General features: G+C 35.5%; 1 pseudogene; it reads left to right on the top strand.

Annotated features, from left to right (window-relative positions):
* Positions 1–89090: 89090 nt before the first annotated feature.
* On the top strand, positions 89091–279529 carry LOC139046540 (tigger transposable element-derived protein 1-like; annotated as a pseudogene).
* The last annotated feature ends 8829 nt before the right edge of the window (positions 279530–288358 follow it).

The following is a 288358-nucleotide window of genomic DNA, read 5'->3' as shown; positions in this document are numbered from 1 at the left end:
TTTCTCCATCAACGGTGTCGCTCTCTCCCCAGCTCCTAAATTCAGTATCTTGACGTAATCTTGGATTTTTATCTCCTTCTCCCCATATGGTCAATAATTTGCTGCTCAAGAATTCACCAATTTTTATTTACAATGTCTCCAGCATTTGCTTCTTATTTCTTTTACAGCAGCTACTATTGAAGCCCAGACTCATCTATTGAATTACTGCAATAGCTTCTGGATTAGTTCTCCCCTCTACCTTTCCCCTCTCATCGTTCCTGCATCGGATGACATAGTTACATTTCTAAATGACTGTTTTCATCATGCTATTTCTCAGTTCAAAAACTTCCTATGGTTGTCCTTGTGGCATAAAATCCAAATTCTTCAGCCTGGCGTGAGATCTTCTTCACCAGCTGACCCTGTTCTCTCATTCGACAAATATTTATTGAGAGCTGACCATGTGTTTAGCATTCTCACTCACTTATAACTCCAAACATGCTGAAGGATTTCACTTTCTGATTGGAGATTTGCGAAAATATTCAAGATAAATTAAATAACAGAGCTGGACAGCACTTTAAGAGTTACTATAAGACAGTGTGTGTTAGTCTGTGTACATACGTGTCTGTGTGTACTTGTATATAAACGTATTTTACAAGTATATATCGAATGGTGATAATGTGTTTTATACTGCATTGCAGTTATCGTATGTTATAATGCACATATAGGTATGTTTTCTTTTAATCCATTTGAATAATAATTAAATATAGAAATTGGTGCTGAGGAGGAATTTTGTGGAAGATAAATAATACATTTTGGCTCTATAATCTATCAAGATAGAGCTGAATCCAAATATGTCAGATTTATGGGTCATTATTTTGTCTGTTAAAGCAAATGTTATGAAAGTATTGTTTTTCTCTGCAGAAACTATAAATATTAACCATATGCATCCAACACACTTCACTAGGTACTATGGCAGAGGCAACCTCACGAGTTACTACATTTCTTCTTCTTGGGCACATGGGAAGTTTCTAAACCTGTATTACCCACTCTCCCTTGCAGTTGCCTTGGGCCATGTGACTAAGTTCTGGCCAAGCTATGTAGATGGAAGTCAGACCAGACAGTTTTGGATCTGTCTTTTTTTACTTTCCACTATTCTCAAGACTTCTCTTTACCTGTTTGGGTGTCTTTGGAAGGCCCCTGTTTGTTATGGCTTAGCTACCAACACGGAGGACTGTCTGACCTGCTTCAGACTTTGCATGTGTAAGAAATCAACTGTATTTCATCAAGTGACTGAAATTTTTAGGGTTTTTTGTTGCAGCATCCTGACTAATGCAGGCATACTCTGTATTATGTGCAAATACTAATGCTAGCTGGAGCACTGTCACTTTTATTCTCAAAAAAACCTTTGAAAACAAGCAAGAATGGTATTAAAATAAGTATAACCTTGTATCTATTCTAACTATACGTATGTTTGTATATATATACACTCCTATTTGTGTGTGTAACGATATATTTATGTAAATCTATATATACATGTATGTAGATAAATGCAAATTTATATACACGTGTGCATATATGTACAAAAATGTACAATCTCAAAGTCATTATTATCAAATACTTAATTACTACATTCCATGTACTTTACCTACATTAATTCTTTTAATCCTCACAATAATTAGGCATGTACTGATTTAGACCAATTCTAAGATGAGAACACCGAGACAGAGAGAAGGTAAATAGCTCAATTATGATTAGTGTTGTTAGAAACACATTGCTTGGGACACACCACGTAACTGAGATGCCTGAGATGTGAATGAAGGGGCTAGTAATCAATTATCTTCCTGGAAAGTTCTTCCAGCATTTATGGCTGACTGTTGCTCATCCTTCATAGGTCCGATTTCTCTGGCCACATAGTCACTGGCTACTGCTTTGCTCACCACCATCACCGCTCTCCTGACCTTCACTCTTTTTTTTTTCCAAGGTAGTTTGTTTATTGCTTTTCTCCTTTTACTAAGATTTAAAGTTTATGAGGGAAGAGACCTTAGCTTTGCTGGTTCCTCTTCTTTAACACAGCGTCTGAAGCATAGTATGTTCTCAATAAATTTAACTTAATTGAGTGGATGGATGAATGAACAAATTAATGCTGTGTTTTGGCAGGAGTTATTAGGTTGATTTAAGCTTTAAGCTTTATAGCCCTGTGAATTGGGAGGAACTGGAGCATATTCTTGACATGCATGGCGGTTTCCTTTTTACAGATGCCAAGTTTAATGCAGAGGTTATGCAAAACTTTATCACACAAAAACATTAAAGCTAGTGGACATCTTTGAAGCCCGAGAGGCAGGAGGTAACATAAACCATTCTGTGAAGGTAGAATTCTCATCCTGATGAGGAAACAGAGGCTCAGAGAGTTCCCAAGACTTGTGTAAGATCTCCTAGCTGACTGTGGATTTGAAACCAGGCAGTCTGTTTCCTAGCTTGGCACTCTTACATCATACTTACCTGCCTTTCTGCAAAATGAACACTCTTATCAAAGATAGTGGTTCAGATGGCTTTGTGAAGATGAGGCAGGGTGTGAGCTGGCTCATAAAGAATTCATACAACTTCTCTCCTTCATGGACCTTTCTCTGCTTCTGCTAAAAATGTTTCCTCAAGATGGTTGTCTTGAGACTCTTCTTCTCTTCTTGGTATTTTGTATATTCTCACAAATTCGCATTCTGTTGATATTAGCTCTACTAGCATATACTTCAAATGTGTCCCTTCTTTACCATTTCACTAATAAGCCCTAAAATAGGCCTTCACAGCCTCCCACCTGGAGTCTAGGTATTGTCAAATGACCCTATCTTCTGTTCTAGTCAATATTGAAAATTCAGGCCCATTTAAAGTGTCTAAAGTACAACTGTAATTATCCATTCAAAATCCTCGGCTCTTCCCAAAATCTACAGGTAAAGCTCTCAAGTCTTCCAAGGCCTGGTATTTGCAGCCCTCTCCCTCTAGTTTTTGTCCACCTTTTCTCCCATAGCTCCTCTCCACACAGAGTCCTTTCTCGCCACACTGGGCCCTTCACTGAGTCATCTCCCTGCTATCTCGAATAAGGAAAACATTGTAAACTCTGCTTGAACCATCCTACTTCCATGTCTCGAAGGCTTCTTTATTAAAGCTCAGCTCAGAAACCATTTCCCGGATTTTCTCCTTGCTCTTCTGTCCCTTCCCCACACCACACAGCAAACCATCTCTTCTCATGGCCTCCTTTGAGGATTTACACAGTCTATGATGATGCTGTTTACATTTTACATTGTGGTCCAGTTGTGGGTACGTTCGTCTTTTTTCCTTTTCTAAAGCATAAGTTTTTCGATTCACCGTTGTATCCCCCAGAGTACCTAGCAAATGCCTATTTTTGAACAATTACAGAGTAACTAAAATAGCTTGTATTTCATGTTTTAGATTAACCAGAGATTTTAAATGAAGATACTACTTAAGCATGGAGAATCTGAAAAACACATAAAAATTTGGTTTGGAGAGGCCGGCTCCATGGCCAAGTGGTTAAGTTCGCGCGCTCCGCTGCGGCGGCCCAGGGTTCGGACCCTGGGCGCGGACATGGCACCGCTTGTCAGGCCACGTTGAAGTGGCGTCCCACATCCCACAACTAGAAGGATCTGCAACTAAGATATACAACTGTGTATGGGGCGGGGACGGGGGCGGGGGCGGGGGCGGGGGTTGGGGAAATAAAGCAGAAAAAAAAATTGTCTTAAAAAAAAATTGGTTTGGAATGCAATATATAAATAGAAACATATTTTAAGTGGAGAATACCCAGAAATAAATCTTGTGATTTAAAGGTAATCAAGAGAAATCCAAAAAAGCAGATAATCAATAATATTTTGTGACCCCCAAATACACATTAATATTTACTGAAACCTAAACCTATCTTTAAAGTAATCCTTGAAGAAATAGTAGGACACATTTTTTCTAACTAAAGGACTTGCTATTATTAGGCTATTACAGTATTTTATAATATTATGCCAATCATAACATCATTTGCATAACATAGTCATTAAGTTCGGTGTTATCCTTACAAGTCAATAAGTTGTGTCTTATTTTAATGAGTTGCTGGATAGTTTTTTTTACATACCTAACTTGTGAAAGGATTTGTAATTAATTTAGGTAACAGAAACTTTTAAATGTCTAATTTTAAAGTACTTTAGACTTGGATGCCCTCTTTAATAAGTATTTAACTCTAAACTGGTGATCTTCAACGCAAGATACCAGTCCAAATTTAGCACACTTGTAACAATCCGAAAGATTAAATATTCACACAGATATTCTCCATACTAAGGAATGGATGTTCTACCATGTGATGAAACAATCCATAAAGTATAGAGTAAAAATATACCCATGGTAGATGTTCTCGAACCATATATTTAAATGACTTGATAGTGTGCACGCAAGCAGCACTGCTATCAAGCAACGTTTCACGGAATCAGAGACTTTCAGGAGCTCTTTTGCAACTTATCCATGATTGTCCTGTGTTCACTTAGATTTCTGGTCTCTTTGTGGGAAGTTACCATCGTGGTGCCTGTGTTGACTGGAGCTCACACAAATTACAAGTGTAAATGAGAATATCTCGTGAGCAAATTCAGCACAGCTTGCCTGTTTCATCCTTCAAATGGAAAAGCAATTAGCCATTCAAACCTGTACTTTTGGCAGTGTCAATACAATTGAAGGTGCAACCATTTTAAACATCGTTGGCTAGCAAAGTTTTGTGTTTTACAAGGTTAAAATAGTTGCATATTATACCTATAAATTTACTGTCCATGACTAATAAAACAATCTTTGAGTCAGTCTTCCTGAAGGTATATAAAATAATATATGATGAGGCATATGGTTTTAGAAAGAGGATAAAATGTAAATATGCCAGATAGATGTTTTTTGAGGGAGTGAGGGGTAGAACCAGTTGCAGTTGCTCTAATTTTGTCTGTTCTTGGGCAAATAAACAAAATGTAAATGTATACAGATATCTCTCTTTGCTGAGCAATTTCACTGCAGCTTATAATTGCACCACTATTAGTGATAAATTCTGATTTACAGCTTAATTGGCCAGAAGTGAATATAGCCTCAAGGTCATTGCAATAAAGATAGCAGGAACTTTAGGGAAGTGCATAAGTTAACCAATAGATTACCCGGTGCAGCGAGCGGAGAAGATCTGTTTAAAATATTAGACTACTACATGAGGTCATATTGTGGAGTGCTGACGCCATACATATAACACAAAGGGTCAATTTGAAGAGCTCACAGAGGTTCCACAATAAAATATTTTATATTTAACAACGAGCCTTGTGTTTCTTTCTACAAGAGAAACCAATAATTACGTGATGTCAGAAGGAATTAAAAATGGACCAATTAAAGCTTCCAAGAAAGGTAAGCTTTAAAACAAATGCAGTAGAAAATTGGAGAAAATAGAAACGAGAATTTTAGCCACTCAGTATTGGATGTAGAGCTAATGCCTTTGAGAGAGCCTGTTATTTCTCCATAAAACAGAAGAGAAAGCTCAGGATGGTGGGAGTGATTCTGAATATGATAGAAGAAACAATAACAAAAATACACCTAGATAAGTTTGAATATGCTTTTTCCAAAGTACAATGAAATATGGGAAAGACACCTTTGCTTTTACATGGAAATAGAAAAAAGGAGAGAGAGCTTATTGATCAATGGGCAATTGATTTTCAGCTGATGTCCAAGTCACAGGAATTTGAGGTGTGATTTATAAAAGAGAGAATATCACGTGGAATTACATGACACTAAGAGTAGAAGGAGCCTAGTCCCCAGAGACATGAATAAAGTGAGAGAGCATGAACATTTCCAACTGCCTACAATTTAAGAAATACCTAGAAAGCTAACAAAAATTCTGCTATTAATAGCATTGCCTGTCACCTGGGACTCTAGCATATTTGCCTTGTTAAAAGGGGTTTTAAAACTTTAATAGTATCTAAAACTAATTATTATTACTGTATTAAATATACATTATGCAGTAATAATATGGTCCCCATGTAATAAAGCACAGGCTCAGAAATAACCTCTTTTCCTTGGTTTCACATATTGAATTCTTATCATAGTTATACGAAAAGGAAGGAAATGCCCTTAAGGGAGAAAAAAGCACATGGACCTGAGCAGAGGCTAAGACTACGTTTAAATGTTAACATTTTTATTGGTGGGTGTTGACAAAGGAAACCCTGATGGAAGCTTCCGGGGAGCTTAACTCCATGGGCATGAATAGATTCTAGAAAGGGTATGTCACAGGAGAGGGAAAGGAACAATATTCCACAGAAACCACCTGGAAAGTGGATCTTTGGCTACTTTCATGACTAGAACTGACTTGCTTTATGTGAAGACTTTGCTCTCCCTTGAGATGAACTATAGTTACCAAGATTCCAATAAATCTATGATTATTTTTAGATTTGTGTTTCTCTCTTCTGGGGCTCTTTTTCTCTGTGAGAACTGGCTGCTAGGGCTCAAAAGAGCCAAGAAATCCCACTATGAGTAAATCTATAGGCAGTCAAGGACCAGTTGAAGACAAATACATGCAAGTGCGGTTGCTTCTGATTGAGAATCACTGGAACCAGGAGCCTAGAATCAGTAGTATTGCTCCAGGCCACCCGAGAACCCTTCACAGGTCCCTGTTACCAACTAACCTCTGTCTTTTAAAAAGAATACAGGGGCTGGCCTGGTGGCGCAATGGGTGCACAAGTTCCACTTCTGTGGCCCGGGGTTCACCGGTCTGAATCCCAGGTGCAGACACAGCACCGCTTGGCAAGCCATGCTGTGGTAGGCGTCCCACATATAAAGTAGAGGAAGATGAGCACAGATGTTAGCTCAGGGCTAATCTTCCTCAAAAAAAAAAAAAAAAGAAGAATACAACTTGCAAAGAAAATTGTAAAGAAAGTTAAAATATAGAAAGTGAAAAGAGGAAGAATTAAAGATTAGTCCAATGGGAAATCTTGAAGAAATAAACTGATGGCAGTAGGAAAATAATATATTTGATCATGGGTAAGTAGTCAAAGACGAGATTGGGAGAGTAATGCAGGACAGCCCAACACCTGAGATAATAAACCTATTTCTCCCATGCATATGGAATTTTTATAGTGTTAGACTGACTCATAGAAGTGGCATGGATGGTGATAAAGGCATAAATAGTTACAGAATGTATCTTGTTTCATGACACCCATATGGATTTCCATGCCATTTTCACTTCTCAGAAATTGAATGGAGGTTCATATAGTGAGAGAACTCCTAATTATATGAATTTAAATGAGGGTTCTAAAATGCAACAGCTGTGTGACATTGATGCAGGCACTTAATCTCTTTGAGTCTTATTTCTTCCCCTGTAATATAAAGTTCATAATATCTGTGGTATTATATTATTTCAAGGTCTCTTCTCATTCTAAATTTCTGTGCTTTCAAACATTTTCTTCTGTCATTTACTTTTTTTTTTCAAATGGGCATCTCCACCAGCCTCCTCCTCATCTTCTGAGTTATCCTTTCCCAAGGCTTGTGGCTATGGTGGCAACAGGAATGCTAAGCATAAGAAAGAAGTAGATTTTTATCTCAGTTCTTTCACTTGTGTACCTGAGCTCAGTACCTGGGTCTCATGAGTTCTCATCTTTCTTCCCTATGGAAGTACATCCATAGAGAAGCATAATGTACTCATTTGTTTATCAAACATTTATGACATGTCTATGTTGTTTGATGGGGAAATCAAAGACAGATAAGCTCATTGATGCCATAGAATCTCAACCAATTTTTTTTTTTGATGGAGTGCTTGGAGTGATAGATAATACATTGAAAACTATGAGAGTACAGATAAAAGGCATATAACTATATGTATTGAGAGAGAGAGAGAGAGAAAGAGAGAGGAGAGAGAGAGAGACTCAATTATGGTAAATCTAGACTAAATATTGAATGTTGAATAGGTGAAGCTGACCAGGTAAATACATGGAAAAAGGGCATGGGAAAACTGCATGTTTTTAAGCAGAGGAAAGAATTCAGATTTGTGCTTTAGACCAACTGCTATGGCAGTATGGAGAAAAAAGAAGGAATAATGCTGAAGAAAGGAGATCAGATAAGGGTTGTCGTGTAAATTATAATGGCTATATGGAAAACAGCTGAGACATAGTAGGGATTTGACTCAGCATTAATCTCCGAACTCTGGGAAGTTAAGGACTCCATCTCATTTACCGCTGTGCATCTGGTACAAAGCATAGAACCTGGCACACAGCAGTCATTAATAAAATGGCTATTCATAACAGATGTGATACCTGCAAACAACATCAGGCAAACATTAAGTCTTCATTATTTCTTGACCTGATTATGTTGTTCTAAGATGATAAATAAAGCAGAGAGGGGATATAAAATGTAGAGGGACGGTCGGTGTTTTTGATTAGGGCCTAGAGAAAGCTAACTGAGAAGCTGTCATTTGAAGCAAGTGAAGGATGTAGCCATGTGGATATGGACAGTGGAGTGTAGAAAGGCATTCCAGGTAGGAGGAACTTCAAGTGCAAAGACCCTGAGGGAGGACTTGTCAGGTGGCTCTGAGAAATGGCGAATAGACTGTACCTCCAGATCCTAGGTTATGAGACATGTGAAACAGTAGACAGGGACTTGACTGTCATTAGGAAAGAGGTAAATTTCGGTTACGGCAAGATGGTGGAGGGAATTTTCATAGAAGTGATGGAGGATGAAGGTGACTCTACTGATACTTGACTTTGAGTTTCAGAGGGTACAGGGAAATGGTTTCGGTAAATGGGACATGGATAAGATAAGAGGCCAACAAGCTCTGTAGATTCCTGTGAAGACTGGAGTCCAGAGGGTGGAGGATGATCTGAAAGCCCAAGATCATCCTGAACTTCCTTAACAGCAGCCTGGGCTGTGATGAATTTACCCCTCACTCTCACATTCAGGTGCTAATAGAGAGTCTGTGATAGTTGATGGGAGGGAGGAGAAGGGCAAGACTACTCCTTCCCTCTTCAGCATCTTCAGCACTCCCAACAACATTATGGAGTTCATAGTTTTTGCAAAACAATCTCAAAAAAAAGGGGGGTGGGTGGGACATACACAATAGGCACCAAATCAAACATGGCCTAAATTAAAATAAATGGTATGACCATTATTGCTATGTTTGGTGGGAGCCAAAGCTAAGAAAATTTTGTGAGAGGAGGGAGCTCATATTCAGATGAAATTTAGTAGAAGCCAACCAAGCTCTGTTTAAGTTCTCAAATGATGACTGAGCTTGCAAAGGTGAGGTCGTTGCATGTCTTGTAAAGATGACTTCTATTGGGAACCTAGGTCAATCTCAGTTAAGTATTTTTAATGAGCTATATGGGTATTAACATCACATTTTAATTCTGATTAATTGTTAAGAAATGTGTTTTAGATACCTATGGAAAATTATTTTATTTTAACACAGATTGAAAATTAATTTTTGGAATAAATTTGGTTTTCATTCCTCAAGCAAATCTTAGAGTTTCATTTTGGGAGTTGAGCATTATCTAGTGCGAGTTAGGTTTTAGATGTCTCATTTGAAAGCTTAGAGTGGTCAAATTATTTATTTTCTATCCCAGAAAATCCTCATGCTATAAAGCTCAAAGATGCTCATTTCCTTTCCTTGTTCTTTAAAAGAATGGGACTGTCTCATTCCACAATGTGTGAAGGGGGTTTTAGAAATTAGTACTTTGTTTTGTCTAGGATAAATTACATCTGTTTTTTAGTGAACAATTCAAGGTTATGAGGATAATATAAAGTCAAACTCAAAAACATAGTTTCAATGAAGTGTAACAAAATAAAACAAAAATAAATCACTAGAAAAGGTTAATTCTTGTTCACAAATAAGTTGTTGATCATACGTGTGTGTTCTTGTACCTTTGTTGGCTTTGAGTGGCTTACTCATTGCAACCCATCGAATGGAAACTTCTCTTGCTGTAGTCAGTACACTATGCTTCTGTCTGCTAAATGAATGTGGAAAAACCTAGTCCAGAGGTGATCAACTGTTTGCATAAAGACTCTTTACACGCTATTCGCCTTTGTCTCCGGTCTTAAGGCTAGTGGGTTGAGGTAAGAGATGACCTGAATAGATGATTACAGTATTTTCACTTAATGCTAGCATTCATAGGACTTTTACTTTGGGTCAGCACTGTACTAGCCACTTTCCGTGCTTATCACCAGTGATCATCAAACCTAGGCAGACTGACTTTAGAATCTACATTCTTAGCTGCTAAGTTTTGTTTCCCCAGTTTCATTCATTCACATACCATCATTTCAACCCTTGCTATAACCACAAAACATCTGCGGTTTTACTTAACAATTCAATGTGTTTCTTTATATTGATTCAGTTTTAGAAATCTTATTTTTCATATGATGAAGGATGTCAATAAAATCAAGAGTTCAGTCTATGCATTATAATTCTTTTTAATAAATATTAAAATAAATCGAATGGAGGTTTTTAAATAAATAAAATTTATTAAATAAGTTTCCTAAATAAATATTAAATAAAATATGTGCCTCCATGTATCACCTAAAATCAACTCATGTATCACTGGTGTCACATATGCCACAATTTGGGGAAATAGCACTCTGCTATCCTATCTCTCATCCTAGAGGTATAAGTTAGGCCATAGGGCAGAGAATATAGTCTATGAATAAATTTTTGCAGCAGATTCCAAAAGGATCTGAATGACAGAGGATATTCAAAATGATCTACTGGAGTGATAAAAAAAATTAAAATATTTGTATGGATTTATTTTTTTCTATTGTTTTCAATTTTTATTTTTATGTGTTTTATAGTGCATATAAATACAAAGAGTTACATATAATTCATAAATATACAATACTGAAAAGTAGAATCAAAATATACTTTACTGTTGGGGGAAAATATGATAAATTTAGTCTTTACTTAGTGCACAGAAACATACGCTGTCCTTGTCCCACCCTATGTCTAGCTTCATGGCTTTTGCTTGAATGAGAAGAATCTAGATGAATGTTAATAGTCATCTGTTTATTGATGTTTGAAAAAAAATCCATAATCCTTAGTCTTAGTAGATATTCAGCAATAAAGTATTTCCATATGACCACAAAAACTTAATATTTTATTCAAAATTTTTACTACATAAGTATATCATGTAATCTAAAGGAAAGAAAGAGAAACAATAATCCAGGATTTTGTAATTTTGAAATCCCAAAAGCTCAGAAAACAAAAACATTTTTCATAATTCATTTGGTCATTAAAACTGTTCTGACCTGAACTCGTTTGACAATAAAACCTGACTGAAACTGAGGTGAGGATGTTGATGTTCTTTATGAAATTTCCTATGAATATATATGCGTGCTACAGATCCCGCTGGATATGTTATTATCTTTCTAAAATTCTAACAATTCAGAATTCCAAGACACAGATGGCTTCAAGGATTTCATATAAAAGACTGTGGACCTATAGGTCAACGTCCTATGTAGTTTGTTGAGATTGTCCCATAGGAACCCCAGAAAATTCTCACTCACTTTGAGTGAGAATTCCCAGAACCCAAATTCATTATAGCTTTAGATGTTATTTGCCAAGAGGTTATAGAAATGCAAACATTCAATAGGTGGTTGGATTAAATGATATATGAGGTGTTCTCTAAACTTGACATTTTGTGATTCTATGAAATGTTAACAAATATATCTTTGTTAACACATATACAACCTAACATAAATTATGTTTTGATTGTCTATGGATTTTAATTAGCCTTATATTTTTCTTTTCCAAAAATGATTGTCTAAAGTTTTGCTTCAATTAATACCAAATATGGATTTCCTGGCCCCATTAATTTTTTTTTAAATAGAAATCTGTTGAGCAAATTCAGCACTGAAATTGACCATTACATAGAATTTAATTTAGATATTCAAACTCTGTTGTTGATTTGTAGTTTTGACAAACATGAGTTCATTTTATACATCCATGAAGGCTATATTGCAAATGCTGGCAGATTTTACTGAGATGAAAGAACTAAAATAATAAGCTCATAGACTAGTCTCAGAAGACAAATGCAAACTATCAGTGAAATATGCTACTTAAGTCACTATTGAGGGATAACATTAAAAGAGACGACATGACATATAATAGCAGTTATCACTAAGATGGAAAAATCTGGAGAGTCACACAGAGTTTGTGCTAAGAATGGCAATATAATTAGAAAAAAGTGATGGCAGTTCTATATGTACCCTCAGATATCATCATCAAGACTGTTGTTAAGAAGAGAAATAAAGTTCAAATGAATGTTAGTGCATCAAATGATATAAAAATGGATGGAAAGAATTAATAACACACTACCATTCTTAAATATTTTAATATGAATAAAAAATTTGCCAGTTAGAGGATGTAAATTCTTTGGGATTAGGAATTCTGTGGTTTAGAAAGTATACGAATGCATATGCATAGAAAGTGCCAACAGCCACCCAATCAAATTCTGCTCGAATGTAAAGTTTCATGTTCAGAGCTGACCAGAGGTATACACACCAATATGTCTAAATAAAATCATGACCATTGAAACTCTTCCTAGCTTGAGGTTGTTTTTGGATATTTTCTGCAAGTCAGACTGGGAGAGTTAATATGACGATTTTTAGACCAGAAGTGTCGATAAGGTCATTTTAAAGACATTAGTCTAAGTTTCTATAATTTATTCATGAATTCACAATGTGGTTATTTATATACATATTTGTATACTTTACTTTCTTATTTGTGTCTGTGTGTGAGCCTCAAAACACTCCTCAGCTTTACTCTGGTTCACAGTCAAAGCCAAGCAGACGACCTTCATATTTTAGTCACAAAGTGACTTTCCTCAACATTGGTGGCTTCTACACTTTCATTGAAGCAGTTTGAATAACAGCTGGATTTTCAGTTGTATCCACACTATGTATTTAATAAAACACACTTGGACACATTTGGGAGTAGAAGCCAGTGTCACATTATGGAAAAAAAGAGATGACTGACCATTGAATAGAATGGCCCAGTGGAAATTCAGAAATCAAGGAAGTAAATTGGACAGAGACTTTGCCAGGGGCTGAGAGATGGGGAAATAGGGAGGTGGTGGTCAAAGGATGCAAACTTTCCGTTTTAAGATGATTTTGAGGATCTAGGTACAGTATGGTGACTATAGTTAACAATACTGTATTGTATACTTGAAATTTGCTAAGAAAGTAGATCTCAAGCAGCCTCAGCCAAAAAAAAAAAAAAAAAAACGTAATCATGTGAGATGATGGATGTGTTAATTAATTTGATTGTGCTAATCATTTTCATGATGTTTATGTGTACCAAATCATCAGGATGTACTCTTTAAATACATACAATTTTATTTGTCAATTATATTTCAAAAAAAAAGAAATCAAGGAAGGAAATTGGCAAGAGACTTTGACATCAGAAGTGTGAATTTTCATATGCATTTTGTCCATGTTGTTTCCAGCTTTGTGGAAGTGTGGCTCCATTGGCCTTCACAGCCATGTTACAACTGAGCAACGATGGTCCTTAATTGCTTTGTAGTTTGCCACAAGCAGTGACGGCTTTAGTAAACAAGGAACTGAGAAATTTGCTGTGGTATGGTTTGCATTTGTATTGTACCTTTGTTTTGATTAGTTAAATCTATTTTACAGTTGATACAGTTAATGGGACTAATTCTTTAGATAACTAGTATAAATTGCTCACTTTTAGGGTTACATATCTTTAAAAAATCATAATAAATAAATAAAAGAATTACTCTGGGTAGCTAGGTCCATTTGGTAAATTACATCTTATAGCATGCTAAATGATTTTATAGCAGACTAAAATAGTGTAACTGAAGAAAAAAGTTACCTTTATTAATTCCCCACATTAAAAAATGAAATATGCCATATTTACATACTTACCAGTACTATGAAGAACAATAAATGATTACTATTGGTTCCATGAGCAAGAGTCCCACACAAATTTATGTGCCAGCATTAAGATTTATGCCATATTGATGACAATCATTAAACTGAAAAGCTTTAATCATCTTATATATGGCTAAGGAAAATAAAATATTAATAAGTACAATATGAGTTTCCCTTAATTTCATATTAAGTAAAAACTAAAATTATTAAACTAAAATTCACTAAAAATTAAAATTTCCTTGGCTTTTACCTAACGTCATTTTTTGTTTCTAGGATCCCATCCAGAGTACCATGTCACATCCTATTTAGTCATCATGACTCCTTAGGCTCCTCTTGTGACAGTTCCTGAGTTTATTTCTTAATTTTTTGGATATTAAAGAAATGATTTATGTTCACAAAAAGTTGTTCTGGATATAAGCACACTATTAATTTCTAAATTTTTACATGATGTGAGATAAGAATAATTCATATTTAAAAACACACATATAAAAACTACTATCAATACATGCACACACTTTATTCCTGGCCTCGTTATTCCCTTGAAGACAATGTGCTTTAACAACTTGCGTGCTGTTTGGGCACTTCTTTGGTATCCATAGTCTTTTCAGTGGGACATCTGAAAAATACATGTGGGGAATATCCTTTGATAATTAACATTGCTACTACATATTTCATTAAGTGTGTCTTCAGGATAATTGTCAAAAACTTTCACTACAAATCATCTTTTAAAAGTTGGTACTTAATGCAAATAAAAACCAGTTTTGATGATCAGGATCCGGTTTAGGTATATTAATATTAGATAAAATAGGCCTTAAGACGATAATGTCCTTTTAGGAACAAAAAAGTGTATTTACCTTCCCTGTGAGCAGCATAAAGTGGGGTTTATTCCAGGAATCCAGGATTGGTCCACATTTCAAAATCAATCCATGTGATTTGCCGTATCAGCAGATACAGAAAAAGCACTTGACAAAACTAAACACTCTTCTCAAACTAGGAATAGAATGGACAAGCTTCAACGTCTAAAATACCTCTAGCTAACAGAGCATTCAAAGGCAAAAGAATGACTGCTTTTCCACTAAGATCAGAATGAAGCAAGTATATTTGCTCTAAAAATATCTACTCATTGTCTTCCTGGAGGCCCTAGTCAGTGCAACAAAGTCATATAAAGAAACGAAAGTCTTCAAGATTGGAAAGCATGATCATGCACATTAAAAATCTAGAAGTAGGGGCCCGCCCGGTGGCGCAGCTTTTAAGTTCGCCTGTTCCGCTTCTCAGCATCCAGGGTTTGCTGGTTCGGATCCCGGGTGCAGACATGGCACCGCTTGGCACGCCATGCTGTGGAAGGCGTCCCACATATAAAGTAGAGGAAGATGGGCACGGATGTTAGCTCAGGGCCAGTCCTCCTCAGCGAAAAGAGGAGGATTGGCAGAAGTTAGCTCAGGGCTAATCTTCCTCAAAAAAAAAAAAAAAAAAAAAATCTAGAAGTAGAAATATTGGAAAGAAAGTAATAAAATTCTCTTTGTTTGCAAATGACCTCATGATGAACATAGAAAATACAAAGGATTTTAAAAAAAGTTACGAGAATCAAAAGTAGGTTTAGTATGATCACAGAATTCAAGGTCAACGTGCAAATAACCAATTGTATTTCTCTAAAATACCAAAAAAGAACTGGATAATGAATTTTAAAAATTCTCTTTACACTAGCAGAAAAAGATACAAAGGGGTTAAGAATAAATGTAAAGTAAAATGTACAAGATTTCTATACTGATAACTAGAAAATATTTCTAAGAAAAACTAAATAGGACCTAAAGAAATGAAAAGATAGGTCATTCTCATAGATTGGAAGACAATGTTGTCAAGATGTCAATTTTTCCCTTAACTCATCAATAAGTTCCACACAATCCTTATTAAAATTCCAGCAAACTTTTTTTTTGAAGAAATAAATGATGCTAAAATGTATGTGCAAACATCAAGGATACAGAATAGGCTGAGCAGTCCTAAGAAAAAAGACAAATTTTCAGTAATTGCACTGCCTGCATTCAAGACTTACAATTAAGCTAGGTTTCTCAAATAGTTCCCAAATAATAGAATAGACAAAGAGATCAATAGAACAGAGTACAGGTTCCTGATCTCTGGTCTCTCCAATAGCAAAGCCCCTAGGCCCATGTGATTATTTAAATTTAAATTAATAAAAATTAAATAAAATTAAAAATTGGTTCCCTCAGTCACATTTCCAGTACTCAATAGCCACATGTGACTAGTGGCTACCCTAATGGACAGAGTAGATATAATGTATTTCATTATCACACAAAGTTCTTTTGAACAGTGCTGTTAGCATTACACTCATCTACATGTGGTCAGTATAATTTTTGATAAAGATACCAGATCAATTAAATGAAAACTGAATGTTTTTAACAGATGCTATTGCTAGGACAACTGGATAACTCCATTAGCAAAAGGAGGAAAGAAATAAAGAAAGAGAGAAGAAAAAAAAAGAAGGAGGGAAGGAAGGAAAGAAAGAAGGAAGGAAGGAACAAAAAAAAGAAAACAGAAAAAGTGCAATAGCTATTTCATCCTGCACACAAAAATCTGGATCACAGACCTACATGTAAAACTTAGAGCCATAAAACTCTTAAAAGTAAACAAAAGACAATAGCTTTGTGTTTTAGGGGTAGAAAAATGACATATTTAATTTGGCAGAAAAATTACTGGCCATGAAGAGAAAATAATTGGTAAATGAAGTTCCATCAAAATTAAAATTTTGCTTTCATTCAAGGATACCATTGGGAAAATGCAAGCCACAATATAGGAAAATTATTTGTAGTAAATACGTCCATCAATAGTCTTGTTTCCAGAATGTATATAGAACTAAAAAACAAAACCAAAAAACAATAATAAGATGAATCCAATAAAAATTGTCAAAAAACTTGAATAGACACTTGAAATGTCCAGTAAACAGTCAGAAGTTTTTATCATCACTCACGTAGGACATGCAAATTAAAACCACTGTGCACTACACACATGCTAGAATGGCTAAAATAAGAAAGTGATGAAACCAAAGGAGAGCAACACGTGAAGCAAGTGGAAATTTCATTCACCACATTACTGGTGGTGAAGCAAAATGGCAAAACCACTTTGAGAATTATTTGACAGCTTCTCATGAATTTAAATATACGTCAATTCTATTACCCACCAATTTCATTCCAAGAAAAATGAAAAGGTATGTCAACAAAAAAGACTTGTAAAAGAATGTTTAAAACTGTCTTATTCATAATAGCCAAAACTGAAAACCATTCATATGGCCATTGGCAGGAGAATGGATAACCAAATAGTGATATATCCAAAATATGGACTATTACCTATCCATTCTTTCCATCTACTGAGAAGGAATAATCCCTCTGTCCACACGTATTCTCAAATTATGCTCTTTTGCAATACTTATTCAAACCTATTCTTTAAAACTCAGGCTTGCTTAATCATTTTCTTCAATTTTTTTGACTTAAATTACATCAAAATACAAGGAACTTTTTAAAAATGAAGTTTCTTTGTAAATATTCTCTTTTAATAATTTCTGTTAGTGTTTCTACTATAGTTAGATTGCAGCATTTTTTTGTGTGTGAGGAAGATTGGCCCTGAGCTAACATCTGTCGCAGTCTTCCTTTATTCTGTTTGTGGAACATCATCACAGCATGGCTTGATGAATAGTGCAAAGGTCCATGCCCAGGATCTCAACCCTCGAACCCTGGGCCACCAAAGTGGAGTGCACGAACTTAACCACTATGCCATCAGGCCGGCCCCTAGATTGCAGCATTTTGTGCTCACACCACCCAACTGTTCCCCACTTGAAATTTATGAGAGGGTGCAACTTTGAGAGGCTTCCCATGGGAACCAATTGTTCCGCCTGCTTCCCTTGACTTTCTCAGTATTCCATACTACAGTCATCTACAATCACAGCCTATAAAAATCACCCTACTCTCCCCTCAGCTATGTGTGGACTCTGACCTCCCTTCTATGACATGATCCATCGTGTTACTGAGAAACCTGATTCTATCAATAAGGCAGTCAGTACACATCTGAATGAACTTAGGAAAGAAATTAAGAACATGAACTAAATTCCAACCCTGGTAACTTTTGGGGTTAGATGGGAGGTGTGCAGGAATGAGGCATCAGAGGGAGAAAAGCAAAGAGTAAGAAGGCAGATTTACATTTCTAATATTGTATGATTTACTGGAAAAGTGAGGGGCAGGTTGTTTCTTATTTGTTTCAGTCTTTGCCATCTTTTCTGAGAAATCTCTTTCAAATTGTCCTCTTAAGTAAAACCTGTATTTCCACTGTGATAGTGTGGATTATTTTTTGGCAAATGTCCTCTCCCTCCCACTCTTACTGTGTGTGGAACATATACTCCCTCAATCCTTAATGTTGGGCCCGCTCATATGACTTGCTTTGACTAAAAGAGTGAGCATGTGACACATGTAGGTGCCTTATGTGTGCTTGCTCAGTTTACCTCAGCTGTCATGAGAAGAGCATGCTATAGGTAACCCTTCTCTTCAGCTTGGACCCTAGCAAAACCCATGTGGAGAAATCTAGAATTCAACCTGCAGCCTGGAGCTAAAGCCCAGCCAAACCACAGCCTGAAGAAAAAGTGACACAGCCGAGTCCAGTCTAAATGAGGCAAATCACAGTTAACCTATAGACCCGGCACATAAGAATAAATGCTTTCTGTTGTAAATCATTATTTTGGGGTTTTTTGGTGAGGAAGATTGGCCCTGAGCTAACATCTTGTTGCCAGTTTTCCTCTTTTTGCTTGAGGGAGATTGTCATGGAGGTAACATTTATGCCAATCTCCACCTATTTCGTATGTGGGATAATGCCACAGCATGGCTTGATGAGCCTGTGCGTAGATCCGTGCCTGAGATCGGAAACCCTCGAACCCCGGGTTGCTGAAGTGGAGCCCGTGAACTTAACCACTATGCGGCCAGGCTGGCCTCGCAAATCATTGGGTTTTAGTACAGTTCCACCGCAGCATTGTTGTAAAAAGAGCTGACTATTACATCCCCCCAAAACACTGTCCACTCAAAATATTCCTATTTCCCCTGTTCCCCTAGTTTGTTCCGAGGATGAAATAATACAGTGCATGTGAAAACATAAATGATAAAAAAAAAAGCAGGCATGTGAACTAATACATATGAGCTAATGTTTTTATCTTAATTTCAGATACAACATTCTTTATGCTTTTGAGGGCTGCTATGGACACAGAAACTCCGTGAAGCATCCTTCTCTTTTCCCATTGTTTAGTCACTATCTGTTTGCCTTCAAGTTACTCTTATAATTCAGAACTCTAGAATGATGCCTCCTAGTTCATGATGTTTAGCTCTTTCTCGTTACTATCCTCATTTTTGAACAAATCAAGTGTTCATGTTGATGGTCCAACCAGTATCTGAGTTTACTTTCTCAACTCTATTACTCTTTATCTCCAGTTTAGAGATATATGCACGAATGTTATCATCAACTAAACTGTGCCACTTTTTACGTCTTGAACTCTAAAATTTACATCTCAGATCACCCTTTGCCCCAACATCTATACTCCATGATAATTTGTTCATTCACATAGCATTCATGAACTCTTTTGGGCAAAGTGTTAAAGGAGATTAAACTTCGTAACTAGTGCGTAAGCATTAACCTTCTATTGTCCCATTCTAACTCAGTCCTCTAATTGGTACCTGAGAAGTGACTCATTTTTATAGTCCAGGTGCTCAGCTAAGGACATGCCGATATTCTCTAAGGTGTTCTACCCTAAAGACAGAAGGTATCAGCCCCACCACAGGAACGCTGCATAAGAACTGCTTGAAAACAACTATTCCTCAAAACTACATCAAAATGCCTCAGATGCAATCAATTAGATGTTCAGCAAATATTTATTGACAGCATGTTGACATATCCAAGATATAACCCTCCAATGGGAGTATTTCTGATATTGTGACTAAACATTAAATATTTTAAATTCTTTACAAGAAAAAAATAACACCCACTTTCATCAATTCTACTTATAGTACTGAATTCGACTCACAGCTTTGGAAATAAAATGTTTCTTCTTGTGTCTGCTAGTGGTAGAAACAAATTTTGTAGTTGCTGTATTCCATCTTGGACAAAAATTGCTGGTGTGTGAGAGAATTACAGCTTCAGAAGAATGGATTACGTCTATACAGACATATTTAACAGAAGCAAATGACCTGTTCACCAACTCTACTGTTTCCATCCATGACCTTTGAGGAAAGGCACAATAGCACATTATTTTTTCTATGTTTCTGTGTTGTCCTTTTTATTTCTAAATAGTGCCATACAGTAAAAAATATCACAGTGCGTATTAAGATGATTCTTGAATGACAAGGCAACTTACTTATTTCCAATGAATAAGTCAATCACAAGACCAAAATAATTTTTTTCCCTTTGGACTCAGTGCCCGTTTTGTTGACAGTGTGACATTTTTTCAGAGAAAAGGAGTTAGATCTTTTACTACATTCACTGAATTAAACCGAATGGGACAAAATTATAATCAAATGCTCTACCAAAATTATTCAATACGACTATGACAGATTCAGTTAAGTGAAACAAATAAGATAATTGATTATCACTTTTAATAACTTTGCCTTCAATTACTCCCTTGAGAAAAGACACAATGGATAAACTCTTCTGAAATAAATTAGCAGTAAATTTCCATGACAAAGAGAAATATACATTTGAGCAATCGTTGTGCTTTACCATAAGACAACATACTTTTTACTGTGAATTTCTTGTGGGCAATTTATTAAGTGGAAGATTTGTGTCACTTGCATATATTGGTATTTTACAATTTTATTTTAGTCAGCAATTTTATCATTGTAGGTTTACATGTTTAAGCTCTATTTATCTTTGCTCATTTTAAAAATAGCAAATCTATGCATGAAATCTGAATTCTTCTCATATACACATAGCTATGAAAGATAGTACATTATGCAGTAGAAACATAATTACCTCTTTAGAATTTTGATGGAAATTCAAAAGAAACTTGTCTGTGTTGAAATACTAAGTTCTGGAATATATATGCCCTTCCTTGACTACTTGCATGTTCCTTTCTTCAGCATTTATTTGGCTTCTCCCACAAATTTTTACACTTACATATTATAGATTTCCCTGTGTTACATATTATACAAATATTAGGGTGGCACCTAAAATGCTACATAAAGTCCTTGTTCTGGGTCTCTGCTGTGCTTAACACAGAGCTGGGCATATTGTCTGTCCTCGGGAAGGACTTACTGATAACATATTTCTTTTTCACATGTGGAGAACTACAAAAGGTTCAGAATTTTTAGTCCCAGGAAACATATCTTTACTAAATAATGCCATAGGCAATTCAAGCTGTCGATGTTAGAGGAATATCTATATGACCCCATTTAGTCAATTCAGTTAAAACCTGAAGCAAGTAACTCAGTGACAAAATTCAAACCTACCAGAGACTGCTGACTGGTGGCTTTTCAGTTTTCTTCTAGAAGCTGCGGCCTCACGTAGACATAAACTGTTTGTGGGGTTTTTTGTGTGTTGCTATTATACCTTTGGCTTGGGAAGTACATGAATACATGCATTCTTGTGTTCAAATCAGATTTGTAACAGGGAAATATTTTTGCAGAAAATTAAACTTTCACCTCTTCAGGCACTGAAAAAAATGAGAAAGAGAAATAAATTGCCATCTGAAGCAGTAAAAAAAAGAAAAAAAGATAACTCTGACTATATAATAATCTGTGACAATAACATTACTTTATGTAAGAAATGTTCCTGTTGGCAAGGTATAACCCCTCACCCCAAATTCTCCTCCTGAGGAAAGCTATAAACTCTCTATTAACTTGAGAAATTTTTTCACTTAAGCTATATGGGAAAATAATAAACATATCACCATTTATATTAGGTTCATAAGTTCACATTTCCTTTGCTGGTGTTGATTGAATTTGAAAATTTAGCGAACATTATACAGTCTCAGTAGAAAAGTCTGTACTCATAGTTTCATAGTTTTTTAACTTCTTAAGGCTTTTTATAAGTAAAATAAACACGATCATTATAAAATATTTTGAAAATACAAAAAATTTAGAGAGAAAATATAAAGAACCATAGTTCTACTTTCCAAAGATAACCATACGTTAACATATTTCTTTCTAGTTATTTATAAAACTGAATTTATTACATCTTGTTTCTTCACTTAATACCAATTTATAAGCATTTTCATAATACTAAAACTCTTCCAAATATTTAATGAGTACATAATGTCCCATTATATGGATGCAGCATATTTCATTATCATTTTCCATGATTTTTGTACATTTTGGCTATTTATTAGCTGTCATATTATAAACTCTGATATGGTAAACAGAATTAGATGTCTAGGGCTATAATTCTGGCTTTAATTTGTGCGTCTATAATCTGAAAATATTTTGTTTATTATTTTTCCAAAATCAAAATTATGCATTCATACAGAGAATCATATAGTTCTCCAAATTGTAGTTTCCTTTTTCTCTCCTCTTTCCCTTAAGACAAACATTGTAAACTCTCTTAGCTAATACGTTGTTGTTTAATCACCATATCTTGGATTAATAAGATTGCTTTTCTACTTCTTAATTTTTTGATTTGAGGCATTAACTGGTAACTTTGGCCTCTGGAGGATGACGATTTAGTTTTTATTTCTCCCTCTGTCTCTACCACACACATGTACCCGTGACTCCTGACTCACCCTCCTAATACATGTACAGCATAATATTAGTAACTTCATGAGTAAGGACTTATAAGCGTAGACAGTTACATTTGTATGCAACCTGTTTTTACCTCTGAAAGCAGGTAGAATTTTTTGTGTATCCTCAGTTTTCTGAAATTTCAAAATAATGTGCCTTGATAAGGGTATTTTTTTCTCTAGTGTGTGGAGTAATATATGTCCTTTGTAGACTCACGTGCATCAGTTCTGGAAAATGTTCTTATTTAATTCCTTTCTCTCCTTTTACTCTGTTCACTCTCTTTCTGGAACTCTTGATTAGCTAGTCATCTAGATTTTCTTACCTTTATTCTCCTATATTCTATTTCTTCCTTTCTTTTTTTTTACTGTATTCTGGAAGATTTCCTCAACTCTATTTTCCAAACCTTTCATCAAATTCTTTCATTTCAGCTATCTTATTTTTAATTTTCAAGAAATCTATTTCTGCTTTACATTTTAAAATATTATTTCAGTGGCTGGCCTGGCAGTGTAGTGATTAAGTTTGCGCAGTCTGCTTCAGCAACCCGGGGTTCCCCAGCTCGGATCCTGGGTGCAGACCTAGCACTGCTCTTCAAGCCACGCTGAGGCAGCGTCCTACATAGAAGAACGAGAGGGACATACAACTGGGATATACAATTATGTACTGGGGCTTTGGCGAGAAAAAAAGAAAAAGAAGAAAGAAGATTGTCCACAGATGTTAGCTCAGGGCCAATCTTCCTCACCAAAAAGCATACCTTTAAAAAAAATTATTTCATTCTTGCTTCAAGGTGGTATACCTGATATTATCTCCCTCTGAGATCCAGTTTCCTATGGCATGAATACATCTGTTTTCTTTTACTGTGCTCTGTTGTTATTTATTTTGGCCACTGTCTTTTAGGTAAAGGATTCTGCAGCCTATGGCTGGGGTTTGCCCCTTGAGGGCTTCCTTGTGGGTGATTTCGATGTCCTTGTATCTTTTCTGCCAGAAATAAAAGTATGATGTATTTATCCTAATGTGGGAGGTGAGGCAGTGAGGGGAAACACGCTCCTGGTTTCAGCATTCATTGCACTCATCTTTTTTTCGTTCTTAACTCTACCTCATGTGTGCAGTCCAGAGCACTCTATTTTGTGCTTTTTAGAGAAAAAACTTCCAATCTTTTCTGGAGAGTGGTGGTTAGGTGAGGAGAGAGACAATTGTTAGACTCCTTAGAGTTGAGGTGCAGTTATGGACAGGGAATGGATCTAACAGCTTCTGGAACGACTTTTCAAGCAGTACTCTATTTTAAACCCCCTCCTTTCTAAGTATCTGGATCCACCCATTACTGAGGACTTTGGCCATTTGGCAGCAAAAATCGTGTTGGATCTCAGCTTTACCCATGGTCAGCTTTCATTGAGTTTTCTCTGGTCTCCTAAATCTTCCATCTGATTTTCCAAAATGTTTCTCTTTTCTACTCTACCACTCTCCCTGTCCTTGAAGAATTCTTGCTTAAAAAAACCCAAAAATATCCCTTCTTTTTGTTTTCTCCTAAACATAATTAGTGTCCACGTCCTCTATCTCCACCAAGAAGTCAAATGTTTGAACCATGGATGCTTTGTGCCAATTTGCTTCCAGGAACATTGTACTAATTTACATTCTTACTAGTGGTGGATGAGAGCTGTTATTACTTATTTCACAGTACCCTTGCCTGCAGTATTATAAATTTTTCTTAATATTTCCAATTTGATAGGCATAGAAATGGCATAATTTAAAAATAGAACTGTAGAAAACATCTAAACTCTTCACTATAGAGATGGAGATAACAAGTGCTCCATAAATAAGTGAAAGAATGAGAGCGATTGAGGACCAGAGATATGTAGTAATTCCGGGTAAATCACAGATGATCCACAGATTTTGGTATGGCCATAGCTGACTAGACTTCCATTTTATTCCATGCTCTGACAAAGAAGGAATCCATGGATAGAATAAAAGGAAACTCATAAATCCAAATGGGGAAAATTATATCGTAATTTCACTATATTGTAGTATTAGTAATATCTATGATACTGCCACCGAAAGAAGTCATACTGTACATATTTATATGTATTTCAGTTGTAGACCTCCTGAAATGCCTGGTACTTTACTTAGTACTTAAAATTACAGAATGTACAGCATGATGATTGTAGTTAACAATACTGTATTATATATTTAAAAGTTACGAAGAGAGTAAATCTTAAAAATTCTCATCACAAGAAAAAAATTGCAACTATATAAGATGATGGATGGTATCTAATCTTATTGTGGTGATCATTTCACTATATATATATCAAATAAATATGTTATTCATCTTAAACTAGTATAACGTTATATGTCAGTTATATCTCAATAAAACTGAAAAAGTTACAGTAGATATTAATTCACACACTAGATTTTGTTATTTAATGTGTTGACAAAGCAGATATATTGTTACAATTTTTTAAAAAACGTCTCACTAAATATATTTCCATATTATTTGTTTCCATCGTAATCCTATGTATGCTTACTTAATGCATTTAAACACAAAGAAAATTAAGTATCCTCACACAGATATGAGATGTTCTCCCGAGAAGAATAAGCAGTGGGTGAAATTTTAACGAGTGCCCAAATTTCAGACATGTTGTGAAATAAGATTTTTACTCAGATAGTTTGAAAAAATCGCTAAATTTTAAAACATTTAACATCATATCCTTTTCACTTTGTGTTACTGATCTTACATTTTTCTAATTTTTGCTACTTTCTTTGTATTCCAACTACAGTCCCTCCTTCTAAAGCAAGGTATAAAATTAAAGAAGACTTTTGAATGCCTCATTTGTTTTGTACATTTTTCACTAGATGTGATGGGAATATTCTAAGAAAAGAATGGGATAATTTGCCATTCTAATCAGGCCATTGTAGAACTTAATTTGCTGTACTGTAATCACCAGGTTTTTCATTCTCTTTCAATGCAAATGTAAAGTTGAAAGAGGAAACGGTACTGAAGAAAGTAACCAGTAGTCAATTAGAAACATCTGGTGACACAAAGTTTGAGGTGTAGAGTCAAAGTTTGCCTGGAAAAAAAATATACGTCTTCAAATACAGAACTTGACACTGGAATGCAGTTCTACGTGTTTTTGGTAATTAACACCAGTAATTCTTTAAATGATGAGATATAATTAGACATATCAATTGGACCATATCCAGATAAAGATGTTAGAAATTTTACTTTTATTTTAGTATATTTCTTTCTTCCTTCAAAGTTTATTGAGTGTGACAAACACTGGGCTGTTGTGACATACACAATGACAGCAAGATCCATACCCTGAAATCGAAATGCTCAGTTCTGGCATAGGGAATAGATGAGAAGACTGATAAATTTTATATAGTGTGATAATTAAAATAGATACGTATACCAGGTACATTGTGGCCCAACACAGAGATGAATAAAGATTGGTTATATTTGGTAGGAAGGGGAATTACCTTAGTGTTTGCATCCAAAATTATTTGAGATGGTTTACAAGTTGAAAATATTACAAAATAGAACATTTGGGGATAGAAACTAAGCATAGCATCTTAACTCAACCATAGAGGTAGGTACCAGTGTTGATTAACTAATTACCACAATTGTTTTTACTTTTTATGTAGCATAGAATTCAAAAGGAAATCTGTTTACTTAGATTAGCTTTTCCTGAAGAGCATTCCATGGGGTACTTTATTTGAAAGATACTCCTAGAAAAATGAATCTGTGATGAAAATGTTGGGAAATATAGCATAGAGTATCCCTAGCTTTGAGACTATGTATATTAGACTGAACTAAATTCCTACAGTAATGAAAAATTGTGCTAACTTGGCTGTGGATAACATCCATTAGTTAGGAACCAATATTTCATGGAACATATTTTGGGTATTACCGGTTCAATAATTTTTCATTTAATGACACATATAATAAACCCATGTGTTTACATGACCACATCTTCCTGTTTAATAAACAGTTTTGAATGAAATAGTCAGAGTGAAGTTTAAAAAACTTGAAAGAAATAGATACAATAAAAAGTAAACCTCTGAGGAGATAATTTAATATGTCTCTTTTATGGTACAACATTTTCTTTTGTAATATTGGGTACACTGAGTAATTCATTGCCAACTTCAAGATAAAAGTGAAGATGCAATAAATAGAAATTATTTTAAAATACTGAGGAGAATTAGCATTTTGAATGCTAGTAATAGTCTCTGAGAAACGATGAAAGGGAATTTAAATTTAAAAACTGTTGATTAATTCCTGCCTTTTATGATGAAATATGAGACTACTGAGGTACCAACTAAAATTGTTACAATTATAATAATTGTACCATATATGCAATCCATACATTTACTTGTAAATCTCAGAAGTTGACTTCCTAACTTCAGATATTTTTCTGAACCAGAGTAGCAGAGAGACTACTAATCAAGATATTTTATGATTGAACACTTCTGAATAATAAATAGAATTTTGATAAAGATAGAAGAAAACTACTTACCAATATGAACAGCATTTTTTATTACAGAAAAGAAAACTGAGAAGGAAAAATATTCAGCCTTAAAAGTAATAATATCTTCTGAATAATTGCATGTATTTTCTATTTAACAGAGTTCAGATACCAGAAATTTTGATAAAAAGGAAGAAAAGAAGTTTTTTAAAAACTATTGTGAAATTTAAGAAAATATTTATTCAAACTAGATAACAAGTCATCTACAATTTCTAGTTAGATACTAATTTCCTTGCAGATGAGAGACACTAGTCTTTATTGGAAAAAGAGTGATCTTAACTGAAATTGAAGGGAAAACATGGATACAATCAAATAAAATAAAGGTCATCAGAAGAGATGGGAGTTCTTTTGGACTGGAAAAACAATAGCACAATTTATAGCCAAATAGGAGGTTAAAAAGAAATTACAAAGTCCGTTAGAGACTGATAGAACTGAACAAAATGATTGTTTATTGTATGTTATCTGCTTAAGAACTTGTTGCCAGAGAGAGAATAATAGATCAATGATTGCATTTTTAAAGTAAAATGAAAGCTACAATATTTTTTTTTTGTTTGGTCATAACATCCCTGGCTCTAGAAGTAGTTAATAACAAATGAAGAAAAATGAAGATAGACCAAGTATTTGAGTACATGAATAATTATCATTATTCCTAACCTAACATAATAGTTTTCATTTTAGTAAGACTTTCCAATTTTGCTATCAAATTAATTTTAAATTTTCTTAGGAGGAAATTTAAATTTAAAGCATATACTTTACTGAAAGTATTTTTAAGTTATTGGCAAGTGATATAATATGCACCAGGCCTTCAAGATGTTTAACCAATGTTTTGGTCTATGTTGAAATCATTCCAAACTGTGGCCATTTTCTTCCTTTAAATTTGATTGTGTTGCAGGTATTCAATTCTATCTCAAAATGGTGCTTTGTTGGATATTTTCCCAACCTGCTGCGATATTAAGCTAGGCAGGTCATACAAATGACTGCCAACAACTGAAATTGGCATGTATTCTAAATGGTTATGAAGGGGATTGGCTAGCTTGAAATCCACCTGAGGGGCCTAACAATTTTCAAGCCATTAACTCAAGTCTTCCTCCCATGGAGAAAATCAGAAGATGGTCCCTAAGGCCGCAGTAACAATACCAAAATATTGTCCAATTATTTTGCAAAATTAGATTGCATTTCCCCCTATTTTACTTCTATTCCTTGATTGTGTTCCATGGAGTAAAAAAGCATGAAATATCCAAAAAACTATTCTATTTTGAGACATTCTTAAAAATGCCTCTCCAGAAATTCTCCAGGGGTATGTCAACCTGAGACTGCATAATAGTCTCAGACTGGCTTGACTTTTATATTATCATTTTACTGATTTGATCTTCAAGTACCAGTAGCTGAGGCTCTCATTACGCACATAGTTCTTTGGTGATCTGAACTGAATTAACTAATCCATCCACACCTTCATAGAAACAGAGCTTGCATCTATAACTGATCTTCATTTTCTCTATGATTCTCAAGAATTAGATTCCTTAGAAACACCCACCATGATGAGTTATTTCCTCTCTGCTCATATCTTCTTTTTAAATTAATAAATCAGAAATGCAATTTCCAAATTAGAGTAATAATAATAATAATAACAATAACAGTAACATGAGGCTATTGCTATTATACATAGCTCAACCTTTGTAAATATGAATAATTTAGATCAGGTTTACAGATAGTATGTCTACATAGCTTCTTTCAATTAACCATTACAAAGCAGGTGTTATTACATTACGTGAAAAAAATCTCATAAATCAATAGTGTTACCAATTCTACAATTAAATATTTAAATATTTTAGCAGTAAAACACTTGGATATTTATTACATTTATTTACTATTATTTACTGGGTACTCAGTATGGGCCACTATCTGTGCAAGTCATAGAGGATACAAAAGTAAACAAAGCAGGTATCCTTTATAGAGCTTATATTTTAATCAAGGAGATAGAGAAGAAACAAATATATAACTATATTGACATACAGCAAATGAATAATTCATCTAATAATCTGTTCCTAAAGGTTGGCAAATATTGACCTATGGATTGTAAATGACTGTTGTACTTTCTAAGGATCCCTGGTAGGCAACCTCATGTTAAATGTCTACAATTATGGCCAACAAGGTTTTGCTCATGCAAAGATAACTCTGTTTCTCTTGAAGCCCCACTCATCTCTAAAATTTTGTTGTGTAACTGATTGCTGAGAAAGAATAGCAGGAGCATCATTTTATATCACATGGCATTTACTGAAAGCGTTTATATGCTGGAGACTACTCTAAGCACCGACACAATCTGAGGCATGCATGCTCCTTTTAATTCTTTCACAGCAGCCTTCTGAACTTTTATAGGTAAGAATTCAAGATAGAAAGATTGTGTAACTTACCTAAAATTGCACAGTTATTAAGTGAGAATAGGTCTGCATGATTCCAGATACTGTAAGTAGGACATTTAATTCTTTGTCTATTACTATAATTAAGCATCTATTGAGTACATATAAAGGAAAGAGGAAAATCTAATGCTGCCAGGGTTAGAAAAAAATGAAGTAAAATAAATGGTTCTGGGAAAATGCCATTTAAAGTTTAAGGTTTTTTTTAGAAGTAACTGGAAAAAACAAAAATAATGTTAAAAATGGATGTATCTAAATGATAAATTTGGGAAGGAGAGTTACTGGTGAATGCCCAGAAGTTATCAACTCCAGAATTCACAAAGCAGTGGAGGAAAGAAGCAATTTAACTTACTGCAGATTTATGGTTATGAAGCCTCCTTGTGAAAGAACAGAGGACTTGGAATGAAAGGAAAACACAACTACAAAGAAGACGCAACCCACACAAGAGCAGGTGTTAACATTTTCAATAATACAATTTGGGCACTTGTATCATGGGTAATCTTTGTTAAAAATCACATGGGATGTGTCATGGCATTTATTTTCTGCCCGACAGGGGAATCCAATTTCAGTTAAGACTCAATCTGGAATATATTATTATTGCCTCAAAACAGACTGGATGCATCAGCTCTCTTATTACCACAGTGGTAATTGAGCAAAATGCTGGTCAGGCAGAATACAGAGGCAAGTAGCCAGAGAACAAAGAATACATATTAGAAAAGGACAAAAAAGTATCAGCAACAATGAAGTAAAACAGGGCACATTCTCTGGTAATAGGGCGCATGTTTTGAATATATGATTAAGAAATAGTGCTTTCTTGGTAATGAAATTGAGTATATCTTCGAAAACATCTATATACAGGTAACATATAAATCTATGCCTTTAATGGAGTCTATTTTCAGAGCTAAATACTAATGTTTTCATTTGCAGAGCCTCAGGCAATATGACAAGTACTCGGCTAGGTATTAAAAATAAAGAAATAAAACAATTAAAAGCCAAGCCCTAGCCCTCAAACAGTGGAAAAGAGAGGCAATTAAAATATGTTAGCTAGGATATCTGCTTCTGGCCACGATGGAGGAATTGGTATTAAACTAGCTCTTTTGCTAGAACGATAAGGAAGCTGGACAAAATAGGTGAAATAACTATTTTCTTATGTTGAAAAAAAGTCAGTGTAAACCTGTGTCTTGTGAGGAAAAAAAGAAAATGAGGTGAAACATGCAATCCTCTTGTTTGTTTATTTGCTATTGTTTTGTTGTTGTTGTTAACCTGGAGGCATTTACTGCATCCCCGGCACAGAAAGAGCGAGCCCGTTCAGAGCCTTGCAAGGTGGGTAAGCCACAGATTGGGTTCCACAGAAGGAGGAGCCACAGAAAGGGTTCAGGAAAGTGAGACAGCTGAAATTTGAGGGGTAGTGTAATTGAATCTGCATGGGTTCCTTTGAGTCCTGGTTTTAACTCTAAGATATACATAAGTAGAATGATATGCATTGAGGTCAGGCAAAGAATAACTACCAGGAAAGGATGAGCTACTTAGGAACTGTAACCTGAAGAACTCTTAGATCTCACAATATAAGGAGAAGTCATGATATGAACAACCAGTATGCAGAGTCTCTGTTGAATATACGTAGGATTCAGTAGAGATTTCAGAAAGGCCATAAATTAGGTATAGAGCTAAACTAATCCTAGAACAAAAGGTACTTTGTACTTGGCCTCACAAAGCTGGAAAATAAGCCTCAAAAAGAGCAAGCTGATCAAATATATTAAGAGCCTTGCCAAAACAGACCTCAACACTCTTTTTAAAAGAAGTAAACAAAATCCATCTACTCAATGTAAATAATATTTATAATGTCCAGTATACAGTAGAAATTTCTAGGCATGTGAATAGGTAGGAACTTGTATCCCATAACCAGAAAGAAAACTCATTCAATAGAATCAAAATTCATGCATGATAGCAATTATAGAATAAGAAGACACTGTCTTTACAATGGTTACATATATACATATATATGTGTATACATATAAGATTAGTTCATATATATGTATTATCTATGATTCATATTTATGAATCAAATCATCATAGATGATTCATATCATTAATGAATGATATACATATGATATATGTATGCATATTTAAGGATTTGGAGAACATATGAACATAATAAAGATAGGAAGGAAGAATATAAGAAACAGCCAAATGGAAATTCTAGACCTGAAAAATACAAAATATGAAATAAACTTCACTCTGTGGCTGAATAACATAGTAGATACTACAGAAAACATTATTGGGCCGGCCCCATGTCTGAATGGTTATGTCCACATGCTGTGCTTCAGCAGCCCAGGGTTTTGCTGGTTTGGATCCTGAGTGAGGACATGGCACTGCTCATCAGGCCATGCTGAGGCAGTGTCCCACAAAGCATAACCAGAAGGACCTACAACTAGAATATATAACTAAGTACTGGGGGCCTTTGGGGAGAAGAAGAAAAAAAAGATTGGCAACAGATGTTAGCTCAGGTGTCAATCTTAAAAAAAAAAATATATCAAATCACTGAATTTGAAGAAAGAGTAACAGAAACTATCCCAATTGAACTAAAGACAACAAAACATGCTAAAAGAAAAAAACTCAGAATCTCAGTGGTGTGTAGGACAATATCACGGGTTTAGTGAGAACAAGTGAGAAAGGGCAGAAAAATTATTTAAAGTAATAATGGACAAAAATTCTCCAGATTTGGTTGAAATCTTAAAAAGACATATTTAAGGAACTCATTCAAGATATACACAAAGAAAATAATACCAAGATGTATTATAACAAAACTTCTGAAAAATGATGACAAAGAGAAATAGTATAAAACAATCAGAAGGGGGAAGAGGTATAAAATCTACACGCATTACATAAAAAGAACAACTATAAGAATTACATGTACTTTTCATTAGAATCAGTGCAAGGCACAGGAAAATGGAATGGCATCCTTAAAGTGTTAAAGCTCTATCAAACTAGAATTCTACATCTTACTAAATATCCTTCAACAGCGAAGGCAAAATAAACAGTCTTTTTGGACAATTCCTGAGAGAATCTATTGACAGCATAACTGTACTCCAAATATATGTTAAAGATATTTCTTTAGGCAGAAAGAAAACATTTGGAAATGGAAACTAAGACTGACCAAAGAAAGAATAGTCCAGAAATATAAAGGTAGAGGTAAACGTAAAGGAATTTTTCTCATTTTTAAAATTTATTCTAAAGTATTTGACAATTTAAAGAAAAATATAATAATGGTATTTTCAATATATTGAAAAAAATGTATGACAGTAACAACATAAAGGACAGACTGAGGGGAAATGGAAGCATGCTCTTCTCTGGTATAGACATTATACAGGAAGTAGACTAATATTTGAAGTTAGCATGTGATAATTTAAAGTTATATGTTGTAAATTCTAGAGAAATTACTAAACTGACAAAAGAAAAAAGTGAATTAACGAGTCAATAGAAGAGATAAAATGAAATACTAAAAGATTCTTGTATAATAAAATAGGGCAGGAAAAAGACAATAAGAAACAAAGAACAGTTGGGGTTGAAATAAAACAATTAGCATGACGGTATATCAAAACCCAATCATATCATTGATTATAAGGGGTCTAATATTCCAAATAAAAGGGAGAGATTATCAGATTAGATTAAAAAAACATGATGATGTATATTCTGTCTACTAGCAACCAACAATAAAAACGACATACAAGTTAAACAATGGAAAAAGGTATACCACGTAAAGACTAATAAGAAACAAGGAGTGGCTATATCAATATCAGGTAAAGTAAGCATTCTCCAAAACCTAGCAAAAAAAGAAATACTTTAAGTAAAAACAGAGTGTTTAATATGTAAATATCTTCCAAATAATGCATTAGTAGCACCTCCATGTACATTCAACAGCCAACAAGTTTGCCACTCCTAAAATAGCCACATATAGAAATTTTGAACCATCACTGCTTTAGTAATATTTTTGCAGTTCTTAAATTAATATAAGGCTTTCACTGCTCACTTTTGCCTCCCTTTCCAGCCCTGTCCTTCTTTATTTTCCTCACAGGCACCCCAGCTACAGCTATGCCGAATAACTTGCAGTTAGCCAAAAGCAAGTACAACATATTTAATCAAACATCTCAGTATTTTTGTACTAATTTTCTGGAATGTATATTGCCATTCCTACACATGGATATTTCTTACAAATCCGTAAGTAGTGAGCTCCAAAATTACCTGTTTCAGGAGGCTTTCCGTTACACCTTCAGCTTGGGCAGGTTCCCCTTCCATGAGCTTCTAAAATGACCTCTCTGTTAGTAGATGTTATCTACTCCTGCCTTGTTTCTGAACAATATTTGCGGGACTGTAAGAAAAGAGTTCCCTGAGAAAGGGAGTCTTAGTTTTTGTCTCCATTGTTTTAGTATCAAACTCAATGATAAGTACAGATAGATGACGATGTCACAAATTGTACTGAAGCTAGGATATTTGATTCCAACATTTTGATTTGAGCACAGGTACACTATTTTGCAGGTTAGAAAACAAACTATTAAAATTGGAGCTTTGTTACAGTTACCAAGTAATGCATACAGCAGATATCTTGACTCCATTCCACACTCCTTCATCCTACCTAAAGACAATCTTGACCTCCCTGAGGCTTCAGCAATTTCCAGTTCGCTCTCAGCTAGAAATTTAACAAGGTGGGGGAAGATGAAGCATTTTCATATTCCAAGAATAGAGAAACTTACTTTTTAAATTAATTTTGATACGTATCCACTTTTACCATGTGAGAGCTGGTTTCATTGAAAGTAAAATGAGAAATTTAAAAATAAAAATTATTGTAAGCCAAATAATTTAGTTATCGAGTTCATTTTCTCCATTTTATTGATAATACTGAATTTCCTAAGTAGCAAATTCATTCAATAATTATTTATTGAGAGCTCAATGTGCTGGATTTTGAAAATTTAGCAGTAAACATAGATAAGGAGAAAAGACAGAGACTAAATAAATTATTACACAAAATTAATAAATTATATTTGTAATATGTGTTAACAACAAAACATGCTGGATGCTACTCGCAATTTCCTTAGAATTACATTGTTTTGATTAACAAGAAAACAAAGGGAAAGGCAAAAAGCTTGACACTAGCCAGCAGAAATCTTTGAAATCTGATGTTAGATCTTGTGCTGTCTTATGCTTATCAGCTCCAGGTCATGTCCTTAATTTCCTTTGAAAAGGAAATCTCTTTTTCATTCGATGGTTGCTCAGTTATAATAAACTGCTAGCAGTTTTTAATTTGATACTTTACCTACTCATTACATTTATAGCTCTGCAGAAGGTTTGACTTCCCAGGAGTGTTTTTCTCCAGAATATGAATATTTCAACACGGTTCCTTTAATTTTTAGGATCACTTAAGCTCCGTGAAATGGATTTCTCTGTTCAAGAAAAATATCCAAAGAAAAACTTTATAAAATTTACTACTACTTAGATAAGCTTATAGCAACAACTCATAGGAGGGATGACAGTCAGAGAAGTTTAAAAACTTCTATCTTATCCTCAGTAGGGAGGGGATTGGGTGAATAACTAAAGGGATGATCATAAAGATAGATTTGACTGTGACTAATTTTCTTGTTGTCAAGAAGGGTGGCTCTTTTCATAGTTATCACATGTCATTCATGGAAGTCCTTTCCGGATCTATCCCTGGCCATGAAAAATGGCTGCAGACAAATTCCACAATTTCTTATAGAGTGAGTCATGGAAAAGAACTTATTGGGTAAAATGAACAGTTACTTAGAGCCAAAGGCAGCAAAAAAAAAAAAGAAGAAGAAGATATGATCCACTTGAATGTCCCATTATCTTATGAGAGGTGTTAGTCTGGGGTTCTGTTGGAATCTTAATGTAGATCTGTATTCCCTAATGTAAATCCTTCTTGTGATCTCACTTTTTATAGGCAATCTGTGGGAGAGTGGCCTTCTAAATAGGGAATGGATAGGCTGCTGCTCCGGTCCCAGCTTCCTCTAGTCAACAATAAATGATCTCCTGAGGTCATTTTTGGAGAATCCTCCTTATTTCACTACTCTTAGATATGTAATAAAAACTGATTTATCTTGAACTTACCTAACAGCAACCATTTTGAAAAAAAGTCGGGAATTTTCAAAATGAGTTAGCCGTGGCAAAGAGAATAAACTGCATCCAGGATAAAGACATCCCTTGATGAAGCAGAATAAATCTTTAAAACTACTATTGACATAAAAAAATAAAGAATTTCATCCGGAAATTCACAGTATTAGTCAGTTTAATTACCAGAATATGTTGCACAAATTTGTGGCTTGCATGTGAAGGCATGACGTAAGTGTGCTCAGCCATTTAAAATCTGCCTTAAGTGGACAAATAAAATATGCTATGTAGTTTTTGAATACTAATACTTAGTATTATTTTTCTAGTAAATATTTGGAGTTTATTTTAACAGATATTTTACTGAAGAGAAAACATCGTTATATTTTCTTAAGCTTTTCTGCCTTATACCACATTAGTGACTAACACAGTTAACTGTCATTTCTCTTTATCCTTAACATACTTAGTTCAGAGTTAAGCCAGGTAAAGAGCAGTGATTCTAGGTCTCCCGGGAATGTTCACATAACCCAGTATCTTCAGTAGAATACGTTTGCCCTTTTCTTTCCATCAAATTTTAAGTGCCTCTGAGGGCTCAGAAGTTATGGGGAATGAGTATGTCTCATTTTCCCCCTGGCGTCTATTGCCCACATGGTGACATAATCTTTCAAACGTAAAACTCTTTATTATTAGCGACACCTTCTTAAACTCCTAAATATTTCTTTGGCAATAAAAAATACGTCGCTTAATAACCTTGTGAATTTACTTGCTTATTTTTATCACAAAAAGAAATTACACGAGTAATTTGAGCTCTGCTTAACTCAGTGATTATCTGTCTTTTACGAAGTGTGATGACAACATGATTATTTAGAAAATTCTTGAGAATTTTAAATGTTAAGTTGGGACTGTTTTTTCTTTGCTTATCTAACAAACTCCAAATATCACAATTTTTGGTGCACTCTGATGCTAACATAGGTTTCAGGTTTAAACAGTAAATAAAGTGCCTCAACAGCCAATTGAAGCAGGTATCATTAACCCTGATTACCACCGGTTAAATCAAAGTAGAGTCAAACTAATTGTCTGCACTGATTTATGTAGCTTTTCACTGCCAGAGGCAGGGCTGAAATCCCATCCATGTCTGATTCTTGGTGAGTGACGATGGTTTTATTCAAGTAGCTCACAGACATTATAAGTGTGTGCGACATATGTGACCCCTTGTACCTATGGTAATAAGGTGCCAATATTCTCCATTCAGCAAAGAAGCAGCTTGATTCAACTAGGCTAGGCAAAATGCCATGGCAACAGCTGGCTTCTCATTCTAGCAATGATTTTATAATCCTGCTGGAAGGCCATCAGCTGGAGGCTTTTCCCCTTTCTTTGTTCAAGCTCTTTTCTATCACGGCAAGTGAATGTTAGATGCTCTTCAGAATGTGATAAGGAGAGAGAAGGCAGCGTATAAATACATGTAGTACTATTCTCCCATTAGCAGTAGAGAGGGAAAGCAAAATGGAATGGCAGAGCCAACCTGTAGCAAATAATAAAAGGATTCTGATGAAAAGGATAAATGTCAAGAGGCTCTGGTATTAAGTGAAAAAAAGTTTTATAAGAGGTGAAAATTAAATTTAACAAAGACAGTACTGAAAAAATGGTGCTTGGACACTCAGAAAAGGAAGCAAATAATGACTAGAGGGGAGAATAAATGGAAAAAAATCAGTAGGAAAAAGAGACAAAAGGAATAATCCTTATTCAATTCTCTTTTAGTAAAGCTATTAAAAACTAAATTAACGCAGCCTTTGAAAACCAATATAAATTAAAGGAGAAGTTTATAAAAACTTTTATTTGGAAGCTAGCTAGAAAATTGTAAATTATTTTAAACATAAGGTAGCAGAAACTTGACCTAGTTGTATTTTGTAATACTTGCTATCACAAATTATGCAGCAATTAAAACATGTCTCATTGTCACAATAGATAAATCAACGATGTAGTTTATTGTTCTAAAATGTATATGTTAGCATTAAAGTGTGATTTGTTATAGTAAATATCAAAACATTTCAAAAGCTTTTATATCTAGGGTGTGAATGACCTATTTTTCAAAATTGTGAGATCATCTGCCAGTTGTATTCAAAGTTTCATTATTTAAATGGCTAGTAAAGTATGGAAAGAACAGCATCCATAGACTTTCCAAGTTTTTTTGATAGTTACTCTAGTATTTACTCATGTAGGACCCTAGAGACCTTCTAGTCTTAGTCTTTCAATTAAAGATGAGTAAACAAAAACTCTCACAATCAGAACTGTATTATTATTATTATCATTATTATTATCATTTTAGTGTGTGTGCTTGTTTACACCAATGTAATTTAATGTCCTTTAAGCTAAGATCCACGATTTTCATCTCTTCTGTCTACATGATCTTGCACGGGGTCTTATGCCTAGTAAACACTGAATAAACGCAATTGAATTTGGAAAAATAAGGTGTTTGTCTATGGTGACAAGATTTTACTTTCTAAGGATATATTAATTATTTAGACCAATGACCGTGATATTTCACATAGAATCCTATCAATTTTGCTGTCATAAGACAACAAATGGTATTGTTTGTGTCAGGGACTTTTGAAAACTCACAATTTTCTCTAAATCGAGTCTTCATCATCATGAGAAGACAATGCTAATGTTTCCATTAGAGTTTTGTTTAATCCTGAAAAGTAAATTATACCTTGATGGACGTCTTAGGTGATCATGCGGTCCAGATTGTTTCCTATGACTGTGACAGTGACATCAGTTCCTCTGCCCCGAGTGAGGGAGCTATCTTTTAGGACAACTTATCAAGCTCTTTCCTAGAATGACAACTGGTTCAGCAACAGCTAATTTGTGATCACTGTTATGGTTCACATGAGCTCCACCTAGAAAGCAGGGGTCTCTGTTCTCCACTCCAGTTATGGGAGAAACAGTGTTCGCGTCATATGACGATTTATGTCATGATTTCCTTGCCATTTGCTGAAAGTATCACATCTCTTACAGATTTTTACATCAGATAATTACTATTAAAATCGACACTATTACTGAATAAAAAAGGAACAAACAGTAAACAAATAAGGAGAAAGGGGGAAAAAGTGTGTGCATGAAAAAATGAGCTAAAAAAAAGAAAAAATATCCACACTGCTATTCTTTTTATAAGTTGAAAGTTCTTTTACTTGGACATTATTCTTAAGGGAAAATAGATCAGAGGTTATTTTAAAAATATACTCCTTACAGTCTGTCTTTTCTTGCCCAATCAAATTCATACAGTTTTGCTGGGTTCTTTTCAGTAACCAAGGGCACTCCATTTTCCAGTTTATCATCCTAGAAGTACCTGACTGTTGGGAAGAAACTCCTACATATTACTTTTCTCCAGTTTGCTCTTGATAGTGGGTGAAAGATGATTTACAACTTTTTATCTTTCTAAATTTTCCATCCGCTTTCCAACCTCAATTCCTTTCTTAAATTTCAATCTTTCTGATGTATTTGCCAAGACAAAATTCTAGGTCTTTTTTGAGCATTACTTCTTGATCCAGTCTCACTAGTTCCTGCTTGCATGAGTTTGCTAGAGTTTTAATAAACTTCTAATTTTTACTAAAAGAAGTCCTTGCAAATAAAACACGCCAGAACTATTGCTTTGGTTCTTCTTTATAACATAAACTTCGTGTGTATGTGTGAGTGCGTCGCAATACCTAGCATGAACTAGATGAAATATATGTATGTATATATATATTTGACTACAGTCATGCAATAAGTGAAATCTGTACCCTGATAAAGCAGGTTTATGTGGCTCTTTCATCAGCACAATTTAGTTTCTCCTCTTTCTGAAATGCTTCAGTTCATATAACTGGCTATTTTATCTACCATACTCTGAATTCCATAACATTTCCAAATTAACATATTTCAATTTTACCCTAGAATACATCCCAAAACACGTGGTAAAAGAGTATTTGAATACATTCATACCTATATTGCCATCCATGTTTTGCCACACAAAATGTCTGTTTAATTTTAGCTGCTATTAAATGCATTATTCCTTTATTCACTCATTCAACAATATTTATTGAGCACCTTCCACACACAAACACTTTTGTGGGGTGCTGTTAAGGCTTCCACAACAAATGACATTATTGTTATAGCCCTTTATTGAGTTTTATATTGTACTCAGCTTCCCCTTCTGCTATATTTAGTGCTGCTGTATATTGAGATCTGATTGAAAACCTGTGATGGTTGCTATACAATACTAATTTCATAGATGTGTGTCTTTGGCATCCACAAATGTGCAGAAAGAAAAATAATGACAAGGAAAATAGTGGCATGAAAAAAATTTAAAAAACACTGACAAAAGTTCACCTGTTAGATTTATGAAAATGAATATGCCAAGGTATATTCATAGGCAGTCTGGAGAAAATGACAACAAAATACATTTTCAAAGTAAGTGAAATTGGAGATAATTATTACCATCTCTATTTCTGTGGGTAGAGAAAGAAAAGTCATAATCTCACAAAATTAATTTAGATGATACCTGAGTGATTCTCAGAGCCCTATAATCTTCATTTACCATAGACATGATACAGCTTCCTGCCTAGTCATTGCCAAGAGTTTCCTCTAGATTCTTCCAGTCTTTGTTTTGAAAATCTTATAGAATGAAGAAGTAATTTAATTCAGAGTACGGTAACATTATCTAAAGAGGAAAAAAAAGTGTTTCTCCTGGTTCATTTTATTGAATTCAATGAAATTTAATTTAAAACAGCCTTCTATATATCCATGACTTTTATTTGCTGTTAAAATTAGCTTTGAGACTGCCACATTCATTTTTACAAATAATTTAAAAAGAATCGAAGACCTTATCAATGCTCATATTTATGTACATATATTAGAATAAAATCCACATTTATATAGATATCAGTGATAGATTGGCTAACTAAAACTCCATTAGCATGTAACTATTTAGTCCAGGAGACAAAGGAACCTGTGATTTCATGCCTTGGAAAACAAATATGTGAGACAAGTAGAAAAGTTCCGATACAAAAATCTAAGAGACTGAATTTGGAAATTGGTGGTTAGGAAAACAATAAGAAAATTGATGTTTCTTATGTCCAGGTGATAAGTATTCACAATTTCTACCAATTAATACAAAGTCAAGTGCAATCAATACACTGATATCATTGTGTAGGCAGATTGACTAAACTTAGAATATAAATGATTTAGAAAACGAATGATTTTTCATAGCATGCTTCTCAAAATGAAAAATAAGATAGAAAAACAAGGGCGTAATTTCTTTCCTTTCTCCATCCTGTGGTCAATCTGCCAATTTTTAACCTCCTTTCTTTTATTGGCCTGAATTATGTTTGACTGGCTCATTGCCTGTTTTGTGAGGTAATTTCTCAATATACATTCTGAGGTCTCCTTGACTTATTCTTTGAGAGTAATTTTGTGACTTAGGGTTGTTATCTGTACTACCTGCATAGAAACCTTGTGTTGCTGGTAGCCCTTGTGACATCTCAATGATACACTGTCAATTTTCCTTCCTTGCTTCTATTCTCTCTCTTTCTTTTTCTCTCTTTCATTTTTTTCCCCCTCTCTTTCTCTTTCCTTTTGGATGCAGTTAGAATATACAATATCATGCTCCTGTTACTGGTTTGATAGAATTGCCCCAGGTGTTAACTTTAACATGTTGACCTCCAAAGGTAGCTAATAACAATTTTGAGCACAGGTTTACTATTTTTCTCACTGACAATTAGCACAATCAGAAACTGCTGTATCCTGGTCTTTATAGGCTATAAACTTTATACACTATCCTTACTCTACTCACAGCATAGGAAAAGCCCAAAAGTCACCTTGAAATTCAGTTTATTACCATAATCATTATAGATACCCATATAGCATCACCTGTAAAATTTATTATTAATGATATACATAATGAAGGAATTTCAGAGAAAAATTTCAGAGATATAATCTTTTCGTTTAATAAGTGAAGAATCTGAGGCTCAGAGGTTACAAATGCTCACAATTGGAGAGTTTGTAGATCATAAATAGAACTCAGTTCACCATTTTTTCAACTCTGTGGTCTTTCATCACAAATAAATCTACTGATATATTTATATTTTGTTTGGCAACAATCATTAGCAGTAATAGTCTGCAATATTTGATTGCACAGTAGTTAACATGGAGTCATCAATTATTTCGTTTGAATGGAATAATAAAAATCTTTCCATGTATCATATTATCTTACTGTTACATAATTTTGTGGAATAGGTGTTATTAATTGAATTTTACATATTGGGAAACTAAGGCTCAGTGTGTAAATGAATTATCAAGAAGTCCCCAACTGCTAAATGGGGAATTCTAATTCTGACTCTGAATATTTCTGCTTTTCCTGTGTTATCACATACATTTCACTTTTGATCAGAATTTGACAATATATCATTTATGTTTGTCATAATGTGAAATAAAATGACATTAAATTGGGTTTCATACTTCAAACTTCAAATTTTATAGTAGCTTGTTGAATACGTGGAAGCTAATCTGGGGTGGGAATATGTGTAATTTCATACAGAGGAATTTTTTATATAATATTCTTCAGCATTGAAATCAGTTTTTCTATTCTTCTTAGCGTTATCATCACAGAAAGGCATAAAAGCAGTTATTAAGACACCACTCAGAAGAAATAATGGAAATTAAGGAGACAATGAGATCTATTATGATTTATTTATTGAAGTCACATTTTGCCAAAGATGAATAATTTTAGATGAAGATATAATCAATTGGAACTGAGTTCTAGACGTCAATGTTCAATATTAAGATGAGAAATAACATATTAATCACTCACACATTTGTTGCTTAGCCCCATAGTAAGCAATTTATGGCATAGGTTAAAGGGGAGAAATGACTCAAATCTCAATTGTAATCTACCATAAACACATGGACATTGAACAAATATAACATTCTGTCCTTTTCATCCTTTCTTTAGTAGGCTGTACTCACTGAAGTTATTAGTTTTAGTGGTAATTATTTTTAATGTATTATCTAAATTCTCTTTTCAAGTTGTCTTTGTGACTAATGGAGTTTTACAAAAACACATGCACACACACAGAGAACTGATCAAATAAACGATTTTCCATTATAAATTGAAAATGTGATGTTTCCGTTAAAAAGAATGAGTAAACCCATAAAATGAATAATAGAATGAAAAAGCATATTATTCAAAACAATCAGGCAATGCAGATGAATATGAGAGCATACCACAGGTGTTAAAATGGAAAGGCAGAGGATATGCCTACATTCTTTATGTGTGACCACTCAAGGTCTCTGAATGATACTTAGGAGACTGATCATAGCATCTGCCTTTTGGGGAGGAGGATGGGGCTGTGGGGACCTGGAATTGGCCACCCCAAGATATGTCTCTTTGGCATCAGGATTATTTGAGGCTGATAGCTTTTGATAAACTGGGACAGGGAAGGAGGCTCTGAGGAATGGAACTCGCCCTTTGTTAGGACACGTTTACATTTGTAAGGTAAATCTCTATCTGTAAAAGGTGCCTCCCTCTCTGTACCAGGAAGAAGAAAGGAGATGACCTTCTCTCCAAAAACTCTTAATCAATACCGAAAGCAAGGACTTAAATCTGCATTTTATTGTGCTAGTCTGGTAACCTCCTGTAACTTCCCTCCCCCTCCCAACGTTGGCATCTCCTTAAAGATTAAGCATCTTTCTTTAGGCTGGGAACGGATTGTGGCGCTCATCTGTAACCGCCCCCCCCCCCCCCCCCCGCCCCCAGCCCAAGGCAACACACCTGCCACCCCGCGGCGTTCACTGGGACAGCAGACCTATCTGTCGTTTCCATCGAGTTCTGTGCTGACAGAGTGGCCTCGTGACTATTGTAAAAGGGACATTTCAATCACATGTGAAACACCCCGTTTGGGGGTATGTAACAACTATGTGCACCCCACTTCTGTGGTGCCCTTTCTTCCTTCGGGAAGAAAGGCCCCGGGTCATGGTTCCTCATAAAGCTTTGTTTAATTTTCTCTTGCTATTCTGTCTCATGTGAATTTAATTTGTTCTCCGGCCAGACAAATCCCCATTTGGGAAGAGGAAATGTCTTCCTCCCCTACAGGGCCAAAGCGTCAAGAAGGAGACTGGTTTTTCTTTACACTGCCTTAGTACTATTTGAATTTTTTATAACCACATACATATGTTATGTTAAGAAAATAACACACAGGGCAGGCCCAGTGGCCTAGCGGTTAAGTTCAGCGCATGCTGCTTCAGTGGTCCAGGTTTGATTCCCCAGCCCAGGCCTACACCGCTCAGTTAGTGACCATGCTGTGCTGGCAGCCCACATACTAAAAAATAGAGGACGATTGACATGGATTTTAGCTCAAGGCGAATCTTTCTCAGTAAATAAATAAATAAATGAGTAAATATCATGCAGATGGTCAGTGCCTGTGATCCTTATAAAATCTTCTCTAGCATGTCTTTGTTCTGGGCCATATCAAGCTTTAGCAGAGTTTTCAAGTGTTTTCTGCTATTATAAGTCAGTTGAAAAGCTATAAGGGTAAATCATAACAAAATTTTTTAAAAAATCATAAAATTTAAATTTTTGTAATATTTTTGCTTGAACAAGCCTTATAATTGGGCAGCCACTTCCACATACAATGTTATTATAGTAGTATAAATACAATTTTAAAAACATAGTTTCTAAGAAGTATTTTAATTTTGCCAAAATTCCTTGTCCGTGCTTGATTTTTTTCCATTCAATTTCAAGTCAGATTTCTCTTAGGAGTCAATGTAGGAATTTGGATGCTTGCTCCTATTTTGGACATCCATCAGAAGGAAAGGGGTTTATGGAAGAAAGAAGGAAAATGTAATAAGGAGTTTGAAAACTAAATTGTTTTATTTTAACAATGTTTTCCTTATCTTAATTACTTATTACTATTGGATTCTTAAGGAACTGTGATATGTTCTAAGAGGTAAACAAAAAACATACATTTCAATTATTTATTTATTGAAGAACAAAGCCAGGTAATGCTGAGTTCTAATGCACACAATCTTTCTTGTTACAAGCACTCTCCCCTGTGCTGTTTCCTAGGGAAAGAATTCTCTAGTGCTGATAAAGCATTAACTGAATTTGGGATTACTTCTGAGAGAATCGCCTGATCTCTGTTTCTGTGTCAGGTTTGCTCTCATTAGCCGTTTAAGTAGTTATGTGAGTTTCCTAGCGCTCTTGTAATACATTACCACAAACTTAGTGACCTAAACAACACAAATGTATTTTCTTATAGTTCTGGGGATGGGAAGTCTAAAATCAGTCATGCCAGGCTAAAGTCAAGGCTTCAACAGGGCTGGTTCCTTTTGGAGGCTCTGGAGGGAGAATCCTTTCCCTTGCCTTTTTCAGCTTCTACAAGTCACCTGCATTTCTTGTTCCCTTTCTCCCCTCACTTCAGCCTCTTGCTTCTGCCCTCACATCTAATACTTTCTCTGACTCCCCCTGAATCTCTCTTGTAAGAACTCTTGAGATTACATTGGGCGCCCTAGAAGAATCCAGAATAATCTTCCTAATCTCAAAATCATTAATTTAGTCACATCTACAAAGTCCTTTTGGCTATATAAAGTAACACTCAGAGGTTGCAGGGATGGAGAAAGAGGACTTTTTGAGGTGCCATTGGTCAGCCTACCACAGTAGCCTATGAACAAGAGTCTCGGAAAATGTCTCAACATGGATACTTCATTTCTCTTCTTCATGGATAGGAGACATGACAAAATTCATCCTCAAAATTAATTTTTAAATGGAAGTTAATTCTGCTATTAGCTAACTATGCAATTCTGGCTTTCATCCTACCACTTTATGGGACTTAATATCTTGAGAAGGCTGTAACAAATAATAAACTGCCTTATCACCTTCTTAAGCCATAACCACCATTTTTACGGTAATTTAAAATCTCATAATCTATTCCTTTGTAAAACCTCATAATCTATTCTAAACTCAAATAGATTCAGTTTACAACAAGGCTCAAGTTTAATGCTTCCTGTAGCCACCAATTATACTAAATAAACAACCTTGAAACACTGCAGGCATGTGGTCTTCTGAGCCCGGGATGTATCCAAGTAACGTTCCATCATGAGCGAGAACTAGTTATCACCCGTTCTATATTATCAGAAAGTTCAGAATTAGGAGGAAGAGCTCAAATTTATTATCTTCCAAACATAAAGTAGATTTTTCTGTAGTGTGAGCTCTTATCTTTCCAAATGTTGCGATATATTAAAAAGCAATAACAATTTCCCACCTGGCAATAAAACTGAAGGATGATTAAACAACTGTCATTTTAATCTATGGGTTAGTTCAAAGACTTCAGTGAAATAGGAGAGACTTTTTCATACGTGTTTCTTATAGATACACATTTGGCTGCTGATTTGGGGCTAATTTGAAAGTATGCCTTTCTTTTAATAAATAAGGTTTTTCACATGTATGCTTTCTGTTGAAACAAATATATTGTAAATTTTTCATCTTTTTAAAGATTCATTGATATTTCCTTTATTTAGATTTTGGTATATAATCTCTGTCTTGTTTTATTATTTTTTCTTTTAGCTTGTTTTAAATTTGGACTGTTACTGTTTTTCTATGCCACAGTGATATATGTATGCATGATAGTTTATTTTTTCTATTAGTATTATTAGTAATGTCACTTATAATGTTAAAAGATATGCTTAAAACCAATTTCTTCCAGTTTTAATTACAACTTTTAACATATATATACATATATAGACATGCAAATATACGTGTGTACAGATGTATATATTTATTTAAATTATTGCTGAAACCAAAGGATATAAATTTTAAAAATCCAGAAAACTATTTTAAAAATTTCATGTAGAAATTTTGCTGAATGTAAAGCACTAACTCTTCACTTTTCTATATATAGAATTAAAATATAAAGAGGGAGGTTAACAAATATTTACACAGCTGTTACCAAAAAATGGAAGTTAAATCTTAATTTACCCTATATTTTGTCTTTGATACGAGTAATTTTCCTATAATTCTGAAAGTTCAGTTTAATAACTCCACTGACTATTGGCATGTAATCTTGAGAATATGAATGTTTGTAAGAAGAAATTACATGTTAGAATGCTTGTTGAGTAAACCATTTCTTCATTTAAATGTGTAAAGTATGCTTTTCATTAACCTGCTGACTGTAGATACGCTGATTTAGTTCTGAAAACAGCGTGCAGATTATTGGAGAAAGAAATATATCTGAAATCATTACTCTTTGCAAAATCTGTTTTGCAATTAAAATAAATTTTAGATCACAATGCAAAAATATCATTCTTTCACACTGTAATTCTGTAATGATGATGAAGGAATTCTCACACTTGTTTTCGTTCAAAAGCCATCCTCCAGGTCCTATTTCTTATATTCTCCATCCACCTCTCCATTTATAGAAATGTGATTGCTAGTATTAGTTTTCTATGGTTGTCATAACAAATGCCACATACTTAGTAAGACCCAAACTTAGCATCGTAAAGCAACATAAATTTGTTACTTTACAATTCTGTAAGCTAGAAATCAGTCCCAAATTCACTGGAATAAAATCATGCGTTAGGCCTGCATTCCTTTCTGGGGGTCTAGAGGACAGTCTGTTTCCTTCCCTTTTCCAGCTTCTAGAGACCATCCATATTCCTGGGCTCAGGGCTCCCTTCCTCTCTTCAAAGCCAGGATTGTTGTATCTCTCTGACTCTTCATATTATATCTTCCTCAGCTGGGAAGAGTGATTTGATTGGACCTACTTGGATAATTGCCCCATCTAAAGTTCCTTAACCACACCTGCAAAGTTCCTTTTTGCTGAATACTTATAAATCCATCTCCAATGAATACATTTATTCCTTAATGACAAGCCTGGTATGGATATTCACTTATCAGAGGCTACCAAGACAAATGAGGAGCTAAGAAGTGTTCATTGTAATGACTAGATTTTTACTAGGAGACGTGCTTATAAAACATATTAACAGAGTTTGATAACTGGTGATTCAACACCTAGAGAATAAATTCTAAACATTTTAGTATGGAAGGCAGAGAAAATCTCTCAATCTAACTACCTCTTTAACAGCACTTTATGCTGGTCCCTGCACCCTATGCTCCAAGCTTATGGAACTAGACACAGTCCCTCAATTATGTCTCACCTTTGTGGCTGGAGGCAAAAGATATGTCAGTTATGTACACGTCCCAACAATCTCATTCTAGTTTAACCAGGTGCACATAGAGCCAGTATCTAGGGAAAGAATCCCTGGCTACTCTTTATACCAGGTGACCACTGTGTAAAGATCCAGAGATGGGGACCTGTAGCAAGAATGACGCATGAGGTAGCCTGCTGTGAAAGGATTTAACCCTAGGAGCAATTGTAATGAGCAAACCAATCAGCCTGGTTGCTTCTGAAACCAGATTTAAAGAATGCAATGACAGTTGGCCATTCATTTGCAAAGTTATTATAGTAGATTGCCAATGTAAGTGTGGATACCTATAAAATAAACTATTCAGCCATGAGTGAGTCAGTCTCTGGATAATTCCATCAGTTCCTCATATCAATATTTAAATTCCTGATCATTTATGTACCCTACATCAGTGGTTCTCAAACTTTTTGGCCTCAGGATATCTTTACACGCTTCAGATTATTGAGGACCGTAAAGAGCTTTAGTCAAAGGGATTATATCAATATTCATTGCTTTAGAAAATTAAACTGAGAAATTTTTAAATGTTTATTTTTTATTGAGATATAATTAACATACTACAACATTCATTTTTTAAATTTTTTAATTTTTTGGTGAGGAAGATTTGCTCTGAGCTAACATCTGTTGCCAATCTTCACCTTTTCTTTGCTTGAGGAAGATTGCCCCTGAGCTAACATCTGTGCCAAACTTCCTCTATTTTGTATGTGGTTGGCTGCCATAACATGGCTTGATGAGTGGTGTAGGTCCATGCCGGGGATCCAAACCCATAAGCCCAGGCTACCGAAGTGGAGCTTACCAGTCTTTAACCTCTACACCACAGGGCTGGCCTCAACATTCACCCTTTTAAAGTGTGTCATTCAGTGGTTTTAGTATATTCACAAGGTTGGGCAACTACCAACACTTATTTCAGAACATTTTCATTACTCCATAAAGAAACCCTGAACCCATTAGCAGTCACTCACCATTCCTTCTCCCCCCAGCTACCAGCAACCATTAATCTCTACAACTTTTCATATTCCAGACATTTTATATAAATGGTGACATACTATTAATTTATAAATTCTTTTAAAAACAAAAAAACAAGATCCTATGGCATAATAGATATAAGTTTTCTAAAATTCTAATTTTTGCTTGGAAGCTCAGTTTTATTATAGAAACAAAAATTGTCTGTTAAAATGGCAGGCTCACATAACTCATTTTTGACAAAAAGTTTGCCAACCTCCTGAGTAACCACATAGTCTGCCAGTTGTTCTTTTAAGTAAAATTGATATTTCATTTAGATAAATAAATAGTGGCTAGTTCAGCTCTCTTTCAAACAATCTCACAAGTGCTTTTCCTTGAAACAACCTTAGTACCTGAGTAAGCAGCAAAAATGCTTCTGGGATATGCCTCAGTTTATCAGTGGGATATTAAAGAGTTGCACATTTAAATCAAGATTTAATAGCATTGATAACTTTTAATGCTTCATTATTTTTACCATAAGTGTGTGGCAGTGAAGAATACTGTGACTACCAGGACAGTTGGGGTCACTGCCTTGATTCTTGCCAAGATACCAGCAATTTTACTCATCATTGGTTTTACACCATCACTGTAAATGCCTACACAGTGAAAATGACAAATATCTTGGTGTTGTTAAGAAAATAGTTTTAACACATGCCAACCCCCTCCACCCAAAAGGGTCTTGAAGCTTCCCAGAAGACTATGGACCACACTTAGCACATTCTTTTTAAACTAAAGAGTATCTGATCCAAGGAAAGAAAATAACCTAGCTAATATATTATTTGAATGATATTTCTTTAGCTGGCATGTCTTTCTCCAATTGCCTTCTGCAAAATTTCTCTTTGTTCATGAGAAATTTTCTTTTAAGAGGCCTAGCTCAAGTGGATTTTGTATTCTGTAGCCTTTTTCTTTTTCCATAAGTAGAATTAACTTTAGGGATTTAAATTTTGCAAATGGGAATAGAACTTTAGAATTGTTTTAAACAAATGATTAGGCAGTGTTTTTAAAACTCAGAGCACAGAGAAAACTCAGCTGCAGCTCTTTTCAGATCTGCCATTACTAGTGGAATATCGTCATTACAACCTCTTTAGCATGCTTACAAGCCGGTTGTGAGGTGGTTGTGACAAACACCACTTTAGAGATACAAGTAAGAGCTACATGATGTTTTCTCCTTTGAATCTGGCATGAAATTACACAGACTACCACTTTAAAGAAAAAAGTTTCATATCACTGCATGCCTTGTCAAGGGTGCAGTTGGATGGTGAGGCTTAAGCGTCCAGTTTAGCCGAAGAATTATACAGCAGCATAATCCTTTAGAATGAAACATCCGTGTACATCCTGAGAAATTATTTTCTCCTATGTAGTGCTGAAATACCCAATCCTTTAGAAAATATTTCTAAAAAGACCTTCTTGTACTATGATGTATAAACACTAATGCATCATCTCCAGGCAACATTAGCTTTTGCTTCTGTGAATTTCTTCAGAAATTTCTGATATGGGTAATGGAGATAACTTTTAAAGTTTTAGTTTGACTGTCAAAATACGGGGAGAATCCACTTCTAAGTGGCATTATTCAACTCGATTCAACAACTCTTTATTGCCCACAGTCTATCATCAACAGAATAGATTCTAAAGTTGAAATAGATGTTTTGCACTATGCCACATACATCTGAAAAATACTACATCTGAAAAATTTAAATTCTGTGATTTAAAGTAGTAATAAGTTATTTTCAGCAGTATAAGAAACTTTAATATTTTACTAATGGAATTCCTCATGCCTCTTTAGGAAAAAATTAATTTAGGAAAAAAATGATTTTTATTTACAAAATGTTGAATAGATAGAGAAAATGTAACCTTCTCGACAATTCAAATGTATTCCTCTATATGCTATAGAGACAGGCATATTTTTTAAAAAAGGAATAAATTTAGAAGTAACTTAAAAGCTTCAGATACATATCTAGTATCTATACCTTAAATTGTGCTGTTTTGGTAGAGCTCAGTAAACCCATTAACTTTAAATTTCTTTGCTTCCCAGACTGTCAAGCTGCTTGATATTTGCCCACAAATATATGTTGAACATTTGCTCAATTTAAGACTCTGTGCTAGGTAATCTCAGGTTGCAAACATATAAATGTTGGAGGTTCACCCATGCAGGAAGGTAAAGAAAATAACATCACATATTACATCATATATTACACTTTCACATGTTGTGCCAAGATTAAGAGGTTTTAGATAGTCTCCTATGGTATCGACGGGTGGGTCTGATTTGTCTAGGAGTCAGGATAAATATAATTCTCTTGCCTTGGTGATTGCTTCAAGGAATCCAGACCCAAGTCAATCAGTAAACAGCATGCCCAAGGGCATCAGGGTGGTTCAACACATGTGTAACTCAGGACAAAATTTGATGGCAAAGGGAGGGAAGATCTTCCTTCTCCCTGATGTGAATGATGAAAAATGCACTTGAGGTTGATGGCTGCTTGTGGCTATTTGTGAAGCCAGAGTACCACTGAAGCTGACACATATGGAAGGCAGAGCCTCCACAATCATCAATAACCAGAGCCAAAAGAGGAAAACCTGTTTGAGCCTACCTTACTATTGAATTTTCAGAAACAAGTCAATAAATTCATATTTTTATTTGTTAGTTTTTTTCAGGCCCCACTAAAACATCAAAAGACAAAGATGCTTGAGAGAGATGAATACAGGCAGAAGAAATGTAGTCGAAAAGAGATCAAATGAGAGTTCTTATCTGCTAAGTCAGGGTTGCAAATTTAAATGCTTCAGGGCCAACTCAGAAACCTATATTAATGAAGCAAATCAGGCATAAGATGAAATATAGTGGACAGTAATAAAATATTTTTTATTTTTACTTTTTCTTTACTGCTGATATGTGTTAATGTAAGTCCAGTGCTATTTGATCTTTCTATTTTCAAAAGTTTTAGAAGGTTAAATAAGATGCTTCTCCCAGAGCATTATAGACATGAAACAATAAATAAGTGGTAATTCTTATTTTTTGTTTATTATTTATTATTATTATTTATTTATTTGTACTACTATTTACGAGAATGATGGCAAGACATGTGGCATTCAATAAATTTTAGCTCACCTCTTTCATTCTCAGTTTGACGGGATATATGACAAGAGGACAGGTGGATATAGGACTAGAGAACACATGAGCTACAGTAAACTAAAGATGATCTTAGAAGACTAAAGGTCAGGTCAGGGGTCAGAATTGGAGTGGCTGATATGGGCATTAGAACACAAAGGACAGTAGAAAGATAAAAGAAAGAGTGAAGTTGACAACAAAATGAAGGAAAAAACACTGAAAGACAAATATAGAACCTTATTTATTGGTCAAACATAGTAGTGGTCAAGATCAACATCTTTGAATGTAGACAGTTTAAGCCCACCCTCTACCATGTAATACTTGTGCAAAGTTAGCCAAGTTAATTAACCTGAGTTTTAAATTTTTTATCTGCAATATGGAAACAATCGCAATTCTGTCATAGGGTTTATATTAGGTTAAAAGAGATGCATATAAAATATGTAGTTCAATGTCTGGCATAAATAGGTGCTCAATAAATTTTACTAAATTTATTGTTTTTTATTTAGTGAGGAGTAAAGAAGAAGGACCAGAAAAGAAGAATGAGAAGGAACAGAGGAGGTGCAGTTAAAAGAAAATCAAGATAAAATTACAAACTGAAAGAAGGTGTAGATTTTACATAGTAAGAGAAAACTGTTGGTTGCAGAAAATGTCAAGGAGAAAGAATACAGAGAACAAGTAATTGTGCCTAATAAGTCAGCAGAAAGTTATAGGACATTTCCTTCAAAGGTTCAGTTCTCAATTTGGAAGTGGAAGAAGAAGCCACATAGTAAGGGATTAAGAAATGTGGTGATAGGAAGTTTATATCCATAAACATAAAAGATTATTTAAAATTAGCAGCAAAAACAAGGCAAAAATATGTCTGACAAACCTGATAAGGAAAGTTTTTGTTTTTGTATTTTAATATAAGAGAGACCTGCACATATTCTAACACAGATAGGAGAGGTCTCGGCAGTTTCTGGAAAGAGGAAAGGAATGATGATGTAGGTCCCAGGATGTGCAGGACAAAAAAAGAAATATAGAGGTTAACTTTCACGAGGAACGAGGAAAACATCTCTTCCTTTAAGAAAGCACTAATGGGGGAGGGGAAACATTTTAAAGAGATCAGAGGGTTTAGTGACAGCTGTAAACTGAGACCATGGAACACATATTTCACGATACTGGTTCTTCTCAGTAAATTAGAACATTTGGCCTATTTTTGAGCATAAAGGATATGGTGCATTTAAAGAATACAGAAAAGTCTTGGGCGAGCTGCTTCGGAAATAATGGCATTATCAAGAGATAGTAAAGGGATATAGGAGTGAGATCCCAATTGTAGTATTATTATAAATGTCATTGGCTCTATTTAGTCATGTTCAGGATTTTGCTCTAGAAACTATTTCTTGCGTGGGAGCAGGAAACCAAATGTTTAATGCTGCCTAGTATTTAATATTGGTATGGGGAGCATTGTGGAGTTTCAAATAAAATGATTAATTTTCTTGAGGCATCATAATTGGCTTTGCTGAAATGATTGAACATGGGATCCAGACAAGCTAGAGCAGGACATGAATGCTAAGTGCCTAGAAATTTAAAGAAGGGGAGTGCAAAGAATTGGAGGACTGAAAGTTACCAAATTAGAGTTTTTAAAGTTGTAAGAAACAGATAGAAATAACAAATATTGGAAGAACTACATTGTGTTTTCACTTAGTATTTGTGGTAGAATGTTTGCCAAATGACCTCAATTCTCCACCTCTCCCTGTATCCATGCCTGCCACAGTGTCACAGCACTGTACCTCCCATCAGGAAGTTCAGTCTCTTATCCTACTTTCTGTATTTGAGCTGGCCTTGTGATTTGCATTAGCCAATATAATATAGCAAAAACGGCATTGTGCTAGTTTTAAGCTTAGGTCTCAAATAGCCTTGCATGCTTTGATTTTGTGTCTTGTTCCTGTGCCTTGACCATGATAACATGCCTTGACTGGCCTCTCAGAAAGTTAGATATGAGGAACAGGATAGTCAGCCTAGTTGATCTAGTTGAGGCACAAGATACGTTAGAAATGCCTGCCAAGGTGATCAGAGCTGGCTAGTCAACACACAGCTGAACATACACACGAGTAGACCTTATCAAAACCAGCTCAAGACAGAAGAAACATCCAGCCTACCCATAAATTCAGGACCAAAATAAATGTTCATTGCAGTATGCCACTAGGTGTTGTGGGTGTTTATTACATAATACAATTGGAGTCATAAATGATGCAGTATTTTCCTTTTATAGGTTCAATATAGACTATTCTTGCAATGTATTTCATATGAAACACCTGTTTACCATTTTCTGTGACCCCTTTCATGTGTCAGCTTTCTTCTTAAAGTATGTTTCTCCAAATACATGTAAGATGTGGTACAACCAGTTTGGAGCATAATAGAATCATCTCTTTTTATAAATAAAGAACTACTGATGCCTTCAAAGTTTGATTAGCCATTTGGCAGCCATTTTCTGCTGTTGGCATCTCCATAAGGGAAAAGATAAGCTGGCCTGTGTCTCTAAGGGATGAGCTACTGTTCTTAGGCTTTTGCTTTAACTAAAGGAACATACAGCTTAAACATTATATTGAAAGGTGTCCCATGAACTTTTTAAATAGATACTATATTTGGAGTAAGAAAGAACTGGACAAAAGTTTCATTTCTAACACATACTCTTTGTATAACCTTGGTCAAGTTAGTTTATAGTTTAACTTTTCAACCTTCTCAACTACAAAATGATTGAAGCCTGACTAGCACACTACCAGACACAAACTAAGTGCTTATGTATAATTTTGCTAATGATCCATCTCATCACCTTCAGTCATTTTGGTATTATATTCCCAATTTAATTTTTTCAACTATTCTATAGTCCCTTCCAAAACATACACAAATCACCCTTTAAAAATATGTTTTAAATAGTTTTTAAACTATTTAAACATAAAAAATGTTTTGAATAGTTTTTAAAAAGTTTTAAATAGTTTTTCAATGTTCATTTAAAAATTAAAATATACCTATATCTGTTGTTAATCTATTTATATTAATGTTATTTATTTATGTCCTTTCTTATTCTAAAGAAATTTAAGGAGTTTCATAAAATACAAGAAACTCTAGCAAAATAACAAAGTAGAAGCTTGTGGCAAAGAGATCACCATGATAGTGTTATAAATAGGTCTAGAAATGAGGCTAGAACATAAAAGTTTGGTCACAGTTTGACTCTAACCTCTATAGTAGAAAATTAGAAGAGAAAGTAGGATAAGTGGATGATTCATAATGTCTGTAAGATAAAAGGAAACTAATTTTTCCCAAGTTCCTCCCAAAGAAGACCTTACAACCTAATGAACAAAATTCTCAGACGCATCTTCTGATAAACACAGCTCTGAATTGCATAGGGTTATTTCTTATAATGTCACTCATTATAGGGCTACTGGAATTACAACAAATCACAGTTTAATCAAAATAGTCCTGTGAGGACACCAGTCGCAACAAATGGAAGCAGCGACTAAACTCTATCTCTATGCGGAGGCACAAATCCATGCCATCAAGCAGTATGAAAAAATATATTAAATCTCCAGAACAGAAGGAAAATGATAAGCACCCAGAAAACAGTCCCAAAGATAATGAAATCTATAACCTAAATGACGATGATTTCAAAACTGACATTATTAAAAAACTCAACAAGTTAAAAGCAAATTCAGATAGACAACTCAATGAGTTCAGGAGCTATGTCACAAAAGAGCTTGACACTATAAAGCAGAACCAATTAGAAATACTGGAGATGAAGAACACAATGGAGGAGATTAAGAAAAATATGGACTCTCTGAACAGTAGGGTTGATAATATGGAGGACAGAATCAGCAATTTGGAGGATAGGAATATAGAAATGCTGCAGACAGAGGAGGAGAGAGAACTAAGACTAAAAAGAAATGAAGAAACTCTCCGAGAATTATCCCACTCAATTAGGAGATGCAATATAAGGATTATAGGTGTACCAGAGGGAGAAGAGAAGGAGAAGGGGGCAGAAGGCCTGTTCAAAGAAATAATAACTGAGAACTTTCCAAACTTGGGAAGAGAGATGGAGCTTCATGTGACAGAAGCCAGTAGATCTCCAAACTTTATTAACGCAAGAAGACCAATGCCAAGGCATATAGTAGTGAAACTAGCAAAAGTCAACAACAAAAAGAAAATACTAAGGGCAGCCAGGCAGAAGAAAATAACTTACAAAGGAAACCCCATAAGGCTATCAGCAGATTTCTCAGGAGAGACCTTACAGGCTAGAAGAGATTGGAATGAAATATTCAAAACTCTGAAGGACAAAAACCTGCAGGCAAGAATACTCTACCCAGTGAAAATATCCTTCAAATATGATGGAGAAATAAAAACTTTCCCAGATAAACAAAAGTTAAGGGAGTTCATCACCACAAAACCTCCTCTTCAAGAAATGCTCAGGAAGAAACTCACTCCTGAAAAATCAAATAAAGGGAAAGGGGTTACAAAATCCAGAACAAAGGAGATAAGCAGAAAGACAATAACACAAAGTAACAGCTCTCCATCAGGACAAAATGCAAAAGAACCAGAAAAAAAGTGATAAAATGGCAACAGTAGGCCCCCACTTTTCAATAATCACTCTAAACGTGAACGGATTGAGCTCTCCAATCAAAAGGCACAGCGTGGCAGGATGGATCAAAGAACAAGATCCAACAATATGCTGCCTCCAGGAAACACACCTCAGGCCCAAAGACAAACACAGACTCAAAGTGAAGGGATGGAAGACAATACTCCAAGCTAATAATGAACAAAAGAAAGCAGGTGTTGCCATACTTATATCAGACAAAGTAGACCTCAAAGCAAAACAGATAAAGAAAGACAAAGAGGGGCAGTATATAATGATAAAAGGGATGCTCCACCAAGATGACATAACACTTATAAATATATATGCATCTAACACAGGAGCACCAAAATTCATAAAGAAACTATTAACAAAACTAAAAGGAGACATCAACAGCAATACAATAATAGTAGGGGACCTCAACACCCCATTAACACCAATGCACAGATTATCCAGACAGAAAATCAACAAGGAAATTATAGAATTAAATGAAAAATTAGATCAGATGGACCTAATAGATATATATAGGACACTTCATCCAAAAACAGCAGTTTACACATTCTTCTCAAGCGCGCATGGAACATTCTCAAGGATAGACCATATCTTGGGAAACAAAGCAAACATCAATAAGTTCAAGAGGGTTGAAATAATACCAAGCATCTTTTCTGATCATAATGCTCTGAAACTAGAAATTAACTACAAGAATAAAGCTGGCAAAGGGCCAAAAATGTGGAGACTAAACAACATGCTACTGAACAAACAATGGATTATTGAAGAAATTAAAGAAGAAATCAAATATTATCAGGAGACAAATGAAAATGAAAACACACCATACCAAATTACTTGGGACGCAGCAAAGGCAGTCCTAAGAGGAAAATTCATTGCAATACAGGCTAACCTCAATAAGCAAGAAAAATCTTACATAAACAACCTCAAATGACACCTAACGGAACTAGAAAAAGAACAACAAACAAAGCCCAAAGTCAGTAGAAGGAGGGAAATAATAAAAATTAGAGCAGAAATAAATGATATTGAATCAAAAAAAGACAGTAGAAAGGATCAATGAAACAAAGAGTTGGTTCTTCGAGAAAATTAAAAAATTGACAAACCCTTAGCCACACTCACTAAAAAAAAAAAGAGAGAAGTCTCAAATAAATAAAATTAGAAAGGAGAGAGGAGAAATCACAACAGATACCGAAGAAATACAAAGGATCATAAGAGAATACTATGAAAAACTATACGCCAACAAATTGAACAACCTAGAAGAAATGGATAAATTCCTAGACTCTTACAACCTCCCCAAACTGAATCAGGAAGAAATAGAGAATCTGAATAAACCAATCACAAGTAAAGAAATAGAAACAGTAATCAAAAACCTCCCCCAAAATAAGAGTCCAGGACCAGACAGCTTCTCTGGAGAATTCTACCAAACATTCAGAGAAGATTTAATACCTATCCTTCTCAAACTATTCCAGAAAATAGAGGAAGATGGAGCACTCCTTAATACATTCTATGAAGCCAACATCACCCTGATCCCCAAACCTGACAAGGACAACACAAAGAAGGAAAACTACAGGCCAATATCACTGATGAATACAGATGCAAAAATCCTCAACAAAATTTTGGCAAATCAAATACAGCAATACATCAAAAAGATTATACACCATGATCAAGTGGGATTTATACCAGGGACACAGGGATGGTTCAACATCTGCAAGTCAATCAATGTGATTCACTACATTAACAAAATGAGAAACAAAAAGCACATGATCATCTCAATAGATGCAGAGAAAGCATTTGACAAGATCCAACATCCATTTATGATAAAAACCCTCAATAAAATAGGTATAGAAGGAAAGTACCTCAACATAATAAAGCCCATATATGACAAACCCACAGCCAACATCATACTCAATGGACAAAAACTGAAACCCATCCCTCTCAGAACAGGAACAAGACAAGGGTACCCACTTTCACCACTCGTATTCAACATAGTACTGGAGGTTTTGGCCAGAGCAATTCGGCAGGAAAAAGAAATAAAAGGAATCCAAATAGGCAACGAAGAAGTAAAACTCTCGCTGTTTGCAGATGACATGATCTTATATATAGAAAACCCCAAAGAATCCATAGAAAAACTATTAGAAACAATCAACAACTACAGCAAAGTTGCAGGGTACAAAATCAACATACATAAATCAGTAGCATTTCTATATGCTAACAATGAACTAACAGAAAAATATCTCAAGAACTCAATCCCATTTACGATTGCAACAAAAAGAATAAAATACCTTGGGATAAATTTAACCAAGGAAGTGAAAGATCTATACAATGAAAACTACAAGACCTTCTTGAAAGAAATCAACGACGACATAAAGAGATGGAAAGACATTCCATGCACATGGATTGGAAGAACAAACATAGTTAAAATGTCCATACTACCTAAAGCAATCTACAGATTCAACACTATCCCAATCAGAATTCCAATGTCATTCTTTACAGAAATTGAACAAAGAATCCTAAAATTCATATGGGGCAACAAAACACCCCAAATAGCTAAAGCAATCCTGAGAAAGAAGCACAATGCTGGAGGCATCACAACCCCTGACTTCAAAACATACTGCAAAGCTACAGTAATCAAAAAATCATGGTACTGGTACAAAAGCAGATGTACAGATCAATGGAACAGAAATAAACAGAAATTGAAAGCCCAGAAATAAAACCACACATCTATGGACAGCTAATCTTTGACAAAGGAGCTGACGGCCTACAATGGAGGAAAGAAAGTTTCTTCAACAAATGGTGCTGGGAAAACTGGACAGCCACATGTAAAAGAATGAAAATCAACCATTTTTTTTCACCATTTACTAAAATAAACACAAAATGGATCAAAGACCTAAAGATTAGGCCTGAAACAATAAGTCTTCTAGAAGAGAATATTGGCAGCACACTCTTTGACATCAGCTTCAAAAGAATCTTTTCGGACAGCATAACCCCTCAGATGAGGGAAACAATAGAAAGAATAAACAAATGGGACTTCATCAGACTAAAGAGCTTCTTCAAGGCAAGGGAAAACAGGATTGAAACAAAAAAACAGCCCACTAATTGGGAAAAAATATTCACAAGTTATTTATCCGACAAAGGGTTAATCTCCATAATATACAAAGAACTCACACAACTCAACAATAAAAAATCAAACAACCCAATTACAAAATGGGCAAGGGACATGAACAGACATTTCTCCAAAGAAGGTATATGGATGGCCAATAGACACATGAAAAGATGCTCATCATCACTAATCATCAGGGAAATGCAAATCAGAACTACACTAAGATATCACCTTACACCTGTTAGAATGCGAAAAATATCCAAAACCAAGAGTGACAAATGTTGGAGAGGCTGTGGAGAAAGGGGAACCCTCATACACTGTTGGTGGGAATGCAAACTGGTGCAGCCACTATGGAAAACAGTATGGAGATTCCTCAAAAAGTTAAGAATAGAAATACCCTATGACCCAGCCATCCCACTACTGGGTATCTATCCTAAGAACCTGAAATCAGCAATTCCAAAAGTTCCATGCACCCCTATGTTCATAGCAGCATTATTCACAATAGCCAAGTCATGGAACCAACCTAAGGGCCCAGCAACTGATGATTGGATAAAGAAGATGTGGCATATATATATACAATGGAATACTACTCAGCCATAAAATAGGACAAAGTTGTCCCATTCACAACAACATGGATAGATCTTGATGGTATTATGTTGAATGAAATAAGCCAGACAGAGAAAGACGAACTCTGTATGACTCCACTCATAGGTGGTAGTTAACATATGGACAAAGAGAACTGATCGGTGGTTGCCAGGGGAAAGGGGGGTGGGGGGAGGGCACTAGGGGTGAAGTGGTGTACCTACAACATGACTAATAATGATGTACAACTGTAATTTCACAAGGATGTTAACTTTTATAACCTTAATGAAAAAAGAAAAGGAAAAAAAAAATAGTCCTGTGAGGAAACAATATAATCGACTTCAGGTATGAGCTGAATAAAGGCATAGGCATCATAGTATCTAGAGAAATAGACTGTATAATCTTCAGGCAATCATTCCTAAATATTATTTTCTCTTAAACCACCTTTTGATATCGGGTGGTAGAGAGTTTAATATTACATGCTTTGACAAAAATCTAGAGTGCAAGTCATCTATATTGGTAGCTAAATATTGTAAGGTAAGTTTGTCAGTGAGCCAAACTTGATACTGTACTATCAAAAGTGAGGAAAGCATCAAAGTCACATTTCCAAATGCATAAAGCTGCCACAATACTCTCTGGGTCAAATTGAGGGATCACCTGCTGGGCATGTCAACATTCTCCTTAGTTATTAATTCTGGGTCCACATAGTTCTTAGGTAGATGATAAATGATTTTTAACAACATAGTCACTACCTGTGTCAGTTGTTTATACAAAATAAAGACTGCAACTTTCAGGATCATTTGAATATTAGTTCACAAAATAGAACAAATAGTATATTTCTCATTCCCTTGATCTTACTAAGTGATTTTTTTTTTCCTTTCTCCTTTTTCTTACTTATGTAGTCTTCTTCATCCCCATTTTCCTCTATTCTCTTCTTTTGGTCAAAGGGCATTTATTAAATGTCAGCGTCTATGTGCCTCCTTATCAAGCTCTATAGAAACAGTCCTTGCCTTTTAGAGTTTGCATTGTGAGACAGACAATGACGATGTCAATAGACACATATAAGGCATACTGACACCACATTGCTTTTAAAGTACAGGCAAGCTGTCCTTTCTTTGAAACTGTTCTCTCTGAAACCCACAGCTTTTCTTCCTTTTACATTTCTGATGTTTTCCTTTTCCGATCAATATTGCCCAACCTCTCCAGAGCCTCTGCTTTGCATGAGATGTCTTCTAGATTTTTTAATCAGTTCAATCAGTGCATCTTATAAACTGAATTATTTTTATGGAATATTTATACATTCATAACCCCTTAGCTGTGCTAGATCTATGGCACAAGCAAAGGCTGCTGCTGCTCCTCCAGGCACAGCCCCATCATCTGAGCCAGATGGTTTATTCTACTCATGCCAAGGTAGGGAAATCTTATTTAATAGTCCTCGGGGGTCTGGGAAATCAGGCAATTTCATCAGAGAAATACTGGATGTGCTGGAGTTCGGGCTGTAAAACAGATTCCTGTCACAATCTACATGAACTGCAGCTGCTCAGCTGCTCTTTTGCATGCACACCAACCCGTCTGCAATTTTATAATGTTGTCCGTTCATTTGGAAAAATATAACTAGCAAGTTCACAAGTATCAACCACAGCAGGAGCTGTGAGTGTGGAGGAGGAACATGTATAGTGTCTCTCATGTGTAAAATGAAAAATAAACCAGTAAATAACTGGTAAATAAACAAACAAAATGCAAAGAAAGTGTGTTTAAGTTTTGAGTTAAAGCATCATGAAGAGAAATTAAAGCAAAGTTTATTATCTTCTACATTGTCATTCTGCTCTTCTCCCAAAGAGTCACGTTACATTAAAATAAGGACCATATGGTAAAATATTCATTATTCCATAACATAGTCATATTATTATTAGAATTTTATCAGTTTACAAATGACAAAAAATCCATTGCAAACTAGTTGAAGAAAACTTATCTATCTGTCTATATATGTAATCTATGTCTATCTATCATCTGTCTATCATGTATCTATCACCATAAGAAAACTAGACAGTATAGCTTCTGGGCAACATCGTTGCCTGAGACCACATTCACTGAGATTGTAATCTGAGCTGTTGCCAAAAGAATGGAGATATGGATGCTGTGGATTAAAACATGTGTCCCCTGTATTGAAGAAATTTGAGAATCTGAATAAAGTATTCCCACTAGTCTGCAGCAGCATGGAATAAAGCATAACGTAACAGCAACTAGCCACTGAGGAACAATGTGCATCTGTGTTCATGGGCTAATTTATATGTGTTCTTATTGTCCTTAAACTCAGAAGGGAATTGCATTCTAGAAGGATACTCAAGTTTCTAGAGAATTGCTGTATTTGACTCTAATTAAAATTTAACCTTTAAGATACTTTCTTTTAAAACATAAAATTTATTCTATAATCCATAGAGATGCAGCATGTACAGTATATTATTAATAAGACTAAAGGAAACTTATGGAAAATGTCTGAATAATCAGCCAAGACTTCAACATAAATGTATGCAAATTTGTCAACCATTGATGCAAAATCTGAGACGTGTCCTCAGGAATTTTCCTTTTTATTATGTTAGTGGTGGAGATCAATTGAAACATGAAATACATGGAGATTTATGGACCCTTATTTCATGTAAGTGCTATCAATTTTCCAAGGCAAAATACATAAGAAGATTCATGCAGATTTGCATTTAATATGTAGAAGTTGGGAGAAATTTGGTTACCCTGAGTCTTTTTTAAGGGGGGAACTTATCAAGAAATATCATAAACTCTAAACTGAGTTATGAAAAGATTTCTGGCTTTTGGTGTATTTAGGGCGACCATATTCCAGTTTGCCAAAAATGGACTCAGTTTATACCCATTGGCCTGGCATCACATCCTGTCCTGTTCCGAACCGTCTCAGCGTTGTTTGGGGCTTTGTTTGTAATAAAACTTGGTTAATAGTTACATTAAACTAAGCATAAGATTAGCTTGTTTGACCCTCAATTTTCACTGTTGCGACCATGATTTCCATTAATACTCTGGGAGATGCTCCTGCAATGCACAGCATTCTCTGATATAAAATCTGAAACAATCAGTGATAATCAACATTTCTCTCCCCAACTCTTTTCAGAAAAAACATGGTTAACATCTCCCAATCAAAACAAGCTTGCAAGTGCTCTGTATTATAAGGAAATGTCCTTCCACACTCCAGGACAGCAACAGCTTATTCCTTCCAGTCCTCCACTTTGCTGCCCCTGGTGGCCACTTGGTGCAACAGCTTGTTGTACGTAGGGCCACTTCAGTGGCCTAAGCGCCCGGCCTCCAGGTCCCTACTTAACAGGATAAGAGCTAAACATTGGAATATGTGGGATATATGTGTAGGAAATAGAGGCTGAGCAGTCGTTCCACAGGGAATATAAATGCTCTTGCTAGAGTGAATTTTAAAATAAATAACTTGCATCTAAACCTATTTATTTATGTATTTCATTGTTTTATAAAATTTTTCAATACACTTTTCTGGCATGAATGGGCTCAAAGAAACAAAGTATATATTTAATTTAAGAATTAATTTCTGCCCTACTATCTCATGCTCAAAAGAAATTTGAAGATGAATGTGTAACTTGCATAAGACGTTTGTCAACAGTTGCTATCCTCTATGGGGTTCCTGACCTTAAGAAAACCAGGAAACACAAATTTGCTGCAGTAGGGTCAACATCTACTTTAAAAGTCAATAGTTTTTAAAAAAACTGTGCCCATTGATGATGGTTTGATGCTTGAAGCTGTAAAATTCATTCTGAAAGATGACTTTTCATTTGGATCAAATGACTATTCTTCTAAATTAATTTCACTTACTTTTATATTAGAGTACTATTTACGTACAATAAAATTCACCCAGAAGCCAAACTTGCAACTTAACTAAGTTTTTATCCCTAATTTTTTTTACACACATGAAAAAGTGAAATAAGTGTCAGCTGTCAATGTGTTGGCTACATTAGCACCTGAAAACCTTCATGAACAGTGAGATGAGGCCTAGTTTTACGTGGCATCAGAAGTTTCAAAGAGCAAAATGAATTAATTCTGGTAATGGTTCATTTTTTTCCCTGCCAATTGATGGAATCAATGTAAAACTTTTGGGTATTCTTTCTGTTTAAAAGGTGAAACATCCGACATTACTATTAATACTTTTAAAAATTCATTTAAAAAGTTCTTCACTGAAAATAAATGTATTTGTTTATGGCATGAAAATACAAATACCATGTTCAGTAGAATATATCACAGGGATATAAAACTGTCCTACTAATTTAAGAAAGCTAAGCAACATAATTGTACTTGGAATTGCCTTTGGTGCAAGCATCTAAAAAATTGATATTCCACCAATCAGATAAAAGCTATAGTTGTCAAAATTTACAATAGTTCATATTTTAGTTTTATTTTGTTAAACATAAATTTTAATCAAAATGTTCAACAAATGGATCACTAAAATCTTCAGTTTTGGAACTTTGGTGAATTAAAAGTCTTGCAAACTGGAAGGCATTGAAATTTATTTCCATAAAAGCACAGGAGAAAAAAATGTATTAAATTGTGCTAGTAAGTGGAGTATAAAACTTAATTCTGAAAGTCTATAATATTAATTGCAATATCTTGTGGGATAAATTTTTTGATGGAGCTTATATTTTTTAATTGGATAAATTTATATTCTTTGCTAATCTAGGATTAGATTTCAGAATAACTAGACGAACGCCTTTTGCCTCAGTGGATACTTATGTATTGCACTCACTGGCAAATACCTGGAATACAACTCGTCCATGTCACCAATTAAAAGAGGAATAGTTACGGTAAGGTAACATCTTGAGAAAATTGATGAGAGATATAAGGACAAAATTCTGAAGAGAAGAATTCTCCGGCTCTATTCAGAGGGAGAGCAGATATGTGGAATCTTTTCATTTTTATGTTTTTAATTTGAAAGATGGGCATGAGGATACTTGAAGCATCAGGATCAGAGAATTAAAAACACTGAGTTTAACTTGAGCAAATCTCTACATTTGTAATGCATCTAATTTATTAAAAGTAGTCCTCCAAGTAATTTACTGACCCACAGCTATGTGTGAAAATGTGGAAATCACCCAGCCTAATTTTTAAAGCTAGGAATCAGGTTGAGTGCTCATTTTCAAAATGTCATGGTTGAGCTAGATTTCCCACTCAGTCGCAGTGAAATTTCTTCTTGTATATATTTCTCCTTCAGGTGTCAGAACTTTATAGGCATGAGAGAAATGTTTAAAGAGGAAAGTGTGATGGCGATGCTAGAGTATTAATACCCATCTCCATAATGTATTACAGTTTATTTCTGATTCTGAAGGAAGTTAAACAATTTTAAAGAAAACTACATTTTAGACTTACCCTGATATTCATTCATGCATTCAACAAATGTTTACTGAGTTTTATCACATGCTAAAAAGTGTTCATATCTCTCGTAGTATAAAGAGACTGTTATCTATATCTATTAGTTCTCATAATAGTCCATAATAATTATAAACTGAATCTCACTGAGGTGACAGAGACCCTATTTAGCTTTGAGTTACTGATGTTGTGTTAATATTTTGCGTAGTTTCTTTAGAAAAGTCTGGCAAAGGATTTGTGTTCTGAAGACACAGCTGTGAGGCCATTGAGTAGGAGAAGGTGGACCATAGTGGAAGTGATTTGAGTGCTGTAAGGTTTCCACTATTAGAAACCCCTGTGTTTGGATTCTAAAAGCATTTCAACATTGAACATATTCTTTTTATGATGCCGATGTATCTGCAAAAGGGCATGAGACTATAAAGACCAAGGAGGTGCAAATGGGCTGGTGTTTTACTCTTTGGATCCCTTTGTCATCTTATCAATGATGACTACATGATGGGAGAGACTTTTCTTTTTAAAGATAATGCTGAACCTGAAAATTGTCCTCTTCCTGTTGAAGTCATTGTGTGTATATAATTGCTCATATTGGGACTATAAATGGCACAAAGAGGGTCCATTTCCTGTTAATTCTTAGGAGTAATGAATACTTTGGAGGGTAGACAGCAGCAGAGAATATTATTCTTAAAACAAAGTATTTTGTGGTATCTGTGTGCAAACAGGGAAGAATACCTTATGAATTTAGAAACAATGTTGGCTCTAAACTTAAAGTCTTAAACATAAGCAATTATGAACACACCGAGAGTTTTCAGATGTTAGTTAATGGAGGTTATGGGAAAATCAGTAAATGACGTAGAAATAAGAGGATACAACAAGAGGTAGTGACAGATAAGATCAAAACCAAGGAAGAGATATTTCTTTATGGAGACACTTCCTTTAGTCTCATTAGGTGTAGTGAAGAAGGTAACACTAGAATCATATTTTATTTGATCTGTCCCCTGGTGTGTATATATGTATCTATGTAGGGATGTCTCTATCTTTTTGTCAACCCGAGGTATAATTTCTGTTCCCACTTAAAGTGTACAATTTAAAGAGTTTTGACAAATGCATACCACTGTGATGTCATCACTTCAATGAAACTACAAAACATATTTATCACCCTCAAGATGTCCTCTAACCATGGCCTCAGAGAAATGCTGATTTCCTTTGTGTCATTATAGATTAATTTGAACTTTCTGGGTTATGTATTTATATATCTATATCTATATCTGGCTATCTATTTATCTATTTCCGTATATATATATAGGTAGAATCATACAGTATGTTCTCTTTGGGTATGGCTTCTTTCACTCTGCACAGTGACTTTGAGATGCATTCATTTTGCTTCATGTACCAGTAGTTTCTGGTTGTTGTCTGGTATTTATTGCATTGATGTATCTTATACACTATTTATCCATTCACCTATTGTTGGACATTTGGGCTTTTTACTGTTTTTTGGATACCTTGAATAAAACAGCTTTGAACATTCATGTACAAGTCTTTGTGTGGACATGTGGCAAACGACCCAATAAAAATGAGCAAAAGGTTTGAGCAGACACTTCACAGGAGGAGATATATGAATGACCAATACGCACAAGAAAAGACGTGCAATATAATTTGTTACTAGGAGAATGCAAGTAAAAACTTCAGTCAGGTATCAATACATACCAATTGGAATAGCTAACATTTTAAATGACTGAAAATACCAAGTTCTGGCAAAACGTAGTAGTGCTGGAATGCTCATAAACTGCTGGTGAGAATGTAAAATTATGCAACCACTTGGAAACTTGTTTGAGAGTTTCTAAAATAATTGAAAATACATTTATCATACAACTCAGCTGTATCTCACCCAGGAATTTACTTAAGAGAAATGGAATCTTCTTTTAAAAGCAGCACATTGAGCAGAAATCTGAGCTCTGTTATTCTGACTGTGTGACCTTGGCAGGTTGGTTAACCATCCTGAGTTTCAATTTCTTCATTGTTAAAAACAGAAATAAAAATAAATTAGGAATAAATAAGATATATTCACAAAGGGCCTTCCTTGCACAACACTTAAAATATACCAATACTCAGTAAATACTAGTTACTTTCCTTCATATTTTAATTATTTATTTGACTCTCAAACATCTAACCCACAGTGTGAATTCATTCTTTCTAAATTATTTTATTCAGTTATCTAAAATTTAAACCTCTTAAAGTATTATTAAGTGGAAAAATCTGAGCCGAGTGGATCTAACCGTGGGAAACCATGGGAAACAGTAAAGATTCTGTAGGACCAGGTAAGATCTTCATCATGCAGAACCTTGTACAGCTACTGTCCCATGGAAATAAGACACAGAGTAGGTCCAGGGAGAAGACAAGGACACCAGCAGGCAATGGAGAGTCACCTACCTCATGATCCTTCCTGATTGACTCTCTCGTGACCTATGTTAAACACAAATTTGGAGACAATTGGAATACATTCTCTGTTTTATTTATATTACCCATTTCTCAAAATTCATATAACTCTATCCAGACAGTGGTAAATATATCAGTAATTGTTTATTTAACCACTGGATATTTATTGAGTAATGAGAGAGTACTTGCAAGACCAAGCAGTAGGAACAGTTGCTGGTTGCTGCAGGACCTCACTTTGACCTCAAGGAAACAGGTCATGAGCATGTCAAACACATTATTAACCAAGAACAGAGTGTTCTAGAGGTTGAGAGTTCAAAGCAGTCTTTTTTTTCTAGAGTGTTTGGGGAAGATATCAATGAAAAGGAGGTGTAGGAAGAAGCAGTTGGGCATTTCAGACATGTGTGTTTAAGAGTGGTTTTATGAGCCAGGGTGGGAGGCAGTAAGTAGTGTTTTAAGTCAAGCTAAGACAAAATAGAGCAGCCTGGCTGAGGTGGAGGCTTTACACAATTGAGACGTGTGGAATAAGTGTGGCAAGATAAGCAGTGGCCAGAGGGTTCAGGGGATAGCATTTATGCTTCAGTTATAAAGGGCTATTGAACGTTTTACTTGTTGCTGCAGCATGATCAAAGATGTGTTTAAGAAAGAGTAAATCTGTAGGTAGGTTAAGATAGACTGAGCATCTAGAGGTAGCACAGACACCAGGAGAATATTTAGATGAGTTTTGTGATAATCTAGGATCAATGCTAATCTTTTAACTCAATACTTTTCACTCTATTCCTCTTCTGTGGCCTTTTGTAGTCCTAGCTTTGGAATAATCCTTATTCCCCTGACTTTGCGATGAACTTGGCCTACTGTGCAAAAGCTGAATTATCAGAAATGTGAGTTCAGACTTAGAGGCTAAGTCTGAATATCACAAAATTAAGGACATGTTGTGCTTTCTGGAAGGAATGAAATGTGTAAATACAGAGAATTATCAACAGCTGTCATTTTAGAAGAAAGATCTTTCTCTTTGTGTGGTGTGTCCCCTGAGGAACAATTGAAGGTCATGTTGTTAAAAGTGCTAATATATTATAATATTTGTGTCAGCTAATTAAATCTGTCATATCAAACATCTATTTAGCCTGACACTCTCTCTTATTCTCTGTTTCTATTCAGTAAATCAACCAAAAAACATAAATAAATAAATAATAATAAATACCCTCAACCCTCAGGGTCAAATAACCCTTTGTGTGTTTCATTTCACATGTTAATTTGAAGTGAAGCATTTATTGGACTACTTTATATATGCAGCTGTTTTTTTTGGCGGGGGGAGGGGGGGCGGGGAGATGAGGAAGATTGGCCCTGAGCTAATACCTGTTGCCAATCTTCCTCTTTTTGCTTGAGGAAGATTGTCACTGAGCTAACATCTGTGGCAATCTTCCTCCATTTAGTATGTGGGGCACTGTCACAACATGGCTTGATGAGCAATGTGTAGGTCCACGCCTGGGATCCAAACCCACAAACCCTGGGCAACCAAAGCACAGCATGTGAACTTAGCCACAACACCCCTGGGCTGGACCCTATACACAGCTGTTTTAACTTAAATAAGTCATCAGGGAAGATAATTTAAATGTAATGTCTTCATTCTCTATTTGTTTTACCAACTGGATTATTCCTGAGAATTATCTGGTTTCTCAAGCATCTCATATAATTATAAACATTAAAGAAAACAAAGTGAGGAGAGACTTTTCTTTTAAAAAAAACTGTTACAGAGATGAAACTTGTTCTTCAGACTAGCTATCCAATTTAAGGTTTTGTGCTCATAATTTGTGCTTCAGCAATTGAGAATTTCCAAATAGTTACCTCAGAATGAACTTCAGGAAATACTGGCCTGTCTGAGAGGTCACACCTACAAAGGATAGTCACATCCTGAGGTTGCTAAGCACATGTCTACAAAGTCTTATTCAGCACTACTTTGATGTTAACCTTCTGCTTTACCAATTTATCTCAAAGAAAGTTTTACTACCACCACTATCAAAACAGTGTCCTAGAAAATAAACTCATAAACTACGTGCTCCCTCCATTCGAGGTCCCTAAGTCTTTAACAGTAAGTTCTGTGGTCGTCTACTCTAATGAAGTGGCTTTTCCACATAACCTTTGCTAACTTTGTGAGGTTTGAATATTTTTTCATTCATCATCTTTTAGGTGTTCAGCTCTTCCTACCATTTTAAAATTAAGTTATTATTTATTTTTTAAGGAATTCAATTCTGAACCAGAAAACTAAATGAATTGAAATAAAAATCCTCCTATGGGATGAAGCCACAGGTGATGTCTCTATCAACATGATCTCTCAATTCTTCTTCCTCACCCCTTCCTTCCACCGGGTGGCTTCAGTGGAATATTAGGGACAGAAATGCACAGGACAAGAGAGGATTTCCTCCCATCTGCTGCCTAACTACGGGCTATAGTTGACTCAAGTCCTGTTGAGAAAACAGATCTTCTGTGTTTGAGGACTGTTATCATATTAACTTTTGACTAATGCTATCTCCCAAGAGTACCTGAGTGCCATTTAGCAAAAGAGCAGAAATTAAGCAAGAGTTTAAAGAATCCTGGATATAAAACATACATTTCTGGCTCCACACTTTCCCAACTCCAATAGCCCTACAAAAGGACCTACATGCCTATAATCCCCTTGATATTAGATAAGACCATCCTTGAACCAACATATTGGTAAATTTATTCTCCTCACCACCACACAACCCAACTCACTTTCCATGTCCACTCTAATCCCATTGTTTCCCACGTAAACTAGAGGAAGCAATTAGCTGATAATTTGTAAATCTGGTTTGCAGTCAGTGTGAAACTGATCTAAGATTGGTTTATTCAATTTAATGCAACTTTATAGCATTCAGAGGGAAAGAGAGAAGTAAATTGCCTCCAACAGGTCTCACATACTATATATGACTGAGAACACAAACAATATTTATGTTGTAAACATCTTAATGTAGCAGCCTAATGTGTATATTAAAATATTAGAAGATGGAATATACGCTAGTTAATGATTAATTAGTTACTTAAAGTATAAAACTTGGTTCACAATGCTCTTTGTCATAGAGGATTATTACACAATTCTCTTATAGCATAAGAAATCATATTTTTAAAAATTAGTTTTTAAGTTAAAGCAAGTATAACATAAGTAACAAATCATGAGATTACCCATGTTATATTGTGTCCCCAAAGTTGCTTTTTGTTCTTTGTTTTGACTCATGCTTTCAATTCCACCAATTGCAATTCCAATTCCCCATTAGAAAGAGCGTAAAAACCATACAAAGAACTTACAGAGTCATAAAACAGGAGGTTTCAAAAATAATTTAATAAAATGACAAAATCTCCATGTTTAATAAGTAGACAACTATATGAACAGTACAATCATATACACATGTTAAATATATCTATAGAAAAACCCTCATATTGGGGCCAGTCCCATGCCTAGTGGTTAAGTTTAGCATGTTCCGCCTCAGCGGCTCAGGTGCAGTTCCCAGGCACGGACCTACACCATTCGGTGGGCACTTGGTGGCCATGCTGTGGTAGTAACATACAAAATAGAGGAAGATTGGCACAGATGTTAGCTCAGGGCAAATCTTCCTCAGCAAAAAGATAAATAAACAAAAATAAATTTTAAAAAACCCTATAAAGTCATACATCAAAATATTAAAAATGGTTATTTCTGAGCTGAGAGAGATTGGTTAATTTGGTTTTCTATTTTTCAAACTTTTACATTCTCCCAATTTTTTCACTGAGCAGTTGCTAATTTACTATAAAGAAAATTATATCTTAATTTTAAAGGAAACCATGAATGTAACTTGCACAGCTCACAATCTCACACTTAGTAGGTATTCAAAAAACATCAAATCCCTTCCTTACTCAGACCACATCAAAGAAATGGGCAAAGATTCATTTTGTTATCTATAAAAATGTATTCAAATTGTCCAGAAAGCAACTGTACTCGAATGTCTTACAGCTGTGGCTAAGAAGAGCAGCATAAAACTTAGAGACAGGGGTTAGCCCTGGGCATGAAGAGCCTTCGCAGGAGAGAGTTAAAATGACTCATTGATGCACTGGGGTGTAATTAAGCAAGTGAAGCATGAGGGTGATATCATCAAAAATTGTTCTAACGGTGGGGAAGCGATTATGGAAACTATTTCAATGGTCAAGTTCGCTCATAATGAACACATGAATAAGAAACTGTGCATTAGCCACTGAAAGCAAAGTGTTATCTGGACCATATTTTTTTCAATAATAACAAGCAAAGTCAATGCTTACTCCAATTTTCTTTTTGGAGAAAAAGTGAAAGGTCAAGGTCTTAAATGACCATAAAACTCAAATAAAATTTTCTGTCAGGAAAATACCATGGTCAAGGCCATATAGACAAGTTGAAAGTAAAAAATTACTAGAGTAATAATTTTGGCTTCACCCAGAACACATAGAGAAGCATAATGCAATTCAAGCAGAAGAATAATTGCATATTTGCCTTCAACTCTCACACACCTCTCTTCTCACACCTCTGACCTTTTGGTCTTTCCTAGTTTCTGTTTTCTCATGGCCCATCTCACTAATAAAGTTATGGAATGCAATAACCAGAGATAATATCTTCAGCATAATATCACTCCATTTATTCATGAGTTATTTATTTATTCAATATATATATATATATTGGGTTTCCTTCCAAAAAAAAGTGGGGAGTGCCTAATAACTGCTAGGTGGTGTTATAATTGATGTAGATATGATAGGTAATTAAGCTAAAATTGTTCCACGTTTTGACAACTAGTATTCTAAAAGAGGGGAGAGGGGCCAGCTCCGTGGCCGAGTGGTTAAGCTCGCCCGTTTGGATCCTGGGCATGGACATGGCACTGCTCATCAGGCCACGTTGAGGCAGCGTCCCACATCTCACAACTAGAAGGACCTGCAACTAAGATATACAACTATGTACCGGGGGGGGGGGGGGGGGGCGGGGGGCGGGGTTGGGAAATAAAGCAGAAAAAAAAAAAGATTGGCAACAGTTAGCCCAGGTGCCAATCCTTAAAAAAAAAATAAAGAAATTAAAATAAAATAAAAGAGGGGAGATAGACAATAAATAAGTAACACAATTGGGCTGGGATGTGCTGGTGCACAATTAACTGGCACTGGGAGAAGGATGCGTAAGGAAATGCACAGCTTCCCCTGTAGGGGCACGTGGTAGTGCTTGCTTCCCCTGTGGGACTCAGTGCTGCTGCTGGGGTGTTTGGTTTGGTTTATTCCTTTGACTTTAGGCCAGGCTTCTGGGTAATCATGTCATTTTTCTCTCAGCTGCCTCCGTCTCCCCTCAGTCCTCATTGGCTGTGGACCCCGAGCCTCTCTCCCTGTTCTCTCTCACACTGAGAGACCTGGAGGGTCTACCCCTGCCTCTGCTGTCAGCTGATCTTGTCATTCCATTGATGGACGGATGGTCTCAACCAGTTGAGTTTTTCATACAGATGCTGAGAGTGGCACAGTCAGGCTAAACCTCAGGGCCTTCTCGATCAGGCTAGACTGGCAAGTTTAGTTTGCTTTGTCTTAGGTTGGATGTGGATATTGAGGGAGAAAATGTCAGAGAACTCAGCTATCCTATCTGCTATTTGAAAACCAGGAGGCTTAACATAATAAAGCTAAAATTTCTCCTGAGATAAGCCATAAACTTAAGGGGATCTCAAATAAAAACAAGAGATTTTTGAACTACAAAACTGGAATCTAAAGTTCCTGTGAAGAAGTAAGCAAGCAAGGTGTCCATAAAATTTCTGAAATTGAAGCACAATGTTGAAAGACTAGCTCTACTGTAATACATCTTATAAAATTATAGTGCTTTTTAAAGCCCTGTAATGTTGATGTGTAAACTGACACATTATTGTATGAGACCATTTTTAAATATACCCAAGGACATTTAGAAACTTAATGAGTTATAAAGCTGGAGTTTCATTTTTGTAATAAATGCTATTTCAATAATTGTGCAGACCCATGGAAAACAAATAAATTTGAATCCTAGCTCATACTTTTACTCCAGGGAGAATCCCATATGGATCAAATATTTAAATGTAAAAATAAAAACCACAAAAATCCTAGAAGAAACCATAAAAGAAAAATTTTTTTAAAAAATATCTCAAAATGGAGAAACACTTTTCTCAGCATGGCACAAAATGCAGAATCTATAAAAGAAAAAAAATTAAAACAAAGATATGTTTTAATTTTCACAACCGAATCTATATAGGCATAGTCAAAAGAGATAATTATTTGAAAAATATTTGCAACTCATATCATACAGGACTAAGATCCTATCAATGAAAAGTTTTTCTAACTAGAAGAAGAGACATTTGGCAAACCAAAAGCAAATAATGAGCCAGTATGGACAGACGTCTTCACAGAAAATTAATTATAAAAGTTTCATCTTATAGAATATGTGCAAAATCACTTTTTAAAAAGTCATGCACATTAAAATTAGTTACCTTTTTTTTTGGTGAGGAAGATTGTCCCTGAGCTAACATCTCTCCCAGTCTTCCTCTATTTTGCATGTGTGACACCGCCAAAGTATGGCTTGAGGAGCAGTGTGTAAGTCCACGCCCAGGATCCAAACCCACAAACCGCTGGCAGCTGACTTGAAGTGTGTGAACTTAACCACTACGCCATGGGGTTGGCCTCACTTTTCACTTTCTTTACTGGTTAAAAGTAAAACATATTGATCAACATCAGGGAAATGCAAGTCAAAACTACACTAAGATATCACCTTACACCCATTAGGATGGGTAAAATAACCAAAACAAAAAATAGCAAATGTTGGAGAAGTTGTGGAGAAAAGGAACCCTCATACATTGCTGGTGGGAATGCAAATTGATGCAGCCACTATGGAAAACAGTATGAAGGTTTCTCAAAAAATTAAAAATAGAAATACCCTATGACCCAGTCATCCCACTGCTGGGTATCTATCCAAAGAACTTGAAATCAGAAATTCAAAAAGACCCACGCACCCCTATGTTCATTGCAGCAATATTCACAATAGCAAAGACAAGGAAGCAACCTAAGTGCCCATCAACTGATGATCGGATAAAGAAAATATGGTATATAAACAATGGTATACTACTCAGCCACAGAAAAAGGATAAAATCGTCCCATTAACAACAACACTGATGGACCTTGAGGGTATTCTGTTAAGTGAAATAAGCCAGATAGAGAAAGACAATCTGTGTATGACTCCACTCATATGTGGAAGTTTAACACATGGACAGAGAACAGATTAGTGGTTACCAGAGGAAATGGAGGTGGGGGGTGGGCACAAAGGGTGAAGTGGTGACCCTATAATATGACTGACAAATAATAAGGTACAACTGAAATTTCACAAGGTTGTGAACTATCATAATCTCAATAAAAAGTAAAAAAAAAGGAAAACGTTGATCAGGATATGGGGAATTAGAAACTCATATTGCACAAAATTTAACCAACTGAGTTACATAAGTTCTCCTGAATTCTGCTTAGTCCTGGCACAGTGTCCTAAAATGCCCTGTACTAGTTTTTTACTTATTTGAGCATTCTCTTACCCTTCTTGACCACTCTTTTTCATATTTAACCTCTCTTTCCTCTGAACTCTTTAAGAAACTTGGATACCATTGTCTATTTTTAATTATATATGAAATTGTCAAACTATACTGTAGGCATCATGAGCTTTGTTCCATATCTTATTTTTTTTAGTAAACCTAGTGGCTGAACTTTCTATGTGTCAGTAGTAAAAATATCTGGAATGATATTACACTTAATAGTTTTCACAGATTTCAAATGATTTCTCATTTAGTAATACAATAACCCCCAGGGCTGTGTATCACTATTTAGTCTATTCTACTAATGAAGAATTGAATCAGTTTATGATGATATATTGACCAGGCAGAGCCTATAGTGCAAGAGTTTTGCAGTCAGAGGACCTAGATACGTAGATACGTAGATAGATAGATAGATAGATAGATAGATCGATCAATGGATAGATAGATAGATAGGTAGATAGATAGATAGATAGATTGATCAATGGATAGATAGACAGGTGGATGGATGGATGGATGGATGGATGGTTAGGTAGATAGATAGATAGATAGAGATCAAGAGATAGAGAGAGAGAGAGAGAGAGAGAAAGAAAGAGAAATAGAGAAATAAATCAATCCTGGCTCTTTCACTTATTGTTAATGTGAGATTTAGTAATTTAGTCAACTTCTTTCTTTTCTTTATTGAGGTAACATTGGTTTATAACATTATATAAATTTCAGGTGGGCATCATTATATTTCAATTTCTGTGTAGACTACATCATGTTCACCATTCGAAGACTGATTACCATTCATCACCATACTATATGCCTCATGCCTCCTTTCACCCTCCTGCTGCCCTGCTTCCCTTTAGTTAATTTTTAAGCTGGTTTTCTTATCTACAAAATGGAAATGACAGTAATACCTACCCGAGGATTTCTGAAAACAATTAACAAGAAAAAGAAAATAAAGCATTTGGCACATGACTGGTCACATAAAAAGTGCTCAGTTACTATGACTATTAGTATTTTTCAATACCACAGCTTTTGTTAACTGTAGATTTATGTTTCTTTACAATGCGTCATTCTGATTCAGCCCTGTTGTAGGTAACTCAAAATGCTGATGGTGGATCATTTTTGGCAATAGATTGATGGCAAATTCAATAATTGAAATATATTTAGTGCTTTACCAATGCAATTTTCTCATATATATATTTCAATCAAAGAACTGGTAATAATCAGGTAAAATGAGAGTTGGTATTGAATAATTTTATTATTCATTATTACCCTGACATCAGCCCTTCTCATCTGTTCTTGGTTGCGTTGTATGTAGTGCACTTTGTTTGATTGGTGTCTATTCTATTTTTCAAAAGCTTCATCAAAACATTTGTTTGATATCAATATGAATTTCTCTCTAGCTCTTTCTTTTTGTTTTTGTATAGAATTTAATCTTGCTCATCCACACTCAGCTTTATTCTCTGAATTACCAGATCTTCTTGTCAAAAGTTCTAAATCCAATGAAATAATAGATCATCAATTCCTATTGTGAAGAGACTGGATACATGAAGGAGCGTTAATTTAGAAGTCGGTTTCTGTTGTGTGAAAGAGAAAGTTCCTTTATTATTTTTAGCTACTGAGTTATGGTAGATATATGCACAAATGCTGGTAAGAATAATATTAAATGTGGAAATTTGGAAGCAAGGAATTATTTTATTATAATAATCTTTCTAAAAATTCACTAACATGTTCCCTTTTTAATTATGAATAATGAAAACTAAAATTACGCTATTACAACAATAGTTTTAGCAATAATTTAGGTATACTTTATAATCGTAGTAGTAATGTTTTCTATTTTCACAATGATTTCTTCTTAATCTGCAAATGAAAAGTAATAATTTCATGTTCACAATAGTTTATAAACAAGGTAGCTATAAACTCCCATAAGGGAAGAAAAAATAAAAAATAAAATAATTTTTTTAGAATAACATTGATACTTAACTAAGAGATGAATTTTCCATCTTCCATCATAGATTAATTAAATAAAACTCCTTCAGACCAGAAGAAAGTGGAAATCACTACTGAAGGTATGCAAATTAAAATATAGCTTCATAAAAACAACTTTTATAAGCATAAAGGCAACATTTTGGAAATCTAAGGCAAGATGACAGAAACTGGTTCTAAGTTGTTGTCACAGGACAATAGTTATATGCTTAAATTGAATTATCTGAATACACTCATTCCTTCAACAAATACGTTTTTAATATTTACTCTGCCCCAGATTACTGCCCTAAGAGTAAGGATATTGTGTAAAGTGAAGTCTAGATTGGTTAAAATAATTGCCATCATTTATACTTATATATATATACACACATATATATCTTTCTAGTAATACTAATTAAACTATGTTGAGTGCCTAATATAATTCAAGCACTAAGTTGAGAACATTACTTGTATGGAAACTCCTCCTAGCCCTTAGATGGGTAGTATTCCTTTACTGATGTAAGATGACAAAAGTGTGGTTTGGAGAGAGTAAATAATAGGGTCTCTTTTGCCCAGTTAATCAAGGAAGCACTTGCAATTTGAATCCCAACTCAGTTCCATGTGAAATTATATAAATGCCTCCATTTGCAATAGTTAGTATAGAGATGGATAAAGGAAATTATTATTTGTTTGTTGTTGTTTTCTAATGAGATGTGAACCAATGTGCCTCAGCGTAGCAGGGTCCCTGCTTAAGTACCCTATTCAAGTTTCTCTAAGAGCTGAATTTCTCCCAAAGGAGGTAGCTGATTCTAACCCCTACAATCCTCTTACAGTACCTCTTACTCTTACAGTAACTCTCTTTTGTTCTTGAGGCTCTAACTCCATGTTGACCTACTTGTTCTCCAGAGGAAAAGTCTTGAAGGATGTCATTTTCATCCTTAAAAGGTTGTTAGGCAAGTTATATAACCAATTTCCAGGCTCCTTCCTTCTCTGATCTGTGAACTAGAGAATGCCAATTAAATCTGAATCAGATAAACAACAAAAACTTTTTTAATGTAAGTATATCCCACGTATTATAGTAAAAAAACAAAGTCATATCTGAAATTTAAATTTCACTGGGCATACTATATATCACCTGAGAATCTTAGTCCTGTGGAATATGTACAGAAGTGGACAAGCCTATTGGTTATGTTGTCAGATGGAGGCAGTTACTGGGTGGTTAGCTGTAGGAGTTTCTGCTTGCCACCGAATCCTTACTGAAGTTGCAGCCAATGCCCCTTTGGATGACCCTGGAGAACTATCCTGGAGTTGTTCTGCATGACCATATTCAGAATACCACCTATGAAACCAAATGTCTTAGACAAATTGATCATAAGCATATGTGAACATTTTACTAACAAGGAAACCAGAAAGAAGACTAAGTTGTGGCATGATTTAACAAAGGTTTGTGGGGAAAGAACTTAAGCCCCATGAAGCAAATTGTTTGCAGAAGATCTCAAGGATAGGCCCAAAGTGTTGGTTTATATGCAGGATAGAAAGCTACCCTACCTTTCTCATGATATGGATTAACCTTGGTCATGACAACTTGGAGCCATTATCTTGGGATGCCAGGTGTGAATCATTCATCAGAAATAATAAGCAATGAACCTGTGGCTCTTAATCAAATGTAAGCAACAAATAATAGCAATGCATCTGTGGCTGTTGATCAGACATATTCAGCAAGAAAATTTCATTCCCTAACAGTATCAGATAGGGGCTAATTAGCAGAGACGCCAGTTACAAATTTCTTTCTTCCTTTCTTTTCCCCCCAAGCAACATCAGAAAATTCTCAAAGATATTAAAAATTACTTAGTCACATACTCTTGCTTGTTTCTCGGGTTTGAAAAAAGAGTTTAATTTTCAGTAGTGAACAGTAATACAAATTGAAATATTTATTTCTCTAAGAATCCTGGAATTGTACTGAAGTTCTATGATACTGGATGAAGATGAGTAGAAAAATTAAGCCTGGCTCTTACCTCATTTGATGGTACCCATAAGAGACAAAGGACTCAGGTCTTCAGGATGGGACCCACATGGCTGGTTCTTCAGTTTTAATTCCTCCTTATTCCCTCTCTTGAAACAATCTCTGTCCTTTAAGGGCCTGCCTGTCTAGTGTTCTTGCTACGAGTTCCAAGCATCATTTCTCTGAAGAGTCTCAAAACCCTGTCCATTCTTTTTGCTAGAATATTTTATAAATTTTACAATGCTTTCTCCTCTGCATTGTTTTTGTGACTCTTGTTATGATGCAGAGAGGTGAGCTCCATGTCTGAGGATAGTATCAGAGAGAAATGCTGGGGAGAAAAGTATCAATAATGTTTCTAACAGCATCAACAAATATCTAATTCACCTCTTTTCTTTGAACATGAATTGCTCTTTATACCCTGGGTTTCACTTCCAAATAATAGAAGTTTCTGTCAACCAAAGACACCATTTAACAATCAGACTCATGTGAAACAGACTTTCTGAGAGATGCAAGTCCTGAAGATTTTGTTCTAAGCAAGATGCTTACTAGTGGAGACAGAAAGACAAAGAAGTCGGTTAGTTTTCTTCAAGGAACTTCTTTCTATTACTGAGTCAGGGGAAATGGAAACACGTTTTAGCCCTAATCGTGTCATTTTGTTGTAATTGTAAAATGTTTTATTCTTTTTCACAAGGTACGTGTGTAATAAATTATTAACTCAAATTATGTATTAACATGTGTAGGACACTCTGGAATAGAGACAGTAGTAAGTTTAAATAATTCTCTCGTTGAGAAAAACCTGATGGAGGTCGGAAATTAAAAATAAAAATCCAAACTGTATCATCATGATGATATATTTATGATGCAAAAACTGTGTAGTTCTCAGATTTTTCTCACAAGAAATAAAGTTGTTACAGTGTGACAAAGTAATCTTATTTATTTTCTAGTTGAGTTATTACTATGATGTTATACTTACTATAATGTTATACTAAATATTTAAATTTGTAGTTCATATTAATTATAGAACTAGTTTTGCCTTAACACAAGTGGATGCTTTCACTATGTGTTCAGAAAAAGTAAGAATATCAGATTTATTATAGATTTTGATGGAAAAGTGCTATGTCTTTATAGAACATGAGGCTGTACAGCCGAGCAATTAAAAATTTGGATGCTAGTGTTGAATAGTGAAGGTTGATATCTCTGTTCTGTTATTATCTAGACATGTGATCTTTCATACAATACTTACCTTTTCTAAGCCTTTGTTTCTGCCTGCGTAAAATGGGGAAAATAGCAATATTACACAGTAAATTAATACTATACTATAGGATTGCAAGTGAGGATTAAATAAAGCAACATATTAAGTGCTTCTATAGTAGCCCAAATGCAAAGAGCACTGACTATTAAATAATTTTACTCTTGCAGGATAAAATTACCTGTTGTTACTGCTTATATGAAAATACGTTTTTATCTTTATCTTTTTCTAAGTAGTTTAAAAGTATGCATTCTAAAGATTTGCTTCTCAGGCATCAATCCAGCCCCCTAGCTAGAGGGCTCCTTGATTCGCTCAGAACCTAATTTTCAATCAGTCTTAAAGGCCTGTCAGCCTATCCTTTTAACTAATTTCTGGATTTGACTTAGTTCCTTTTCTATCACAAACCCAACACTGTTGTCCATATTTTTCTATGTCTATCAAAACAGTACTATCCATTAGAACTTTCTGTGATGACGGAAAGGGACTTGATCTCTATTGTCCAATATGCGAGCCATCAACCATATGTAGCTATTCAAATTTGAGTTAATTAAATTCAATAAAATAAAAAGTTTAGTTCCTCTGTGATGCTCGCCATATTTCAAGTGCTCAATAGTCATATGTAACTGTTATTTACAACTTTGGATGGCACAGGCACAACTGGCCCAACTATCTCCAGTTTCTCTACACTCAAATCTATTCCAAGAATCGTCCTAGTTTAATATTAATAGTGAGTAATTTTGATTATATTATTCCTATGCTCAAAACCTCTGATTAAAAGCATACTCTTAAACAAATGTAATTGCATGAAAAATATTCACATTAGATAGTAGAAAATATCAATTTATGAAATAATAACAGTCTAAATTTGAAAAGCTGTGGCCTCTGTTTCATTAATATGTTTGTATATCCATACAAAAATGCTCCTATGGTTAAAAATGTTTACCTTTACATTTAGTTAAAAATGATTTACATTTCATTCACAACATTTTCTGCCTTTCCAAGTTCTTCAAATATTTGAAGAGAATTTTGATTTTTTTCTATAGGTCATTTCATCTTCAGATTGTTTCTACTTTTTCTTAGCAGTTGGTTTAGTTTCCACAAACCTCACTGACGTAGATGTTGTCTTTTTAAATGATGGTGTTCAGTAAATGAGCACAGTTTCACTGAGGCGAACTGGAAAATACAAAATGTCATAGAAATTTTCTTTCCTCAAATTTCCTCCTTGAGAGAATACTTTATGTATTTGAAAAACATACTTTGATAAACAATATTGGATGGTGGTGGTGAATGGTGCATATTCAAGTAAAAGAGTTGCTAAATAGTCTACAAAGAAGGATTGTTCCTTATAACCAAAGAGCTAGGATTTTGGTAAGCAATACTGAGTTTTGGTATCAGCGTTAAGCAGGCAGGAATCGGGGACACTACTGTAGGAAAGTTGAATACTCATGAGAGAAGACATTTAAAAAGGGAAGAAGACTGGGGTTATATAGCTGAGAAGGGTAATTGTGAAATAAAAATAACAGCAATAAAGATAGTAATAAAACAAATTATTTATTAATTATACCTTGTAAAGTGAATTTTTAATTATTGGGGAGTTTATTTACATTAGTTTAATGCTGCCTATTCCTTTTCCTCTAAAAGATCAAATCTTTACACAATCATCAGCCACTTCTGTAATGCTCATTTCTGTATTTCATTAAGTGTATTTTGGGGATTAATCTCAAAAATATGTTGACTGGACATGAGGTGAAAACAAAAACAGTTCATATAGTTACAGACACCTCACGGTATTTGATTTAGGATGAAGGACCACCTTTGTGAATAGATCATAGGACTGAATCTATTTGGGGAGTAATTTCTATTACATGATGCAGTAGAGAAGTTTGGTTGTCAAACACCCAGTTTTCCTTCTTCTTTGTAGCACAGACTGATTTTGTTTGGATGTCTTCCACTGCCTCAGAAAAGCTTAAGGCAGGGTAACACCATCTCTGGCTCCAGGGGCAAATCATATTTGGTCTAAGCGAGCTATGGTCTACTTCTCCTTATTATGGTCTAAGGGTGGGAATTTGAGCTGGTTCTGATCTACTCTGGTCTTCTGAGAAAGGATTCCTCTGAGAAGGAGACACTAAAATCTAAGATCGTTTGTTTGTTTGTTGCTATAGATATAGGAACATGCCTGAAATCCCTCCAGTCACCTTTAGCTGAGAACAGGTAGGACAAAGTTCAAACACTGAGGTTGGAGGACAAAGAAAAGAGATAAAAAGGAGAGGAGATCTTGGGAACATCACTGAGTCATTTACCACACCTATCCTGGAGCCAGGTACTTATGAATTTCATGCTACTTAAGATTATAAATTTTCTTTTGGTTTAAGTCAGGTTGAGTTGGGTTTTAAATTACATGTAACTGAAGATTTTTCCTAAAAGATTCTGGTCTCCACTATTTGAAGCTACAGTCACCTAAAACTGCTGTCATTTTATTTTTTGTATGGCTCTTGCTAAGTCACATTTCTGCAACTCTGTTCTGGTGACATGAATTATTTGAATATAAACACATAAAACACTTAATTTAAAACAATGTTCCCATTAAATTTCAACAGAAATGCAGGGCTAGGTGATGGTAAGAGCGTGTACTTCATGGTAAAAAGACTATGTGCCAAACCTAGTTTTATATTTTAAAGGATGAGTGGCTTTAGTCAAGACTTCTAATTTGTGAGAATTTGGAAATCTTCATCTATAAATTGCAAGCACAATAATAATACCTAATTCAAAAGCCCATTAAATTGGTGGAAAGACAATTTATACTTTAAATAGTCTAGCACAGTAGTCTATCCTGGAATGAAATTTCACAACAAATATATCGTAGATCTCTTATCTTCTTTTGCTGATTTGAGCCTAAGTATGCTGAACTATTTTTCTGAATTTCAGTTCTTCCATTTAATATATTTAATCAGTTTTTTAAATTTAAAATTGTATTAGCTTGACTTTTATGATTTTAGACAGTTTATTAAGATTTTGAAAAGCAACAGGTGGGAAAAACTTAGTAACAAACATATGAAGACCTTTAATTATCATGTATCCATCAACTGGCATTCTAATATTTTGCCTTCCAACTAATATTTTCCCATTCTCTTCCAAGGATATCAATGAAAGAACTTTACTGAGGACAAACATTGCTTTGCTGAAATCAACAAAGTTTGCCTATAAAATTTACCTAATTTGCCAGTCTAGCAACTCTATCAAAAAAGAAGTTATTCTTTGTGAGCCTATGATGGCTCCTAATGATCATTGCTTTTTCTCCCAAATGCTCTGAAAACAGCTGTTTAATAACTTCTAGAATTTCACTAAGTCCTTTCATGTTATGCCAAGGGGTTTGAATTTTATCCTATGTACAGGGAAGAAGGTCTGTGGTTTTATAGTTATTTTTTATGTGTCTAATTCTTTCATTAAAAAAAGTTTTTAAAAACTGGATATTATGCTCATTTAGATGTCAATCTAAGCAGAAATGTATAAATCATAGTCTCAAAAATGTTAAATAAATGAGTTAAAAATTAATGAAAATAATTGAAGTATTTTGAGCAGACGAGGTAAATAATTAGGCATTTACTTATGAAAAATTATTTTGAATACAATATTGAGGGTAGATGGAGGATAAACAAGGGTGAGGTTATATTTAGAGAGACCTATTAAGAGTTCATTGTAAATGTTTAGGTAAGAAAAGATGGAGACCTGAATTAAATGATTGTGGGAATCTAAAAGGGAAAATGCAATGAATATTCAGCTAGCTGGATAGCTGGATAGATAGATAGAGAGATAGATAGATAGACAGATAGATAGATAGAAAGATGGATAGATAGATAGATGGATAGATGTGTATGCATATATGCACACATGTGTGTCTACAGCGACATGATTAATTAGATCAAAGAAATGCAGAGGTTTATGGTGACATCCAAGTTTTGGGCCTAGTCATCTCTATTTTTTAGGGTATTCAAATTAATAAAGTCCCCCAAAATGACTAATGGTGTAAGTACAATAGAAATTTATTCCTTGCTCATAAAATGGAATTATGTGGGGCAGCTCTCTTCACACAGTCATTCAGGTCCCTAAACTGACAGAGATTTTCCTAACTTCCAATTTATAATAATCAAGTTTGTCTCATGGTTCTTTCCAGCTGAAAGAAAATTAGAATGAAGGATCATTCATGGGGAATGTCCTGGGGCATGTGCGTAAATAGAACGTATTACTTCTTCTCCCATTCTATCTGTTGTAACTCAGTCCTATGGCCACACCTAAGAGCAAGAGAGGCTGACATCTATTTTAACTGTTTTCCAATAATGAGGAGAAGAATATGAATTTAGGTGAATATCTGTCATTAATATGACCAGAAGAATGGAAGGAAGATTCACCAAAGAAGGTATTTTGGGGCTGAGTTCATTTTGGTGCATGAACTTGAGATACCACTTAAATATTCATATGTAGAGACATCATTAAGGGGACAGAAATACAATGCCTGAGTTCAAGTGGGAGGCTTGCTTAGAGTTGTAGATTTAGGAAGCATTGGTTTATAGGCGATTGAAGCTATGAATTAAAGGAGCTCTTTCAATGAAAGCGTAAACTGAAATTAGCCTAGATGGAAAGAGAAAAACAGAGGAAAGAAGAAAAAGCCAGTGGTTAAAACTTAGAGTGAAAAAAAACCCAAAGTGTGTATGGTTGGAGAAGTACTCTGAAAAGGAAAGAAAAATCCAGGGAAAAGATATGATTGCAGTTGAGCGACATAGATGATAGATATTAGTACTAAAAATGAGAGTGGGCTTCAATTTCAAGTACTGTAGAGAGATTAGGTCAGATTGAGTTTGAAGTGTTGTCCTTATTTTTCATAATAATGAGACATTTATGCCCTTCAACAAATCAGTATCAATGATGTTATGAAGGAAAAGTCAGATTAATTAGACAAAGGAGATAGAAAGTAGGCAGAAGGATGAGAGAAGGGGAAACATTTTGGTTTTGATGTTGTAGTTAAAAATGAAGCATCTTGAGCAATTTTACACATTGAAAAGAAAGGAATTATTAGGGGTAAAAATGATTTAGACACAGTTCCCAGGGTATGGAATTTCTAGGAAGAGTAGAAAGATTTTTCTTGTGTGGGAAAATGATCCTCTCTGCCTTTAAACTATAAGAGATTTAACTCTGAGATGTAACTTCTTGGGTTTTTAAGTTTGAGTTAACTTAAAATAGCTTGAATTATATTTTAAAGTTAGTTAGAATTAGATTTTATAGTTATACCAGTTATCTATTTCATTCATTCTTTTTGTCAATAACTTCAGTCAATAGTCATGTACTGAATGCTTATATGTTAGTAATGAGCTAAGTTTTGTCAAAAAGGGCCAAAAGAAATATAAACCACAAAAAATACTTCAATTAACATTGTATAGAGTTACAGTTAATGAGAGATATATATTGAAGAGTGATGTAGAGATTGATTGGGAATGTTGATATTAATATTGGTTTGATTATTATATTTTCCTCAATATTTTTAACGAAGTATATATTCACAATGCTTACATTGGGTTTAGTCATTGAATTTTTCTGCCACCACATATAGAGCTTACTCTTAGATTTATCCTGTTCATTCAAATCCAATTATACTCACAGTAGTAAAGATAGAAAAGTAGTTAATTGTTGGGTGTGAAACTTAGAAGTTTGCACTTTTTATAGTTACCTGGGATAAACAACATAATGAGCTTGATTCTCTCCACCTCAGGGTGCATGGACTTAAATTTGAGGAGGAGAAAGAATTTTTAGAATCATAGAAAGTTAGGTAGCTTCATAATCATCTGGCTTAGCCATATGTTTTAAAAGTTTGGGGTTTAGTGAAAGAGTTTAAAGTTAAAAAAAAAAAAACCACTTTCAGTCTGTTTCGTGAGTTCAGATCAAGAAACAGAAGCAGGATGGCTTCTTGGGCACAGAGGGACTTCAGAAATGGTGCTTTCTTTCTTCCCCCTGCTAGAATCTGATTGAGAATAGAATTGTGCTCCTAAATAAGCCAGTCTCACAGCTGCTTTTTAAAACTAAAGCAGTGGTGAGCCAGCTCTGGGGACCTAGTGGTTGAAGTTCAGCCTTTGACTACTTTGGCGGCCTGGGTTTGGTTCCCAGTCATGGAACCAAACCACTTGTCTGTTAGTGGCCATGCTGTGGTGGGGGCTAACATAGAAGAACTAGAAGGACTTATAAATGAGAACGTACAACTCTACACTGGGGCTTTGGGGAAGGAAAAACAAAAAAACCCACCTAAAACAATGGTACCCCATGGGGTATATAGTGATGATCATTATTAAATCATATAATCTCTGCTCCTAACTTCTTGTATTTTTTCCACCTTCTCCACATATGCTGACCTTCACGTTTTTCTTCACGTATATTAAAGACCATCACAGTTATATGAACTCTTAGATGTTGGAGCTCTTATAATTCAACCTCTTGCATCAAATGAGTATTACATCTGTAATATTTCTTCAGTGATGGCCATTTAGACTGGACAGTGGCCAATCAAGCGTCTTCATTTTCCTGTATGTACTCAGAAATACCATAACAAAGGTTTATACTTGTAGCTAGGAATACCTCGAAGACAGGAAAAGGATCAAACTTCCCAAAAGTTCTTTTAAAAACAAACGAACAAAATACAATACTCTCAAAGACCAAATTTCCACCTGAGAGTTATGATTGCTAAAGGAGTCTAGAGTTCTAGTCTCCTGGTAAACTTACTGCCTGACTAAATTTTGATTTCAGGTTTTCTTATATCCTAATCATTAAAATGATCCAAAACTGCAGTTTCAATTTTACCAAATCAGGCAATACTTTAGTTTACTGCTCTGAACTAGAATTTAAGACAGGTAAGTCAATGCAAAGAGACTCCCCAGGCAAAGGCAACAACATTTGCCTTGAAGGAAATCAATAGCCATGCCAACACAATGCTTATTTTAATGATGTTTAAGTGGTTCTAAACCTCTAGTCAAAAACTTGGTTTACAGTTTCAATAATTCACAAAAATATTAATTTCTGATTTTACTGAGAAAAGTTTTTTCACCCAAATGTGGTTCAATTTTAGGCAATACCAACATTTTAACTGACTGTTAAATATTAAACTTTCTATTTACAAATAAAACAAACTACCTGTGAACAAACCGAGAAATCTTTAGCTTAATATGTGTTCAACTGTTACAACTGAGAGTAAAATAAGAAGAAAACCTAAAATATACAAGCAAAACCATACATATGGTCTCATCATATGCTTAGATATTTTATTTATAATCCAGTGATTTATATTCATAGTTAAAATGTAACATGCATAAAATATTTACTTATAGATGTAGTTATATATTTATGGGATGAAATGAAAATAAGTTTCCAGTGTATACCAAAATATCTTCTTTAATGATTTTAGAACACATTACAGTGGAAAATTTGATGCAAAACTTACAACATGAAAGATAAAACTTGTTACCCCCATGCTTACTTGCATAAAGAAGAAGCAATTTAGTAGTAATAGGAAAGTGATAGAAACATATTTCACTTATTAGCCGTTAATATTTAAAGAAAATAAAACTGCCTTTGTTTAAAAATGACTGTGAAAACTGGAACAATTTGAAAAGGAAGATAATTCTTCTTCTGGGTTAATAAAGATCAAAGTGTCAAGATATTCACTGCATAGATACATAGAAAATATATAAATAGGCATACTTCTTTTTATTGTACTTCACTGTATCGCGCTTCGTAGATTTTGCGTTTTTTTTACAAATTGAAGGTGTGTCACAATCCTGCATTGAGCAAGTCTATTGAGTGACTTTTCCGACAGCATTTGCTTACTTTGTGTCTCTTTGTCACATTTGGTAATTCTTGCAACATTTCAAACTTTTTCATTATTATTATATTTGCTATGGTGATCTGTGATTAGTGATCTTCGAAGTTACTACTGTAATTGTTTTGGAGTGCCACAAACCACACCCATGTAAGACAGTGAACTTAATGTATAAATGATGCATGTATTCTGACACTGACACTGACAGGCTGTTCCCCCATCTCTCTCCTTCTCCTCATGCCTCCCTATTCCCTGAGACACAGCAGTATTGAAATTAGGCCCACTAATAACCCTACAATGGCCTCTAAGTGTTCAAGTGAAAGGAAGAGTCATATGTCTCTCTCTTTAAATCAAAAGCTAGAAATGGTTAAGCTTAGTGAGGATGGCATGTCCAAAGCCAAGATAGGACAAAAGCTAGGTATCTTGCACCAAACAGCTGACCACGTTGTGAATGCAAAGGAAAAGTTCTTGAAGGAAATTAAAAGTGCTACTCCAGTGAACACATGAATGATAAGAAAGTAAAACAGCTTTATTGCTGACGCTGGGAGAGTTTTAGTGGTCTGGATAGAAGATCAAACCAGCCACAACATTTCCTTAAGTCAAAGCCTAATCCAGAGCAAGGCCCTAACTCTCTTCAATTCTCTGAAGGCTGAGAGAGGTGAGGAAGCTGCAGAAGAAAAGTTTGAAGGTAGCAGAGGTTGGTTCATGAGGTTTAGGGAAAGGAGTCATGTCCATAACATAAAAGTGCAGGGTGAAGCAGCAAGCGCTGATGTAGAAGCTGCAGCAAGGTATCCAGAAGATCCAGCTATGCTAATTAACAAGGGTGGCTGCACTAAATAACAGATTTTCAATGTAAACAAAGCAACCTTATACTGGAAGAAGATACCACCTAGGACTTTCATAACTAGAGAGGAGAAGTCAATGGCTGGCTTCAAGTCTTCAAAGGACAGGCTGACTCTTTTGTTAGAGGCTAAGGAAGCTGGTCATTTTAAGTTGAAGCCAAAGCTCATTTACCATTCCAAAAACACTAGGGCTCTTAAGAATTATTCTAATTTTACTCTGCCTTTGCTTTATAAATGAAACAACAAAGCCTGGACAACAGCACATCTAATTAGAACATGGTTTACTGAATATTTTAAGCCCACTTTTGAGATCTACTACTCAGAAAAAAAGATTGCTGTCAAAATATTACTGCTCATTGACAACATACAATAGAGATGCACAATGAGATTAATGTTTTCCTGCCTACTAACACAATATCCATTCTGCAGTCCAAGGATCAAGGAGTAATTTTGACTGTCAAGTCTCATTATGTAAGAAATCTATCTGGTAAGGCTATGTTGTCATAGATAGTGATTCCTCTGATGGATCTCGGCAAAGTCAACCAAAAACCCTCTGGAAAGGATTCACTGTTCTGGATGTCATTAAGAACAGTTGTGATTCGTGGGAAGAGGTCAAAAAGTCAACATTAACAAAAGTTTGGAAGAAGTTGATTCCAACCCTCGTGGATGACTTTGAGGGATTCAAGACTTCAGTGGAGGAAGTAACTGCAGATGTCGTGGAAATAGCAAGAAAAGTAGAATTAGAAGTGGAGCCTGAATATGTGACTGAATTGCTGCAGTCTCATGATAAAACTCTAAAGGATGAGGAGTTGCTTCTTATGAATGAATGAAGAAAGTGGTTTCTTTTTTTTTTCTTGTGAGGAACGTTGTTGCTGAGCTAACATCTGTGCCAATCTTCCTCTTTTTATGTGTGATGCTGCTACAGTGTGGCTTCATAAGTACTACTAGGTCCGTGCCTGGGATCCAAACCTGCGAACCCTGGGCTGTCAAAGTGGAGTGCATGAACTTAACCACTATGCCACGAGGCTGACCCCAGAAAGTGGTTTCTTGAGATGGAATCTACTTTTAGTGAAGATGCTGTGAAGATTGTTGAAATGACAACAAAAGATTTAGACTACTACATAAACTTAGTTGATAAAGCAGCGACAGGATTTGAGAGGGCAGACTCCAATTATGAAAGTTCTACCATGGATAAAATGCTACCGAACAGCATCGCTTGCTACAGAGAAATCATTAGTGAAAGGAAAAGTCAGTTGGTGCAACAAACTTCATTTTTGTCTTATTTGGAGGAGGTGCCACAGCCACCCCAAACTTCAGCAACCACCACCCTGACCAGTCAGCAGCCATCCACATTGAAGCAAAACCCTCCACCAGCAAAAAGATCATATCTCTCTGAAGGCTCAGATGATGGTTAGAAATTTTTAACAATAAGGTATTTTTAATTAAGGTGTGTACACTGTTTTTTTAGACATAATGTCATTGCACACTTAATGGACTACAAGATAGTGTAAAGATAGCTTTTATATGCAGTGGGAAACCAAATTTGTGTGATTTGCTTTATTGTGATATTTGCTTTATTTCAGTGGTCTGGAACCAAACCTGCAATATCTCTGAGGTATGCCTGTGCATGTATAAATATATATACATATATAGATGGATCTATACACAAACACACACGCATGTATATCTTATAACTTGTAAAAAATTTCCGTGATATTTCTTCCTTCTACCAGACTCTTATAACATCTATATTTCTTAAAACTTCTCTTCCATTTTCCCTTAACTCCATTCTCCCTCCTACTTTAACTCTCCTCACTCCCTACTAAAAACTGAGTCTTTGAGAGATTAGTGCTACTTTAGGCTCTTTTACAGAATCAGACAATCCTTTCCAAATGTAACTCCTAATTCATAATTGAGCTTTAAAATACGATACTTTTTATGCTTGTGGAAACCCAGTACCAGAATTCACAATTAAAAAATTATCAAATGATAAAAAGAAGTTGTGAAGAGAAGTGTGTAGCTAACATAGAATATGAGACAGGACCAGGCTGGAGGAAATGTACTAAGATGGTGAAATTCCAAGGCAGTTGAGTTTTGCAAGGCGTTCTGAGAAAAAAAAATATCTAATAAATTTAAGGGGCTTTTAAATTGCACCCAAAAAAAGAAGGGTGGGCTAGGTATGCTTCCTGGAGCTGATGATTGAGTGTTGATAAGTGACAAAGAGAAGGCAAAACCACTCAACTCTATTTTACTTGTCTTCTCTGTCATTGTGAGTGATCTACGAACTAAAAAGGATAGAATGAATGTTGTTGAGAGGGATTTAAGTTCAAAGTCGGTGAAAAGAGTCTAATAGTCACTCTGAATAAGTTCAGCTCTTCTGGCTCAAATGAAATATATTCCAAAACAAGGAAGGATTTTGCCCATGAGACAGTCAGACCACTGTAACTGATATCTGGAATTTTAAAGAGCAGAAAAGGAGCTAAAATTTTAGTGAATGTTTCTCAAACTAAGAATAATAACAATTTATAAAATAAGAGAAGGAGAGGAAGAAAAATAGACCATCTTATAATGATTGATCAGTGAGCTTATTGTTAATCTCAGACCAAATCCAGGACCAATTTTTAAAGAAAGGCTAGTGGAAAGTAACTATTCAAAACCAGCATGGAGTCACTGAGAGTGAAATATGACAAAATGACTTTTGTGATCTCCTTTCAGGGCAATGAATGCATCTTGATTGGGCGTACCTGGCAAAAATAAGGTATTTTTCTTCTTTAATTTCTCCCTTTGGCAGTCTAGCAAGGCTAAAGATCAGGCTAAATCTATGAATACAGTGTACCTAAATTTCAGAGAAGAATTTTTCTTGAATTTGCATGATATCCTGGAATAAAGAAGGAAAGATAAATTATGGTATGATGTGAGTAGTGAATCCATCTTGTTAACAGATAATAAAAAGGGATTTGGACAAAGCTAGAACTAACCAAGCTAGGCTATAATTAGTCCTGAGCCATGGTGAACAGACAGAGCTGGGAGGAAGAAGGTAAGTCACAACCATGAATGAAAAGCAGTGGGCCAGGGTCTAGGAACAGAGAGACTAAGGTACCAACAGCACAGCCAATGTTGCCATCAGGGCAGAATGAGAACTCAGACACAGGACATAGCACTAGTAGAGAGAGGATAAGCTTAGATAGAGAGAGAATAAGGTTGGTCTAAGGCTTGTCTTGAAAATGACAGATCCCAGATCTGGTGTCTTTTTTATTTTCCCCCAGCTGAATTCTCATGTGTGTTTGATGAGGTAGAGGAGTGTCTTAAACGTCTGGGTTGCTAAGGACACGTGATTTCAAAGAAAAGCCAGGTAGTCAGGCAACAAGTGTCCAACATGAACAGCGTAGTGTCCAAAGACTATGGCAACTTGTCATAATACAAGAAACTGCCAATGCTCTCTCATTTTGGGAGGCTCCCAGAACCAGTACTGGGGATTACAAATAATGAGACTTAGGATTCAGGAAGCAGCAAAATTGTATTTAATTTGCATAGGAGTGTAGCTATTTGGTTGGAAACATGGGAATGTATTATGGACAGGGATACTGGCAAGAACCAAGAGGACTTTACTATTATTAAATAAAAAATAGTAGTAGAAAAAGTAGAAGTAGTAATAGTAGTAGCAGCAGCTTAATAGTATCACTATAAACAGTAACCTTGGCTTCCAGTCAGAGAAAAATATTTAGAATACTATCAAAGTAACTACTAAAGAGATGATTTTGGCCAGAAACCTAGTCCTTTGGAATGGACCAACATGAAGAAGTGCAATAGAATTTATTAGTTCACTAATCTGGGGCCATCCAGGAATCCAGCTCTCATCCTAGTGTGCTACGTCTGAAGCCAGGATGGAAACATATGGAGGTAATACAAACCAAGCAGCTAAGAATTGGGTTATGCTCCCTGGGCTTGTCGGTTCACTTGATTTTACAGTCAGTTAGATGTGGAGGGCCGGGGAAGAGAACACTGTTATGCATACTATTTCTACTATTTTGTTTCAGACGCTGGAGAGGGCATGAAGCTACAGGTTCAGAGCATCAGTAATTCTAATTTTAATGAACCTTGGAAGGCTCAGGCAGGTGTAGAAAGGATGGATTCCAGCTCTGTCACTCATTAACCTGTGTGACTTTTGGCAAGTTCAAACTACTTTCAGTTGCACATGCTTATATGTAAAAAAGGGAATAACAGTACCTATTTCACTTTAATGATAAAATAAAGCTACATGTGTTAAAGCACCTAGCACAGAGCTATCATTTCTTTAGATGGCAAGCTACAAAAGCACAAAGACCACGCACATTTTTTCAATGTTATACAATGTCTAGCACATTATCAAGCAATAGAAATATTTGTCAAATTAAGGAACTCTCTTCTTTCCAAATTTCTGAACAAATATTTGCATGAAATTAGAGAATGCATGTTTAAATGTGTAGATGACACATATTTGGCCAACACGCTAGGGTTTTGGAGAGGCAGTATTGCATCGCAGGAAAAATATGATCTTTGAAGTGAAAGCTAACAGATAGCTAGGTTCTACTGTTTCGCTTCACCATGAACTAGTCCTGTGACCTTGGGTAGTTTGCCAAAATACTTGGAGCTTCAAGTTTTTACTTTTCTGGTAGTGAATTATTCAGTAGATAGATGACTAAATTAAGTAATTTTAAAAGTAATTTTCAAATATGAGATTTTATGTTTTTAATTTTTTATTTCTTTCCTGGTTTTGACAAGAATGAGAAACTTTATTGATTTTAATGAATTACAGTAATTATAAAAAGGGGAGTTTTTTTCTCTTCGTGATGGGACATGGCTCATAAATATATGAAACTACAGATGTTATTAGCTATGTACACGTTTATGCATATTTATCAGGCAAGTGTTGAAAATTTTGCCTGGGAGATATAACCTTACTGCATCCCTTGATTCTATTGTTTCTTTTTGATATATTTAAGAACCTTAAAGACATTCAAATGTGAATCTATTTGTATATGTTAATATAACTGAAAATTTTACAGAAAAAGGTACAGTATAAACATGCCTATAAAAAGAAAATGAAAATCTGTTGCTGATTCATAGCAATAATGATATATTAAATCCTCTATATTCCACTTACTATGAATTTATTGGTTGTTTTGAGGGGATTTATCTATTTATGTCAGCATGACTCAATAGCTTACCTCAAAGAGCTGATGTCACTTCCCGCATTGATTTACAACAATTATTTCTGGCAAAAGAACAGTCTATATTAGCATGAAATTCAATGTCTCACATGAAAGTAATCAGGAAACACTGAGAAAATTCTTATAATTGAGGAGCACATGTTTTTCTTAATCAAGTAAATCTAAAATATTGATTGGAAAATGCTTCACTAGCAAGCGGGTTTTGTGAAGTATGTACGTTGACTATATTAAATAATAATAAAAGAACCCCAGCAACATTAAAACTACATTAAGGACATGGCTGGAAGTGACAAAGCTAGGAAATTTTAAGCTGACATGGAAATCAATCATTTATAGCAGTTCCTAACCATGAAGAACTCCCTTTGAAATCCTGGTGACATTTTCTGCTTTAAGCACTGTAGAATCGAGACATTCAACAAGTCCAGGCAGCGCATAGCATCTACAAAAAGGGCAGGTGTTTTATGTGTCTGGCCACAGTAGATTAGTTGAAAGATGATGTTCCATTATGAATTCAGAATTCCTCAAGCATCGCCACCTTTACATGGTGTTGTTGACATTTGCATTAGAGAGAAATCCACGTTTAAAAGTGAAGTCCTTTATAAACTGCCTGCCTTCCATCTCTGTCATCCAGTCTGTCCCAACTGCCACTCGTGAGCATATCACTTTCCTGCCTCAGCCTCTTTAAGGATCTCAACAGAGAGTCAAGGCTGCGGTTTCTCTTCATAAAATTGTCTTAATCAATTTTTAACATCCGATCACAAAAATAGTAATAATAAGTATGAATAATTACTCTTAAAAAAGAAATTTTACCCCTAAATGATTATTATTTTTGGTGGGCACAATTATTGCAAATATTGATATTGAATTTTTATTGAGTGCTTTGTGCAAAGCACATGGTTGAGTGACTGACAATCTTTCACTTATTTTATGAGGGATCCCATGTCAAATGTATAGCATTACAACTCACCTAGAAACTTTCTCTGCCTGCATACCATACTAAATTAATATAACTTTTCAAACACACGCATGCAAGTGCCTCTTAGAGTTTAAAAGGATTTGCTAGATATAATATAAATAAATTTACAATCAAATTGGTAAGACAAGATAAAACTAATGCAGTAATTGAAAAAATAGTACCCATGAGGGGCTAGCCCCATGGCATAGTGGTTAGGTTCAGCATGCTCCACTTCAGTGGCCTGGGTTCGTGATTTTGCATGCCAGGCGTGGACCTACACTGCTTGTCAGCCATTCTGTCGCGGTGACCTACACAAAAAGTAGAGGAAGATTGGCATAGATGTTAGCTCAGGCCTAATCTTCCTCAAGCAAAAAAAAGAGGAAGCTTGGCAACACATGTTATCTCAGGGCAAATCTCGCATAGCAAAATAAATAAATAAATAAAAATGGGGCTATCCCAGTGTCATAGTGGTTAAGTTCATGTTCTCCACTTCAGCGGCCTGGGGTTCGTGGGTTCAGATCCCAGACATGAACTTACACACTTCTCATCAAGCTGTATTGTGTGGCATCCCACATACAAGATAGAGGGGCTCTGCACAGATGTTAGCTGAGGGGCAATCTTCCTCAGGCAAAAAGAAGAAGATTGGCAACAGATGTTAGCTCAGGGCCAATCTTCTTCACCAAAAAACTAAATAAATAAGAAAATAGTTCCTATGTTAAAGTATAGTTGATGGTGTTTCATTATTAAATGGAAAACAAAAGTAGTTATGTCTATGACTAAGAACTTAGAGACATAAACCTGAAATGTGACTGCTAGGCTGACAATGTGCAGTATTATCTACTTATGCTGGTTCATTCCTGAATCAAGTAGTTTGGTTGGGAGAAACTTGATGTGTCTCTATTGCCTTTGAAGACCCTGGTAAAAAAACTGAAAGTCCTAGAAACACCTGTGGAGTAGTCATATCTTCAGATTGATAGTCAAAACTTTGGAAAAGAATGAGGCCATGAAAGCTGATCATTTTATTCACATTCAAGAATATCGATTTTTCAGCACTCTGGTTTATGATGACAAAGCAATGGCCTCTTGGCAGGAGATAGTTGGAACTCATGAAGACTAGGGAAATAGATTCGTTGTCAGACTTGCCAATGCAGTCAAAATTATTTAAATTGGTATATGTGTGGAAAAAAGAAAACCATCCATTTGAAATTTGATGCTCTCCTAGTATGTTGCACATGCAAATATATACATAGTTATGCACATGCATGATAGAAAAAGACAAAACTGAAGGAGTAACCAGTAATTCCTAGAAGTAAGTAAAAGATAAGAGGACTTCAAATTAAATTATGACTCAGGGGTGTATATAGCCTTCTGAAGTTCATAGAAGGTGTTAAGTAAGCTTGAGATTTTAACACAGTGTGCTTTCATAAGTATTAACAAGGCTTGGCAGAGCCATGGGAAAAGAGCAATGAACGCTGTTATGAGTTGGATGTTTATGTCTCCCTAAAATTCATATGTTGAAGCCCTAACCCCTCAATGTGATGGTACTTGGAGATGAGACCTTTGGGAGTAATTAGGTTTAGGTGAGGCCATGAGGGTGGGGCTCTCCTGATGGGGTTATTGCCCTTATAAGAAGAGACACCAGAAAGGTTGCTCCCTCTCCACCACGTGAGGACATGGTGAGAAGGTGACTATCTGCAAGGCACAAAACAACTCTCACCAGAACCAGGTCATTCTGGCACCCTGCTCTTGACTTCCAGCCTCCAGAATGGCAAAAAAATAAATTTCTGTTGTTACGGCCACCCAGTCTACGGTATTTTCTTAGAGCAGCCTGAGATGATTACTATCTTATTCAAAAGAAAAGAGTAATGGAAGATGAACATATTGAGAACAGTTATGATTTTTTTCCTTGTTTTTATATACATGCTCTATGAAGCAAAGTAGAGAGCTTATGAGTAAAGGTAAAAATAAGGAAAACAAACAGAATTAATATCATTGTGGGTTAATACTCTACCAAAATCTAGCTGTTCATAAGTACAACATAAATACAAAATAAATATGTTTGGAAAGAGTAACTCTGTTATATATTCAAATCAAATGAAGATTATGGATAAAAATTCATAAGAGATTTCCAAATGACCACAAAACCATCTGTATGGAAATAATGGAGGACAAACTCTGTGAACATCTGTTAGAAATCTAATTCTGCTAAAAGGATAGCATCTAATAAATTTGTTACTTATCTTGTTGACAATTTCACCTTACATGAGGAAGCAAATGGGCAACGCTGGATTTAAATCAGATGAGGGAAGAGAATTAGCTGGGGATGTGAGTGAGATAGAAACCTTTCAATTAAAGTGACTGTGCCAATTTAGAATTTAGAATGTTAAAAGATAGAATTGTTCAGTAGATTCAAAGACATACTTGACTTTAGGAGAGCTCAAGAAGGTAAATGTGAACCCAGGATCTCATCTGTAACTCTGAAGTGTACGTGTGTCAAGAGCGTTGAAAGACTCTGAGATGCTGATGATACGTTTCTGCATAACTGTAATGCAGAAGAAAAGGAGGAGACAGCAAATGGATCCTACATGACAGTTTGGGGAAATCTTCAACAGCTCAAATCTATAAGCATTTTCCAAAGATGAAAGGAAGGGCACGATGCTAGGGCAAAGGCAAAAGGAAACCAAGAAATTCCAAGGATAGAAGTAAAGTACTTAAATCCTGAAATAATTTGAGTTAATGAGAAAAATGATAGAATCAGTAGTTAGAATAAGAGTAGAAGTTAATGAGGTAATTGTCGTCTCTTAGAAAGAAAGGGATGATATCCATGGATGGCAGAATGAAGGCTAAATGCTCAATTCCCAAATTCTTCTTCTTTGTTCTGTAAGAGGACTGGTCTTTACCAATTCTCTCCTAATAATCTTTTTCATACATCGATAATTTGAGATACAAGTTAGGAGTTGTCTTAGATTGCATTTCCCAGAAGCAAACACTGGATTGGGACTTGTATAAAAATGATTTTCTAGAAAATGTTCCCAGAGGAGAGGGAGAGATTAAGAAAGTGGTACAGACAAAAGAGTGTTTAGTTTCCTCAGGCTGCTGTAACAAAGTACCACTAACAGGGTGGCTTAAACAACAGACATTTATTGTCCCACAGTCCTGGAGAGTAGATGTCTGAGACCAAGGTGTTGGAAAAGTTGGTTCCTTCTGAGAGCTGTGAGAAAGAATCTGTTCCTTGCCTTTCTCCTAACTTCTGGTGGCGTGCTGGCAATCTTTGACTTTCTTTGGCTTGCGGATGCATCAGCCTTTCTCTGCCTTCATGTTCACATGGTCTTTTCCTTGTGTGTGTATCTGTGTCCAACTTTCCTCTTCTTATGAAGAAACCAGTCACATTGGATTGAGGCATATACTTATGACTTCAGCTTACCTCTGTAAATAGGTAATTGTGACCTATTTCAAAATAAGGTCATATTCTGAGGTAATGGGAATTAGGACTTCAACATATCTTTTTTTTTTGAGGAGCACAGTTGAACATGTAACAGGGTGGGAGGCCAAACAAGGGTGGAATGTCGAGCAAAGTTCCTTGTAATATAACTCAGGCTCGATACCACAAGAAGCTCTGCAGACTCTGTAGCCTACACCTGAGTCATCTTATTCCGGAATAAGGAACTAAGAGTATTTATGCCATTGCACCATCATTGTTTGGTTTTTGGCTGTCCCCCATAGAGGTAACTTCCCAGGCACTTCCAAATCTACACGCAATGGTCTAATGGCAAGAGTCTAATGAAGGACTGCAAGAACTGGCTTTGAGGCTTGGAAGCACATTGACAGCCCGTGTGTATGAGGACGGTGAAGGAATTTCAGGGGCTATGAGTAGACCACCGACAATGTCTGCTACAAAGTGGCACACGCTTACCAAAAGAACAGTTCATCATTTAAATGATTTTAAGTCTCCAGAACTGGAAGAATTATATGACAGGAAGCTTAAAAATATGCTAACCACAGAACCAGTGTAATTTTTGAGAAATATGAGAAACAAGGACAATTTTCCAATATTGATGATGAACACATGCTCTGTTTTCAAAAAGGGAAAATATACATTCTGGTAAGTTTGACATGTGACTTGAGAGTAGTTAGAAATAAAATCAGTGGTCACAATTAGATCTCATGGGTTCATCATGAACAATGTAAAGAAATAAATATAATTTCAAATAGATCTGTAGTAGACTACATTTCAGGGAGATCTTAGAGGGCTGCCTGATTGAACTCTTCAATGGTGCCATTCTAGTGTTCCCAGGAAATATTTAGTACACAATTTATGGGTCAGTTGTAATGGCCCTATATATGTAGATACGTGTAATAATTTAGCTTAACTTTAGGAGTACACTTGATAAAGCTTCTAATTAATGCGCTTCTAATTAATATTCTTATAAACACAATAGGAACATAGCTGGATTCAAAGATGATTCGACTTTATGTTGATCAACAGAGCCATGCAAAACTAGAAGGAGACACCTAATAGCATACTAGTGGATCAATTTTAGAGTTTTCCAAAATATTAACTACTTGCATAAAGACATTTTATTAAATTTTCTCATTTATTTGATCACTTATTATAAAACAACTTGTTGAACACCTACAGTATGTCACAGACTATTATTATTGAAGCTGCAAAACATAGGTGAAAGGGTGTGGTTCTTTCCTAAAGGTGCTTAGAGTCTCGCCGGGAATCTGTCTGAATAATAAAAATAATGTTAGCTAAATTGTATCAGTCCTTATATGTAAAGCCCTATGTAAGAGACTTTGTCATCAGTAATGTTGCTAGAAAGAGTTCGTAATTTCTATTTTACTTTCCCAAGGAGAAGCGGTGTTATTTTTATGGTGAAGTCCAAAGACATCCACTGAATGGGCTAAATTTCTAGAGAACTAAACATTAATAGCAGGGTAGTAGGTCTTATCTGATCAAGTGCCCTTTCTGTCTTTTTTGTTTGTTTTTATGAATATTGTATTCTTTATACTTGATGTTGTAAGAATAGCCAAGAGCTGCTAAGAAATGCTGAGCCACCCCAGGAAGATTTAGAGTACAGACAGTCCCCAACTTATGATAGTTTGACTCACAATTTTCCTACTTTATGATGGTTCGAAAGCAATACACATTCACTAGAAACCATACTATGAATTTTTAGCTGTTTCCGGGCTAGCAATATGTGGTGTGATGCTCTCTTGTGAGACTGGGCGGTAACAGTGAGCTGCAGCTCACAATCAGCTACATGATCACAAAGGTAAACAACTCATACACTTAAGCATTCTGTCTGCATCCAACCATTCTTTTTTTCACTTTCAGTACAGTATTCAATAAGTTACATGAGATATTTAATGCTTTATTATAAAATAAGCTTCGTGTTAGATGATTTTGCCCAACTGAAGGCTAATGCAAATGTTTTGAGCAAGTTTCAGGTAGGCTCTGATGTTCAGTAGGTTAGGTGTATTGAATACATTTTCAACTTAGGTATTTTCAACTTACTATGGGTTTATTGGGACATAACCCCAGCTAAGTCGAGGAAGATCTGTAGTCAACTTTGGCCAACTTCTCCTTAATGGCTGGTCTGCTCTACTTAAGATAGGTTTTCCCCTTCCATAACGTACAGAGAAATGAGATTTGGGTTTGATTCTAAAAGGAATGGAGCAATAGAGGCTGCAGTCTTTTGATTGAGTTCTAAGTATGAGGCCTACCTCTGGTATAAGTAAAAGCAATCCAGTTTGATTCATTAGGGTTTCATGGTGAGGTTAGGGCAATACCCATACTTGTAACAAAATGTTCCTTTCTCTAACTTTCAATGTTTTCCTTATATCTTAGAGAATTCAAGGGTTGGTGTCTTAGATAGGGTTTTCTGGAAACAGATTCTGAGAAAATTACAGGAGAAACATTCATTGAGGAGTGGTCTTGTGAGATACAACTGTGAAGAAGTGAGGCTCGTTGGACTGGGCAGCCGTGTAAGTTGGTCTTCAATGCAGTTGCAACTGAAAATGTAGTTGTTATTATGTGGAGCCTTGGATCTAGAATAATTTTTATAGTTGTTCCAGTATGAAGCATGAAGACTGGGTCTTTGTTTCACTGCATCAAACTGTCATTGGCTGTGGGCAGCTCCTGAGCAATGGGGCTCCCTTTGGCCAAGGGCAATTCTCAGCAAGAGACAGAGCTGTGAGCTTTCAGCAGTTAATAGTCCCAGTAGTTGGAGTATGAGTGCATAGGGTTTGAAAAGGGGTTCTGAGTGGAATACCACAGTATCCATTACAAGTGGTTTAAAACATTGAAAAGAATATGTGTGCTGGGGGGGGGGGGGTGGGGCAGGGTAGGAAGAAACCTATTCCAGATAATTCCAAAGATATATGCAACTAAAATATAGTGGTTGTTATTGTGGAAGATAGACTGGATTGAAGGTATGTTAAAAAGCAAAAATAGTGTAAAAGGCTAGGGATTGATGTGACCAGAAAAGTCAGACATTCACAGAGGAAATGTGGAGAGCCACCTGTTGGGACATTAAAAATTGTCCCCATGCACGTCAGTGTGAATAATACAATTTTAGAAACTAATTCCTTATGCTCTTTTTAACTTCTACTTTTAGCAGAGCTCAGTACAGATCACTGAGATTTCACAGATTACTAAAACCAAAAAGTTAATGTTATAATAAGATGTATATCCAGCCTTGTTCTTCTTACACAGGAAAGGACACACTCAAATACAATTGTTCTTGCTAGTAACAAACTACAAAAATATTAATTATACAGGAAATTTAAAAAATAGCTCTTTTATCTTTATGCGACCTTGTTCCTAAAGTCTAAAATCTGAGTAGTTTGTTTGTTTAAGATTTTTTTTTTGAGAAGTTTTAGGTTCACAGCTAAATTGAAAGGAAGGTACAGAGGTTTCCATATACCCCCTGCCCCATGCATGTATAACCTCTGTTATCAATATCCTCCACCACAGCGGTATATTTGTTACAACTGATGAAACTACATTGACACATCACAATCACCCACAGACCATAGTTTACATTAGGGTTTACCCTTGGTGTTGTAGATTCAATAAGTTTGGACAAATGTTTAATGACATATATTCACCATTATAGTATCATAGAGAATTTTCACTGCCCTAAAAATCCTCTGTGCTCCACCTGTTCATCCCCCACCCTCAACTCCTGATCTTTTTGCTGTATCCATTGTTTTGCCTTTTCCAGAAAGTCATATAGTTGGAACCCCACAGTTGTAACCTTGTCACATTAGCTTCTTTAACTTAGTACTATGAATTTAAGTTTCCTCTGTGTGTTTTCATGGCTTGATAGTTTGTTTATTTTGAGCACTGAATAATATTCCATTTTCTGGATGTACCACAGTTTAATTATTCATTCACCCACTGAAAGGCATCTCGGTTGCTCCAAGTTTTGGCAATTATGAATAAAGCTCCTATAAACATCTATGTGCAGGTTTTAGCGTGGACATAGTTTTCAGCTCCTTTGGGTAAATACCAAGGAACACAGGTGCTGGATCATTTGGTAAGAGTATGTTTAGTTTTGTAAGAAATTGCCGAACTATCTTCCAAAGTAGTTATACTATTTTGCATTCCTACCAGCAGTGAATGAGAGTTCCTGTTGCTCAACATCTTTGCCAGCTTTTGGTGTTGTCAGTGTTCTGGAATTTGGCCATTCTGAAAGTTGTGTAGTGGTATCTCACTGTTGTTTCCATTTTCGTTTCCCTGATGACATATGATGTGGAGCATCTTTTCATATGCTTATTTTCCATATGTATATCTTAAGATCTTTGGCTCATTTTTTAAATTGGGTTGTTCATTTTCTTCTTATTCAGTTTTGAGAGTTCTTATTTATATTTTGAATAACAGACCTTTATCAGATGTGTCTTTTGCAAATATTTTCTCCCAGTCTATGGCTTGTCTTCTCATTCTCTTAACATTGTCTTTCATAGGGTAGAAATTTTTAATTTTATTGAAGTTCATGTTATCAATTATTTCTTTCTAAGAAGCCACTACTATACCCACAGTTCTATCTTTTCTCCTGTTATCTTCTAGGAGTTTCACATTTGTGTTTTACATTTAGATCTTGGGTCCATTTTGAATTAATTTTTCTAAGGCTCTAAAGTCTGTCTCTTGATTCATTTCTTTTCCTTGTGGATATCCAGTTGTTCCAGCATCATTTGTTGAAAAGACTACCTTTGCTTTTGTGGATTTTGTTTTCCTAGTAAGGGTGAGAAATGGCACATAGGATCGCTTATGTCTTTGAGATAACTTTAGCAGGTTATACTAAGTACATAATTCAATTTCTATTTTATAAATAGGTTCTATCAAAAACCAACTTACACATTGAAATAATGTGGTGATTCTTGCCATTTTATATTAATTTTCCAGAATAGGACACTGTGTCTAATTTTAATTAATTTACTTCTGTGAGTGAACCTCATACTTAATTAGATTTGCTTTTAAGGTCCTTAACAGGGGTACACTGTACTTTATGTAGATCGATATAGAGAAGTACAAGAATATATTTCTGATTTTATTTTGTCATTGTTGTTCATACCTAAGAATATTCATGCCTTCATGAAATTTTATGAACAAATGATCACCAAATGGCTCTTGTTCACTAGCATATTGAAAGTACTTTTAAATGTTGAATTATATACCGGAGCTTATTTTTTAAAAAATGATGGAATTATCTTTTTGAAAAAAATAGGTATGTGTGCTATTGTATAACAGGCATCTGCGTGACTCCATGAGTAAGGAAGCGGTGAATGAGTGGGACAGAGAACATAATTTACTTTAGAATTCAGGGTCGTGACAAGAAGTTCCTACTCTAAGATTCTAATTTCTCATTCTCTCCCTTTGCTCTGATTCTGTTATTTAAAATATGCAAGTCTAGAAACAGTACAACCTATATGAGAGCATGTGAAAAGGTGATCAACATGTCCAGGAAACCCACGGATAGGAAGGTTAAATATTCAAAATCACCATTACTGCTAATTCCAGAGGTTTTTGGTGTACCGTTGATGTATATTCAGATTACTGAGATTTAAGATGACCAAACATATAATCATGCAATTTATAAGCTTAAGAGTGCTGAATTCCTCTTTGAATTCATTTAGTTATGAACAAAATATATAAAATACTGACACACTTGTTACAAAAGCATTTTAGGTGTAATTAGTGTCATTAAATTTGAAGTGTTACCAAACCCCCTATGACAGCTGCTGAGGAGTTGGTAGACACCAATTGAGAAAAAATACAAATAGCCTTCAAGCACATAATTCCAGGGCTCTGCATGGTGGTACCAAAAGCTTAAGCCTGGGTACTTTAAGGATAAACATTGTAATATTAAGGTTTTGTGTGTTTGTTTTTGTTTTTCCAATTAAGACAGCCATATTTACTTTACAAGAGAGCTATCTGATAAGTATTAAGATGACTTTTTAAACAAGGAAGATTTCTTTGATAAAGCAAAGTTTGCAGTATTCTAACTGTAAAATTAAATTGTTAGAACTCTGTGGCAATTGGACTTAGAATGATAACACTTACACCATTTTTTCAATAATGATGTGTGAGGGTAAGTCCACAGCAGGCAACTTGAGGGGAATAATATGAAGAATCATATTCATTTGCAAAAGTGTCTGAACGCCCTGCTGCTATCTATAAATCTGATTTTATTTGTCAATAATATAACTGATGGTAGTAAGTCCAAACTGTGACTGAGAATTTCAATCCAAAACTCACTTCAATTTGTTGGCTGATTAATTGGTTTGGGTGAAGTTAGGAAATTCAATCTTTTCTACCTTTATTAAATCGCAGGAGCAGAGGGCCCACTTCTAATGTAGTGAACAACTGTAGCAATGGATTGAATTAAGGAAGCTGGGGCCTAGTGTTTCTCTGCTTTGACTTGGTCCAACTGCCTGAAAAGAAAACAGCAAAAATTATTTTTCTTGATTGAAATTCCTCATAAAACCAGAAAGTGGACTAGCTGAGCTGGCCTTTTCCGCGCTGGTACTGTGTATTTTTTTCCTTTGTACAAGGACAAGGGTGGTGAGAGGGTATTATTCAGGATGAAATAGCTGAGGCATTTAAAAGTTGAAATACATTATAATTGCTAAATTTTGAAGGAAATTTTATTGGGAAGCAATTCAAGTACATTAAGATTAGGGAAGGAAAGATATTCTTAATATCAGAGCACACTGATTTTAATAGGTGGAGCCAGCTGTGTGTGTGATGAGATTCCCTCCTAGGAAATGAAGTTGGGACTCACAGAGGCCAGCCAACATGTATTGGTAACTAGAATTATTGTGTGTCGATTCTGGAATTCAAGCAGTCATTCCATGGCACCTAAACATGTACCATGATCACAGAAAACAGCAAGACTACCAAAAGAGTGAGAGGAGGGTGAGGTTAGTGCACAGAGAGGGACAGAAGGAACCTGGGCTGCTGCCTGCTTCCCCATTGCTGCCTCCAGCCCTTAGGAGAACAGGAACAATTCTTGTCTTAGTGTTGGTTTGATATCTTTCCATCTTTCCTATAAATCACCATCCCCCTTCTGGAGAATCCTAAAGTAGCTCAAATGAGTTTCATTTACTTTCATTTCAGTTAAAATTTTATCAGATTGAGTCATAGGACAAACGACATAATGGTGAAAAGGTCTAGGATGAGTCTTGATGAATACCAGCTTTAAGGTACAAGTAATAAAGAGGAGTCTGAAAAGGACGCTGTGTTAAGTGACCAGAGAGGCAGAAAGAAAGTCATGAGGCTGTGGGGTTTACGGGAGCTCTGGCGGTACGCTGCTCCTTTTCACCCCAAATTGCTCCATCATCTCTAGTTTTGATAAGGAAATTTACTTTCCAATACAGGGGGGAGAGTTACGCAAATCTAGCTATAATACATATCTGCTAGCAGTATTTTTACAATCAAATTTTTGTCCCAAAGCCCCCATAAATAGAAACCTTTGAATTATCACCATAGAAAAAATGAAGGAAAAGATTGCTTTGATAGGGAGCAAAGTGATAATACTGTCCAATATTGTTGAAAGATCAGTAAGAGAAGATTACTGAAATCATCTCTTCGATTTAGCATCATGGAGGTAACCGCAGTTTATACTGAGTGTTTGAGGAAGAGAAGAAGTAGCTCAGGTTTCAAAAACTGAGAATGAAAGAAGTAAATGATCAGAGATTGAAAGAGGACAACACAACAACTTTGTAAAGGAAAGAGGCAGATAGGGCAACAGATCAGATGAAAATTTAGGAAGGATTATTTTTTATTTAGAAGAGAGTTAAGCCAGCCTAACTAAGCTCTAAAGAAGCCAGTAGAGGAGAAAAGGTAAGGACACAAAGGAGAATTACGACGTCCTAGAGAAAGTAACGTTTCTGAGATGGCCAGAGAGAATGGGATTCAGACCACCATGGGTGTTACATAACTACGTATACTAGATTTCTAGTCTAGAGTTAGCGATCAAAAGGCAAGTTGACTGTCTTGAAATCTCCCTTTTCACTCCACATAACTCCTATTTGGAAAAGCTTCACTTGCCGTCTTGACTTCCAGTTACCCCTTCTGGCATCACTTTTGTTATGAAAACCTCCTTTCTATTTCCTTGTGTTGTGCTCTCCATGAGCTATGAAACAGCTAATCTGATAGAAGTTTTTATTAAGAAAAGTATTTTTAAATTCTGATTTTATAGAAACTAAGTATTTATTGATTACATAAATGTTGCCACATTTTAGTGGTCTATGTGTGAGACCCTGAAATGTTTGGAAGCATACCAAGGTCATGGGGTACAGCCGATTTGTATCTACATACAGGAGACGTCCTTGGCTTAGTTTCTCAGGGATTGTACAATACCGAAATAGATCTTGAGAGAGAATCTTACAGTATTTAAACTACTACTTGGAAATTTACAACTATTATATATCTTCCTGACTTTTTTTTATCACCGGGATATCACCAAATAAAGCATTCTTCTATTTGAAAAGAACAAATACTTGTGCTTCTGTATCAATCAGGATAGGGTAATTTATACTGCATTAACAAAAAATTTTCAAATCTTATTGACATGTTATAAAGAAAATATGTTTCTTGCTCGATTGACATGTCTTTTGCAGTTCAGCTCAGGGTTCTGCTCCACATCTCTTCAATTTGTGACCTAGGCTTGACGTAGCATGCTGCATTGAAAAATGTGGCTCCATCTTGAAAATTGCTGGTCTCCTATAAAGAGGGAAAGGAAGCTCTGGAAGGTCTCTCACCAGCTACTATACATTCTACTCTCCTCACAATTCATTTTGGGGCATACAGAAAATTTGACACAGTTTTTTCTATAATTGTTCTTAAAGTTTTACAATTTATTCTGTTCTTATTTCTAACTTCTGCAAATCTCTCATATTTGCTCTGATAAAATGTTAAACTATTAAACCTGATTATTTCTGAAGATACGTAATTGAATTTGTTTATAAACAATAAGCGTTCCTAAGTGTGTGACATTATTTTCTGTACCAATTTGTTGATTGAACTAGTGTGAGAGAATAGGTTGTGATTAGATGTTGGTGTCTCATTAATATGTATGTTTGTTTCTTTCTCTTTTTTTTCTTTTCATTTGTCTCTATATCTGGAGGAGAACCTGTGTCATATTTAAACTTTTTTTTGGTTTTATAATTGTTAGACACAATTCCCCTCCCTTCCTGTTTTATTCTGTCCTGTGAGTCACAGGAATTGAAGAAAATTTGAGTAAAACATTCTATGGGATTTTTAAGGAGATGAATGAGTTAAAATATCTGAACAGGCAAAGAAAGGATAGAAAGCCCTCTCAGTGTTTATCAAGAGTAATCTGCATATTCAAATTATCTGAGGCAATGCATTTCTAACAGCTGAATATACATGTGCATATATATATATATACATACACACATACACACACTCTTACATATACTTTTAATTTCACATTCAATGAATTGAAGTACCTAATGGTTTGAATGACATAGAATAGTATGTACATCTTTTCTATGGATATTTAAGAGCACTCTGCAATATGTGAAACAATTATGCTAATATATGCAATAATATATTTAGAGTAATTAGATGCTGTAGAAAAGAAAGGAGACCTTCTGGTGTATGTTAATTCATTAACTTGGCATTGATATATGATTAAAATCCCAGTTTCTTTTTTTCTTTTAGCATGAATATATTGTATTTGAGGAAGATATTTTAAAACAGAATTCAAAATATTTAGTTTGTAGAATGCTTTTGTGCAAAACTAGGGTAAGCTATTAAGCAATGTATCTCAAGTTTGCATTTCAGTTAGTGTCTACAAGAGAGATATTTGGTATATGACGTGTTTATACTCTATTTATAGCTATTCATTTGGTTTACTGCCAAAAGCACGCTGAATTTACTAGAATTACAATTTATCTAAAACCCGCAATAGTATAAATACAGGATTTCGTTTTCCTGTTTTAGTTAAAGTTTCCAGGATCAGACATATCTAGAATTTAGCCCCATCTTCTCCAAATACTGGCAACTTGGCAGGCAATTATTTACCCATTGTGAGGGCCAGCTTCTACGTTTGGAGAAGAGGAATAACAGAGTTGTTGGGAGGACAGACCGTGATTAGGGAGGGAACGGATGTATGCACAGAGTCTTGTCTATGGTAGGCTAGAGTAAACATTAGCTCCCATTCTTCTGATAAGACAGAAATGACAAACAGGCTGATACAAAACACTTATTTCAAATTCCTAAAAATCTCTAGAGTTGTATACAATTTATATTTGAATTCATAATGATTAGCTTGAAACTCTGGAATATAGGAAAATACTTTTTGAATCAACTGTCAGATGAATTTATTTTCAAGGTAACTTAGTGTCCTCATGCACTTTTCTATGTCATAATTCTCAGTAAATATGTAACAATTGATTGCTATCAATGACACACATAGCAGAATGGCTGCTATGATTTAGTCAGAATAACAACTAAATCAATGATGCTCAGCAAATGACTTAATGTCTCCATTTTCTTTTCTGAAAAATGAAGAAAATGATACATGCTTCACTAGGCAGGGTTTATTTCAGTTGCGAATGACAGAATCCCAACTCAAAGCAGCTTAAGCAAAGCGGTCTAGTAAAGATTTAGAGGTAGCCTACTGAATCAAAAGGAAAAGGGGTTAACTACCACCCAAAAGAAATGATACCAAAGACACAGACCATTTAAACTCTCTCCGCTCATTTGTCTCATTTTTTCTTCTCTCTCTTTTGTAGTATTCATTTCCTCCAAAGAAAGAGGGGACCACACACAACCCAAGGATTGCATCCTCAACTCTAAGTAAGCTAAGAAATGAGATTTTTCCTCTCAAGTGAGAATAACATACTCCAGGAATAAATCAACCTGATTTGGGTTGCGTGCTCTCTCCTAAGTCAAATGCTGTAGTTGTAAAGTGTTTATAATGGCACCTAGGTCCACCCAATATGACCTGCAGAGACTGGCTCTTACCACTATTACCAAGCCCCAAAAAGCTCCATACCATGAAACATGGAATCTGGTATGCCATGCAGCTGCTCCAAGGGGCCATGTCATGCACAAGTATTGTAAGTGGGATTTAACCACCATTGTACCACCAACACCAACACTTTGGGGTTGTAGAGAAGGGGGATTTTGCCTAATGAGAAACAGAAATCAGCAAGGAGCCTGAAAATAAGCAGATAATTTCCCCTCCCACTTTAACACAGACTGTTTTCTAGAGATTTCAAGCTAAGACAAACATACACTATATTATTTACTTATTTTTATTGCTTTTAATGTAAGCTCTATGAGAACAGGGATTTTTTTTAATGTTTTCTTCATTACTCTACCTGCACTGCCTAAAACTTCCTAACACATACCAGCTCCTCAACAAATAACTATAAATTCAAAATTAATGGACTTCATTTATGTTACATGTCCTCAGGAGGGCTATGACAAAAAGAAGTGCAAAAGAAGACTTTTCTTGGGATGCAGTACAATAACAACAAACATGAAGTAGGCTCTCAAGAATTCTTCAGTAATATTGCAAAAGTAAGATTGAGTCTATGTGGAATCCTAGCCATTTACTGAGCATCTGCTGTATACTGGGGAATGCAAGTTGCTGAAATTATAGTGAGAGCAAGACAGAATTTTTGCCCTCAAAAACATACAGTCTAGTGTGAGAATGCATGACTTTACAGTTGTCTTAGGAGTTCCCAGAAAAAAGGAATACATTATGATTATTTCATTTTTCATGAGAAAAAAATGCTCACAAAACTGTTGTTTATAGAGGTGATTTTCCATCCTACCCATGTGCATTTCGAAGAGAGAGCTGGTCACGGGGGATGGAAAGTCCACTCCAAAATAAACTGCTTTGCTGAAACCACTTTGCCTGTTGAAATGTTGCAGCAAGCTAAGATGGAGTAGAAACACAATTCAGCGGCTCTCTTCTCTGTCCTAGTATTTATTTCTCCCTTTCCATCTGGCAGCAAGGGAAAATAAACAAAGGCAACAGCATCTGTTGCTCCTGCTGCTTTGAATTAAGCTGACTTAGTCTAATCAGTTTGTCCCACCAAATCCACTGCTGTACCTTTCCAGGTATTAGTCTGACCTTTAGTTTGACACCCCTGTTGGTTGAGTTTACCAGACTCTTCGTAAAAGATGTGAAAACAGAAAGATTGCAATTAAAAAGTCAAAGACGTTTAATAGGCTTTGCTTCATTGTATGTGTGCTTATAAGCATAAGGTTTTTAAAATACAAATTTCCATATTTCTGTCTATATGTAAAGCACAAGTAATAAGCTTCTGATATTAAAAGCAAGGGATTGCCTGGAGATTTGTTTTAAATGATAGGCTTTTGAAGCTTTAGTGATGGTTGTGGGGTGTTTCTCCTTGATAAGGAGATGGGATGTAAGAGAGATTACTAAATGATTTTGAATTTAGGGAATGCACCGGTTTTTATGCAGGTCTTGATATGCTTGAGCACACAAATGCATCTCATAAATCTGTCTAAGTTCCCCGGAACTCAAGGGTAATGCATTTCCTGCTGCATCCTGTACTGATCAGCAAAGCACATGCACACGTATACACACACCTCTATTAAAATGCAGCCCCAACACTGAGAAGGAGGTGTCATTCCTAATACATAAGCCAAAGAAGTAAGAGAGAATTAGAGCAATTTCTTCTCAGAAAATTTTTTCTGGGTATTTGAAATCTGTTCGCATGATTGTACAGCAACATTATTGCTGTAAAATGTTTAGAAAGTTTACCCTGCCTTTTGAAGTACTTAATTAGAAGTGAGCTTGATAAGAAAGGTGCTATGTAATTAACTTGCTGACCATATTAACATTTAAATGAGAATGAACAACAGCAAGATATTTAGAATAAGAGGTTTAAGAGAATATTCTAGCAAGGCTCTGACAAAGTTAGAACATTTAGGATCTATACTTATAAAATTGACATGCTAATTATCTGTTTCCCTCACAAAAATATAGTTAGTAAACATTGACCCCCAAAATGTTCTAAATCTTAACCTTCAGTTCCAAGAATTTCAAATTCAAATAGTATATTTTGATTATTAATGAACATAAAGTTTACCAAGTTAAAGGTTAAAACATACTGCTGTTGTCACTCCCCATTTTCAACAAATAGGCTTTTTTTTTTTTAAACCCACATTCTGTTACTTGCTACTCTTTTTTATAGCAATGAACAGTTGTGTTTTGCTTAAACAACAGTTGTGAAATGTCTTGTGCTGATACTTAGTAAAAATGGAAATATCAACACTGTTTATGTAGGATTTTCAAGCCATGAATCAGTCAAAGGTACATTCTGTTCTGCAGTCTACCTATTAAGTATGAATGGGCTTTTCTGATTGGTGTGACATTTTACTTGACATTGTCAAATAACAAAGACAATAATACCCATTTAAAAGTAAAATAGAATGAAATGTTCATCGTTTTTGTCAAATACAGAACAAATGATCCTTGTAAGAATAAAGCACTTTGCTACTCTCCAAATTGTCCAACATTCAAGAGCGCATTTACCACAAGTCATTAAAGTAATTTTGCTAAGAGTGATGTTTTTGTGTACTAGTGAGTTTTTATACTTTTTATTAAGAATGTGAAGTATTTTATTCTTCAAACTGAAACTTAGTTGGTTATAAATCAAAGCCACTGAATATTTTTTAAAATTAACTTGCCTTCAGAATTCTTTCCTTGGTTCTGAATCTCTTCCCTTTTACAGATTCATGGAATAGAAGAGAACTAAAATTTAAGTGCCTACTATGTGTTTCATAGTAGACATTTCACATACGCTGTCTCATGTAATCCTTTGAACAGCACTGCTAAATTATTTTCCCCACCTAATAAGTGAGGAATTTGAGTCTAAGTGAAGTAAAGAAACTTGCAAATGCTCTCTGGCCTGCTTGCTTCCCTATTTCAGGTGTGTAGGGAGCAGAACATGTATACCATTTCTTTTTGTCTTGCCAGGAACAAACACTGGTTCTGCCGCCTGGAAATGAGGGCATGGTGGTGGCTGAAAATCCAGGCCCATACAGGCTTGGGACTGACGAGTGCTTCCTAACTCTGTGGTTTGTGTCTAGTCCAGCAGGCACTGCACAATGGGGAGACTTAGTCCACCTGGGATTGTTATAAAGCGAGTATGCTGTGCATATGTCTGTCACTAACTACACATGCCACGAGTAGTATTCCTTATTATTATAGTATTTAATATTTACTGATTGAACTCTCAGAGTTCACAGATTGGAACAAATGAAAAATTTGTTGATTACTGAAGATTTTTTGAAACTGGAAGAAAAGGTCAAAAATGGTCTATTTTCCTCAGTTTGGGGATATTAATTTCCAAGTAGTATCAAATAAAGTTTGGCCAGGATTAAAAAAAACAAGCAAAACAGATGAACACATTCTTTCATCTTTATGATTGTATATAAGGAAAAAGAAATTTCCTAATTTATTTTAATAGAAATATTTAAATTGGTTTGTTTGAGTACGTATGAATAATTTACCAGAAATGAGGGGAATCTGAGAAAGATGAGATTGTCTTCATATACAAGTAAAGATGTGTTTATAAGAAATCATTTCTGGTGTGCTTCTGGATTTGAGAGTTAATTAGTAGACTTTTACTTTTTTAGACAAGGACTCATATTTTAATCTAATTACCTATGGAATTTAATAATTAATTATATTTGCTCTGTGCTTCATTAATTCCCTGAAAACAAATCACAGTTTTAGTGTCTTTTGTGAACTAAATTTTATAGTTTTCTCTTCATCGAAAAGTAAATGTATCACCCTTTGGAGAACTACATATATTCCAAAAATTTATTTTAAATAAAATTGTAAATTCTACTTAATATTTCTTCCCATATTAGAAAGACATACAAAATATATTTGTAGAGCATATAAGATAGAAATGTTTATAGCAATGTAATAAATGTTAACACATGTAGTCAACGATTAATGGTATGAATGGTAGATGACTCTATTTAATAAAGAATATGAAAAAAACTGTTTTGAGCAGTAGGATTTCCTTTATAAACTCTCTTTTAGAATCTTCCTGTCCTCTACTTTACTTGGAAGGAATAGAGTGGTAAGTATATAAAGTGATTATCAAAGATTGTATTTGAATGGACATAACTTTTATATCACAATTAATTATTTTACTTCCAATATCTTCTATATTCACAGTAACATGCAATGAGAATTGATGCGACAATTTGAGAACTCTGAGGCAATATAAGTGTCATGCTTAGGGGTATTTTTGTTGGTCAAACTTTTGAAAATTGCATACAACTTATATGGAAAAAAAATCTCAGAATATCTAATTCACATCTATGTCCTATTTCACAAACCACTCTGAATGAATAAATGAAGATTTAGTATAGTCTGAATAGGTTTCTGTATTTCCTTTGGTGAGAAGAATGGGAAATGTCCATAAAATGGGCTAATCAAATTCCTATGGAGCCACATCAACACTCACTTTGCAGGCTTCTTAAAATAGAGGTGATTTAAGCAGCTTTCAGATAAATACCAGAGTTGGTCTATTCCTGTGATCTGAAGCACAGGGAAAGTGACAGTTAGAAAGACCAAATAACAATTAAGAGTTGAATAGTAGTAAAGCCAGTTTAATTGAGAGGAAACAGGAAGACTATTTCATTTGGGGGTTATCTTGATTTTGTAATTTTAAAGTGTTTACTGTGAAAAATAGTAAATGCACACAAGAAAGTAATGAACCCCTAGATCCATCACCTAGATGAAACAGCCATCCAGAGTTTGTCACTCTATCCTTGCCTCATCCATTCCTTTTTTGATATAGTAGTCAAGTATGCTAAATTAACTCCAAGACCATACTTCATTTCACCTATACATCTTAGGACGTATATATCTCCCCAAAATGTGGACAGTTTCTTACAAGTTCACAAGGCCAATTTTTACATCTAAGAAAATTAAGACTAGTGTCTTGCTATCATCTAATATCTAGTCATATTTAAAATTTTCTTAAAATATAGTCCCTTCTTTTTTTATGTCATTAACTAGAATAATTTGCTTTAGTTTTTTGTAGGATGTCCTAGTTTCTGGTTTTAACTCTTTGCTTTTCAGGGTGTCTTTTAGCTGCTTCTTCCTGCATTTCCTGTAGAAGAGGGTAGCTGTAAAGACTTGGGTAGATTCAGTTTCAACTTTCTTTACCTAACAATATTTATTGGCAATGCTGAATATTTCATGTTATATTACACCAGGCAGTATATACTATCTCATTGTCTCGATTTTAGTGATGCTAACATTGAACAGTAGCTCAGACTATTACATCCTGAACCCTCCTTATAATGTTCTCCATCAATCTTTTATCTAATTTTTTATCTAATGATTTTATTCACTACCAAATTTGGCCTGAAACACATATTTATTGGCTGAAATTCCTCTTTCTATAAAGAATAACTTTTCATACTCAGTTTGATCTATTTAGTTACCCTGAACTACAGTTTACCCAGAAAGTGTAGGATAAATATTAACTTCTTTTCTTCCCCCCCCCCCACCTGTTTTATGAGTTCCATTTTAAAGTTAGGGGTTTTTTTTTTTTTTTGTATTTTAATTTATGTCAATCCACTGTAGTTATTATTCTTTCCAAAGATCAAAGCATTCCATATTTGACCAGCATAAGATAAGCTTGTTTCTTATGGGCTTCTGTGTCATTTTCATTTTCATTTTATTTATTATTTTCCTAACTTTATTGAGGCATAGTTGACATTTAGCACACTGCATATATTTAAAGTGTTCAGTTGGGTAAGTTCCAACACATGTCTACATCCATGAAAACATCACCACAATCAAGAGAATGAACATAATCATTACTCCCAAAAGTTTCCTTTTCCCCGTACAATCTCTCTGTCCAGAGTCTTGTCATCAGCCCCTTCCCCACCCTATCCCTTTTGCCAAGCAACTGCTATTGTATTTTCTATCTCTGTAGTTTTGCCTTATAGAGAATTTCATGTAAGAGGAATCATATGGTACATAGTCTTTTGTGTTTGACTTCTTCTACTTAGCATGTTGGTTTGAGATTGATCTATGTTGTGTCTGTTGATGCTACTTATTGCCAGGTAGCATTCCATAGGAAGGATCCAGTGCATTTCTTTATCATTCACCAGCCATTTGACATTTAGGTTGTTTTCAGTTTATGGCTACTACAAATAAAGCTACTAAGAATGGTTGTGTACAGCATTTCGTTTGGACTCATGCTTTCATTTCCCTGGGGTAGATACCTAGACATGGAATTGCTAGATTATATGATAGGTATATATTTAACTTTTTCAGATACTGCCAAACGGTTTTCCAAAGTGACTGAACAATTTTACATTCCCATCATGAGTGTAGTAGAGTTAGTTACTTAACAATCTTGCAAACACTTGGTATAGTCAGTTATTTTCATTTTAGACTTTCTAATATGTATGTACTACGTCATTGCGGTTTTAATTTGCATTTCCATAATGCCAAATGCTTTTCAGAGTTTTTCGTGCTTATTTGTCATCTGTATATCTTCTTTGATAAAGTGTCTGTCTTCAAATCTTTAGCTCATCTTTTTATTGTCTTGCTGGTTTTCTCATTATTGTGTTTTGAGAGTTCTTTTAACTCTGGACAGAAGACCTTTGTTACATATATACATTGTAAATATTTTCTCCCAATATGATGCTAGTCTTTTTATTCTCTTAGAAGTGTCCTAATGACAGGAGATTTTTATTTCATTTTTATGAATCTTATTTTATTAATTTGTTCTCTTATGGATCATGTTTTTGGTATATCTAAGAAACATTTCATAACCCAAGATAACAAAGTTTTTCTCCTATATGTTATTCCAGAGTTTTTATAATTTTAGATTTTACATTACGTCTATTATCCATTTTGAATTAATGTTTTGTATATGGTGTGAATTATGCATTGAAGTTTTTTTGGGGTCTTTTTGCATGTGGATATCTACTGTCTAGTATCATTTTTCGAAAAGATTCCCTTTCTCTACTAACTTGCCCTTGTATCTTTGTTGAAAATCAGTTATCAATATATGTGTGTATCTATTTCTGGACTCACTATTTTGTTCCATTTATCTACTTGTCTATTTTTACACCAATACCACACTGTCTTGATTATGGTAGCTTTATGATAAGTCTTGAAATTAGGCAATGTTAGTTTTCCAATTTTATTCTTCTTTTTCAGTATTATTTTGGCTGTTCTAGGTCCCTTGAGCTTCTCTCTATTTCTTTCTCTCTATATATACATACATTGTAGAACCACTTTGTCACTTCTTATACTTAAAAGAGTCTGCTGAGATTTTGATTGGGATTGCGTTGAATCTATAGACTGATTTGTGTTAAATTGACATCTTAATAATGTTGAATCTTCCTACTTATGAACATGGTATATTTCTTCATTTATTTAGGGCTTCTTTAAAATCTCCCAGCAATATTTTGTAAATATCAGTATCTAGGCCTGTTACATCTTTTGTCAGATTTACCTCTAGGTATTTCATATTTTTGATGCAGTTTTAAATAGTATTTTTATTTCAATTTCTGATTGTTTGTTGCTAATACATAAAAATACAATTTATTTTGGTGCACTGAGTTGTATCCATTGTGGGATTACTAAACTCACTTACTAATTCTAGTAGCTTTTAGAGATTTTACCAAATTTCTACATAGTTTTAATTCTTCTTTCCACTTTGGATTCATTTTTTCTTACCTTATTGTGCTGACTAGAGCCTTTAGTAGAATATTGAATAGAGTGGTGAAATTGGACTTCCTTGTTCCTGATCTTTTGAAGAACGTATTATTCAGTCTCTCATTGTTAAATGTGACGTTACCAGGAAATTTTTTATAGATACATTTTATCAGGTTTAGGAGATCCTCTTATATGACTAGCTTGCTGAGAGATTTATTAGGAACTGATACTTGATATTGTCAGATGCTTTTTTTACAAATATTGATGCAATGTATATTTTTGCAAATAAAACAAATGTGTATATGCGTAAACATACATCATACATACTATTCTGTACCTTGCTTTTTTCGCTTAACTGTATATCCACATGAGTGAAATAAATCTCATTCTTTTTTACAGCTGCATATTGTCATAAGTCAATTTCATGTTGATATATTTGGGGATTGTTTCTCATTTTTGCTATTACTAACAATGCCACTAGGAATAACATTTTACATAATCATTCTATATTTTGCCAGGGTATTTTTGGAATAGATTTTCACAAGTGAGACTGATGACTCAACTGGTAATACAAATGTAATTTTTCTAGATATTGCATTTCCACAACAATATGGAAGAATGCATGTTTATCCCTTTGTCTGTGATATATATTACAAATATGTTTCCCAGTTTTTTATTTTTTTATTTCTTTTTTATGTTGCTTATGCTGCCTTTTGCCATGCAACTGACTTTATCTCTTTTTTTCTTTCATTGCCTTTATATTCTGAAGATATTTAACAGGAATATTTGATCTAGGTTAAACAGAAATACATCTTTCTTTTCTTGATAGGTCACAGTATTGTTATTATTACTATTACTATTATTATTTTTCACGTTTATGCCTCTTATTTCTTAGGAATTCGTCCTTGTGTTTATATGGCGTATCTTCAGCTGCTGCATTCGTTGGTCACTTGGGACTTGAAAGTAGACTCCTGAGAGTCTGTGTTAGTATCAGCTTATATACAACTCCTATGAAATGACCAGCCTGTAATATGGGTTTACATTTCTGTCCTATTACAATGCTCATAAAGGAAAAATATAGTGTTGGGGAAAGAATTTTCAAAACATTAAAAACAAAACAAAACAAAAAACCCTCCTTCTCAATACCATTTGACTTTTCAATTTTGTGTGTAAAAAACATTTGGGGTCCTTTGGTAGCTATGCAGTACCTGTGGAAGGTTCAAGGGGCATGTTTTTCCCACCACATCTTGTAGTCATTCAAGAAATCTGACGCCAGCCTGGATCCCCTTGCAGGGGATACAGTTATGATTGATCATTGTTACTTTGAACTCCTCAAGAGACAGGGTATTCTGAATTAATTGTGGACACATTCAAATGAAATTCTATAATTGCAGTTCTCCTGGGAAGTAAAATATGAATTTCTTTAGGCTATCACAAAAGCACAAGATTTTAGAAACAAAATATTAAACCCTCTACTTTGCTTTATCTCCCCTTAAAAGCATTTCTGGCCTCCTCTGTAATGTCAATTGTCAATAGACTAATTAAAACATAGTCACAGGTTCTATTTCCCAATGTTTATATTGTAAAGGTCAACAAAATGGCATAAAGACTTTAACTGCAAAATTTATTTTTAAATTACTGAGAGATAATGATACCATACTATCCACTCTATCCAAGCAATTTAGCAATTCTCTAAGTAGCGCTCAAGCAGAAGGGGGGAGAGATGACATCTTTTCTGGGAAGTCGTTCTTTTCTGTCTCAAATTGTATTGAATTAACCCCTAAGGATCTTATTTGAAGACAAGAATTAAAAAAATGTTAGCAATAAAATGGATATGCCCATCTGACTCTCTGCCTCCTTCAAAATGAAATGGCTCTATGGAAATGATATACTAATATGGTGTTTGATAGAATAAATTGAAGATGAAGTAAAATAAAATATGAAAAGGGGCCAAGTTATCTACAAAACAAGCAAATTTGATGTTAGTTTAGTCTCCATGAGCCCTACTGTTGGTGACTTTACAGAAACTATGTGCTTATGTTTGTATGAAGAGAAATTTAGTCTTTTGTGTCTTGTTAATGCTTAAAAAAAGAAGCAAAACTCAGATTGTATGCATATATTTTTAATATATTTATAGATTACGTGGCATTTTAAAATTATCTTAGGGCAATATTTTAAACGTAGATTTGTTTGTAGTTTTCTATGGGTCCAAAACTAAATTTAAGTTACAATTTGCTCCTCTGTCAGACCATATCCATTAGAACAACCTACCATTCACATAATCTTATTTGTAAGAAATGTGAAAGAAAAACTTGACTTTTTACTCTCTGATACCCACCATCTGGTCAATACCTAGGCCATTCTAAAGATCACTTGATTCAGTCTCTGGACTACTTTACTTTGGGTCTTTGTAATTTCTTTCTCAGACTCTTGAGATAAATTTCTACCTCTATCCATATCCAGATAACCCTCATATAATCCATCATCCACTGAAGGATCACTACCGTCATCCAATATATTTTCCAACTTTATTTCAGAGTAATTGACAAATATAATTGTATACATTTAAAGTGTACAATGTGATGATTTGATATACATTGTGGAATGATTACTAAGATTAGGATAATTAACACATCCATTGTCTCACATAATTAACTCTTCTTTTTCTTATGATGAGAAAGTTTAAGGACTACTCTCAGCAACTTTCAAATATACAATTCCATATTATTAACCATAGTCACCATGCTGTACATTAGCTCCTCAGAATTTTTTTCTTCTTAAAACTGAAAATTTTTACCCTTTGACCTAAATCTCCCATCCCGCAGCCCCTGGCAACTACCATTCTATTCAGTTTCTATGAATTTGGCTTTTTTTTGTTTTTCTCTGTCTGCCTTATTTCACTTAGCATAATGGCCTCCAGTTTCCTCCATGTTGTCACAAACGGCAGAGCGTCCTTCTTTTTTATTGCTGAATCATATTCCATTGCACACACATATAAATATACCATCTTCTTTGTCTATTCATCCATCAAAGAAAATTTAGATTCTTTCCATATCCTGGCTAGTGTGGATAATGATGCAATGAATGAAAGTGCAGATATCTTTTTAAGACATTGATTTCATTTCCTTAGATATACATCCAGGAGGGGGATTGCTAGATCATATGGTAGTTCTATTTTTAATTGTTTGAGAAAATGCGATACTATTTTTCACAATGACCTTATCAATTTCCATTTCCATCGACAGTATGTAAGTTTTTCTACGCATTCTTGTCAACATTTGTTATTGCTTGTCTTTTTGATAATTGCCATTCTAACAGATGTGAGGTGATATGTCACAGTGGTTTTATTTGCAATTCCCTGATAATTAGTGCTGTTGAGTACATTTTCATGTGCCTGTTGGCCATTTGTATTTCTTCTTTGGAAAAATGTCTATTCAGGTCCTTTGCTCATTTTTAATTAGATTATTTGCTCTTTTTGCCATTGAGTTATATAAGTTCTTTATATATTTTAGCTATGAACCCCTTATCAGATGTGTGGTTTACAAGTATTTTATTCAGTTCTGCAGGTTGCCTTTTCAATTTATTGATTGTTTCCTTTACTGTGCAGAGACCCTTATTTTAATGTGGTCCAGTTTGTTTATTTTAGCTTTCATTGCTTCTACTTTTGGTGTCTTAGATCTAAGAAATCATTGACAGGAACAAGGTCAAGGAATTTCTTCCCTATGTTTTCTTCTGTGATTTTTATGGTTTCAGATATTAAAGCTTTTATTCAATTTCAAAATAGTTTTTGGGAGTGCTGTAAGATAGAGGTCCAATTACATCTTTTTGCGTATGTGTTTCCAATTTTCCCAATACTATTTATTGAAGAGTCCATCCTTTCCCCATTGTGTGTTCTTGGTGCTGTTGTCAAAAATTAGTTAACTGTATCTTCCTGGGTTTATTTCTGGGCTCTCTAATCTATTCCATTGATCTATGTGTCAGTTTATATGCAGGTACCATAATGTTTTTATTACTATCACTTTGTAATATAGTTTGAAATCAAGAAGTGTGATGCTTTGCTCTTTTTTCTCAAGATTACTTTAGCTCTTTGGGGTCTTTTGTGGTTCCACAAAAATTTTAGGATAGTTTTTTTTCTATTTTTGTGAAAAATGCCATTAGAATTCAACAGAGATTGCATGCAATCTGTAGATCACATTGGGTAGTATGGACGTTTTCACAATGTTAGGTCTTTCAGTTCAAGAACATGGGATGTCTTTCCCTTTATTTGTGTCTTCCTCAATTTCTTTCAAAAGTGTCCTATAGTTTTCAGTGTACAGGTCTTTTAGTACTTTGGTTAAGTTTATTGGTAAGTTTTTTTTTGTTTTTGATACTGTTGTAAATGGGATTGCTTTCTTTCTTTTTCAGATAATTTGTTATTAGTGTATGGAAATGAAACTGGTTTTTGTATGTTCATTTTGTATCATGAAACTTTACTGAGTGTATTTACTAGTCCTAACAGCGTTTGGTGGTGTCTTTAGGGTTTTCTCATGTCATCTGCAAACAGAGATAATTTTACTTCTTTCTTTCTGGATGCCTTTTATTTCTTTTTCTTGCCTATTTATTGTGGCAAGGACTTCTAATAATGTATTGAGTAGAATTGGCAAGAGTGGGCATTTTTGTCCTTTTCCTGATCTTAGAAAAAAGCCTTTTAACTTTTCACTGTTGAGTATTATGTTAGCTATGGGCTTGTCATATATAACCTGTTTTATGTAGAGGTAAATTCCTTTTGTTACTAATTTTTTGAGAGTTTTAATCATGAAAGCATGTTGTATTTAGTCAAATGCTTTTTCTGTATCTATTGAGACGGTCATATGATTTTTATTCTTCATTCTGTTAATGTGATGTATCATTAATGTGGTATTCATTGATGTGTGTATATTGAACCATCCTTGCATCCCAGAAGGAATTCTATTTTCTCCTGGTATATGATCTTTTTAATGTGCTCTTGAATTCAATCTGCTAGTATTTTGTTGAAGATTTTTCCATGTATGTTCATCAGGGATGTTGGCTTGTAATTTTCTTTTCTGTTACTGTCCTTGTCTGGCTTTGGAATCAGGGTAATGCTGGCCTTGTAAACTGAGTTTGGAAGTGTTCCCTCCTTTTCCATTTTTTGAAAGAGTTTGAGAAGGATTGGTATTAATTATTCTTGAAATGTTTGGTAAAATTCACCAGTGAAACTATTTGTTCCTGGGCTTTTTTCTGTTGGGAGATTTTTGATAACTGATTAAATCTACTTGTTCATTGTTGATCTGTTTGGATTTTTAATTGCTTCATAATTCAGTCTTAGTAAGTTGTATGTTCCTAGGAATTTCTTCTACATTGTCCAATTTGTTGGCATATAATTATTCATGGTAGTCTTTTATGATCCTTTGTATTTGTATGCTATCAGTTGTAAGGTCTCCTCATTCATTTATAATTTTATTAATTTGAGTCTTTTCTCTTTTTTTCTTAGCTAAAGGTTTGTCAATTTTGTTTATTTTTTCAAGAAACCAAATCTTAGTTTCTTTGAACTTTTCTGTCTCTTTTTAGTCTCTATTTCACTTTTTTATGCCCTAATCTCTATCCTTTTGTTTCTTCTGCTAAGTTTGGACTTAGTTTGTTCTTCTTTTTCTATTTCATTGAAGTGTAAAATTAGATTGTTTATTTGAGATTTTTCTTTTCTTAATGTGGGTGTTTATCACTATAAACTTTACTCTTAAGATCTTCTTTTCCTGTAGGTTTGATATGCTGTATTTCCATTTTCATTTATGTCAAGTTATTTTTTGATTCTCCTTTTGATTTCTTCCTTAACTCTTTGTTTGTTTAGAATTGTGTTGTTTAATTTCTACATATTTGTGAATTTTCTAGTCGTCCCCCTGTTATCGATTTCTAGTTTCATACTATTGTGGTTGGAAAAAAGTACTTGATGTGATTTCAGTCTTCTTAAATTTGTTAAGACTTGTTTTGTGACCTAATATATGACCTATCCTGGAGAATATTCCATGTGCACTTGAGAAGAATGTGTATTCTGCTGCTGTTGGATGGAAGGTTCTATATATGTCTCTTAGGGTCATTAGGTCTAAAGTGTAGTTCAAGTCCTTTATTTCCTTATTGATTTTCTGTCAGGATGATCTATCCACTGTTGAAAGTGGGTATTGAAGTCCTCTACTATTACTGTATTAGTGTCTGTTTCTGCTTTCAGATCTGTTAAATATTGTTTCATATATGTCGGTGCTCCAATATTGGGTACGTATATATTTACAATTGTTATATCTTCTGAGTAATTAATCCCTTTATAATTATATAATGACCTTCTTTTTCTTGTTACAGCTTTTGCTTAAAGTCTGTTTTGTCTGATATAAGTATAGCTGCTCCTGTTATACAGGCAGCACATAGTTGGGTCTCATTTTTTACCAACACAGGAATTCTATGTCTTTTAATTTAAGAATTTAAACTATTTACTTTTAGGGTAATTATTGATAGGCAAGGATTTGTTATCATCATTTTGTAAATTGCCTTCTGATTATTTTGCAGTTTCTTTGGTCTTTTTTGTTTTGTTTTTCCTCTTTTGCTGTTTTTCTTTGTAAATTCATTTACTTTTGTAATGGTAGGCTTTGATTTTTTTCTCTTAATCATTTGTTTATCTAATACAGGTTTTTGCTTTGTGATTACCATAAGGTTTTCATAATACATCTTATAGTCATACCTATCTATGTTATGCTGACAACAGCTTAACTTCAACTGCATAAAAATGTTCTATCTATTTACTTGCCCACCTCCAAAATTTTGTTATTGATGTCACAATTCACATCTTTTTATATTGTGTATACATTAACAAAATATCATAGCTATAATTATTTTTTAAAAGTTATGTCTTTTAAGCTATATGCTAGATTTCACAGTTCAAAGTGTGTTGTATATACTTATATATCCATTTTCTCATTGTATTGCATCCAAGTTTACTGAATATGATTGTCACACTCACAAAATTCTGCATGCCAAAATGAAACTATTTCTCTAAAACTGAACTGAGAAGATTGGTAAAAGCCTATTTTGTCTCTTGAATCCCCTAAATTCATTTAAGGTTTCTATCCAAACTCTTAGTAACTCATTAGTTTTTAAATATTCATTCTGTCCCATTAGCTTCTCTTTTCTCAAAGCACCCACCTCCATGTTTCTGTTTGTGGTATTGTCGACTTTGTTCTGATTGGTCTGGGAAAAGCTAATAATTTTATTACACATTCTTCTCTACAAGATGACTCGAGTCCTTTAGACTTTAAACTTTGATATGTACAACTTAGCTTTAGCATTTGCAAAATGTTTTTCTTTCTCAAGTCTTTAGTTCTTAAAATAGGGAAACGTGGCTTTCAAATTGCTCTTTGCTGCAGACTTATAGATGTCTACTGCAACACTGACACTCCATGGAATTTTTCTCATTAAGACAAACAATGATCTTCCAGTTGCCAAATTTTATGTATATGTTTAATCTTTATTTTATTTCACTTCCAAAATATTAGATATAACTTAACATATTGGAAATAACAATAATTCTCAAACAATATATTTTAAAGATAATGTATATATTAGGTATATTACAGAAATATATACCTAACTCAAACTCATATGTCTAGACAACCTACAATGCATATTGTACAATATACAATGTCTGTACAATGCATCATACAGTCAATATCAGTCTGAGTATAGAACTAGACACATGCTGGTGGAAACGAAGTGTTCTTAGGGACTCAGTTCAAAAGTCCAAAATATTCAAGTAGTGCTCTGGTTAGTAGGGTTTTAGTTAATTGTTTCTATTTGTAGAAAGAAAAAAGTGACTTTTTTTAAAAAAAGATCTTTTTTACTCACCCTTACCTCAGTTTTCGTCCCTATATCAAATATTAATAGAACTAAAAAAGATTTATGAAGTGTTATTTAAACACAGAGTCACATATGTTGTAACTAGTACATGCATTAAGTAAATAAATCAAATCTGAAGTTAAAAAGTTATGACTGAAAATAAGAAAGAATAATTCATTAATTGATCATGACTTTGCATTGGCTATGAATTCTAATAATTTATCACCAAAATTTATGGTACTCAGGGAAAGAGTACCAGGGTTGGGGAGGACGTAGACCGTGTGGAGGAGAAGTATGGAGAAGCCAGGGCAGGATGGAGCAACTGGTCTTGTAAGTAGAGTGAACACACAGTGGGATATCATTTAGGGGAATATGATACTAGTCCATGGGGCAGGCCCAGGGGCAAATGAAAACATATTTTATCCAAGAACTTTGACACCAGGGACATCTTTGGAATTTATAGAAAGTAGTAGGTTAGGTGACTTTAGTTCTCTTTGCAGTATAGACATACTCCCAATGTTGTCTCCCTGTTAACACTTTTTTAGTAAACCTCCCTCTTGGTTTTGAAAACTTAAATATCATAGAATATATGATTGCCTTTGCTTTGGTTTGGTTTTGCCAATGTTAATGTAGGGATGATTTTTATTTAAGAGTCCAAAACATAATACATAATGTGTGGGAAAAGTTGTTGCCAAAACATTGGTAGGTTATCGAATTACGCTTAGATGCTTAGAAAAGTAGGATGAATGCCAAAAACAAGGATGTGCAGAGGCAATTATGAAAATTATCTTTTTTTTTTAAACCTAACACTGGCTGGATTCTTCCAATATACTTTACTAAAAAGAAGTGAAAGTAAGCAAAGTGTAAGATTCGTTTTGGAGTTTTTTTACCCTAAAGTATGAATCACCTGTCATAATTATTTGTTACTCACTTCCTGCTCAGGAGTGCCTAGGGCAGCATCAACATGACAGGGCATCTTCACCACTCTCTGAATCTCATGGCTTGTCTGAAATTGCCCCTCTCTCACCCAAATCCTCGGCCACATCAACCAGAAGCAAAGACTGTTACAATCCTCAAGACTCCTCCTTTCTCAGTTTTCTTAAATTTTCACTTTCTACCCCATTTGATTAGTAAGAAACACTTCATTTGGGGAAATTGTCCTATTTTTTACTGTTTTTTTCCTAATCAATTTATGCCTTGTTATATGTTGTTTTTTGCTACGCTTTATGAGAAATGCAATGTTGATGTAATGGCATGCAAACCACACATGCTGCTGCACAAAGAGGAACTGATTATTAATCCTAGACTGGTGATCAGAAAGGGACATTTTAAGCATTTAACGTTGTAGCTTGATAGTTTGTTACTTGCATAGAAGAATTTTACTGTATTTTAGTTACATTTTAGGAAATTAGTTGAGTGCTTTGTTTTGATGTATAATTACACATTATAATTTTTCCCATTTAAAAAAAACTGCGAAATAAGCTCCAGGTAAGCATTTTAATGAAGCTCGTTTGACTTTTCAGAATAATCCAGAATAAGATTAGGACTGGATTACTGATGGCAGGAGATACTCAATCCCCATTTTTTTCTTACAATAATTTTTTTTTCCTATTGTTAGAAACAGTGGGCTTGCAAACTAAGGGATAGCAGTAGCAAGTCCGGGAGGCTGATGCATAAATTTTGCACATTTCAGGGTGAGAGTTGAATTGAGACAAATGTGACATATGTATTCTGAATTGAGCTCTGCATCTCTGGAGCAAGGTTGAGAGAAACTTGAGCAACAGTTTAGTAATTTTTTTCCTAATGACACAGGGCCAGAAAAGCCCGCTAGTGGCAACATTTTCCCACCCCCTGACTCCTGTAAAAATGAACCTAAATAATTTCAAATAGATACTTATTTCCTCTCCTAAAGCATCCCCAGGAAATGAGAAGCTACCCTTTGGTAACTAGTTCCACTATCTCACAGTCATTATGCCAGGATGTACTATTAAGAAGCCTAAATGCACACATTACTGACACAATGGTCTATAATTGCGCTTTTGAAACTGCTACACAATATCCAATCTACGATTATTTAGGGAGTTTACATCCACCCATTATTGGTGCAACAACCCTTAATAGCACCTTTGTTGTCAGAGGGGCCTGTGCTGCTTATTATCCCAGCGCTGTTTGAAACAAATTGGTAGAACACCAAAAACAGCGGCAAGGTTTCAGATATTTATGTGTAAGTATTATAGTCTGCACTTAACATTGGATTTACATATTCTGTAGCTAGATGAAGACTTCAATCTTTTGGAATATTTTTGCAGACAATTCCAATTCAGCAAAGATTCGATTTAACCAGGACATGAATAAAGAAGCATTGCATCCACAATGTGAGTAACCATGGTTAGTTAGGATGGTTTTAAAATTACCTACCAAGAATTAAAAAAAAAAAAAAAAATAAGGAAAATTACATTTAATTTTGTATCATTCTCTAATTCTTTCTTTCAATTGAGATACAATTGACATTAAGCACTGTGTAAATTTAAAATGTATAATGTGTTGATTTGATACATATTCTCCATGGTCTTCAGGAATCAAAATGTAGCTAGAGAAAGGATGTTAGTGGCAGTTTTTCACCATACTTCACTAAGGCCAAAATAGGGTAGAGGATCAGGTGTGAAAATCCAATAAAAAAACTCAGCTATCATATGTTGTTTTCCACGAAGTACATTAGCAGGCTCATAAAGCAAAGGGAGTTGATAACAGATACTGTTTTAGAACCTATGTTGTTAAGAAAATTATCTTTTTGGGGCCAGCCTGGTGGCGCAGCAGTTAAGTTTTCATGTTCCGCTTCAGCAGTTTGGGGTTTGCCTGTTCAGATTCTGGGTGAAGACCTACGTACTGCATAGCAAGCCATGCTGTGGCAGGCGTCCCACACAAAAAGTAGAGGAAGACGGGCATGGATGTTAGCTCACGGCCAGTCTTTCTTAGCAAAAAGAAGAGGATTGGCCACAGATGTTAGCGCAGGGCTAATCTTTTTCAAAAGAAAAAGAAAATTATATTTTTTCCTTGGATGTACTGTTTAATTCATAGATTTTCTTTTGAATTTTCTCCTCTGAATTTTCTAGACACAAAATAGTAGTCACTGATGCTTTTTGGCATGACATAGAAATATTCAGAAGATAGTATTAACTGATGTGTAGTGATAAAGAACAGAAACTCTTACTAAAAAAGGAAATAAAGGAAAGGAAAGAGAGGATAATTTGATTTGGTAATTTGGTAAAGGTGGTTGGAAAATACTCCTAAAATTAAAATTCTATTTATAGTTGCCTAAGTTCTTGGGGATCGAAGACATTGCCAACACAAGCAAGTTTTCTTTTCCTTGAGTGAATCACAAAGGTAAATACAAACTAAATATATACATCTTAAATTGATTCTTACAGATATGTATTTTTTATAGCTTAGTCAAAATTTCACCTCACATTTTTGTCTAGACTTTCAAAAGTTTTCTTTAGTCTTTAGAGGCCCAAGTTTAATTAGCTTATTCTCTTCTTCCTTTCAATTCTCTTCTACAGTTCAGAGGCACGTAAAACCACAAAGTAAGATAATAAGCAATAAATGGAATAATTAATGCAACACATTGAAATTAATTTTAATTTATATTTCTCTCCACTTCTCACTGGGGAATGGAGAACTTGAAGTTCCAGAGGTTGAAATGCTCCAGTTCCAGCTATTGTGAACATCTCATAGAAGTCAAAGTTTTTGTAAAACTGAAACCTTTGCACATTTAAGTCACAACCCCCTTTTAAAATAATTGTTTTGTTTTTTTTTTTTTTTTTTTTGGTGAGGAAAGTTGGCCCTGAGCTAACATCTGTTGCCCATCTTTCTCTATTTTAAATGTGGGATGCTACCACAGCATGGCTTGACAAGCGGTATGTAGGTCTGCACCCAGATGTGAACCAGCAAACCCTGGGCCACCAAAGCAGAGCATGTGAACTTAACCACTGTGCCATTGAGCCAGCCCCTTAAAACGTGTTTTTAAAGTGAATTATAAACTTCACATCTTAGAAGACGGAGTAGATATACTTTTCCATATTCCTCCTTCTAGGTACAATGCAAAGCCCTGGCATTACATATGAAATAGACAAAAGAAGACTCTGAAAGGTGTAGAGAAGAAAGACTTGTTAGGAAACTTGGGACCCAAGGAATGACATGGCAGGGGACTTCCCTGCATTTTATTTTTGCCTCGTATATCTCAGAATTAGAGATGAAGAAGCCAGCAATCCAGAAATGCCAACAGATGAAGACAAAATTCTGCTATCTGTAGCCAAAGGACCAGGAAAAGTTAGCTTATCAAGACAGAAAACTTTTAGACGATAACTTCTCCATCTAAACCCCATGAAAAACTCTAGGCCTTTCTCTACCCATGCCAGCAAATTCTATGTGGGGAGCATGGATTTCTACCCTCTCCAGGCTGTAAAGAGGTACTCTAAGTCTCCCATTGGAGTCATGTCAGAGAAGGCTGAGGAAGGAGTTGGGACTTTCATCCCCACCTTGGAAATAAATCTCACCTCCATCTCTTTCCCCCACCCTCCCATGATGTGAGAGCTCAAACCAAATGAGAAAGGAAAATCAATAAGTACAACACTAAGATGATAGGGAAGTTCAGATTATTTGACAAAGATTTTAAATAGTCATTAAAAAAAAAGTTTGACTAAGCAATTTCAAGCACACTTAAAACAAATGAAAGAATAGAAAGGCTCAGCAAAGAAACAGAAGATATGAAGAAGTCCTATTGGAAATTGTAGAACTGACAAATACAGTAACTGAAATAAAAAACTCAAAAAATGGGTTCACTAATATAATGAAGGATTGATAGAGGCTCAGCACAAGATAGACATAAGGGGAGCCATATTATAGAAAAGAAATCGTATTGTAACTTTGAATGACTTCTGATTAACCAACCTTGACTCACCAGCCCCTTTGCTTTAGTTTGCCTAAGTAAGTAAGGGTCTGTCTAGGGGGATTGGCAGGCTCTGTAGGATTTATTGCCCCTCCCGGCTGCGATAAGAGGATAACTTTGTTCTTTTGAGTTCTCTAGGAATGTGTTGGCCTCTGGACAGAGATTCTATGCTGATATCCATGACCACTGAAAGATCTGATGTGGCAACTCCCAGTCTGTAGCACCAGGGGCTTCAGCATTTTCTAACCCCCTGCTCTATAACCCACTGGCCTAAATAACTGCTTCAAGATCCTGTTACCCCCTTAAGATGGTTCTTTCAGACGTTAGTTGGCCATCATCTCTCTTGTTAGCAAGCTGTAATAAAAAGTCCTTTCTCTCCTACCTCCTTGCCTCTTGACTATTGGAGTGTCTTGCGGTATACAGATAACTCCCCCTTTGTCTGTAACAGAAGGGAGAGGAATGGGTACTCGGAACTGGTAGATAGAAAAATAAAAATTACACAATTTCAACAATATAGAGAAGATGGACTGAGTAAAAATGTACAGAGCTTCAGCAACCTTTTTGATTATAACCAAAGCTCTAAGATTCATGTCATCAGACTTTAGGAAAGAGAAGAGAAAGAAAGTGCTTTTAGTCACTTTGTGTGGTCTGTAATTGTCGGTTATAAAACCATCTTTAGAGGAGTTTCTTAGTTTATAGGATCTCTGTGTAGCCAATTTGAGAGTATGTCCCCACAGAAGGTTTGCATTTGATTCTGCCAGGTACTCCAGAAGAATCGGAGAATATTTATGTTTTCTAAATCCTCTTATCTTTCAAATTTAGAAATAGTGTACCCTAAACTCTATGAGACGTACGTAGTCAGTGCAGTTTACTTTTTTCTCCCCGCAACCAGTGCTCAAATAAATTTTTTAGTCACTTCCTTGTGCAAGCATATGGAATCCTTGACTCAGTTAATATTTCTTGAAGGAAGCATGAACGAATGAACAAACATTGAGAAACATGAGATAATATAATAATATAATGCAATTCTAGTTGTAATTCTGGTAAGTATTTTTTAAGAATCTAATACAGTTTTTCATTTACTATAATAAAAGAAAAACCTCTAGAAATAACCAGTCGATATTGAAAAAAAAATTTAAAGCTAATGAAGTGATATTTAACTTGAAATATAGTTTAACTTCTTATAAATCTGTAAAAATAGAAGCATTATAGAAACAGCACAAGAACAGTGAAATCAATTAAATAAAGGTGAAAGCGAACCAGCAACCTCAATGAGATTTAATGAGTATTAGCACAAGATGAGAATGGCAGTTCAAATAAGCAGATAAAGAGTTGATTAATCAATAAAGAATGTAAGGCAACTAATTTACATCTTGAGGAATAAATATCATTACCCTATATCTTGTACCAAAATAAATCCCAGATCAATTAAATTTTTCATTGTGAAATACTAAAACCAAAAATGTATTTTACATAATGTGGAAGGATATCCACACACTCTTATAGAGAGAGTGATGTCATAGAAATGATACTGGACACAGAGAACTCAAAGGAGCTAATTCTTAGTCTTTTGTTAACTTTTTATTTTGAATAATTTTTAAGTTACTGACAAGCTGCAAAAGTAGTGTGCTGTATTTGCATTCCCCATCAATTAGCTTCCCCAAATGATAACATCTCACATAAACATAGTGCAATATCAAAACTGGGAAATTAATGTTGATATGCTACTAGTGACAAATTTACTTACTTTATTCAAATTTTGCCAATTGTTCCACTAATGCCCCTTTTCTGATTCAGGATCTAACCCAGGTACTCCTCTTGTGTTTAATTGTTACAATTTTTAGTCTCCCTAAACTGGAATAGATCCTCAGTCTTTCTTTGTTTTCCATGACCTTGCCACTTTTGAAGAGTACTGGCCAGATATTTTGTAGAATCTCCCTCAATTTGAGTTTGCCATGTTTTCTCATGGTTGGATTGGGGTTTTGTATTTTTGGCAAGAATATTTCAGAAATGATGTGCTCTCAGTGCATTCTGTCAGGAGGTGCATGATACCAAAGAGCCACATCACTGGGGATTGCCAATGTTACTTTACTATCTGGTTGGACTGATGTAGTCCAGGTTCATCAACTAGAAATTTACTCTATTCCCCTTTTGAATTAATAAGCATATTGTAGGGAGGTACTTTGAAACAATTAAAAAATATCTTATTTATCTTCATACTATTGTCTACTAATTTTAGTATCCATAGATGATTCTTTCCTGGAATAAGTTTTACTGTTTTCTTCTCCAAACAGCAATTTCCTACTTCCATTATTCTTTCCACATTTATTAATCAGAAATTTTACTGTAAAGAAGACAGGTATATTTTCTCCATTTATTTATTTATTCAATGATTTATTTGTATCAGTTTAGACTCACGGATACTTAGTTTATACTATGGGTTATAATCTATAACTTATTTTGATGCTCAAATGGTCCCAATTTTGTCTATGTGCATTTCCTTCAAGTTGGCTGCTGCCAAACTGATAGCCTTTACTAGATGAACTAGATGAGTAAAAACTTTGCATATATAGAAAAATCTTAAAAGTTTTAACACAATAGTGATAAAATGTTATTCAATAAAAATGAAAAAATTAGTAACTGTAATATATGTGATCTTACAAATAAAATGATAATAGGAATCAATAAATTGCACAAAGCATCCAAAATAAACAAGGCTTCAAAATTAACAGGTGACATACTATAAACTGTCATTTTTTGTAATACAGGAAATGCACATTTGGACAAAAATGTAATTTAATTTTTAAACATTTAGTTTGGAAAACATTTTCAGCAAGACAATGATCTGTGTTTTCAGAGTTTATGGAAGCAAATGCTAGCTGACAATTGTGGTGGGAGTACAAATTGGTACAAGGTTTTTGGAGATAAACAAGGTAATACATATTAAAAGCCTTAAATTATACCATGAATATCTCCTCAGGAAACAACCATGAGATTATGTAAAAGTTTAACTAAAATGATTTTTACCCTGAGGTTGTTTATTAGCAAATGTTGGACAAAACTGAGTTGAACTGAGTGAGATTGAGTAGATATATTGTGATGTAGCAACGTAAGAAGATACAAATGGAGGATATACATCAACGTTCTTTACAGTAGTTATGTGAGTACTGAAATGATGGGCGATTTTAATTTTCGTTTTTTTGGGTTTTTTTTTTGGTTATCACTATTTTCTAAATTTTATGGATGTTTTATTTTTAACGAGGTAAAACCACAATGGCTCACAAAATTTATTTTTGATAGAGTAAAACATTCCTTTAATCTATATCACTTTGTGGAACAAAATAATGCTAAATATTAGGTTTATCTATGCGCAAATCAAAATTTCCACAAAAATCTGCCTTCACACGATTGATGAAAAGTTCTTCCCAAGTAAATATAAATATATATATATATTTTTAATGGAGGACTGTCTCTTTTGTGGAGACTAGTGACATAGCTGTGTGTAATCCAAACCGTCTTTTGATTGGGTAGTGATTGGGTCATACATAACTCTATGCACCAATTTAAAGACTTTTGCTGTTGAGTTGAGAAAATCTATGTCCAAATCTATTATGTTGGAGCCTAACCAACTCCAAGAAATGACTCACTTGTCTTAGAAATCCACATTGCAATAATATTAAATATCTGCAGCAGGCACTTGACTTGGAGCTGGTAAAATCATCAAAACGAGCTCCTATTCTCTTGCGATTTCTGATGACTTTTCTCTGCGTTCGGGCTCTCTCTTCCCTCCCTCATCCTCATGCTACAAATGTTATCTGTAATCAGGAGTGAAGGGATGGACGCACACCGCAGGCTGTCACCTGAGTGATTGCTGCATTTAGACAGGATAATAATACCTGGAAGTATTCAGGATAAAAGAAACGCCCTATAATGTTTTTCTTTCAAAATACATTTATAATATAAAAAAATCAGTAATGCATGAATTTTTCTTCACCTTCAGTCAAAATGTCCATTTCTAAGGTCATCTGAGGTGAGCTATTTAATTCAGCCAATCTTTCAACCTTCCATCTCTAGTAGACCATTTGGCGATGTAATTCTCGAGACTGTCATATTCAGCAATTGGACTGGACAGAGCCTTATTAGAGAAGGGCTTTTCCTTGATTAATCACAATCAGCTCCCATGTTCTGAAGAGCACTGGAAATCTGTGGAACTAGTTTTCAGGACACTCAAGTCAGATGTTCTTATCAGAAGTGGTATTTTTGTTACCCACAAAATTAGAACCTGAAATTCATTGTATTATTGTTCCCTGAAACCAAGCTCTTGTGCTATCAATTGAAAAGCTCATAAAGCACAGATAGTCTTTTTTTCTATTTGCATTCTAAATAAAATACTCTGTATCCTTAATTTTATAGAGCTTATGCCCCCAGAGTTTATATACTAGTGTGCTAGATTTTCTAAACAAAACAATTACTTCCTTAGCTAATAAAACTATAAATTTTAAGATAAACTATTTTCATGAAACAGTATAATTTAGAACTATTTAAGAAACCACAAAAGCATTGAATTCTCAACATTAGACTTTAAAATTTTATCTTATGATGAATCTATGATATAATTTTGATATAATGGAAGTCCAATCATTATAATATCCACTCAGTTTCATTCCAAAGTACCACTCAATGTCAGTTGCAATATTGGTCTTTTTTTTTTTTTTTGGTGAGGGAGATTGGCTCTGAGCTAACATCTCTTGCCAATCTTCTTCTTTTTGCTTGAGGAAGATTGTCACTGAGCTAACATCTGTGCCAATTTTCCTCTATTTTTTGTATGTGGGACACTGCCACAGCATGGCTTTATGAGTGGTGTGTAGGTTTGCACCCAGGATCCAAACTGATGAACCCTGGGCTGCCAAAGTGGAGTGCATGAACTTAACTACTACACCACTGGGCAGCCCCCAATATTAGTCTTTAGAAGCTATAATGAATTGGACAACTTATAATCACACTGATTTCTATAATGGAATTGTGGATGCAATGTAAAATAGCATTTATGACACCCACATATGGAAGACAGAAAATATTTAAAATATCGATTTCACTGTCTCCCATTGACCAAATTAAAAAAATAATAATAATACTTGAGAACAAGAGATGTTTTTTGATTGTTTTGTCAGTTTATGTATTTTTTATATAAATGTTTTTATTAGATTGTACAGAGATGTGATTCAAATATCTGAAATTATAGATAGACATATAAATGAAAGTCCTCTCTTCCAGCCTTATCCCTATACACCTTGTTATCTGCCTTTCCCAAATTTAACTATTGTTGTTGGTTTACTGGAAATTCTTCAAGAGTTTATATATAAACAAATGTGTATCGAAATATTTTCACCTCTTTTATTCAATAACAAACTCTTCAAACATCCTTCTACACATTTTACCTATTTCTTTGTTACCTGAACAATATATTTGGATATTTTCCACACATGAAGGGCTTTCTCAATTTTTATGACTACATAATAGTCTGACATATTGACAGACTATGTATATATGTATAAAATTAATATTCTATTTTTGGATTTCTAGATTCTTTCAATTCTTTGGATTCAACGAACACTGCTACCATGAGTAAAATTTTACACATATGATTTCACTTGTGCATGAGTATATCTGTAGCATAAATACCTAGAAATGAAATTGGTACTTCAAAATGTATATATATTTGAAGTTTTGGTAGGTATTGACAACCTTGCGTTAAAGTTAGTGCCAACATACACTCCCACTGAGTGTATGACAATTTTCTTTTCCTACAGTGTCTTTCACTAAGTGTGTTACCAAAATTTTAGATCTTCATAATCACAGAGAGATTTTCTTGGGGAAATAAGATCACATTATACATATGTATGGTAGGAATCTGAGTTTTTTGGTTTAATATTATCTGCATCCTATTCTCAAAACTCAGTTTTCTTGCTGGAAATGCGATGCTTCCCTGAGAGCTTATGACTTGAACTATGCAGAGTAAGCAAATACAAGGAGACTTGCAGCGACTCAAGATTCAACGCTCTGAAGTAACCTGTTTCACCTGCCAATGCTCTTACTTTTCTCTTCCCTAATGTATCCAGGGATATGACGTTCTCCCATTAGTAACAGTGGTCTACCGCAGCAATTATTCTGAAGTATAGGATGACAAAACATGTTCTCTCAGGAGTTGCATCAGAATCTTGTTGGAAGGAGCTGGCAAAGCATGCAATTACAATTGTCTCCACAAAGAATTCACCCACCCTTTCTTATCTTGTGAAGAAAGGTGACTAGCTGAGTGTGACTATCACTGGCGGTGAAACTTCTTTTTCTAAAGAATAGCCATTTATCTACGTAAGCCTGGAAGACAGGCTGGTCCGTGTGAGCAATAATATATTGGAGATCCTGACAGAAAAGTGTTAATGAAGTTACCAGCACTGTGGACATTCATCAGTGTAAGAGAAAGAAAAAATGTGAATTTCATGAAAATTGGACTTCCTTCACTAAATCATCTTTATTGATTAGAATTATGCCTGCCACATGGAAGTTACTGTATTAATAGTCTTATTAAAGGAATAGCTTAATGATAACAATATAGTACAGTAGAAAACAAAGAATTTTTTAAATGATACTCACCTGGATTCTAATCCTGGGCCTGCAATTTTCTAGGTGTCCCTAAACAAGATACTTAAACTGTGAGTCTCAGATGCTCATCCCAAAGACGAAGATACTAATATCTGTATTATAGAGTATTCATAATTATGCTAGAAATAAAACTTCATCTTATAGTTTTCTGAGGTCAAATTTGAAGAATCACAGTATCTTAAACTAGCAACTTCTAAACCAAGCAGATCTGCCAGGGTTCTTCAAATGGAGGGAAAGTAGGTTCTATAGTCCTCTGTAGCACCAACAACTCTATTCACAACCATGTGAATACGATCAGGTAAAAAATGAACAGTGTCAACATTCAATTTTGCTTGTAAAATACTGATTGGATGTATTTTACCCCAGGAAGATTGTTATGGCATAGGCCTCCCCTCTTTGTAAGGTAGCTTTAACTAGACTAGCCCAAGCTTCCAAAGATTTTCTCTGTGTTTAACTTTCTGAGGTCTGCTTAACTGTTTTCACACATTGTAAATAAGTCTCTGGTATGCTCAGACCCAGGAGTATACTGACTAAAGTTTATTTGAGAGAGAATCTTGATTTTCCTAGAAGTACCGAGATGGCTTTACAAAACCTTATCTTATCTCTTAAGTAAATACCATGCATTTTTAGCCTTATTCCCAATCTCCCAAGACTAAAGAAATTAAATATCAAAATTATATTTAACTGACATTAAGGCTTCAATACATATCACCACATGGTAGCACATTTGTTTAACTGACTTAGTTTTCATCTTTTTAAATCACATTTAGGGGTATGAGCCTAAAATATAGAATTAGCTTTTTTATTTTCCCTAAACTTTCTATATTTGGTATAACTTAGAACTTTCTGTTTGCATGCTATTTTTTCTCTGTATAATTGTTTATCAGGTGCTTGATGAAGTTGTATAGAAACGAGTAGGGAGACATATAGAGAATACTATAAAAACGTGGCTCAGAAAATAGAATATACATGAAATAAAACCAAGAACCTGTAATAAATAAGTGTATGTCCCTGAGAAAACTGAGCAGCCTGAAGAAGCAGGAATAGAATTGCTTTCACATTTATGATTATTCTTATTTCAAGATGCCTCTCCTTTGAGCTAACAAGACAAAGATAATGTATTTATCAGTATGCTGCACTGAAATGATCTCAGATATTTAAAAGAATATATACAGAAAATCCCATCATTCAATGTTTTGTATGCCCTGCTTGGTGCACAGAAAAGCAGAATTTTCGTGAAAACTTTTTAAAATGAGAATTTTCTGGATATGTAAATGGGAAAAATGCACAAGTCTACCCATGGGCCATGTTCTCTATTTGAGATTCTCAGTGCCTTCAGAGCCCATCTCTAATTTTAAGTCAATTATGTGTATCACAAGTGGTTCAATCAATTAAAAAAAAAAAAAAAAAGTTTCTACTGCTGTGTTCTCGGCTGTCTGCCCAGAGAAAACCTTCCTCTTTTTTGGATTCCCTCTTGGTGTGCTCTTAATCAAATTAACTCCAAATACAAAAAGTGATATAGAGATCAAAGGAAAATGTTTATAAATTACCCGCACGTCTCTTGGGAAAAGATTACCTCCTTTTGGATTAAGTGTGGAAGTGTTTTCTTCCCATATGCCCATTTTGGATCCTCCCACTGAAATTTTCATAGCATATAGAGAGCATACTACAGAAAAATACAGTCAGAAGTCTTCTTCTGGTTGCTGATTTTCTCTAGACAGTAGTCCCCAAGATGCATGAGATAATTTTGGAAATGGCAAAAAGTATATAATATCTATATTATACATTAGGTAATAGGTTTACAGGATATCATGTCATCATACCTTACCATAATTTACACAAAATATACTAGCAGCATGATCCTTATTCTCCTAGACACAAACTCCTAAGTAAGTAGAACAAAGTGGCACAAACTCTCAATGTTGTGGACAGTTTCAAGAAGAACCACACAGGTAACTGATCTCCACAGACCTGGACTTTACTCTCTAGGAGATTTTATTCTAAGACTGAGCTACTGCAGATGGTCAAAGAAGAATTTCTCTTGGGGCTGGGCCCGTGGCCGAGTGGTTAAGTTCGCGGGCTCCGCTGCAGGCGGCCCAGTGTTTCGTTGGTTCGAATCCTGGGCGCGGACATGGCACTGCTCATCAAACCACACTGAGGCAGTGTCCCACATGCCACAACTAGAAGGACCCACAACGAAGAATATACAACTATGTACCGGAGGGCTTTGGGGAGAAAAAGGAAAAAAATAAAATCTTTAAAAAAAAAAGAAGAATTTCTCTCACCTGCCTTTCTATCTACTAGGCACGTTGGAGAACGTCAAGTTTAAACTGGGGACACAGGAATCACAGGATTATGCCAAGAGTGGAAAGTAGCATTTTGGTGGCATAAGTGAAGTGTTTGAGTTTCTTTATTTCTAGTTATCCATCTTTCTTCATTTTAAGAATAGTTTAAAAACCGTGATTCTGGAGATGTCACATGAAGTAGGAGTAATAACAAACAAGATGGGTGCCCCAAAACAAGGAAACCCAGTACATCTCTAGGGTTCGCTCTTGAGATTTCTATTTTGTTTGACTATCTCACCAGAGTGAGAAACAAGATAGGAACTCAGAAGAAAGCCCTAGTCTGTAGAGTGTGGTAGCTGGAAACCTAGACAGATCTAAATATGCTTTTGAATTTTGTTCTAGCCACTTAAAGCTGTGTGAACTAGGGCAAGTAATTTAACTCCTCCAAAGCCTTACTTTCCTACAATGGGGACAATTCCACCTCGTGATTTTGTTAGAAGATGACATAAAATATACAGAGAATAATACTTATCATATAGGAAGTGATTAATATATTGCAGCTGACATTATTAGTTATGAAAAAAAAGGAAAGACATGGCACAACATTCTTTTCCCGCAATATTCTAGAGCTCACATTACTTGGTTGTGATGGCTTGCAAATTCGTGATTGGTATTTAGGAGTAGATAAGCAGCTCATTTCCCAGCTCTCATAAGAAATGTGGAATTATAATAACAAAACTTCTGGAATGTGTAATTTGTTCACTTCCATGTCATAATTTAAAATTTAAAAATTAGAATAATTGTGAATCTTAATTTGATAAAGTACTATTAGATTCATATATACAATGCCATTTTTCCTAAATTATCTCCAGTCAGGTATATCATAGACCTCAAGTCCCATTAAGAGTTGAGTTTACTTTGTCATTTGCTTTATAAATACTATAAACACTAACTTTGAGCCTCTCTCTCATCATATATATGTACATATACACATGCATATTGCTTATTAAGTTTAAAATATGGTAGTGTTTATGTACCTTTTTATTTAAGAATTCATAATTTCTTCAAATATAGTATAAGAATTAAATTAGGAAAGTTCAAGTGAAAGATTGGAAATTTACATTCTAATTATTTTCCTTTATATTATTTAAGCTTTTTAATATATACGGCAAAACTTTCAACAAATATTATATTCTTTGAGCCAGTTGTTAATCATCCACATCTAACGTTGTCTATATTACTTGAATAAACAGTTGAGAGAGTATTAACGAAAAGAAGAACTGCAGACTGATAATTGGTGGCCCACTGGCAGACAATGAGGTGGGTTTTATATGGAAATTTTCCTGCAATGTTTTAGAATATACATAGATGAAAAACGTTTGATAGGACTGATTTGTTTCAAAACTATGGACCCATGTCCTTTACCAATGCATCTACACAATTTTTGATTAATCATATTTTTCACTAAAAAACAATCCCCAGGCATTTCTACTTATGTGTTAATAAATTGCATATTTACATTACTACTGTATCATTATATTATGTACATTATAAATTGTAAAAAGATAGTGACTAAAAATGTATGAAAATTTTTAATAATTTCCTCAACTATCCCAATATATCCCAAGTGTGTGCATATCTCAAACTGGATGCTGATCATTTGGTAATGAAGTTTTATATTGTTTGCATGCTGTCTTGGAATTTCCCTATATTCCCAAAGATCTTAATCTGTTTAAAATAAAAAGAATTTAGAATTTTATGCCATAGTATAAACATATATGTGATTATTCAAGAAATATAACTAGAAAACATAATACAATTATCATTAGGCAAGTTGTTTTAAAGATTTTTTTAATGTATATATTTTGTAATATATATCTGCATTTTGACAAATAGGTTGATGTACATATATTTTATACTTTATACAGTTATTTTCCCTAAATGATTTTTAAGGTATAATTATCTATGTCATTTAATGATAGTGCATTTATGAATTGGCATAATACCATGCAATGTCAATGAATTTTGACAGCATTTTTCATTAATTATACATTTCTTGGTGACTTCTGGTTAAAAAAAACAAAATATGTAAAACAGTAGACAAGTATAAATTGGTCAACAATTACCATATCATTGGAATACAGATAAATGAAATCAAAATGGACAAAATTAGATGAGTTTTTATTCTGGTAGATAATCCGTGATTTAGTGGTAATGGACCTAATACATTTTCAAAATGGCTTGGCCTTTAACTCATGATTCCTATATGTTTCAGATGTCAGCAATCAGGAACTGATGAATATCAGGGCAGCCACCTCAAGGAATTTGATTGACGAAGATGTGCTTCCAAAAAAGGTGATATTGATTTAATTATAAATAGCTGACAAATTGTTTAATATCATTCAAATCTTGGTAGCGTTACTTCTATAGGCTGCTGATGCAGTGTATTTGCAGCATACCGAAAATTGCCTCACATTTATCAGAAAATCTTTCAGGAATGACATCTGGGGAAAATACAAGAGAAAACATTTAAATATGTTTCTAAATATATTTTTGTTTTAAATGCATCCTATTGAGATGAAGAATGATCTCTCTAAACCACAAAACTGGTGTTGCCTCTTTTAATCTGAGGTTGCGGTGTTGCTTATTTTGCATGTTATTTTTCTTTATATTATTCCATTTATTAGCAGATAAACTGAAATATTGTATGATAAAAACACAAAAAGGAAGAATAAATCTTTCAATGTGTGGGAATTTTTAATTGATGGGAAAAGCCATTGGGAACAAGATTGCTTTGCGGTAAGAACAGCACCGTGAACTCCGTCACCCTGGCTATACTTAAATAACATATCCAGTTCCACCATTTTCTTCCATGAATAACTTCCTAATAATATCAGTTGAAAATATTAGATTAACCACAGGTCTGTAACCTATTTTCTCCCTTTTCAGAGACACTTGAGAAAAACGAGATGACCCAGTCAAGTCTCTCTGTAAGATAATCTCCCGGTAAATACACATGTAACAGATACTGCAGAAAGATAATGGAGAAGTCTTACCTTTAAAATGCTTTTATCAGGATATGCCTGGTCTCTGTTTGATGTAAAGGAGCCTACAGTTTATGGATTTATGAGTCATGGCCCACTGGAAAAGGTCACGTAAATTATGTTGTTAACGGGATATAAAAAAGAGGGGTTCCATTACTGAATGAGGCCCTCTCTTCTAACAATGATCCACAAGCATTGTTCAACCTCACATCTGAAATCTGGACCAGATCTTTTCCAAATGTGGAAGAGAAATTGCATTTGGAGAATTATACTGACAGTGTCAAATCTCTCTAGAGGAAGAATGCTTGGCCTAAGTCCTGCTATTGCTTCTGCCTTTGAATAATTTATAAACTTGATTATGTGTAAGATCCATCATTTGTGTTGACAGTAGTTTGACAATTTGGTCCTTTTTATTATTTAGCCAGCCAACTTTCTATTTCCTCTTCTTAACAATCCATAAAATTTATTTTGTGTACATGTATTCTACTCTTTATTTTATTGATTTTGTTCTACTTTACTGGCTATTTTATTCTGTCTTCTATGGTGGTGAATATGTAGATTTTGTTTCGCCATCTACATTGGCACCTCTTTAGCCTGAGACAAGCATATGGTAGGTGCTCAAATATCACATAGGTAATTGATTGAATTTTAAGATGGTGGATAAGGCCACTTATGAAAATCTCTTTCAAAAATGAATTAAGTGGCATGAATCTGCGTGAGCATGTGGTGGTAAGAAAAGCGATGAGTTAGAGAGCTGTAGCAAAGTTCATATTCTTAAATCTGAGAGGAAGGAAAAGTTGATAATGCTGATCAAAACAGATCCTCTTCTTTATAATAAGGATAAAGGTCAGCTCAGCGGTTAAACGGGGCTATTTGATTTCCTCCTTCACTCATTGATTTTGCTGTGGGCAACAAGTTCGAAGCATTGGTCAGGGTTTACACAAAGACAATCCTGTAAACCCAAAAAGCAGAGTGAGTTGACAGAAGGAGCTAAATAGTTCTAAATGTTTTAAAATCCTTTGAGGGTATGATATCATTATACCATGTTAAATTCAAAATTGTAACCCTCTGCAATATAACAACATTCAAATTTATTCTAATAAGTATAAATAGGTTTTACTAAACTAAACTTAAAAAAAAGGATAGTATTTCAGAAAATCCATTAGATATTCCATCAGTGCAACAGCTATTTTATCAATTACTATACTCCATGACAAAGTTTTATTTGCATAAATTTTCTATTCTCCTCTGTCAGCTTTTTGAGTAACGTCTTTTCAGTTATTTATTCTCTGGGTAGCAAAGAGCACCCTTTGTGCACAATGGTCACTCAATAAATACTTTAAGAAAAAGTAGATGAACACAAGACATTCAATTTCTGTGGGCCAGCCCATTTTATAACACTGCCTGACAAATGACTCATCGTTATAAAACTATATAGCGTATGTGAGTTAGAAACTGAAAAATATAAATTGATTGATAAGTTTAGATCACTGTTTTTAAAAGCTTTGTCAATGGGTTGTTTGGTGTTAATTGTGAAAAAGGTTTTGTGCACAGGTAAATTTGAGGAATTTAAATATTTTTTTATTACTGCAACATTTTCAGGACCTTTAACATGCTAACATTATTGAGAATGATGGAAGAATAGAATGTAAATTAATTTACAACCTTATTTATCTTGGGGAATTCTCAAAATTCTTGTCCTCTAGGACACAATTTTGGAAACTCTGGTTCAGCAACAGTGGTCTATGCACAAGAAAAATATTTTTTTGATGGTCCCTTTCCTGAAATGCATGCAGAATGAATATGTCTTGCCATTTGCAGCAGTGTTTTTAAATGGCGGTGATTTTAAGAGTGGGTGAGAGGAGGTGCTGGAATCCAAGATTTTACTATGGCAATGGAAAAACATTGACAGCAGGAACCCAATTAAACTGATCACGATACGAACAACTTATTATAAGAAAATCTCATTTCTTTTGGATCCCTGAGGATGTATTGACCACCCTGTAATTATCAGTTATCCAAAAATTTGTGAAATTTACATTTTTAGGGCTAAAACTTGTTGCTCTCCAGTCTGTGAGGTTACTGTTGAATTGCAACCAATCATTTTACATAATTTTTCAATCTCTCCATAAAACTAAGGCTTTGATTTTTGTTCAACCACATGCTATTTGTTGTAATCCTCTACAACATGAAGGTTTTGCAATTTAGTATCAGTGATTTTATATTTTAAAAAAAGTCACTACAAAATGAAAGACTCTTTTGGCATATGATCCAGCAATCTTGCTCCTTAATAGTCACTCAAAGTAATTGAAAACTTACAGCCACACAAAAACCTGCACGTGGATATTTATAGTAGCTTTATTTATAATCGCCAAAACTTGGAAGCAACCAAGATGTCTACCAGTAGGTGAATGGATAGATAAACTGTGGTACATCCAGACAATGGAATATTATTCAGTGATAAAAACAAATGAGCCATTAAGCCATGAAAAGAGATAGAGGAAACTTAAATGCGTATTAAGTGAAAGAAGCCAGTCTGAGAAGGCTACATACTGTATGATTCAAAGTGCATGACATTCTGGAAAAGGCAAAATTATGGGAACAGTAAAAGGATCAGTAGTTGCCAGGGGTTAGGGAGAGAGAGGGATGAATAGGCAGAGCAATGAGGATTTTTTAGGGAAGTGAAACTATTCCGCGTGATACTATAATGTTGGATACATGTCACTATACATTTGTCCAAACCCATACAATGTGCAACACCCAGAGTGAACTCTATTGTAAACTATGGACACTAAGTGATAATGATGAGTCAATGCAGGTTCATAAATTGTAACGTATGTACGACTCCAGTGGGCAGATGTTGATAGCGGGGGTGGGGGGTGGTGGCGTGATGGATGTGGGGGCAGGGAGTATATGGGAAGTTTCAGCACTTTCCAATCAATTTTGCTGTGAACCTAAAACTTCTCTAAAAAATAAAGCATATTTTTTAAACGGTTAGCAAAGAGGGAATCATATTCCAAGTATTCTTTTTGCGATCCAGATTAATAGGCAACTTGAAAGAATAAGAAATTTGTAGAGTAGAACTGGAGGTGAAGAATAATGATAATTTCTTTATTCTACACATTTTTCTTGTGCTATTCTCCTTCCTGCTTGGAGCCAGGTTTAAATGGACACTATATTTTTAATGTGATCTAGCATAATATGGTCTACCCTCTTAGAGTGTAAGGAAAATGGTGAAACTTTTATAATAAAAAATAGTACCTTATCTGAGATGCTGCAGAGTTTTAAAAATGAAGAGAAGCCTCAGACATTGTCAATTTTAGTAATTCTTTTGTACTATATTACTACAATCATATTTATTGAGAATCAAGATTGCAGGCATCATCTAGAAGATAAGATGAAACAAGAACTCTACAATAAGAGCACATAGTCTAAATTATACAATAAATAGTCAGATCTAAAAAATTTTAAAAATATGTGCTAGGCAAAAGATGGTTATTAATTAAAAAATTTTGATTTAGCATGGAACAACCTCGAAATCTCTACTTTCCTTTCAATTATCTTCCACTTTTTGGAATGAATTTTAGTCAGGGAACATGGTATATTTCTGTGTGAAAATACTCACATCAATTACACAGTATTAGTATATTATTACTCTAAAACATATACCAGCACCTGCTACTGAGCCTAGCACTTGGAAGATGTTTAATAAACAAGTGAAGAACCTTTGCTGAGTGTTGGCTTTGTTCGGGGAGCTATCCTCTGGAAGCTGAAAATCTTGTTGACAAATTTACACTATTGAGCAATAATAAATAAAAATATTAAGTAGTACAGTACATTCTAAAAGATTGCATCACTTTTACAGAATGAGCTGTCCTTTGAAAAGAATCATGGAAAATTTCAGTAAGAGGTTAGTACTGGGGCAACGTCTGCTAAAGCATTGCATCAAGAGAGTCAAGATTGTTATTAGTCTTTCTGTATATCAGATTTGTGCATAACTCTATAGGTTTATTACAACAATTTTTTAGCTTACCAACTCCTTGAAAAACAAGCCCATGTCATCAAATTCATAATTCTTGATTGATTAATCCAGCTCCTACTATTTGTCATATAGACAAATATCTTATAATGCAAATTATACGTAAAAACATGGGTCAATTTTTGTGTTGGTCAGGATGTTCTTCTTCCGAATGAACTCTAGGCTACTCTAGGAAATTTAATACAATTAGAAACCAATTTGGAAAGCCATGGAGAGGACGAAGGCTTTTGGAAATAAGCTTGTCTTTCTTAAATGAAAATTCTCATGAGGTTGTCTGAGGTTTCTGGGTCCTGTATTCCTGACTATACTGTCTGAAACCTGCTTTGTTTCAAATCTCCAAGTTGTTATTTCTTTCTTCTGATTGTCCCATTGGGTCTACTTTTTGCTTCAGGAGGAGTTCCTCTACTAGGCACTAATCTTTCTTTTAACATCCTTTTAGTTCAAGAAACTATCACTGTGGGAAAAAAAATATACTCAAGGGAGACAGTTCCTGGATTAGTAACTTGCAGATGGAGCATGAGAAAGGAAGTAGGAAAAAGTAATAAAGCTAAGAGAAGAGCCTTTTAAGCGCACGATTGGAATCAGTACCACATTCACTGGCTGCTTCTCTTTTTATTGATGTATTTATCAGAAGCTGTTCAGAAAGATAGGGCCTAAAGTTTTAGTTAAATACATCTTAAAATTTCAAACTGATGATTAAATACCTTTTTGCAATTCTCATTTTATAATGTGATTGTGTTAGCTGATAACATGCTAACAGTGTCAATAGAGCTTAACCTTTGTGCATAATAGTATTAACATATTCCTATTTATAGCACTTTACAGTTTAGAAATCACATTAAAATAATTGTTTCATTTGATGTTCACAGAAATCTCTTAAAACTAATTATTTCATAGATTAAAATTCTTCATCAAAGGCAGATTGTCACGAAACCTAGAGTTTTACAATTAGGACTAGAAATCAGGCCTTTTGGCTTTGAATATTGAGATTTTCAACATATTGTCCAGTAGAACAGAAGTGATATACTCCATAGAGCTAAAGCTGATGTTGAAACATCACTTTGGTCCCTCTCCTGAGCTTGGCTGATACCCCTTGACTATGTCCACTCTCTTACTTACAAGGTTCTCTTTAAAATAGACACAATCCTGTCTCATTGTACGGGGGAAATTTTTATGGTGAAGCTTAAGGTGGAATTGAAATTTTACCTTTTGGTTTGGAGATAATCTTAAGAAATGGACAATGAGAAACCCCGTCACTTTGAAAAGTCTAAATTGACTTTGAGTGGCAAATGGGGTGGCCACTGGATTTGTTGACTCTTTCAATTGTATCCTGAATTTCCTGGATTCAGTGGGAGAGACCCTACTCCAACTCCTAGAATAAACCCAAAATGACATAAGCCAATCAATGTATTCCATAATCTACTACGCTTGGGCCTACATCAGACATATTGGGACAAATGCAAGTCAATTCTTAACTTTTGAGTGAGCTATTGTTGAGGTAGAAGCTTTTAACTTTTCTGTAGGACTTGAATTTAGAAATGTGTTGCCTTGGAAGAACTTCTGAGTTATACGATCCCATAATTTTCTTTATTGTTTAAAGTATATTGAGTATTTTTTTTTACATTGTAACGAAAATCACCCTAGTTGTTATAGCAGGGGATAGTAAAAGCATTTGGTTGGCTTATCTGAAAGTCAAAAGAAGTTCCCAAATCTTGGCAGAACAGTAACTTCTACTGTACTAAGCGCTTTGAATACATCCTAATGAATCAACTAACTGCCATTATTATTCACATTTATTTGCTTTCATCTTACTGACTAAAAAAGTGGAAAGTTAGTGCATTTAGTTTTCACCTTTGTTTTTAAGAAAATGACCACTGATGAAATGATATTCAAGGAAGAAACATTTGTGGATTCTTTTGGATTGAACTATATCTCTTTTTCAATATTACTATTTTATCAATATGCTCTTGACATTATGAAATACATTTCTACTAAATTGCTTTCTTTTTTCTTTAATTAGTGTAGTCTATTAGTCAGAAAAGGTTGGCAATTTTGATGAAGTGGCGGTAAAATCATTGTATTTGCCTGACTTGTAAGTTCTTTACTATAAACTCTAACAATTAGTTCCGAAAAATTTAGAGTGAATCTGTCATATCTGGATTAAATGTTCTTTCATTTATTAGTGCTACAATAATTTTCTAACCATTTAGATATTTTTCTCACTAGGGTAAGCATTAGAGTAAAAAACATTATTGGAAGATATAATTGAATATTCAAATGTAGGGAGCATAATGCAAGTAAACGTGTACTGTTTTTGGTGTTTGAAAACCTATATGTGGGAACAGAAACTTGGATGGCAACTCTATTGGATCAATTTAAAAGCAGTCAACTGATCTTCTTCTTTAAACTGTGTTCTTAGAAGTTATAATATTTCTCTAAAGGGAGATGCTGTTGTATTTGGCATTACCTTGACTCTCGGTATGCCCTGAAAGACAGACTGTCTATTTCATATTCTGGGCTGTAAAGGCATAAAATTGAAATATCAGGGGGGATGATTGTTGAGTAGTTGGATCAAACACTGGCAAACTAGGAATATGTACAGGAATTGAGAGATGATATTAAGCTATTCCAAGAAAGTTCTGAGCAGGCTATGTGGAGTCACCTCACAGTTGACCTGGGTCAGTGTTGTAGAATGCTCTGGAACCTCAGCCAACAACAAGCAAAGTGGCATTATTATACTCACTGTATCCTGGAACTTCTCCCACCTTAAAAAGGACACAATTCTGGGCAACCAGGATACTGTGTGTGTGTGTCTGTGTTTCTGTGTTTATGCATTTGTGTGTGTATTTGCTTATTGCATATAGAGTTATGTATCCTACTTTATTCCACTGATAGTTACATAGAATGAATTTTTGTATTCATTTATATAGAACAAAATTTACGTAAAATGCCCTATGAATATAATGAAATTTACCTCCACATTTTTCTGTCCTGTAGTAAATAGAACACTGTTTTCTTAAAGAATATCCTATTGTTGATATTTAGGCAGTTTTGAACTATATGATATCATAAAAAATGCTTTAATGATATGTTGATGATATTTTAATGCACATACACTTTTCTATACATTCCTACTTAGTTCCCCAGGATAAGTGTCTGTAAGTGATGTCTTGATTAAAAGTATGACCAATTTTGTGTTACTTGATATAAATGATCAAATAACCTCCAAAGATTGAACTAATTTATACTCATAGCAGTTGCATAGTTATTGTGCCTTTGGAAAAACTAAGTTGTAGCTAACAAATACTTACCAACTTGATATATAAAAATATGTTTTTTTCATCTGCATTTAGTTGATTAGAAGATGGAACATTTCTAATGTTTTTAAGTGACGTTATTATTCTCCAGACCATCCCCAAAACTAGAGTAAGCATTCCCTTCCTTAACACTGTTGCGCATTGAGATGTCAACACTTGGCATCTCTTTTTGTAACTTAGGAATGTTGTAGGGATTTTTTCACAAAAGGAGGATCTAATTTGACACAAAAAGGTTTCTAAGTAAGGACTGGATCTCCTTGATGGGATATCCATGGGTGAATTGCAAGATAATATTGAGACAAGACATGAGATAAACAACTATCTTGACTTTAACACCAAGGCATCTTCAGTTTTTCCTTTGCTGGCAATCATGGTCTGCACTTGGGCTCAGCTGTCATGTCATCTGGGCACTGGCTTCCAACATTGCTCAGTAGTCTTCTGATTTGACCCCACTTCTCTCCATGCCTGCCCCCCAGTCACCTTCTCCTGTATCCCGCCATCAGATCTTCTCTAAGGTTATGCTGACATTCCCCTCCCCCTAGCACAGATGACCCTTTTCTATTCTCTCTTAGGATTGAATGATCTTGTTTTTCATTATTCTCTTTGCGGGTTTTCTTTTTTAAAGATTGGCACCTGAAGTAACAACTGTTGCCAATGTTCTTTTTTTTTCTTTCTGCTTTTTCTCCGTAAGTCCCCCCAGTGCATAGTTGTATATTTTTTAGTTGTGGGTCCTTCTAGTTGTGCTAACTTTGCAGTTGTATTTATAGCAGTAACCCTGTACCCTGCTACCCTCAGATTCATTTTGGATGCGAGACAAAAGAGAATAATGAACAACATTGACTTTTTTGCTCTTTCCATTTCTACTGTAATAATCCTGGAAATAATCTGTCTCTGACTAACTAGGAAAAAAGTCTCAAAGAAGGAAATGAATAAAAGAGAGTCACGACTTGTATATTTTCTGGTTATTATCTCTTTACACTTTCATTTATTATTCATGCATCTTTCTTTGAGAAGTATCTCTTTATCTCTCTTGTCCTTTATATATATACTGGGGAAAACTAAGCCAGTTTTAAAGAGACATTATTAGATTTTGACTTGGATCCTTCATTTTTTCTTTTTCTTGGCCAGATCACCTACCCTCTAGAAAAGAGAAATTTTTGCAATAAGTTCAAAAGCTCCTGTTGCTTAGAACTTTCCCACAGCCTCTTATTCATTATTTCTGTTATCAATCAAGGCCAGATCATAAACAGAAACCCTCCAGGGATTCTGACAGCATCATTCATTTATTGAGAGATATTTCAAATACAAAGGTAAAAAAAATCATAGTAAATGCAATTCTTTTGGTCAGTACAGTAAAAAATTTATCTTCTGAAATGATCCCAAGCTTAAATTATGTTTTACTCTATAAATTTAAAATTCCAAATTTCTACAGAAATAGTAAATCCCTTAGATTGTCCTTGACATTTCGAAAATGCAAATATTTCAAGCTTCCTTTGGAAGCATTTAGAAAGCATCTCAGACCCAGGATTTGTTTTCGCTTAAGAGGGCTTGGGGTTTCTCATCTGAAATATGGATAGGAAATAGCTAAGGGAGAAATCATAATTTCCTTGTTATTTAGGTCATTTATAAATGGATTAGTGCTATGTAGTGCTAATTTCCTGACTAATGGCAAACAGAAATACAAAATCTTGTAAATGAAACTCTTAAGATGAAAATACAGTCCAAGCACACAAGGAAAAAATCATAAGAAAAAACAAAAATAGATTCATATCAACTTCTTGAATTTGTGACTCTAGGCCATGTCCCAATCAATAAAAATCTTAAGGCAATAAAGAAGCACAAAAATAGTCTCCATGAATAAAATTGATTGGATTGGATTGGTTTTTTCAATGATCCAAAAATTTTCCAGGCAAAATTGGTAGAGTCCAATATCAAGCAATAGATTGGGATAATTATGAGGATAATTCATCTAAGTTGATTAGATATTTTTTACTTTGCATCCACATATTTGCAGTGGTTTTGACAAAACTTCTAATTTCCCTGGGAAATATGATGTGTCCCCATAGAACATTCCAGGAATATTGTAAGGAGAGAATTGAAATGTGTGTTATGATTTTCATTTTAACAAATTGTCGCACTATATTCCCATTGTTCATTATCCTATAAATACATAAGAAAAGAGATCTGAGAGGAAGCTCATGCTGTTTTTGTTTACTTTGATAGGACATAATCTCGTGGAGGGAAGGGATATCTGTATCATTTTTTAATAGTACTATTTTGGATATGTAACAGATATTATATAAATTTGTGTTGCTGAATAAATCACTAATGTATTTTTTGTCAATTAACTTAGGGAAAAAGAGTCAGTTGAGTTGGACTAGATTGATATTTTAATTTGGCCAATTATTTGTCCAAGTAACTTAGGCACACAAAATATTCGAAACAGTAATTATATTTTAAATGCTTTACTAATAGTATTGTCATTGATATTTTAATTAATTTTAGACCTAGAATAACTTTCTTCTATACCCACAAAAGAAAATAACTTTCAGATTTCGTAGTTCTTATGACAAGTTTTCTTAATATGTAAAGAGAACCTCTCCAATCCATTTTTTCTGTAGAATTTTTCATCTGAATTCATTTGACTGGTTTCCCATCACTCGTCCTGTCCTTTTACAGACATCAATGCCGTGTGGCTTAGTGCTTAGCTGTCCCGGACTGATCAGGTGATGAGAATAGATGGCGCAAAGAAGGCTCAGCAGTTGCCTTATAGAAAACTCAAGAAGGCAAATCATACAGCAGACACACAAAGGAAATGTTTCCAAGACACCAAGAGAGCAATTTCAAGAGTATTAATACTAATGTCATACTGAGGAAGCTACTGCAGTCATATAATACTTTCATTTGTTTTGAACAGCTATGTCATCACATTGACTGTGGGACCCAAGGCATGGGCTGCTAATAATTGCATGCTTAGCAGGAAGCAACTGCTTTGGTAATTAAAAATAATGTCTGATTTTTAAAAACAACTTATTGTTAGTAATGATGGGCTTTTAAGCCATAGAAGTAAAAATTAAGATAATAGAGTATAGATGTGGACTGTTGCAATACACATAAAAGAAGATATTAGCTAACAATTCAGGCTTTTCATTACAATTTTAAAGATTTTATTTTTTCCTTTTTCTCCCCAAAGCCCCCCTGGTACATAGTTGTATATTCTCAGCTGTGGGTCCTTCTAGTTGTGGTATGTGGGATGCTGCCTCAGCATGGTTTGATGAGCAGTGCCATGTCCGTGCCCAGGATTTGAACCAACGAAACATTGGACCGACTGCAGCGGAGCACGCAAACTTAACCACTCGGCCACGGGGCCAGCCCCTCAGTACAATTTTAATATCAACATTTCCCAAATATGTATTACACATCTAGTGACATGTGACTTAAAACATTCAAAAATGAATATTCAATAGAGGTGTGTAATTCCATTGTATAAATTTCGTGTGTGTGTGGTAAGAAGACATAACATGAGATCTACCGTCTTAAATTTTGAAGTGCAGAATACCATATTCTCGACTATAGGCACTATGTTGTACAGCAGATCTCTAACGCTTGTTCATCTGTCATAACTGAAATTTCATATACGTGGAACAACTTCCCATTGCACCCTGGTTCATGGTATCACTGGTGTTTGCATATATCCAAACTCATCACATTGTACACATTAAATATGTATAATTCTTGGTATATCAAGTACACCTCCATAAAGCTGTTAAATATATATAATTCATATACATATAATCATGCAATAGTACATAGTATAGTATATGTGTGTATTATGTATGCATATATATATATATATAAATTTGTAATAGTGCATCCTATGTAGTAAATTCAGTATTGAGCTAAAAGAATGTCTAGAGTGAGAAGTCCAAATGGTGTATAAAAATATCAACGTCCATTTTACAATTAGAAAGATTTGTTTTGTTTTAATTGTGTAATTGGGTCTGGTTTGAAAAATGGCAATGCTGTAGACAGAAGGATAAGGAAAAATCCAAGGAGAGCTAATACGGAAGTTAACAGTGGGGAATAATGGAATGAAAAGGGAAAGTTAGACTTCTCAAAAGGAGCAAAGAGGCTGGCCCAGTGGCATAGTGGTTAAGTTTGCGTGCTGTGCTTCAGTGGCCTGGAGTTCACAGGTTCAGATCCCAGGTGCAGACTTATGCACTGCTCATCAAGCCATGCTGTGGTGGCATCCCACATTCAAAATAGAGGAAGATGGGCACAGATGGTAGCTCAGCAACAATCTTCCTCAAGCAAAAAAAGGAAGAATGGCAACAGATGTTAGCTCGGGGCCAATCTTCCTCATCAAAAAAAAAAAAAAAAAAAAACTAGTGAAGCAATTGGGAAGAAGAATGAAATAACTGCTGGCATAGAAGATGAGGCCCTCAAGCTACTTTTACAGCAGAATCAGATAGTGCATCTCATCACAGTCATTCCTGATGATTCTTTTCAGTTTTGCGTTACAGGACATTATTAATGCCTTGTCCTCAGCCAGCAGTGCCCTATACTCTCTCATTAGCTGTCTAAATCCTTCTCAACCATCAAGGCAACTTCATAGATAACATTTTCTCTGGTCTCCTCAGGCGAAATAAATACATCTTACTTTTGCCTTCTTATGCTGTGTTTCTTGTACTTCTATTTAGTGCTTCCGTAATTGCATATGCCATTTGAGTTAGTTATGTTTGGTTCCTTCCATTAAATATTAAACTCCTTAAGACAAAGAGGGACCTTAGAAATTTTTATTCTCATAACACCAAGAAGAGTGAATCACACAAAGTAGATATCATGAGTTAATTGACATACAACACAATAAAAGTGAACTAATATAAGACAGGATACTGATGGAATTTGTAGACGACAATAGGGATGCTGATTCATAACATAATGGCAACTCACTAGATAACAAAAATAAAAATAAAAATTTATGCGACAATGTGAATGAATCTCACAGGCATAATATTGAGCAAAAGAATCCAGACACCCAATAACAGCACATGCTGTATGATCCCACTTATATGAAATTCAACAATTTGCAAAAGTAATCTCTGAGGTTGGAATTCTAATATTAGCACTTCTTGGGAGGTTATGACTAAAAGAAGCAACAGGGTCTTCTGGCTTGCTAAAACATTCAGCTTCTTTATTTGATGCTAATTAAAGAAAAGTGTTCTAATGGTGAAATTCATTAAGCTGTAGACTTTGACTTGTGTGCTTTCGTGTGTGTATGTTCTACTTTGATAAAAAGTTCTGCATGAAAGTGTAGGTTAGTCCAAAGTTTGGGTGGGAAATCGCATATGAAAGCAGTGATGAAAGTGCTATGACATGGTTCTGGGAAGAATCTTGATGAAAACCTCAATTCAGGATGTAACAGCAAGGCAGAAGTTGAAAGGTATGGAATTGGAAAACCCTCTCTGTGTTTTTTGTTTTGTTTTCTGATGTAGGAAGGGTTTTGGAAGGTCATAAACTGATGGATTTCCCAGCCTTTCTAAGAGGCATCCTCCACTCTATTTTGCAACTCATACAATGGGCTGTCTGAACAATATCAAAATAATAGAATACAGGTGATGAAAACACATCGGTCAACTTCCTGTTTATGATTTGAAACAACCTCAAAGTTTGTTAGAATTGTGTAGATAGAAATTAAAAATTAAATAACAAAAAAAGCAAATGGAAGAAAAAGTGTTTATCGAAAAACACTGGATTTTGTGGCTACATGTAGAAATGGCCTGTGAGTCACTGGTAACATTTGTCACATTCGGTCCTTTGGACCAAACAGCATACCACCTGGGGGCTGAACACAGTATTTAAGCTTGTTTGCAATATACTAGAAATTCAATTTTATTTTCTCCATCTGTTGTTATTTTTTTATTTCTGATTCACAGTTTAAAACTAAACCGAATGCCACTGCGTATGTTTTCTAAACGACCAATATAACATGTGTATTAAATCCCAACTCTTGGCAGAGAAGAGGATGTCCAATTGCCTTCATTTGAACTTTCCCTCCATTCAAATAAAAAAATTAGGTGAGCGTTATATGTTTTGCTCTAAACTCACAACTCATCCCTGACTGCTTATGCTTGAAGTGAAATTGTATTTTTGAGGAATGGAATACTTCTCTAGCAAACTCCCCAGTGAACAGTTACTACACTTCCATTTTGCTGAAATGAGGAGCTGCTGTTGTATAATGTATCTGGAGGTCATTAAAATGAAAGTTGGTAATTTCTGAGCATGGTGCTGGTAATAACATTTACTTTGTTTTATGGATAAGTTTTTATGTAACTGCCCAGTTATTTTCAATAAATTTCCCAAAAACTGCGTATGAATGTTGTCCTTTGATAGCCAGGCTATGTGGCATTTATAGAAGAGGTGTACTGCCATGCTCAGTGGCACAGCTTCCAAAAATGCTGTAAATAAGAAAAGTAATGACTTTTCTATCCACAAACCATTCAGAGATAGTGTGGACTATTGAAGATTGTCTTCGTTAAATTTTATTCATCTTGAAATGCTTACTTCTTAGGCACACTGCTGACATTTTTTTTTAATAACTTTTTTTTTTAAAGATTTTATTTTTTTCCTTTTTCTCCCCAAAGCCCCCTAGTACATAGTTGTATATTCTTAACTGTGGGTCCTTCTAGTTGTGGCATGTGGGACGCTGCCTCAGCATGGTTTGATGAGCAGTGCCATGTCCGCGCCCAGGATTCGAACCAACGAAACACTGGGCTGCCTGCAGTGGAGTGCGCAAACTTAACCACTCGGCCACGGGGCCAGCCCCATCCTGACTTCTTATCAGAACTGTCGATGATACTCCAGGGATAGGTAGACGGGACCAACTAATGATTATGATTTTCTCATCTAAAATTTGGAGGCCTACTTGGGATACATCTTGACATATTTTGGGACAAAAAAGAATGAGATAGGTAATTGTTCCAGTTACCTGGTAATATAAAGAGTAGAAGTGAAATTAAGAAACTTTGAACTTGTCTTCACATCTAGTTCATAACACTACTCCAGGGGTTCGCAAACTTATCTGTATAGGACCAGAAAGTGAGTATTTTAGGGGTCTGTCACAAGGACTCACTTCTGCTGTAGTGCCACAAAAGCAGCCATATGTAATTTGTGAACAGATGAGCCTGTGTTCCACTCAAATTTTATTTACCAAAACAAGTGGTAGACTGGATTTGGCCCAAGGGTAATAGTTTGCTGACCCCAGTACAAAAGAAATGAAACAATCAATGAGAGAAGTATTGAAGTTTTTTCTATCCCTTGGATTAGGTTTACATCTCTGGTACCTTTCCTTTTTTCTTTCTATCCTAGCTTCCTAAAAAAATGTTTCCTGTGCAGTGCTGGTTCCTAACAGGTGTGTTATCTGTGGAGTCACACAGGACTCCACAGTTACAAGCATCCCATGCTTGGTTTAATGCTTTACTGCTGTCATCTTGAAATTTTTAATATTTTTGAACAAGGGATCCAACATTTTCATTTTGCAGTGGGGCCCCTCAAGTTGTATAGCTGGTCATGACATGTATTACTCTCCACATACTTTGCACCCTATGTCCCATGGTTTCAACCATTAGAGTTCTTATGAAAGTCTTTCCTGAAAAATCAGGTCATGATCTTATATGGAACTTCATCTTCCTCATCCACCATGTAGCACTGAATGCCTTTGACCTACTCTAAGCTCTTGACCTTTGTACCCCATCACTGCATTCTTCCCCAAATTAATGCTAATTAAATTGTTTTGTTTTAAATCAATAAGTCTCTTTGAAGATGGAAATATATGTTACAGGATTCTTAATCTATCAGTCAGGGTTGGATCTGGAGAATTGAAGCCATATAAGCATTTTTCTAAAAGAGATTTAATACATGGCGTTGGTCACACAGGTTTTGGAAGGCTGAAACAGCAAAAAGCCTATGCTAAGGTAACACATATATTAGAAACAGCAGAGACCAGCTACGACCCCTAGGGCTCGGGGAACAAAAGGCAAGATAGTAGATATTAGAATGTGAGATTAATGCTGTTTCCTGGCGCACGTACTTCTGACAAGGAGGAACCTCACAGCGGGTGCTCCCACCGGCCAGGTTGACGCTGGTACTTGTGGGGGGCAGCCATGCCAGGTGATAATGGTAATGCTGAAATAAAATGTCAGCCTGAACTTTACATGTCCTCTGCTACTGGAAGGAAGAGGCAGGAACTAGAAGCAAGAAAGAAGCCCCTTCCCTCTTTAGCCTCCCTTCCAAACTTTCTCAAGGCCTCCAAGGAGTCTGGGAAATGCAGTTTGTAGACTGTCTCAGTGTCACAAAGCAGAAAACAGAAGGTTATACTTAAAATTGAAAGACAATAAGCAAATAAAATGAAATAAAAATAACCTAGTTGCTCAAGAGGAAAGCCAAGAAAATACGTCTCTCATCTGTGCTCAGTAATGCAATGCATGACATTCTTAATAACATCTATATAGTAAATATATTTTTGCATTTTATGTTTTCTTATGACATTTCATGATTTAGGATGGTGGTATTTGACTGAAAGCACAAGTCAGGCAAACCATTTCTATAGGGAGCAAAGACAATACAGCTACCTAAATCTTGAGAAACTTTAGAATATTCATATCAACGGTAATTAACCATTTGTGTCACTGTCTTCCTTTATAATTTGATAACTATAGATTCCCTTCCCAAACAAACACATACGCTCATACACATATTTGCATTTGTTCTTAATGGGTTGATTCATTCTCTGAACCCCTAGGTATAGAGGAAAGGATGGCTTCTTTTTAAAGATTCTTCAGCAGAGTTTCAGATAGGCATCACGTACACTTCCTTTCTGGCCTGTACTCCCTGATCAGCAATTAGACTCTGTTGCATGTTATATGACATTAACTCCTTTTCAGAATCTTCTTTAGCTAGAAAAAAAGAGCTCAAACAAACAGAAATCTTAAGTAAGCTAATAAATTGCTCTTTAGAATCCTTTCAAGAATCAAAGTGCTGTTTGAAGTAGATAATTGGAAAATCAGTATAATATCTCTACCCAGAAAGAAAGCCTGCGTGTGGCACTCAACATCAGTGTTTTACAGGTATAAGCAAATACGGCGACATTTCTAAGATGCTACTATATTGTGTTAAATAAATGATGGATATGGTCTATGAATGTAGGGCAGAGTATTCATGTTATCACTTAGGTCCCTAATCAAAATGAATAACTCTTTTGATGGCAAAAAGTCTATAATTAGAGAAGAAGGCGTCCTTTGAGGACTTTAAGGCAGTGGTTTTAAAAGTAATATGTTGACTTGTGTGGACAGCCCCAGGAGTGGAAGCAGCAGAGTTCCTATGCGTGTATTTCAAATTTCATACTGTGGATTCATGCCCGTGAAAAGCTGAGTCTTTGGTTTGTAGCCTGCTCTAGAATAGGTCAATAAACATTGGCTTAGCTGTTAATCTTTACAAGATTTAGGAGTAGCTGTTTTTCATATTCAGCTCTTTTAAGGGAAAGAAGAGATGTTTTGGATTTTTTCTTTACAGCAGCCAGGAAGAAATTTCTACCATTAGTAGCTGTACCTTGCACTAGATCAGTGGCTTTCAAACTTGGGTGCACATTAAAATCACCTGTACAACTTTTAAAACATTAAGATCTGAGCCCCATTCACAGAAATTCTTTAATTGGCCTGGCATGTGGCATGTGCATCAGTATTTTTTAACCCCTTCCCAGCTGGTTCTCATGTGAGGCAAAGGTTGAAAATCACTGCAACTAGCTCACTCTTGAGACCCCATGCAGGAAATAAGAAGATTGCAAAAGTCTTTCATATTGCTTTATACCAACATCAATTATACTTTTGGGTTACCTGCTCTTAGAATTGTTACGCTGCTTTTATTCCCTAGTCTATTACACCTATTGAAAATTCTTTATGTTTTCATTTCCCATTACTATTTTCTTACAGCAGCAGCATGTGACAAATAATTTGAATTTTAGGAGGAGAATGTGAGGCTTGGGATTGTAAGGGACACATGAACCACTGCTGAGCCAGTGACTGAAAATCCCTGCTTTAGTAATACGGTTCCAGAAGACCACGTCCTCTTCAAGGAGCCCGAGGACCTGGGTGTGTCATTACATCATCATGTGATTACTTGCACACCTGCCAGCTCTTCTGTTGTAGACAAGGGGGGATTTCCTCACTCAGAGAGAATTGCCAAGCCAGTTTCTCATGCCACTTCATCAATTCCTATAAACTTGGTCCTGAGTGTCTTCCAGAAATGCCTTGCCCCTTAATTTCTAATATTTCCATAAGTGAGAATTCAAATTTCTGACCACCATCCTGATTCTTCAGATCTAGAGTTTTAAACCTGAGATGTTTAACCATTTTTGATGTTCCCTCATAACACTTTATAGGAGGAGAAATTTTCCCTTCTTTTTCGAAGGTGAATAAAATGAGGCACAGATGATCCAAGAGTTGTTTGGTGATATTTAATAGTCAGCAGCAGAGCCAAGGATTTAAGATTCTAGGTTTCCTGGCTTCTGGTGTAATGCACTGTACACAGGACCATTGCTGCCTCTCTCTCTAGTAAGAGAACACTGAAATCAGACATCTGTTAAACATTGTATGTGACAAATTTTCATATAAGTACTCTCCGGGTTACTAGGAACATTTTTAATACTCACATATTTCATGATGCAGTGTGAAAGAAATACAGTGAAATATATATTTTTTATGACATAAATTTTCAATTAATTTTTTATCATTTTCACTGGAGATAATGAATAGACAGAAGGTGTTGCCTATGAAGCATGGAGAACATGGTCTATCCTGAGACCCAGAAAACAACACTAGAGTTTGGTAACTCCTTTCAAACCAACTAATATATATGTGTGTGCATATATATATACCTAATTTGCTGATTTGAAAGGCAATCTTAACTACTTTTGGAAGTCAAAAGGCTGAAATTTAAGGAGAAAGACCTCTACTTGTTAAGAAGAACCCCATAGAATTTCTTTGCATTGCTGTTGCATTCTAGAGCCCATTCTAGGCCTACACAATGTATTGCATTGACTTAGATTTGCAGTGTGCATCTCATTCTGTGAGAGCAAGAGTGGGTAATATCAGGTGAACATACTCTGTGTCAAGAAATGATCTGGGGTAATCTGACTTCCACTTTTCTTCAACAATGACCATCTCATCAAAGGCTCCAAATGACTGATTGGAGATTATTTTGCAGAACTGTCACTTGTTTTTAAGACAAGCATATTGCATCAGGAAAATGCTCTCTTCTTGTTGAAAATAAACTCAAGAGGTAAACCCAGGGATGACACGGCATTTTTAGATAGTTGGCTCTTTCTGGCTCCTTCCCAGAATGTCTTAAGACCACTTACAATACAATTATTTTTTAAATATAAAAAATAAAATCCTATAAGAAAAAGATTCTGCCCTTGCCTATGCTTATAATGACTCAGTGCTGTGGTGAGAGTGTATAGAAAAGGGCAAACATTTTATTAATCATGTAATTTGTTAAGAAAAATAAAGCCCTTGGCAGACGACAGCTCTCTTTTCTTTAATCTCATGGGCAAATTTATCATTTGGGAAGAGCTGTTCCCCAGTTCGATGGGCCTTCATTTCCTCGCACAAAGCTGACCCCGCTTGAAATCTGACCCCACTTGACCACAGTAAAGCAGTTCAGAGATGCAGCCACAGGAGTCATCTCCAAGACATTAACTGGAGCTATCTGAGGCAAGAACACTCTTCATTTCAGCAGGATGCTCCCATCAAAGCCTATGCAAATCTGGAGCTGCCACTGGCCATGCTTGCCATTTTGAGAAACAAAGGTAGCACAGAGGAAATAGAGATGAGAGATGGAGAGAAAATATATCTTGACTAACGTACAATCTACAAACATTTTCCTGAGTCAGTGTGCTAATTTTATCATTTTTGTTTCAGGTATAGAATAATAAATCTGTATAACTAAGTGATTGGACTTTACTAGATATAGGGTTGATGTTATTAATATGTTTGAGGCAATAACTATATTTACTGGAATATACATTGAACATTCTTTTGGATTTCATTTCTTAGACTGCAAAAATACCTGGGCATACTAGAGTGCTTCCTCATGTTGGGGCATGAATTTGATTTAACCAGAAGGATGTTTGGAGAAAACACCTCAAAGTAATGGCCAGAAACTAGAACTGAGTGAAACTGTTCATAAATGTGATTTTCTTTTTATAAATTTATATCAAAAAGAAAAAAAGATAGAACAATTTATATCTATATAGTGCTTCCCCTCTTGCATATTGTTAGATGGAATAGATTCTATTAATAGGGTGCATTAATATTAAGTTAGGTTTCTCTGCATGTCTATTTCACTCTAACATAATTTAATAGCTGTTCAGTGCCTATAGTGTACTTGCTGATCTGGTAGACGCTGGAAGTAGAACAAAAAGACAAAACAGACCCTTGCCCCTAGTCTAATAAGGAAGACAGGGATTAAGCAAATCATCGTATACCATATGAATATAGATAGATCTGTGGTCATGGAGTAGGTGCTATGATTGCCTATAGTAGGGGTCAGGATTTCAGCTGGGGATTGGGGAAATGGCAAAGAAAGATCTTTGGCATAATTTTTGGGAGTTTTATTCTTTTGAATGTGAATCCTAGTTTGCCTTTTTCCCTGTTTAGCTTTGCTCACGTGATGGTGCTTCATTATGTGAAACTGTGACAGTGGCAGCTCTAAGAAAGAAAAAGGACTCTGTTATTTGTATATAGCATGGCTTTAAGAGCTGGTGGCGTTTAGCACACTTCTGTTTACAGTACCATTACATTATTGTAGAGGCAAAAACCCCAGAAATTTATATTTTGTTTCAATAATAGCATAAAATCTAGCTGCTGATCAACAATGTGAAAATATCGAATGAAGAAGCCAAAAAGTATTGAATATGGAAGATAAAATATGCAAAATCAATCAAGCGATTTTTTAAAATATTCAAAATGAAATACGATGATGTTTACAAACTTGTGAATGATTTAACATCTTTGCATATGTGGCAAACTGTATTATTTTTCTGGCTGAAACTTGCTTAGTCCATTTTCCCTGTTTGGAGGGGAGAGTTCCAAGAGCACTGCAGCCATGACTTTTACCAAAGCCTGACTGGTATTGAGAAATCTTTCTAGAATCCAGAAAAAAAAGTAAAAACTAAACACGTTTAAACTAAGAAGTTTAGTATCTTTTCTATTAATGCATACTCTGATAAGTTAGAGTTACACAAAATTAGGAATCCATTTGAGTTCTTTGAATATACTTGGCCAGAGATAAAAAATGCAAGTATTTGTTTAACTTTGGGGCTAGTGACCAAAAAAATTGATGTGTTTTTAAAGGAGTTTCACCTTCATCAGTGATCTAGTAACTATTGATACTTCCGAATTTGCTGCAGATGATTTTGCTTAGGTTTATGTCTATGTATAAAATATGATTTTTTATCTAAGACTAGAAAGTAGAAATTGAGTCAGTTTCAGAAATAGTAAAGGTTGAGATGAAAGAGATAATTCTATTTCAGCTATTTTTCTCACCTATTAGTGTCTGTTGCAAATATTCTACAGATCCCCCAACAATACAGGTAAATTGACTTTATGAAATACTTGCTTAATTGGAAGATGACAGTCACATTCTGAATTACATAATTAATGTCAAAATTGAGGCACACTCCTACATAATATTTTTATTTGTGTGAATATCAACAGCATATTTTCCTTCTAGTCTTCATTTTTTTCCTTTTAAGTATTTTGCCAAAGTCATTTTCTTTTTTTAAAAAAATTGTCTTCTGTATTCAAAAGCAAATATAAATAATTTTTCTTTTTCCTGAGAAAATTAGTTGCCACTCTGTGTCAGATTTATGAACAACTTCTTTCCCTTTTGAGACAGATTTTAATATTTTGTTTATTTATTTGGGCTTTTCTGGGAGAAGCAGGATGGCATTGTGATTCTACAGGTTTGTGTTCCCCTCAGCTTGGGCATCACTGATCTTTTGTCCTGGCATGGAACAGCTCTGGGAACCATGCCCACCATGCCTGATTGCCATGGATCCATTTGCCCTTATGTGAAAGTCCCTAGCATGGTGACAGATATGTGCTCAATAAAGCAGGGTTCATTAAACGTTCATAATAATCATTTCTGAACATCTCTATGAGCTTTTATGTTGTCAAGATATTTAATGTATCAAAGAGTGAGGATAGTTTTTTAAAAGATTGCAAAAAAGACTGTGTCATCCCCTAGCTTGGAATTCGACAACAGATTTTAAATCCAAAAATACTTTTATAATTTTTATCCATTATTTTGTTTAGTTAAAAAGAGAGTAATAAAATGATTTTGATAATAAGAAAGACACAACAACTCTTCAGGTGTAACTTGGCCCTTTTAACGATACTCCTGATGGTCCACATATTTATATATTAATTTTTACACCTGTGAACATCTAAAAATACACTTCCCCATCCATAGGATGAGACAAAGTAATATGGAGCCATTCTGATGATTTTTACAAAAGCTGTTTAAAAAGATTTCTAGAAAAAAAATGTTATATTTTAATTTACTTAAAAGGCAATTTTGCCTCTTACCCTAAGGATCTCACAATGCATTATAAATAGTCCTGTTTACATCCTACACACAATCATAGGATTTTCAAAGTGGAGGGAAGGAAATTAAGCAGGTGTATTAACTCTTTCTGGACCAGATAGGCACAACTGTCCTGCAAGGTGGAATGGAATTCTGAGTTCCTGCCAGGGAGTAAATTAAGCACTTTGAGACTCTTCATTTAATGATCTCATGAATCCTCATAATATTCCTTATGAGGGAGATGACAAGTTGTATTAGCCCCATTTGTATTACGAGAAAAATGAGGCCTGAAGTTGTTGCAAAATCTCAATACAAAGATTGAGAGATGTGTTTCTACTGCAGTGTGGTCTACAGTATTATATCATGCACATGTGTTAGAATTACTTCATGCAAATAGAATTACATTTGGGGCCTCTTCAAATTGAATTTATGTCTTTTTGCTTTGTATTTTATATCTTTTTATATATCAATAAGCACCATGTCCCCAAAGCCTTTTCCAAGACTTGTATTTTGCATTTGTCTGAGTACAGAGGCTTTCCCATTTGTGGAAATAGCCACGTTAAAATCTCCCAAGAGACAGCCCATCCTCATAGAAGATCAAACATTTTAGTCCTGAGCACTACTCAGCCTTCCTTTAAAACATCAATACTGCAAGGGGTAATGGAACCATCATTTAAGTAGCTCTGTAAGCAGGAGTGATACTATCATTTATAGACTGTTGTGAGAAAACATTTCTTTAGCTGTCCAGAAACAAGGAAAGGAAACTTGGCCGTGGAAAGTTTGCCTGTGTAGTTCTACTTAGCAAAACATGGAGAAATGAAGAAACAATGCTGTGATTAAGTGGAAAAAATATTGAACAGGAACAATTTCATCTTGAATTGCCATGCCATCTGCTTTCAGATAATGATACAGTCCCTATGGTCTTTTTATTCTCTTTTCTGAAGGTAAATGTTCTAGTGAAGTCTCTCTTAGGTCATGGAGAAGTCATATAAAATGTTAGGACTTATCAGATTTTGTTTATATAATCTCATCTTTGTCATTTTTGAGAAAATAGCTGGGATAAACAATTTTAGGTGAGCTTTATTTGCATATTTGCCATTATTTATAACAGCAGATTATAAAATGAAATTTGGTATGAGTTTGATGTTCTATGCATTCATATCTTTGTAAGAAGAGATGAGTGACATACTGAAAATTTTGGAATGGAGAGTGTCACCGAAGTATATATATCATTTGCTTTGTCCAAATGGATAGTTAGTCTCTTCCCATTGTCCCACTGAGACCACCATTAGTCTAAAAGACGCTGCAAGTATAATATTACCTAGTGTGGTATATTCTTGCTTCTAATCACATTCCTAGAGAGAGCTCTTTAGTTTCTATAAGAGACATGCCTTTCAAAAGTTAAGAAACTATAGAGTAGCCAGGAAAAGAATTAACAATGGACCTAGTGTCATACACAGTGAGAACTACAGGAGAAAGAATGAAACAGAGATATTTGTAACGTATACGTAAAATAATTAAATTGGTGTGAAGTATTACACAATAGTGATTACTTTGGGAAAGGATGAAGCAGAAGTGAGGTGATAATTAAGGAGACATTAACTTACTTGCTAATGTACCTATTCTTTAGAATAAAACTGAAAGCCAATACAAATAGGTAATAGAGGTTAATCCTTGAGTGTGGTAATATGAATATTAGTTTTTGTTACAATAATATTTTAATGCTTTAAATAATGCTTTTCTAATGCTTTAAATAATTATAATTTTTGTTACATAATATTCTGCGCTTTTCTCTGTTTTCAGAAATTTATTAACAAGTAAATTTAAAGAATAAATTTTTGAGAGGAAGTCGTGAACATATATTAAGAACTTGGTTTGAATTATGATTTTGAATCCTGGCTAATACATTTTCTGTCTGTGACTATGAGAAACTTCTTAATTCATTGTGCCTCAGCTCTCTTACCCGTTAAGTGGTAGAAATAAATATAACTCAGTGTTGCTGCAAAGATTCCATGAAAAAATGTCTAGAAAGCATTTTTCACTATACCTGTCACTTACCAAGTTCTCATTAAATTATTTGTATTGTTGTTATAAATCAGAGGTACTATGTTTTTTAAATATTTAGAAATTTTTCGTGTACTGATTCAATAATCTGTTACAATGTATACTTCCAGGAAGATGTATGCCTAATAATTCTCAGGTGTTATTCATCTTAAATTCAATGGACTTTTTATCTAGGTATGTGAGGTTTTGTGCTTTCATGAGTATGTAATATAAATTATGAGTAATTTAACACTGAATATGCAAGTATTGTGTAGAAAATAAAAGATTCTGAGCAAGAAAAATGATTAATTTCGATCTTGAAGTATTTAAGAAAAAGATACAAATGTGCATTTATATAGAGCTAGAAGATAATTTATGGAAGAAAATGACAGAGGATGGAGAAAAAGACCCAACTTACTTGGTATTTGTGGTCAATGTACTCTAAAGAATAACAGTTCAAATTGGATTAGAAACTTTGGGATTTATGAGGTATTTTTCCCCTCTAAATTCTTTCTATTTATTTTATGTTATTTTCCTTACTCCTTGGTTTTAATCATTTATTCTTTAGAGGCTTTAGTCTTCTTTTTTCTGTTATAAATTTCCAGAGAAATGAGATAAGTGGTGGAGTAGCAGACTCAAGATAATTCTTTTCTTCTTTTTATTTTTATTTATATTTTAAAATATCTGAAATAGAAAAATTGTTTCTTTCTCTGTTATAAGAAGTGTATAATAAAACAGTATTTATTTCCATACACAAGTATACAAATATGATCTCACTACAAGATATGATAAAAGAGCTAGTTATGTGCACTCTATTTCTGACAGCTACAAATGCAGATTGATACAGGCAAATTATTAATGATTCAAATGCCACAAGTGGCATTGCCATTGGGGATGTGATTTTCTGGAATCATGAGCAACACTTTGAAGAGTTTCAAACTAAATACATATAGTCCTTTCTGGATTTGCAGTTTTTGCATTCCTGGAAAATTCAGTGTATATAAAATTTATAAAACAGATATTTTGTATTTATGTGAAAAATGGTTATATTCCAGTTTCAGATGATTAAAAACAGGGTTTTAAACTAAATAAATGTTATGTGACATTAGAATGTTATGTGGGATGAAAGAAAATTCTTTATTGTGTAGCACTATCTCATGCAGACCATTCTCTCCTAAGTGCCAAGTGTCCCCCAAACACTATGACAACAAAAATATCTACACAAATTGCTACAACACACCCTAGAACCCATTGAAAAGCAATTCTCCAGGGAATACTTATGCTAAAGAACCATCTATGTTAAAACACCCTAATGGGGAGGTGGGGGGTGGGCAGAAAGGGTGAAGTGGTGCACCTATAATATGACTGACAAATAATAATGTACAACTGAATTTTGACAAGGTTGTAAACTATCATAACCTCAATAGAAAGTAAAATAGAAAAAAAAGGGGACAAAAAAAAAATACCCTGATAGGTCTATAAGAAAACATTAATGCTTTCCATGGGTGTCTGTAGAAGGCTTTCACAATACTATAATTTTATTAATTTTTTTCTACATTTTCATAAATTACCATAACTTACTTAGGTGATAGGATGTCTTCTGTGCAAATAAATAGGGACAACAATAAGAACAATAATACCCTTCTCATGAAATTTACTTAAGTACTTTTCAAAAATCAATCGTTTTTTTCTGTAGCATAAAAAATGCAATTTGGGATTTCAACTGTCTATCATTTTTTTTAATATTATAGCTTCTTCAGTCATAGCAGCATGACTTTTCTATATATCTTTCTCATTTTTACAGGTAGTGTCTTTTATAATATGCTCCTTTCCTAGGACGCAAAGTTAAATGAGAGTTAAATAGAGCCTCATATTCACCATCATGAACCACAAAGTATAATTTGCTCTGTATTCCATTATTATTGCAGAGATAGGTTTTTAAAAGAATTTATGTTTCAGCCAAGAGGTGATTTATGAATACTCACAGAAAGGCAATAATACAGTGGCATAGCCTCCAAGGGAAGTGAGAGTTTGACAGTATCCCTCAGAGCCATGTCAGCAGACTGACAAAAGGGGCTATCATGATGCAGACAGTTGGGAAGAGAATGGATAGGGAAGACGTGGAGGTAGTGTTAGATCATACCAATTATTAGAGGAAAAGCTGAAAGTAAAAGGATGGCAAGAAAGCAGATAATAGCTTGCCAAATAACTGTTTTGATTTATGTAATTTATTTTTTGCTGAAAGCTACTCATTTTTATAGGTTAGCCTTCTCTGGAGATGTTAAAAATTGCAATATCAGTCTGACCAAGGGCAAAAATAAAAAACAAGAGGTACAATTAACAATATTGCAAATTATATTTATCTTTTATATACATTAATATTTCATCTCTGGAAAGATCAGGTTTGAAAATCTAAAGTCAACCAGTTCAGAAAGTCCCAGACTTATGGTGGTTTGACTCACAATTTTTTGACTTTTTGATGGTGCAACAGCAATATATATTCAGTAGAAACTGTACTTCAAATTTCTTTTACAATTTTTTTCAGATGTACCTTGTATTTCGAATTCTGTGTACATTACATCATGTTCACCACCTGGAAACTAATTATAGTCCATCCCCTAACATGTGAGCCTAATCACCCCTTTTGCCCTCCCCCTTCCCCCCTTCCCCAGTGGTAACCACCATTCCAATCCCAATGCTATTTTTTTTCGTTGTTTGTATCTTCTACTTATGATTAAGATCATATGGTATTTGACTTTCTCCCTCTGACTTATTTCACTCAGCATACTATCCTCAAGGTCCATCCATGTAGTCACAAATGGCCAGATTTCGTCATTTCTTATGGCTAAGTAGTAGTCCATCGTGTATAAATATCACATCTTCTAAAAAGCTTCTGCACAGCAAAGGAAACCATCAACAAAACGAAAAGACAACCTAACAATTGGGAGAAGATATTTGCAAACCATATTTCAGATAAGGAGTTAATATCCAAAATATACAAAGAACTCATACAGCTCAACAACAAAAAAGCTAACAATCCAATTAGAAAATGGGTAAAAGATCTGAACAGAGATTTCTGCAAAGAAGATATACGGATGGCCAACAGGCATATGAAAAGATGCTCAACATCATTAGCTATCAGGGAAATGCAAATCAAAACTACAATGAGGTATTACCTCACTCCGGTCAGAATGGCTATAATTAACAAGACAGGAAACAACAAACGTTGGAGAGGGTGTGGAGAGAAGGGAACCCTTGTTCACGGCTGGTGGCAGTGCAAACTGGTGCAGCCACTATAGAAAGCAGTTTGGAGTATCTTCAGAAAATTACGGATAGATCTACCATATGATCCAGCTATTCCACTGCTGGGTATTTATCCAAAGAACTTGAAAACACAAAGGCATAAAGATACTTGCACCGCTACGTTCATTGCAGCATTATACACAATAGCCAAGACAGGGAAGCAACCTATGTGCCCATCAAGGGACGAATGGATAAAGAAGATGTGGTATTTGTACTTCAAATTTTGAATTTTGATTTTTTCCTAGGCTAGTGATATTTGGGACGATACTCTCTCAAGACTCTGGGCAGGGGTAGGGAGGTGCAGCTGCCAGTCAGCAGGTGACCACGAGGGTGAAGAACTGATCCATTTACAACCTTTCTTCCCCCATGCAACCATTGTGTTTTTCACTTTCAGTGCAGTATTCAATAAATTACATGAGACATTTAACACTATGTTATAAAATAGGCTTTGTGTTAGATGATTTTGCCCTAGTGTAGGCTTATGTAAGTGTTCCAAACACATTAACTAGGCTAGGCTAAGCTATCATGTTCTGTAGGTGCAGTGTATTAAGTACATTTCGACTTACAATATTTTCAACTTATGATGGGTTAGGTTTATCAGAACATAACCCCATCCTGAGTCACAGAAGATCTGTATTTTAATATTACAGATTAAATCTTTTGCTCAATCTTCAAAAGAGGAAAGAAAACATCAAAAGTCTTCTTTATATTAACAGTTTTTTAAAAATAAAAATATATCTCATTTATAAAAAATAATTTCTCAGACTACATAATTCATTTTATCTCCTCGTACCTACACACAGAGGCAGAACATTAATATATTTAGACCTTTTGATTGGAGACTTAACATTTACACTGGCATAAAACATTAATACTATCAGCCAAGCATGAAAATTCCAAATTAACAGAAACTAATACTGCTATTCAAGTAAAGTGGGAGTTAGTGTGAGAAATGGAAGATTCTATAAAACATAGGTTAGCAGGATATTAAAAATCTATATTTAAGCTTTATTCTTCATACATGGTTCGACAAGACATTAATCTACCTACTACCTCTGCTTTAATTATATGCCTTCTTTCTATGAATTTAATATTAGTATCTGATGATGGTTCCAGGCTCTGGATCCAGACTGCTTGGCTTCAAATCTGGCTCTGTTGAGTAACACTGGGCAAGTTCCCCCCGAATTTATGTGCTCTAGTTTCCCCATCTTTAAATGGGCTAATTATTGTGCTGCCCTTCTGGAGATGATGTCTCTGACACATGGCAAGCACTCAGTGAATGTGGACAATTTGTATTGTTTGTTTTTTTAGGTTTTTTTTTTTTTTTCTTGAGAAAGATTAGCCCTGAGCTAACATCTGTCGCCAGTCTTCATCCACTTTGTATGTGGGTTGCCGCCACAGCCTGGCCACTAAGAAGCTGTGTAGGTCCACACCCAGAACCGAACCTGGGCCGCCAAAGCAGAGCATGCCAAACTTAACCACTAGGCCAAGGGGCCAGCCCGTTTTTTTTTTTTTAACAAACAATTTAATTGAAAAGCTAAAATTAATTAATGGTAATCTACAAAAGTACATAAAAAGGTAATTGTATAGGTAGAAAACTACTTATCATATTAGTGAATTAAAATATTGTGGTTTGTTTAATAGTAAATAAATAAGTAAAACAAATATTTTTAGTTTCCTCCTAAATTGATGGCCACTGTCATTTTGCTGTATTTAAGCACTTTTATTTCTTTTTATAAACCAACTTCAGCAAATTTAGTCAGCAACAACCTAAATAGGAACTTTTTGTGAAAGTTAGGCACCTTCAATATCATATGTATTATTTATATTCACTCTACATACTTGAAATCTATCTATTTGAATTTTTATTGTAATTCTTTCTATCTCTGTGCACTCTTAGAAAAATAACGAATGGCCCGAATACCTCGCTCTCAAACTTTAGTTTGCTGTGATGAAATCACTCCTGAGTCAAGCATCCAGGCCACAGGAAGGGAAAGCACTAATGAAAATTAGCATTCCAAAAGAATCTTCTGCAGCTGTCATCATAAAGAGAAACTGATTAGTGGTTTGGACTGTGCTAACTCTGTAAATTATCAAACAAAATAGTGCAGAAGCATCCATTTACGTATATGAAAATTGCAATTTGAGCATCACACTTAGAGCACATTAATCAACTTCATTCTTTGTTTTTACGGGTAATGAGGCTTTGCAGAAAGGTAAACAGCTAGCTAAATAAAGTCGCTTTGGCAAAATGGATTAAATATATTCATACTTTAAAAAAAAAAAAGAAACATGCTAAGAGGTGTTTAAATGAAGAAAGCATCCCCTTGGTCATTTATTTCTATTTTTAGTTCCTACTAGGACATTTCCCTCTTCTGGGAAAAATGTCCTAATTTACTGTCTTTTATGCATTTTAGTTTCTTTCACAGTCAACCTGTCTTAAATGTTAAATGTGGGAGTTTTAGTAGCTGATTAATATATTCTACCACCTTTTATTTAATATCTAAGTATAGATCCTTAATTAAACTGTGTTGGTTCTTAAAAGCCACACAGACGTCACATAATTTGTTGTAGGGCTATAGCAGTAACTATTTCCTGTGATGGAAATAGAAGGACCGTTTCCTAATAACGTTTTCTGTTTCACATGTAATAATTTGTATAAAGGAAAACTTCTCTCATGAGAATTGTATTTCTAGAAAATGAAACCAACATTGAATATGGCTAAGTTTACAATTCTGGTAATCTATGGGAAAATTGATTAGGAAGACAAACAAACCAAACATTCACATAATGAAAGAATCATTATTTCTCTAAATATTTACTGAATACCTAACGTGCACTAGGTACTGGAGATAGAGCAGTGGAAAACATTTAAGTGACTGACAAATGTTTTAATTAATGGCACTTACTTGTCAAGACCAATGATGGAAAACCATTGAAGAAGTGAGAACAGTGAAAGTGTTAGAAAATAGAGGATTATATTTCAAATACAAAAGCAATTTGTAATGTACCTATGCATTAACTATTTTTTATCTCGGTAAAATTCCTTATAGTAGATTAGAGGGCAAGTCTTCAACATTTCTTTCTCGTGTGGCTGTTGTGTACATTCTATCATGAAGAATACTCGAGGGTTCTTTGTTTTCAATTGTGCCTAAAGCTTTATAATTATAAGCCCTTAATAGTTATTATTACTTAAATAAATTCTTCTAGATCAAATTCTGTCAACTCTTCACTCTGTGATTTTCAAGTATCCTCCTTCTTTTACCACTTTAAAAAAATTCCAGAAAATCAAGAATTGACACATATATATTTTGTATAAGACAATATTTTTCTAGTGTTTGCTTTCATATGAAGTAATGTTTCTCTCTACATAAAGTATTCCAGAATACATGAAAGATAAGATAAAATTAAAGTTAACAATTCTGGTCATCTGAATTAGAGAAACTGAATTGCATTCTGTTAGATAAAGGGAAATTATATTTAGAGGACAGAAAATAATCTTAATTGTTGGAGAAGTAAATTGACCCCTTTATGGATGACCAGTTACCTTATTTAAAACTGTGGGATATAAATTTCATATTCTTCATGCTTGATCATTTTTAGTTTGATGTATAAAGCAATTTTGATATTAATCATAGTAAATCTGTGCATTAACCATAGCCACCATGCTTGCAGACTCCAAGGAAAAAAAGGCAGGCTGGCAATGCTTATGGTTATCCTCTTAACCCATAGTATTTTTTATCTGCAAAATTGCCATCAGTTTCATCAGCCAATCTCTACATGCACAGGCCCAGTATGGAATAATAAATAGGCACTTGACTATTTTACATCTTTTTGACTAATGATTTTCCCAGGAAAGGAAGCCTCTAAGACAAGTTTCACTCACTGGCATTAAGATCAACCAATTTTTAATATATTTTTCTTCAAAGAGCTTCTATCTTCAAAATGATTTGAAAATATTTTTTTCTGTCACATCGTTAATCAATGATGATTTAGCGAGCAACTTACATGTTATAGACTATGTTTAACTTGGTTTTCTAAAATTACACCTTGTTAGTGTCACAGCGAACAGATGACTTGATGACGGTTTCTTCCACATATGGAACATGTATGATCAACGTATGCATACATTTTCATGCAGCAAAAAGTGTTTTCAGGATGTCATTTTCATTATGCAGTTCTAGAAAATCTCTTTCATGTTTCGCTGTCTAACTTTACTTAATAATTCCTTTATACTATGTAATAGCATAATAAAACATGTATGTCATTTCTTTTGTATTTCTAGCATTAGGAATTAACGCTGGTGCTATAATTACAAAACAATGACTCTAAGAAATAGTGCTTTGGGGCTGGCCCACTGGCTGAGTCGTTAAGTTCTTACGCTCTGTTTTGGCAGCCCAGGGTTTCGCCAGTTCGGATCCTGGGCGCAGACAGGGTATGGCTCATCAAGCCATGCTGAGGTGGCATCCCACATGCCACAACTAGAAGGACCCATAACTAAAAATGCACAACTATTACTGGGGTGCTTTGGGAGAAAAAGGAAATATAAAATCTTAAAAAAAAAAAGAAATAGTGGTTCATAGAGCTATAAGGATATAGGAGATGGAGTTAATGAAAAGACAGTAATATGGGTACAGTGGCCTTCACTAGCTGTGTCTTTCTTCCTTTAGCAACTAAAGTGCATGAAATCTGGAAAATTAAAAATTAAATTTACCTTTGTGTAATGACTGAACACTCTTACAGGCCAGTTATGGCCCTAAATTGTAAATGTGGAGTTCTTATTATTTTGTGTATGCTTTTTCCCTTAGTGGTGAAGAATCATTTCTTGAAGTCTTTTGAAGTGTTTTCACCTCTACTATGATCATCCCTAGAAGTATACCCTCCCTCAAAAAACGAAAAAAAAACATATAAGGTCTGGCCCAGTGGCATAATGATTAAGTTCACGTGCCCCACTTTGGCAGTCCAGGGTCAGCGGATTCAGATTCTGGGAACAGACCTGCACACTGCTCACTAGACATGCTGTTGTGGCACCCCATATACAAAACTAGAGGAAGATTGGTACAGACGTTAGCTCAGGGCCACTCTTCCTCACCAAAAAAAAAAAAAAAAAAAGTTTTCAAGCCAGCCCTGAAGGCCTAGTGTTTAGTTAAGTTTTGGCACTCACTGCTTCAGCTGCCTGAGTTCATTTCCTGGTAAGAGAACCACACCATTCATCTGCCAGTTGCCGTGCTGTGGTGGCAGCTCACATAGAAGAACTAGAAGGACTTACAATTAAGATATCCAACCATGCACTGGAGCTTTTGGGAGGAAAAATTAGAAAAAACAAGGAAAAGGAAGATTGGCAACAGATAGCTCAGGGCAAATCTTTCCCTGCCAAAATAGAAAATATATATGTTTTCAATATTTAAGGTACTTCAACTCTGGCATTTTGAGTGAAACATAATGTAGAAAGTACTATCAATCTGTGGAATAACTTGAGTCCATTATGCTTTATAACGGTTGTTTTGGGTAGCCTTTTACAAACATTTACAATGCTGATATCTTTTTTTATAATTTATATTTCAGCTTTCTCAAGCGTTTGACCACTCATTTGTTTTGCTGGTTTGTTTGTTTCTTGGCTTTAGCATGAAAGATTTTTACCAGTGTACCACTGTTCATACATACCATGTTTTCTTTATGTATTCATTCATTGTTGGACACAGGTTATTTTCATGTCTTGGCTATTGCTGCTTCCAAAATTCTTTGTCTTCAACTTCTGAATTTATTATATTGTATCTCAGTGTAACCCTTTTTAGACCTATTTGGCATTCTTTGGGCCTCATGAATCTGGATGTCCATTTCTCTCCCCAGGTTTGAGAAGTTTTCAGCTATGATTGCTTTAAATATGCTTTCCAGGCCTTTCTCTCACTCTTCTCCTTCTAGGATTCCCACAATGTCAATATAGTAGTTTCTCTTTATTCGTGGTTTTGCTTTCCATGGTTTCAGTTACCCATGGTCAATCGTGGTCCAAAACTATTAAATAAAAAAATTCCAGGAATAAACAATTTATAAGTTTTAAGTTGCACACATTCTGAACGGTGTGATGAAATCTCACGTCATTCCTTTCCATCCCACATGGGACATGAATCATCCCTTTGTCCAGCAAATCTGTATGCTACCCACCCATCAGTCACTTAACAGCTGTCTGAGTTATCAGATCAACTGTCACAATGTTGTAGTGCTTGTGTTCAAGTAACCCTCATTTTACTTAATAATGTTCCCAAAGTGCAAGAGTTATGATGCTGACCATACGGATATGCCAAAGAGAAACTTTAAAAAGCTTCCTTTGAGTGAAAAGGTGAACGTTCTGGACATGAAAGAAAAAAATCATATACTGAGATTGCTAAGATCTACAGTAACTTTTATTACAATATAGTTCTATATTATTGTTAGTTATTGTTGATCTCTTACTGTGTCTAATTTATAAGTTGAACTTTATCATAGATATGTATGTATAGGAGAAAACCTAGTATATATAGGGTTTGGTACTATCTGTGCTTTCAGGCATCCACTGGGGGACTTGGAACACATCCCTCATGGATAGTGGGAGACTACTGTATTTGCTCTTTTAATGGTGGTCCATGAATCCTGCAGGCTTTCTCTTTTCTCTTTCACTCTTTTTCATTCTTTTTTTTTTGACTTCTCTGGCCGACTAATTTCAAATGCCCAGTTTCTATTTCACTGATTCTTTCTTTTGCTTGGTTGAGTTACTGTTGAAGCTCTTTATTGAATTCTTTACTTCAGTCATTTTGTTCTTCAACTCTAGGAGATTTTTTGTGTGTGGTTTCCATTTCTTTGTTGAACTTTTTGTTTTGTTCATGCATTGTTTTCCTAATTTCATTTAGTTGTCTGTTCTGTGTTCTTGTAGTTCACTAAACTACTTTAAGAGGATTATTCTGAATTCTTTGTTGCACGGTTCATGGATCTCCATTTCTTTAGGGTCAGTTATTAGAGCTTTGTTAGTTTTCTTTGGTGGTATCATGTTTACCTGATTTTTTGTGACTCTTGGTTCCTTATGTTGGTATCTGTACATTTGAGTAAGATGTCTCCTCTTCCAGATTTTACAAGTTTGCTTTGACAGAGACAGTTTGTCACCAGTCAGCTCAGCTTGGGCTTCTGGATGAGTCAGCATCCTTGGATAGGTGGAGCTTGCTATAGGGGTCAATTTTGAGGTAAGGTCACTACCCAAGCACTGGAGTCACAGGGGGATGCTGCTGACTGGGAGTTGTTGGATAGGACTGCTGGCTTGGTTCCTTGCTCAAGCAAGGCTGGAGGATGGGCTCCACAGTTGTCTGGATTCTCTGATCAGACTTCCTAGTTGGGCAGAACTGGATACTGTACTTAGCAGTAGATGGGGCTATGAATTAGATTCTCTTCCTGGGAAAGGTGGCGGAATAGGTCCCAAGGCCAGCATGGCTCATTGTTCGGAGACCCAGTCAAGCAAAACTGCACCCTGAATTCTCTGCCCAGATGGAGTCAGCAGCTTTGCTCTGCAAGAGGTCAGAGTGGCTAGCTGGGCTCTCTAATCAAGTGCTACTGTATAGGGGCTCTAGGATGGGCTATGCAGCTTCTTGGGTGCTATGGTTAGGTTTCCTGGTTGGGCAGCACAGAAAGCTTTATTCAACAGTGGGCAGGGCTATGAATCAGCATCCCGGTCCTGATAGGGCTGCAGACGAAGCACCAAGGCTGGCAAGGCTTGTTGTTTTCAGACCAAATCAGGTAGAACTGCATATAAGATCCCTGGCCAGGCAGGGCTGTCGGCTTGGCTCTGCGGATGGCCAGAGCTGCTGGCCAAGCTCTCTGCTAGAGAACTGCTGGGCTATCTAGTTTCCCAGGTGCTCTGTCCAGGTTTCCTGGTTGGGAGAGTTTCAGAGCAGCACTCAGCAATAGTCAGGGCTATGAATTATCTTCCTTGCCTGGGAAAGGCAGCAGAACAGGCTCCAAGGATGGAATGGTTCACTGTTTGGGGTCCTGTATCAGATAGAAGTATTTACCGAGTTTCCTGGTCAAATGGGCCCACTGTCTTTGCTCTGCAGACAGGTATTGCTGCTGGCCAGGCTCTTCACTGGAGTCCTTCTGCGCTTCCCAGGTGCTCCCACCAACCATCCTGGTTGGGTAGGACTGGGAGCTGTACTCAGCAGTAGGAAGGGCTATGAATTAGATTTTCTGCCCAAGCTGGTGGTGCCAGAACAGATTCCAAGGCCAGCAATGCTCACTGTTTGGAGTAGTGAACCAGGCAGAACTGTGCCATGAGTTCCCTAGCAAGATGGGGCCACTGTCTTGGCTCTGCAGGTGGGCACAGCATCTGATTGGGATTTCTACTTGGGCGCTTCTGCAAGTAGGAGCTCCATCTGCCAAGATCCAAGTGCTGGTTGTTGTAATCCCTGCCCATCTTCTCTCTCACAATCTGATCTCCAATAGTTAAACTCCATAGATTCCCCCCACAATTCCTTCGAGGCAAGACCTAAGTGGGCCTCCCAGGAGATGATCTTCAACACTGGGGGAACTGGACGTCCACCTCGGGGTCTCTTTTTGCCACTGGAGAAATCATAGGCCCAGGGGTCCCTCTCAGTGCGGTGCTATGCTGGCTTGGCAGAGGGGCATTGTGGTCAGTGTGCAACCTCTCTTCTTACCCTTCTAGTGCAGTCCTTCTCAGTCTCTATGGTCCAAGAGGGTGCTTCAGCCTTACCTCCATGTTCTAGAATTTTCACAATGATGTCTTGTCTACGTATAATTGCTAGTTGGTCTTCTTGTGAGGGAGACTGAAGTCAGGAACAACCTATATCACCATCATGATGACATCACTCCAGAACTTGCAGAATTTTAGTGGGATTGTACAGGTGTTAAATGCTCCTTCTGAGGTTCTCTTCCTTGACAGAAGGTGGCTCCACTGCTTCTTAGAGTTCTCAACAGTGGTACTATTGCCGGGGTTAAGCAATTTGGATTAGTGCTTTATTGATCTTAATCTGTTGATTTTATCTGCTTTTAGGTGGTAAGAAATATAGAGCATCATCTCTTTTTTGGTTGGTTTCTGTGGGTGTCTTGGTCATTTTTTTTTACTAGGTATAAAACGACTGACATTTCCTTCATGGACAGCATAACTCATTTATTTAATGGCTATAACTGATTCGAAACATAGTCATTGCCAATTATTCAGACCTTACATCACTGGATGTAAGGCTTGATCCAGCGGGCTTGTTAAAGTTCATGTTACACCTCTAAGCTAACTTTAACTCAAGTGTTCATCAAAAATAAAGACTTACCTGCTTGAGCTAGGGATTCTCTTTACCACTCATAAGTTGAAGTCAGCTACAGCAGGTCTCCTTACGTCTTCCCTGCTGAAATATGTCTCCACAGGTAGTCTCCTTCTGAGCTACAAGGCACCTGCTTGGAGAAACTCCTCCATGCCTGCTGATATTGGCTCCAGGTTTAAGCCGGAACTGAAGATGTGTTTGTTGCCATTGCCACTTATCTGATTTTAACTAATTAACTCAGCAGGAGAGAGAACTTTTTTAAGTTTAATGTTATTGCAGAGCACCTTGAGATACCACAGCATGACAAGATGACATAAAAGTTAGTGTGTGTACGCCTCCACCTTCTCTTGGAGTTAGGCACCCTGGTGGTTTAGACAAATGCATTGGTTGTTCAAATGGAAACTCGATACTAAAAGTCATGGGGAGAAAAAAGGCTGAATTCTAATTTGATGTTTCCAGTCTGTTAGGAACATAAAGAAATGGGGGAATCATTTATAATTCCTATGGATCCTTGCAATCACATAGAAACTACTGAGATGTGGAATAGATTCCTGGGACAAGTGCTTAATGACATTAGTGTTTCTATTCCAAGTCCTCTATTTTTATATAAACTATGGTGTACTATTTTTAGCTAACATTTGAATAAGACAAATATTTTAAAAACTTCTTTCACATCAATTATTTTTAAATCCCTTGTAACTGTTCTATTACTATTCTCTGTGACAAAAATATACAGAATTCTAAAAATTGAATAAAATTATCCAACTATATAGAAATTAGAAAAATAATCAGTATTGACATTCAAACTTAGACACTCCTTTAAATCATGCTGCTTATATGATTATTTTAACAATTTAAAATTGTGTAATTTTTCTAATAAGTGAACGGTCTATGAAACAAATACTATGTCTATAAACACTGCTCTATCCTATGTCTTGGCTGGAATATTTTGAGGGGGCAGCTTAAAATATAAATTAAATTAAAGCAAATATGTATCACTTGTTTCTCTGTTTTGTAAAGAGAATTAGAATATGTATTTAAGCGCTTACAACATGTATCGAATATTGGTAGCAAAGGGAATTTGTTTGGCATCATAGTATACTTATATTTAGTATACTTAAGATTTCAAAGATGGGTGTATATTTAGAAGAACTTTGTTAAAAGGAGATGTCTTGGTGAATTATGGTAGTGTTTTGGGAAGTATATTACAAATAAATATGTAACAACTAATTTGCTTACTGTGTATATATAAAATCAAATGGAACAGGGCCAGTTTATTTACCTTTCCTATGTCTAGAGATGGGAAGTTTAAAAAAAAAATATCTCAAGGGCAAGTTTTATATGAAGTACTTGATGAAAGTCCTTGTAAGCCATTCACTTCCTAATTTGTTTATTTGTTTGTTAATTCACTTACCATATTCAATATGTATTGAGTATGCCTACTATGTTAAGTGTATTGTCATAGGCTTTTAGGTACAGACGAGCCTCTATCCCAACAGAATTCAGAATAAAAGGTGATAAATATGAAACATTTAATCAAATGAAATTAATAAATACACATCACAAAGATCTAAAGAAAAATAAATGAACAACGAGAAGGCAAAAAATCTGAAGGAGAATAAATGAAAAAATGGTTTACTAGAGAATAATGTGTGGTGGTTGCTCAGGGTGGCCACAGATACTCATGCTTAGAAGATGGTATTTAATTTGAGCTCTGAAGATTGAGAAGGCAAGGGCAAAGAAAGAGCAACTGCAAAAGTCTAAGCATGAAGGAAGTTGGTATGTGTAAGAAACAAAGAAAACCAGTGGGGCTGGAGAGAGATTGGCACAAAGTGAATCTGTAGATATAAACAGGGAATCAGATTGAATACAGAATTCTAGAGCATGGGAAGTACTAGGAGTTTGACCATATGTTTAATGAGAAAGCGTTGAAGGGAAATTAAGGAAAGCCTTATAAATAAGTGAATGAATAAACAAATAAACCAACCAATCAACCAACTTCTGCTATTGATAGAGAATGGATTATGTCTTACAAGGACAGAAGTAGGCCAATCAAGAAAAAAAGTATGGAGACCAGTTAAAAGACTTCTAATAGTCCTGATAGATGGTAGCTTGAATAAAGTTGGTGTAAGTTTGGCTATGCAAAAGTGAACAGATTTTACACTAGGTCATTATCTTCAGGAAATTCAAAATCTGAAAAAAGAGCAACAACCTTTTTCTCTAATCATGTAATTTAAATTTGAAAATTTGAAAAGATTTTAGGTTGTAAGGAGCAATCAGACACAAACAGGAATTAAGAAACTAAGAAAAACCGCAACTACAGCTCAGGGTAAAGTATCACGTAAAAAGAAAATAACAAGACATAAAAAGTAAATAATTATGAGAGAATGTGTAGACCGATGTAAAATATGAAGGCGTTTGAGAAAATGAATGGACTAGGGACTGTTTCAAATGGGAATATTTTCTTAGTTTTTGGCTTGAATTGTAAGTATAGAAACAGAAAGTTGTAATTTTGATATTGAAGAAGAATAGAACCCAAAACTCTGGTGCAGGAAGGAACATGTAGGTAAAATGTGGACAGAAGCTAACATAGAACAGATGTTAAAACCAAGAGAGTGTAGAGCTAATTAAAAGACAGTCTCTGGTTGGTGTTTAAGCTAGCTGGAGGGTAGTTTACGAAAAGGAGGGATGAGTGTAGTTAAAACGGAAATTTTAAACATGGTATATAAGTTGGAAGCAAGTATAACCAGAAGAATGTCTAAGATGACATTTTTTTAAGACTTTTTTTAGAGCAGTTTTAGATTCACAGAAAAATTGAGAGAAAGGTATAGGGATTTCCCATATATTCCACACGCCCACACATGCACAGCCTCTCCCATTATCAACCTCCCCCACCAGAGTGGTACATTTGTTACAACTGATGAACCTACATTGACACATCATAATTGCTCAAAGTTCATAGTTTACATTAGGATTTATTGCTGGTGTTATACATTCTATGAGTTTGCATAAATGAATAATGACATGTGTTCATCATTACAGTCCTATACAGAGTATTTTCAATGCCCTAAAATTCTCTGTGCTGCACCTATGCATCCTCTGCCCCCAACTCCTGGCAACCACCCCTTTTTCCTGTCTTGTTTTTTTTGCCTTTCCCAGAATGTCATATAGGTGGAATGATACAGTATGTAGCCTTTTCGTATTGTCTTCTTTCACTTAGTAATATGCATTTAAGTTTCTTCCATGTCTTTTCATGGCTTGATAGCTCATTTCTTTTCAGAGCTGAATAATATTCCATGGTCTGCATATACCACAGATTATGTATCCATTCGCCTACTGAAGGGCATTTGGTTGCTTCCAGGTTTTGGAAATTATGAGTAGAGCTGTTATAAATGCTCATTGGTAGGTTTTGTGTGGACATGAGTTGTCAACTCCTTTGGTTAAATACCAAGGACCACAATTGCTGGGTAGTACGGTAGGAGTATGTTTCATTTTGTTCTAGGATAACATGTTGTGGATAACTAATCAAAGAGAAGTAGATCACTGTATGGGGAAAATCAAGATTTGAATGTCACACGGAAACCAAATTCAGATTGATATGCTTTTCTTTTGTATCATAGAAAGATGTACATAGAAAGTATACATCCTACTGTATGTATACATACATACAGTAGGAATGTCTTTAGTAGGAATGTCTTTTAGTCCCTAATTTGATTTCTCTAGAGTTAAATATTGATGATTTTAGAGCCATTAAGGATTTTACCTGGATATACATTTCAATTTGTTGCTCATGGAATTAAAATTTCATAAACACAATCACTTACCCAATATTTTTCTGAATGATTTTGATTTTTATATGAACAAGTTAGAAGGCACATTTCAATATATGTATTAGATTGTTGGACTTTTTACTGAGAATCTTCATTTTCAAGATTAAAAAATAAGCTATGTACAGATTAACTGATGCTTTATCAAATTTAAAAATTTCCTGCTTGATTAAAATGTAGATAGTAAAGCTTCCTTTAAAAAAGTTGCTTATATAATATAAGGCATATTTGTATTCATGGCTAAGACATTCTAAAAGTCAGTGGTTGATTTATTTTCTAGTCTTCAAGATCTAAGAGAGCTGCCAAGATGTCACTGTGAAGGAGAAAGAAAAAACATATTGTCAGTGATTGGGCAATGTTTGCGGGAAATTTCCCCTATAAGGTTATAAAAATTCTTAGGGATACTCAGGCAATAATAGCTATATAATCCTTTACTATCAGTAGGATGTAAATAGCCAATCCTGTTCAATGGCTTTTCAGTGGGTGAAATGTCAAATAAGTGATTATGTCCAAAGTAGTTAATTTAATTTGATCACTCTAAAGATGGTGAAAACAGTCCACTCATTTTGGTCATCTTCATGACTAAATTAACTATCAGCACTTAACAGCTATTATCTATCACTTGCTGAATGCTCAAAATATCCCTAATGAAGACAATTCTAAAGTAAATAATTTACTCCAAGAACTAAGAAACTAAGTGAAGATCTGATGAATGAGTAGATTTATCCAGATAAAAAGGTTTCTTGTCAAATAGAACAGAATAGTTCATAAAGCCCCAGAGCAAAGAGGTAGCATATTAGAGAAATTGAGGGAAATGCATTTTGGATAAAGTTTGAATTGAGATGTGAGGGATATATATTTTACGAAGAGAAGCTAAAGACATAGGAGTTAGATATAGTTAGTATTAGTTTCCTATTGTTGCATAACAAGTTACCACAAATTTAGTGGCTGAAAACAATACCCATTTTCTATCTCACAGTATCCATGGGTCAGTAAGTCCAGGTACAGCTTAACTAGGTCATCTGCTCAGGATCTTTCCAGGCTGAAATTAAAGCATCGGCCAGGGCTGTGTTATCATCTGGGGTTCATCTAAGCTCCTTCAAGTTGTTGGCAGAATTCCCTTCCTTGGAATCATGAAATTGAGGTCCAAAGTTTTTTTGCTGCCTATAAGTCAGGATTTGCTCTCAGCTCCTAGAAGCCACTCTTGGCTCCTAGCCATGTGGTATTCTCACAGCGTGGGAGCTTACTTCTTCAAAGTCAGCAGGCAAATCTTTCTCCAGTCAGCCATGGAGTCTTGCATAACATAATGCAGTCATAGCAGTTAGCACACTGCCACCTTTCTCATATAATGTGGCCTAATCAAGGGAGCTTCTATATTCACAATATCTGTCCATGTTGAAGGGGAGAGTATTAGATAAAGCCCTCCATGGGGTTGGAAACTTGGAGTCCATCTTAAAAATTATGGCTTCCATACATTACAAGAGGCATTAACTAGTCTGAGCTTCTTGGATAAACTGGAAAATTATTAAAGATTTTCAGACAAGGAGGTGGGATGATGATATTTATTCAGAAATATCTCATCGACCGCTATGTATAAAACTGGCTGCAGTGCAACAAGACAAAGCAATGACGCCAGGTAGAAGCCTACTCCAACTGTGAGATGATGGTTTGGCTCAGGCTAGGGTGATACTAGACAGAATAAAGAAAATCGTACCAATATCAGAAGCAGTTATCTGTAGAATTTTTTAAAAAAGGGCATTTATTGGTTTGAGGAAAAATAAATTAAGGGGAAATTAATAACCAAGGATGTGCCCAGGTTTCTGGCTTGGGTATTGGAACGTTGGAAGACAAGAGAGGAATAGAGAGAAGTATCATGAATACAGGCTTTAAAAATATATATATTTATTTTTATTGAAATTTACATGCTAGATAAGTGTTGGGTTATTCTGAACAATTTGGCTTTTTAGAAGTTGCTTGCTTTTTTTCCCCTCAGTGCCCTTTATTTCTTCATGTGGACTCAAGTTGTCATCTGGTGTCATTTCCTTTAAGCCTAAAGGAGGCGGTAGCCTGGTGACATAGTGGTTAAGTTCGAATGCTCTGCTTCAGTGGCCTGGGGTTCATACGTTCGAATCCCAGCTGTGGACCTAGCACAGCTCATTAGGACATGCTATGGCAGCATCCCACATAAAGTAGAGGGAGATTATCACAGATGTTGGCTCAGAGACAATCTTCCTCAAGCAAAAAGAGGAAGATGGGCAACAGGTGTTAGCTCAGGACCAATCTTCTTCACAACAAGAGAAAAAAAAATTGAGGGCCAGCCCAGTGTCATAGCAGTTAAGTTCATGCACTCTGCTTTGGTGACCTGGGGTTTGCTGGTTCAGATCCTGGATGGGGACCATGTTGTGGCAGGTGTCCCACATATAAAATAGAGGAAGATGGGCACAAATGTTAGCTCAGGGCCAATCTTCCTCAGCAAAAAGAGGAATATTTGCAGCAAATGTTAGCTCAGGGCTAATCGTCCTCAAAAAAAAAAAAAAAAAGGGCACGCCTAAAGGAGTAGGAGTTTCTTTACCTTAAGGTAGGTCTGCTAGTATCAAATTCTCTCAGTCTTTTATTATTTTTAGACACTTCATTGTGGTATTGTTGAGCTACAAAAAGCTGTGCATATTTACTGTATACAACTTGATGAGTTTGGATATAAGTACACACTTGTGAAACCATCACCACAATCCATGGCATAAAAATATCGATCTTTATTTACATTGGGATGTCATTATTTTGTATAATTTTGAGGGAAAATTTGATGGATATAGAATTCTTGGTTGACAGGTTTTTTTCTGCATCACTTTGAATGGGCAATCTGACTGCCTTTTGGCCTCCATTGTTCCTCATGTAAAATTAGCTGTTAGTTGTATTGGTGTTCCGCAGTACTAGATGAGCCATTTTTCACTCTCAGTCTCCAAGATTTCCTCTCTGCCTTTGTGTTTTAAAAGTTTCACTACGATATTTGGAGATGTGGATATCTTTTTGTCTATCCTACTTTGAATTCATTTAACTGATTGGGTGTGTATACAGGCATGCCTCAAAGATGCTGTGAGTTCAGTTTCAGACCATCGCAATGAAGCAGATATTGCAATACAAGGAGTCACACAAATTTTTTGGTTTCTCAGTGCATATAAAAGTTATGCTTATACTACATTGTAGTCTATTAAGTATGCAACAGCATTATGTCTAAAAAAACAATCCACGTATCTTTTTTTTTCTTTTTGGTGGGGAAGATTGGCCCTGAGCTGACATCTGTTGCCAATCTTCCTCTTTTTTTCTTTCCTCCCCAAAGCCCCAGTATGTAGTTGTATATACTACTTGTAGGTCATTCTAGTTCTTCTATGTGGGATGCTGCCACAGCATGGCTTGAGCACAGTGCACAGGTCTGCACCTAGGATCCCACCTGGTGAACCCTGTGCTGCCAAAGTGGAGTGTGTGAACTTAACCATTTGGCCGCAGGGTCAGCCCTCTATACATCTTAATTTAAAAAAAACTTTATTGCTAAAAAATGCTAACCATCATCTGAGTCTTCAGTTATTTGTAATCTTTTTGCTGGTGGCTGGTCTTGTAAAAAATAGAATGCCTATAAAGTTCAACAAAACAAGCTAGGTCTGTATTAACAATATTTCGTCAAATGTGGGACGTTTTCAGTCATTATTTCTTCAGATAGATTTTCTCACCCTTTCTTTTCTTTCCTCCTGGTACTCCCTGTGTGCATGTTGCTATGTTTCGTAGTGTCTCACAAATTTCTGTGGCTATGCTTATTTTTCTTCATTACTTCAGATATTGTAATTTTTAGTGCTAGGATTTTTCTTTGCTTTTGTTTTTATAATATTTCTCTCTTTATTGATATTCACTATTTTATGAGTTGTTGTTGTCCCACTTTCCTTAATTTTTAAACTTGGTTTACTTTAGTTTTTTAAATATATTTATAATAGCTACTTTGAAGTTATTTTCTGTGAAGTCCAGAATTTGAGCTTCTTGGATACAGCCTATGACTTCTATGACTATGAATACGGCTCACTTTCCTTTAATACGTCTGATCATTTTCTGTTGAAAACTGGATATTTAGATAATATATTGTAGCAAATCTGTCTACTTATTCTTCTCCTAGTGGTTATGGTTGACGCTTTTGAGTGTTTTGTTGTTAGTTTGATAACTTGCCTGGCATAACCCTGTGGAATCTATTCCTCTGGCAATGTGCAGCTGCTGATGTCTCCATTCAGTTTTTTTTTTAATTCTTGTTTTTTTTTTATTTTTAACCCTGCAGTTCTAAGTGTCACTCTGTGCCAATATGACTTAGTGGTAAGACCAATTCTTCCCTAACTTTTACTTTCAACTAGACTCTCCCATGTCTGCTTTGCATGTCCAGAAGTCCTCATATTCAGCCACATATATGAGGATGGGAAGGTTCCTCTCCAGTCTCCACTGAGCATGTGTACATTCTTCCAGATGGACAAGCATATGTGGGACCTTATTATGGCTATCAATTTCCCAGATAACTCTGTTAAAATCTGGCGTGTCAGTTTTTCACTTGCCCTGTCTAAGATCAACTCTTCAGGCTAGTTGCATTGGCCTGTCTCATTTGTTCGCCATTAAGATCACTCTTGTTTATGACAACATCCATGGAAAAGAAGTTTTCCTTCTCTCCATTCTAAATCAAGTCAACTCCCTGTAGTAACAAATTTCAGTGTTCTTAACCAAGAGCCAATATTTTTCTTAAATAAATACTTCTCAATTTGTTGAATGACTTCAGTCAATTTTCAGTGTTCTAAAATGGTTGGTTTTGACAATTTGTCCAGTTTTACTTTCGTTTTTGTAAAGAGAATTTGTTGAACTCACCACTTCATCATTCCTGAAATTGGTAAATAAAGTTTTTAAAATGACTTTGAGGTACCATTGTAACACTCAAAATCCAAGCCCAGTGAAGTAGATATAGAAGTAGGGTATTCAAGGCTGAGCCAAATGTAAAGTTTAGTGCTCTTTAAAGTAAGATGAGTGGCTTAACTAAGTAAGAACCATGAGGAATATTAACATTTAGGGGGTGGATTAAGAAAGAGAAGCCTGTACAAGCAACTGAAAGAGGGAAGTCAGATTGTTAAAAGGAAATTCAGGAGTGGGCATTTTCCAGGTAACCAAGAGAATGTAGTTTTCTGTTGTAGCTGGGAAATCAACAGTATCAATACTGCAGAGTTGTCCGTAAATCAGTGAAAGACTGATACAATGCATTAGGATTCTTGTAGAGTCTCCAGTTGTGGAAGAGGTGTGGGAGAGTCGAAGAAGTGGAAATAAAATATATCAGCTTATCATGGAATTTGACTGAAAAGAGAAAAGAGCTAGAGATGGAGGGATCAATGGAGATTGCTAGTTTAGTTTTCAGAGAGGAGAGAAGGAAACATTAATCCTGATGGGAAGGAAAAACTATAGAATTAGGATTAATAACACAAAAAAGATCTCAACATCCTTTCTTTCTAACAAAGCAATTTTGATGTATCCTTCTTGTTCCTATTACTTATTCAGAGAAACAGACGTCTCTATACCCCGCAGAGCTCACAAACCCCAATGCTAGTGATCCAATTGATTTGTATGTTTTAGTAGCACCTACTCCATCACCTATCTCCCTTTTTAAAAGTATTTTCTGTCTTTATTTCTTCCACTTCCCATTGTGTTGTTTGGCTAATGATGCTATCACTTAAGAAAACAACAAAACTATACTTCCTCTCCAAAATGTATTGAGTAAAGTCCAAATTCCAGAGACAGCCATTCAATTACCTTTCTACTGTCTCATATAACTACTTTTCTAGCTTATCTTTCTCAATATCCACAGAGATGTTCTCAAACTAGGTAAAATGGACCCTTCACCCTCACTGGATAGCAAATATTTCTTCATCTTAACTCATCTTATTCCATCTGGCACACATGTCTTTTACTGCTCTTTCCACCATTTCCAATGACCACAATGGCACTACTTTCTCAGGATCTACCTCAGATGTGGTCTCCTTTATGAAATTTTCCATGCTCCTTCCTCACTCTTTTCACTGACAAAGCGAGAAGTAGTCTTATTTTTTTCTTAAATTCTTCAGCAAATTGGGAGCCCGATGTTATTTTTTAAATCTTTTTACATAGTGCTTCTGTGACACTTTTGGAGGTGCTTGTCTTTAAGCATTATTACCTCATAACTCCTTTAGGGCAGAGGCAACAAAATTGTTAATTTATTGTCCTTACAACAACCATCGCAAAACAAGGCACGTCAAAGGTCCTAACAACTCTTTGGAACTAAATAAATGGATGAATGGATGCATGCCCAACATAGGGCAAAAGCCAACTGGTGCTTTAATTAGAATATCACAATAAAAGTTTGGAGGGAGGACTGGCCTGGTGGCATAGTGGTTAAGTTCGTGTGCTCCACTTCAGCAGCCCAGGGTTCACAGGTTCGGATCCTGCGTGTGAACTTATATACCACTCAGCAAGCCATGCTGTGATAGTATCCCACATAAAAAATAGAAGGCACAGATGTCAGCTCAGGGACCATCTTCCTCATCACAAAAAGAAATAGTTTGGAGGGAGATGTGAGTTGGATTAGATATTATTCTTACTTTCAAATTGTGTATATACATATTACATATATTTAAATGTCATGTATTTTATATATAATGCACATATATATACACACATGCACACATACATATATATATTATGTCTGTAAACTGCCTATATATAAATATATACATATACATGTATCATATACATATATGCTTGCATATCTATAGCAAATATAAAGAGTAAATGGATAGCAAATATGACACAATTTTAACAAGGTTAAATACACATGATAGGTTTACTAGTGATTATTTTATTTTCAACTCTTCCATAAACTTAAAATTTTTCATGTCAACTTTGAAAAAAATAGTCTTTAATCTACTTATACTTTAGCTATATTCTTGTTTGGGTTGAGATTTTAGAATAATTAATTATTGGGTGACTAATAATGATGAGTTTCTATTCTTAATAGACAACCTTGGTAATGGCATCTTATTATAATTATGAACTACTAACAATCATTTAAATCATTGCTGAGAAATATTGGAGTGTATTAGTTAATGTGGAGGGAAAAGCAAACCCTACTTTCTAGTGTATATAGAAGGTACATATTTAGTGGCAACATGGCCTTTTAGACACTGCTGTGAAGTTATTGTCTTCCTTTATCAGAAGACTGAATATATGCCTAAAAAAATCACTTCTTTTTTTCTTCTTTTTTTATACTATTTAAAATACATTTTCAGTATCATATAGAGTTGCTTGGATCAGAATACATTCTCTTGATATTTCAACCCCACCACTGAGCTAAAATAGCCTTTTACCACGTAAGGTAACCTATTCAAAGATTCTGAAGATTACGATGCCAACATCTTTGGGGGCTATTATTCTGCCTACCACAGAAGGTTAAAAAAAAATAGAAAGGAGAACAGAGCAAGGGAATTCTAGAGTGCGGTAACAAACAAGTTTTGTCCATTCTACCTTCCAAATACCTCTGGAACCCCTCCGAGCCCTTCACCCCACTGCAGCTCTCTCCCTTCGATCGCCAGAGCCTCCCTAAGGGGCTCCATTCACAGTGACCTCCTCCTCATCTAGGATCTCCTTCGCTTACCTGACATGAGAAGCACCTGGAGGATCGGAGTCTATGCTTCTGATTGTTATGATTCAATAAGTTTGGGAAACACCTAGTAACTAATCCATTCTCCACATAAGCCAGAGGGAGGTTTATATATAAAGATCTGATAGTGACTCCCCTCAAACCTATCAGTAGCCCCCCATCCCTTTTAGAGTAAAGACAAATCTCCTTAACACAATCGTAAGGTCTTGCCTTTTGATCTGGCCTCTACCTGTATCTTCAGTTTCATCGCTTATATTCTTTTCTTTGGCATCAACCTGATTAGCTTTCTTCCAGTCCTGCACTGGCCTTGTGCCCTGCTGCCACAGGGCTTTTGCCTATGCTATTCCTTCTGCTGGGAAGCTCTGCCCCTTCTTATCACCCTGTGAGCTTTTATTCATCCTCCACCCTAAAGAGCCTTCTCTGACCTCTCTGACTATATCAAAGGCCTCTGTTATTAGCTCTCCTAGAAATATGTCCTTCTCTCTTATTAAAAAAACAAACAAACAAACAAACAAAAAAAGAGACTAGACAGCTAGCTCACTCTCTCTCCACCATGTGAGAACACAGCAGGATGGCTAAGCCAAGAAGAATATTCTCACCAGAAACTGAATCAGCCAGCCCTCAGAACTGTGAGAAATCAGTGCTATTGTTTAAGGCACTCACTTCATGGCATTTCCTTATGGCGGCCGAAGGCAGGTGCAGCTACTTGGCGTGCTGTGTGTGCACCTCTGTGATACTGTCAACATCACAAATTGTCTGTGTTGAAGTCTCTGTTTACTTAAGGAGCTGTTTAATTGCTTTAGTTTTATTTGCTTGCATAGTTTTGCAACACTTTCATTGTTTTGGTTTTAATCTCTACGACCAGGAAAAGACAGTGCTACATGGATCTGTAAGAATATCTACTTTCCCATATATACAGAATTTATCACCTTAAACTCATTCATTTGTTTTTAAAGAAGGTGTCTTTCTCAGAGCATAAAGTAAAGAGCAGCACATAGTATTTACCTGGAGTGATTTTTCTTTAATTTAAAGCTCAGATTTAGAAATATCCCATTACAGAATATTGAATGCAAAAGACCCTGATTGACAAGCAAAAACATGTATTTTATTCAGGAAAAAATTCTTCTGAAGGCTTGATTTTTTTTCATTCTGTTGTTGTGGTTGCCTAGAAACCAGTACTAGGATCATGATTTAAAGGAGTACAATTTTATGTCTTTTTTTCACCCTAATGCAGAAAAAGGACTGCATTGAATATCACTCAAAATTAAGAGCATCTCATTAGAACATTGTGATTGTTCCCTCTGGGTGGCCACGCAGGCAGACCCACTGCTGGTTGACTTTAAAACTAAGGATATAGACTCTTATTAATTGGCCAGAAGTGGGTAGCCAATTTCCTGCCTCCTTCTAAACTGGGATTGACCCTCTTACATGACCCTCTTATATCCTTTGGCCCCCAGTCTCAGAAGTTTTGAGCACTGTAGACCTGGGAGTTCGACAGTTTTGTAGACTCTTTCTTTGCAACTTCAACCTACGTGTTGAGCTGCCTCAGATGATTTTTAAAGTAGTTTTTTTAGTAACAAAGAAAAATGATATAAGCATTGTGAGGTCAATGCAGTGAAAGATGTACATCATTTAATTTATTCTTCCCTATATACCTAACTTCTTATCAAAGAACTAAGGATATATTGCCTGGAAAACTCTGAAGTCCAAATGTGCTATTTGTGAAAAGCTAAACGTAATAACATTGATAACAGCTCTACAGAGGATGCACCATCCGGATTTATGTGAAGCCCACGTGATCTGCCATTTAGTTCTATTGTGTTCAAGTACTTTTTCTTCCCTTTTCAGATGATACCAGAGATGAAATTTAACCAGACTTCAGCTCTCTCCCCGAGGAAAGAACAATTTGTATTTAAAATGAACTGCGGGTGCTGAGGGACTGGATCGGTGGGGCCCTGATTTGCTAGTTAGGAAGGTGTGTTTCAAATCAAATGGGACTTGATAAAGCCATTTGACAAAGAGAGAGATTAGCATTAAATCCAAATGTAAACAGCTTGGGCTAAGAGTAAGACTGAGTGGGGGCAGAAGGGAGCTGATTAGTAATTCAGATTTTATCTTGGCTGAAAAGAGACTGATAGCGAGAGTCCTGGCAATCTTCACCTTTTGTTGACCATCTGTACTGTGAGTTCCCCAGCAGAGAGCCAGTTTATTTGGAGACAGGAGAGCAGAAGGGCATAGCTTCTCATACGAGAGAGAAACCAAAAGCCATGCTAAACACCATCAATTAAAATGCATTAGTCCTGGAGGAGCTGCCCATTAGAGGGTTGAGCTTGCACAGATGCTGCTGCTGCACGCATGACACCCGTAATGAGGTATCACAAGTAGGAGGACTTCACACGCTATTTAGCAAAAACATTGCACTGTTTTTGCATAAACTTTTGCCATATCTTTAATTGCAGTGGGTTTCACCAATATCGGTCAAAAGAAGTATTGCCATTTTATAACAGCCAGGACTGTTGCTTTCTAATTAGGTTTAAGACACATAACAAAATAGATGAGATTACCAAATAGAAGGGGGGAAAAGAGTACTATGCTATTATAAGTGCATTAGTTATGATAAATGTCTATACTTAGTCAAGAAAAATTAAAGCCCAATTTATTCTTATACATTTTCATGTTCTCTGTCATTGCTGACTGATGGCTTGTCTTTTGAGTGCATCTGTAATGCTTTAAAATAAATAAAACAGGACTTGAATCTGCATCTCAATTGCTGCAGTATATTTTCAGGAGTTCTGTAACTTGTGTTAGAGGAATTTTTTTCCCTGTTTAAGAAACTGTCTCTCTTTTTCTCATTCTTAGCTTCTCGCTCTCAATTTTTCTCTGTCTCGCTCTAATCTAGCACTCTTTTCACAAAATCCCAAGGAAAAACAATAAAATGATTCTAACTGATATGGAATGTCAACTGGGCTACCCAGCATGGAATGCTGGAAACAGGTCCCCTGTGGACTAGTGTCACTTTTCGAACTGAGAAACATCGTACATACAAAAGACTCTTTTCTTCCTTCTGTCTTGATGTCTCATGGAAAGGTAGAGTCCTCCCCCAACCCCTGAAACTAGGGCTCTATAAATACAAATTTGACAGTAGCAAACACCAACTACATGTCACTGCAAACCTCTCACGGGAACAGGGTGTGCAGCATGTAGATTAATAGAAAAGACAGATTAAACAAATCATTCGAGCACCCGCGATGCTTCCTTCCCGCTCCCCACACCTCTTCTTTGTAAGAGCTCTGTATATCACCCTCATCAGAACAATCTGGCCAAGCCCCTGTAGCTCCCAGGAAGAGCATCACGGTAAGGAAACGGGAATCAATGGCGAAAGCTTCAAGAGGACAATCAGGCAGTCCCCAGGTCAGTGAGGAGGCAAGGAAAATAACAGCTTGGAAAGCTTGACAAGCTCGAGTCAGATGCTGCTTCAGGACTCCTGTTGCTTGGCGTCTGCAGCCTGAAATAAGAACATTGTTCTTAGGGGATGGCCACGGCCCTGCTGTCTTCATTTAGGATGCATAAAGCTGCCCAAGATAGAGGTCCAGAGTGAGTTAGAGAGTACATTTCATAGAGAAACGAGAACCAGACCACTGGGAAGACTAAAAATAAAATAAAATAAAATACCTCAGACTCCGCGGGTGTATGTGCATATAGATATGAGTGTGTCTATGTCTGTGTGTTGGGACCCATTGATGAGCTGTGGGTAATCAATACTCTAGCAGCCTTGCATAGAGCTTTTTAGCTACTAGTCCAGGAAAGGAAAAAGAAAGTAAGTGGGATATCCAGTCAAAAGATAAATATGTTTGATCATTTTATTTTTGTTATCTTTTGCGTTCCTAAGTAAAATAACATTTTTTTAAATAGTGTTTTAAAAGTCTTTGTATTTTGAGTCTATTTTCAGAAATTAAGGTATCAAGAAATTAAGATATTAAGCTTTATAACTTTTCTAATATATATAGTTATGTATAATATATATATAATCTTCAAAAATACTCTAAATGTAATTCTACTAATTAGATGTCTAATAAAAAGATCACAAATGATGTTTCAAGGTTTCTTATTGCAATCTATGAATACAGAATAGAAATAGAACTGGCAATCTAATTGCTTTGAATACAAACATCATATTATTTCATCGGCTTGGTATTTGCATAAAATGATTGGTCCTCTCACCAGTTGAAAGAAGCTATCAGCACGAAAGAAACAATTAAAAGTATTTCTGATCCTATGAGGCACAGGCTAGTAAAACTACTCCCTCTTGGGAGGAAAGTGCTTGTCCATATGCGGTAAATTATCTCTCCTAGGGAGCCAAATGATGATAATGATTTTCAGAGGCCAAGTAATAATTCAGCGACGAGTAAAATTTTTCCATGGCGAGTATGAGTTTAGAGTATTTATAGATTCCCCTGAGCCCTTCACATTAGAAATATAGCAAATGGCCCAATAATTTGATATTTCTGAATCTAAATGCATTTACACAACATGTAGCGGGTTATTAGAGATCATAGCAGTATTTATGACATGAGTTTGCTGGCTCTGTAGGTGTGCATGACAGAAGCTTGCTGACATCATTTAAAACTTTAAAATACAATATATTATAGTATGAACTACTCAATATTACACACATACTCTCTCTCTCTGATAAGTGAGTAATTACACACATGTCCCTCTTCTGGGCACACCTAAAAAGCCTACCATCACTCAGTTAGAAACGTTGCCACTTGTCATAAAATATTTTCTTTTGTTGTCTGTCATGGAGTTAACTACAGTGGATGCTGAGGTGATAATGGAAGTGCATTTGTTTCCAGTGTTTTTTCCAGTTTCTTTCTTAGGGGTATTTATTATTGGATTAATCTCATTTTCAGGCCTTCCAAATAAATGTACAGATCTCTATAGGGTTGATGAGCACTCATGCTATGGGCAGTGGGTACTTCAAATGGGGGCCAATAGTGCATTTTCTCTGCCAGGATATTTAGTTCTGGTGCAGTCAGTGAAAAAGAAAACATAGCTGTGTCTTCAATAAAACTTAAGACACAGTCTTCCTTCAAAATTACACTTTGATTGAAGAGCAAAGGTTCAAAGCCAAAACAGCTAAAGATATAGGAGAGAAAATAGTCCACGTTCTCAAGTAATGAAAAATATATCAATTTATCACACACTGTATATTCTTCTAGTTTGACTTTCATTTTTTATAAAAGCAGAAGGAAATTGTAGATATCTTTCAAGGCAACTTAAGAAATTATTGCGAACTCAACTCAGGCACTGGTCCTGCATGTCAAATGAAAGAGAAAAAAGGGAACTGGATTTAAATAAGTAGTAACCAGCAAAAGTATTAATTTTCGTATTAAAACTATAGAAATGGGATAACATCATTATGAATCATTGTGGTCTTTCTTACTAGTTAATTAATTTCTTTCTTTCTAATTAATTTATTCCTTTTTGTGTACTTTGCAGGTCCTTTGTATAAAGGGATGAAAATCTAGTAGAGTTATCTTTTCTACTGGCCATACATTTAAAATCCAATAGCAGAAACTTAAATAAATGCCAGAATATTGAAAAGATTTGGACATTTTCTCTCAGCAGAAACCTGCTGTGATACCCTCTTTGCCGGTTTCTTTGTGATTTGCTCTGTTATGCTTCCACTAATTTGGGGAATATGAACTCACCATAGCCTTCATCTTATTTTCTCATTCTCTCCAAATAGCATTCTCTTGTCGTTCAGAAAAATCCCTTAACTAGATTATTTGCTCTATTAATTCAAGATGCTCTTCTGTCAGAGTAAGGAAGATGGAATGATATTACCAAATATTTAAAAAGTATTATAGAGCTATGATAACTGAAAGAGCTTGGTCTTGATATTGTGACACATGTAAATATAAAATTAATACAGGACAATTGAGGCATTTTAATTTAACAGAGACAATGGTAGCAACTCAAGAAATTATTTAGAGACAGTTGAAAAAGAAAAAGCCATTTAGAAAAAAAGAAAAAAGCCATTTAGAAAAAGAGTGAAGCCAGTTTCCTCACCTCACTTTGCATGAGTTTATAAAAATGCATGTGATTCAATTATGTAGAGGTGAAATAAACACAGAAAGAACCTCATTAGAATTAGTAGAGGAAAACATGAAAGATGTCTAATATCTATTATAAAGTGGGGGCAAAAGAGCAAGATGTAGAAAGAATGTAAGAATGTGCTTTTATCACACTGAATTATGTGACTATGTGTTTGTACACACATTAGATGTTTCTGAAAAGACCCAAAATGCTGTTGACATGGTTAACAATACTGAGCGTCCCCCCAAAAAATAGTAAAAGAAATAGAAGTAGAGAAATGCTTTTCTCAATACGTTGCTTTGAAATTATTGAAATTCTACCCTAATGTGTAGATTTTTTATAATAAAACTTTAATACTAATTAAGGAAGAAAATTTATTCTACTTCAAAATTTCCTTCATGATGTTTTCCTTCCTCATATAACTTTTTCTGTTCAGTAGATTATCATAATGACACTAATATTCTCATTGCCTGTATATGTACTGTACAGTATTTTTTGTGAATTCAGTGTATTCCTCGAAAATATATACCAACCTCAGAGCAAACTCTGCCAAATTTTAAATACCTTGATAAACTTTGGTTTTTGAACATGCAATGTACAGAAATTAAACTGCCTCATCTTTCTTTGGACTTTCAAAAATGTTTACCCTATCAAACGTGTCATTGAAGACCTGTCATGTCTCCTCAAGGGCCCAGGTTATTTCACTGAATACAAGCATGTGCTTAATCTTAAGCTCATTGTTATGACATCCTTCCTATAGAAGGAGTCAAAAGGGAACTAAAAGCTCGTGACATAAGGCTCTCCTTTCCCAGCTCCAATTGCTCACTAGCAGGTGTGAAATGAGGTTATTGGCTACCTCCTTCTTTATTACTAAATAATCTCACCGCCATCATCTGCCATGAAATTCTTTAGGCCTATTAATGTGTTTTTTCCAATACCACCAAGCAATTCTCCAATTCTCAGCAGACACTGGGTAGGGCATCCTACAGTAACTAATTCTGGTACTATCTACCTGGAGATAGCATCAGATCCTACAGGTTAAGGGCTCAGTCCCACAAGATTGAACCCCGTGCCCAACTTCAGAGGCCAATCACAAGTCCAGCTTGTCACCTGTGCTTCTAACCTACCGACTGTAGATTGGAGGTTCCCGCAACTCCCTCCTTGGTTTGATTAATTTGCTAAAACAGGTCACAGAATTTGGAAAACTGTTTACTTCCATTTGCCATTTTATTATAGAGAATATTATGGGGGCCAGTCCAGTAGTGTAGTGGTTAAGTTCGCGTGGTCTGCTTCGGCGGCCCAGGATTCATGGGTTCGGATCCTGGGTGCGGACCTACACACTGTTCATCAAGCCATGCTGTGGTGGTGTCCTACATACAAAATAGAGGATGACTGGCACAAATGTTAGCTCAAGGACAGTCTTCTTCTCCAAAAAAAAAGAAAAAGAAGAAGAATATAGACTATTATAAAAGATACAAATGAAGAGCGAATGAAGAGGTATACAGAGTGAGATCTGGAAGGGTCCCAAGCACAGAAGCTTCTGTCCCCATGGAACTGGGTTGTGCCATCCTGCTGACACGTGAATGTATTCACCAACCTGGAAGTTCATCAAATCTTGTTGTTCAAGAGTTTTTATATAGCTTATTCTGCAGTGGCCTTTCCCCTTCTGCAGTGGGGAGGTGGGGCTGAAAGTTCCAACCCTCTAAATCACTCAGTCTTTCTGGTGACCAGCCCCAACCTGAGTCTATCTTGGGGCATCACCCTAAGTCACCTCATTAGCATAAACTCAAAAGGGACTTCTTATGAATGACAGAAGACACTGCTGTCACTCAGGAAATTCCAAGGATTTGAGGAGCTTTGTGCTGGGAACCTGGGACAAAGCTCAAATATATTTTTTATTTTACCACACTCATTTTCCAAGATTTTTAAATTGATTACTGAAAGAAGTCCTAAACTTCACTTCCTCACATCCAGTTCTCCTGTTCTGTCCCCCTCTCTCATCGCTCTTCATCACCTTTTACTTTCCACTTTGCCCTCTGGAATGCAGAGTTCATTGTATATCTTCTTTGTGTCCTACATTCTTATCGTCTTCTCCAGAAGTTCCTTTTCCCTCTTGCTCTAATTGAAACCTGGTTGTTCTCTGAGGGCTCTGTTTCTCCTATGTCCTTCTCAACTGGAGGAACTCTCTCCACAATTTGTACTACTGGACTTAGCAGTGGTGTAAATGTCTCCATTACCTCTCATACCCTCGTCCAGATCTTCTCTGTCCTTCTTCCCTGAAGCTCCCAAGCTTTGACTTTCACATCACTAGACTATACAGCCAATAACCCATCTTTGTAACAGACCTCAAGTTTTGCCACCAATACTTTTCAAGTATTTCAGTTTTGGGCTCACTCTCTCCAACACTCCTCCTGACTTAATTCTTTGTCATTTCAATAATCACATAAACAATCCTGATACCAGGCAATGGGCTCACTCTGCTTGCCATGATCTTAGCCAGTTAATCACAATGAGTTAGAGATCTAGAAAGGAAGTTTAATTAGATTAGCTGGTTTATCTAGTCATCAGAAGACTGGTGACTAACGTCTCAAAAACCCATCTTCAAAATTTACAGAATCTTGAGGCAGTTCTATAAGGAAAATGGGCAGTGAGGAGGGAGCCCAGGGATGTTGTTCTCCAGACATGATGGGCTCCAGGCGTCACATTGTTCCAGTCTTCTGTCAGCTGTGATGTGTAGGGACCTGAAATTGGCCACCCCAAGATATGTCTCTTTGGCATCAGGATTATTTGAGGCTGATTGCTTTTGATAAACTGGGACAGGGAAGGAGGCTCTGAGGAATGGAACTTGCCCTTTGTTAGGACATATTTACATTTGTAAGGTAAATCTCTATCTGTAAAAGGTGCCTCCCTCTCTGTACCAGGAAGAAGAAAGGAGATGACCTTCTCTCTAAAAACTCTTAATCAATACCAAAGGCAAGGACCTAAAATCTGCATTTTATTGTGCCTGTCTGGTAACCTCCTGTAGCTGACTTCCCTCCCCCTCCCAATGTTGGCATTTCTTTAAGGATTAAGCATCTTTCCTTAGGGAAGGAACTGCTTGCTGTGCTCACCTGTGACCGCCCAGCTCCAGACAATAGACTTGCCTCCTGCTATGCCCACCGAGATAGCAGACCACTACCTGCTGTGTCCATCAAGCACTGTGCCGACAGGGCAATCTTGTGACTATTGTGGGAGGGACATTTCAATCACATGTGAAACACCCCGTTTTGGGGTATATAACCACTCTGTGCACCCCACTTCTTCGGTGCCCTTTCTTCCTTTGGGAAGAAAGGCCCCGGGCCATGGTTCCTCATAAAGCTTTGTTTAATTTTCTCTTGCTATTCTGTCTCATGTTAATTTAATTCGTTCTCCGGCCAGACGAACCCCCATTTGGGAAGGGGAAATGTCTTCCTCCCCTACAGATGGATACCTTGTAGGTGTGTTTCCCGCCTGTGGTCAGCCTGTTCCTAGAGATAAATTCATAGAACAAAGTTTTAATTTACCAAGGTATCAGGGAGTATATACATAAGTGGAGGCCATACACCAGGAGAGCATGTGAATTCTTTAAAGTATTGCAAAGCAGCTAGTAGTCATGATGAGGATTTTAGGCTGGTTATTTTTAAAAAAACTACAGATGAGAAGGAGGCTCTGAGGACTGGAATTTTGCTTGCCCTTTTGAGAGACATTTGCATTTGTGAAGGAAGGGGGGATGACCTTGTAGGGACCTGAAATTGGCCACCCCAAGATATGCCTCTTTGGCATCGGGATTGTTTGGGGCTCATTGCTTTTGATAAACTGGGACAGGGAAGGAGGCTCTGGGGAATGGAACTTGCCCTTGTTGGGACACATTTACATTTGTAAGGTAAATCTCTATCTGTAAAAGGTGCCTCCCTCTCTGTACCAGGAAGAAGAGAGATGACCTTATCCCTAGAAACTCTTAATGGGGAAGGCAAGAACTTAAGTTGGTTGCTGTCTGGCAATCTCATGTAACTGATTTAGGGTGGTGGCTTCTGACCAATTTGATTCTTGTCTAAAAGTCATGGGATCACCCAACGACCAGACCTCACCTGCACTGATACCATTTTAACTTTTTTTCTGTTCTTTCCTTTGTCTTGTAAAGAAATGACTCACATACCCATGCCTTATAAAATTAGCCCTAACCCTCAACTCGGGGCAGCAGCAGGAGCTCTGACTGCCTGTGGGTCCTGTCCCCACGCACCAGCTCTGCCTGCCCATGGGTTCTGTCCCCATGCCAGCGGGGGCAGCAGAAGCAGTGGCAGCAGAAGCTCTGACTGCCCATGGACCCTGTCCCCATGCTATTCTATTCTCTAAATAAAAGAGCACTACTGCCAGATCTTGAGAGTCCAAGAAATCTTTCTTTCGACTCATCAGCTCACCGACCCCGCATCAGTCACACAGAGGAGTGGCTGGGGCCATTAAGAAAGGAAGATGGCCTCACTTTTGCTCACTTACAATCCCACCTTAGCTCTGTAAGAGATTCTCAAGTGGTTGAACAACTATCCTCTGATGACTCTGTCCTCCGTACTGTTAGGCTGTTCATTTCCATGGTTATACCTAGACTGCATCATTACTAATAACTGTAACCCTTTCTTACTCTCAATTTTATTCACCCTATTCTAATAATCCTAGCCATTTTTCTTCCAGTTCACTTTCTCTTATCTTCAACCTCTAACAATCTTTGTCCTCTCTTGCCTTGCTATACTCAAGCTCCAACCAGGTTAAATCCAAATTTCTGTTAGCCCTGAGCTTGTACCTAAGCAGCTGAATGTGGCTGGAGAAAAAATACCTAATCATGCATACTGTTCTCACGTAAAATTCATGATTACTAATCTTAAGGGTCCTTAATCCTGCCAGACAAAAACCATACCTCCCCCTACTCCATATAGGCTCTCACTATCCTGGAAAACTACTTCACACCTCTTTTCTTCTCCCAACTCCACCTCTCTACCACCCTTGTTATGCTCAGCTAATGAGCCTGCCTATTGCATTAGGAAAATAAAGGAATCAGAAGAAAACTTCCACAGACTTCCTCCCTCCCCCACAACTAATCGTCTGTCATCCTCTGTATTCTGCCGTCCTCTAGTTTGATAGACAATGAAGATCCTTGTACTAAATCCCAGTCTTTCTCACATACTTAAGAAATAGCTCCTTCAATTTTCTTCTCTATTATATCAACACTTACTCCCTCTTTTTCAAGACAATCTCATCAAACCAAAGCAAGATACTCTTTCTCCTAATTTAAACAATAAAAACAACACAAAAGATTCTCCTTTGATGCCACTACCCACCACCCCCAGCCACTGCCTTACTTCTCTTCCTGTAAAACTTCTCAAAAAAAGCTGCCTATCTCTAATTCCTCTCATTACATTTCACATTCTTTTGTAAATCCAATTCAACAAGGGTTTCCTCAACACCTCTCCACAAAAAGTGATTTTATCAAGGTCATCAATTAAATCCAGCCTTCATCTTCTTGACCTCTCAGCACCATTTGACAAAACGGATCAGTCCTTCCTTTTGAAACTATGTAGCCGCCCCTGACACAGGAAGGGTTAATAATCACTGGAAAAAGCTTGTCAACAAACTGTGACCCGGAGGTGAGAAGGCCGGTTAGCCAATGATGGGTAAGACCCCCTGGGGGGGCAACCTAAGCCAGGCGGTGGCCGCCCGGGGGCACAGATGGAGAAACCATATCGATATCAGGAGCAGGAGGGACCGTTGCCTAAGAGACCTTGCCTGCTCCGAGATAAAAATATAGGAGCACAGCAATAACATGATAATATCAAAACAGAGGCCAAGGGAGGGATCCTTGAGAAATCACTAAGAATTCTTGGCATTCGCTAGTTATTTCATCCAGAACACCTGTGTATGTTTAACAGATGTAAGCTATGTATATATTGAAACGCTGGTTATAATAAACTCAGAGTGGCCATCAGCCCTCTCCGCATCTATCCTGATGTGTACATTGGATTGTGACACCGACAATCTATACATTGATAACTCAGAAATATATATCTCTCATCTGGACCTTGTTCTGAATTTCCTGAAACAGATTTGCCTATACAAATCTCCCATTTGGATGTCTAATAAGATATTTGAAAATTGTCCTGTCCAAAACTGAAGTCTTGATATTCCTCCCTGTATAAAACCAGCACTCTCTTTCTCAGTTGATGGCAACTCTGTCATCTTCTGAATGTACAGGCCAAAATCCATGGAATTATTCTTGACCCTTTTCAAATCATCAAGGCAACCACACTCGTCCAACCACCATAATATCCTACCTGAATAATCTCCAAGACTCCTCCCTGAGCTCTGCCCTTTCTTCTCTGCCCCTCTTATACTGCATTATCAACATGGTAATTGGAATGATCTTATTAAAACATAGGTGAGATTTCAGTTTTCTTTTTAAAGCCTTGATTGGTTTCCCAATTCAATTGGAGTTCAAGCCAAAATCTTTACCGTGGCTTATAAAACCCTCCCCGCTCTGGTTACCACTTGATCTCTTCTCCCACTCAACTTCCTGCTGCTTACTAAGCTCCAATGGCCTCTTTGCTCTTGTCAGACCTACTCCTGCCTCAGGAACTTTTTCTTCTTGCTTTTTCTACCTGGAAATTTATTCTCCCGGATATTCACATGGCTCATTTGATCATCTCCTTTAATTCTTTGCTGAAGTATCACCTTCTTTCCGTGAGGTCTTCCTTGAAAAATCCATCTAAAATTTCAACACTCCACCTAGCTGACAGCTCTTATTTCAGTCCTCTGTTGTTTTTTCTCTTCAAATCACCTTATCTCATACATAATACATTTATTTATTTTTGTAGTGTCAGTTCCACCTTCCATACTATAAGGTAAAATATATGAAAGTAAAATAATTTTTCACCTCTGTCCCTCTTGTTGACGAGGTGGATGCCACTTCTTCTATAAGTATATTACTTTTTGTTGCCTACTAGATATAAGGAAGCAAATCTCTAATAGTGGACTTCTAGGCAGTGGGGACACAAATTTGAGGGGAGTTGGACCAGGTTAGTGTTACACCAAACTCTACATTAATTTGTACATTTAGCTATGTTCCAGGCATGGAAGTTAGATGAGCTGTCTTAATCCTTTCTTCTGTAGAACACATGAGCTGTCACGTTAGAAGAAAATAATTATAATCTTAAAAATTTGACAATAAGCTTCTCAAGGTGTAAGACTAAATCTTCATAAATTTAATTGCAAACTATCTAATGTATCTAATCACTCAATTAAGAGCTTTTATGTATCCCTTTTGATTACATTGATGCCCAAAGATGCTGGGAATATGCCTCTGAGGGTCTACTGAATCAATGATTTAAAAGGAACAAAAGGGTCCAATATATAAAAATTATGCCGCCTCGAGTATGCAGTATGTCCTAAAGACTGTTTTCATTATTTAAAATTATTTTTCATCACCTGATTTTTAAAAATTATTTGTGGTTTTTAACCAAACTCTTATACGTTATTCATTAGAATATCTCAAATGACAACTCATTCATTGAAAAGAGTCAACTGTTTGGAGTTTGTAACTCATATGCTATTTAATCATCTTCTCTTTAATTAATTTTGGTTTTATTAATCCCTTGTTCTTTCAAATGAATGTTTGAAATCCCATTTAAAGTAAGCTTTCAAGTGATAATGTATTTGTCAAATAATCTCAAGCAATTTGTAAAATTTATATAGAGATGACCCTTTTATATATCCATAGAAGTTTAATAATCCTATAAACATAATAACTGAATTTTGACAATGTGAGAAAGCTAAGCTTGGTTGGCTATTTTTAGCCAACGCAATGACTTAATTAAATCACTGTATAGTCAATGCAATTGATTGACTTGCTGTAGAACATAAATGGTTGAAAATAATGAACAGACAGGCTGGGGCCAAAATAAATATAAGGATGTATTTGTGTACGTGTGTGCCTGCACGCCCATGTGTCTGCATGCATGTGTATAACCTGCATAGACACAACTATGCAAAGACTTACGTGAAAAGATATATGTATCTGTATTAATTTATCTCAAAATTCCATCCTATGATTAGTCATATATTCTTTCAGTGATTCAAGATATGGCAAATGATTGATATCTATTCCCTCAGCTATTTTTTAGAAACGTTATGCCCTAATATAAACTGGATTGTCACCCATCAGATGTGCTTTGAATCTCACCTCCCCTGTTCCTGGCTGAAAAACACTACTTAAAATCCCACTATCAGTGACTCATTATTTGAGTTAACACTTTTCCTCTGTTAAAATAAGAACACTCCTTGTGGAAGAGAAACATGTTCTGTAGTATTCAGCTATGAAGAAAATGAGTAAAAATATCTTGTATTTCTGTCTAATATCTCAATTTAGCAAAGGTCACTTTATCAATATTCTGAGCTTATGGCAAATACTAACGGAAAGCAGGATTTGTAGCTTTTGTAAGAGAGAGGCTAGAAAGTCACAGAACTGGGTCACTCTCTGTGGAAAATTGGTGTGGATGGGGCATGGCAGGAAGAGGGTGAGAGTGGCCAGGGGCGTGTGTAAGAGGACAAAGGGTCAGGGATGGTGGGTGGCAGTCAGATGTACAGTACAGACAGCTAGAAAGGCAGGTTATAAAGGTGGAGGAGAGGACACCAAAAGCCACTGTAGCATGTTTAATCTAGGGCTATCTCTGCGCGACTGCTTACCGTGACACTTATGGAAGTAATAAACATAATTATTAATATTATTTATGTTCTGCTACTCTCTCTGAGAAATTGGTAGATTTGCAAATGTCTTCTAGCAGGAAAACATAACCATTAGAAAAGCTAATTAAAATCTGGGATTTTTATTTGGCTTGAAACCTTCACAGGTGTCAATCTTTCTTAATTAAGAATACAGCGAAAAAAGCATCCATATTATTCTAAGCCATTTTGTGCACTGTGAAATTGCCTTCTCTTCTCAAGAAAATGTGAAGTCATTTCTTTTTCTTAACACATATCCTGAACATTTTAAATGGATATTTCCTCGAAGAGCCGCAAAATTCACAAAGGAATTCCTTGAAGTGTTTTCACTTTTGTAAACAGCAAACAAACAAAACAGCAAATCTATATATGTGTAAGTATGTGTGTGAGGAAAAATTAAATATATATGTATAAATATAAATTTAATATACATGTATATATAAATAAGAATTGGTTCTATATGAATATATTTAATATATGCATGTTAGGTATGTATTAATTTTCCCATTGAAATATTAGTTATTATTGGTGTTTTTCCAAGGAACTCAGATTACTTCATGCACATCTAATTAATCCTCAGCATTTCTTTAAGGTAAGTAATAAAGCACCGTTAGCTCCCTTTTTTTTTTTTAAAGATTTTATTTTTTCCTTTTTCTCCCCAAAGCCCCCCGGTACATAGTTGTGTATTCTTCGTTGTGGGTTCTTCTAGTTGTGGCATGCGGGACGCTGCCTCAGCGTGGTCTGATGAGCAGTGCCATGTCCGCGCCCAGGATTCGAACCAATGAAACACTGGGCCGCCTGCAGCGGAGCTTGTGAACTTAACCACTCGGCCACGGGGCCAGCCCCTAGCTCCCTTTTCTTATGTTAAGGAAAAAGGCAATCAAATATATAACAACAGAACAAGCTCTTTTTTTGGTCACTCAAAAAAGGTACATTTTTATACAGCAAACATACAAAGTTCACAAAAATATAATGTGATAGAAATATTTGTTGCATGTTTGTGGGTATGTGTGTATACAGTTTGACAGACTTTCAGTACTCAAATACACCTACACAGTGAACTATAAATTGTTGTAGCTCTTTCAAATTATTGACCGTCAGAGATAAAGCACTTATTTCAGTGATACCACTTTTATTTTCCATTATTTATGTAACTATCTCTTGGAACTTTCTTCAGAGCCAGAATCATGGTCTTTGCTTTTCATCAATTGCTTTTCATCAATTGCTCTGTATCAAAGGGAAAAAGTCAAATTGGCTAGTGAGGAATTCTCAGTGGGCAATCAGAGCTTATAGCGTTTATCTGGAGGCTTGCAAAAGTGGTTTATAATCCAGTAAGATCATGGTTGTGGGCAGAAGCCAGTCATTGGTTTAGAATTAAAAAGAGTGCGATCAGAAAAGATAGCCTTAGGCCAGGATTCTAAGAAAAGCAAGGAGAACTCCTCATGAGCCTAGTCTGCCCCCTACAACCTGCACCAACTGTTGCTCACTGCTCGCTAGTGAGTTTTACCAGGAAATGTGGCATTCTAAGACTTTACAATCCCATTAGAGAGAAGAAAGTCACAGTCTGAGGTAGGTTAGTGAAAAGCACAGACATTTTGTAATGACAAACAGAAATTTGAATTCTTTTCATCTTACCTGCCAGTGGAGAAATATTACATAAAATATTTGGACCATTGTACTTTTGTCTACAAAACTGGGATGATAATATATACTTCATATGATCAGTATGCAAATTTGATGCTATAATTCATGGGAAACACTTAAGACAGAACAGGTTCTGAACAGATGTTATTTTTCTACCTGATTTCTCCAAAAAGCAGGAAGAAAATCAGTTTTTCACCGGATGAATTGGACACTAGAGTGTGGACAGGGACATATGATCAAGCTGCAGGCAGATAAAATATGAGAAATGTGATAAGTAAAAGTATGAGACTGGGTAAGTCACTTCAACGCTCTCAGTCACAATTCTGGGGTTTCACTGAAGATTTCTTCCAGCACTAATCAGTGAGTCTGGAATTTGTGAAGATGGATGAGCAGAAGAGAAAAAGAAGGAAATGACATTTGTTAAACTCCTACCAGGCGAGAGTAAGGTGTTAGCTACTTTCTTCACGACAATCGCTCATATATTTAATGACCATTTATCAAATATATTCAATGACTTGTGAATTCATGTGTCTGGAAACTGTGGGGGCCGAGATTATAACTTGTGACTCCAAAGCCCACAATTTTCTAACAGAGACAGCTTTTAGGGACACACAGCAGAGTCATCAGGAGAGTTTTTTCAAATGTACGTGCCTGTGCTCTACCCAAAATGCTTGATTTTTCATCTACAGATGTGAGGAGAATGATATAAAAAATGTTTTTTAAAGATGTTTTCTTCTGATTCAGATGCCTCATTGTTTCTCCAAGACAAGTGAACAAATATAAATACTGAAGCAAATGAGAAACGCTGGGTAGTGCTTTGGAAGTCCAGAAGGACCGATCTGACTTGGTTCTGTGTTAGTGGCTGGGAGGTAGCAGAGAATAGAGTGTTCTGATGACAGGCAAAATAAAAATACATTGATCAGAGTATTCAAATATTTTATATGCATAATCATGAGCATCAGTCAGGTATTCCCACATTGGTTACAAGGTCAACAACCAACAGTTTAGAAGAAACTGCAAAACTCATGTTAGATTTTTATCGTCAATGACTTTAGCTAAGCAGAAGAAAATTAAAATTAAAAATAAATCTTTTTTTAAAATCTTTAGACAGAGAGTAAATTTAGAAGGCTATGCAACATTATAGCTATGATAATTTGATTTTTTATTTAATTTCTAAGTATGCAGAAACCCTGGATGAACTGACATCTGTTTATTCACTTAACAAAATTGAGGACTCAGTCAGAAAGGCAAATATGAATTTGCCTATGGGTATAGACTAAGACTAGAGGCCAGGAAGGTGATAAGTTTCATTCTACGTGAAAACTTGAATTAATTGTTAATGGCTCTGGAACATTCTATTAAAGATGATTCTGGGACATCTTGGCCAAGTTGGAGTGTAGTGATTGATTAGTAATGTCTATTAGAGCTAGTGAAGGGTTGGTGGTTTTGTTTTGTTCAAAACTTGGTGTAAATCCCTGTGGCTTTATAGCCTGACTTACAAATTACTTTTATGTGTGTAAGTAAATTTTCCTATGTCAAACAACGTGGTGATAAAACAGATAATGATCCACACCCCCCCCACCCCCACCCCTCGCCATGTTTTCTGAATCAGGTAAAGGTAATTCATACGACCTTGCCAATATCACACATAACAAATGATGAAATCAAAGAAAGACCCTGTTCAGGTCTGATGAAGTGTAATTAAAACAATAACAACAAACAACAACATAATGGAGCAGTGATACTGACACCAAGGGTAGAAGTTGATAAAGATGGTGAAGATGATGATTAATGCCATTAACATTTACTGATATTGCCATCTGCCAGCCACTACACTCACATGCAAATCATTTCATTTAGAAACTACAAGAACTCCTTAAGTTGTTTACAATTATGCTCATTTTTCAGACGAAGAAACTAAGATTTTGCAAGTTTAAGATAGTTGCCTAAGGTTTACATCGTATTCAAATATCATGTTCAAATTTGGAGTCAGAGCCTGGCTCCAAATCTCTTATTTAGTTAGAATTCTGCTCAGATCAGGAAAATCTAGTGTTCAAAATTTAAGATATTATTTAGAGAAAATATTTCAGAGATTTAGACAGGATGTGGGTTTAGCTTGGCTCTGACATGTTGTAGCTCTGTGATTATGCGGAATTTAGTCAACTTCTCAAGCCTCTGACTCTTCATCTGTAAGAGGGGTGCAATAATGTCCATCTTATGAGGCTGTTATTAAAATTATACAGAATAATGTTGTTAAAATACACAGCACAATATCTGATATTTAATAATAACTGACAAAAGTAAAATATATATATTAGAATAATTACACAAGCATTGGCATACCCCAACTAGTTTAAATTATATTGTGCCAGGTGAAATTCACAGTGACCACCATTTTCTTTACACATTCTTCCATTTTTTTAAGTCCTTGATGACTTTAACTTGCATATATAAAGTCCTTTAAAATAGCTCTTCAGTCTCCTCATCACAGATTTCAACAAAACTGTTTTTGTAAGGGAAAATTTCTGAGAATTTTGATGGAAAGTTTAGATTACCTAAATGTCAGTTATCTAGTTTTGTTATAAAATAATAAACGACATTGTTCATACTAATGGTTGACATATTTATCCTACCTGTTGTTGTATATTTGGTTATCAAATCACAACTTATTTTCAAAAAGTAGCCCTGGCTAATCTAGTAATATATCTATTCTAAATTATATTGTGTAGAATAGTTAAAAGATATTATCATTAATACTGACTCTTTCCCTGAAGATGCGGCATAGCTTGGTGTTCCTGGTGTACTGGGTCAAAGATTTCTTTGCTAGTACCTGTAATTTACAAATTCTTGTGCCTATTTCTGAATACTCCTTGGACTGACGTGTCTTTTGATGTTTTTGCTAGAAATGGCACTCTATTTCTGCCTGGTAACCAGTTTAGTTCCCTAAAACATTTGCTACTTATCAATAGCTGAATAACAAGTTGGTTCTCCATCTAAACTTAGGTAATAAATGGATGCCCTTCTGCAGCCCCTTTAGTGAAAGATTTCCAATGAGCAATTAGTGACGTGATTTTCAATATAAGTAACTGTACTCTAGCAGATGGAATTTACAATTTTTTTCTTTCCCACTTGTGATTGACTTGGCTGGACATCTTTGTTAGCACAACTCCTCAGTGTTTTTAATATGTTGTTATTAATGTCTTAAATATAGAATATTTTTTGAGAATGCCAGCAGATAGGAAAAGTGAATATTAGAAGCTGTGGTAGTAACAACAGTGTCAATAACAAATGCTACCTATGTAAGCAACATATTCAACTTTGCTGTTTACTGATGTTTTGGATCTGTAAAAGCTAGAAGTGTGTGTGTGTGTGTACTTGAACACTCCAAGAATAATTAGTTAATATATTAGATATATTGAGGAATAACTATAGTGACAGAAATATGCAGAGTGGTAACCTCTTCTTGGTCCCCAAAAGTCCTTGCATATGTTCCAAGGTTTAGCAAAAAAATAGTTCAAATATATGATTACTCCAAAAGAGCATAAAAATAAAGACAGAAAAATAAACTTTTCACGTATTTGTTATGACCAGAGTTGTGTTATTAAGTAGAGAAAGAATGAAATTTACAGAAATCAGCTGCTATACATAAGAGAGCAGAGATACCAGCATATCGCATAAATTCTGATTTTGTGTTATGTGACAGCATTTTCTGAACTAAAACACAAATCTCATCAGTAGACTCAAATTCTTCCCCTAACCATCCTAGCCCCCTAGGGGCTAGAGAGCCCCTAACTATCCTTCCTCACTGAGCTTTGAGGTTGAATTTTCCAAGATGTTCATGTCTTCCAATCAGAATTTCTGGTTCCCTATGCTATGCCAAAGCACTTTTTTCATACACATATTATTGTGCCCTTAGTGTAAATGTCTTAGTAAATTATGAAACGGAGATTTGTTTGTTATAACTTTCAGTGAATTTTTCACATTTATAGCTGAATAAACTGAGATCCTAGACCTAGAATTTATTAAAAAATACTGAGTGAAATAGGTTAAAAAAAAACCCAAACTATTAGAATGTTCTAAATACTGCAATTTCCAAATGGTTGATTTCCCCCTTGAACAAATATATATATATTTTGGCATTTTCAGACATAAATTGCTACCCTGGTCAGATATAACACAATTCTCACTTGCCTCATGATTTTATAAGATATTTGCAAAGTCAAAATTTCCCTCTAAGTTGTTAATGGGAAAATCCTAAGAAAGACAAGGCAACTTAGTAGCATTGTTATGAACAAAAGTTTGTCTCTGATTTAATACTTTTAAGCATTTGGTTGAATCTCCATATATTACCTTATAACCACTATTTTATTTTATTTACTTACGTCTCAGTTTATTCCAGAAAGGATTTTAAATGGCATTCAGTCTCTGGTACCCTGAATTTTATAGACCGAAAATTAGAGAAACATTTGTCCCTGTATCTTTTCTTAGAATATCTGAGAAGAAAGAGAAAATTAGAAGGATAATTTTTAATGCAAAACTTCTCTCTATTTTTCTTTCTTGTGGTTGCAGATCTTACCCAGAGCCCTCAAATCACAGAGCCGCCTAAAAGGGGTAAGATTACTCTGAGGAGAAGCAAAAATAATCTCTTTGGAATATCTTAGAAACCTGAAAAGCCTCCCAGACCCTTAGGAGCTATGATTTCTGAAGATAATGGAAACATGACAATCACAGATAATGTAAAAACTATAAGTTACTAATTTTGGAGAATGGGCTTGAGATGATGGGAAATATTGTAAATAAGATAACTTTAATTTTTACAGGTAGAAAATAAAATACATTGTTCAAACCTGAGAAGTCAAATAATAAAGATACATTAAAGTGTAACATGTGATATTGTTTTTACTGGTTAGTTAACTAATGCTGCCCAAAGAAATAAAGAATTAAGTATATGATCTTCCATATCTACACTAGATTTAAGGTCCAACAATTCAAAGCCCCGATAGGGAAGAGACTGTGTCTACCTTGTTCAGAATTATATCTTCATTGGAGAACCTTGCCCCTGGACATACATTTAGCTCTCAATAAGTATTTCTTAAATGGATTAATCAATGAATTTCTTCACCCACTTTCCCTCTTTGCTCTTTTTGTTTTTTTTCCCCATACTCCCTAGCTCCCAGGAGACCACTTTTTAATCAATCCAACTAACCTCCTTGGTACCTTCTCTCTGACTGATATTGACAAGGATTGCTGAAAATTATTCCACAAAGTGTGAGTTGAGGTCACCACCAACTCTTGGTCTTTAACCTCAACCGGAATGCCATTGCAATGTCCCCAGCAAGCTTTATTCCCATGGAGGTTATTTCAAATGTTTGCAATTTTTCCCCCTAGCTCTTTAGATTCCCCAATAACCCTCACCCTCAAGAGATGGCTTCTTCCCCTTATTCAGAGGACAAAATAGACATCAATATATGAGAACTCTTCAACATCTCTACCATCACTGTAAATGCTTTTTGGCTTTCATCACATCTAAATCCATTTTCTCGTGTTATGATTCCAAAACAAAACAAAACAAAACAATATAAGCCAAGAAACATCAACCAAGCAATCTCTCCCTGTACCATGTTTTACCCCTGTCCAGCTACCAATCTTTCACAGGCAAGCTTCTTGAGATAATTGCTACATTTATTTGCTTCATTTACTTCTCATTTACTTGCTGGTCCATTGAAAGTATTCTTCTTGGCCTTCCAATGAAAGTCCAATCAAGGAGTCTTTTCTGACTTTCTCATGACCTCTCTGCTGTCTTTGGAATAATTGATAGAGGATTTTTTGTCTTGAGACCCTTTTCATCTTTGATTTGGATGACTAAATAATTATTGCTTGTCTTCCTACTTTCCTGATGTCCATGTTAGTCCTTTTTATGTATTGTTCCCCTTATGTTTGTACTTGGCCTTCTCCCATCACTTGATATACTTTGTGTAAGCATTCTTATCCATAGTCATGTCTTCATCCACTACCTGCACATGGATCACCCCCAAAATGCATCTTGAACTACAGGCAAACATCCTTCACCCATAAACAGATTCACTTGGGTGTCCCATAAGAACCTTACCCCAAAATGTTAAAAAAAAACAAACTCGTCTTCCCACTCTAAGCCTACTTCTTTTTGTTTCTGGCTATTTTCATTTGATAACAGTAGACAAATCAGAAACCAGGGGTGATTTGAGTCTTCCTTGTTCCTTATTTCTTTTGTCCAGACAACAAATCATGCTGGTTCTACCTACAAACTATCACTTGAGTTATGACTCTTTCTAGTTTTAATATCCTCACTGTTGCCACCTTAATTTAGGTCCTCTCCCTGTCTTGTTTGGAGTCCTGTAACAGCCTCCTAGCTGGATTTCTTCCTTCTAGTTTTACTTTCCTCTAATCCATTATTTACACTGCTGCCAGAGTGAGCTTTCTAAAATGCAAATCTAATCATGTCTTTTCCTTGCTTCAAAATCTTATAATGACTCCCATAGCTTTCATGATAAAGTCCAAACTCCTTAGTACGGCATATAAGATATTTTATGACCTGACATCTGCTTATTTCTCCAGTTGCACTTTTTTTCTCCCCCTGACTTTCTGATACTGAACAAAAGACCATTCACAGAAAGGGTTCTGCCTGCTCTAGCCTTTGCATGTACATGACTTGACGTTTCCCCACCACTCCATTTCTGAGGTAACTCATTCACCTTTCATAACTCAGTTCAGAAGATATCTCATCTCAATAAGGCAAGGTGTCTTGATTCTAGTCCAGTTTAGAATACTTCTCCTCTGTCCTTTCATTGTTTAATTCACTGGAATGGTGTTAAATCACATCATATTTCTGGTGTGTATTTTCCTATGTGAACATAAGATATGGAGTATATATATTGTAGCTTATTTTTCTCTCTTATATTCAATAAATATTTAATGGAGAAATGAAAGAAGTGAAAACTAAGGATAGTCATGGTAGCTGTATTTACACATTTGTTAGGGAGCTACAGGAGGCATTTTAAATCCTAGCTCTAACAGTTACTAGCTGTGGGACCTTAGATAGTTACAGAATCTCTTGAAGTTACACTTATTTCATAGAGAGAACTCATAGCTCCTCACATATAGTGAGAGATGAAATGAGGTAATTCAGAGACCATTCGTACTTTATTTTCCTGGTGTATCCCCAGAATCTAACATTTGAATGTTTGAAACAGGATAACTCTTAAGTACTATTTCTTGAAGTAGTGAATGAGAAGTCCATGAAGAAATTAATGTAGTCATATTCAAGTAATATTTCTTGAATTGAGGAATGACTGAAGGTTAGTGTCAAAGCTATTGTAGAGAAAGTTTAAAGCTTTGAGAGTGCTTAGACAAATTACTTACTCAATTCTTTCTAACACCAAGATTCATTTAATCTTAGGTGAGCTCCTATCCTTAGAAATTTCCAATAAGGCTTGGTCTACATCCATCAGAAATCATTTAGGAAAAAGTCCATCACTACTTAAAAGGTTGGATTAAGTAGTCTTTAATCCCACTTCCAACACCAACATCCAGTGAATTATTTCGTGATTACATTTGGCCATGAATTGAAAAAATACTGTATACAAAATGCAAGAATAGCTACCATCAGAGAGTACACATGTTCACAGGCTTAAATTAGGATCTAAAATCAGTGTGTCCTCTCTTTCTTAGATGACCTGATTGTTTTTAGTTCTTAGGTATAATAATTATTGTAATAGTCTTTGATTTATACAGAATGGGTTTTAAGTAAGTTAACCACATAAGTAAGTTACCATTTCACAAATGATAAATTAAATCTACTAAAAACTTCACATCAAGTCAGAAGAAGGAGATAGTTGAAATTGGCTGCTTTTCTACTTGCAGTTACTTCATCTATTTTCTGTCTTATCTAGAGGGTGGGTTATATTGTAGGACCAATTCAGTCTAGCTGTTGATTCAAACGCCTTGAGCTGCACTACAGTTCTGGAATAATCCCAGGAGGAGGACATTTAAGTAGATGGCATTTGTTCCCAACATCTTGAATCTCCACCCCACAAACCCCCCGCGCCTCCGGACACCGGCATTTGTAAATAAATCACTTCATGTGATCAAGAAAAAATCATACATACTGATTCATTACCTCTACTATACCTCTAGGCTCAAATCTGTGTTGTCAGTAAGCAAAGAGGCAGTACATGCAAATTAGGTGGAAAAAAACAATTTGACTGCCACAGAAACAATTGTATGTATGATTGCAGAGATATCCTGGGAAATCCGAGATCAGAAAAACACCTCATGTTCATGAGTTAGACTGTGCACAATTTCTCAAACAGGGCACCATTGACATTTGGGCCTGGATAATTCATTTTGGTGAGTGACCGTCCTGTGCATTGTAGGCTATTTAGCAGCAACCCTGGCCTCTACCCACTAGATGCCAGTAGCATCCTCCCCTCAGTTCTGACAATCAAAACTATCTCCAGTCCTTGTCAGATGTTCCCCAGGGGGCAAAATCTCTCCCAGTTGAGAACAGTGATTCAGAGTGATGGAAGAAATTTTCCGGGACTTGGGTAGTTTTCCAATATTAAAGCCATAAGAACATTAAGCAGGGTCTCAGAGATAGGCAAGAAAAGGCCCTAAGTCTAGTTTCCCACTCCGGACCAGCGTAGTCAATAGCAATTCCATTTAAGATCTGAAGGGTATCAGAACTATGGAATCAGATGCAGAGATTAAATTTTTAAGTAGATATGATGAGATTTGATAATGATTCTCTCTTCTGACACCATCCTCCCCACCAAAGGCAAAATAAGCATTGTTTGTATTTAAATATTGTATGCTTTCTGGTTTTGAGTCAGAAAATTTGTAAAAATTTTAATGAAATTATTTATTCTCCATGCCAACAGCAAAGTGTGAAAGTAAATAGAATGCAAATAGCCCAATTTCTTTCTGAGTAGGGCTTCTCTGGAGTGTGTGTGGTTGTGTGTGTGTGTGTTTATTTATGTCTGTTGGTATTTTACATACTTTTGAAAATGACAGTGGTGTCTAACTTCAAGATTTCTATTTGTAACCTATTATAATTGCCTAGGTATTTTCTTCTGGGTTTCTCTCATGAGGTGGTAAGTGGATTAGGGGAAGCTTTGATTAATGCATTTAATGCTTAGCACCTGTATTTGCTTATGTCAGATAACAAAAGAAACTTTCCTAAAGGTAGTTGGTAAATGTCCCGTGTCGGAAAAGCTCCACAATAAGCATTTTGCAATTTAATTCCACATGCTACTCTATTCCATATGTGCTTTATTACTCTCTCAAGAAGTTCAATACCAGACATGAATTCTCTGCAAAAGGCTAACCAGTAAGGAAAATAAAACTGACAAACAAAGGCACTGAAGCATTAAACAATCAGAAGAGTTTAGAGTCTTCCTTTCTTTTAGTGTGATTTGTAAACGACTTCAGATTTTTCCATATCCAGCTTGCTCTGGGGCGTCTTCCTTACACAATCATTGTTACAAAATTCCATTTACAGTGTTTTTTTATACATCCAAGATGACCTTGACTAAAACAAAAAAAAGGGAAATATGTCCTTTAATAGATTTTTGTTATGGCTGCTATTGAAGAGGAGAAAATCACTAGGGATGGAATTAGACCGTGAGCAGTGTAGATTATATATCCTGTAGGTGATTTGGTACATAAAATATGTGATCCATAATTTATAATTTACTGCTTAACGATAAAATTTCCTGTATTGTTATAAAAAGGAGACATATTTAAATCATAGTTTCCTCGGATCCATTTACCTATTTGGCCACTCAGAAGGAGAAGTAGAAGGTAATTTGCCACAGCACTTCTCTATGATGACCTGGAGTGGCATAAGCAATTGACCCTCTTGAATGTAAGAGGCACAGCAGCACACTTTGCGAATTCATTCTTCCTTGTATTATTGGTTCAGCATTTTTCCGCAAAGTTCAATGAGGTTCATTAGCTTATCTGTGGAGAATGGGACCCGTACTTTTGAGACAGCTTCTCTCTGTGACTTTTCTAATTAAATCCCTTCCATCAGATGAAGAGCTGCCCTTTTTCCTTGACAAACATTTGTTCTAATTTGGCCTTGCTTGATTTTTCACTGCTTTTACGTCCCTCTCCCCCTCTCTATACCCACTAGCATCTGTTAGTCAGAAGATCACTCTGGCTGACATTTACTCTGAACGTGCCTGCTTATTAAAATATTTCAATGTTAGACAAGCTTATCAGTTGAAAAATACAATATAGTTCCAGAGCACTGGTGGAGCTCATCTTAAAGAAAAAGTTCGCTGTACTGATGCATCTTTCTTATTTTTTTGTGAGATAAGATTGAAGATACTACTCACTCATAGACAGGGAGAGTCTATGGGAAGTAGAGAGATATATGTTTTGTAGTACAAACTAAAACCTCTGGCTTAACTTGCTCTTAAGTGTAAGAATTACATGTTGCTTAGATAGACATAGGGAGTTGACTGATGATTGAAGGGAAACATAACATAAAGCACTAGAACTGGTTTTATTTGAAAGTAAAACTAAGTGGTCAGTGACAGGATCTGTCTGACTTCAGAATGAAAGGAATTAACAATTATAAAAACATTTAAATTCCAAGCATTTTTCACAGACCTTGAAAACACTAGCAAAAGTTCACAGATATCTGGTTGATTGGTGGCTAATCCTTTGGGAAGACTCTTCTTCATAGACAAAATGATGATACGGAAAGTCAAGTGCTCACCTGGAGCAAGTCAACAGTCCTGGCTTTGAAGTGTTCACCCTGGACTTCAGAAAGGCATGCTCTGTCAGTGATAAGCCTTGCTACATTCAGTTTATTCTCCTATTTTCTTTAACACTATCCAGTGCTATTAGCTTGCCAGCCATGTAGTCTGTAAGTAATAGGTTGCAATAGCAGACGAAATTGACAAGTGCTTAGCCCAGAGCATGGATTGAATGTAATTCATAGGGTTCCCGAGTTAATTTCCAATACCTATTTCATCAAGGCAGACTGATAGATGGCTGCCAGCATCTTTTGGCTTTATCTGTAAATCCCTATGTCTTTTACTGCCATCATTTTGTTTTTTATACATTCTATCCCTTGCATTTGCTCCTCCCCATTTCCATAACTTCAAATGGAGCTTCTCTCTAGACACATCAGTCATTTAGGTTAGAGGCCCTTGCAGCTAAATGCAAGACCTTCAAATGTTATTGAAGTGTATTTTTCCATGTGGCCCTGTTTAAAGCAATGTTTCTTTAGGGACTGCGGGGTGAAATATGAAGTTATCTGGGAGAGTAAATCTGAGATGTTGGACAGATGGTGAAGCGTCAGTGCATCCACAGAAATGCATTTCATTTTTATACAGGGGACGCTCTCAATCAATTCTGGCTTGAGAAAACAGTTGCTTGTATTGCATCGATGGCTTTTTTTTCTTTAACAGATCAATAGTGAAGCTTACAGTTCTCTAACAGATTTTAAATCAATTCATTAATTAAATGAATGAGGAACAAATGTAAATTTTAAAATGGAAAAATTTTTTAAAGAGTAAGAGTTTATTGAAAATGGAACAAAAGTTACCGCTATAAGATCAAGAAGAATGACTTGGCAAGCAGAAAACTCTTACTCTATAGGAAGGCAAGTTTCGTTTCTCACCTAAAATGTGTTTTGGGAACAACGTATCTTTCCTAAAATTCTTATTTAAAGTTTGCAAAATGACTTGTTTCATTGACGGTCCAAAGCTTCCATTTATATACTACACGTATTTAACAGCCTTTTAAATCACCCACCTCAATCCTTCTCTTTCCATGAGTCCTACTCCAGCTGCCACTGCCTTCAAATCACTCTGGTTTCATCTAGCATTGGAAAAAGAACATTTGGAATATTGGATATTTTATCTATTGTGAAACTGCTGTTTGAAATCTTTCAAATGAGAATCCGACAATATTTTGGTGAGTATTATTCATTCGCGGGCAATATCTCAGAAAGTGTCTTCTGTGCTACAGTTATGATTTACCATTTAGCAAGTGCTAAATAGATTACGCTTAAACTGATTGCCTCAGTCAAAATAAAGTGTAATCAAATTCGGAAAAACATGTCAAAGAAAGGTAAACTAAATCATTCGAATTACTCAAAGGTGCAATCGTGTCTTCAAAATTATGGACTTTCCAGAATTATATGGAGATTGTCCCAAAGTGCTCTTTCTGCGTTTAAAAAATGACTGACTTTTTACAACTGATTGCTCGACACTGCTGAAATTCCAGTGAAATTTGTCTACAAAGTGAAAAATTGTTTTAGTGATGGTCTCGAGTAGTAGAGAGGGGATAGTTTAATGCTATAGGCTCTAAAGCAGAAGTTGGCAATTTTTTCTGTAAAAGGTCAGATAGTAAATATTTTCAACTTTGTGTCCCCTATGATGTCTGCTGTAGCCCCTCAACTCCTCTGTTTATGGCATAAAAGCAGCCATATACAACACATCAACAAGTGGGTATGGTTGTGTTCCAATATAACTTTATAAAAACAAGTAGAGGAAGGGATGCTGTGGTCTGAACGTTTGTGTTCCCCCAAAATTCATATGTTGAAATCCTAACATTTGATGTGATAGTATTGGGAAATGGGGCCTTTGGGAGGTGCTTAGGTACGAGAGTGGAGCCCTCATGGACGGGATTAGTGTTCTTATAAAAAACAACACAGAACTCCCTAGCTTTGTGAGGACACGGTGAGAAATAGGCAGTCTTCAACCTGGGAGAGGTCCTTCAGCAAAACAGGACCGTGCTGTTGCCATGGTCTTGGACTTCCCAGCCTCCAGAAGTGTGAAAAATAAATTTCTGTTGTTTATAAGCCACCTGGTCTTTTGTGGCAGCCTCCCAAATGGACTAAGATCATGGATTTGCTACCTCCTGCCGTAAAGCACAGGTTTAGAGTCACATGGATCTGGATTTGCATCTTAACCCTCTGCTTTACTAACTGTGAGACTCAGGGGAAGTTACTTAAGTCTTCTGCATACCAGCCTCTTCCTCTGTAATATGAGCATAAGAATAACACTCAGTGTGTAGGGCTTTTAAATAAGACAGCATCTTAATGTCTGTAATATATCATTAGTGCTTAATAAATGCAAAGTATTGCTGCTAGAATAGGGGTCATCTACTTCAGGGACATTGAAGAGTTTAGAAAAGGAGGAATGGATCAGAATGACACACACAGAGGGAACCATTGGGATTTGCCAAGGATAGTCATGGAAGGTAAGAAAAATGTTTTCAAAAAAATTCTGCAACCCCTATTTAATATTTTTAGAATTCTTTCCTGAGACAATAGTGGGACTCAAAATTGGTGTGGAAATAATATAGTAAAATTTTACTCATTCAGAGTAATTGAGGTGGAACCCCTTCTGGATCATTGAAAAATCTGAATTATAAGATGCTTTTTATAGAAAGCAGTTTTGTTGTTTTCAAGTACATACAGTAATTGGCAAAACATCCAAGAAAGTATTGCCAAGTAGACTTCCTGCTGGTGTGTTTAAGTGAAAAGCTGAGACTCATTTAAAATTAGCATAGTACTATGTGTGTATGAAAATGGCCCAAATAAAGTTCTTCAAAACAGTTTTCTTAGGTAGGTTAGATATTCTCCTTAATTTATTATATGAAAAAGATAGACAAAACCAAGAAGTTTTCAGTCATTGTGCTTTTTCAATGAAATTCTATTCTCTACTTCTGCACACTTAACTTTTTTTGACTTATACTAATGGTTAGACCATGTCGTTGGTCTCCTACTATTTTTCTGGCCCTTCTTGCCTCATTGGCACCTGGAATTCCCTCACATAATTCAAAATAGACAGGCATGCCCAGCTATTTTCAATGAAGAACTAATTCATTCTATAGTGTGAGGCAGTTCATAATAAAAATCACCTGCACATAGGGTTTTATGTTAAGAATTTAGCTCATTGTATATTTAACATGTTGCATAAATCCTTATGGATAACCATTCTTGCCACTCCTCTTTCCACTTTGTTACCTTTCTATGGACATTCAATTTTAGGGAAATTATTCCTGGTAAAATTTCCCCATCTGATGGCCTAAATTAGACGTTAGATTCTTTCTTTTAATCCCCTTAAAAGTTTGAAGTAAATGGAGACTTCTGTTCTTTCAACATTTATTCATTCAGTCAATAAAATTTTGCTGAGTTGCTATTGTGTCACTATTGGCCTAAGTGCAGAGACTGCAAGGATGAATACACCATTTTAGTCCCTGGGGAGTTTTTCCTCAGAGACGTGGGCTGTATCAATGTAAGTCTTGAGGACTCTTCTATGGTCTCTTTAACTTAAAGCTTGGAGTAATCTTCTCAATAGCCCTTGCCTTCGTTGTCCCTAATTTGCTCCTTGTATCTCACCAAGACCAGACTCTATGTTCCCTAGTTCTTGTGTGAGGATGAAACTATCCATCTAGTAGCCACCTGCCACAGCAAATAAGCCAGTTTCTTTTGAACTTAGACTCTGTAATCTTTGCCCTTTAGTTTTCTCCTTTATTGTACTTCCTTCCCAGTTATGACTAAATTGGGGTCTTAGTCACTTTTTTCCGTCTTTTGTCTTTTCACTTAAAATTATTCCTATCGTAATTTTTTATCTCATAGTGTCTTGCACGTAATTCTCTGTTTCTCTTTTATGGTGACAGCATTTCACTTAATATCTGCCTCCTGAAGTAAGTTTTCTTGACCAGCTTTGAGATGCAAACCCCGTATTCATGGTTATGAATTGCTATATCATCTTCATAAGGAGGCTCATAACTCAAACATACATTCATAAATTAATATAACCATCAGTCTAGAAGTTGCTTCCCAGATAGTTGTTTTAGAGGAAATCTTGTTCAGTTAAGGTTCTAGGTTGTGATGAATCCAAATACTAACTCAAACTGGCTTAACCAAGAAAGGGATAATTTGTTGATTCACATGAATAAAAGTAGTCCAGGTGATTTGGTAGCAAACTATATAGTTGCAAACCTCAGGAACAAATGTCTTCCTTGGTCAAATGATGTCTTTAGGACTCAGTTTCTCTGTTCACCTGCTTGCCTAGACTTTTCTCCTTGTGTTGGTTTCATTTTCATGTCACAGACAGTGATGAGATGGATGCTGCTGTTCCCGTTTTATTCCCTCTTGGTTCAAGTTTAGAGGAAAAGAACAAACACCTCTTCAAGATACTCCAGCAAAAGCCCTGAGATTAGCAGTAAATGGGCCTCACGTGGCCATTTTTAAACTGACCTCTGGAGCCAGAGTAAAGGAATGCACTGACTAGGCTGCCTTCCATCTGAACACACAAAGAACTGGAGATAGGTGTTACTAAACAGAGATTGTAGGCTCTTACTAGAAATAAGGTGGGTGAATGGATGCTTATCATTAGCTTCTAAACAGGAAATATCCATTAGAAGAAAATTGACTTTAAATTCAGAAGTTATTTCATGTCCTAGTCACCAAATGTAATAACTGAATAACTTTAACAAATCATTTAAACACTCTGAACTTTAATTTTTTCCTATTTGAAATCTGATTAAAGACATTTACATGATAACATTGTTTTAGGTAATAAATATAACATACATAAAAATACTATGTACTGATAGACATATTTTTATTATTATTAGTTGTGGTATTTGTGCTGAGATGATTGAAATAATTAAATTTTAGAAATGCAGACAGGAGCCAAGTAGCAATTTTCACTGGATGTGCAGGTAAGAGGCACAGCAGTCCTTGGAAGTTCAACACTTAAACAATTGGGGAGAGTTTAGATCCAAAGGAAGAGTTTTAGTTTGAAGGATGTTGTCACTATAGTGTGGAGAAAGACGTGAAGGAAAATCAGAATAAAATTGATAAGAAAGAACAAGGGAAGGACATTTGTTAAAAATGTTGGTAATTGTTTATTTTCAGAAGAACATACACACAAAATTGTGAGAGAAAGTATTGTACTAGGTAAACTTCCTAATTTAATTTTTAAGATCTAATTCAAGTGTTTTCTACTGCTTTCCACCATATCTGTAGATAAAACTTCTTATTCTTTGCTCTATTTTTTATATCTATCTATCTATCTCTCTATCTCTCTCTCTTTATCTATCTATTTATCTATCGTCTGTCTATCATCTATTGGTCAGCTCAGGCTGCCATAACAGAATACCACAGTTTGAGTGGCTTAAACAACAGGAACTCATTTTCTCTCAGTTCTGGAGGCTCAAAGTGCAAGATCAAGGTGCCATCAGGGCTAGTTTCTGGTTAGACTTCTCTTCTTAGCTTGCAAATGGCCGTCTCATTGCTATATCCTCACATGGCTTTTCCTCTGTTTGTGTGTAGAGAGATATCTGGTGTCTCTTTTCTTATAAGGACACCAGTCCTAGCAGATTAGTGCCCACACTTATGACCTCATTTAACCTCAATTAACCTTCTTAAAGACTCTGTCTCTAAATCAAGTCAAATTTTGGTTTAAGGCTTCAACATGCAAATTTTGGAGGGGACACTGTTCAGTCCATGACACTATCTACTATGTACCTCTTTTTTCATATAATACTTAAAACTACGTTGTAATTGATTACATGTTTTTCTACTTGTTTTCTTTGAGGGCACTGACCTTGTCTAATTCTCTTTATATTTTTAACTTATGCTATTTATTTCCTGGTTTGTTGTGGTGCTCAATTAAACAATCGTTGGTTCCTTGACTTAAATTGATAATAAAGTAAGAGTTCTTTTACGTTTACCTTCTTGGGAAAGAACCAATATTGGCCTCCCTGCCACATCTGACCACTTTTCCCTGTTACAGGAGTTCTTCCATATTTCATTCAGTAAACTTGATGGATTATAATATTTCCCCTGGGAAATCACACACTGTCTTCCATTAAGGTCTGAAAATATTTAAAAATATAACCTGTAATTTAGCCTCTTTCTGGCATAATTTTTCACATGTTGTGGGAGGTAGAAGGGAGTTGTAAATAAATGTATATGATAAGTGTATTTAATGAAACCTCTCTTTTCAAAGATCACACACAGACTCACACACACACTGCAGCCTGGCTAGAATCATTCAGACAGGAATTCTACATCAAAGCATCAGATTCAAATGAATGCAATTTGGAAGCACCAAAATAATAGACAGTCCCATTCTCATAATCTTTTAAGCTATTAGTAGTTTGGAGTTTTTGCACTGGTTAAGTGTGCCACTAATTGCTTTGCAAATTGAGGACTGCTCTTTTTGTTCAATGGGAAGTTTGGATACTGTTTCTCCCCAATGCTCAAAATATTTTGAATGTCTTACAAGGAAGAAATGACATCATAACTAAAAAGCTATACCAATATTTAGTTTGTAACCTTAAGTCACTAGATACTCTAACACTTCAGACTTCTCATTTTGAAAAGTGTTACAATAGTACTGGTGGCCAGCTTTTAAACATATGTAACAGGAATACTCTGGAGGTTAATTACATTAAAAAATCTGCAAATTGCTCAGTGTTCCTTGAGGTTGGAGGCCGTATAAATATAGCTGTCATTCTTTTCCTGGGACTTGACCAAATTTCCTTTAAAAGCAAAAGATTTTCATCTTGTTTTCCTGAAACATGACCTATGTTAGCAGTCATGATGCTTTATAGCATTGATGCAGCTGCCTACTGAACCATTTCGAGCACCTTTCGATCTGGAAACTTTGATTACATTTTATGATCACTCTCCTAAGGTCAAAGAATTTGATTTGCATCCATCAGGCAAGTAGAAAGAGAGAAGTCTTTCTGAAGCATTATCACCAGCTTATCTTAGGTGGAATCCTTCCCAACATTTATTTCATGCACATTCAGCTTTTCATAGTTACCTTGAATGTAGATATTTTTGTACTTTTCTGCTAATATTTTTAAGACTTAAAAACGTTAAATCATGAGCTTTGTAGAACCTGGAACAAATGTAGAATTTCAATTTATTAGGTGGTTTTAGATATTGAAGACCCATTGCCATTTTGAAAGATTCCAGAAAGCAGAAGTACTTGTTTGACAAAACCAAGTAGCCACACATCAGACAATCACTTTGTAAAGGGCATGGAGCTGGGGAGAGCCAACATAATTTAGACTGCAGATGCTGCACTAATTTCCTCCTGGGATTTGGAGAATGGGCTCTGGAGCTGCCATTTCAGAAGCTGTCTACAAAACCACATGTGGGAAAACTTAAAGCAAATTAAGTCTTGAAAACATTTAATCCTAATGCTTTTCACTAACTTTATTAGATCTGAATAGAGAAATATTTGTTATCTGAGGACTACCACAGATATAATAAAATTGGGAGTGCTGTGAAAGTCAGAAGGTATCAATCCCCACTTGCAACCTGACAAAGAAACCTACAAACAGTAGGGGTTAGGCAGCTATTTCGTGCCCTAGGAGGCAGGAAAAAAGATGGAATTTAGTGTTTGAAGGATGGCTGTTCACATAGTTTCATTTGACTTGATGTAACTCGATGTCAAATTGTGGCAAGAGTAAAGGATGTCAGAAAACCTGAGGTTTATCGAATGGTTTATGTAGGCTCTTTACAAGGTCACCTTAAGTTTCACTCCAGAACTATGAAGATTTCCTGTTTTGTCAGAATACCATTACCACCTCGTGTAACATCTATAACATTTTTCAAACACAATTTTCTAGGGAGTATTTATGCCCCAGACCTCCGTATTTAATAAGGATGTCTCAGTAAACTTCAAGGCATTTCCCAACCCTTCATTTTTGTGGGCTTATTCTACAGTTAATTGGTAATCAATCTCTGTCAAGATAAGCAATTTGATCTACCTTAATGGAGTAACGAGTTCAGTTGGGAAGTGATAAAAACTCATTTCATTTTAATATGACCTACACTGCAGGTATCGCATGGGCTGGCACAGACACTGTTTGTTTCTATAATATAGAGAAGGAAATGTCCCAATTTATCACAAATGTACTAATACCATATTTATATGTAAAAGATACATTAGTATGGTATCTGATGATACGTTAATTAAAAATCATTTGTCAAGCATTTATTAGTGCCTAGCACTATGCTACGATGTAGCAGTTTCTTGGAATTTTAACAAATGAAAAAGGTTGTATTTACTTGTCAATCAATTCAGAAGTCTCCATAGAAAAACAAATGGGACAGCTCTTTGGGATTGGTGATACAGCCAAAACAACTTGAGAGTTCGACTGTATATTTTAACTAGCTGCTATAGCATTGTGTATAACCCCTGATATGTAATTAAACACGTCTCCTTCCTCCATATTGCAACTGAATTGATTTCACTACAGGAACTAGAGTTTCTTCATTTGGCATGAGAGGAAACTGTTTGGTTGATAGTCAAAACTATCTCAACATAGCCTGAATGTTGACCTGAAAGGATAAAAAAAGAATGAGGATGAAGAAAAGTTTGTCTCTGACATGGAGTTGATCCAAAATCGGAGGAGCGATGAGTAAAGGTCATGAAGAAGTGGGTTGGTGTGAAATATGCAGCCAGTTCTAAAGCAAACTCTTTTGTAACACACTATTAGTTGAGTTACCAGAGAGAAAGGAAAGCACAGATCTAAAAACCAACTAATCTATGAATGCCATGTATAATCTAGTGACTTTGTTTGGTGTACATATGTGTGTACTACAGAGCCAGGAATAACTATGTATTCAATAAATTATGTAGGGACGGAGTTTATAGTTGTATTTTTGTTTTAATATTATACTCTTGGTAATCATTGTGATGCATTTAATGTTGAGTCCATGATCAGGAATACAATCAATACTTAAATTGATTCATCTCCCTAGAAAATATAATGTTAGTTAAATTGTTAAATTTAAATGACTCAGAGAAAGACAGAGTCCAAGGAACGATCTTATAATTTTGTTATAACTGCTCTGTGTGTGTGTGTGTGAGAGAGAGAGAGAGAGAGAGAGAGAGTTCATGTGTTGTGTGCATATGTTGGAATAATACCATTTGAGGTTAATAGCAGGTAACAATCCTTCTTGTTGGCACATGTATAATTTCAGAATATTTGGGAAGAGGTCAAGCAGTCAAATTAAATTACCTTCTGTCAGAACAGCCAATATACAAGACTGGAGATTTTGAGTTTTGGATTAGCTATATTGGAGCAATAGATAGGGCCCTCAGACTTTGCACATTCTCAGCTTGGTAAATTGGCTTAGCAAATCAATAGAATAAATTGTTAATTTTACAATTTTTCCTGTCAGCCCATGAATCTGCATCTGTGCTTTAGTTACACATAAATCATCAATAAATTGTTTAATTGTTGAATTCTGGTATAAGGGGATACTGTTAACTGCAGTAAGATGCAGGTGACTAGGTATTGTCTAAATGTATGCTGAGTGAGTTAAAAAACTGTATTTTGTTTTCTTGAGATACTATACATAAAATTAAATGCATTTTCCTATCTCCTACCCACTCCAGAAAAACACATAATTTATTTTTCGGACCTTTTAAATTTTGTACCTTAAAACTAGTTTATATTAAATGATGCATGAAAGTATATAGCATATTTGAATTTTTGTTTCTTTCTACTTGATTTTTTAATTTTAATTCCTATTTTTCAGCGTCATCATAACTATATTATCCTCCTAACTTTGTATTTTCACAAACATAAACTCAGTTATGATTTATTCTTTTCTACATAGTTTTTTTTCAGTAAACCTTACCAACCTTGTTTGGAACTTTTTTTCCCTTTTTCCTTGTTCTCATTATCAAAATAACGGGTTGGCCTCTAACCAGCTACAGCAGTTGTATGTATTTTTTCCCATCCTTTCAGAATAATTAACACAGAGGTCTATAACTTTTACCTTGCATTAGTCAGCATTCTCCAGAGAAATGGAACCAATGGGAGATTTATTGTAAGGAATTGGCTCATGCAATATTGGAGGCTGAGAATTCCTATAATCTGCTGTCAGTGAACTGGAGACTCAGGAAAGCTTGTGGTGTGACTCAATCCTTGTACAAACACCTGAGAACCAGGAGAGTTGATAGTTTGAACCCCAGGTCCAGAAAGGGTAACTCGTCCTAGCTTAATCAGTGAGGCAGGAAGAAAGAATGAATTCTTCCTTGCTCTGCATTTGGTTCTATTCAGGCCCCAGTGGATTGGATGATGCCCAACCACATTGAGGAAGGCAATTTACTTGGCTGAGTCTACCAGTACAAATGCTGATCCCATCTAGAAATATCTTCAAAGACAACATTCAGAAACAATTTTTAATCTGAGCACCCTAGCCCACTCAAGTTGATGCAAAAAATTAACCATCACAACCCTATATCTTCTTTTTAAATATTTGCTCAGGATTCCCCTTATGCATGGATTCTTTTTTTTTTCCTCTTGTGCTTCTTGTCGAATAACCCTCTCCAAAATCCATAATTGTATATGACTTTATTTTTCCATGAAGCATTCTACGCCTTGAATAAAGGTTGATGATTCCTGCTTTCTCCTCAAATATATATACACTACAATTTTTTCATCTAAATAGTTAGTTAGAATTTGGATTCTCCAGACTAGCATATCTGAGGCTATTTTCCTATCTCTCATAAGGTACATGAGCAAGGCATTCATTCAGTCATTCTACAGTCATATATCCAGTTCCACCTGCATGCCATGGATTGCTGCATTGTTTGGGATACAGCGGTAGAAAGCACTTGGGTTCCGTACAGTCTTGGAGTTTTCATTCTTATGAGGGAAGCTATTCAGGTCACAGTCATTAGCCAATAAGAAATATAAATTCAAAAGATAATTTGAGGTTGCGCTAAATGCTATGAAGGAAATAGACAAGGTAATGTGTAAAAGAGGAGTTCGTTCAGACTGTGGGTCTGGGGAGGGAAGCTTCTGAAGAACTGAATTTGAGCTGATATCTGTAAGAGGTAAGGAGCCAGTCACTCAGAAGTCCTTAGAGGAAAATTCTAGGCGGGGAACACAGAAAGGGCAAAAGCCCAGAGCTGAGAATAAGTTTTTAAATTTAAAGAGCTTGCATGTAAAGAGATAGTGGTAAGAATGGGGAGAAAGGTGCCACATAGTATCAGAGATGAGCAGAACCCAATTGTGTAGGACCTTGTGGGCCATGGTGAAGAATTTGGGTGTTATTCTAGTGCAATGGCAGGCAGGGAGTGATAGCTTGATCTATATTTCCAAAAGATCGCATTTCCTGCTTTTTTGTGGAAAGAGCTCTACATTGTAACAAGTCAGGGAAACCAGTTAGATATCTACTTCCTTAGTCTAAGCAATGACAAGAGCTACCGCCATGCATTGTCATCTCACTTTTTCTGTATAAAAAGAGATTGAGAGAAGGCGGGGAAGGGAGGAAGAAATGTTCTTTCTAAAATAGAATAAGTATACATACTTTGTAATCATTTTATAAAAGATAAACATAAATTCATAAAAGATAAACATAAAAAAAAAAGAAATAGCATAGTCTCCCTAATATTCCGCCACTATTTTTAATCACTTAGTCAACTGGTTTTATTCTGAAGCAAGAATGAAGCAGACTTTGGCTAAGAAAGTAACCATACTCTCTAGACTTTCTAGAACAACATTTATTTGGCGTATGTTATCTCGCCATCAAAATCTAGTATTACACTGTTCATCTGTATCCTTTGATGCTATGACGTAATTTCTTGTTTCAAACCAAGGGTCTGTATCTGGGGCTAAACAACGATTAATCTATTCCTCCTTGGGTAGCTGTGGCTGCTAAGAAGTTGAGAAACAAACACGTGACCTCTGTTAGATGTGTATATGACTTCACAGCCCTCCAGTTCAGCGATCAACATAATCCTAGAAGCTGCTGAGTAACGTACTTGCATTCTACCTAATAATTAACTTTCTCAATTTAAAAAATGTTTTGCATGATAGATTCAATATATTTATGATTTCTTAACTACTTTCTGTGGGACAGGCATTATGCTGAGTATTTCTATATATGTTATCTCACTTAATTCTCAAGAGTCCTGTGATAAGGGTACTATGATCACAATTAAAAAAATATGTAAAGAAAGATAGAAACACACAGAAGGAGATTAAATCACTTTCCCAAGGTGACAGTTTGTGAATAAACACTCTAAGATTAAAATCCAGATCATCCTGGTAAGCAGAGATCCTCCTAACTCCAAAGATCATCCTCTTAAATAACATATCTTTTAATGCTAGCTAAAACAGTCTATTTCAAACAACTGTAATTGTGTATATGTGTATATATGTGTATATATGTGTACATGCACACATATATATAGTATTTATATATACAAACATTTTATATATTTATATATACTTACTGCATATTTATATATACATAAATTTACTTCTATATATAAATAAATAAATATATTTAAAATTTATGTTTGACTTTAAACATTGAAGCTATTTATTATTTAAAAAAAATCTTTGGGCCAGCCCAGTGGCACAGTGGTTAAGTTCGCACGTTCTGCTTCGGCGACCCAGGGTTTGCTGGTTCAGGTCCCGGGTGTGGACATGGCACCACTTGTCAAGCCACGCTGTGGTAGGCATATCACATATAAAGTAGAGGAAGATGGGCATGGATGTTAACTCAGGGCCAGTCTTCTTCAGCAAAAAGAGGAGGATTGGCAGCAGATGTTAGCTCAAGGCTAATCTTTCTCAAAACAAAAAAAAAATCTTAATGTCATTTCCTTCAGACAGACCTCTAGGATAGTTGTTAAAAAAATTAAATTGGGGGCCAGCCCTGTGTCCTAGTGGTTAAGTTCAGTGCACTCTGCTTTGATGGCCATGGTTCAGTTTCTGAGTAAAGACCTATGCCACTTGTCAGCAGTCATGCTGTGGTGGTGACCCACATACAAAATAGAGGAAGATTGGCACAGATGTTAGCTCAGGGTGAATCCTCCAAAAAAATTTAAATTTAGGTAAGCTTAATATTTTAAATAAGTTTTAGATAAAATTAAATTTAAATAGAATTTATAATAGTTATTCATGATTTGCTGTTGAATCATTTTGTATCTTAAGTGTCTCTTTGGGTGTGTCTTACCCCTTTTGAGAATTCTGCCCTGGAGAAAAAGTGTGTGTATTCTTTCTACCATCTGTCCCATAGAATATAGTTTTCAATACGTTTAGTTAATTGACTGACCAATCCAAAATGAGAAAGCTGTATATTTTGGAAAGCTGAATTCAACTCACAATGGAACCCTTTGTTGACTGGATATAGAAAAGAAACCCTAAAGCCTGCATCATAGGCTTTGAGTGATCATTAGGTGGAGACCAGAGCCAAGCCTGTGAACTGAGAAGCCATCCTTAAAGCATCCCTTTCTCTAATTTTGACCTCTACCTTTCTCTGCAAATGCTTCCTCGCCCATCTACATATATATCCCATGAATTCCCTTCATTTCTCTTTGTCTCTAATCTCATACAAGTCAGCATCCTTTTTCTCTGTGTATTTACTTTCATCCACATTCAGGTGAAAAATAGGAAGATAAAGTGAAATGCACCTTTCCAGCCATACTACCTCCCATGGGGCAGACATTTTTCTTGCAATTTTCATCCAATGGGTAATCTTGATAAAGTATAACATAAAGTAATAAAAGGGACTTTCTCTAGGCATCTTTGTGGGTAATATTTCTTTAAAAAATCATTCACATCCTGAACTTCTAAGAAGTAAAGCAAAGTTTCTCCCCAAGAGAGGTGAGCAAGTTAATGAGGACTAAGGCAGTAGCTGAAGAGGAAGATGGACAGTCTGACACCTGACGGCTTTGTCTTCCTGTAATCTCAGATTTGCACTTGCCCATGGGGAAATTAGAGGGGAATAGCAATAAACCACTAGTGCTGACAAAGCAGACTGCTTTGTGAAGGCATTCGCACCTATTGACAAATACATGGCAAAGTGTTTAATTTATCAGAGAAAATGGTAGGTCTTTTTTCATTCTAGGGTCAGTCTGACTATTTATCTTGATCTGAAGATGTACATCCAGACCAAAGTTAGGAAACTGTATAAAGGCAATCAGAGTTAATAGTGGATGATTATGTACTTCCTATCAACATATATCTATACAGTTTATGTATTATTTATAGAAAATATTTTATTCTCTTTTATTCATTTTATTTCATTCATCATTTTATTTTTCAAAATTAAAATGTACCCTGAATCTTATGCAACCTCACCTGCAGGAAGCAAGGAGAGCAATGAGAATTTAGGAATGACACAGATGTTTGAGCACATACAAGGATTTTCTTTGCCGATTCTTACTTCTCCTTAGATTGAAGCATGTCTTCCAAGCTTATACCTATCTCAAGAAAAGTGTTCAAACTAAGTCATTTTATCCACTCTTCTCTTGTGTTTCTTCAGTGTCAAAATTCTAAGATATTTAGCTGATGTTGAATGAAAAGAAAGATAGGGGAGCAGTGTGTTGTAAAATGCAATTAAAATGTAATATCTCTTTATTTTACTTTCATATATTCTGAATTATGAGTATAGTATCTGGATCCAGGAGAATTTAGCTATAGTATGTTCTGAGAAGTAGGACATCTTCTGGGATTTTAAAAGCCTCTTGCATTTTCATCCCAGTTTAACTTTGGATTCTATGAGGCCAACAAAATATCTCATTTTTCTTAACAATAGTCCTAGGTGCTTCTCAATTTTCGTATAATTATTTAAATAGAGGTATTCTTTCCAACTTCAGTTATAAAAAAATATTTCCATTCTATGTGCTAATTTTACCATGTAATGAAAACTTCAGGTCAGTTAACTATTTTACAGACCTAGTTGTTTGCCAAGAACTATTCCCATATTCTGGAAATACTAAGATGAATAGGAAATCTGTTGATGAGGAGCTTAAAATCCTGTAAGAAAGTTGGACATAAAATATGAATTGAAAAGATGAGGTTCGGTGGGGGCAAGAATTGATTTATAATCTAGGAGATGTCAGGAAAGGTTGTAGAGAAAAGGTGATGTTTGGTTTAAGTTTTTGATAATGAGTAAGTGCTCACTAGGCAATTTGGAGATATTTAGAGTGTGTATGTGTGCATGTGTGTGTTGGGACTGGGTGTGAGATATACAGAGAGTAACCAAAAAGAGTAAACAAACACAGGCACAAGGGCCTGACACAGTTTATCACAATAGGGGGACTGTAAGGGATTTGGCATGGATAGAAGAAAGGAATGTGAAGAAAGAAGAATCTGGAGTTATAGGGTAGGGGCCAGATCAAGGAGAGCCTCATGTATTACACCAAGAAGTTTTTATTTATCCTGTGGTAAACAGGGAACCATTAAAGGGTTTTAATCAGAAGCAAATGTGATTAGATTTGCATCTTAGAAAAATCAATCTGGCAATAAAAGCCAGATGGATTGTGCAAGACTGGAGGCAAAAACTATTTAGAAGCTTATTATTATAAATCAGGCTGTGGCTAGGGTCTGCACTAGGGTAATAGCAGTAGCAATTAGAGAGGAGAGACTAGATACAAGACATGTTAAGGAGGTACAGTTGAGTGAAATTGACAACCGATTTGTTTGTGATATAGTGGCAGAAATAGTAGACACCATGGAGGAGTTAATCTTGTTCTATCTGTCCAGTTTGTGGGCTTGAAGACAGAGTTGGACTTATGATGAAAATTTGGAAACTAAACATCTAGTATAAAGGCAAGAGTTGAAGACATGAATGCAGTTGAGTTTACTCAGAGAGCTTTTTGACTAAAGAGAGAAGAGGGCCAAAGATAAAAATCCTGGAGAGAAAAACAAGTACATAAAGGACAAGCAGAGAAACCGGGGCCAGCAAAGAAGACTGAGAAAGAATGGTGAGTGAATATAGGGCGGATCTTAGAAAGAGAGGTGCCATTAAAGCCAGTAGAGGAGAGGGTTTCAGAAAGTAGCTAACAGTATCAAATGTCTCATAATAGTCAAGTTAGGAGGAGGACCAAAGGGGTCCTTTGGTTTTGGTAATTGTAGGCTACTGCCATGTTTTATAAAAGTAGAGTCAATGAAGTAAGGGCAGTGGATGGATAGCAGTGGATGGATATAATAGATACAAGATCAGTAGCATATTTCAGCGGAGTGTTTTAGTGGGAATGGAGTAATATAATTAGGGAAGGATGTAAAAACAGAGACAGTATGTGGTGATGCTGTAAAATAACAGCATCTTAAAAATGTTTACAGAATGAGACAAGGAGTGAGTTGAAAAGAGGTTAAGCAAATACTAATCATAAGAGATTATAAATAGAGTACTTAACAATAAAGCAGTAGATTATGTTGATATTTTGCTTGTCTTTGTCAATTCCATTTCTTATGAAAAGTATCCAGATGAGAAGTAAGTTTGAGATTGTGGATCTTTTTTTTTCCCTTAAATAAAGTAATATAAAGAAAATATTCTGGTTAAAGTACACCAATTGCTACAAAATATCTGTACTATATGTTCACAATTGATAATACAAAAGCTGTGAATGAAACTTTTTTTTGGTAGATCTCTAAAACTCATTCCTTTGCATGTTGGATGTCACTTTCTCTCCCCATAGTGCATGCATTGATCTACCAAATTTATGTATGCATATACTTCACATTGGATGTGCCCTGTCATTTCATGGTCTGATCATCTATTGCTTGAAGGGATAGTCTGAAACTAATTACAGGTCTGAAAAAGCATAAATATTAAGTGCCTTGTTATTACCAGGTTATGGTACTGCAGATCCCCTCGCAAGACTATGTACACATTGAGTTACTTTTCCCTAAAAGTAATTCAGGCAATGCTCTTTAATTCTATCCCCTCAGTAAGCAATGATACCCATTTGCAAAAATCCTGATTGGAGATTATAAAAGGAGGGCAAACTGTGGCAGTGGAATTTGGGAAGATAATTGACCCATGTGGGGATTAAACCTGTGACCTTAGCCTCATTAACATTTGCCCCAACCAACCACGCTAAGCAGCCTGAGGCACCAAAGCTAATATAGTATTGGTGCATAATAAACAATTTCAACTAAGAACATGCAGACTTATCACTAGTCTAAAATGTCTTTAAAATTTAAAAAATAAATAAAAGAAAATCTAGGATTTAGCTTTTCTTCTCCAAACAATCATTATATGAATTTTAAGGGGTTTGTTTGTAAATCTTACCTGAGGTTGTTTCTGGTTGCAAATGGGTACATGTATAGGGAGTCTGAACACTCGTGATGAAGATAATAATGATAGCTTTTCACTAACTTCACTAATGTATGAAAATGGTATGAGTCAGAAACGGTATTAAAAATTTGACAGGATGAGAGTTCTGGATTCAGCTCCAACAAGCAAAGAGCTTGGAAATTGTCATTCCATCCTTGCAAGAAGGACAAAGGGAAACTGAACAAAGTGAAAATCAACAACTTTTCTTGGGCCCACCAGAGAAAAGAGGTTGCAGGGTACATCTCCATATGGAAATTTGGAGAGAAAGACGAACATGGAGCATCACAGATGAGATCTGCTTACTAAGGGCAGAAGCCACCAGAGTCACAACATGATAGGAACACCAAAGTGGTCATTTGACGAATTGTTAGAGGCTGAGTATAAACTAGCATGAGAATCAAACTCCTGAGGGCTGCAGTTTTAGAGTCGTCCCACATTTTTATGGGGCTTATCTCCAGGAATCCCACCAGGTTCTTACAGTGAAGATCCAAGAAAAATTCCCTCCCAGCTGTGGCAGGGAGAAGAAAAAAGTAAACAATGAGAAATATGCCTAGAGTGTTTTCTGTAACAAAGGCCTGTTCTCCAGAGGAAAACCTTTTAGCAAAGCCTTATCCCATCTGGGAGAATTTCTCACAAACGAATACCTCCTAGCCTTCCTGTCTCACTTAGAAGTGGGGAGGAAGCTTACCAACGGAGAAACACTTGCCCAGAGACACAGGACACTAAAAGATTGTGATTGAATCATAAGATTAAAGAACATTCCCCCCCACATCTTACTACCACATCAACTGGAGTTCAGTATAGTAACAGGATTACAGGTGGTAAAGCTGCAAGAATTATATACTCTCTGAAAGGGAGCACTTAGGGAAGCCCAAAGTCAAGAGAGGAGACAAAAAAAAAAAGACATTAGAGGAATTTGAAGCTCTTGGAACACATAGTTGTCCCAAACATTAACCACAGCCCAATTCTTAGCCACATCCTCACATCTTATTTACCTCAGTCCCTATTACCCCATACACCATGTCCAGCTTTTAGCAAAGAATTACAAGCTATGCCAAGAGGCAAGAAAAAAGATCGTCTTAAGAACAAAGCAGGCAACAGAACCAGGCTCATATATGATACTGAAGTCGGAATTATCTCACAGGGCTTTTTTAAATAACTGTAATTAATATGTAAACGACTCTAATGGAAAATGTGAAAAAACATGTAAGAACAAATGAGTAATGTAAGCAGAGGGCTAGAAACTAAGAAAGAATGATAAAAAGGATCTCCTAGAAATCAAAAACACTAACAGTACTGAAGAATGCCTCTGATGGGCTCATCGGTGGACTAGACCTAGCTGAGGAAAGAATCAGTGAGCTTGAAGATAGGTCAATAGAATTTCCCAAATTGAAATGCAAAGGGGTTGTGGAGGGGAGAAAAAGAAATCAACATCCAAGAACTGTGGGACAATTTCAGAGGTGTAATATATTTGTATTGGCAATACCAGACAAAGAAGAAAGAACAAAACAGGAGAAATAAATGAAGTAATAATGGTTGAGAACTTTCCAAAATTAATTACAGACATCAAAACACAGATTCAGGAAGCTCAGAGAACACGAACCAAAATAAATTCCATAAAAGAAACCACAAACAAACAAAAACCCAATATTACCTAGGTATATCGTATTCAAACTGCAGAAAACCAAACCCAAAAAGGCAATCTTGAAAGGAAATCTTGAAAGAAGATAGAGAAGTAAACCCAGAATACCTATAGAATGATGAGGATAAGAATTACAGAGGACTTCTCATCAAAAACCAAGCAAATGAAAAGAGATCAGCACGAAATATTAAATGTTTGAAGGAAAAAACTACACTAACTTGGGATTCTATATTCATTGAGATTATACTTCAAAAGTGAAGGAGAAATACATTCTCTGACAAACAAAAACTGAGGGAATTCATCATCACCAAACCTGGTGTCCTAGTCAGCTCTGGCTGCTAATAACAAAATGTTATATACTGGATGCTGAAACAACGTAATTTATTTCTCCCAGTTCTGGAGTTTGAAAGTCAAGATCAAGGAGCTAGCAAGGTTCGTGTCTGGTGAGAGCTCTCTTGGATTGTAGATGGTTGTCCTTTGGCTGTGTCCTCATATGGCAGAAAGAGAGGCCTGGTGTCTCTTCCTCTTCTTATCAGGGCACTAATCCCATTATGAGGGCCCCACTCTCAAGACTTCAGATAAACTTAATTATCTCCTGAATGTCTCTCCTCCAAAGACCATCACAGTGTAAGTTAGGGTTAACATTTGAATTTTGGGAGGGCGCAAACATTCAGTCCATAACACCTTCCTTACAAGAAATGTTTAAGAAAGTTCTTCAAAGAGAAGAAAAACTATATAGGTCAGAAAATTGGATCTACGTAAAGAAAAGAAGAGTGTTAAGTATGAATCAATAAAACAAGCTATTTTATTTTTCTTATTCTTTATTGTTCTTTTTTTTTCTTGAGAAAGATTAGCCCTGAGCTAACTGCTGCCAATCTTCCTCTTTTTTGCTGAGGAAGGCTGGCCCTGAGCTAACATCCATGCCCATCTTCCTCTACTTTCTACGTGGGACGCCTGCCACAGTGTGGCTTACCAAGCAGTGCCATGTCCACACCCAGGATCCAAACCTGCAAACCCCAGGCCACCAAAGCAAAACGTGTGAAGTTAACTGCTGTGCCACTGGGCTGGCCCCTTATTTTTCTTATTCTTAATTGATTAAAAGATAACTGTTTAAAGTAATAATAATGGCAATACATTGGGTGAGTGTAGCATATATAGTTAAGTGAAATTAATGACAACAACATCATAAAGAATGGAAGGAAGGAATTAGAAATACTGCTATAGATCACTTCACTACACGTGAAGTGGTACGGTATTATTTGAAGATGGACTTGGATTAGTTAAAATGTTTATTAGAAACTCGAAGGAAGCTACTAAATTTTTTAAATAAAAAGTAGAATTGATATGCTAAGGGAGGAGATAGAATGGAACCATATACAATGTCCAACTGAAACCCAAGAAGGCAGAAAAAGAGAAGCAGAAAATGAAAAAAAGGTGAAATGGACACAAAACAGTCACAAATATGGTAGACATTAATCTAACTATATAAATAATCACTTTAAATATGAATAGTGTAAATGTACTGATGAAAATACAGAGACTGTCAGAATGAATTAAAAAAACAAGGCTCAGTTATATCTTGTCTACAATAATTCCACATTAAATGTAAAGATATAGGTAGGCTAAAAATAAGAGAGACTGAAAGAGATACCATGCGACAACTAATCTGAAGAAAGCTGGCTGTTTTAATTTTAGACAAAACAATCTTCAGAACAGGAAAACTATCAGGGATAAAATGAGGCATTCTATAATGAAAAGGAGTCAGTTCTCAAGGAAGACATAACAATCCTCAAAGTGTATGGCACGTAACAACAGGGCATCCAAAATGTGAAGCAAAACACAGCAGTGAAAGGAGAAATAGACACTCCGCTTTTAAAGTTGTAGACTTTAACATTCCTCTTTCAGTAATTGATAGATCAAGCAGATAGAAAAATCAGCAAGGATGTAAATGACCTCAATAGCACTATTAGCCATCTTGATCTAACTGGCATTTATGTAATATACCAACAGCATCAGAATACACGTTCTTCTTAGTTTCACACCAAATGTTCACCAAGATAGACCACATTCTGGGCCACAAAACATATCTTAACAAATTTAAAAGAATAAAAATCGTATGAAGTGTGTTCTCAGATCACAATGAAATTAAACAAGAAATCAATAGGAATAAGATAGTTGGAAAATCCCCCAAGCATTTGAATGTCGTACTTTTTGAACATTTCTAAAATCACAGGTGTCAAAGAAGAAATATCAAGAGAAAGTTAAAACTGTTTTCAACTGAATAAATATAAAATCCAACTATCAAATTTTGTGGGATGAGCAACAGTGGTGCTTACTGGGAAATTTATAGTAATAAATGCAAATATTAGAGAAGAATAAAGATATAAATTCAGTTGCCTAAACTCCCACCTTAGGAAACTAATGTGAGAAGAGCAATTTAAGTCTAAAGGAAGCACAAGAAAATAAATAATAAAAACTAGAGCAGAAATCTAGGATACTGAGAACAATAGAGAAAATCAAGAAAATCAAAAGCTAGATCTTTGAAAAGATTGATAAAATTGATAAAGCTCTAGCCAGGCTAACCAAGAAAATATGAGACAAAAAATAAATTATAAATATCAGAAATGACAGAGGAATCATCACTACTCATCTCATGGATATTAACAGGATAATAAAAGAATATTATGAACCATTCTTTTTGTTCTATTTGATACAAATTCCATTTGATAACTTAGATGAAATAGAGCAATGTCTTGAAAGACACAAACTACTAAAACTAACACAAGGAGAAACAGATAATCTGAATAGTATTATATCTGATAAAGACATTGAATCAATATTAATAATGTTCCCCAACAAATCACCAGGTCCAGAAGTTTTACTGGTGCATTCTATCAATTTTTATGGAAGAAATGACACTAATTTTCTACAGTCTCTCACAGAAAATAGAAGCGAGGAACACTTCTTAACTCATTCTATGGGGCCAGCATTATCCTTTCTCCCAACAACAGATAAAGAAATTGCAAGAAAGGAAAACTACGGACCAGTATTTTTCGTGAATATAGGTACAAAAATCCTCAAAAAATATTAGCAAATCTAAGTGAACTATGCATGAAAGTTTTACACACCACCATGAAGCGATATTCCTTCCAGATTTACAAGGCTGCTTCTATATTTGAAAATCAATCAGTGTAATCCACCATATCAACAGGTGAGAGAAGAAAAATTCTTCTACACCATGTGAGGGGAAAAGAAGCATTTGATGAAATTCACACCCATTATAATAAAAAAAAACTCAGAAAACTAGGACTAGAGGAAATTTTCCACAATGTGATAAAGAGCATTGACAAAAAAGCTACAACTAATGTCATACTTTATGATGAGAAACTGGATGTTTTCTCCCTAAGATTGGAAACAAGGCCAGGATGTCCTTACTCAACACTCCTGTTCAATCAACATCATATTGGAAGTCCTAGCTAGTGCAATAAGACTAAAAAAGGAAACAAGATGTATATTTCATGGGAAGGAAGAAATAAAACTGGTTTTGTTTGTAGATGACGTGCTTGCCTATTTACACAAATCCCAAGAAATTGCCCAAAACCTCGAGGGACTAGTGAGTGTATTAAGCATGTAGGACAGAAGTTAAAAACACGTCAATTGTTTTTCTACCTAAAGCTATGAACAGGTGGAATTTGAAATTTTAAAAATACCACTTACAATAACACCATAAAAAGGAAATACTTAGGTATAAATATACAATGTGTACAGGATTGATATGTGAAAAGCCACAAAACTCTGATGAAAGAAATCAAAACTCTTAATTATCTGTATATTTTTTTTGATGACATGTCCTTTCAGATCTCTTGCCAAGCTTTTATGTGGATTTTTGGTTTTCTTATTTTATTGCTGAATTTTCAGGATTTGTTTTTGTATATTTTGCTTACAAGTCCTTTATCAACACGTTTTGCAAATGTTTTTTCCAGGTCTATGTCTTTTCATTCTTCTAAGAGTATCTTTCTCAGAACAGAAGTTTTTTAATTTTAATAAAGTAACATCGATTTTTTTCTTTCACTGATTGTCCTTAGAGTTTTGTACCCAAAAACTCCACACCAAATTTGAGGTCATCCACATTTTCTCTTATGTTTTCTTTTAGAAGATTTCTATTTGTGCATTTTACATTTAGGACTGTAGCCCATTTTAAGTTAATTTTTGTGAAAGGTGTAAGATCTGTGTTTAGGTTTTTATGAAATTTTTTTTGGCATATGGACATCCAATTGTTCCTGCATTTTATTTATTGAAAAAGCTATCCCTTCTACGTTGAATTGCCTTTGCTCCTCTGACAAAGATCAGTTAACTCTATTTTTGTGGATCTACCTCTGGGCTATCTGTTCTACTGAACTGCACGTCTATTCTTTTGCCAATACCATAATGTCTTGATTACTACAGCTTTATAGAAAGTTGTAAAATCAGTTTACTGGTATCTAGGTATTGGAGAGGGAGGTATGGCTAGTAAAGGGTACCACAATTGTGCCTTGTGGATGGAACAGTTCTATATAGTGATTGCAGTAGTGGTTATATGAATCTTGACACATGATAAAATTTTGCAGAGCTGCGAACTCTGTGGATTGTACCAATGTCTATTTCCTAGTTTTGGTATGGTACTACAGTAACTCAAGTTGTTACACTCGGGGAAATTGGGTGAAGGGTACATGGGACCTCTCTCAACATTTTTTGCATCTTCCTGTGAATCTACAATTATTCAAAAATTAAAAGAAAGTGGATAGGATTTTTCACTCTGATAATCATTCATAGGACTTAATAGTTTGACTTATTGAAATTTTGCACTAGGTACTGAAAGTATAACATTAAAAAAAATTATTATCTATCAATGTGGAAAATTCTTCCTGTGAACGTCAAAAAAAGAGAATAGGTAAATATCACCTATTTGTTTAGCTCATATATCCTGTGTGTCCCTAGGATCCTTGTGAGACTGTGGGGGTCATTCTGTGGAGGATGCGGATGAACTCTATGATTCTTTCACATCTCTAAATAGCACTTTAGGTCTTTCAAAGCTTTCTTACTCACCTTATATTGTGTGAACATCACCACAGTCCCGGGTTTTGTTTAAGAAAGGGATATTATGCTAATTTTTCAAATTAGAACATTTAATCTCATAAGCTAAACACTGCAATCAGACTACAAGTTCTTGACAAAATAAAGGCTAAAAGCCATTTTCCTGGTCTCACTTATTGCTCAATGTATATTTAGCTATTGAACATTTGATCCTCCCCTTAAATATACGAAACATGATAATCAAAAGCACTTCTTTCTCAAGTGCTATTGTACAAAACATTGGGCAATACAGTGGGGAATAAATGTAGCCCTTCTTCAATAAGATTGAACAATGCAAATCACTAAAATGAATGCAAATGTTATATCTATGGGGAAAACATAGAAAGAATTTTTAAGTGAATGTTTTATGACTACCTAGAAAATAAAACCATGAGCACAAGGAAATATTATGACCATTCTAAGAACAATTTGTGCCAAATTGAAATTTATTAATTTTTTAGGTATAGATGATGATCAGAATGCATTTAAATATCAGTACTTAGTTATGGTGTTATATTTTAGAGAGACATTAAAATTAGAATGAATCTAAACAATGTTAGCCTAGATAGTGCAGAGTGTGATAAAAGAGTCTTATGAGAAGAAATCGAAGGGATTGGATTGTTAACTTGCATTTAAAGATAAGACTTAAGGGAGGCATTAGAAATTTCTTGACAGAATTATTATTATTTTTTTAATGGAAATGAGAACAAAGTTGTGCTCTACATAGCATAATTAGCCCAAATAGGGAAATATAGTTTCAGTTATAAGAAGGCAGATTTTTAAAAAATTTTACACATTGGACAAAAATTCAAAAGTAAGAACTGTCTTGGTAAGTGGAGATCATCTTATTGGGACTATAAAAGCAGAAGTTGTCAAGACATTTCTCAAGATTGTGGCATATACTTTCTCATCTTTAAAAGATGTTAACAAATTCTAAGTTTCCTTTGAAATCTAATATATTCCCTTCTTAGGCATACAGACAATAAAATACATATAAAACACGTGCACAAGTGTGTAAAATTTGGGCAAATAAAAAAATTAAGTGCATTAACTAATGAGTTGAGCAAAGTGGGATTGGCTGTCTACCGGGGAACAGGAGGCACAGATTCCGTGGAGAAGTGTTCTAAACGCTGTGTTGACAGTGTGCTGCACACACTCTGGGGACTGGATCTGAAGACAGAATTACTCCCAGGCTTCACCATGGAAAAGGTATGGAGGCAGCTGTGAGATTAATTAATAGATAATTAAACAAATTTAGCCATGAAGAGTAGGGTCAGATATTAAAATATATCAATCAGATGAATTCCTTTCTCTCTTACACAGAAAATGGGAGTAAATTCAGTATACTTTTCCTGGGACAGTTTGGTAGTAGGTAACAAGAACTTTAACACGGAAGCAGAGATTATCTTGAAGGGTGAGGGGAATTTGTATCTTTTTCTTCTCCATAATTTAAAAACATACTCCAAATTTCCTATACTGTGGATATATTACTTTTATATTCTAAATAAAAATAGAAAAAATATAAGAATGAGGAGATTGAATTTATAGTGTAGATTCTTCTATTAGTGAACGCCAAGCATTTTGTTCATCTGCAAATCTTATCCATAAGTAGATCATGAAACAGTGATTGCTCAATAATGACTCCTCTGAAAGCAAAACTCCTTCTTAACGTGAAGAGCCTTATTGAGCTTAGGGTTGTTCTATATAGCCCAGGCTCAGAAGGAAATGTTGAAGTAGCAATTGGCCTGTTGACATCAGTGGGTGCAGCTGGGCCGCTACGGACGACTATATACCCAATGGCTGACCTTAGTGGCAGGAGATTAGGCAAGAGAGTTCAGATTATGGCTCCATGCTGCTGGCTGGAAAACCAACTCTTATTGTACCCAAGTCACCTAGCTGTTTCCAACCTTGGCAGGGAAAATAGATGCTTCTGAACATTTCCATTTCTAGCTCTTTCTTGATTTTTTGGGGGGATGTCACCTCTTTTGTTCCAATAGACTTCTGACTGCGTTTCCTGTCTTATTCTTGTTCTTCTTCGTGTCCCTTTTTCTCCTCTCCATATCCACATTCTCCCCTCTTCTTTTCTAAATGACATTCTGAAAAGCACTAACACATAGCAAAATGACTTTGGACATGCAACTTCAGATCCCTAACTAATAAATTACACTTTTGTTCATTTTAATAACAGCTTTGGAACATGTTGTTAATCTTTCTGGGGCGTCTGATCTTCCACTGATTTCCAGGGTTGCTGTAATTCACCAGATTAGCTAAATAGTGTTCTTTTACTTTTATTGTTCCTTAAACACCTGTCCTAAATCTGTGCATTTGTCCCAAGGGCATTGCCTTCGGAGATAAAAGAGAACCATTCTTTAGCAAGATGTACAATGTTGGGTTTAAAGAGAAAAGAGTTTAAAGTTTCAGCTCTTTCTCCTTCTCCAATTATCACAACACCCATTACCACCACATTCTACCACCACCAAAGAAAAGTGCTAATTGGATCGATCAAAGTACACTAATTAGACGACTTTTTGTTGTGGTGTATCATTAGCTGGAGGAGTAGTCTATATTGGAGTAGTCTAAAGGTGGCTTTTTCTCTCTGGAACTTTTTAATAAATGCAGAGTGATAAAGTGGCTTGGGCTCCTCCCTCTCATTTCTCAAACACTCTCTCTTTCATCTTGCGCTCAGCATCTGTCTCTTTGTATTTTTCTCTGTCTCTCTTTTTCTCTGCCCCGAGTTTGGAGAAATGTGACATAGCTGGTCCCTTGTCTGTGTCAGGATACACTTCTCTGAAGGCTACTGCTGTGTGCATTGTTCCACTCCTAAAGATCTATAACCTTAAAGCTTAGACGCCTTTCCTTAAACATCAGGGAAAGCTCTTTGCTGACCACTCTCCGCTTTGTGCGGGCTGATAGGATCTACGGTTGCCTGTCCTTGCTGCTGCAAGGGGAATGTCTGCACAAGGGAGTGAAAGGTGAAAGGGCAAGCTGTTCTGTGCTGCAGTTCTGGACTTAAGCCTACCTTGTGTTTAAGCAAAAAGTGATTTCTGTTTCTCCTAGCATAGCTCTTTAAACGTCCACACTTGGGTTTGGAGCCCCAGTCTGATAGTGACCTACCTCTTTTGTGAACTGCAAGAGACAGGTGACTGACTGGTACAAGACAGGATTCAGGTTTTTCTGTTTTCTCTGGCCAAAATCCACCTTAATATCATTCTGTTAATGACTAAAACAAACTCTATGTTCCCCCCTCTACTACTCCACCACATCCTCACTAAAGTCTCCACACTGTAACTTCTGTTGTATTTGAACCAATTGGAAAAAAATAGAAAGCGATTTCTCTGAAGAAAAAGGACTCGTATCCTCTGATGTATTATAAATATTACGATAAACCTTAACCTCCAGTTAACCAAAATTGTCACGCCCTCGGCTTTTTAGGGAAAAAAGTCAAATGACCCAAAAAAGAAATAATAAACTAGGTTGATATGAGGGCTTTGGTAAATGTGCAATTTCCAGAGTTTTACCTATATTCACTGGAGTTTCCGTCTGATCTCTGCCCAGAAAATGAGGATTGATGGTTAGAATGATGTCCCTGAGGCATTGCTGGATTCTGAATCGTGAAAGATTCAATTACCTTCAATAAACTGAACTTAACTATCCCAGGAAAGGTGGTGAATGCAAATTAGAAATATCATCAACAAGCAATGCTGAAACACAGAAGTTTTTTGATTAAGTATCAGGTAACTAGCATTTCTGATCTTTTGGAAATTCTATTTTCTACAAATGCTAGAAAAGTGAAACTTACTGTATACTCTTCATTTTGGTTCAGCTCACTGTGAGACAGCACCTATACTATTTGGGTTATCTCTATCACCCTAGATAATAAATGACACCCCAAAGACCCCAAATATTTTGCTTTAATCCTGCTGCATCTCCTCTGCCACATTATCTTTAGCTTAGATCTCCAAGTTGGTCTTTTAAAATGGGTCTCCTTTCTTCTACTGCTTTTTCCCCCATATCAACCACGTGCAGCAGAAACATTATTTTTTTAACTGAACTAACTTCCTTATTTCTAATTTATTTTAAAAAACAGTCCACAAGACACTGTGTAATCTGGCTTTATCTTCTTATCCAAGTTCATGTAATGCTGCTGTCTCCCTTCTCACTATGGTACTGACAAATAGGCTCACTCAGCCACCTTAAACTATGCTTCAAAGAGAATCTAGAAATGGATCGTTGTATATATGACGATTTAATATATAATGACATCCTAGTCAGTGGCAATAAGATTCATTATTCAACAAACGATGCTGATCCAAATGCACAGGCATCTGGGAGAAAGCAAGATATAGGCCTTATCCTATATTATATACAAGGTAAATTCCAGATAAATGAAATATTTAAAAGTAAAAATCATAATTATAATACTATAATACCATAAAAAAATCATAATGCTATCAGTGTAAAAATAATAGTTATAATAGAATAGGAAAACCTAGTTGATTAAATGTAAAATTAGGTAGAGAAGTCCTGACACCAATATTCTTATTACAAAACTTAAATTTGCACAGAGAAGCTCCTGTAAATTAAGTCAATAGAGAAACAACAGATTTAGGGAAAAGAAGGGCAATATGGAGCATTGAAAATATAAGAAGGACAAAGATTGATAAGAAAGGAATAAACAAAATGAAAGAAAAAATGAAGAAAAGGATCTTAATAGGCATTTCACAGAAGAGCAAGTCCAAATTGCTAACAAATAAGAAGAGATGCTCAAACTTAGTGGGAATTAAGGAAGTAAAATCAAAGTAACCTTAAGGCATCACATTTACTTATCAAACAGGCAAAAAATTTAAGTCCAGCTGGGCCCATCCCTGTCACTGCCCGTGGTGCAGATGAGAGGGTGCTTTCCTCCGTTGGTGCTGGAAGTGTGAGCTGTTGCAGCCATTTTAGAAAACAAGCTGGTAACAACCGTCAATAAAATAATGGAACCCGTTTGACTACACAATCAGATAAGGGTAATCTTCCCCAAGGAACTTTCAACCAGCTTTAAAATGCGTGTGTGCTTGTGTGATTTCAGAATTTTTTATGGTAATATAAAACCAGAAAAATTAATATACATGTGTATTTATATAAGATGGTAGGAAGAGAAAGAAAATATGGGAGAAATCGTTCTCTATTACCAAGATAAGTTACGGTAGGAAGGGGAAGAGAAAAGGCAAAAATGAAGCAAAAAGGGGAAAAAGACTGATTTTAAAATAATTCACACTAATTATGTGAAAGGAAAAGAGCTTTTTCTTTTTAATAAGAGAACCTAGAATTATTCAGAATTGAAACAAAAAATTCTGGAAGTAATTATAAAAAGCATATGGTCAGTATCATCAAATCATATCTGTAAGTTGGGTACATTTTTATTTAAAATTTTCTTGAGAGAATTGATTTCAAAGGAGATAAGATTCACCCTGTAGGTAATTTTTTGCCACATGGAACTTGCTTTCTGACACACTCCAGTCTGGAACACTCTTTCCTGCTTTGCATGGCTGGCTCCCTTCCCTCTAAACACTGTTTTTAAAGTGTCACATCATCCCAAATTTCTCTTAGTTTTTCTTCTTCTTACCACTTAGAATACTTATCATCTACATAATTGTTGCTTTTTCTCTCCACTGTGGATGTGAGTTCGGTGAACTTAGTCTGTGTTGTCTACCATGGAGTGCCACTTTAGAGAACCATAACTGCACAGAGAAGATGCTCAGGGTATCTTTGTCAAATTACGCAATAAGGATTTTTAATCCATATTTGCATCTTCAGATCTCTTGTTATCCACTCAAGCAAACCGTTCTTTGCATGGCAGCATATAGGAGTCACTTTGAAAGAAAAAGAACTGAATTTGTTAAGTTCATAATCCACCCCAACCACTGGGCTAGTGCCTTACAAATTGTGCCTAATTTAATGTCTTCCACAACCCATATTATGATCCCTATAGTGTAACGACAAAACAGGATTAAGTAATTTCCCTAATGAATTATTAAAGGGTGGAAACAAATTTGAAATAATATCTGATTACTTTCCCAGTCTTTGGCATTTACATTGTGTTATACTACCTGGAAAAAGTAAAAAAGAAAAAAGAAGAGAGGAAGGAAATAGAAATGATAATTTATTTGCTCCTCTATGGCATTCACCTTACTCAGTATTCACATACATTGACTAATTTAATTCACACAGAAAGTCTCATAGTATTTATTTTCATTTTAAAATGAGTATACTAATGAGTATACTAATAATCAATTGTCTAACACCATAGTCATCGTAGTTGGCAGAGAGGACTGAAACACAGGTCATTCACATCCACATCAAGTGTGCCCTGTTACGTGCTACACTTTTTCAAGTCCTACAATCCACTTTGGAGTTTACAAGTTCATTAAAGTCGTTATCTTAAGTCTCAGGAATGTAAACTTTTTGAAGTGTGCCAATATCTTTCCATTAATATGACCGTGGGCAATTTGCTTAACCTGTGTAAGGCTCAGTTTTGTCACTGATACATGTTGATAATAATAGTACCTACCTCATAAGATTGTTCTGAGAATTATTAGCTAATGCTGTTGGAGCTATATCTGTATTGAGGAAGGGCTCAACAAATACGAACAACTAAGCCATTGTTAAAACTATTATATAGCACCTAAAACTCAAAAGGGTAAGTGATCTGTAGAGAACACAAGATCAAAAATAGCTCGAAAAAGGACTTGAATTTATTGTAGCTTATTATAAATCCTTGTACTCTTTTCCACTGCCTCAAACAGAGTTACCCATCGAAGGGATCATATTATGTGATTAGCGTACGTAGTATTTGGATGGTTAAAAGTGAGTTTTCTTGGGGTTGGCCTTGTGGTGGAGTGGTTAGGTTTGCACATTCTGTTTCGTTGGCCTGGGGTTTGCAGGTTCGGATCCTGGGCGCGAATCTACACACAGCTTATCAAGCCATACTGTGACGGTGTCCCACATAGAAAATGAAGGAAGTTTGGCACAGATGTCAGCTCAGTAACAATTTCCTTCACCAAGAAAGAAAAAAAAATTGAGTTTTGTCTCTGAATCAGAATATGGCCTCCAACATCCCCTTTCACTCTACCTGTGAAGGAAAAATCAGAGAGAAGTGCTGTTTCTGTGTTTAACAATATTTTGTGTGTTACAAAAGTGAATACTCATAATAGTGAGTGCCCTGGAATATTTCATTATTATCAAATCTGTCAGAGCTAATTCTTCTTCACACGGGTCACTGGTGTAGAGTCTCTGTTTGTAGTGATTGACAATTGTAGGTATTAAGAATCTGGGGTCAGGCACCTCTCCAATCAGGGCTGCTGTAAACAAGTGTTGACAATTTGGGCTGTTTGACAGTGTGCAGGCAGACGGTTAAGCAGAACATCTGGGCCTTAATTACTTGCATTCACTAAACTTCAGATGACATTTGATACTCATCTTTATTCAATCAAAGATCCAAAATATGCTTTTCTTTAACAAAACAACTTTTAATACAAGTTGTGTTTATTAAAATCAAGGCACATTATGTTTCCTCTATTGTATCTACTCACAGAATTAATATTGTTCCTTCAACATTATAGAAAGTTTTTATAATGTGACTAATGTTGGATTTGTCTTGGATGGATATGATCTTTGGAAAACAATAAAAAGGTGATTAAAATTGTGTATTCACAAGAGCATACACAATCAACCGGTAGGCAAAATCATGTGGACTGGTTTATAACTTGATGACACCTCTTCACTTATTTCACTTTCTCCAAATCCACCTTTTCTTTCAAAATATTAGTTGTCAATTAAAAATAGAGACTAAAGTGTAAATCATCTTAGACAGGCTCATGAACTTAAGTTTACCAGTTGCCAGAGTTCTCACCCTCTTTGATCTTTCCAAAATTTTCTGTAAAAGAAAGAGAACATATCTTCCCACGTAGAAAGATCATGTATTTTGTGTTAGTATTAGTTGTCTCCCTCCTACAGTTCATGGTAATGCTCAGAAGTCAGAACCTTCTGTGGTTTGTGGAATCTTAGCAAGTCTTCTTGAGCTAATGAAGTTTGCTAACATCTTGAGAGCAGGCAGTGAAAAATGTTGCTCTCAGCAGTCCTTTTACCAATGCCATAATAACACACATTTTGTAGTGTTATAGGCTGAAAATGGCCCCCCAAATAATCTGTGTGGCTCCAAATGATATCCACGTCTTAATCCCCAGAGCCTATGAACATGTTGCCTTACATGGCCAAAGGGACCTTGCAGATGTGATTTAGTGAAGGATCTTGAGGCAGGGGAAATTACCTTGAATTTATCCCTGTAGGTCCGATGTAATCACAAAGGTTCTTATAAAAGGGGAGCAAGAGGATCAAAGTCCTAAAACATAGATGCAAATATAAAACCAGGGACGGGAATAATGCACTTTGGAGATGGAGGAAGTGGCACGATCCAAGGAATGCAGGCAGACTCCAAAAGCTAGAAAAGGCAAGAAAATGGATTTCTCTCTTGAAGCCTCCAGAAGGAACATAGCCTTGCTCACCCCTTGATTTTCTAACTCTATAAATGTAAAATAAAAATAATTTTCATTGTTTAACCCACTAAATTTGTGGTAATGTTTTTATAGCAGCAATAGATGGTGTTAGCATATAACACGCAAAAAAGGTATTATCACAAAATGTGTGAGAACTGAATCTATCAGTGGCCAACTTTCCCACTATGGATGTTTCTCATTTGGGGAGAATTTCTCTCTCTCATACAGGCTTTTGATAACCTTGAAAATTATGGCCATATATGAGTAAATATGCTTTTAATGGCAAGCAATAGAAAACCCTAGTTCATTTGATCCAAAGTTAAAATGAATTAGAAAAAAGTTATGCAATCTACGGAAAGAAAGAAAGAGACTTAAAACCAAACAACTGGAAACATAGGAACTAGAGGTGCTCTGGAGAACTCTAGAACAGGGATTTATGGGTCAAACAACAAGAACATTCAAGCGAACATGTCCTGGGCTCTAACAACTCTCAACATCTACGTCTCTCATATCAAGATGTTATAACTCCTCATTGGGGTTGGCCCCACAGTGTAGTGGTTACGTTCACGCCCTCCACTTCAGCGGCCCGTGGTTCACAGATTCGGATCTTGGGCACAGACCTAGCACCGCTGGTCAACCCACACTGTGGCAGCATCCCACATAAAACAGAGGAAGATTGGCACAGATGTTAGCTCAGCAAAAATCTTCCTCAAGCAAAAAGAGGAAGATTGGCAACAGACGTTAAAGGGGAATCTTCCCCACAAAGAATAGATCAATCAATCAATAAATGTTATATAACTCCTCATTGACTCAGTTGGGCCAGATGTCCCCTCTCTGGATCTGTCGGTCATGGTCAAGAAAAAAAGACATACAGTAGCAACCTGGTGGCTGGAGGATCATTCCTGCATGTTGCAGGCGAGTCCCAGAGAAGGGAGATCCATGTGAACTGAACAGTGACCCTGAGAGCTGGCTACTCATGGAGCTTATGACACCATGGGTATTATTGGAGTCATTTGTTTTTCTTCAGGCACAGCTTGCAGTGGTAAAAGTAAAAAAATTAGATTTAGGTCAATTACAAAAGGGAAAATTACAAATTATGACCTAGTAGGTAAATAAGAAGCCATTGAATGTTAGCCACAAAACACCGCCTGCAAGGTAAAAAACCAATCAATAAATAAAGTATAATAAAACTATATAAATAATAGGGAAATAAAAATAAAGGTAATATGCAGGCTTCAGATTCTATCTCTGAATTTACATGTCCAGAAAAGGCATCTCAATTACATGCGTGTTACCCTCTTTTTAAAGCCAAACCTAGCACACTGGGTAAGAATACTCTTTTCACTAATAACCAGCTGTGTGACCTTGGGCAACTCTCTTAACCTCTCAGTGTCTCAATTTCTTAATACATAAAATGAGGGTAATCATACTATGAAGCATTACTAGAATTAGAAGCCATATATGAAAGTGCCTGCTCCATAGCAGACATTCAATAAATATTAGATCTATTTTTCCCTTTTCTCAGTGTAAACTGGAGCAAGTCAGAATGTGTATGTAGTAAAAAAGCATTCATGCTGAATATAAAGGAGTAAAGAATTTCCTTTAAAGACTGGTCTGTTCTTAAACTTCTCTATTTCTAGTACACATCTCTTTCACTTTTCTGAAAAAATATTTAAAATCATAAATAATTTATATACCGAAGGAGTCTATGTGTTTATCTGTGAGGGCTGCTTACCTTTAAAAATCACACTGGCGCTTAATAACCTATTTCAATATGCCCTTTATAGGTACTGCCTTGCTCTTTCATGTTTCTAAGGAGACTCAATTTACACAAGCACATGAAAAGTAAAGTGTCTAAGTCCCCCGGAGAAAGGGACTTAAAATAAGGATGAGGAAGGCATTGGACGATGAAAAGTGAATGAAAGAGGTGCAGTATTTTAAATAGCTAGTATAGTCTCAGTATAGTCAGTTTTGAGTAATTGTACAGATTATCTCAAGAGGATAAATTTTCACGTGGAAGAAATGGCAGTGGGACAGTGCGGTGTAGTGGTTAAGGACAATCTCTGGAGTCAGGCTGGCAGGAATCCAAATTTCTGATGATGCATTCTCGCTGTATGACCTTGAACAAGCTTATTAATCTCTTAGGGTCTATGTTTCCTCTTTGGTAAAGGATCATAGTTCCTTCTTTGTAGATTTATTTATGAAGATTAAAAGAGTAAATATTCTAGGCACTTAGCATATGGTGTGTGTTGCATAAGCACTTGCTTTAAAAAGTAACATTTTTAAAAATGTTGATATTTAGGGTTATAGTTATCATTAAGATGCATCTTACTGCAGTAATTTAGTATTCTTAAGTCTATTTTAGGCAACCAATAATTCTACTAAAAACTTGTATATGAAAAATACGTGCAGTTCTGGATTCTTTCCTTTTTTCCCCATGCCCAGCCTAATCCTTGCATAATAGTAGATGCTCATTGTGAACTTTCTTGAACTGAATTCAGAATATTTGAATCACCAACCAAGTGGAGCGTATGAATTGGCAATTAAAAATCTTACCCACTTTAAGCATCTACAAAACACCAGTTTCCTCATATATAAACAGAAAGCAATCTAACTTCCCTGTAAGGTTTAAATAAGGACTGCTATAATGTCTGCAAAAGACTTGGCACTATCTTTGATTGTGGTGTTGTTGTTATTCTGAAGTACTAGAAATCCTGTAGGATGGAGTGAAGCTAGAAGATGATGGATTAATTATAATTAAGTGAATAAAGGAGAAACTCAAAACTCTTCCAAAAATGTCACCAGTTTTGTGATCTGCATAAGATATATTTGAGAATATGGAGGGATAATCTTGAGACTTTATATGCTGATTCAACAAAATTTGAAGAAATCTACAAACTAATGAAGAGACTCATTTGATCTGGTGTCTTAGGTATGTTGTTATCATCTCCATTTGTCCTGCTTATTTCTGCACTGAGGTCTCTTCCTCATGATCAGAGACAATCTCAACCTTTGTTGCTGCTCTGAAGATCGGATGTACTGTGTAGTATTAAATGAAACTTACCTGCGTACTTCATTTTCTGAAAGGAACTGCATGGGAAATTTATGGGCCACCCTCCACATTATGTGCGTCTAACTAGTACTATTATTTTACCCGTTGATACCCAACAGCCTCCGAAAGAAATGTGAAAATTACCTTAACTCAGTAAATCAAAAGTAATTAAAGATAAGTAGGAATAAATAAAATTGAGATAATGTATAATGGGAATCAAGTTAAATATTTATTAAAATACTTGGTATTCTTTCTTCTTTTAGCAGAGTAGTTAAATATATAAAGGACATCATAAATAGTGAAATTTGTGCTTTTTACTTTTCATTCATGGTAGTATATAAAATGTTAGATTCATTGTATCTTCAAACAGAATGTCAGGAAAAGACATAATAATGTTTCTTTAAAAAAAAAACACCAAGTTTTCAAGGCTGATGAAATTTATACACATATTTAACTAACAGATATCAATAAATTTGATCCTCAAGGTTCTCAGCAGTCAGCAAACCAGTTGGTAGTCACAGAAGGCAATACAAATTGACTTAAGCATCCCCATAGCAATCCCACTGTACAAACATTTTGGGCGTATACATAATGCATAACACTGCGTTTCCATTTTTGAAGTTAATACTTATAAAAAATGCATTTAATTTTAGTGCAAAATTTTATAAATTAATTAAATATAAATACCAATGCCATATTTCTTTTGTAATAATAATTCAAAGTTCAGGATCGGCTTGGAGAAGGTAGAGTGATGTTTTATTGAGTTGGCTTCTTCAGGGAATGATACATCAATATCTTTTCCAATAACTAAAATTTACTCTCCGATCTTGATGAATTTGATCTATATCGTGCATAGAAGACTACAAACAGGTTATGTTCTCTTCTCTCTCTTCTTTTTACCTTTTCTTTCCTTAGTCCTTTCTTCCTTTCTTCCCTTCCTCTCTCCCTCCCTCTCCCTCCCTCCTTTCTTCCTTCCTCCCTTCCTCTCTCTTTCCCTCATTTTCTTTACTTCCTTTCCTCCTTCAGTTCTTCTTTTTTTTATTCACTAAACACCTACTACATGACAAGCATTGTCCGAGGGCCAGAGCATAAACATTACATAGCCCTGGACTTCAAGAAGCTCATACACAAGAAATGATAACTTTGGTTTTCAGTTCAAACATACTCTGATTATAAAGGAATAAGATAACTATAAAATAGTACACATCTATATTGTTTGTTTTAATTTTTCCTCTCATTTCTCCAGCTTCTTGAACTTAGCTGTTCCTCCTCTTGATGTCATTCTGACTGATTTTAATGTATTACTTTATATAATGGCTTTGACTTAGATTTTTTTCTAATATAATGTTGTATTAGTTTCCTAGGGCAAGTGTAACAAAAGGCTACAAACTGAATGGCTTAAAACAACAGAAATTTATTCTCTCCGAGTTCTAGAGGCTGGAAGCCTAAAATCAAGGCATCACCAGGGTCATGCTCCCTCTGAGATTCTCGTAGAATGCTTCCTTGCCTCGGCCTAACTTTCGGTGGTAGCAGTTAATCCCTGGTGTTCCTTGGTTTATATACAGATCATTCCAATCTCTGCCTCCATTGCCGAGTGGTGTTTTCTCCCTGTGGGTCTCTCTCTCCTCCTCTTATAAGGACACTTGTCATAATAGATTAGAGGCATACTCTATTCCAGTATAACTGCATCTTAACTAATTATATCTGCAATGATCCTATTTCCAAATAAGGTCACATTCTGAGGTTCTGTGGTTAGCACTTCAATGTGTCTTTTTGGGGAACACATTTCAATCCATAACAGATGTGAGTTGAGAACACCACTGAACAGTATTGTAAAAAATATGTGCTAAGAAAGAGTCCTACGGCTCTGCATGACTGAGGAGTCACATGCTTGATTTCACAACGGGACGTAGAGGCACCATTCATTTCTCTCTGGATTTAGCTTGTGCGCAGACTAAAGAAGAGTATTTTAATAAATGAATGTACTTAGCTTATATGTTTGCCTTATCTTATATTTTCTACTATTAGGAAAAAGTATTTACTTGCCATGGCCTCAACATGCAAATATTATCTTTAGAGTTAAATTGGTTTCAAAACACAGAACCATCCCATATCTACTTGAACCCTTTCAGTAGTTGGAAAGCTGTGGTTGGAGCAAGGAGACGGTGTGGTGTATACTGAATGCTGTACATGTGACAGCACATGATACATTATTTCACTGAATCCCTACACTTCCTTAGGAGGGAGCCATCATGATCCCCATTTCTGAGATGAGGAAACAGTCTGAGATATTTTAATTGTGCAATGTCTCACAGCTAGTAAGGAGCAGAACCATGAATTAAACCAAGGAAGCATATATCTACCTGCCTGCAAAGCCCTGTTCCTTTCATAATATTTACTACCTTTCAGACAACACAAATTTTATAATGCAGCTGTAAATTTATAAATTAAAACACACAATAGATGCGTTGCAGCAAGAAAAACAGTATTACAGGGCCGCCGTATAGACTGTATCCTAACTTTCCTCCTCATCATGTAAGCTAATGCCAGGATGAAGGAGAAAGAGAAGCTGAATTATGAAGGCCTCAGTACAAAAGGGTAAGCATGATCACCTAAAGACTTAAAGTGTGTTTCCAATAATTATATTATTATCTGTATTCACAGAGATTAATAATCAGAAAGTCAAAAGACATAGACAGTAACCCTTCTATCTTCTAAAGAATAAAAATTTATTTAGTTCACTTTAATAAGGCCTGTTAGAAAAATAAAGCTGAAATGAAAATTTCTCCTCATGCTTCTGGAGTAAAGGATGAAAAGAAAAAGTTTCTTTATTTCTATACCTAATTCATAAGAACAGATAGTGCTTCTGTATGACCGTAGGCTCTGCTAACAAGGTATGGTGTTTTTTATTTTCCCATCTAATTAATATTCATTTTCAAAAAGTGGAAATCAGCTTACTTATTTTAAGTAAAGATAAAGGGCACTGCTGTTTGTAACTAATTGCTAATTGAGCAATTACTTTATCATGTGGCACTGGTAAAAACCATTACTTGAGGTTTTCAGCAACTTCTGATTTTAACTTAATAATCATTTGAATCAAAATTATTTAGTAAATTAAGCATTTCTTTACCAGGCACTCTTTATACTTCAAGTAATTTCTAATTATCCTACCTAATGAAGTAATTATATCATTAGTTAGAAATTTGTCAGAGTAGTAAGTCTTTTTTAAACGAATAATAAAATGAGATGATGCTATTTTCCATAAAAAGAAACTATAAGAAAGATAAGCTGTTAAAAGTGTTAGCCCAAAATGTATGTCTACCTCTAGCCTGTGGAGAGGGAATTCAAGAAGAATCTTGCCCTTACCTTTGTCTAGCGCTGATTCATGGTAGATTAACCAGAAGGTGAATGGGATCACATACTTGCTCCTCCCTACCTTACTCTCATCGTCAATTCCTCATCCCTGCGCTGCCGGTACCTTGCAGAATCGGAGTTAGAACTGACTGGCCTAGGCACATAGTCAGGTCTTCTACCAGGAACCATTGGAAATAGTGATGTCATTGGTGGAAGGGGTCAAAAATCTGCCAGGGTTCACCAAGCCTGACTTTAGGGCAGAGGAAACTATTGCAACTTCGCTAGGGCTATTCCTAATTGTTAGAACTTTCCAGCTAATAGAAATATACTATGACAAACTGCACTTACGAAGCACTGAACAAAAGCCATCTGAAAATGGAGAGAACTTTCAACCAATTTCCTCTGCTAAAGAAAATGTTGTATTAGTCTGCACAGAAAATTGGCTATCTCTGCTTCTCCTACTCCCTGTCCTTAAGTGCTGCCAGTTTGTTTAGCTCATCAGCCAAAGCTGGATTCGAAGCCACCAACATTTCTGCTCTCCCTTGTGCTTTTTCCAATATTGCCATTACATAGTAGCGTCGTCTGCTGGGGTATGCACTAGACTTGGCAAAGCGATTCTTGGATGTGTGTATCCATTAGCCCTAACTGACTCATTTTGTGAATTTAGAAATGTTTTGTCTCTCAACTCCTGTCTTCTACTTTTTGATAGAACAAAAGATACTTGTTAAAATTGTCTAGCAAAATTTTTACTACAATAAAATAGAATGTAATATATTGTTCATGATATTTTAAAAATATACTTTGAAATTTCTACTTCTATTCAGAAAAACTTTCAGTTACAGATCCAAAACTATTGTAGCATCTGACTAATATTATGCAGATCATCTCTAAAAGATAAAGAAAGCAGAGAATCAATTGTATTTTCATTAATTTTCCAAGTTAAGGTGAAGAGATCAAGGGGAGACATACTATATTTACCAAGCAATGGATAAGGAGATTCTGGTACCTCTATATCTGTGAGATATCTCAGGATGAAGGCTTTAAGAAGGATTCAGCAAGCAAATAAAGACAATAAGCACTGGAGCTTGCTCAGCTATCCTATTGAAGAGGTCTTCAGATCGCTTTCGTAAAATTATAATTTGTATTGATGCTTACAATTTTATATTTAATCATTATGCTTATGGTTTTGTATTTAAAATCTTTTGATTCAAATGATTATGCATTATCATTTTGTGATTATTGGTAGTAAGATACAACTTTTGTTTTTTATTGGGCTCTATTATATTTAAATCAATGAATTAATTCAAAATTATGTACTAATACACCTAAACTGTTCCAGCCACTGGTTATATTCTGGTTTACAAACAGAACGCATTGCTCTTCTCACTCTAATGAGAATGAACAATCAGAAATACAAATACAAATAGACAGATATTGGGGGATTGCAACTAGAACAACTAAGAGTATACAACAGAGTAACATGAGGTTATGTCTGCACCAAGAGGCTGGTTTGGCTGATGTGTTTAGGAAAGGTAAATGCTGAGCTCTCCTGAAAGGAGGGAACAGTCATGCAAAGATCTGAGAGAAGCATTAAAAACCAGGGGGAAGCAAATGCAATGATCAGGAGGCAAAATTCAAGGCCACACTCAAGGAACTGATAGAGAACATGTTTTGCTGAAGCCATGCGTGAAGAGCAGAAGGGTGGATGATGATGTGGGGGAGGTAGAGAGGGGCCACAGGATGTGGAATAAGTAGAAGCAAAGGTTATTCTTGAAAAAAGATCAGTGCAGACTCTACTTCTGTTAGGTTAAAAGGGACAACTAGATTTGCTTTTGTAGTGTGCTTTGTTTAGGCCCATAAACCAATCAAAGCAGTCATTTAGTTTCCATGTATGCTAACATATGCAAAAGACATTCTTAGCCTTCATTCCTGGGGGTAAACTTGAGGAAAATAAATAAATAAAATAAGACCTTTCTGAGTGCCGGAAATTGATGTCTGTCACGGCAGGAGAATGATGACCAGATGCAAAGCCCACAGAAGGCTGGTTACTGGGATGTGAGAAATCTACCCCAAGGATGATACAAAGAGTTGGGAACCTGCTGCCTCATCTATGTGCTAACAGTTCTTTTGTCTGGCTGGCAAAAAGGCCTCTTACAAATATTCTGAAGTTTGAAAGGAGTACACAAGTATGTTTTAATTTTAGTTGCCCCCAAAGTGTGAGTAAACGGTGTAGGAAAAATTCACTAATTTAGACATTATAAAAGAGACAAGTGAAAAGTTGACTGGATTGATTTCTGTCATTTTTTGTTTTAATCGCTTTTCTTATGCTTTTACTTTTGCCCCCTGTACAATACTGTGACAGTTCAAGCAAACACTGAGAGGAGGAAAAAAAGTGTTTTAAAAAAAGAAATCTTAGTTGTGCATTCTTAAGGCATTTCAAACATTAAGGTCAGATAGTAATTAATTGATATTTTTAAGAAGAATCATACTTGGAGGATGATAAATAATGGAAGATAAATAGTTGAAAGATGGTACATAATGACCAAAAAAAATTCAAGTGGTTTTTATTTTGCATTTTGGGGGAGTCGCTCCAACAATCCCCAAGTAAGTCCCCAGGTATAATACAAGCTCATCTCGGTTGTAACTTCAGAGAGATTTTTTATCATTAACTCTCTGTCTTTTTCTTTCTATTATGATTTCTCACTGCTGCACCGCAGCACTACTGAGAGACAGAAACTGCTCTTCACTCTAGAGCACAGATAAAGGAAACGCTGCCACTCTGCTCCGCAGACTCCCCACTCAATCTGCCAATTTGCAGAAGTCGGTTACCAGTTTCTTTGCTAATGATGAGATCAGAAGTTCCTGCAGCTGCTCTCTCTCCAGCAAGCAATAGCTGTCCCCTTGTCAAGGATGTGGTTTTCTTGAAATTTTCTAAAAGATCAAGCTGTTAGTACTACTGCTAAATGCCAATATCAGAGAAGAAGTTTTAAAAACTGTGGGGTGCACTCCTTCTCCACAACCCAGAAAGGAGCAGTTCCACCGTCTACAATTAAAGTCATATGCAGGGTAAATCTATAGGTATTCTGAAATGAAGTAAGCCTGTCCCGATGGAGACCACGTTTACAAACATTGGAAACGTTTTATATCAAGAAAAGCCAAAGACGGCATAGAACCCCAGAGATGTAAAAGGTCTCCTGTGCTGGCTCTGTGTTTTCCCCTGTAGGAAACCTGAGATTACAGCAGAAAGCAGGTCACACAGAGTGCGTAAACTGCTAGCAAGAGAAAAGCATGCATATTTTATTATCTGAATAAGCTACAGTAGGCTTTTTTTTTTCCTAACTTGTCTGAGCAGTGTAGCTGTCCTCTGAAAACTCCATTTTGATTCATTAAGCCATTTCAATCAGGTAATTAATCAACATAGAGTGACGACAAGCTAAGTAGGTGTAACATAACAAAGACAAGGTGATTTCTGCAGCATCGGGTACAGCTGGAGACTGGAGAACCTCCAGGGGCCCATGTGCACACAGCGAGGGACTCCGGATGGGCCCTTGTTTCGTTCAGTCAGACAGGAGCAGAATGTGCTCTACTCTTTTGATAGGATTTCCCACAGCAGGAGCAGAAAAACTCTTAGGCAATCTCCAACCACAGTGACAATATATATATTGAAGCCTCGCTATGTTCCCAGAAGGGTCCTTGATGTTGAAAGAGAGCAAGAAACAAAACAAATAAAACAAAACACCACTATATTCCAGGGAGGGGAATAGATATAGATAGATCTGTACATACGTATATACGTATGTAGTACGCTAGAAAGTGATAAGTGCTACTAAATAAAAAACGTAGCAGCCACAAGTGATTTAAGGTATCAGGAATAAGAATTGGAAATTGTAAGTAGAGCAGCAAGAAAGGCGAAAACTGCAGTCTGGAAATGTCATTCTAGGGTGCTGACGTGACTGCTATAAACAAGAAATCTTCCCTGGATGTTCTGGTTCTCTCTTCCTCCTGGGACGGAAAAGCAAGAATGAGGATGAATAACAGGACGAGGCAGTCACCCTCGCTCATGGAAATGGGAACACAGGATCGGAAGGGATTGTTTTGGGTTGAATTCTATCAGCAAGGGGAAGACGTGACCACAGCCACCGCGTGAAATTGGCAACCTCAGTGAGTTACTTGAGGGTCACACACACACAGACACACACACACACACACACAATGAGGAAGACTCCTCTTAATCTGAAAATACAATCTCAGAAAATTGAAAAAAAGCACTGTGAAAGGAAAGAGAAAATAGTTCAAAGTAAGGACGGGGAATGGGCTGGCTGACTCTTGGCTACAACGTGAGTCCCTTTCAAGTCTGCAGTCAGGAAGTGCATTGAGAGGAAAAAAGACTGATTGAATCAGACTGGATTGTTATCAGCTAAATTTTAAAATCAAGCAACACATTCATTTGACAGTGTAAGAATGACAATTGAACTATTGACTTCGAGTGTTCATGAAAATATTCCACACAAATGATTTGATTGATTTGTTCACTTTTGGTGGATATTCAAAAGTAGCACTTGTCACAAACATTTGCCGGTTTTTAAATTTGACCCTTCCATTCTTTCCAAGAAATCTGAGAGACCCTTTAGTGACCAGTCTTGTGTGCCACCAAATCCTCATAAAAAATTAATTAATTACTATTGGAAATTGATTTGTGCCTGCTTTCTAATAGAAGTCTCTTTTTTTCAACTTTATTAAGGTACAATTGACAAACAAAATGATAATATATTAAAAGTGTATATAGAGATGATTTAATAAACTTATACATTGTGAAAGGATTCCACCACTGAGTTAATTAACACATCCATCACCTCAAATACTTACCTTTTTTTTATGAGAACACTTAAGTTCCACTCTCTTAGCAAATTTCAGATACCCAACACAGTATTATCAACTATAGTCACCATGTTATACATTAGATCCTCAGACCTTATTCATCTTATAACTGAAAGTTTGTACCCTTTTACCAACATTTCCCTATGTCCCCCATCCCCCAATCTCTGGTAACCACTGTTCTACTCTCTATTTTTATGTTTGACTTTTATTTAGATTCCACATACAAGTGATTCCATGCGGTATTTGTCTTTCTCTGCTGGCTTATTTCACTTAGCATAACGCCATCCAGGTTCATCCATTTTGTCTCCAATGGCAGGATTTCTTTCTTTTATTAAGGCTGAATAATATTGCATTGTATATATACATTTTCTCTATTCATTCATCTGTGATGGACACTGTGTAGGTTGCTTCCATACCTTGACTACTGTGAACAATTCCGTAAAGAACATGAGTTGCAGATATCTCTTCAAAATCCAGATTTCATTCCTTTTTGATATTTAAACAGAAGTGGGATTGCTGGATCATATGATAGTCCTATTTTTGGGGGGGTGAGGAAGATTGGCACTGAGCTAACATCTATGCCAGTCTTCCTCTATTTTGCAACTGGGACACAGCCACAGCATGGTTTGATGAGCAGCACAATGGTCTACACCCAGGGTTCAAACCGCTGAACTTCAGGCTGCTGAAGCAGAGCGTGTGAACACACCACTACACCACTGGGCCAGCCACCTATTTTTAATTTTTTAAGGAGAACCCATATTGTTCTCCATATTGCCTGTACCAATTTACATTCCCACCAACAGTTCGCAAGGGTTCCCTTTTCTCTGCATCCTTGACGGCGTTTGTTATCTCTTGTCTTCTTGATGACAGCTATTCTAACAGGTGAGAGATGATATCTCATTGTGGTTTTCATTTGCATTTCCCTAATGATTAGTGATGTTGAGGACCTTTTCACATACCTGTTGACCATTTGTTTGTCTTTTTTGGAAAAATGTCTATTTAGTTCCTCTACTGCACACTATACATATACAGCTACACATGGAGCTACACGCAGGGCAATTCCCTCTGAGAGAAATCCAGAAAGTAGCTGAGTGACTCCTATACATTGGATGACTGAGAAAACATCCACATTGAAAAGGGTAAGAAAGGCTGATATACAGTCTTACTGTAAGTTCCACCTTTGGCATAGCACTGTACAATTGTGAAGAACCCTCAACTCCAAGTTTATCCCTGGCATTTATGTAACTCTTTAAGGGCATCAATAAGTGATAACACCAAATCTGAATCCTTCAGGTTTTCTACCCAGCTGCCTTCTGGACAGCTCATCTCTATTGAAAACAACAGGCAATTAAAACTCAATATATCTCAACCTCAACTCCTAAAATTTCTCTCTTTGTAGTAATTTCACCATCTACACAATCCCCACCCCACAAGAGAAATTTGTCAGTCTTCCTAGATTCTTCCTACTCTTTCAACCCATATCTAGACAATCACTGTGTTCTAAATATTTCAGCAGAATATACCCTAATTCTCATCCCCTTTGCTGTAACTATGGTTTAGGACCTCATCTTATATTGCCTGGACCTTTTCTTAGGATTCCTAACTGGTTTTCCTATTGATAAACATAGTGCCTTTCAAGATAAACCAGGTGCTGAGGATCTAGTAGCAAACAAAGCCTGAGAAGTACTGGATGTGGTAGAGGAAGAAAAGAGGTCACAGTAAAATAAATGTGTAATCATCTAGTAGAGTGATGTGTCATTTTAGATAAATACAGAGGGTGCTTTCAGCGTACAAGAGATGGTCACCCAAACTTGTCCGTTCTCAATAATTTTGGTTTCCATTCACAAGAAAAAGAAATCTCTACTTTGAACCGAATTCTCTAATGGTTTACCCATTGTTTGAACCTCAGACTCTCTAGTATAGCCTGTAACTTTCTCAAAGAAGCAGGATTGTATATCGATTCTGAGCGTTGACGCAGATGGCGTAGTGCCTGGGTTGCATAATCCAGCTGTAATTCTTATCAGATGTGTATGTCTGAACAAAGTCTTTAACTTTTCTGTTTCTTCCAGTGTAAAATTGAGGAGAATTATGCCCTCATAGTGTCGTTAATCAGAAATAAATGGTTTCGTATATGTTCATAAAGTCCTTAGAACACGGCTATATGAGGGTTTTATCTTAGTATCACCACCTCCAATCTTGTAAGAGAAATTAATACTTCCATTTTATAGGATTACAAAATATTATATGAACAAATTTCAGTGGATTAGAACCTGCACCCCTCCCTGACTTTGTTTACCAGTCAAGTGCCTACTTATCTTTCTAGATTCAAATTAATTATTATTAGAATTTAGAGTAAGAATAGGGAATCTAGAATTAGGTTGACATTAATTTGATTCTGAGATATAATATACACTAGCTACACTGTCCTGAGTAAATTTACTTTTCCTGAGTCTGTTTCCTTATCTCTGTAGGTAACATTACCTAGCTCATAGAGGATTATAGGAAACAAGACAATTTTTTAAAGATACTGGCCCAGTATAGCCCCTCAGTTAATTTCAATTAATGTAAAACTAAGCAGGCTTTGTTTACATTTCTATCGTATCTACCTTGGCTATATTATTATGTTTAACCATTTTGTTTTTCATGTGTTTGCTTGGTTATCTTTTCCTTTATGTGTGCAAGCTCCTTTTGGACAGATATTTTGTCTTTTCTCTTATTTCTTCTCCAAAACACAGCCATCCTTGCATATAGTAGACATTCAGTAAGTTCTTGATGAATGAATGAAGACAGGCATATGTAAAAACAAGGAATAATTTATATTTTTCATTGATTCTACTTCTTTGTAAGGAAAATCTACTTTTATTGTAACCATATACTGATAAGGTTAAAGAGAGTCTCTAGAACCTGATGGCGTTTGAAATCTTACTTTTATAAGGAACATAGAAGTCACGCAACATGATTTTTTACATAACAAAGGAAATAAGAGTTCAATTTTCCATAGGAGAGAAATATTTGTGAAATAAAGAGAGGAGTGAATGGGGAAAAAAAAAGTATCTTGGTTGGCATTATTGTTACAGAGCCCTAAGGGACTGGTGACCTACAGTTCTTTTGCCCAGAGCTGCTCACATTGATGGAATGAGACTGTGTTCAGAATAGCAGAGCAGAAAGGTTGTTTATTGATCCATGAATGGAGGAGGCAGAGCTTGTGCTCTAAAACACCTTCTCCCTGAAAGGAAGGTGAGTACGGTTCTTATGGGATGTGAAGGGGGAGGCGTTTCCCCATCATCTCTGGGGGCGGGGACATTTGGGGAAGGTGCAGATCTCCCCTTCTTGCACACGGCACCTTCTGCACACACTTCCTATTGTGCATGGCACCCCATTGCCATCTTGGACTTTTCTGGTTTGGACTGGTTCTGCCATTTGGCCACTTGGCACACTGTGCTTCCTTGGTTCCTATAAGCAAACACAACCTAAAAACAAAGGTTAGACACCGAAAATGTTTTAGGGACTTCCTTGGGTGACATTATGGCAATAATAGGACTTTAGAGACAAGGACATGTATTTTCCAATTAGGAAAATTTTAAACTTGAGAGTTGTTGGTTATGTGATACAAAACCAGTTGGAGTTTTAATCACAAAATCATGGAATGCTGTGTGGAAAATGATGCTAGTGGAGTGCAATGAAGGGTCCAAAGTGTGCATACAGGTTAGCTCCTGAACTGTACATGGTAGACCATCCCGGATGACCATCAGCTGGCATCTGAGTCACAAGTAGAAACAACGTGAGTCACATAACAGACAGAGTCATTTTCTGGCCCTTCCTAGGTAGCATGCTCAGGCAGAGAGAAAAGAAAGAAGACCGTGAACACCAGTGCCTTAAGAATCTCTACAGCGATTAAATATCCACTGTGTTCTGACAATTGATGGCTCCTCAGCAGGTAGCCCTGACAAATTCTTTGTTATGTTATTAAAGGAGAATCATTAAAAGGTCATAAAAAGGCACTATTAGTTTCAGGACCTAATGACCTTTGAACATCATTAGAGAATCAACTTGTGTATCAAAACTTGAAGCTTGTTTCCCTGTGACTTATGCAATTCCCACAAGCCTTTACCTTATTGGAATTCTTAATAACTTCTCCCAGTTCCTTTTCTTCATTGAGGTTTAAAAACCATTATTTTATTAACAAATATAGACACTTACCTAGTGATAGGAAGAAAGGAGATTGAAAGAATGCTAAACACCCTACAGAAGACAACCTAGAATGATTTTTAGCTGCAAATAATTTTAAAAAGTGACAATCTGTGTTTAGATAACTAAATTAATCTTTTTTTATTTCTCTTTTAAAAATTAAGGAATTATTCTTTTTTATGATATAGACTATTTCAATTACAATGGCTATTTTAAACTATGATAAAAATACTGTTTTTACTTAGTATTTCTCTTTTTACTTTTTCTATTTTAGTTGGAAAAAAATCCCCCAAAATGTTAGCTGATTGACTTGTTCCTTTTAATGATAGGATAAGTAACCAATTAAACATGAAGGAGTTTATAAATAAAGGTTGGAGAAAATTTCATCCTTACCAATTAGGGAAAAAGAAAGATCATAGGATAAGAATTTTAACATTGTCGGCTTAAAGTGTAAATTGTAGCATCTAAAATAAGAGGAAAACGATGAGGTAAAAGAATAAGATTAGAACAGATTGGTGTGTATTGCCTACAATGGCCCAGTCACTTCCAAGTCATTGGTTCCTTATCTAGGCACATTGGGCTCAGTGGTCTGAAAGACTCACAGTGTTTGATAGCTGTTCCATTTTCTTCTCTTGACCATATCATCACTCTTACTTATATCACACGTTTATGTAGAATTAAATATCAATAAGTGGTTTAGGCATCAGGAGTTATTGCTTTGTTTACTTGCAATTATTATTGCCAACAATAGAAGAAAAAATGAAATAATATGAATTGAAAACATAGAACAATGCTTTGGAGTCTTGCTATAATATATTTAGTATATTTTATTTCAATTTAAAGGTAGATTGACTTTTATTATATATCTTATATATATAAAATTTATATTATGTATCTTTTATATATAATGATAATGAGATAGTACCATTGTAGCAAATTTACAAAATTAGAAAATAAAAACTGTGTTAACAAATTGTATAATTTAATATAATTTTTATTATTTATAATTATTTTTAATTTATATTATTATATTATATTATATTATTATATTATATTATATATTATATTATTATATATAAATTATTTATAATTTATATATAATAATTAAATATAATTTAATATAATTGCATAATTGTAATCTAATCTAACCCAATAATTAATATCGTTCAGGTATTGTTCCATTGTGTTTTAAAAACTTCCCCTAGTGTTTCTTTACATAGTTTTTAGCATAATAGATACATATGCAAGTATATATATACAGGAATATACATGGATATATTCCTATATAGCCACATGCATATATACATATATCCTAATTTTTAACTTAATATATTTATACACATCTTTGTATCTTTAAAATCATCATTCTCATGTCCTGTCTCATGTTTTAAGTTTGTATCAAGATTTCCTTAACTTAGTCCCTCTCTTTTAGACATTTAGGTTACTTTCATTTTATATTTTTCACTGTATCCACTTTTTTTTTTATTTTTAAATTTTTATTCATTTACTTTTTGGTGAGGAAGATTGGCCCTGAGTTAACATCTGTTGCCAGTCTTCTTCTTTTTGCTTGAGGAAGATCATCCCTGAGCTAACAACTGTGCCAATCTTCCTCTATCTTTTGTATATGGGACACTGCCACAGCATGGCTTGATGAGCAGTGTATAGGTCCATGCCTGAGATCCAAACCTGTAAATCCCTGGCTGCTGAAGCAGAGTGTGTGAACTTAATCACTATGCCACTGGGCGGGCCCCTGATTTCACTTTTGTAAATGTCTATATCATACAAGATTTTACTAATTTTTGGATTATTTCGCTAGGGTAATTTATAGAATCAAAAATAATGTTCAAGACTATGGATATTTCTATGTTTTCTTCACATTGCCAATATGAGTTGCCAAAGGTAAACGTGTATCACTTAACATTCTTAACTGAAATGTATGTGAGCATGCTTTAAATACACTCAATTTAAATATATTTTTGTAGCATATATTGATTAGTTAGGGCATTTTGATTTTTCCAATTTTTTGTAGCAGAAACAGGGCATTTTGGAAAGAAAAAATGTCTTTCCAGAGTATCATAGAATTAGGTGAAATTCAAAACAATATCTATTGCTTTCAATCTATTTCAAAATTGCTCAAAAATGATTAATGACTCTTTGATGACCCAAGATACCATAAAATCCTGAAATGGTATTTATATTTTCAGTTAAGGACTGAAAAATAAAGTTAGTTGTTACTTTATTATTAGAAATTCTGAAAGGAAAAATGATCTATTAACTAAAATGTCTACTTAGAATCTATCATTCTGGATAGATGATTTATTTTTGCAACAGTAACTGATTATAATTTCAAAGTTTCTTCAGCTCCTAAATGCCTATTGTTATTAAACACATTGTCAAGCTGCAATTATATAGAAAAATAAGCAAAGTAATGCTAAAAATATAAATTATGATATAGGGAAAAATTTGAAGATTACCCATTGTAACCAAAGTTCATGGACAAGAATTATTAATTTATTAAAATTGGTTAGCTAAAAATTAGGATATAAAAAAGAGAAACTATGAAACTCATTATAGTGTAAATAAAGACACTTCTATCTTGAAAGTTAGCCTCTGGCAAAGGTGACATGAGATATTTTTCTCCAACTATCTGTGGTTGCCACAGCATCAGTTGCAAACATCATGCACAATGTAAGCCACTTACAGTCAAACATCAGTTTCTTTAAGGGGTCCCTGGAATGAATCCAAATTCAATTTGAAAATTAGAGAGTGCATGGTCATGGCAACACTAGACAACCGAAGGGTAGTGGAGGGAATAGCCGTGTTACATTGATTGGCTGACCCATATTGAAAAGGCAACACGCAAGTCATAACTCTACAAGGTACAAACACTGATTACTAGAAAAAAGTTCTTATAGGCAAAGGAAAAGCATGCCAGGTAACACCTTGTGTTACTTTTTCTCTGGCTGCTCTTTCTCCATGAGTAGGTCAATAATGATAAAAATTTCCCCTTAGGAAATAGGGTCACAGTTCCTCCCCGGTGACTGGCCTTTTCAAAATAAGAATTCAAGTCAGTGAAACACAGGCAGCTGAAAATCATCCAGAAGGAAAACATCAAGTAATTAACATATTAAGTTTGTTTTCCTCTCTATATGGAGCTCATTTCATAGACCATAATGAATTATAGCATTTCTATGACCATATTGCTATATAAACCAAAATTATATATGCATATTCATGTGTGTTGGTGAATGGATGTGTGCGTGTACATGTGTTTGTGTATATTTATAGTCATTCATCAACATGTAATTAGTGGTTATCTCTAGTTTGGGAACTCGTTTATGACATATATGTGTGTATGCACCCACACACTTATCTTCAGTTCTCCAATGTGTTAAAAGGTACACATATTTTCTTCTATATATTCATATACATACACTTTAAACAAAGAATAAGCTGTGTGCAATAATGCTTATTTCCTTAAATTAAATCTGTTTTTATAGATTAATATTAAAACTCACAAACTTACCCCTACTTTAAGATTTTACCTCTAAATAGAACGACTTAAAATAATTACTTGTCTTGAATATTTGATAAGCTGCTCAAGAAGCCTCAATAAAAACTCAAGGGGACAGTTAAGACTGCATGATTCCAAAAACGAAAGCATAAGTCAATGTTGGTGTCGTGCAGTTGTGCTCTGAATAGAAGTGAACAAGCAAATTCTTCTGTTCCAGCAGTGCACAAGAAAATAAGGTCCTGATTCAATTGTTGTAGAAACTGGAATCTTGACATGGAATTAGAGGCCATATATTAATCAAAAATAATAAAACGATAAAAATCTAACAGACGAGGTAAAAGGAATTGAATGGTTACATAGATAATCAAGCAACTAATCAAAATCTTGCCTTACACATAAGTAATTTTTGCTTCTTACTCAGGTTATGCATTAAAGGTAACTCCTATAGTGACTAGTGATCAAACTCTAGATCTTGAAGTGAAGATTGTTTGTTGCTCTATTCGTGAAGTGTGTGTGTGTGTGTGTTGGTATTTCAAATCAGCAGAAAAGATCCTTGCCCAAGGAAAGTCGTTTTCACGTGTGTCTCCGTACTTGCTTCCAAACAAAGTACCTGAGAATTCAAATAACATTTAAATAAAATAAAATTTTGGAGCTTAAATTTTCTCAAGAAGGCAATTTCTTAAAATAGCTTTCTTATTCATCTGCCATAATACCTGCTAGTCTATCATTAGAGATTCGTTAGTTTACGATTAATATTACCCTCTTCAGGTGGATGTTTTTGAGAACATACAGCCTATGTAATTAGGCAACCCATTATGTGACTAATCATATAATAGGAACTGATTTTTCAGACATTTTAGTATTGATTATAGGTACTATAAGACGATAAAGATATTGGAATTAGTGTTAGAAATTAGAATTACAGAAAGTTGAGGAAAGGATTTTAGTTTACAAATTTCCTTAGAGTCTGCTTTATGCACTTGGGTTTAATTAAAAAAGACATTTTATATAATTTATCCACTGTTTTCTGATGATATTTAGTTAAATCTGTCACTGTTGGTTATTAAATTTCTGGAGAAGATGGAATGTGCCTAATACTTGCCATCACAATTCTATTATATCACTATTGTTCCCTTTCCTACCATTGGAAATTCATACCATCTCTTTTCCTATTTGTATTCTTTTTTTTTTTTAGAGACTGGCATCTGAGCTAACATTTATTCCCAATCTTCTTTTTTCCTCGCTCTTCTTCTTCTTCTCCCCAAAGCCCCCCAGTACATAGTTGTATATTCCAGTTGTAGGTCCTTCTGGTTGTGCAATGTGGAATGCTGCCTCAGCATGGCTTGATGAGCGGTGCCATGTCTGCGCCCAGGATCCTAACCAGCGAAACCCTGGGCTGCCAAAGCAGAGCGCGCAAACTTAACCACTCGGCCACAGGGCTGGCCCCATTCTTATTTATATTCTTGATTTTTCATTTCTTACCTTTGGTACATAATTCACTTCATGGTTAATTCTTATACCAAGTTAACAGATATTTATTTTTTATTATTCACCAACTTTGCCTTTCTGAATTATTTTTCTGGCCAGCCTCATATGCATAGAAAATATAGTGAATGGAAATTCATTAGTACTTTGATAATATTGTCTTTATATATTATATGAATTATAACAGGTAAAGTAATGGTATTTCTTAGGAACTTCATTCCAGTTAATATAATACCAACATTTCAAACATCAGTAGAAGAATCGTCACGCATTTTCTTCAGGCTTTTGAGAACATCACATCAATAGAACATTTTCTCTCTGAAATGAAAAACCCTATCATGACATTGTCCTATTGTCTCATTATACATGCCACTGCTGTGCTTCCATCTGTTGGATCTTAATATAAAGTCAGTGGGAACCATAGGAGACTCAAAATTTTTTGGAACTCATAGGTGATAAATGAGTATAGAGATTAAAAATAGTACAGGAATACCTAGAAAATATCTAGACTGAAAATAATTTGTAAGCACACCTGATAGATAAACCCTTCCTCGAGTAATGACAACAGTATTTCCAAAACTGGGCCAAATGACCATTTGTGAGGAACCAGCCCAACATCTTTTCCTGCTCACCTATATGGGCTCTTCTGAAAATGGGGTGCTCACACCTCCTGAACAAACATAGATTCCAACTACATTACTGATTTTCTACTTCATCAAAATGTTCTCCAGTATTTAAAGAGCATAGAAAATTTCTACATGGATTCAAGTAATGTCGATATGGGAAAGAAGTAGAAGATTCAAGACCTAGCTGTGTTATTCAGGCAAAAGTATAAAATGGTTAAGAAAATGAAACTCGCTGTCAAGTTGCACTTTTAGGACTGATGCTAATTATTTCCACATTGACTGGGATATATTTTCTACATGTACATTGCTTATAAAATTGATATCTATATAACACTTTTGGTGTTATAATAAAACTGAAGTCACTCTGCTCAACCAAGTAATATTCATATCAAATCCTTTGCTCCGGGTACAGAGTAGAGAAGGAATTCCCAGTTCATTATTCTATCAATTCTCCAATCTTATTATTTCTTATTCTTCTCAGCAGTTTCCAATTTAGGTTATATATATTTTTCTGTCTTTTCCTTATACGCGTTCTCTTTGTTCTCTCAGTGTGAGAATTTGTGAAGTGCCCTCAAGACACATATCCACCTTTAGATATTCAATTCAATTTCATTATGTTTGTAGATTTCACTCTAGAAATAATAAAGTCTGCAGCATGTGGTGAAACAATAAAATTTGCACCCTCTGGTACACTCAGAGGCATGAATGTGACTACTTTTGTTTTGCCTGTCTTAAGCAGCTACAGTTTTCAATCCCATCCTACCAAGTCTAAATTCTGAACGTTGTGGAAAGGTTGAGTTCCCCTGAATAGAAACTATAGACTGAGTGTGTGTATTTGGAAATTGCAAAAGTGTATTTTTATGTCATTGTTGCAGAGAAAAACTCCTCCCAGTAAAAATACACTCATCATTTCATGCTTTTACCCCACAACCTGCAAACATTTTCCTTCCATAGATGCCGTACTCAGTCAAATGGCAGGGTATAGGCACTTGACTCTGGATTTTTAACTGTGGCAATTGTACAAACGAAAACTTTCTAGAAGGCAAAATATCTCTTCTGAGTACTTCAGATAGAAAGTAGCAGCAGTATTTGACATACATAATTGCCAGAAGTGACCATTTTTTCTTTGCATGTGGAGACGGATGAGAAGGAATGTATGCATTTTCTGTTATAAGTGTCATTTATTCAAAAACCGTTAATAATCACATGGAGCATTTTGTAAGCTCCAGTGGAAAAGCGAGGTTAGTAACATGGAGTCCATCAGCCCACTTTCCAACGGGAGAGACAAACATATAGGCATGTGTTTATGACTATATAGTCTGCACTAAAATAGAGTTGTATACATACACAGTGAGAGCAGAGAGAAGTATATAATTGTTTTTGACAAGTATGAGCTTCACAGAGAGATGATAGTTCTACCTTAAAGCGGAACAATACTGTTCATGAAAGGTGCAGAAACGAGAACTTTTCCGGCAAGGGAAGGTGGTATGGAGTGACAATTCTTGTGAACGAGTTCTACTTCAGTACTCTCTCAGATTTCTTTGGTATTTCCTTACTCCCTTCAAACTGTAAGGCTAGTGGGTAGATGAAATTATCAGAACAGAAAAATAACAGAATTTTTTGGACTGCAATCCATGGAAGACTGTAAAGAGCTCTGACAGAAAATATTCGAGATAGACAGCAAGCAGGATTTATTGTCAATTGTCTTTCAAATATGTTTAGCTTCTTTTTGATCCATATATATGTAATAAAATATATATAATAAAAAATATCCTTATCCATATGCAAAGGAAGCATTAACTATACCTTGACCATGGGTTCACAAAGGAAATGAGTTGTTTTGTGCTCTTCCTTGTTTTTTTATCCTTTAGTCAAGAACTCAACTGGAAAAGGAGAAAATATGCTAATCTTAATAAAAAGACTTCTTTCTTTGATATTTTTACCCTCTAAAAAGAAATAAAAGAGAGTATAGGAACAGAATTTTGACTCTGATTGGGGAAAAGGAAACAGAGAGTTCTTTTTCCCTTACATGGAAACTTGGTGTCAGTTCTTAAGTCCTTTTCCTTTTTTCAGAGCGAAAGTCTGGCAATTGGATATTGAATTCAATTCTGTAGTTCTTATGTGTCTACTGTATCTATTTATGTGGAGTTGTAATTGTGTGTTCATAATAATGTCATGAATCCTGGAATATAATGGAACTAGACCAAGAGGGTTTGATTCAAAACAATCTATCTCAGAATCTCATCATTTCAAGCACTTCTGAGTAATTCTCACACACATAGCAGCGGGAGAAAAGAGGTCATTTGCTATATCACATACCTTGTGTTGCTGATCCAAATGCACAGCATAACTTTCTCAATACTTGAGGGAAAACAATATACAGCACTGTGTGCATGTGGAACAAGTTTATGAACTGATTTTTCAGTTGTTTGCTACCCGCTAGCCTTACAAATCTTCCCACTTTACGTATTAATGTCAATGTGGAGTCAATGGATAATACTTGTTCCTCCATATGTTGATTTTATCTACATTGTCAGTTTGTAATATTATAATGTATACCTAAATTCTACACTAAATCATTCATGATCTCTTGGTATCTCATTGCCTAAATAGCATTGTAATGGAGTTTTGGCCAACATGTGCTATATTTACCATGATGCAATTTAAACATTCATCACAATGATTTCTTTTAAGCAATGAATAAATAGAGGTAGGTTAATTGTGTATACTGACCCTATTTCCTGGACTATATAATAATGAAAATAGCATCTAACTATAAAAACCGAGAGAATGGCAGAAGGAAACTGTGGAGGAAAACAAGAAAGCAAGCTGGATTTCTCATCAGTATAAATAATAATCAAAAAGAAAACCTTCATTAGTTGGCATTCATAATGTTAATTTCAACAGGTTGGTCAAGAAGTATTTCTTCTAAGAAACTTCTTATTTTAGAAAAATAGTAGATTTGCAGGAAAGTTGCAAAGATTTAAAAGAGATTTTCTGTACACCCTTCACTCAATTTCAATTGTCTTTAAAGTTACCATCTTCCACTACTGAAGTTCATTTGTCAAAACCATGAAACCAATCTTGGTACACATCATTAACTAACATCAAGAATTTATTCAGGGGCTGGCCCCATGACCAAGTGGTTAAGTTCGCACGCTCCGCTTTGGAGGCCCAGGGTTAGCATCCTGGGCGCGGACATGGTACCACTCATTAGGCCATGTTGAGGCAGCGTCCCACATGCCACAACTAGAAGGACCCACAACTAAAACAATATACAACTATGTACTGGGGGGATTTGGGGAGAAAAAAGCAGGGGGAGAAAAAAAAGAAGATTGGCAACAGTTGTTAGCTCAGATGCCAATAAAAAAAATAATTTATTCAAATTTCACCAATTTTTCCATTAATGTCTTTTTTCTGTTCCAGGATCCATGGCAGGACACCACATTGCATTTAGTTATCTTGTCTCTGTAGACTCCGCTTGTCTGTGAGAGTTTCTCAGCCTTTCCTTGGTTTCTTTTTTAATGACCTTGACAGTTTTGAAGAGTACTGGTTGAGCATTTTGCAGAATATCCCTCACATAAAGTTCGTTTTGTGATTCAACTGAGATCAAGTGCCCTTCTCATCACATCATATCATGGCATCCACATGACATCACTGATAATATAACTTTTATCACTTGTTAATGTAATGTCTGCCAGATTTCACCATTGCAGGTGGTGATGGTGCATCTAAAGACAATCAACAAGATGGAGTGGTGGAGTCACTGGTGTCCAGTGACCCTGAAATTAATACCAAGAAGCTCAACCCTGAGAACTCCAAGCTGTCAGACCTGGATAGTGAGCCCCGCAGCATGGTGGAAAAGATGATGTATGACCAGAGACAGAAGTCCATGGGGCTGCCCACCTCAGACGAAGGGGTTTATGGATCACCATCCAGAGACGGAGTTTTCGAAGGTCAGGTTCAACTAGCCCATATTTACTGCCCTGAAATCTTGAGGCTGAGCCCCCAGCTATTCACCTTCCTTTCCCATCCTTCCCTGGGACTTGGGTGTCTCAGGCCTGGGGCAGGCATGGGACTGGCCCAGGCACACAGGTCCCAGGGCATCATGGGAGTAGGGCTGGAGCCTTGGGGCATCTTGTCTTCCTCAATTGTCCTACTGTTACACATTGAAACTATTTACCCAATTCTAAAAAAATTTAAAAAAATTCTCCTTTCCTACTCTATTATTTAGAAGTGGGTCACTAAGTCCTGTTAACACTCAAGAGAGGAGGGAATGTCTAGGCTGCATTTACTAGAGGGAGGAACGTCTATGTACGTCCACTATCTGGAATTCTTCTGTAAGAAAGATTTGTCTGTTGTTGATTATTTATGTATTCATTTATTCATTCTTTATTTATATCAATATGAACTCATGGATACTTACTTTATACTTTGACTTATAAACCAATATTGTATTATTGATTTTGTTGACAAATTGTCTCAGCTTGGGCCACTGGGAATTCCTTCTGATTGACTCCTGTGTCCCTTTTCTTTTATTTTTGAACATTCCTTTACCTTCTAGTGTTGCAAGTTGCTCCAGACTCATTTTGTATTCTCCCTGTCCCACCTCTAAAATCAGCCATTTCTCCGTAGAGTCCTGGTTCCTTTGGTCAATTCATATTTAATAGTTGTTATTCTAAAACTCATTAAAATGTAAAGGTATTTCTTTTCTAGATATATCCAAATAAACACATATCATCTTGTATTTATCTGGCATTGACTCACGAGTGATTCAGCTTTTTGATTATTTCCTTAAAGTAGTTGCCTCAGCTATATTTCTAGATTTATTTTGAACATTTGCACCTCTTTATATGCATCTTAGTGCCTATGAACTGATACAACGGCTTCATTTGGCATTTCTAAAGCTAGGTTTCTATTTAAATCTAACATTCTTCATCACTTCACTTTCTAAACATAGTTCTCTCAGGTGGCTTATTGGGAAGACATTATTTCTGTAAATATTTTTGTTTCCATAACCTTTTAGGACAAACACTCAATAAAGGCCCATAAAATCATTTTATGATTAACGCATATTCTATGGCCTCAATATTTCATGGCAGAGATGAAAATCCTGCCTTATGATTGGATGCCAATGTTCATTATGACTCAGGCTATTTCTCTTGCATTTCATTTCAAGACCGTGCAACAGGAAGTCTGAAACAATGCAAGTAGATGATTCATACTGATTAGCTAGAGGAGAGTTCAGTGAACAGTCTCACACTCCAGAAATTAATGTCCACACTAATATTTAAATTTTGCCTTCTGAAGAAGAAAGCAGAGTAACTATACTGCCTTACTAAATTCACATTTCATGAAATATCAAGAATTCTTTCTGTCAATATCTCTAATCCTCTGAGTAAATATACCTTGTGTCTGCCTTACAGAAATAGCTATATCTTATATCTTTATGTTGGTATTTATTTATGTCCATAGAAGTGTATTATTTATTTCATTTTAGAAATGATCAAGATAAGGTTGTTATAGTTAATTATCTGTGAATGGCAAATAGACTTTAGCCATTATAAACTCATTTAAAAGCTACTAAATTCACCAAATGAAAATAAAATGAAAACATACACATCTATCTCACACAACATATAATACATTCCTAGGATATCTGCTATATTTTTTCATGTCCTAAAGTGCACATAGCTTTCAATCATACGCATTAGTTTCCATATATGACCGTGCAAATGTTGGTTTGTGGTTTTTGAAAATAATATTCATTTTTAGGGACTAGCAAAAATATACTTGGAAAAAAAATTTTTGAAAAACAATGCACACTGTGGTGTAATTATGGAAATAGTTCAAGAGGTAAAGGCACATGAATTCTTGAATCCAACCCATTGCCCCAGTTGAAGAGCCCTTCATATAAGTGTGCTTATGGACAGTTATTCTTCTCCTTCTGAGACCCTCATTAGCAGCATGAATGCACACTGTCTTTTAATGATCAATATTCTCAAACATGTGTGATTCCATGAAGCTCTGGGAATTCATCTATAATGCACAACAGATTGAAACTAGAGAAGGCTGGCTCCATACCAGCTCCAAGAGCCTTTTGAAAACTTGGGAGAACACTATAATTTATACGGCTTCACAATTGCTGCCCTGCTGAGAGGCTCCAGTAAGGTTTTGTGTTGATGTTTTGTCTGTGAAACTGGAATTCCATCAGCTAGTCAATGAAAGACATTTTCTATGTGTAGGTTCCAGGGTAAAATAAACCTGAACAGGACCTCTCTCTAGTCAAAACTCAGACAGCTTCCCAGATCTGGCTAGATTAAATGGTATAGTGAAGAGGTGTGAAAAGGAGAGAGGAGGGGACACATTTGCAGAAAATTACCAACAGTCCAGGCATTCTCCATAATCCATTGCCTATTCCCTGTCTGGCATATGACAACTTGCCTACATGATTTGATTACCATTGGAAGGCATATAAATTGCATTTATTTTTAATGTTGTCTATTTTCCTTCATGCTCAATCGAGATGACAACAATACAAAAAAGATATCTATGGCCAATTATGACAAAAAGACCTCTGTGTAAACATTTTACTGAGCAGATTAGCTGACTTGTAGCAAATTCTATAGAATAAGGGTTCAGTACATGTTGTATGTGATCGTTGCCAATGACAGGCCAAGATTGAGAAGGACAGTTTCCCTCTCTGTCCCTGGGTACAAGCTCTAGAGATTAGAATTAATGGAGCTAATAAGCCTCAATCACTGTTAGTAGGACAAGCACTCTTAGGGTCCAGGAGAGAGAGCTGGTTCCTAGGCAACCAGTCCCCAAAGAAATATAAGCAGTATCCTTGGGGTAAAGTTCACTTATCCAGATGCTGGTGCCCATGGAGTCTGAGGTGCATATGTAAGTGTTTGAGAATAATGAAGATATGTTGGAGTCACTTTCATTTTTCCAATAACAAAAGAGTTTGTAAATATTCTTATCACTTAGGCGCCTCGACAGTCTGTATTTTACTATTACCTAAAACAATTGGAATAGCAAAGTTAAATATAAAATTAAAAAGTTAAAAAAAAGGAAGAGAAAGAGAGACAGAAAGAAAGAACTACTTAGGATGTTCAAAGTAACCAGGCACAGTTTCAAGACAGGAAATTTAAGAAGCAGAGTCTGAACAAGAGAGACATTTCAAGACTTAGAAAATAGCTGCCATTTTAGGAGGAGGAACCAGAGGGAACCTAGAACTAACTCCTTTCAAACTTCAGTTCACTCCGGGGAAGTGGTGGGTGAAGTGAAATCTCTGGCCTCCTCCCAGGATTCCCATTGTGGAGTTTAATTTCCATATGAAAAGATTTTATATCATCCTTTGTGCTCTGACTTCAAGTTTTGGGTGAACACGCTCTTTATGTCATTCTTAATATCAGCTGACATGTTCTTCATGTACCTAACAGCCACTGTATTAGCAGAAGCCTTGACTGAACTGTAAATGATCTTTTACAGCTTTTTACTCCACAAGTTATAACTAATTCAGAAACTCCACAGTATGGGAGCACTTGATTTTAAATAGCCTCTCCCACAGAAAACTCTAGAATAAAAAAACCAACAGCAGGGGGCCGGCCTCATGGCCAAGTGGTTAAGTTCGCACACTCCAGTTTGGCGGTGCAGGGTTTCACAGGTTCAGATCCTGGGCACAGACATGGTACTGCTTGTCAGGCCAAGTTGAGACAGAGCGTCCCACATAGCACAACCAGAGGCACTCACAACTGGAATATACAGCTATGTACTGGGGGACTTTAGGGAGAAGAAAAAAAAAAATTGGCAACAGATGTTAGCTCAGGTGCCAAACTGAAAAAAAAAAGAAAGCCAACTGCAGCTTTAGACATACAAAGAGGTAATACCTGGCCTGTATCAGAGGATAAAGTGGACTTTGAGGTCAAAGAGTGATTAGATAAGTTGGTCATCTTGAATAGTGTCACATTTAATTACCGTTTTTATCCCTTCTCCTGAGAATTAAGCATTGGAAAAGATATAAATGTCCATTATAGAACGTTCTTATTATCACTGAAGTGGTCAGAATATTTATATGTTTTGTGAAATAATATGAGAGATATTTGATTTGAAATATGTTTATGTACACATACAATATGCAATAGAAAGACTAGATGTTCTTGTATAATTAAGCTTATTTAAAAGTTTTCTTCAATAATACTCATCATGGGCATGTTTTAACACAATTAGTTAAGCATTAGTTATAATTAGATGATACATTTATCATAACTATATTTTGGCAACGTACATGCTTTTTCTTCACTGAACAAGTTAAATCTCTCTCTCTCACACACACACACGCATGCACACACACACATCACATTTCAAAGAAATTCTTGAGCGGTTGCATCTGCCATAATTTCCCTGTCATTAACTTCTGACAATTCCCAAAGTTAAGAATAATCCGTGTACAGGCTTTTTTCAAAAAGCTGGACAGGTTTCATTCTTAACTGTGCAGAGACTCAACAGAGTTTCTCTATCATTAAGCAACTCCTGGAGGATATTAATGAGTGCAAAGTGTTGCACAGATGCCATCAAACAAAGTGACCAGAAAGCAAAAAACAATAGAAATGATGGAAGGGAAACAGCCAAGGACAATACTTACTTAGACAAATGAGGAGGCTAAAAGTCAGAGCCAGGAAAACAGATGACTAGGCAGAGAAAGAAACAAATGAGCAATATTACAAAACACACATGCCACAGAGGCATGTCTGAGATAATGGAAGCCAGCTGTATATTTTGAAGATGCAACAGGAGGAGAATTTTATACAAAACTTTGAAATAGCTTCAAAACGATTGCTGTACGCACAAAGATAAGAAATAGATTCATTATCATCATTATCACCAATAGCAAACATTTAAGGAAGACATATTATATATTGGACACTGTGCTCGTTATGGTTTTAAGATGCGCTTGTCTCTACTTCCTTCAACAAAATATATGGTTCAACCTAGGAAACAGCAGTGAATTGTATTCTAATTTAATATGCTTAGCAGGAGAGAAAGAGTGGTTCCTATCTCAGATTGAAACAGAAGCAAAACTGCAATTTCACAAGAAGTGACTGTGTATTTGAAATCACTTTGGTGAAACTCAAGAGGAAATGGACTCTCCATCATTAGAAGCATACAATTATCGACTGAATGAACTTTCGCAGAGAAGTCACAGAGTTTTAAAAATAATAATAATATTATTGATGGCTTCCATTTTCAAATTTCAAGCATTGTGATTAAAGCAGCTGCTTCAAGTGCCTTAGAATCTGGAGAGTCTAATATTGTATGTGAGGAACACTTGTCACTTTTTTGTAAACATCACCGGGTGACAAGTATTATGATAGATCATTTGTATATATTTTGTCATTTACTTTTACAACACCTCTTCCAGATAGATATTTTTTTATCTCCATTTCATCAAAGAAGAAATGGAGGCTCAGAGAAATCAAATTATTTGCCAAGTGCACACAACAGTCGTGGTCAGAGCCAGATGTTCTCTGGTCTCTCTATGGTATACTTAGCCAATCGCACACTGTTGTGCCCTCCATGGGTGAGTGTTTGTCATTGCAGCTTTTATCATTCCTTCTCTAGTCCTGAGCCTTCAGATTTTCGAAATGCTTCTAATTCATTTACAACTTTACACCTCAGGATCGTTTGTCCATCTGGGTGTTGGGAACTCAAGTTTACCCACTCACGTTAACTTAGAATTTCTCACTTTACAGAGTCTACACACCCTGCCTTCTTCCTTGAACCATTAGTTCTGGCTACATTTAATCACACCCCTAATCAAAATGATTTTCTGGAAAGGATATGTTTGTACAATTACTTTCCCACAGATGGGAATATTTACTTTTTACAGTTTTTCCAATTAACATCTTACATGAGCATCGTTGTTCCTTCCATATTCATTTTATTTCGATTGCTTTATTACTTCAAAAAAATAAAAGAGAAAATATGGTACAACATGTCCGAGAAGTTTTGGAAAGTGACTTCAATCATTGCTATATACCAGAAAATTCTTTTTAAAGGTTTAACACGATAGGATCAGAGGGTGCAACTGAAATGATTACCTCATTTAGGATTATCTGGTGAGAACCGTGGACTATTTTGTAGCACCCTCTTATTCTGTAATCTTTAATGACAAAATCTTGTTTATCAAGAAGAACTCTGTGAGCAGCTGCAAACAATTTGCCTTTATTGATTTTACTGCTAAGTCTGACTGACTGCTTCACCCTGGCTCTGAACTGCCCTGTCAGGACCACGCCCCCTCTCTTGAGTGCTTCCCATCTATTGAGATAGAAGTTATTCGCCACCTCTCCCATCTCAATCAAAAGCCTAGTGACCAATTAATCACTCACTTCTGTTACCAAGAGACATCTTGCCTGTAGTTGCAATGAGTAGAACAAGATAGAAAGTTAGTATTATTTACTCTTGGATTTAAGTAAAAAATGCCCTGAATTCTTAAACAAGACAGAGAGAGAGAGATTACAGATTAAAATGAATTAAAGAGACATATCAACCAATTTGAATACATGAATATTATTTACATCTTGATTACAAAACAAACAAATTGAAAAAATTTTGAGGTGATCAGGGAAATTTGACTAGATATTTGACAAAATTAAGGAACTATTGTTAGTGTTTTAGCTGTGAGAATGGTATTTAGAAGATTACTTTTTGAGTCCTCATCTTCTAGAAACATATTCTGAAATATTTATGAATTAAATAATAGGATGACGGAAATTCCTTTTCTAATAATCCATTGCTGGGGGGAGAAAAGTTAGGGGGTTGGATATAGAAGCACAAAGTCATTTATTAAAATATTTTCTCTACTTTTGAATATTCTTTAAACTTTCAATATTAAAAAGGTACTAAAACATAAATTAAATCCAAGGGCTTTGTCAATTTAATAACAATATAAAAATACTAATGATGATAATTGCTGACGTTTTTGAACACTAAGCATGTGCTATACTAAGTAGATGCATACAGTATTTCATTTAATCCTAAACAGCCTGTGAGGTGCATATCAATATTCTCATTTTATAAGTAATGAAATTATAACAAAGAATTTAAATAATTTGTCTAAAGTTACTTACCTGACACGTGGCAAAGTCAGAATTCTATGTACCTTCTCATTGCTATATTTAAGGGATTGCTGTTTTGGATCCCTCCTCTCTTTTATATCTTTTATAATCAACATTAATAAAGTATTTTCAAGGACATATTTTATAAACCAGCTTTCTGCTAAGGTACCTTAGTCAATAACTGAAACTTCATTTTCAAAATGTATAGAATTCACATCTCAAGTTGCTGGTTTTCAGTTTTTCATTGCTAAAGATCTTTTTTGTATTATAATTTACCACTGCAGAATTTTCAGAAATTTTGCCATTTCTTCTGAATGATTATATTTTCAGATGTGAACTGATAGGGTTGTTTTCAGCTGATAATTTCTTAGCATTTTTTATTAAAGAAAAACACAGCTCAAGAAAACAAATCACATTGATTGACTCCTGAACTGCTTTCCTAATAGAGAATTCTTCTTCATTTATTTATGTAAGTCATCGTACCATTCTGGGTCTCAGTTTCTTCATTTTTTTTTTCCTTTTTCTCCCCAAAGCCCCCAGTACATAGTTGCATATTCTTCATTGTGGGTCCTTCTAGTTGTGGCATGTGAGAAGCCGCCTCAGCGTGGCTCCATGAGCAGTGCCATGTCCGCGCCCAGGATTCAACCAGCGAAACACTGGCCGCCTGCAGTGGAGCACACGAACTTAACCACTTGGCCACAGGGCCAGCCCCAAGGTCTCAGTTTCTTATCTAAGCAAAGAGGAAATTGACTTTTAAAAGACTTCATATATAATGATGTTCCATGGAGAAAAGTACTTTTCTTGGCGTTCCTCAGACTTTCTAAGCACGTTGACGCATCAAGGATTTTTTACACTTGCTATTTCTTTTGTGTGAAGTGTTCATCACCAAGTTGCTATATAACCCATATATCCATATCTCTCCTTTCTTTCAAGTTTCTATTCATACATTTAGTTATTGGAGAGGAGATATTTGAATACTCTATGTAAAAATAGTTCATGCTTTTCTCTGTCTCCTTATGTTGTTTTATTTTTGTTTTTAGCAATAACACTTGTCAAAGCAAAAATTTCACTGGATAAAGTTAAACTGTCAAAGAAGACTTTTTCAAGGCTATTGCTCTAAGGGTGAAACAAGGGCTCAGGCTGAGCTCAACTCCTCTGAAACAAAAGATGGAAGGATTGTTAAGCACCAGAGTGATTCAGGCGCGGTCTCGACCATCTGTGTCGGCTAATTGGCTTTACCCAAAGGAAAAATAAACTTCTCATATCTTCACAAGGTAGTTTTACAGCCTGGAGTAAGACACCCTCCACAGTTAGGCTTCTACTCTCCCACAGAAATTGGGAGATAGAGGAGGCGCCACTTCTCTTGATGTTTACATTTTTAAAGATGCCGCCTAGGTCCTTGAGAAAGGCATTTTAGATTGTGAAACTAAGAAGAGACTTTTTAAATTTAGACCTCCAAAGGGCAGAGAAAGAATTTACAATGACAAGTGTTCTAAAGTAAATGCTCTAAGAAAATGGAGGTAAAAGTATGTGGTTGGGGAGGGGCGTGTAGAATCAGGAAGAAACCTGTGTAAAGATTAGTCAAGCTGTGTGAAACTTCTTGGTCAACTTTCATATTGAGAAGACAGGGAAAACAATTTGTGGACTTTTCTTTGTATATATTTAACCTTTTCAATAAATACACTACAATATACAACATATTTTGCAACATATTTTGGAGCTGGGAAAGCTGCCGGCATTTCTTTATGATTGTTCTCCCTTCTACACAAAAACTCAAATTTTGAAAATTTTCACAAAATTGTATGCAATAAACTCTTGTAACACTGAGTGTTGAAATAACCCAATATTTGAAAAAGAATTCTCTCTCTGTTATGAAGCAATTGAAAATACAATATTAGATTTACAGCGAAAAAGAGCATTCTTGGTTCCTGTTAAGTAGTGAAAAGTTATTTTAAATCAAGTCTGAGGTGAGTTTTTCCCAAAATTAATCATTCCCATCAGACATGGTTCATATTTTAGCTTTTATACTTTTGTCGTTTTCTTGAATTGTTCTTAATTTTTCATTATCAGGTTTTATTCATTTTGAGGTAATTCTTTTCTCTAACTGATTTTGCTCTGTTTAAAAACATACTTCTTTTTACTGTATTCACTCCAAGGTTTTTCACATGATGAATACTATACATTCAATAGTTCTATTTTTCTATGCAATTACCCAATTGGTTTTTCTATTCATAACCATCAACAAACCAGAATTTTCTCTTCGATTTTGTTTTCATTTAGAAAATTCTTTGATTCTGAAGCATGGTTTCAGATCATCATGTCTTTCAAAAAATAAACCCCAATAATTCAGGAGGGTAAGGTACATTTGGAAACATTCGCTGCCTTCTACAAAAGGAATTGGTTGTCTTTTCATGTTATTTTTCTTTAATTCTCACAAAACCCTCAGTGGTCAGATGCCCGAGGATATCTGGTTAGTACCCAATGGAGCTGGAAATAAAACCTTTTTACTAAAGATACTGTTTTTTCCCTGCTATGACCCACTGCCTGCCATTCTTGCCCTTGTTTATGTTAACATTCATTGACTTTGATGCAGTTCATTATAATACTCAGGTATTGTAAATGATTGTATGACCTGGGCTGCAGAAAATATTTTATACATATATACTTATACCCTTGGGAAGTATTAGAGAACAGAAACTTTAAGTAATGTTAAAGTATATTGATTAGAGAAGTAAACACATTGATTATCTCTATAAAGCATATGCAATCTAATTAGGAGAATATGCTAACCAGCTATATAATATGTTAATTAAGTATTGAACAGAAACAAATTATGTGAATATATTTTCTCGTGAAATATTCTACTATATTAATTTGTCCTAGGCCATTTTTGCTGAGTGACCACAGATTTTGTACAAGCTGTGAAAATGTACCTTTTCCTGGTTCATGATACTGATATTCACCTTTTCCACATAAGAGAAGATGTTTCCATCCATGACTAGGTCATATCAAAGGGACTAGCAGAAGTTAAAGTTTTGATCAAGAATTATACATGGAGAAAAGGGAGAAATTTTTCTTTGATGAATCATGGTTAGAGAGAACACAGATAAAGAGAACTTATAAAAGCGAGAAAAAAGACAAAACCTGCCATGACATACTCTTTGAGAACATTGAGTTAATATTACCCAAAGAAGCTGAAATTTCAGAAGTTTTTTATTTAGAATTTAGGTATTCCAGCAAATCTTTTCAGACTCCACACTACTATTTTGAACTGTAGAGGTTGCCAAGACTTGGGCCTGAAAGGCTGGACGTTAACCTAAGTGAATACTGTCTATCTACAAAACTGAAACTGGCCCCCAACTGAGGGAATGGATAGGACAATTTTTTCCTATGTTATTTAAGACTTCTCTGTAGGAATCTTGATGTAAGTTATTTCAATGTTATTTAAGACTTCTCTGTGGGAATTTTCATGTGCTATGACCCTGAGAACATGCTGTGTAAGTGCAACAGAACGAGGATGGGAACAAAAAGAAGGACATGCATTTTCGAGAAACAATGGTAAAGAATACTGCAATATCTCAAGACTCTCTGTGAACGTCACCTTACAATAAGGACCTGTATTAAGTAAGGTCTTCTTATAACTTAAGAAAAACCAAAACGTATGTTGTTCAGATATGGCAGAAGGTGATTTTAAGGTGTTCTATGACAATTTGACTTTGGTTCTTTTTAATAGCCATCAATCATTAGCTCTGACAATTAAGGATAGGTGAGAGAGGTAGGAATGCCAAAACAACCTTACTACAAGACGAAAGTCTCCTGCTAAATTAGCTCACACCTACAAAAACGCCTGTTGGCATACAGTCACAAAACAGGCATACAACCCTTTCTTGTGAGCTTGCTAAATTCCAAGAAAACTGTCATTTAGGCACCTCAACATACACCTTTCACAGAGGTTCATTGGCAGCAGATATAGTGATTTTCTAGCCCTGACGTCAACTATCTACTTAACGAGAATCAGAGGACATAACCTGCTGTCATTTGGCAGAACACGGGACTCAACTGGAATCTTAGAACGGGGCTTAGGGTGCTACTCCAAAGAGTGTTGGTTGACTGTGCTCACAGACTCTTATACACCAATCATCCTACTGGGATAGTGACTGTAAAATATGTCTATCCAATTTACAAATTTGAATATTACTTTATTAATAAAAAACTATTTGTGATATTCCTTATGCTAATTAATGAACACCTAGTTAGTGTCAGTGGAAACAATTGTAGGGGTCATTTCTAGAGTGTGGGTGCCTGATGAATGTTTTTCAGATGCTAACTAACCATCCCTAGAGTTTTGAGTCTACATGAGAGTACTTTGAAACAAACCAACCTCCCCAAAACATGTAGATTAAAGTTCATATATGCTTACATGAATATCAACTTGTCTATGTTGAAAGAATTTGACATTAATTCCAAGCAATCTGAAGGGTAGTATACCTACTAGAGCACAAGAGTAGGTAGTTTACTTGGAGTATTGAGAAATGAAGCAGGAATTCTACTGCCAAAGCTACTACTCTCTCATTTCCACTATGAGATCTGTTCAAAGTATTTCATTCAATGAGACACTGGAAGGAGTTGTTTATGCTCACATACTACAAAAGCAGACAAATTCACTTAAAATAAAATATAACTATTATAATTTATTATTTGGAAGAAACCGAATAATAAGTCAGATCAGCATTTAGTCAAACTTCTAGTACCAACTGTTTTTTCCCCAATATTTCTTATACAAAAGCACATCTATAGATGCTGACATTTTCTGTTTATGCCTCTGGACTGTAAGGAGAAAGAAAGACCATCACCATTGCAAGTCATATTTTCCTGGGTGGTGCTATAAGTACAGTATATAAAATAGACATTTGAAGTAGGAGTATAATGAAAATAAGGTAAATACTGGAAGAAAAGATGAGAATTGGAAGAAGTTTAAAATTGTGGAGTAAATTCTATTTTTAAGTTAAAAGGCCTGGGTTCAAGTCCCAGATTTGCCTTATACTGGGCTGCATGAACTTAAACAAGTTGTTCAGTACATAAGAAGTAGTTTGTAGTTCATAAAATTTGCACAGGGATATCTTCTCATATATCATATGGGGACTTTATTAAATAAGATTGCATATTTCTAACTTAGAGCAGAGGGCCCA

The sequence above is a fragment of the Equus asinus genome, chromosome 11 (genome assembly GCF_041296235.1).
Source record: "Equus asinus isolate D_3611 breed Donkey chromosome 11, EquAss-T2T_v2, whole genome shotgun sequence".
NCBI lineage: Eukaryota > Metazoa > Chordata > Mammalia > Perissodactyla > Equidae > Equus > Equus asinus.
Note: the sequence above shows the minus strand (reverse complement) of the source record. Positions and strands in the feature narration are given on the sequence as shown.